Below are 249,568 nucleotides of genomic sequence, written 5' to 3' on the forward strand. Positions count from 1 at the left end.
AAGGTCATGTGGCAGAGTCAGGAGTTGGACTTGATCTGCTCGACTCAAAGCCAGTTGTCTTTCCTCTTCACTTTGGACAGCGACAAGTTTCCTTGTAGCACAACATTCTCAGATTCTATGCCAAAACATAGCCAATGAATGTTACACTCCGACGGTTCTCTGTCTCAGCAGCCCGACAAGGGAGTCCCTCTCTCTGCTCGGGAGTGATGATGGGCAGGGGTGTGTGGGGGGCTGCTCAGCTTGTCTAACCTGCCGCCTCTTCTGAGGAGAAGCGGGGAGGCACTACGTTTCAGTGGAAGGAGGCCCATCCTCACGAAAGCTTTCTGATTTCACTTGGGAGTGTTAGTAGGGAGACGTGATCTGAGTGACTCCACTTTTCCTGCTCGTCCGTGTTAGCCCCAGCAGCACCTCACAAGCCTGGTGTTTCCCACGGGAAAATACAAAAATCCCAGAACCACACCAGCACCGAGTATCATGTTCACAGGATGAAAGGCTAGGGGAAGACTCATGGGCCAGTCTGTGCCTGAGCCCCCACGACAGCCCCATCAGGGGTTTTTCGTGCTTGTACATCTCCAGGTGCAAGCAGAGCTGGAAGGAAGAAGTTTGTACAAGTCTACAAGTGCTACAAGTCTCTTGCTAGAAGAAGCTTGTACAGGTGGAATTGAGTCCTGCCTTGCTATTTTGCCAAGGAAGCCTTCAGGCTGAGTGGTTTGCCTGCGGTCACCTGGAACATCACTGGAAAAGCCTGGGTCAGGGGCCTGGCACTTGGAAACCTGCTTTTGTCCTTGACCTCAGAGTGGACTGGAAACAATCCTAAAGAAGAATTCAGAGTAGGTTCTTGGCTTCAATTTGGCCGCTTAAATTAAATGAAATTTAATTCAATTTCATAAATATTAGCCAAAGGACTACTATGTGCTAGACATTGTGCTTACATATAGTGTGGTGCGGGAAAATAATCTATCACCTCTGAACCTGTGTCCTCATCTATTAAAAAAAAGAACCCCTATGTACTGCTTGTTGTGTGGATTAAATGAGGAAGAAGGAAGCACAGTGCTTTGTAAACTAAAGTGGTATGTATGTCAAGAAGTCACTGCCAAAGCCAGTTATCCCGTCTGTGCAGTCCGCTCCACCTGGAGCAGATGTCCACCTTAGCACTGCCCACCATTTGGAATTTGTTTACCTGTCTCTCTCTCACCACTCTCTCCAAAGGAGGAATGTATAAGGTTCACCGTTGATTACCCAGAGCCCCACCCTGGGGTTGGCATATAGTAGGTGCTTAACAGAGTATATGGGTAAACAGAACATGTGAGGAAATCTGATTCTGAGACCATGGAGACGCCAACCAGGTGGGCACCGGAGGACCAAAGGGGGGAAGGTCTTAGTGAGAGATAGTGGAGGGTGAGAAGGGTGTCCCATGTGGGTGGACAGGGTTTGGGTCACTGGAAAGGAGAGGATGGGACACTCCACACAGTGTGCATAGCTTGGGCAAAGGTCAGGAGATGAAAATCCATATATATATATATAGATACATAATCTATATATATATATAGATATATATTATATATCTATATATATATAATCTATATATATAATAAATAGATTATATATATATCTATATATATAGATTATGTAGTGGGCGCTGAGGGAGTGAACAGGTAAGACAGCGATGAGAGATAACTGAAAATATTAAGTGTAGCACTTATATAGGCACTGTTCAAAAAGCTATGTATGTAGTAGCTCATCAAACCCTTGCAACAACCATACAGGTTTGGTACTGTTATCTCTACTTTCAAATTCAAGACAAGGGAACAGATGAAATAACTTGCCCAAGGTCACATAGCCGTGAAGTGACAAGTCTGGGATTTGATTCCAGGCACAGATTCTCTGACTCCAGCATCTGTGCTCTTAAAGTAGGTTGAGGCCTGTCTTTAAAGAGCTAAGAACTTTGGACTTTTTCTTGTACTGTAGGAAAAATTTTGAGCAACACTTTTGAGTGGGAATTAGTTTGAGAAGACATCATGCAGGGGGGTAAAAATGTCTTCACAGGCGGCAGAGTTCCCTCAGACGTAATGAGCACATTCGGTGTGGCAGGCACTGGCAATACAAAGAGCAACACGCCCGTGCCCTTGCAAGCACGCCGCCCGGGGGATGCGTGGCGGTGGCTGCGGGTGGTCCACTCTGGCTCCCTGAAGCCCACTGTGTGCCTCTCCTCCCAGATGAACAGTCACATCACATTGGTAGCTCGGAATCGACCACGAGAGTATTTATACCATGGAGATTGGCCAATGCTACAAATTGGGGCTATCCCCCCCAGAGAGCTGGTTAAATAAATATTGGGTTGGCCAAAAAAATTCATTTGGTTTTTCCATAAGATGGGTCTCGTACTGCTTAGTTGTCTTTAGCTTTATTCTAAATCATTTCATTATATTGTATTGTGACAGCTGTCATATCAGTGTACATTTTTTTAAAACATCAAAATTGGTGAATTTTTGTGTAGTCATTTTAATATTAAAGTAGGAAGAAAATAAGCAACATTTTCAGCATATTATGCTTTATTATTTCAAGAAAGGTAAAAATGCAACTGAAATGCAAAAAAAGATTTGTGCAGTGTGTGCAGAAGGTGCTGTGACTGATCAAATGTGTCAAAAGTGGTTTAATGCTAGAGATTTCTCACTGCACGATGTTCCACAGTTGGGTGGATCAGTTGAAGTTGACAGTGATCACAGCAACACATTGAGAACAACCAATGTTATACCATATGGGAGATAGTGGGCATATTCAAAATATCCAAATCAAGAAAGTTATTGGTGAAAATGAAAAATCTGTCTTCTATCTTATGGAAAAAACCATACGGACTTTTTGGCCAACCCAATATTTACCAGCACCACACTGCTTATAAAGAACCGCATTGTGATAAATGATCTCGCCAGGGACCTGGTGGCACAAAGGGGCTTGGGACTAACCATGTGGAGAGCCAGGGAGGCGAGGTGCAGGCACTGTGGGAGGAGGGGCAGGTGTTTGCTGTGAAGACAGAGCAGTGAAGGGCGGCTCGCCAGAGGTGTGGGGTGACATGGCATGTTCTACGGTTTGGCAAAAGGAAACTGGACATGAAGGAGCTGTGATGTGAAGGAGCTGATGTGCCAGATAAAAGGGTGTTTATTTAGCAAATCCAGTACTGGGTTTGTAAAGTGAACTAACTGGGGTTGGGAGGAAGTACCCATGTCACAACACTTTAACCTTTGTCTTTGGCTGGCAGGGTCCTTAGAGGATTTCAGATGTGTCTCAACTAGGCCTTTACCCAACCACTCAGTAAAAGGGGACAGACCTGGCATGAGAACAGTTTAGAACACTCGAGGGCTGCCAGCTACCTGGGGAATGTTGACAAAGGCTTTGCAGTGCCCTGTACTTTGGGGCAGGAGGGCCAGGGAAGTTGGCAGGCACTAGGACCAGGAGGCCGGGCAGCGAGGGTCAGGCATGCACTTCATGCACAGAAGTCAGAGCCAGAGAGCAGGGTTCAGAGCTCCTTTTGTTGTCCTTTGTGTCTTGTGGGGTCCTGGTTGCTATGAGTTGCTCAGCGATCCTCTGGCTTCCACAGACCCACTTTACTCCTCAGGGCCTCCTTGGTCCTTGTGCCCCAGCCTGGGGGGAGCCTGTCGTTAGACTGTCTCCACAGTTCTGCTTGGTGCCATGCTGTCCTGAAGGTTCTGAAGGAGGCTGGGGTCACGGGGCTGTCTGGGCAGACAGTGCTGCTAGACCTAGGGCCCTATGGGCCTGGAAACAAGCCTGGCCCCTTCCCTGGGGTGGGCCTATTGTCAAGGTTGCTCTGCTCTACAGACGGCCATAGGGTGTTTCCATGCTAGCTGCCCTCATCAGCCCTGAGCCCTCTGGGACACAGGCAGACACAGGTGGTCAGTGTGAAGAGACCGCAGTGCAGAGAAGAGATGGGCTGGCATGCTGGTCATGTGAGCAAAGAAATTGGTCTAAGGCAGACCTTGGCCATTCTCTCACTCACAGTAGCCTGTTTTAGGAGTAATTTGTAAGAGAGCTTAAAGTTTGGAATGAACAAAGGGACAGTTACACAAGTGCTACGTTTGAGGCCACTTGGCCACTTATAAATCACAGTGACCACATCTTGGCCTCCAGGGCTAGGTTGGGCATTGAGGTGTGGACAAGGGTGGGTACTCTGCCACCTCGGCATAGGGAGCTCTGGTTCAAAGGCAGAACAGAGGGTCACAGAGCTTGCGCTTCATAAAAAGGCAAAGGGCTTCAGGTGGTCCTGAGGGTATGAGGTTACAGGGAGCAGTCAGCGGTAGCCACTGTTGGCCTCTGGTGGCAGCCTTCACAATGGGGTCACATCAAGGTGTCTCAGGTCCCCTTGACCACTGTCTCTTTAGAAGCCTGGGACCATGCCTAGGGTAGGAACAGAGTTCACAAACTCACGTGTGCCTGGAATTGGCCTTCCCTTGGAACACAGCTCTCGGCTGTGCACAAGGCTAAGTGAACTGAGTCTGGTTGAGGTCACTGATCAGCACCGGCCTCCCTCAGGGCAGCGAGAGGCTGACAAGCAACAGCACATCCCTGCCTGCCAGCCTACACTCACTCCAACTCACCGGTCCTCTGGGATGGTGCTGCCCGCACTGCTCAGTGTTCTCTGTTTCGCTAAGCAGATGGCTGCACTCACCTGAGACACGTGCATAGTGACTGTGCTGTGTCTCTGCATGAAGGCTCACCTTTCCTCCATTACCTGCTCTGCCTGCTCCTGGGCCTGTCCAGCCTACCCTCAAAGGCCCAGCTGCACCATCCATTCATCCCTCAGAGAATTAACCTTTCCCCAAGTTCCCACAGCACACTGTGTAAACCTCTAGGTTTTTTATCTGTGGCTGTTTCCATCCTCAGGGCTCACACATCGCATACTCCAGAAGGGCTTGTTAAAGTGGTAACCCCTGCCCAAAAGTCCATTGTTACTACCTCCTGAAAGAGCAAGCATATACAGAGCTCCTGTGTGCCAGCCTAGTTAAGAATTTTCACATGCAGCCCTGGTTGGTGTGGCTCAGTGGATTGAGCGCCGACCTGTGAACCAAAGGAAACCCAGTCAGGGCACATGCCTGGGTTTCCAGCCAGGTCCCAAGTAGGGAGTGTGCGAGAGGCAACCATACATTGATGTTTCTCTTCCTCTTTCTCCCTCCCTTCCACTCTAAAAATTAATAAATAAATCTTAAAAAATTTTTTTCTTCACATGCATTTCATTTAAGTTGTGTAAACCTGGGAGGTGTGGTCGTTATCTGATGAGGAAACAAATCAGAAAGGACCAGTGACTTGTCAAGGTTACATAGCAGTGATGAAGCCAGAATTCAAACCCAGGTGTCCAAGGCCAGGGTTTTTTGTCTTATAAGCAGACACAAAATAGTAACAACTATTCATCATTTATATGGTATTGTCACATACATTATTTCATTTGATCCTCACAACAGCCCTGTGAGGTAGGTAGGGTTATGTATTACTGTTATGCACGTTTCACAGATGAAGAAACAGAAGTGGCTCAGTGAAATGAGTGACTTGCATAAAGTCACACAACACATTAGTAGCTTCACAGGTTCTGTACTTTCTCTAAAGTCAAGCTGCTTGAATTAAGAAGCACCAAAAGGATGGGAGAAAAAGAATTTTTGAGGAGAGGAGAAAAGGGCAGTGGTAATTTATGAGATTCTTCCTTAAGCTGTTTTGTTGTGGTCATAGCTTCTATTTGAGTACCACTGGCCTGGTGGCCTGGGGCAGCTGTCACTCTTGGGTCCCACTGTAGGAGGAAAAGGCCTGTATTCCCTAAGGGATGCGGCCTTGCCCACAGCCCAGTGTATAAGCTCCCTGCTCACAGAGCAGAGCTCTGGGAAGACCCTTCCTCAGCCTGTCTCTCTTGGGCACCTGTGCTGGCAGGCTTTCCTGCCTTTGTCTGAGGGCTCCTACCCGGTGGGAAGGACTATGGGACTCCCAAGGCCATACTCACTCTGGGGATGAATCATAATGTGCAGTTTGGAAGCCTGAACTGCTCATCACCCCCTGGGGAGTAGTGGCTTGGGGTGTCTTGCCCTAGATCTCATGCCAAGGAGGTCCATGATTTGGTTATGACCAGGAACAGTACTACGGGGGAAGGCCACTGCCTTCAGAACGGTGTCTCAGGGGCTGGACACTCAGTCAGTCCAAGGGCAGCGTTATGGCTCAGACCACGCAGGCTCCTAGCTGCACACTGCTTCCCGAGGCCCTGGGCTGGCGGCACTTCCTCGGGGGCAGCACATCTCCATCCTCCAACAGAAGATGGGCTCAGGGTATCTGGAGTTGTGGCTGGTGAGAAAGGTGGGTAGGTGGGGGTCACAGGGGAAGCAAAGTCCTTACAGAATAGAGCTGACTTACAGGGGATAGAAGAGGGCCCACCTTGGTTCTGAAGACAGAGCCCTAAGGGGAATCCTAGTAATATTTTCAGAACGAGTGTCTCTCAAGGTGACTATTTTGAAAGAGAAATACATGTTTGGGTGAGAATTAGACCAGAAAATGGGAGTGGAAGGACAGAGTTTGGCTTGCTATAAGAACTTTCTAACAGCCAGTACCAGCCAACCATGGCAAGGGCTGCTTCAGGGCTGATACCCTTCCCATCACCGGAGGTGTGCCAAGCAGAGAGAGGTGACAGCCTGGAGGTGCTGGGGAGAGAAACTCATCCCCAAATGTGCTGGGGTGTGCTGGGATGAGGGAGGACTACGCAACTGTTGAATTACTTTTCAACCTGGAGAGTCCATAATATATTTGTTTAAAATGACTTGTTTCAATGGTACCTTAATTCTTGGGGAAAGGATTATAAAAGTCAGGCCCAGTATGAGGTGCCTTTCATTGCACTGACTCTAGATTTTCAAGCTTTCACAGGGACAGCAGCCCATTTCTGAAGCCAGAAATCCCCAAATGCTTAGAGTTGACCCAGTCAAAAGGGACATCCCCATCTTCTGACCCCTGCTTGGACACTTACTCCTGTAGACCATGCCACAGCTTGGCTCCCCCAGCAGGGGCCGAGACAGCTTTGAGAACATAATGTTTCTCCAATCCAGTCAAACACGGTTGCCCTTGGGCAAACAAGTCCAAGGTCCTGGCTGCATCCTCCGGACAGAGGAGCAGGGGTGATGAGGGCCATGGGTACTTTCCATCCTGGGAAACTGGAGGGAGCATCTTGTTCTCACCTCATCCCCTCCATCAGGGGCTCTCATTCAGATGGGTAGGTGAGGCGCTGCCCAGTGGTAGAGAGAGAGCTGGAGTCTGTGACAGAAGTGCTGCTCCTCTGTCTAGCTAGAAAGCCCCCTGGTGGCCTCCTTTAGGACACATGGGCAGACTCTCCACCTCTTGTAACAGACTGCCCATCTCCAGCTCAAAATGGCAAGAAAAAAGGAGGATCTGTTGAGGACACATGGATTCCTACAGGTGGACTGCATCATGGGGGGAATCAAGTCCTGCTATGCGATTAACAGATTAGTAGAGTGCCCTGCCTCACACCGCTGCTGAGACGCTCTCTAAGATCTTGGCTGGTATGAAGCTTCTTGGGAGCCTCCCTCCAATGTGGCTTGAGGTCCTTTTACCTGTATCGTATTAATCGAATAATTTTATTGTTCATAAAATCCAGAGCATGTGGGTGAGAAGAATCGATGCAGAAGCCGTCACTTAGAGCAATTTTCAGCACCTCCTCCACAAAGACCTGGAAGCTGTTGATCTGCTTGTTGGCTGGTACCACCCAGAGTCTCTTGAGGTTCTGCTTGGTGTACTCCTCCTCTGGGAGGCCCTCCACATTGGCCACCCAGTCCAGAGTCAGGTGGTTGGGGTCCTGCAAGTGGCTGGTGATGGAGGAGAGGTTGCCATTGGAGCAGTAGAAGAGCTTGGAGCCAAGGAGCTTGAGGAAGAGGCAGGAGGTGCTGAAGATGTTGGCATTGAAGACCTCCATGCTGGAGGAGGAGAGGCTGTAGATCTGGGGTGCCTCGCGCACGGTGAAGTGGACCGTCTGCACACGCTGGTTCAGCGTGATGTTGAGCATGGCATTCTTCTCTGCCTTAGAGAGCTCCACCTCCTTCTCCTGCAGTGCCTCGATCAGGGGCTGCACCTGGTAGAAGTCAGCCTCCCTGCGGAGCAAGCCCATCTCCTGGAAGTCCTCAGGTAAGTCCAGGTGAGAGGTCCGTAGAAAATTGAGGATGTAGCGGAACACTTTGCCATCCCGGTCAATGAAGCAGTTGCCCTGGCTGTCCCTCTTGGTGGGCATCTTCCCACTGAACATGGCACCTAGCATGGAGTCGGGGAAGCTGGTCAAAGTTGCTAATGAGGTTGTGTAGAGCTTCCCCCCAACATTGAGTGTGATGGGGTCGGACATGGCAGGAGGCTGGGGTGCTGGGAAGTAGTCCTAGAGAAGGAGAAAGTTAGAAATGACCATTACTCAACCATAGCTGGTGTCTTAGTCTGTTGGAGCTGCTATATCACAGACTGGGTGTCTTAATAACACTTGCTTCTCACAGTTCTGGAGATTGGATGTCAAAGATCAAGTTGTGGGCATGACAGAATCTGTCTTCTGCGTCCTCATGTGGTAGAAGGGGCAGGAGAGCTCTCAGGGGTCTCTCTTATAAGGGCACTAATCCTGTTCTCTACTCTCAGGACCTACTCACCTTCCAAAGGTCCTATTTCTTTATACTATCACATTGGAGATTAGGATTTCAATATGACTTTTTTGGGACATAGACATTCAGTCCATAACATCTGGGTAGGCACAGTTCTCAACTCCTTATTGTAGATCAAGCTTATAGTCTTTGAGGTTAAATGAATTAATACTTAATGAACAAATGGATGGGTTATAACTGCCACTGTTGAAAGCATATTATGTTCCCTGAGGAGTTAAAAAAAAAGGCACATAATTGGCCAAAAAGGCACAATTACAACTAAACTACAGAACCACCACCATTCAGAACCACAGGAAATCTGGCTGAATGGAAGTCCTACAACTAGGGAATTAAAGAAGCAGCCACATCAAGACTAGTAGAAGGGGCAGAGGTGTGGAATGGGTTAGTTCCACACCCAGGTATGGCAGATAAAAATTGGGGGGGGGATATCTTGGCTACAGAGGTCACCCCTGAGGAGCCAGGGGTGCCACCCCACACCAGGCCCCCCAGCACAGGGTTCCAGTGCCAGACAGAGAAGTCCCAGTAACTTCTGGCTCTAAACCCAGCAAGGATTGAGGCTGAGGGAGATGGAGGGATTCTGGAGCCCCTGGAAGTTCCTTTTAAAGGGCCTGTACACAAACTTACTCAGATTCACTCCCTCTGAGCTCCAGCACTGGTGCAGCAGCTTGAAAAGCACCAGAAACATAAGGGGAAAAACTCTATTGTCCTGTATCAGGGTGAGAGCTGGGCGTTGGGAGGAAGATTTCTCCCAGACAGATGTGCTGGCAGAGGCCACTGTTCTTTTGATGAGCCCTCCACCTACAGAGCCCGCATATAGGTGCCATATATGAGTCTCCCTCAATCGGCTCACACCATTTGCCCTGCCCTGGTGATTCTCTGAGGCCCTGCCCCATGCAACCTTTGGGCCCACCCAAGCTATTTCCAGTGGCTTTTCCATACCATATCCCATCTTTTCATCCTTCAGATTTTCCTAACATCTCTCAAACAAGCAGTTTCTGTTCTCAGCAAGACACATACCTCTTGCTAAGTGGCCCCAAGCCTGCACTAGCAGCAACTAGCCTTCGTTTGCACCTTGGCCTTGCCTGGGCACCTGCAAGCCCAGCACAGGTAGCAGCCATCTGCAGATCACTTTGTAGCTCATGGTGGGTGGCAGCAAACAGGACACAGGCAGTGGCTGACTTTGGCCTGCGCCTCCCAGGAGGCCCCAGAGCCAGCACACCCAGTGGACAGTGTCAGATCCTGGTGAAGCACTACCACCCAACCACCTCCACAAGCGACACTCTCGAGGAGTGGATTCAGTGGGCACCAGAGTGCCGCTGAAGTAAGTCCTGCTCTGTGGGGTGGGCCTAAGCACAGCTGATCCTCCACAGTGGTTGGAGGTCGGTGTTTGCAGCCAGTTCTTGCAGCTGATCAGCCTGCGGGTAAATCCCTCCCACTGAAGTGCCAACAGCAATCCAGGCTCCACAAGAGGAGGCTACACAAAGCCCACATGGGGACTCACCTTGAGCGTCCGGCTTGCGTGACTGGGGAGGCTGTGCCTCCAGACCCTACAAAACACCTACTACATTAGATCACTCTCCCAAGCCTGGGGGACGTAGCAGCTCTACCTAATACACAGAAAAAACACAAGGAGCCTGCCAAAGTGAGGAGACAAAGATACATGTCTCAAATAAAAAAAGAACAAAACTCCAGAAAAAGAACTAGACAAAATGAAGACACGCAATCTATTAGATGCAGAGTTGAAAACACTGGTTATAAGGATGCTCAATGAACTTGGGGGAAGAGGAGATGAACTTAGTGAGAACTTCAACAAAGAGGAAACATAAAAGCAGAGATAGAAAACATTAGAAAAAGCCAGTCAGAAACAAGTACATTAACTGAAATGAAGAATACACTATAGGGAATTAACAGTGGAGCAGATGAAGCTGATGATCAAATCAGAGGTTTGGAAGATAAGGAAGCAAAAAACACCCAATTAGAACAGCAAATAGAGAAAAGATTGAGAAAAAATGAGGACAGTGTAAAGAGCCTCTGGGACAACTTAAAGCATACCGACATTCACATGATGGGGCGCTGGAAGGAGAAGAGAGAACAAGAAATCGAAAACCTATTTGAAACAATAATGGGAGAAAACTTCCCTAACTTGGTGAAGGAAATAGACATACAAGTCCAGGAAGTGCAGGGAGTACCAAACAAGTGAATCCAAAGAGGCCCACACCAAGACACATCATAATTCCAATGCAAAAACTTAAAGACAGAGAGAATCTTAAGAGTAGCAAGAGAAAAGCAGTTACCTACAAAGGAGCTCCCGTAAGACTGTCAGCTAATTTCTCAACAGAAACTTTGCAGGTCAGAAGGGATTTGAAGAAATATTCAAAATGATGAAAAGCGAGGACCTACAACCTACATTACTCACCCAGAAAAGCTATCATTTAGAATCGAAGGACAGATAAAGAGCTTTCCAAACAAGAAAAAGCGAAAGGAGTTCATCACCACAAAACCAGTATTATGTGAAATGTTAAAGGCTCTTCTAGAAGAGGAGGAAGAGGAAGATGAAAACTTGTATAAACAATAAAATATCAATAAATACATGTCTATCAACAATTGAAGAATCTAAAAACCAAAATAAATCAACAAGCAGAACAGAAGCAGACTCATAAACCCAGAGAACATTTTAATGGTTGCCAGATGGGAGGGGGGTTGGAGTCATGGGTGAAAAGGGTGAGGGGATGAAGAAGTACAAACTGGTAGTTACAGAATAGTCATGGGGATGCAAAGTAATATTCGAATAACTATGTATGTTGTCAGATGGGTGTGAGATTTATCAGTATGATCACTTAGTAAACTATGTAATGTTTAATCCCTGGGGTATACACTTGAAACTAACATAACAATGCATATAAACTATAATTGAAAAATTAAAAAATGGTTTAAATACAGAAAAAAATGAAGCCTGTGTCCCACCTTCCAGCAGTTGTTTTAATTGGTCAGGAATGTTACCCAGCATTAAAAAGTGCCCTCAGTAATTCTAAATGTTAAGACAGAGAACCACTGGTCTAAGGAAAGAGCGAAACCATGCCTGGACTGAACGCTATGCACCCTCTCTTACATTTGCACACACAATACTCACATATCTTTTGTCACAGACAATACCCCCATCCATCTTCTGAAGATGAGAAAAACTGTGCCTGGATTTATTCCCCACACTCAGTGAGGTGAAGGGGCATACCAGGATTTAAAACCAGGTCCCTTTATATGAGACAGAAAACTGTGTAAATGCTTACTAGCCAAAGACTGGTACACTCTTAAGTACCTAACAGATGCTATGAGATTTGTACTCCAGGCCTAGTGCTTCTTTGCTGTAGCAATGTTGCCTCCTTGCTTAATTCTTTTTGTATCTCAAAAAAATTGACAACAAATGGCTGTGACTAGTGCCATTTCCATCTATCTACCAGGCCCACAATGGTTAGCCCTTTGGACTCTATATGACACCGTTTTCTGGACTCTCATCTTCCTGTAACAGCCTGCCTTCCTGTAACAGCCAAGAAGATGCTCTTGGCTCCTGGTCGCCTGTCCTTTCCTGTCACAGTGGCACCCCAGCGTCCTCTGAAGCTTTCTTGGAGGTCAGTGCAAATGTGCAGTCTGCCACTGAGCACCCTTCCTGAGGGCTCTCACAGAGCCTCCCTAGCCCACTAATCTCACAGCTTTTAGCATCTCCTTCAACTTGAACTCTTGCATTCTATACCTTCTCTTTAAGATTTTAGAAAGCAGGGGATGCACCATCTCTGCTTCCAACATGATACTTTCCCAAGAGCCAATCTATGGGACAGATTCAGCAGTCTTTTCCAGATGCTGGGTGCGGGTGGCACAGAGAGGAATTGACCCCAGTGCTGACCTTGAGAAGAGCCCAGGCTGGTGGGACAGGCTGAGGTAAGAGGCAGTGAGGGTGCAGTGACAGGGGAGGTGCACCAGGCACTGTGGGAGTAGGTCAGGAATGAATCCTTGGCATGCTCACTATCCAGAGAGGAAAACAGAGGTTGGGGGTGTGGGGCTTCTGCAAGGGTGGCAAGTATGCACGAGTACTTCTGACCACAAGTCTGCCTTCTGAGTAGGCTGCACTGAAACCTCGTTATTCCAGGGGATAGAGACCCACCACCGCAAGTACTGAGGTGATGCTTGGCTGCCTTACCCAGCCGTCTGGGGAGGGGGTCGGGTCCCCTCATGATTGCATCCCTGTCTAATGGGGCATTTTGATACAGCAGAAAGGACTTAACCATCTGGAGTGTCTGCAGAGAAACAAGCTGATGATGCAGTTGTAAAATCAGCAGCGGCCTGAAGCAGATGGGCTGCGAGACAGTGGGGAGAGCTAACAGAGAGGTGGGGTGAGGAAGGGACAGCTGCTGTGTGCAGACCTGCAGCTGGGGAAAATGCTTCATCTTGGGCCAGAGTCTGGCCAATTCTTTCCAGAGGGCCCAGGCAGAGTCCTGGAATAGGCCATCCCCTTCCTCATTCCAGAACCTCCTTTTCTTTCCAGATAGTAATTTGCATATTCTAGTTTTCACTCTCTCTCCTTGACTTAAGGCCCAGGTTCTATGCAGTGGCTCAGCTCCATGGAAAGAACAGGCTCAGGCGTCAGAGGCTGGGTTGCTTTTCCTGACAGTTCTGTGGCCCACACCCCCCCCCCCATCTCTGTGCATTAGTGTGAAAGAGCCCAGAGCACTGGGGGTGGAGGAGACAGTTAAGAGCCACAGGACATACCCCAGGGCCCTTGGGTAGGCACCCAAACTACTATTCCTCCTGCAAAAGCAGCAGAGCACATGGGTTAAGGTTCTTTTTTTACATGTGGGTATCCAATGATCTGCGTCTTGAAGAGGCGGGGAAGGAGGGTCATGTGCAAAGCAGATCATGACCTGATGCAATGGTGGGGGCAGTGCTAGAGAGGACTGTTCAGGGGGCCCGGAAGCCCCAGGAGGAGAGCCATTAACCCACTGGAGGTTGGGGGACAGCTTATGGACAGGCTGCCTCCCTCACCTCTGCACTCTGGCTCTGGTCATATGTCTGGGGAGAGCAGCACAGAGAGCTGCACAGCCAGTAGACTGGGGCGGAGGCTGGCTGGAAGGCAGGGTCCCTACTTTGCTCTCTGGTGTTCTCTCTGTATCCAAGAGTCACAGAGCCCTGTCATGCAAGCCCCTATTTTCTGGTGGCAGCACCACGGTGTCAACCATCATAAGTGCTCAGGCCCCATGTGAAAGGCACAATGACACAAGGGGGCAGGAACTGGCATCTCTGGGGGGCTGGGGAGTGCCGTGAGTATGGCAGAGGGTTTGTGGTCAGGTGAGGATGAACTAGCCTCACTGAGCTCCAGCCCCAATGTGTACCCAGTGGCCTCCTGGACATCTCCACCTGGATATCCTGTACTTACCAGAAGCCTAACATAGAATTCCTTCCCCAAACCTGCCATGAACCCTTCCTAGTCACTCAGCTGCCTGAGTCCAAGACCTGGGGGGCAGTTCTGACTTCTTATCCCTAAAATTTTTCTCAACGTTGTCTCCTTGAACCCATCCCTATAGCTGCTCCTGGAGCTCAGGCCTCACCTGCACTCCCCTCACATCCCCACTTGGATCCCTGCCTTCTTTCTGCCCACCTTCCATTTCAGTCTGCAGACTGACCTTCCCGAAGCACTGCCGCCTGTCCAACCCGCCTTGCTCTTCCCATCTCACTGCTAACCTGCCCCTCTCCCCACGCTGTGCTCTGCCACTCCGGGAGCCACAGCGCACACCCTCACACTGTCCCCTGCCTTGCCTTTGCTCTCCTTACACCACTCTTCTCCACTTTCTTTGCTGTGAACCTTCAAGGCCCTGCCTATGAGTCACCGCCTCTCTGTAAGGCTGTCCCCAACCTCCAGTGGGTTAATAGCTCTCCTCCTGGGGCTTCCGGGCCCCCTGAACAGTCCTCTCCAGCACTGCCCACCATTGCATCACATCATGATCTGCTTGGCACAGGGCCCTCCTTCCCGGCCTTTTCAAGATGCAGCTCACTGGACATCCACACGTGAAAAAGAACTTGCACCATATACAAACAACTCAAAATAGGCAATGGACCTAAATGTAAATCTTTTTAAAACTATGAAATGTCTAGGAGAAAATCTTTGTGATTTTGGGTCAGGCAAAGATTTCTGGGTAGGACCCAAAAGGCACAAACCATTAAAAAATTGACAAACTGGACTTCATCCAAATGAAAACCTCTTCAAAAGACACTGTTAAGAAAGTAAAAATTAGACAAAGACTGGGATAAAATACTTGGCAAAACACCTATCTGATACAGGGGTTTTAACCAGAATATATAAAGAACTCTCAAAACTCAATAAGAAGAAAACAGACAATGCTCTAAAAAAATGGGTAAAACATCTGAACAAACACTTCACCAAAGAAGATATATACAGATGATAAATACATGAAAAGATGCTCACCATCACTGGTCACCAGGGACATGAAACCACAGTTAGATACTGCTACCTTCCTATTTAAAGTGACAAATAAAAAACTCGACAGTACAAATGCTGGCGAGTACACAGAGCAGCAGAAACCCTGACACTGCTGGTGAGGATGCCCAGTGGTATAACCACTGTGGGAAACAGTTTTGCATAGAGCTTCCACATGACCCTAAGTCAGTACTTATATGCACTATTTGGTTGATTACATGTTGATTTCTTCTTTGCAGTTAGCTAAACTGACCCTGTTGGGGTAGGGTCAAGCTCCTCTGGTTACAGCTGCATCTGCAAAATACTGTGCTACATTTTAACATTGGACAAGAATAGAGTTTAGTAAGAACTGCCCAGACCTCAATACCCTTGCCCTACCTAACAGCGTGAGGGAATATTTTGGAGTGACAGAAATAATCTATATTTTGATGTGGTGGTGGCCAAATGACTGTATAGATTATAAAAATTCACACAACTGTATACCTAAAAAGGGTGAATTTTACTGTATACAAATTATGCCTTAATAAAAAAAAGTTATGATTGTGTCACAAAACCCATACAGTAGGTTATGACCAGTTATGTGCATATATTGTTATGAAACTTGTTTTAGTTGTGCGTGTGTGTATGAACTGGACTGTGATATACAGTGTATCTGCATACTTTGGGTTGTGATAAAAATTGTTGTTGAAAACCACTGCCTAGTTTGTGATCTCCTTGAGAGCAATGGCACGTTTCCCATGTCTGCATGTTCTCCGCCTAGCACCCAGCAGGTGCTGGCAGCACTGCAGTGATGGGGGGTGAGGGGCGGGCAGCAGAGAGGCCCTGAGAGAGGGGAGGGATGCACATTTGCTGAGGGCTTTACTACATCCAAGGTCTTTACACTCATCAGCCCTTTTAATTCTTACAGCAGTCCTACAACGTAGGCATCATTCTCCCTGTTGGCAGATAGGAAACCGAGACTCAGAAAGACTGGTGACTTGCTCAGGACACACAATTCTCTTCCCCCTGCACAGGCCCCTAAGTTGTAATGGCAACAAACGGCTGTAACAGTTTTAATCAGTGTGAGAGTCCCTGAAGCAGCCTTTTAAAACGCTGCTCTGCAGCCACTACCTGCTGAGTGCACACCTCCTGTTTTTACAGTGTGAAGAGCCTCATGTAACACTTGGTAGCATTTTATTTAATAAAAATATATAGAAAAGTACAGAGAATGATACTTTGGTGCTACATGCTTTATGTGCACTTCCTCACCTGATGTCTTCACAAGCACCCTGTGAGACACATACTATCTCATTTCCAATTTAAGATGAGGATACCGAGGTTCAGAAAGGTTGTCACTGGATGAGCTGGGATCTGACTCCGGTCTGTGTGCATCCAGCACCTCTGGTCGTTTCCCCTTCCCACTATGGGCTCCCAGTGTGAGTGAGAGATGCATACTCTCTCACCCTCTGTCCAGGCCAGACTGGGGCAGCTAGTCTGCTGCCAGCCAGCAGCTGTGCCCACTCACATCTGAGGACATGGGGATGGGACCCCAGGATGGCCCAGAGCCCCTCCATAGCTGACATAGGACAAGCTCACTGAGAATCGAAACTCTTCCATAGCAAAGGCGACTCGTGACGTCTAAGGACAAAGCAGCAAAACACGGAAAGTCGGGTTTTTAAAAGCCAGATTAAAAAAGGTGCACGGAAATGCAAACTGAACCAGGAAGTGGGAGATCAAGGAATCCCACCACCGTGTGTGAATGAGTGTTTTTCTTGGGCGCCTTTCCAAATCTGCCTCTCAACTTGAACCAAGAAAAAGATCAGCCTCACCTCCCTCTCTGAGAAAAGCCACTGGTGTCAAACCAGGAAATGGTGCCATGCTGATCCTCTGACCCGGCAGGCAAGGCCAGGGGGAGTTGAGACCGGAACTCTCCCCTCCCTGAGAGGGTCTGTGGCCCACAAGAGAGGGGGTCTTAAGGCCCAGTCTGGTGCCACCAGAAGGGCAATTCCAGTCTAGGACCTGAAAATCACCTGGTTGCAACCCCTAATTGTGACACAAATAGAATTCTTTAAGAGGAGATGTCCTATAAGGAAGGGGAGCAAGACAGCACTCTAGAGAGACTTACTTTAAAACTACGTCCTGGTACTCATGGGCCTCTCAGGCCTTGTGAGGGACACAGCTTATGCTTGAGGGGTGCTTATCATGCACCACACCTGTATTAGATGCATTATACATATTGACTCACTTAAACCCTAAATGAGGAGAGTATTACCTCTATTCCACAAATGGGAACCTGAGGCTCAGAGAAGTAACTTGCCCAAAGCAGGGGCAGAGCCTGGACTTGAGCCTAGGCCTGACCGCAGACTCTGTGCTGTGAGCAACAACGCTCCTGTTTGGGTATTCCACGGCCAAGGCCCTCGCAGACGTCTGTCACTTGTGCCTTTACTCCCTCTTAACCAGGTGCTCTCACACCTACCACCTCAATTTGGTTCTGACCTACAAAAAGACCAGGGCACAGAGAATCGACATTTCCTGAACACCTAGGACGTGGCCCCGAGCTATGGAAAACATTTTCCTATAGGTTACTTCATTAAAATACCACACGGATGCTGTGAGGTAGGTACAATCATCACCCCAAATTTTTAGGATTATAAAACTGAAGCAGAGTAGTGAAGGCAGCAGCTTAGGACCACAGTTCGAGGCAGCAGGGTTAGAATTACCGGTGAGGCGTTTCTCCAAAGCCTGTGCTGCCTCTAGTAACCCAGGCTGTGACATTTTATTAGGAAGCACAAATAGGATTTGAACAGATAGCTGTGATTCTTCTGAGAGTTGTTCTTAAAGTTGTTCTAAAATTAATTATAGTTATTATGCTATCCGAATCCACATCCCAATAGTATTTAAGCCTACACCTTTATAGTCAATTAATATTTGACAGAGGGAGCAAGCACATACAATGGGCTAAAGATAGTTTATTCATAAGTGGTGTTGGGAAAATCGGGCAGATACGTGCAGAAAAATGAAGCTAGATCACCTTCTTATGCCACAAACAAGAATAAATTAAAACATGGATTAAAGACTTAAATGTTAGACCCGAAACCATAAAATTCCTAGAAGAAAACATAGGCAGTGAAATCTTGAACATTGCTCATAGCAATATTTTATCTGATGTATCTCCTTAGGCAAGGGAAACAAAAGAAAAAAATAACAAATGGGACTACATCAAATGTACAAGTTTTGCACAGCAAAGGAAACCATCAACAATAAAAAGACAGCTCTGGCTCGTATGGCTCAGGGAATTGAGCACCGGCCTGCAAACCAAAGGGTTTGATTCCCAGTTAAGGCACATGCCTGGGCTGCAGAGCAGGTCCCCAGTAGGGGTGCTTGAGAGGGAACCACACATTGATGTTTCTCTTCTCTTTCTCCCTCCCCTTTCCCTCTGTTTAAAAATAGATAAAACCTTTTAAAAAACCATGATGAAATATCACCTCACACCTGTCAGAATGACCATCATCAATAAATCAACACACAAGCGCTGGCAAGGATGTGGAGAAAGGGGAACCCTTTTGCACTGTTGGTGGGAATGCAGATTAGTGCAGCCACTGTGGAAAGCAGTGTGGAGATCAATGAAAAAATGTAAAGTGGAACTGTCTTGTGACTCAGTGATTCTACTTCTGGCAATTTATCCTAAGGAACCTGAGACACTCATTTGAAAGAACATAAGGACCCCTGTGTTCATCTCAGCATTATTTACAATCACCACAGTTTGGAAGCAGCCCAAGTGTCCATTGGTAGGTAAGCACATAAAACAACTATGGGACACTGACACAATGGAATATTACTGGGCCACAAAAAAGAAGAAACTTTTACCCTTTGCGACAGCATGGATGGACCTGGAGAACATTATGCTGAGTGAAATAAGCCAGTCAGAGAAAGACAAGTACCATGTGACTTCACTCATGTGGAGTCTAATGAACAAACTGAATTAACAAGCAAAACAGGCAGACTGAGAGAGAGAGCAGGCTGACAGCTCTGGGGGAGGTGAGGGGGGTGGAAGGATAGAACCAAAAGGAAAAAGGACCCACGGACATGGACAACGTGTGGGGATTGTGCTGGGGGTGGGGGGCACACTGTGGCAATAAGGGGGATAAATGGTAATGGAAAAAAATACAATAAAAATAATTTAAAAAAGGTTTTAAGAAGATTAAAATCTCAGTTTGGAAAAGTTGATGAGTGATAATCTGAAACAATATTTGAAAAAAGATAGTTATATTAGTACAATATATTAAATTGAACTATAAAGCAAAGAGTGAAAAAGAGAAGGAATTTTTGTAGTGCATGTTGAAAAGACTTGTCAGCAATTACAAAACATGTGTCTGCACCACAGCTCTGGGACCCTGGCAAGACGGGCCACGTAGTCTTCATTTCACAAACACAGAGGATGAATCCCTGGCTGAGGGCATTGTGCATTCCTGACCTTTGAGTCACGGCCTCTGGGAGGATCTGGGTTTGGACAGTGCTCAGAGAACCAGTCCTTTGGAGGCAGCCTGGGGTGTCTTCTCCAATTTGAGTTTTGAGCAAGGGACTGAACCCAGCCACAGAGGCCCTAGCTAATAGCCTGTACATTCTTGGAGCCCTGGAAAAGGCATGGGCTTTTTCTGCGCAATTCCCTGCTCACGGAGCTTCCACAGTGAAACTATTTTCCATGCCATATACTCCTTTTACACAGTCAGAACCAGCTGTGGTAACTACAATGAATCTATTAAGCAATGATTATCCATCATTTCTTGGCTGGGCTCTAAGAGCCTAGAAATGATACCCCAGTAAAAACGAGCAAATATGACCCCAGGTCCTAGTTTCTAAATGTTATGTCCTACAAAAAAAACCCCAAATCAGTGTTTCCTAAAAACAAAAATAAAAAAACAAACATGGACTATTCCAGGACTTTGATAGGAAAAGTCAAGGTGAGCCTGGAATGTCTCTTTCCAGGTAGGAAAGAAGCAATAAAAGATTAATGAGGTCATGTCAAAAGAACACAGAAGATCTTAAAAGTCCTTATCAAAACCAAAAAGTTTTAGTAACTGTATGTGTTGATGTTAACTAATGTATTATGGCAATAATTTCTCAAATTATACATGTCAAATCATTATGTTGTACATCTAAAACTAATACAATGTTATATGTCAATTGTATCTCAATAAAAAAACAATGCAAAAGAACACAGGAGCTGGCACGAAGGGATTCTCATTGGCTGAATTTGGGATAGTCTGAGTACTGAAAAGATCAGTGATGATAATGGGTTGTAATACACTGACCTCTTAAAAAAATCAGGAGTCTGTTACTACAAAAAGAAAAAAAGAAGAAAAGCAGAGGGAGTGAGAAAGACACACAGACACACACACAGAGGAAAAGTTATTCCCTAACACAGAATACCAGCTAATAAATATAGTAAGAATGGCATAATTAGAAAATTACCATCTGTAATCCTCAGTGTTGCAATTCAGGCAAGGATCAGCCATGGATATGGAGTGAAAGGTTATCATGAACACACAATTCCAAGTCTCAGAGACTCACTCCACAGATTACTTATTAATTACCTGGGGGAAAACTTACCTTTCCATGGCGAGATCAGGCTGTCATGGCCTTAGCCAGTAAGTTTAGCATTCATGGGTAGTAGGACCTGATATCATATGCCCCAATGTGATGCAGTAAGAAGTACTGTATATATTATCAGAAAAATTTAATCATTGATAATATAATCAAACAAATTTAAACAGGTAGAAGGGCTCTATCTAGTTCAAATGAGTTGCTTAAAGGTATAACTAAATGCAATGCATGAATCTTGACAGCATCTGATTTTAAAAAATCTCCATAAGATTTTTGGCAGCTGGATAAATTTGAGTATCAATGTTTATTAGATAATATTGACTTCTTGCTAATTTTCTTGAGAATGATAATGGTATTACGGTTATTGTAGAATATTATAATTAGGAGATACCTGCTAAAGAATTTAGGAGTCAAGTGTCCAGATGTCTGTAACTTTCAAATAGTTTAGCAGAAGAAAGTGTGTGTAAAAGCAAAATCAGCAAAGTGAGCTGGTGCATCTAGGTGAAAGGCTATTCTTTAAGCTTTTCTGTAGGCTTGAACATTCTAAAAATACCTTTATTTTGAAAGAAGGGGAAAGAAAAGAACACTTTCCCACAGATGTAAAGTTCCAGTCAGAGTGCCCAAGTCCAATGAACAGATTTATTACTATGACTAAGAAGCACTGAAAATCTCCATGCGTCGCTGTGCTTTGGAGGAGGAGGAAGCCAACAAAGGCTAAGATGTAATAGCCCACAGTAGGAAAAGGTCACCGACAGAGCCCCTCTGTCTACAGAAACTGTACCGCTAGGCCTGCCAGCCTCCCTGTGGGGATCCAGGCTGGGAGAAGATGGCTGTTCAGACCTTGTTTCTGCTGTTTCCTGAAGCCAGAGCCTCTGCTTCTACAGAAGGGAAGAAACTCCCGTCAGGGCTCATGGAGAATGTCCACAGACGGGGGCCACTTCCGGGCCTCACAAATGCTGTGGACGATCAGAAAAAACTGGATGGGCTTTGAGGCGGGAAGACAAGGGCATGGGATTTGCCATCACCTGGGCCAGTGTTGGAATCAGGCTCTGCCACTTAACTAGCTTCGGGGGGGACCAGTTCCTGGATGCATGGTGTCACCGTCATCATAACATAGCAGCAGTGATAATGATGGCTGACATTATTACTGTGCTAGGCACCTGCTGCAGGTTGAGCTCAGCTACAGATGGACCTCTTTTTGTTGTGCTTCACAGTTGTTTTTTACAAATGGAAGGCAAGCCCCTCCACCTGCAAAAGAATCAATGACTTGCTTTATTGCAATACTCGTTTATTGCGGTGGCCTGGAACCGAACCTGTAACATCTCTGAGGTATGCCTGTACTATTATTAGCTCTACTTTCGTGCCAGGCCCTCTCCCACCTCTGCAATTTGGCACCTACCATCCTCTCTGCCTGCACTGTAAAGGCAAGTCCCATTCACCTGCCAGGCCCCTCAGCTCCAAGTCATTCCTTCTTTCTCTGCATCTGCAGAGTTTTATTCTCACCCCTTACCAAGTCCCATTCTACTTAAGTAGATGGGTGCCACCTTGCTGGGGCTGGGATCTCCCCTCTCTGTACCCCTAGAGCAGGCAGGTAGGGGAAGGGAAAGAAAGTACTTCCCGTTTAGTCAGATCCATTTTCCTCACCCTAGAATGACAGTCATCTACCAAAAGGGAGATTTATCACTCTCTCCAGAATGTTTAAAACTTTCTATTTTGGAAATACTCTCTTGAATTTTCAATTTGGAATCTAGGGCCCAGGGCAAGGTCCAGGCGGCCACATGGAAGTAAATGCAAAAGCCCCATTGTGTGGGAGCTGGAGAGAACGTGGTTGGGTAAATTTCGAGGATGAAAATGCTCCGAGTGGGTAATGTGATGTGTCTCCCACTATACCCGGTGAGGCTTTCCCACCCTACTCAACCCACCAGCATACAGACTGGCTCACAGCCCTGGGGACTGCCTTTCACCTTCTCTTCCTGGCCTCCCTACCCCCAACAGCTATAATTTTAGCCCTCTTTCGCCCAGTTCACATCTCTAAGCAGCCCACAGGCTGTTCCATTATCCCCACAACCCACACTGTACAGGGAAAGGTTATTACCTAGACTCAGGTGACTCCTGGGCCCTGGAGTGAGCTGCCCAAGTAGTCCCTGAGCTAGGGAAAGGAGGTAGGCTGCTGGAGGAAAGCCATCTGACCTGGCAACCTGGCTTCCTCATTTGCACAGCACAATGTTCTCTCACCTGTTCCAGGATCCCAACAACAATTACCATCCCCCACCCTGTTCCAAAATTTTCCTTCATTCTCTCAGCACATTCTCAGGCTTCATCTTGTGATTTTCTTTTGGCACAAGCGCCCCATTCCAAACACTTTCCCTTATGTTAGGTTTTCCTGCTCCTAACAATGAGTTTGTAAACAAAGGGATTTTAAATCCATCTCCCCATTTCATCCTCACAATAGCCATAGGAGGGCTGCCTTACAGGTTGGCTGGCTTTCAGAAGGGTTGAGGAAGCAGGTCCTGTCACACAACCTGCAAAAGGCAAGGCATCACAGCTTTTTTTCCTTCCCTACCACCGACTCCAGACTAAACCTCTGCCTGTTCTCTTAAGTAAGGAGTCCTGGGTGGTTTGGGGCAAGTCACTTCACTTCTCTGAGCCTCAGGTTCCTCACCTGTAAACAGATATGGTGACGCCTTTACAGGGTGTGGGGGTTGAATGAGATCATGTGTGTGACGCACTGAGTTCGAGGGCTGGGCTCTTTATTTCTAGTCACAAGAAAAGGAAGGCATTGTGTGCATTCACAGGTGTTGGCGCACTCGGGCAACCCCTTTCCCCAATTCGATCAGCGAAGTCGACACTGGGCTTTCCAGGGCTGGGAGGCGTCCTTTTCATTTTTCTCTCCGCTCCTTCTTCCCAAGTGCTTTTGGGCCTATTCCACCCAACCCAACCTCAGCCTGCTTCATCGGCACTCCCAGCACGCACTCCCCAGCCCTGGAGTCCCCCTCTCTGACCTAACGCGTGTTCCCCTTCTCACCCGCCAAAAACTCCCAACAGTCTCAACCTCATTATTTCGGCTTTTCCTACCATCGCCATCCATTCGGGCTCCTTCCTCGATTCCACCAGCTCCGCCTCCTCTCCTCGATTAAGCGCCCCCTCCCCTGCAGCCACAGGAGTTACCATCCCCATTGCACAGATGAGAATGGCGAGGCTATGGTAGGCTAGATGACCTCACGTGACAGGACAGGTGCACGGGTGGGCCCGCGCCCCCCTCACCGGCTATACCTGAGCCTCGCGCCCCAGGCCGCGCGGCACCCACCTCCACGCCCGCTCTCTGCAGCCTCCCCTCTGCGCCCGGCCGGAGCTGCTGCGAGAGAGGGGCGGAGGCCTGGAGTTCAGCCCAGGGGCGTGGCAGCCCGGTACCGCGCGCAGCGCTCCCGGATTTGTAGTTCTCTCTGGGCTCTTTGTAATTGGGTGTACCCAGCGCAAACTCCCTCTCCCAGGAGGCATTGCGGTGAGCAGTCCGGCTCCCCTCCCCGCCCCGCCCCTGCCGGCTCTCCTGCCGGCTAGCTTTAAAGGGGACGCGGCCTGAGTAGTGGTTCGCTGGGTGGCCCCGCTCGGGCTCCGCCCTGTTACCCGCATCCCATCCCTCCCCCTGCTTCGTCCCGCAGCCCCGTAGCCCCGCAGCCCGGCGGCTGCGCCTCTGAGTCGGGCTCCCTGTATGTGGACTTGTTACAGATAGGGGTGGGAGGTTGGTCTTTGCAGTGGAAGCAGCATCCATGCCAACTGGGACCTGGCGGAGGGCGTCCTCACTCCGGGGGGAGCAGAGGACACGCCCTGACCTAGCCTGGCTCAGGCCAGTCCTGCCCCACGTGAGCGCCCCGCCCGGGAGCCGGGTCTGAGGCAGGGTCCACTGGGGTCCCAGAGGTAAGGGGGTTGGGGGGGGCACTGGGGTGTGTGTGTGTGCGGGTTGAGGGCAGGGAGTGTCAGTACCCTGGAGGTTCGAGAGCCCGGGACACGAGCGTAGGGTTCTAAGGGGCTGAGGTTGAGAGTCAGGAGGTCTGGATGCATCCTGGGCCTCGCTGTGTGACCTTGGGTGAGTACCTGCCCCTCTCTGGGCCTCAGCCTCCTTCTTCATCCATTGGGTATGGAAGTGATGCCGCCTCTGTCCCGCTACCCCCGGGGCTGAGGGCACCAGCGCTCAGTACCACGAAGCTCGCCAGTCTTTGGTGGCGTCAGCAACCCCAGCCTGGGATGGGAGCAGGTGCACTGGTATAATTGGAGGGAGGGGTGGGGCCGAGCCAGGGCACAAACCGGGGTCCGAATAGTCTGCCTCCGCTTTGAGTGGGCTTCTGCTATCCTTAGCGTCCTGCCCGGGCTGCCTGCTCTGTGAGAGCACAGCGAACTGGAGACCCTGATGTATCAGCCTGGCGCCCACCCTTCCAGAAAACGTGGGGGTGGGGACAAGGCCATCAGAGGTATGTGAGGGGTGGCCCCCAGCAGGGGTGGGTGAGTGTGGTGGGTTCCTAAAAAGGGAATATATGCTTCCACCCTCTTCATTTCTGTCCCCTGCACCCCTTCAGTAAGAGAGCGTTTGCTTTTTTACCAATAAAACCTCTTTTCACCCAGGAGATAGCTAGGTGGCCCAGATGGGGGTCTTCTTCCTAGGGCTGCCTTGGGTAGAAGTTGTTAAAAAATACACAGGGAGAGAAGCTGCTTCCCAGAGATGGAGTGGGGGTGGGGAGCAGGGTTGGAGGGACTTTTAGTTTTGGGAAGGGACCCTACCGGCCCCAGGGATTCAAAGGAGGGAAACCGGTCATGAGAGTTCAGAGAGGAAATGAGCTGTTCAACCCGTAGGTGCTGAGCTGCGGTTTGGAGGGGCTGCTGTGCTCTGGGGTAAGGAGAGGGTGAGACCTTCGTGAAGCCTCCTCCCCTCTCTCATGAGACTCTGTGAGCTTTTGGGCTGAGGGTTAACCAGGAGTAATTTCTTTCTTTTTTTCTTTTTCTTTAGCTTTGGTTGTTTAAGTCATTTCTAGATTGGTTAGAGCCTCACTCAGTGCAGTCCAGTGGCCTTTGGAGGGGCATCCTTGGCTGGTATTTAAAATTTTCAGACCTTATGTATATTCGAGACCAGACCTGGACAGATGTGGGGCAGTGACTGGACCAAGGGTTGGGCCAGTCTGTAGGAGGTGCTTTTGTGGTCAGACGTTTAGTTTCATCTCATCTTGCTGTCATATGTCTCTCATTGGTCATTTGACACTCTTTCACTAGGCCCTGGGTGCAGATGGGGGGACTGGACCTACTTTTTACCAAAGGAGAGTCCAACCTGGTGGGACAGAGAGACATAGAATCTAGTGACACTGCTGAGGGATGAGAGAAGTGAGGAGGGCCTTGGGAAGCCAGGACTCAGAGTCTTGGACTGCAGAGGGACTAGGAAAGGCTTCCCGGAGGAGGGGGCATGTGACCTGGGAATTGAAGGGTGAGTCGGAATTTGCCAGGGGAGAACAGGGGAAGCCCTTTTTCAGCAGAGTGGGCATCACCAAAAGGTGGCCAGCAGAAAAAGCCCACTGCCCAAATTCCTGTAGATTAACCACTGAACAGCCATTGTTAAGTTCATCTCCACCCCTGTCCCACATCAGCTGTGTGTCACAGAAAGGGCTTGAACATCAGGCTCAGGAGTTTGGACCTTATCTTGAAGGTGCTGGGAGCCTTGAGAGTTTTGAGCATGGGCACAGTGGGAAAGAGCTTACCATCTAATGAGATTAATCTGACGACATTTGCAGGGTGTCTTGGAGAGATCAGGGAGGGATGGGGAAGCCTGAGTTGGGGCCCAGGGTGTGGGGGCGGGGCAGGACACTGTATACATACACTCACAGGGTGCCTTGGGGGTGATGGAGGTGGGTCAGGCTCCACCGTGCAGGCAGAGAGACCAGTCAGTGCTCAGTGAAATGCAGAGGGTCATCCGAGAGGGATGAATAAAGGGATCTGGTGCTCCCGGGGGAAGGACCGTGATTTTCCTATATGCTTACCCCTGGGATGGGTTGGGTATTGCTGGGACTCTCAGGCTGTCATGCCAGCAGTGAGAGGTATAAGCCGAGGGCTTGGGGAAGAGCAGCAGCATTGGCTGGGAAAGGCCAAGGGGCAGACATGTGGTCATCTCCCATTTTGGGATTCAGAGTCTGGGACAGGTGAAAATGCACCAACCATGGTGACTATGGAGGAGGGGAGTGGCTGAACTAGATGTGAAGGCTGGACTTTTCTCCTGCAGGACTTATGCTTCTATTGGAGGATGGATTGAGGGAGGGAACAGGGAGATTGGTTGGGAGGATACTGCACTAGACTAGGCAAGAAATAGAGAAGAGCTGATCTCGGGTGGGCCTATGGTTCAGGGGTCATTGGAAACACAAATTAGCAGTGAAGGACTAATGGGTGAAATTTCTTGTAGAATCAGCAAGATCAGGAGTGTGTCTCCTTGTCTCCTTCCCCGACAGTGTCCGTTTCACCCTCAGTGCCACCTTCATGGCCCCAATGTAGACTCATGACTGCCCCAGCCTTCATCTTTTTCATACCTTGTCCCAGCCCCATTAGTGGTAGGTGGAGTGGTCCCCATTTTCCAGGTGAGAATGCTTAGGAGCCTGTCAGGGACTCACCAAGGTCATCTGAAGCAGAGAACTTGGGTCTCATGCTTTTAATGCAGGCTCTTCAGAGGGCGGTCATGGCTGCTGTTTGCTGCTGTACTTGGCCTGGGGCAGCTGTCTCCTAGGTCACAGCCAGCGTCCACAGGCTGTCTCCTGGTTCAGCACCTGGAGGGGTAATCCAGCTTCCCCCAAGGAACGCTGGTCCCCTGCTCTTTCCTCCCCCAGGGAGGCTGACTGCAGGTTCTCACCCTCCCGACTATGTCCCTCTCCCTCTGTGAGTCTTGGCTTTCCCATTCATTCCACAGGGACAGCAGGCCTGGGCCTGCCTCCCTTCTGTGGCCTGCGATGGGGTCAGGTGAGGTCCGAGCCTCTAAAAACCCTTTTGCATGAATGCTTCGAGGATATTAGTGAGTGGGTGTGTTGGTGACCATGGTGACAGCTGACCTCAGACTGCCTTCCGTGACAGTGGGGGCAGGTAGGTGGGGCTTGCTTGGAGTGGCCAGGCCGTGGACCACAAAGGGGCTGTAGGGCTGGCCTCAGAGATCAGAGCCCTCACAGAGTGGCTCCAGGGGCTAAACTCCCTGCTGTCAGGCACAAACCACCTTACGTGGTAGGTATCAGGTAGAATGATATGAAATTGCCAACAGCTGAGCTTTTACTTTCATGTGGTTCAACCTGATGTCATTTATCCTCATTTTAGAGAAAAGAGGGTCATGGTGGCACTTGCTCAGTGTCACACAATGAGTTGCAGGTCTAGAATAAAATTTGCTTCAGGTCACACTGAAGTGCAGAATTTGTCTTTCCTAGTCTGACTTTCCACTTCCAGAGCCTTCTCTAGCCCCAGCACCCATTTCTGTCTGCCCCATGTCGTCTTCCTCCCCCTGCAATCATCGATTAGTGTTTCTTCTTGGCTGCCTGAATACACATGGACCTTGGGGTTATTGTGGGTTCTGTTTGAGACAACTGCGAAAAAGCCAGTTTCACGGTAAAACAAGTTGTCATATTTTTGCTGGTGGAGGGTCTTGCCTTCAGTTTGTAAAATATGCATCATCTGTGAAGTGCAACAAAGCAAGATGCAATAAAATGGGTATGACTGTGCCTGGATTACTAGGCGTGCTGGGTTGAAAGCCTATTACACACTAAATCCACTAGCCTGGAGGGCGGGGGTAGGGGGTTTGCACAGCTGGTCTTCAACTGAGGTTGGTCACAGCCACTGCCTAGGAAAGAAAGGACTGGGGCTGAGGGGAGGCCAGTTTTTAAAGATACTTTCAAAGACCTTTTGAGATTATGCCTTGCCTTTGCACTCTTTGTAACACCTCTGCCTCTACCATCAAAAGTCCCAGGGGGCCCTGGCTGGTGTGGCTCAGTGGATTGAGCACCAGCTTTCAAATGAAAGGGTCACCAGTTCAATTCCCAGTCAGGGCACATGCCTGGGTTGCAGGTCAGGTCCCCAGTAGGGGGTGAGCAAGAGGCAACCACACACTGATGTTTCTCTCCCTCTATCCTTCCCTTCCCCTCTCTCTAAAATAAAAAATCTTTAAAAAAAGAAGTCCCAGTGGAAGGGCTTTGTTTCTGAAGTGACGGGGACTGACTTTTTTGAGTACTTCCTTGTGCCCAGCAGCCTGGTAAGGACTTTGCATTTGTCTTCACAACAACCCTGCAGGGTGGAAACAGACTCAGAGAGCATAAGTAACCTGGGCGGTGAGAGAGTGCATCCCAGGTGCATCTGAGGCAGCCGGGCCAGTGTTGGGGAGCCACTGGTCTATACCCTACCTGCACCCACAGTACTCCCTTCAGGGGCACTCGGACTGCAGTGACTGGCACAGACGGTGCCGGCCACTGAGAAGCCCCAGTTGCTTCCCTGTGGAGCTCACAGCCTGCTGAGAGAGACAGAGACCTAAATAAATGGGCCCATTGCACCGTAATACATGCAGTAATGGAGGTTTGGTCTTGGCCAAGAGCTAGGATCGGGAAGAGAGTGTCTCCACAGGGCCTGGCACATAATCAGGGTCCCATAGTATCTGTGGCTCTGAATAAAAGTTTCTGGCCTCTCCTCTATGGTATTTCTGCTTTGTCTTCACACCAATTCCAGGTCTTTAGAGTAGTTTTTTACTGAGCCCATAAGGTTAGTAAAACACCTACTGTGTGCTGAGCCTTATATCAGGTCCTGCCTAAAGTAGGATACAAAGAAGAAAAGAAATGGCTCTGCTTTCTTGGAGCTGAAATTTGGATATTATGAGAGTAAAGTGTTACCTGTGTGACCAGCATGAGAACCAGGAGTCAAAGTATATCAGGGGGATGAAGGCTTCCCAGTCACAGCCCACATGGAGGGGAGTGGCAGAGGGAAGGCTGTTGCGGCTCAGGGAGGAGGTAGCAGTAACCCTTGCTGTATTCTGCATTTGCTCACGCAACAAGTGCCTACTGTGTGCCAGGCACTGGGCTAGGTGCTGGGGACACCGAGGTGAACAAAACCTGACATGGTTCCTGCCCTCAGCAATCCACAGGCAGGTCTTGGAGGTGTTCTGGGTTTGGTTCCAGACCACCGCAATCCAGCCAGTCGTAATCTTTTTGCTGGCCAAGCGTCTTGCCTTCAGTGTGTGAAAAACATCTGTGAAGTGCAATAAAATGAGGGGCAATAAAACGAGGCATGCCCACACATAATATAGTGGAAGAGGATGACTTCAGGCAAGTGATTAATTATGACAAATTTTATAAAGGAGAACAGAGGGCTCTGAAATGAACCGCGGTGTTTGACCCGGACAGGAAGGTCAGGAAAGGCTTCCTCAAGGAAGTGAGTTTGAGCTGAGGTCTGCAGGGCGAGCCAAGCAAGGAGGGGAGGAAGGGGCAGTGACCCGAGGGGGCTAGTGCGGGCTGAGGCTGGGGAGGCCGGCGGGGGCCTGCGTGTGCAGTCCTGGAGCAGCCAGAGCAGAGGCTGCTTCAGCGGAGGGGATGTGGACCCGGACAACCCCAGCACGACGTGATCCCAGCTAGAGTGGAGGAAGGGGCCACAGGCGCAACAGAGGGTGAGGGCGGTTCTCCTCGACGACAGGGTGTGTGAGGTGGGCTTTGAGGGAAGACAGGAGTTCGGCTGGTTGTGTGTGTGGGGGCGGTGCAGACCTTGGGAGATAGGATGTTACAGATGAAAAGCATGCACTCCGAAGTGGAATCTTTCAAAGGTATAGATCCTTTGAGAAAGTGCAAGAAGTTGACTGGGGACAGAAAAAAGGAGGGGAGGGCTCGGGCGTTACCTTCGTGAGATTGGAGACGCCCACCAGCAGTAACTACAGCTCACTGGGGCTTCTTCTATGCCAGGCGTGCTTTATTTCATCAAAACACCGTCCAGTGAGGTTGGTGTCCTTGCTCCACCTCACAGATGAGGAAACTGTGCTCTAGAGAGGTCGAGATGCTCGCCCCACCTCTCAGTACGCAGGGAACCACAAGGGAAGTAGTCCTGTCGGGCTGAGTGTGACCTGCTTGCTCCCTGTTCCCCGCAGCACTGCCGCCATGGACAAGATCCTTGAGGCAGTGGTGACATCGTCGTACCCGGCGAGCGTGAAACAAGGGCTGGTGCGGCGCGTGCTGGAAGCCGCGAGGCAGCCCCTGGAGCGAGAGCAGTGCCTGGCCCTGCTGGCGCTGGGCGCTCGCCTCTACGTGGGCGGCGCGGAGGAGCTGCCGCGCCGTGTGGGCTGCCAGCTGCTGCACGTAGCCGGCCGGCACCACCCGGACGTCTTCGCCGAGTTCTTCAGCGCTCGCCGCGTGCTGCGCCTGCTGCAGGGCGGCGCCGGCCCACCCGGCCCCCGCGCCCTCGCCTGCGTGCAGCTGGGCCTGCAGCTGTTGCCCGACGGGCCTGAGGCCGAAGAGGTGTTCGCGCTGCTGCGTCGCGAAGTGCTGCGCACCGTGTGCGAGCGCCCAGGGCCCGCGGCCTGCGGGCAGGTGGCCCGGCTGCTGGTGCGGCACCCGCGCTGTGTGCCCGACGGCCCGCACCGCCTGCTCTTCTGCCAGCAGCTGGTGCGCTGCCTCGGTCGCTTCCGCTGCCCGGCTGAAGGTGAGGAGGGCGCCGTGGAGTTCCTGGAACAGGCTCAGCAGGTCAGCGGGCTCCTGGCACAGCTGTGGCGCGCGCAGCCGGCCGCCATCCTGCCCTGCCTCAAGGAGTTGTTTGCCGTCATCTCCTGCACAGGTGCGTGTGCGCGTAAGCTGGGGTCGGGGCGGGAGCTCATGCGTATCAAGGTTCTGGGTGTGCGCCAGGGCAGGTGGCTGTCCGTGTGCGTTCTGCTTGGCGTGCCCACGTGCGGTGTGGTATGTGTGTGCCTCGGGCGAATGCACGGGCGGAGCAGGTGATGTCCCAATATTTAGTTAGCAAGCCTTTGTGGAGCACCTGCTGTGAGGCCTGTCCTGTGGTGGGTGCTGGCGCACAGGGAGGAACAGACGGCCCGGTGTGGGAAAAGGATGGACCCAGATTGATCTGGCCAGAGGAGGACCTTGGGTCTGAGCGAGTCAACAGGAAGGAGGACATCATGCCCTCCTTCCGCCTTCGGGTCAGGTGGGTTTCCTAAATTGGTAACTTTGAACCAGAGCGTGGAGAGAGGGGCAGCACCAGGCAGCAGGGACGAGGTGCCCTGGGCAAGCAGAGAGGAGGCCTGGAAACACAATGTAGCCTCTAGGTGTCAACTCTGAAATGTAAAATCTTGGTCCTCCATTGAGAACTGGATAACCGAACACTCTTTCTCACCTCAGCACCTTTGGTGGGTCCACCTGGAATGTACTCCCTCTCCCCAAGCCTGTTGAGGCCTCTTTCCTGCTCTTGCCACCTCCAGCCTTACCCTTTCTCATAGGCCTTGCCTGCTCACCAAAAGGGGGTCGTTGCTGTGTGTGTGCGTGTGCACGCCGAGCACAGGGCTGGGCCCAAAGCCGTGCCGGTGAAGGTCTGAGTGAGTTGAGATAGAAGCAGAGGCTGTGGTGCTGAGGAGGTGGCCTGGATGTGCCCTCTGAAGAGGCGCAGCCCAGGTCCTGGCAGCATGAGAGCCTGGGGAGAGCGGGGAGGGGAGGGGCACGCCTGCCTTCTAGGCTTAGCCCAGCCCCCTGTTCCAGATGAGGAGCCACCATCTAGTGCCCTGGCCAGCGTGGTCCAGCACCTCCCACTGGAGCTCATGGATGGTGTTGTCCGGAACCTCAGCAACGACGACAGTGTGACGGATTCTCAGATGCTGACTGCCATCAGCAGGTGGGCTGAGGGCCCGGTGTTGGTCAGGTCTCTCTCCTTCCCAGAAGCCCCTACCTCTGGTTGGGGTTGCAGGGCTAGATTTAATGTCTGAGGGCCCAGGCCCTCGTGCTTGCCTACTGGTCCATATTTCCTTGAGCCCTGCTTTGTGCCTGGCCTGGGGCTGGATATGGGAGACACAGAGGGCCCTGCCCTAGTGGTGCTCCCAGGCTCGGTACTAGCTCTGGGGCCCTGGACAGCTCAGTGATCTCTCTGAGACTCGGTTTCCCCTTCTTTACTAGCAGATGTGGGTGGCAGTATAAGACAATGTCAGGCTTCCATGGGGGAATATTAGGTGAAAGTACTTTTACTGAATGTTTTCTGAGTTTGGCAAGTATGATAAATGGAGTTTGGGTGCTTTTCAGCTCACAGAGTTCTTGCACATCCCTCATCTCATTTGAACATCATCACACCTGTGATGTAGCCACACCTGCTCATCTAGTGATCCCAGAAAATGCCACCTAACCTGCTGCCTGCAGACCTGAGGCTCTGCAGACCCCATTCACCTGGCATGTCTCATCTTGCCATCCTTTCCATACTTGTGTACAGATCCACTGTCTCCATTGGGCCTTCCTGGACTCCTTGTCTTTAGTGGGCAAGACTGTGAGTGCTAGAGGTGAGGGGCCCGAGTTCAAATCCTGCCTCTACCACCTTTTGCCTGTGTGACTTTGGGCAAGTTACTCAACTTCTCTATGCTGCAGCTTTCTCATCTATAAATTGTACTATAACTGAACCCCTCTTCTAGGGTCATTTTGAGGATTAAATTAGATAATAATCAGATAATACATGTAAAGTGCCTACAAGCTGTTATTATTATAGTTACTGTTGCTTTGTTTTCACATTGTTCTACCTCTTTATAACGGGTTGGCCAAAAAGTCCATTGAGTTTTTTCTGTAAAATGAAAGATACATTTTTCATTTTCACCAATAACTTCATTGGTTTGGATGTTTTGAGTATGTTGGCTATCTTCTGTGTGGTAGAACATTTATTCTTCTCAGTTAATGTCTCGATTTGATCGCTATTGACTTCAGCTGGTCTATCCAGCTGTGGAGCTTGGCCGGCGAGAAATCTCTAGTATGAAACTTCACAAACCGCTTTTGACATATTCAATCAGTCGCAGTAACTTCTCCACACACTGCACAGATCTTTTTGTTTTTTTGCATTTCAGTTGCATTTTTCCTTTCATGAAATAATAAAGCATAATATGCTGAAAATGTTGCATATTTTCTTCCATCTTCAATATTAAAATGGCTATGCAAAAATTCACCTAGTTTGATGAATTTTATTTAAATGCACACTGATATGACAACTGTCACAATACAATCCAACAAAATTGTTTTGAATGAAGTTAAAGACAACTAAGTGCTACTAGAGCTACCTTAGGGAAAAACCCAAATGAACTTTTTGGCCAACCCAAGAGTACAGTCTATTTGAGTATAAAAATAACAATAGTGACATTTTCCTGGGCACCTACTAGGTGGCAGCTCTGTGTTCAGTGTGCACAGGTGTTAGTACGCTGTGGGCGTCAGTTGGGCTGATAGGCGTGCCTAGTGCAGAGCGAGTACTATGTCAGAGTTCGCTGTTAGCTTTTTTAATCCATACAGCAACCCTGTTGTTAGTAGGCATTGTCCCCATTTTACAGAGGAAGAAACTGAGGCTGAGAGAGTAAATGACTTGCTCCAGTTCACAAGCCATGGTTTGCTGGAGCTGGAGCTCCTGGCCCCAGGGCCGGTGCTGTTCCTGCCCCTGGGCCCCAGGGTCCAGGCTGAAGTAGCTGAAAACCCTGTTTTTGCACTACAGCCCGGCATGTGTGGGGGTGAGGTTTGGGGTGCTGCGAGGGCCAGGCTGCCCTCCTACTAGGCTGGGAGCCCCAGTTTCCACCAGTTGCCCGTGTGAGGCTCATTTGCTTATTCATCCCACGCACCCCAGGACTGCCCTGTGCAGGGTGAGTCATTGTGCAGCCTCAGGACATTATAGTTAGTCCCTGGGCTGCCACCACCCAGGCATTTGGGCCTCCCTGGCCTCCGTGTCACTGTCATTGTCCTCCCCAGGATGATCGACTGGGTGTCCTGGCCCCTGGGGAAGAACATTGACAAGTGGATCATTGCACTGCTGAAGGGCCTGGCTGCTGTTAAGAAGTTCAGCATCTTGATTGAAGTTTCACTCGCCAAAATTGAGAAGGTTGGTAGGCCCCACCCAGCCCTGGCCCCTGCTCATGTCCTTGGCTGCTGGGCTCCAGCCAGGGGCGGTGCGGGTCGAGAGGCGGAGCACCGGGGCTCTCACCTAAACTCTGTGACCTGGGACAATTCACTGCCCCTCTCTGAGCCTCAGGTTCCCCCATTCTTTCCTCTGCTCATTCAAACACATATATATGTTACTTTGGGTGTGTCCGTCCATCCATCCATCCATCCATCCATCCATCCATCCATCCGATATCTAGCTGTCCATGTCATCGTCTGTTCATCTGCCCAGGCCCGCGAGCGCCTCTGTGTTCTCACTCTGGAATGGTCTGCTGCTTCAGCTCCAGTGTCTCTGACCCCCCTCAGTCTTGCGTGGCCCAGGCCTGGGGGCCTGCTGACAAGGGATTCTCTTCCAGGTTTTTTCCAAGCTTCTGTACCCCATCGTCCGGGGAGCCGCCTTGTCTGTCCTCAAGTACATGCTGCTGACCTTCCAGCACTCCCATGAGGCCTTTCATCTGGTAAGGACCCGCCCCTGCCGTGGCCCCCACTGGCTGGGCTGGAGGCCAGACAGGCTGTCTCTGCTCAGAGTTAAGGGGCCAGCGCTTAAAGCCCAAGCCTTTGAAGCCCGGATGTTAGGATGGGAGGAGTACTTGAGACCCCAAATTACAGAAAGGAAAGCAAGGCCAGAGAGTTTGTATGGCCTCCCCATGGGCCCGTAGTACGGTGACAAGCCTGGAATGGTGACAGCTGATGTTCCCTGGGTGACAGCTGGGTGTGCTGAAGGCAGCCCATCTGTGCTCTCACTTAACTCCCAGAACAGCCTCAAGAAGGCGGTCCTGTCATTTTCTCCACTTGTCGGCTGAGGAAACTGAAGTTTAGAGAGGCTGAGTCCGTTCCCAGACAACAGCTAGTGAGCAGCACGGGGCAGAGTCTAGCCAGGTTGGTCTGCTCCTGACCCAGTGCCCTTCCTGTACCCTGCTGCCTGCCGGCACCCAAGGGACCTGGCCTCCCTCCCAGGGCCCTTCTGCTCGCTTCCGGGCCCACCCTTGAGAAGCACAGCCTGTGGCCGTGGGGGTGGCCTGCCTCCCCTCTGCCTGCCTCCTGCAGACCTGCAGACGGGGCCGCAGATTCTGAGGGCCCCTGGTGAGGGCGGAAGCTTCCTGCTTCCCCATTTGCTGCAGTGGGAGAAGCAGAGAACCAGGGATTGGGGTTTTGGGGATTGAGTCCCACCTCGGCTCTTTGCCAGGTGCAGTGACCTTGGGCCAGGCCCATACCTCTCACAGCCTGAGCAGAGGTGCACCCCTACGCTGGTGGGAGAGAGTTAGCTGTGGTGACATTTGCTGAGCCTGCCACATCCTAGGGACTTGGCAGATGTTGGTTTCCTTCCCTCCCTTTCCTTGGCTCCCCTGCGCCCAGTTCCCGTGGCCTGACTCTGTCTACCCCTAGGGCATTCTGGTGTAGCCCCTCCATGGGTTTGGCAGTGAACGCTCTGCATGCAGCACAGAGGAAAGACGTGGACTTTGGCTTCAGACAGACCTGGTTCGGGCTCTGTATCTGGTCTGAATCAGATACACGGTGACATCCTCAGCAAACTCTGTCATCGCTCTAACCTCAACTTCTTCATTTGGAAGATGGGGACAATAATCACTGCCACATAAAACTGTTGTGAGGATGAGGTGCTTGGTGTGTCTGTTTGGTGAAAGATGATGGTGTTTGTCTGTAGAGGCGGTCAGTTGCTCAGGCCCTGTCCACCAGCTGCCCATCAGCTGGCGTCACTCCTGGGCGGGCAGAGAAGCCCCAGTCACTCAGGCCTCTGGGCAGGTCAGTTGGCTGAGGCTTCCCCTCAACTGTGAGGAGGAAGTTACTGATCCTGTTTTATGGGGGAAGAGACTGAGGCAGGGTGTCCAAGGCCACAGATCTTGTAAGGAGAGTCTCCTGCCTGCGGAGCTCAGGGCCCCGTGTGGGGGAAGGGGGGTCATGGTCAGGCGGGCAAACCTCCCGCCTCAGGGACTCTGGGTGTGCTCGGCAGCGGCCAGCATCCCATGTTTCAGGCGAGAAACAGGTGTGGAGCCTAACCCCACTCTGCTCCCACAGCTCCTCCCTCACATCCCCCCTATGGTGGCCTCTCTGCTCAAGGAGGACTCCAACTCGGGGACCAGCTGCCTGGAGCAGCTGGCGGAGCTGGTCCACTGCATGGTGTTCCGGTTCCCGGGCTTCCCGGACCTGTATGAGCCGGTCATGGAGGCCATCAAGGTGAGTGACAATGCCCCACTGCGCCCCTTGCTCAGGGCCATACTACAGGTCGGTGGCAGCCCCCATTGTTTGTCCCTGGCTGTCTCCCATCACCTCCCCCGGCCCATCCTGTGCCTCAGGCACACCGAGCCACCTGCCAGTCCCCAGATGGATCAGCCTGTCTCATGATCGCTTTGAGCCCTTTCATACGCCATTCTTTGTGACTGTAAACACTTTCTGGTTCTGCCTGGATAGCTCATGTATATCCTTTAAGGCTCTGCTTAAGTGTTCACCTCCCTCAGGAAGCCTTCCCTGATAACTCCCAACACCTCCCTGAGGTTGGCCCCAACCTGACCGAATCAGGGTCTCCCTGGGCTCCCACAGCCCCAGGGCACACCTCTGTCACACACGGTCACTGTCTGCCAGTGACCATCTCCCGCCCAGACTGTGAGCACTCCATAGCGGGTGGTGGTTACAGTTGTTCACGTGACTTGACTGACACCCTACTCTGTGCCGGGCACAGACCCGGCACTGGAGACACAGCCATGAGTCGCCTCTGTTGTGGAGCCTTCAGCCTTGGGGCAGGTGACAAACATCTATAAAGTAGCTCTGACCTCAGCAGCTTATGAAACACTTATGGGGCCGGCCAGGAGCAGTGAGAAACCAGAGGAGGGAGAGACCTCCAGTTAGAGGGAAGGAGGGGCTTCTGAACTGGGCTGGCCGGGCTGCTAGGACGGTAGCTAATATCTGTAGATAGGGCCACATGTGACGGTGTTTCCCCATATATTTTCTCTTCTAACGCGCGTGAGAAGTCTGTCAAGCACACACTATTGTTATTTGCTTCATCGATGAGGAAAATGTGATTTGGAGAAGTCTGGTGACGTGTGCAAAGTCACAGAGATAGTGAGAGACACAGCCGGGACTGGGCTGCTTCATACAGAGGGCAGGCCCACGCGTGGGTGGACAATGGCAGGTGGTGGCCCTTTCAAAGCCTCTGGTCTGACTTCCATGTCCACACTAGGACAGAAACAGCAGGGGAGATAGATAACCTGAAAAGTGTCCCATTACACAGTACCTAGAAATGCTTGTTAATATGTAACAAATGTCTTTTTTTAAGTACAAAGTTGAACTTGCAAGAAAGTAAGGGGGAATCTCCAGGGGCCAAAGAGAATGAGAAAACAGTTCCAGAATGGTGAGCGGTGGTGTTCTTTTTGCCCTGGGGTGGGGAGGGAGGGAAGGTGAGGTGGCCAACGGTCAGTCACCAAGGGGCTTGAGCCAATAGGGACAGGAGGTGAGTGAGGCTCAGGGCCTGGCCCTAGTAAGGAGTTAGCACTAAGAGGCCCACACATGCCAGGACCCAGGAAAGGCTTTGCTCTTAGCAAGAGCTGATCTAGAAAAAAATACACATTTGGTCCCAAATGGATGTCAAGGTATCTTTTTCTGGCTTGGGCTGGACTCTGCACTGGAAAAAAAAAAGAAATGTGCAATTAGTAGCCTGCCCTCATGTCGGCTTAAGGGTTCAAATTCACACCATCTTAGGGCTGTGGGACCCCTGAGCTCGGACACCGATATGAACAGCAGTCTCGAGCTTGTAATGCCGAGGGTCGCCTGGTTGCAACAAAGGAAACTGCTTTCAAGCCACAAAGATAAGATTCTTCTGAAGAGGAGTTTATAATCCAAAAATTACAAAACACTCAAGGAAACAATCCGCCATGAGTGAGAGCTGGTAGGTAGAATGAACAAAACCTCTGGCGTTTTCTTGGTTCTTCCAGGTTTTTTAAAACTTAACAGGAGAGAGAGTTTAGTAGAGCTTAGGCACAAAAGAAGCGGCTGCTTTGTTAGGCTGTGAGCTGCCGTCACTGGAGGTGGGTGAGCAGAGGAGACAGCACTTCCACTTGTCAGAAGGGACTGTTGCCGTTTCCTGTCGGAGCGTGAGCTTCTGGTGGGCAGGGATGCGTGCCATGCTGAGCTCTGTGCCCAGGAAGTGCCTGTGAGTGAGCGGACGTGGCCTGGTGTGACCGTAGGGTGCTATCACGGAGGTGTGAGCCAAGAGGAGGGGGCACGGCCCTGCCCTGGGCCCCGAGGGAAACCCAGGCTGTGTGCACTAGGGGCTCCAGTCGGGTCCCGGGGACCAGGTGAGGCTGCCGATGCCTGTGCCACCAGGTGCAAGGAGGCGGGCTTTCTAAGACAGCTGTAGACAGTGTGAAGGCTCTGTTTGAGAAGACCCTGGAAACCCTTGTAGAATGGGGACTGGCAGAGGGAAAGGTGTGGGGGTGGGAATGTGTCCGTGGAGAGGCGGGCAGGGGGACAAGTAAGATCTGCAGAGCAGAGGGCCTGGAAAACTAGGCTGAGGGACTCAGCTTCATCCAGCAGATCTGGGCTTTTCAAATGCTTGCACTGAAGTACTTGACGTCAGAGGGGGAAACCCACCCCAAACCGCCTGACACAAGCTCGGAGTTTCTCTAAAATCTCATTTTATTTCAAAGATTCTGGTATGTATTTTCTAATTACATTTGTTTGAATATAAACCTGTTTCTTCCTTGAATGTCAGAGGCTATAGCTCCAGGAAGATGCACTGCTTTGGCCCCGTGGCTGTGAGTGCCCGGTGGCACAGGCTGGTGTGTGTGCCAATAACCCCACAGTAAGGGTCCCTCACGTGTATCCTGTAGTGCATCCTTCTTTGTACCTCGGCTCCTTTATGAATAAATTCTGGGAGGTTCTCTCACGTAGACAGTTGTATCAGGTTATGGCACCTTCTCTGGGGGCAGTGGTCCTTGCGAAGGGAAACACTGCAGCTAGACATTAGGAGCTTAGAGTTATTTGGAAGTTCTTATTTTCCTAAGAGGACAATGTTACCTTCCTTGGGGACATGGCATTTAATGTTTCTTTTTTTTTAAGATTTAATTTATTTCAGAGAGGAGAAGGGAGGGAGAAAGAGAGAGAGAGAGAAACATCAATGTGTGGTTGCCTCTCATGCACCCCTTACTGGGGATGGCCTACAACCCAGGGGTGTGCCCCGACTGGGAATCGAACTGATGACCATTTGGTTCTTAGGCTGGCACTCCGTTCACTGAGCCACACAAACCAGGGCTGCAGTTGATGTTTCTGTCTTAGTGTAGATATTTCTGCTGCTTCTGTGTGCACGTGCGTGCATGGGGCTCTCTGCTTTTGTCCCTGTTTGTTTGCGTTGTGTGGAACGGTGACGGACAGGAGCAATGGGCAGGAAGAAGAGTGGACCAAGACCACACTGGCCTCATATCTCCGTATTTCACCGCTGGCAGTGCCTGCATTTTTTATCGTCCCTGAGAAGTAAACTGACCCAATAAACTGTCTGATAAGTGGTCCTGACAAAAGACCAAGCAGCAGAAGGGTTGGACCACTGCTTGAGCCAGACTTCTGCCGGAGGGTGTGCGCCAGGGCACTTTGGTGCTAAGCTGGTCTGAAGCTCTGGAGCCCCGAACAAATCTAGGGACTGAGCTCAGGATCTGGAAATAAGAGCAGGGCTCACAGAACTACTATGAGTGTCACTTACATCTACTTAGTAACTCTACATTATGTGTAGGTGTTTTTCTTTACAGCATATCATTATTAGGGCCATTGCTTGGTAATATTCTTTTAGGTGCATCTGTTTAATGTGAAAAAGGATAATGGGTGGGAAAGCTTGCTAGTCCCTGAGCCCATGACCCAGGGCCCATACCTCAGATCCCTGGGACACTGTCACCGTCCTCACTGTAGGAGCAAGTTCCAGGGGGGTGACTAATTCAGCAAAGCAAACCTAGAAGTGGACAGTGAAGCAGGAGTGTCACTGCGTGTGAGCACCGTGACAGTCTACAGTGCCCCCCTGACATCAGGTAGGAGTGTCCTCACTGGACAAATGGGGAAACTGAGGCCCAGGGAGGTTAACTGACTGAGAGAGGCTCACTGACCATGGCCAGACAGCTAGTGAGGACAAGAGTCGGGACTAGGATTAAGATTTTGACAATGCTGGACCTGGGGCCAGCGTTGTCATTGCTCAGGGTCTGTCATACCCTGGGCTCTGCCTAGGATGGCACAGATTCTTTACGTACTGTCTGTAAGTCCCTGGGAAATTCTTTATCTGAGTCTTAGTTTTCTTTCCTTCATTCAATGGGTGTTTTACCACCTTCTTAAGGCAGCTGTGACATGAAAGATCACGTAGAAGGCCCAGATGTCAAGGTAAGAACCTGGAATAAGTTTGAAAGCAGGAGACTATTCACACACCCCTCTAGAACATTTGTGGGGAGTGTACTTGGGTGGGTGTGGGGTAGGTTGCAGTCCAAGAAGGCTCCCCAGAGGAGGTGATGTTTTATGAGCTGACCCTGGTGCCCACTCTCCTGCCGGCTTGTTCCCTCCTCAGGACCTTCATGTCCCCAATGAGGACCGCATCAAGCAGCTACTGGGGCAGGATGCCTGGACCTCACAGAAGAGTGAGCTGGCTGGCTTCTTCCCCCGGCTCATGGCCAAGTCAGACACGGGCAAGATTGGTTTAATCAATCTGGGCAACACGTGCTACGTGAACAGTATCCTTCAGGCCTTGTTCATGGCTTCTGAGTAGGTGCTGCTTTTGAACCCCCTCTCTGTCCCTGCCTCTCTCCTTTGGTCTCCCTGGTGTGTGAAGATAAGGATGAGGATGGGGGTTGGAGGGGGTGAGTCCTGCTTTGCACTGTTGGCATTATTCCCTGAGGACTGTGGGTACATTAAGAATGGGTGAGGGACCCAGAGGTCTCCAGGCCACTGCCAAGCAGTAGGTTGGGGCTGGATGGGAGCTGGAGGTGGGGCTGCAGGGACTGGGTGGCAGTGGGAAGGGGTCTGCTCTGGGTTGGAGGGCATTACCGACCCTTCTCCTAGACTCCCTGGGTGGATTGTGGCTTCCAGAGTGGAGCTCCCCTCACCCTGGCATTAGATGCTCCCTGCACCCCCCTTTGCTAAAACAAAATTTTTGCTATCAATGGCTAACTATCCAACTTTTGGCTTAAAAATCACTCAGGGTTCTAGCCACAGGAGTAGGCCTTCCCCCACCACCCCTCCACTTTTGCTTTTCTGATATGTGTGTTAAAATGCACATGACATAAAATTTACCATCTTAAACATTTTTAAGTTCAGTGGTATAAATGCATCCAAATTGTTGTGCAGCTGCCACCACCACTCACCCCATAACTCTTTTCCGTCTGTAAACCTGAAACTCTGTGCCTAATAAACAATAACGTCTCATATTTTTATCATCCCCGTCCCCCCCAGCCACCATTGTATTTTCCGTCACTGATTAGTGGAATCCTACAGCATTTATCTTTTTGTGGTTGGCAAAGTTCACTTAGCAGATGTCTTCAAGGTTCACCCATGTTGTAGCAACTGCGGGGTTTCTTTCCTTTTAAAGGCTGAGTAATACTCTGCTGTCTGTAGAAGCCACAGTTTGGCGACCCATTCGTTGGTCAGTGCGCAGCTGAGTTGCTTCCCTGTTGTAGCTGTTGTGGAGAATGGTGCTATGGACATGGTGGGCAGGTATTTCTTTTAGATACTGCTTTCAATTCTTTTGAAGTAGAATTGCTGGGTCATAGAGTAATTCTATTTTTAGCTTCTTGAGGAATCTCCATACTGTTCCCCATAGTGGCTGCACCATTTTATAGCCCCACCAGCAATGTGCAGGGTTCCAGTTTTTCCATACCCTTGCCATCACTAATTTCCATGGGTTTGTTTGCTAGTCATCCTAATGGTGAGGTGGTGTCACTGTAGTTTTGATTTGCTTTTCCCTAATGATTAGTGATGTTGAGCATCTTCATTTGCTTATTGTCCATGTGTACATTTTCTTCAGGGGAATGCCTGTTCAAGTTCACTGCCCATTATTGAATTGGGTCGTTTGCTTTTTTGTTGAGTTTCGGACTTCTCTGTGTATTCTGGATATTGATCCCTTATCAGATGCCTGATTTGCAAATATTTTTTCCTATTCTGTGGGTTGCCTTTTCACCCTGTGGACAGTTATTTTTTATTTTTGCTACTGAAAGAGGCTACTTTTTGCTACTGAAAGAGGCTACTTTTATTTATTTATCGTTTGAGATTGTGACTTATATTAACATATTAACATAATGATTTATGTATGTTTTATTAAATCATCACCATAATAAGTCTAGGTAACTTCCATCACCATGCGTACTTACAGATGTTTTCCTTGTGATGAAAACTTTTAAGATTTACTCTCAGCACCTCTCACACACACAGCACAGCAGCACAGTATTGGCAGTGTGGTCGCCAAGCTGCACAGCACAGCCACCGCCACCCCCCCACCCCCCCCGCCCTCTGCCCACTCACCACTGCTCGCCTCTGGCAGCCAACAGTGCATCTCGGAATCTATGAGTTTGGTTGGGTGTTTTTTCATCTGAGATTCCGTATATAAATTTGATCATACAGTATTTGCCTTTTTCTGTCTGACTATTTCACTTAGCACAGTGCCCTCCAGGTTCCTTTAGTTGTCACAATGACAGATTTCCTTTTCTCCTGAATGTTATAACCATAGCTCACATTTTCTTATCCATTGTCTCTCCATGGACACTCAGGTTGTTTCCATGTTGCAGATACTGCTACAGTGAACATGGGGGAGCAGATACCTTTTCAAGTTAGTGTTTTGTTTTTTTTGAATACTCACTCAGGAGTGCGATTGCTGGAACACATGGTAATTCTGTTTGAAATTGTTTTTGAACCTCTGCACTGTTTTCCACAGTGGCTGCATCCATTGGCATTCCACCAGCGGGGCCCGAGGGTCCCCTTTTCTCCATGTCCTCACCAGCCCTTGTCTGTTGTCTCGGTGGTGGCAGCCATTCTAGCAGGCGTGCAGTGATTGCTCACCGTGGTTTCGACGTGCATCTCCCTGATGGGACCCAGCACCTTTTCACATACCCGTCAGTCACATGCGTGTCTCCTTTGGAAAAATGTCTGTTCAGATCCCCTACCTATTTTTTAATCAGATTGGGCTTTATGTTTCTTGTTTTGGGTTTTTTTTTGTTTGTTTGTTTTTTTTTTTTGCTATTGAGTTGTATGGGTTATTTATATATTTTGGATCTATAGATATGCAGAAGCTTTTTGGTTTAATGTAGTTCCACTTGTTTGTTTTGCTTTTGTTGCCTTTGCTTTTGGTGTCAGTTCCAAAAAATATTATCACCAGGATCGGTGTCAAGGAGCATATAGCCTATGTTTTCTTATAGGAATTAGATGTTTTCAGATCTTACATCCAGTTCTTAATTGATTTTGAATTGATATTAGTGTATGGTATAAGATAGTGGTCCAGTGTTTTCAACACGATTTATGGAAGAGAATGTCCTTTCCCCATTGTATATTCTTGGTACTTTTGCTGTATAGTAATTGGCCATGTATGTGCGGGTTTATTTCTGGGCACTCTGTTCTGTTTCATTGATCCATGTGTATGTTTTATGCTAATACCATACTACTTTGACTACTATAGCTCTGTAATATAGTTTGAAGTCAGGATGCATGATGCCTCTATCTTTGTTCTTCTTTTTCAAGAATGCTTTGGCTATTGAGGGTATTTTTGTGTTTTCATACAAATTTTAGGATTTTTTTTTCTGTTTCTGTGGGAAATGCAATTGGAATTAGATAGGGATTTTATCAAATCTGTAGATTGCTTTGGGTAGCATGGACATTTTAACAATGTTACCTCTTTTTCTCTATGAGCACAGTATATTCTTCCATTTATTTGTATCTTCAGTTTCTTCAGTGTCTTATAGTTTTTCATGTACAGGTCCTTTACATCCCTAGTTAAATTTACTCCTAAGTATTTTATTTATTTTTTGATGCAATTTTAAATGGGATTGTTTCTTATTTTTTTTCTGGTAGTTTGTCATCATATGTAAAAATGTGCCAGATTTCTGGGTCTTAATTTTGTATCCTGTTACTTTACTGAATTCATGTGTCAGTTCTAGTAGTTTTGGGGTTTTTTTTGGTGGACCTTCAGGGTTCTCTGTATAGCTTGTCATCTGCTAATAATGACACTTCTTCCTTTCAATTTCTTTTTTCTTGGATGCCTTTATTTCTTTTCCTTTCATGGTTATTGTGACTAGAACTTCCAATAGTATGTTGAATTAAAGTGATAATGGACATTCTTTTCTTGTTCATGATCTAAAGGAAAATGCTTTTAGTTTTTCCCTGTTGAGTATGATGTTGGCTGTGTTTTTGTCATACGTGGCTGTTACTATGTTGAGGAATGCTCCCCCTGTTCCCACTTTGCTGTGTGTTTTTATCATAAATGGGTGCTGGATTTTGTCAAATGCTTTTTCAGCCTGCATTGATATGATCATATGGTTTTAATCCTTTATTTATGTGGTATATCACATTAATTGATTTGTGAATATTGAACCAACCTTTCATCCTAGGAATAAATCCCTCTTGATCATGGTGTACGGTCTTTGTAGTTGATGTGTTACCATATATATGCAAGTGCTTCTCTGGTGGGTGTGTAAATGTTTACATGGGCTATATCCTTTTGTTGGATCGATCCCTTGATGATTATGAAATGTTCTTTTTTGTTGTTTGTTATAGCCTTTGTTTTAAAGTCTGTTTTGTCTGATGTAAGTCTTGCTACCCAGGCTTTTTGTTTCCATCTGCGTGAAATGTATCTTTGCATCCCTTTACTTTCAGGCTGTGTGTGTCTCCCAGGCTGAGGTGGGTCTCTTGGAGGCAGCATGTGTGTGCATCCTGTATTTTTATCCATTCAGCCACCCTGTGTCTTGCGATTGGAACATTTAGTCTGTTTACACCTAAAGTAATATTGATAGGTATGTAGTTATTGTCATTTTATTATTCATGCTTTTGATCTTTTTATTTTTTCTTTTTCTTTTTTTTTTTAAACTGAGCATTTCTTTTTTTTTTTTTAAGATTTTATTTATTTTTAGAGAGGGAAGGGGGGGGAGGGGAGAGAGAGAGAGAGAGAGAGAGACATCAATGTGTGGTTGCTGGGGGTTCTGGCCTGCAACCCAGGAATGTACCCTGGCTGGGAATCGAACCTGGGACACTTTGGTTCCCAGCCCGCGCTCAATCCACTGAGCTACGCCAGCCAGGGCTTATTTTTTCTTTCTTAAAGAAGTTCCTTTAACATTGTTTATAATATTGGTTTGGTGACGATGAACTCCTGTAGCTTTTTCTTGCCTGCGAAACTCTTTATTTTTTCCTTAAATTTTAGATGATAGCCTTGCTGGGTAAGTGATCTTGGTTGTAGCTCCCTGCTTTTCATCACTTTGAATGTTTGTGCCAGTCCCTTCTGGCCTGCAAAGTTTTTGTTGGGAAATTAGCTTACAGTCTTATGGGAGGTCCCTTGTAGGTAACTAACTGCTTTTTTCTTGCTGCTTTTATGATTCTGTCTTTGTTTTTAACCTTTGACATTTTAATTATGATGTGTCTTGATGTGGGCCTTTTTAGGTTTATCTTGTTTGTAACTCTCTGCTTCCTGGATTTGTGTCCAGATTTTCAATCCTTTGCTCTCTCTTTTTCTGGTGCCCCTATTAAGTGAATGTTGTTACATTTGATAAGTTCTCAGAGATCCCTTAACTATCCTCATTTTTTCTTAAATTCATTTTTCTTTTTGCTGTTCTGATTGGGTGTTTTCTACTCCTTTGTCTCCCAAATCACTGATTTGACCCTCTGTGTCAGTTAATTTACTGTGTGTATGTGTTTTCCCCTCCCATCAGTAAGCTAATTTGTCTCTAATGCATTCCCTCTAATGTATTCTTCATTTCAGTTATCCTTCCATTCTGACAGATTCTTTTTAATGTTTTCTATGTCCATTTTTGTTTCCTATCTGTTTGTTAAAGTTCTCACTAAGTTCATCTATTCTTCCCCTAAGTTCACTGAGCGTCTCATAATCAGTGCTTGAACTCTGTATCTGGTAGATTGCTTGTCTCCATTTTGTTCAGTTCTTCTGCAGTTTTATTCTGTTCTTTCTTTGGGTCATGTTTCTTAGTCTCCTCATGTTGACTGACTCCCTGTGCTTGTGTCTCTGTATTAGGTGGATCTGCTATATCTCCTGGTCTTGTCAGAGTGGACTTAACATAGTAGGTGTCCTGTGGGGCTCTGTGGTGCAGTCTCCCTGGTCACCTGTGCTGGGTGCTCCAGGGGTGTCCATCGTGGTGGTTGTGTGAGCCCTCCTGTTGTAGTCGAGTCTTGACTGCTGTTGGCTGGTCAGTGGGAGGGACCTACCCTGAGGCTGACTGGCTGTGAGGAATGGCCATGACTCCAGTGGATGAGCTGTTGTGCAGGGACTGACCCCATGGAGTGGGGTTTGCTTTAGTGAGGCTCTGGTGTGGTCTGAAGCCAGCCACTGGGTGTGTTGGTTTTGGGGTCTCTTGGGAGAGGCTTTGGTACAGGCCAAGTTCAGCTACTGCCTGTGTCTCATCCAGAGCTACCTGGTAGGAGGTACAAAGTGATCTGCAGTTGGTTGCTGCCTATGCTGGGCTTGGTGGTGCCTCAGAGAAGCTAAGCTGTGAACTGAGGCTGGCTGCCACTACTGCTGTATTTGGGGCCACTTAGCAAGAGTTATGTTGCACACTGAGGTGACATGCTGCTCGTTAGGGCTTTGTGGTCCTTTGAGATATTTTAGAAAAGTCTGCAGTGTGAGCAGAGACAGGCCACTTGTATGGAGAAGCTGCTAGAAGAGGTCAGGTGGAGCATTCGAGCTGGGTAAGGCAGGGTCTCAGGGAATCACGAGGCAGGGCAGATTGTGTTAGCTAAGGTAACAGAGAGCTCAGATTTGGTGCTCACTTGTGCTTGCCAGGGCTCAACAAAGGAACAATGGCGTCTGTGGGCACTTCTGACCCCAGTGAGCTGGCCTGACCCCTGTGCCTGCAGCCCATACCCTGAAGTTAGTCAATTCAGCCCCTCCCCATAAGTCCCTGGCACTTTTTCAGCTGATGCCCCAGCACTGGAGCTCAGAGTGAGTCTGTGAGTGACTAAGTTCATGCACAGGCCCTTTAAGGGTGCCTGGGATTCCAGCGGCTCTATCCCTGCTGGTTTTCACAGCCAGCAGCTATGGGGACTTCTCTTCCTGGCTTTGCAACCCTGGACTGGGAGTCCTGGTGTGGGATCCCTCGCCCCTCAGGGAGGCCCTGGACCACTGAGATCTCTCTCCCATTTCTTAACCACCACATGTGGGCGTGGGACCAGCCCATTTTGCATCCCCACCCCTCCTACCAGTCTGGATGTGGCTTCTTCTTTCTGTCCTTAGTTGTAGGGGCTCTGTTCAGCTCGTCTTCGGGTCGTTCTCCAGAGTATGTTTAATTTTGTGAGAAACCACCGAACTGACGTCCAAATAGGCTGCGCCATTCTGCATTCCCAGTAGCAGCGGATGACAGTTCCTGATGCTCCACACCCTTCGCAGCGTTTGGTGGTGTCGGTGTCCTGGGTTTTGGTCATTCCGACTGGTGTATCTCTTTGCTTTGGTTAGCATTCCTGCGATGGCATATGATGGTGGAGCATCTTTTCATGTCCTTCTTTGCTGTCTGTACATCTTCTTTGGTCAGATGTCTATGAAGAATGTTTAGCCTATTTTTTTCAACCCGGTTGTTTTTTTCTTACTGTTGAATTTTAAGAATGCTTTGTATATTTTGGATAACAGTCCTCTATCAGATGAGTCTTTTGCAAGTATTTTCTCCTAGTCTCTGGCTTATCTCCTGATTCTCTTGGTCTTTTAATTTTAATAACATTCAGCTTATCAAGTATTTCTGCCATGGATCATTTCTGTTGGATCTAAAAGGGCATCGGTGTATCCAGGGTCATCCGGGATTTTCCCTGTGTTTTCTTCTGGGATTTTCACAGTTTTGTTTTCTGTTTAGCGCTTGGATCCATTTCGAGTTTATTTTTGTGATGGGCGTAAGGTCTGGTGTCTCGATTCAGTTCTTCGCACATGGATGCCAGTTGTTCCAGCGCCCTCATTGCCTGGACTGTCCTGGCTCCGTTCTGTCGCCTTTGCTCCTGCGCCCGTGTTCAGTAGACTGTATTTACGTGAGTCCTTTTGTGGGGTCTCTGTTCTGTTCCCCTGATTCATTCAGATGCTCTTTTGCCAATGCCACACTCAAGAGATCTCTAATAAAACCCACAGTGTAAGTGAGCTTTGCTTTGGAATTATGGTATGACCTCACGTCGGTTTTGTTCTCGCTGAGCTGTAGTGGGAGGGGGTTGGGTCGCTGGGACTTGCTCATGGGCTGCTGCTGCGCTTCCCACACTTCCTGCTGAAGAACTAGCTTTGTTTATTTATTTTTTAATTTCCAGTCTCTGCAGACCATTACTTTTGCAAAACATAACAAAATGACTTAGAAAAAGGGTACTGTGCTTGTGTGGTCCTAGAAATGTCAAGTCACAAGTTTCCAAATGCTCGATTTCTGAACTGACCTTGCCACAGACTGAGTCACGGAGCGCACTTCGGCAGCTCTGCTCTGCATGTGGGCTCGGGTCTGACCGGCCTGCCCAGACTCCTCGTTAGAACCCGAGCTGCGCTGGGGCCTGAGCATCTGACTGTGGCAGGGAATATGGGTGTCAGGAGGGGCTCCTTCCCACAGCCCATGACATCAGACCTCTGTCACTTGGGGCTCATGTACCCTTATGGAGCCCTTTTCTCTCGGCATCTTCTTCACACTGAGCCCGCCTCCCTTATTTAAAGGGAGGGCGACCACTTGGGGTGGGCTTAGGCACAGTGACAGGGGCCCTGAGGAGGAGTTCGAGAGCAGACTTTGTGGGCTGAGGTCCGAGCAGGGTCTGCAGCTCTCAGCGGGTGTGAACACCGTGTCCTGGGGAAGCAGGGCAGAGGTGTGAGTGGCTGGCGATGGTATTGGCAGGGACTCTAGAGCACCCCGGAGAGTTCTGGCCTTAGAACCTCAGCACCATAGGATGTAGGACATTCGAATCTTCGAATCTTGGAGTCGTGGGCTGTCAGAAGTGGAAGGGACATCAGGGGTCACCTCCTGGGCCCAGCTTATCCAAGCTGAGTCGTTCACCTGCTCCTCCTCCCCTGCCCCTGGCCCAGACTTGAGCTGCAAGGGGCTCTTCTGCCTCTAAGCCTGGAGGCTCTGGGTTGCCCGCGGCATGGGTGAGTATGGGCCCCTTGGGTGCCCTTGCTTACCCTGGTGCTCCTGCTTTGTTTCGAAGCTTCAGACACTGTGTGCTCCGTTTGACTGAGAACAACTCACAGCCCTTGATGACCAAGCTGCAGTGGCTCTTCGCCTTCCTGGAGCACAGCCAGGTGAGTGCAGGGGGAGCTGGGCGTGATAGAGAGGAGGCCTCTGTCTGACATCCTTCCCGTCCCCGGGATCTGCCTGCAGCTGGCTATCAGGCCCCACTTCCTGGTGTAAGAGCCCCAGTCCAGGCTGGCCTGGGTTCATGGCCAAAGCCCATGGAGCCGATTCGGTACTCTTACCTGACAGGGGGCCTCCTTAAGCCCTCTTGTGTGCTATGCTGCCCGCTAGCACATCTGCCCACTGCACATTCTCACATCAGCGATTTGGTCCATTGCTGTAGGTGTTGCTGTGTTCATCTGCTGTCATTTTTGATCACTCATGTTGCTAGGTACCCTGAGGACCATATTTGCTTTGTCCACGGTCTCTGCCCTCATGGAACCTAAAGCCCTTGGCTGGGCATTATACAAGGCCCGGTGTGGGGGCACGGAGATGAGTAAGCAACAGCGCCTCCCTCACAGTCAGGGGGCGGGGGGAGATGAACCTGCAGATGACAGTGGTAATCCTGGACAGAAGGAGGTGCAGTCTCTTGTGCACATGCAAGGCGGGGAGAGGTTGGTTCTGATGGGGAAGGGGCCATGCGGAAGACATCTTGGAACGGGTGACATCGTGGAACAGGTGCATCTGAGACTTGGATTGTAGCTAAGCTTTTGGCAAGGGAGGAGGGTATGCAAGGAGGCAGAGGGAATGGCAGTGAGCAGGCACCTGGAGAGAGAGCATGAGGTGTGTCATGGGAGAGCAAATGCCTAGTGGGTTGTTCTCTCCGTGAACGTGATGCCTGCTCATAGGTAGTGTGGGTTTGGAGGGATGGGGTGGGTAGGGGAGGACTAGGGAAGGGAGGGCTTCAGTGAGGAGACTGGAAAGTTTGGGGCCCAGAATCCCCTGGTAGACCTGCAGGCCCAGCATGCTGTAGTGCTGGCTGGGGAGCAGCCTCCTGCTCCTGACCCTGCCTTCCCCTACCTTGGTCCTAGAGGCCTGCCATTTCTCCAGAGAACTTCCTTTCTGCATCCTGGACACCCTGGTTCAGCCCTGGCACCCAGCAGGACTGCTCAGAGTACCTCAAGTACCTGTTGGATAGGTAAGGGAGGTCAGGCCCAGGGGAACGCCCCACCCCTCCACACTGTTTTGTCCGCTAACTTGAAATGGGGTGCTGCAGTGCACTTGTGGAAGGTTTGGAGAAGTACCATGAGTGTGGGGAGTGAGTGTGAGGGAAGCTTGGAAGATGCTGCCCTGCACCGTGACCTGGGAGTGGTAGGCGTGTGTGCACAACACTGTGCTTACCTGAGTGCGCGTGTGTTTTTGTCACAGGTCTGGGGGCACCTGCACATAGATACGTATGTAGCAGGTTTGTGTGCCTGTATGCAGTAAGTGTGTGCCTGGCTTGTGAGTGCATGGATGCCATTTTGCACATCTATGTGTATTCCCTGTGCAGACTCCTGCATGTGTATGTGTCTGATTGTGTGGCCAGCTGAGTAAGGTAGATGGCATGAGTCCAGCCAGCATGCTGGGAACACACCCGTGTGTGTATGAAGCCTCTGTGCCCCCTGCTCCAGGCTGCATGAGGAGGAGAAAACGGGGACCAGGATCTGCCAGAAGCTCAAGCAGTCCAGCTCGCCGTCCCCGCCTGAGGAGCCCCCGGGCCCCAGTTCAACCTCTGTGGAGAAGATGTTCGGAGGCAAGATTGTGACTCGGATTCGCTGTCTCCGCTGCTTCAATGTCTCCTGCAGGGAGGAGGCCTTCACGGACCTCTCACTGGCCTTTCCCCCACCTGAGCGCTGTCGCCACCGCCGCCTGGGCTCAGTGCTGCTCCCTGCAGAGGGTGTGGTCGTTGGAGCCCCAGACCCTCCCCCGCCATCCCCGGCCCACGACCAAAGCAGGGCAGGTCCTCAGAGGCAGAGGAAACACTGCATCACAGGGGGTGTCCCCCCAGTGGTCCTAGACATTGAAGGCCTGGGCCCCCAGGGAGCTGGGGGACAGGGCAGTCAGGAGGAGGAGGTAGAGAAAGCAGAGGAAGAGAAGGAGGAGAGAGGAAAGGAAGAAGAAGACAGGACCAGAGAGGAGGAAGAAAGGACCAAAGAGGAAGAGGAAGAGGAGAAGGAGAAGGAAGTAGAGGAGGAGAAGGTGAAGGAGGAGGAGGACAAGGACAAGGACAAGGAGGCCAGCCTGGGCCGGGGGACCCTCAGAGCCGCCCCCTCTGGGCAGGGCTCCCGCTCCGTCCTGGACCTGGTCAACTACTTCCTGTCCCCTGAGAGGCTGACGGCGGAGAACCGCTACTACTGTGAGTCGTGCGCCTCGCTGCAGGAGGCCGAGAAGGCGGTGGAGCTGAGCCAGGGCCCGCGCTACCTCATCCTGACTCTGCTGCGCTTCTCCTTCGACCTGCGCACCATGCGGCGCCGCAAGATCCTGGACGACGTGGCCATCCCCCTGCTGCTCCGCCTGCCGCTGGCTGGGGGCCGGACGCAGGCCTACGACCTGTGCAGTGTCGTGGTGCACTCCGGAGTGTCCTCGGAGAGCGGTCACTACTACTGCTATGCCCGGGAGGGCGCTGCCCGCCCGGCCCCTTCCCTGGGAGCGGCCGACAGAACCGAGCCCGAGCACCAGTGGTACCTGTTCAACGACACCCGGGTGTCCTTCTCCTCCTTCGAGTCTGTCAGCAACGTCACTTCCTTCTTCCCCAAGGACACAGCCTATGTGCTCTTTTACCGCCAGCGGGCTGGGGAGGGACCTGAGGCTGAGCCGGCCTCTCCGAGAGTCCGGACAGAGCCCGCCCTCCACAAAGACCTGATGGAAGCCATTTCCAAAGACAACATCCTTTTCCTGCAGGTGAGCAGGCCTGCCGGGGCCTCTGGGCCGAGGGCCCAGGTGGAGGGGCTTCCCAGTACCATCCCCGCTCAGAGGAGCTACTGCTCCTCTCTGAGTCTCTTCCTTTTTGCTCTTGTCCATTCATTTACCACTTCGCGCTGGGGTATGTGGGTGGACCAGATGTAGCCCCTTATCTCAGAGCATCAGACGTTGAGTAAGCACCAGTTTTTGTAAGTGTGCTGAAGGAGCAGCGTGGGGTTCAACGAGTGGAGTTGCATAAGTGGCTACAGAGCCTCTGGGGCATCCAGGGGACCTCCCTGCCCAGTGGGCCTCCGCCATCACTGTGCCTTTGACTCTAGTCCAACTCGCTCTCACCGGGGGCCACGTCAGCCTCACGGTTGCCTTCAAAAGGCCGAATGTAACTTTAGGACTGTATAAATGTTAACTACTCCCTGACAGTTAAGTGAGGGCTCAGCACTGCCACCTGGTTGAACACGGTGCTGGCCAGATAAAAGAAGGTGGAAGGCCGGATTCGGCCCGAGGGCCTTGTGTTGGCCACCTGTACTCTAGTCCTTTAGTGTTAAGGGTGGTGTCAAAATACTTAGCAGCTGGAACAGCAAGGGCTCTGACCAGTGAGAAGGGACAGTGGCCACCAACAACTGCAGTGGCCACACCAGGACCTCTGAACAGCGGCACCTGGAGTCGGTGGTCACCTGGGGAAGGCGGGTGGGAGGGGAGGTCCCTGGGTCTGATGCCAGGAAGCCCTCAGGAAGGTCCCTGTGTGGGGGGATGGGACCCTGGACCTCCTGCTTCCTGGGGCCACATCAAACCCTCATTGGTCGTCACAGTCTAGTGTGAATGAGTCCCTCTCCTCCGAAGGGCTGGATTTTTGTTGGAAGAAGGAAAAATGATTTTGAAGCCTAGACAGCAGGGTGGAAGGACTGATCCACCCCACCTGTCTTCCCACTGAGCTGGGATGCCTTTAGGGCAGAAGCTGTGGCTTCTCCGGGCCTGGCCCTGGGGACCAAGGACACTCGGCAGTGCAGCACTGGATGGCACTGGGGGAGGGAGTGGAGGGTGGACTCTCACTTCAGCGCCTGCATTTTAAGCTCCCTCCCCTGCCTCCGTCTGTGTTCCAGGAGCAGGAGAAGGAGGCACGGAGCAGGGCGGCCTACATCTCTGCACTCCCTGCATCTCCGCACTGGGGGAGAGGCTTTGATGAGGACAAGGATGAGGATGAAGGCTCTCCAGGGGGCTGCAACGCTGCTGGGGGCAATGGCGGAGATGTCCACAGACTGGTCTTCTAATGTGAATCCTTCCCTGGTCCTGCCTGTGGGCGTGCCACAGCCAGCCTCAGGGGAGGCCTTGACCCCTGTCTTCTGGGAGCCAGGTGGGGGTCCAGGTCCCAGGCAGAGGTGCTCTGCCAGACAGGGTTTGAGGGAGGCTGTGGCGGCAGGTCCCGTCCTGAAGGCAGGCCCTTCCGAGGGCTAGAGAGGTGGAGGTGGAGCTTCTGGGACACTGGCCCTCAGCCTGAAGAGGTGAGGGCCAAGCACCTTGCACTTGGCCTCAGGCCCAGACACTGGGTTTGACCCCCTTAGGATTTTACCAAGTATCCTGGTCAACTCGAAGCACCTTAGATGGACACCGTAGCCTGTCCCTGCAGACTGCCAGCAGGGCTGAATGTCACAGCTCTCGAGTTTTGCCATCAAGTAGCATTGCCCTTCCACTCCTTCTAGACAATCCTGTTGCGCTACCGTGTGAAAAAGCAGAGTGGGAGCCACACCCTCGCACCGAGAGAAGGGCTGCTTATGGCCCCCGGGCTGCCTTGTTTCTCCCAGGGGGTTTCCGAGGTAACACGGCGCCTGCCCATCATCTGTCCCTCTCCTGAGAGGCGAGTAGGTGCCTCAGAGAGTGTCCGCTCCCTGACACTCAGCAACTCGTAGGGGTGGGGACAGCCCCCTCCCAGTGGGAGACCCTCTGTCCGCCCGATAGCTTGCCTCAGTGCCTGAGATGCCACAGTGTGCATCCCCCTCCTGGTTAAGATGGAGAAGCCTTACTCTCCTGCAGATGTGTCTGCTTCTCCCAGAGCCGGTCTGTCCTAAGGAAAGCTGGTGGCTCAGGTGCATCCGCCAGCCAGGACAGCAGCGGCCTGGGGGGTTGGCGCACAGGAGATGCTGTCCTCACGTGCCCTCCCACCGCTGTTCCCCTTCTGAATGGAGAGAAGAGGCTCAGGGTCTCAAACAGGAATAAAAACAGGTTCTTGGAAGCCTCTGAAGCTGTCGTTCTTCCCACCCAGTGGCTGTGATGTCCGCACCCTTGGTGTGCGCAGGCGGGAAGGGAGGTACGTGCCCCCTTCCCTCACCGCTGTGCTGACTCTCCGTGGTAGATGAGCGCACCTGCCCCTGCGGTGCTCTGTGAGGTACAGGTGAGGCCTGGGAGGTCGCAGAGGGCAGGGTCAGAACCAAAGGGGGGACATTTCCCAGAGGCAGGGGCTGGCAGAGGGAAGGAAGAACGCTGTCCTTGTCTTAAGAAGCAGGGAGCCCTCTGCCTTTGGAGGGGCGGGTGGGTGCACAGGCTGGGGGCTGCCCGAGGGGGTGTTGTCAGGGGACTCGCCTGTCAGGTGGGGCTGGGCCCGGTAGCTGGGGATTGTTCGGGCCCCAGGGACTCTAGCCTGTCCCCAAGTAGCTACTGCTGCCGCCACATTCCTCCTTCCTTCCCTCTGAGAACCCAGGGGTGGGTGGCCTCTCCTGGGCTGGATGTGGGCATGGGCTGGGGGAGAGTTGGAGGCAGGACCTTCCCCCAGGTGCCACCCCACTGTGGAGCTGGAGGGACCCCTTGCCACCAACATGGCCCGTCCTTGTGGGAGAGCAGAGGAGGTGGTGTCAGGGACAGAGGCGGGGCCAGTGGTGTGTCCAGGGCTTGGCTTCAGGGGCCACCTGCCTGTGTTGTAGGTGGAGTGGAGTTTTGGCCCAAATGTCATGGACCCTTAAATATTAGCTCTCCGGGACCAGTGGAAGTGGGCCGACAGCCTGTCAGCCACCAGGTCACACTCGTTCATTTTTCGGTCCCAGCCCAGGCGCCTTCTAAGAAAGATGCGTTGGCAGATGTTACGACACTTCCCATGCACACATCAGGGGTGCGGAGTCAGAGGTCAGGAGGGTTCGTTCTAGTTTCCAGCTGAGGAGAGCACCCAGTTATTCTCTATCAAAACGAGAGTGGGGCAGCCTGGCCCGAGCCGGCACACTGCAGCTAGACTAGGACCCTGAGAGACAGAGCGCCCTCATCAAGAACAGGTCTGAGCCGACAGGCGGGCAGCCCGGCAGCGGCCCCAGCCCTCAGACAGACTCCACAGCAGCCACCGAGGTCGTGTCTAACAGACTTTATTGTCGTCCTGCTCCAACTCCACCGTGAAGGGGCCCCGCCGGCGCCAGGCCGCGCCGCACGCCGCCCCACCACAGACGGGACCCCCGTGAGCGCGTGCCCACCCGCCCCAGACCTACCCACAGGATAAATACGTGTTACAAATTTTTTTAAAAGAAAATAATAAATTAATAACTTAAGTGATTAGGCACCAACAGTGATTTGAAAAATTAAATGTCAATTTTAAATGGTAACAGGGCAAGAGCCCAAGACTGGGCTTCTCCTGGCCCATTTTCTGTTTCCTGACAAATATCAATAACTCTGTGTAAATGATTCTAACTTTCAAGACACAGGTAACCAACACACACACAAGAACACACACTACCAAATATCACATGACAGCCAGAATGTCCAATGGGACCCACACCCCTTGGGTGGCCGAGCTGGCCCGGGGCCCAAGGGCTCGGAGTCCCAGCACGTGGCCTCGCGGGAGGGGCTGTAGCGCTGACGGGGGGCCAGCCTCATCCCGGGTCGCAGACAAGGACAGACCCGCTCCCTCCCTCCTGTGCTACACTGGGCTTCCAGAGCCCCGTCACCCCGCTTGGCCTGAGGCCTCAGCCCTATCTATGGCAGGTGAAGGGGCGAGGGGCAGGCCGGAGTTGGGCCCCTGCTCCAGTCACTTTGGAGTGGTTGTGCTTCAGTCCTATCCGATCCGGGTGGAGTCGAATGGTTCAAATGTGGAGGTTACCACACTCAATACAGGGAGGGGACCAGGTTCACTGGCTGCCTAGCCCCGGTGGTCCAGACCTTCAAGAGAGGCCACAGAGCAGGGACTTCTCCCTTAAAACAGAAGAGCCTCGCCGCCTCGGGGGCCTCAGACACTGGCCGTCTGTCTACCCGCCCGTCAAGGGCAGGCAAACCGCCCACAGCACTCGCTCCTCCTCTCACTGCCCCTGCTCTGCTGTCTGTAGCCTTGCAGATGTGGGCGAGGACGGCTCCTGCTGTGGGGAGCCCCAGGCAGGATGAGCCCCCGGGTTAACCACGCTGGGAAAGTGTTCCCAGTCTTGCCGGGCCACTGGGAGAGGTGGACTTTGACGCACTGATAGACCAAGGGACTGGTTTTTAAAACTGAGCTGACAGGTATGTACTAAATACTGGGCAGGCTGGGGCTGTGAGCCAGTTCCCTCTCCTCCTGTGCTTCCTCCCGTCTCTGTCTCTGCCCCTGCCTCCGCCCTAAGGGTTTGGGAGTTCTAGGAACCAAAAACTGAACAGAGGTCTCCTTGCAGATTAGATTAGAACACGGTCTCTGAAGACTCCAACCAATTTAATTCACATCAGGGCACACTCAGAAAACACTGACATGCGGGCACCCAGTGGTCAACAGAGGAGGCTGCTGGAGCCAGGGGCTGAGAGCATCAACACTTGGGCCCATTGGTGGCCTGCTGGGGCTCAGGGGTGGCACCATTGAAAGCTCTGCCACCTGAGACCCTGCATGGGAGGGTCCTTAAAGGGACACAGTCGGGGCTGGACAGAGTGAACTGGCGAACCCTGCCCGCTGTAGGCCATTGCCACTGTTGCCGTTTCACCTGTGGGAACATGGAGGCATGGACCCACACTCCCCAAGGTCTTTCGTTCCCTAAACTTTCCAAGTCTCTCCTCCCTTCCTCCTCCATTGGACCTAGCGCTGCTATCCTTCCCTTCAAAATCTGACCCACTTTCTTCCAAGAGCCATCTCAGGTACCTCCTTTCCCTAGAAGCCCCCTTTTCTGATCCCTGCCCCCTCCCACACCTGCCCTGGCCCTGACCCCTGGGGAAGCAGCCCCACTTCCTCTGCTCAAGCTCCAGGTACTTCAGCATGGTTGTGCTTCCCACCTAGGAATGGGGACATCAGCATTTTAAGTCTTTCCCATGGCCATTACCAATGCCTTGTGTCCTTGTCTGTTTTCTTCGCTGACTGTGAGCTTCTCAAGTGCAGGGATAGTCTGATTCAGTCCTGTGTTTCCAGTGCCTGGTCCAGAGCCTGGCCACGGCAGCCGTTAATGACTGCTGGCTGAGCCGATTTGACCTAATACGGGAGGGGCTACTGCTGAGAAAATACTTCCTCCCAGGATGGTGCCTCTCAGGGAGTGGTCAGGCCATTGGACTGGTGAGGGGTGTGTACACCCCCAGAAGCTAAAGGGGAGTAGTGGCCACCTCTATTCATTACTGTGGGAAGACTTTTTATATTTTTTGGGATGAGTCTGCTCCACAGCATAGGGTGAAACATCTGGTCTTCCCAGGTGTCTCTGAAACTCGAGAAAATTGGCCAAGAACTTTCAACATAGAAATATTCAGATACCCACTTCCCCACACCCCAAGCTGGGGAGGAGCCTGGGGTGAGCCCTACTTCCCGTCCCTGGCAGGGGTGGGTGGGGACTGGCACACTGATCTGATGGCCTTTCCAGCCTCGAGAGAAGCCTGGCCTCTCCTGTCCCTGAAGCCAGGGGTCACTCCAAGCCGGCACCTGGGATGCGAGGGTCCAACAGAAGGTGAGCGGAGAATCACTGACCCGGCACTGGGCCACGCTCGGATCTGCCCTGAGCCGGGGCATGACCCCGGCCCCACCGCACAAGCTGTCATCATCCCCATGTGTCTCCTCCAGGCTCTGTCCTGCCCCGTTTGCTCTCTGCACTGCTCTCCCCGTTGTCCGTCAGTCCTGGGAGCTGCCCTTGTGACACGTCACCACACACGTCACTCCCAACACGACACAGCACCCCTTCCCGTTCTGCTGCACTCTGCATGCCCCGCTCTGGCACTGCCTCCACCAGGCCCATAGGGTGTCTTCCCACTTGCTATGCTGGCCCCATGGCCTCAACCCCTGCCTCTCATCCATCGTTACCTGCGCCTCCCGCTGCTGCACTGCCCTGTGCCTCTGCCCAGCCCGTTCCGGTCCCAGGGTTGCCGTCTCCTGCACCCCGCATTGCCTCCAGCGCCACCCATGCTCCCTCCATCCTGCACCTTGCATTGCTTCCTCACGGCCCCACCAGCCTCCTCTCACTGAGCTCATGGCCCAGCCCAGTCTGAGCCTTCTCCGACCAACTGTCCCCTTAGGTGGTGGGAACGTGGAGCCTCCGGGAAGCAGCAGAGTGGGCCTGCGGCTCCACAGCCCCAGGGCCTGACTCCACAGTGCCCTTCTCCCCCATCTCCTGGGCTTGGAGCCCTCTCCCTGTCCTCGGTTCCTCATCCTCCTTAGCCTTCCTGTCCTTTTGTCCTCATCCTTCTGCTTCTGCCACCCTGCACAGCGGCACTGCCACTTGGCTGAAAGGGGGGGACCACTGCAGGGGCTAACTGCCTTCTGCACCTGGGGATGTAATTCTCTTGTCCCTCAAGACCACCTCTAACCTTCCTTCTTGACTCCATCGTTTGGTGGCCTTGCCTCTCCTGTGCTGAGACAGACAGGGATGAAGGCCATGCCCACTTTGGTCTGCTGGTCCTTGTCTTCCTGGTCAGTGAGAAGACAGGCTTCTTCGGGGACTGAAGGAGCCAGCCCCGGGGCTCGGGGCTGTGACCGAGTGAGGCGTGGCATCCGGCTCGGAGCCCCAGCCTTCCCTCCACACGTCTATGGGTATACGCAGATCTAAAGGGCAGGAAGAGGCTGAAGGGTGCTTTTTGGCAATAGCTCTAAGGTGAACAGAGGCATGGCCATTGCTAATACAAATCAAAGGTGGGCCCCGAGTGGGCAGAGGAAGTGCCTCAATCAGGCCCTCGCCTCCCAGGGGAAGGGTTCAGGTCCCTGATGTCAAGTGTGTCGAAGGCCAGAGCGGCAGAGTGGAGGGGGTGAGGGAGGGAGAGGCGATGGGAGAGGAGAACAGGGAGGCGGGGAGGAGCCAGCTGTGGTGCCCCAGGCCCCCCTCCAGGCTCGGCGGCCTGGTCACAGCTTGGCTCCCTTGGAAGGCTCCGAGGACTGCCGCACGTCCGTCCACTCCTGCATGGTGCTCTGCAGAGCCTGGGTCTTCTCCTTGTCCACTTGGACGTAGTCCACCTTCTCGTCGGAAGTGACGGAAGACGTGGATGGCTGAGGAACAGAGTGGGGAAGGAGAAGCTGCTATGAGTTAGCACAAGGTGGGCGGCTGCCGGGTGAGCTCTTCCGGAGCTGTCTCCAGGGCTGAGGGGGCGGGCCTCTGCCTGCTGCTTTGACCGGCCTTAGGGGTCTGTCTGCTTTTTCTGAAAGTGGCTTTGGAGCCTCAAGTCCACACTGCATCAGCCCCGTTTGCTACAACAGCCCCTCCAGGGGAAGGAAGTGGCTGGGTGCCAACAAGCACCAGCCACTGAGCTCTGTGTATCCCCCGGAGGGCACTCTCAGCCGCCCGGAGGGGCACCTGTGTGGAGGCAGATTGCCTGCCCTGCCGCCTGGACTGGACAGTGATGCGTACTTCCTGCGGAGAGCTTTCCCCAGGCCTGGAAGTCCCTTCAGAAAACCCCTGCGCAACAGCAGGGCTCTGAGACCCACCCAGACAGTGAATTTTCCTCGGAAAGAGACTGGGACCTGGACACAGGAGTCTCGAGTCTTGGCTCTATCACTGATTGATTCTGGAACCCTCAGCAGGTTGAGTCTGCAGGTGTGCTCTGGTCTGCCCATCTGCATGGTGAGGCGGGGGGAGGGGCCTGGCTGGGGGAGCCCCTTAGACCCAGGACACCTGTGCGCTGGGGGGTGGTGGTGGATGGGAGCCTTGTGAGACCCAGACGAGAGCACAGTCAAGCAGCAAGATGCAGAGGGAAGGTGCCCTCCGCCAGAGCCTGGAGAACTCTGACCCCCACCCCCTCACATTGCCCCCCACAGGCACCTTGCGGTGGGGGCTTGGGGAGCTTGGCTGGAAGTCCAGAGCCAGGTAGTCGACACTGCCGGTGCTCTTCTTAGGGGCTGGACTGTTGGTGCCACTGGGAATGGGCGATGCAGACACTGGATTTTGCTGTACCACGAGGAGGAAAAGATGTTAGTGAGTTTAGGGACTAGATCAGCCCGCCACTCAGACACCCCTGGGAGTACGAGCCAGCACTTTCCATGTTCTCCTTTAAACTCTTACAACGATCCTGTGCTCCAGGCATTGTTACTATTCTCATTTTTAAAAACAAAGATAAAACTGGTTCAGAGGTGTGAAGTGGCTGCCGGGGGCTGTACAGCTAATGAGCAGAGACAGGAACCAGGTCTGTTCTCTGACTCCCACACCTGTGCTAATCCCGCCGTACCACACCCTTCCCTCTAGGACCTCAGGCCAACCCTCATGTACAGTCTCCCTGAGAGACCCGGCCCTGGTCTGCTGGCCCCTGAGAAGGGAGCATGTTTCTCTCATGCACTGGACTTTGGAAAGCCTTCTTTTGCACAGAATTTGCTTCTCTGAAACTCCCTCCCATGGCCTGTGGCCTAGAGCGGGGGAGTCACCCCACAGCAGCCTGCTCCCTGCAGCCCCAGCTCCACGGAGAGCTGAGCTGAGCAGAGTGGCCTCGCACCCAGGCTGCCCACAGCCCGGTCCCCTCAGCAGCTCTGGAGACGGCACACACTCGACCCTGCCTCCACCCAGCAGCCACTCGAACCCGCCCAGGACTTTGCTGCGCTCGGTCTGATGATCAAGGCAGCAGTCCTGTGCTCTGTTTCTGGCTGCTTTATCAGTTGGTTGGTTTGCTCTCTTGATGTGCAGCAACTACCACGTGCTGGGCAGCTGTTCGCTTTTCAGCGAGGATCTTGGGGGCAAACCTGCCACGTGCGGCCTGTGTTTCAGGCCCCATTGTGGCCTTCACCACAGTGAGTCATCGCGCGTGAGCTTCCCGCCTGCGGAGGACTCGGTGAACACGCCCGCACACTCGCTTGTGGTCACGGGCACGGCAGGGTGAGGAAATGGGAGATTTTTAACAGGATAGAGGAAGGAACTAACTCTGAAGGGTACACTTGTCACTAATGACTATTCTGAAATACCTGTCTAATCATCTGGCCTGCTAACCCTTATGAAGCTCCCTCCCGCCCACGGAAAAAGTCCAGACTTCCCAGACAGCAGGTGGGGCCCTTCATGATCTGGCCCCAGTCCACTCTCCCCCCGCCTGCCCCACCTTCGGCCACAGTTAACCATCACTGTTCTCCTCCATGCCCTGTCCCCACACACATGGCCACCTCCACCTCAGTGCCTCCGCTTTCCCCAGCCTGGTATGACCACCTGTCCTGCAGGTACATCCCCCCCCCCAGTGTCCTCTCAGGGGCACTGACCATGCCGCCTCTGCCACAGTCACAAGAAAGGCAGGCCTTCTCTGCCTCTTACGGCGGTGGCCTCTTTGAGGGTGGGGACCTTGTCGTCACTGCCTCTGATGGTAGGTGCTCACCACATGTGTGACTCAAGGAGGACACACAGCGGCAAACACAATAACAAACAATGTGGGAACCCCTGGGCCGAGGAGAGTGAGCCACGCTGGGAAGTGGGACGAGAGCGTTAGGTCCGGGGACTTGGATGGGAGGCACTGCTGTAGGTCCAGGGGACTCACCATAGGGACGTAGTTCTCCTCGCTGTCTCCTGAGTCCGTGCTGGTGATGCTCTGTGTGGAGACGGGGCGGCAGCACTGGGAAGAGCTGGGGTTGAAGGTGTGGCTGTTGGAGAGGGGAGACAGAATAAGCCCTGGGGAAGCTTCCAGCCTCCCCTCGGGCCCCTGACCCTCAACTCCCAGACTTCTGCCCTCAGAGGAAGGTCTGATGCAGCGCGGATACAATTATTCCCGCTCTCGGATGAGAAAGCCAACCCCCAGGAGATCTATGGACTGCTCAGCCCCTGACAACATTGTCATCTCGATGCAGCCTTCCTGACTCACAGCCTGGCCTCCGGTCCCCTCACCAGCTGTAATGGCTCTGTTTGCAGCTCCCACTTCCAAAAAGACACTCACATGGCCCTAGACCAAGACTTGGTGACGGGGGATTTGAAGGGGAGCTCGTCGATGACAGTGTGGCTTCTCAGGTCGAGCGGTGTTGGCTTTGCTGGAGCAGGAATAGAAAGTCGCATTATCAGCCGTTAACGTCACACATACATACATGCATACAACACAGGTATATTTATAAATGCCTTCATATTCATCCAGTTTCACGTGGAGAAACTGAGGCTTAGCATGTTTATGTAAACTTCACCCACATTGGTAGGCCTTTAAGACATGTCTTCAGATTCCAGATTATACATTCTTTGCATTGTCTATATGGTAATCATATTTCCAGAATCCAAAGTGAGGACAGTCTGACAACAGAGTGTTCTCTCCAGGTTTGTGACTATATAGGAAAACAGCAGATGACATTTGAATTGGAAAATGCCGCCATGGCTACGTTCTGCTGCTGCTGGATCGGGGCTCTGGAACCCAAAGTGCAGGGAGGCGAAGGCCACAGGACTGTGTCGGCTTCCATCCAAACGCTAAGATGTGAATTCTTCGTTGGCCAAGTCAGTTGGGCTTATCTCCGCCAAAGGTCATTCTACTTCTCCCTTCGAATCCCTGCCACTGATCCAAGGCCAGTAGCGTGAGGTAGAGACAAGCCTGGACCTTGAACTTGAACTTCCTAGTCTAGATGCTGGGGACAGAGACCTAATTTCATTGAACATTTGCTGTGGACCAGAGTCAATGTCCCAGATGCTTTCCTTCTAAACAAACCTGGGAGGCAGGAATTACTATTCCCATTTCACAGATACAAAAACTGAAGCTCCAAGAATTAAAATGATTTGCCCAAAGGCACACCTAGGAAATCCTAGATAAGGATAGCAACCCACATTTACATGGTTTGAATGCTCAAGCCTTCCTATCACATCCTAATATATGTTCTAATGGACTACTGTGTCAGTTCCACCCTCCTCTACCCCAGATCTAATACCCTTTCCCCTTGAATAGCACTTCATGTTATGAAGTACTTCTAGACATATTATCTATGTCCCTCAATTCCTCTGGGAGGTATGTATTATGTTTCCCATCTCACAAATGAAGAATAAGGCTCTGAGACACACCATGATTTGTCTGCACTCACAGGTTAGCAGGTGGCAGAGTGGAAACCTGCATCTGTTCTGCCCTGACTCCTACACTCCTCTGCCCAGCAGGCTCCTCCAGTGGCCAGTCCCTAAGGTGCTAGACCACTGGGATGCATTTGGAGGGTTTGTGCCTGTGGGTATACAACTTCGGGGAGGTTTAGGCCCCAGAGGCTACCACTTCCTTGCAAGTAAAGGCCAGGATCCACTTGACTCGAAAATGAATGCAGTCCCTGGCCATTGTCCAGAGATGAGACAAGGAATGGGTGGACTTACCTTTCCGGTCTGGCTTGAGGTTGCGGTTGACAGGGGGCGGCTGGATCTCACTCCCTCGGCTGGGGCCTCGGTGCATAGGAAGGGCTGTTGAGGGGTAGCCAAGGGGGTCAAAGTGATGGGGCCCTGGGCTCATGGGGATGTAGACGCTCTGGGAGTTATCGCCTGCTCGCTCCAGCAGGGTGGAGGAACCCGGATTCATGGGCACGTAGTTGTCTTCAGAATTGCTGCTATCTGATCGGCCTATAAGTGTTTTCCCTGGCTAGGAAGGAGAGAGAAAGACATACAGCTGTCACTAGCAAGAAGAAACAAGGGCGTGATGAGGATTTACATAGGAGGGAAGAAAAGTTGTAACTGAGTGAGCTGCACTGTGGAACTACAAGGTGGATCCTGGGAAATCCCAGTAAGAAAACAGGGGAGACAGGAAGAATGAGGTCTGTGGGTCCCTTCCAGCTTCCATGGCCCCTTGGGACTCACTTGGAACTTTCGACAAATCTTCGGTATGAAATATCATTGGTGGCTGGGCCCATGAGGCTTTCCAGATGCCTAAGGCCAGGGGCTGCAGAGGTTTGGTTTAGGACCCACCCTCCACCTCAGGTGTGGACTCACCATTGGGAGGTCAGCATCTCAGGCCCTAAGCTGGGCAAGGAGCATATTAGAAGCCTTGGCCCTGGCTGGTGAGGCTGGGCCAGTCGTGCTTCCCCTGTCCAGCATTTGGTGTGACCACCAAGCTGCAGTCAGAGCTGCCACAGAACATGCGACGCATTAACCCTGACTACAGCCCTCCTTCAGCTCTTGCCCTGTGTGTTCAGATGCAGAACTAAGCTGCTTTTGCTTTGGTTGCCTAACTTGCAGTCTCGTCCATGCACCTAAAGTCAGGCTGAGCCTGCTTAGCCGGAGCCGGAGACCTTGCAGAACTGCAGTCAGCCCCGTCTAGAAGGCAGCCTGGGACTGACCTTGCACTCCAACCATGATTCTGCCACTGAGCCTGACTCTGAGCCACCCCTGCCTGCAGCCTCCTGCCACAGCCCCTCCTCCAGGTGAGACCTCAGGGGTTAGGATGCTGCCTTAGATCCACCATCCCAGAGCCTGAGTCCTATGTCTTCCAACCCCTCCTACTCACCCACGGGCTGGCCAGCCTTGTAGTCTAGTGTACCGAAATACACACACTTCCTCCATAGCAGGATACCTGTATCTTACTTTCTAAAAACTCAATCCAGGGTGCTGGACTGAGACAAGAACTAGGCAGGGTCCAAAGAGGAAGTTGCTGCACTCTTTGGGTGACCTTTAACCCATCTGAGCTGGCTGAGGACCCCTGGCTGAACCCCACTCACCAGGAAAGAACCGATACCATCACTCATGGACTCTGCAGAGCGGCCCGCACTCTCTCCACCTCGCTGAGGGTACTCGTAGGACTCGCAGGAAGAAGCTACGACAAGAAGGAGGATCCAGATGCACTCGCAGTTGACCTGTGTGCTGCCATTCACCCAGACCCTCACCAGTGCTGCTCAGGCCTTACTAAAACTCCAGAAGATACCACTCTCAACCCCCAGTGACAAGGTATTACTTTGGTCACATCACTTCTCAGTTCAGAAAGCCCTCCCAGGCTTCCGGATCAAGCTCCAGTGTTGGTGTCTACATCGAATCCCTCCTCGACCATGTCCACCCTTGTTTGTGCGCTTCTCTGTTTCCTACAGCACTTACCTCCTGTCCCAGCCGTCACTGACACAGACACCACAGTCGCACGACTGACTTGTGACCAGTTAATACATGTTGACCTTATTTCCCCAACTACGTGTGAGTTCTCTGAAGGGCAGGCCCATGCTTTTTTAATGTCTCTATCACCTCCATTCTGGAACACAGGTGACTGATCAAATGGTTGATGGACCGAAAGGCCGCACAGAGTACTGAGCCAGAGGTCAGGACCTTGGCCCCAAGGCCCATCTCTGCAACCCTGAATAAGTGTCTTAACTACTACAGGCCTCAGGCAAAATGGATACAATGAGGCTTTGTCTTGTCAAATTCTGAGGGTCACTACTCAGCTTAAACAACACAACAGATAGAAGGACAGGCTTTGTAAGCTATAATACAAATGCAAAATGAAGGAAATTTTGAAGAGGCGAGGGGATTGAGAAGTACAAATAGGTAGTTACAGAATAGCCATGGGGATGTAAGGTATAGTATAGGAAATGGAGCAGCCAAAGAACTTACACACATGACCTATGGACATGAACAATGTGTGGGGATGGCCTGAGGGAGTGGGGGGTGCTGGGTGGAGGGGGCACAGGGGGAACAATGGGGACAACTGTAATAGCATACCTAATAAAATATAATTAAAAAAGGAACTAATGTTATTGTACTTTTTCATTAAAAAGAGGGGATTATATGCAGAGTTGGAATACTCTACATGGAAAACAAGTGACAACAGAAGTTAGACCCTTCAGTTAGAAGTTCAGACCCTGAAGAGAGATTCAAGGACGGTTTAGAAAATATTCTGACGGTCTAGCTTTGTTCTCATAGTCTGCTGGTCCACATAGGTTTGGCTTCAGTTTGGACTGGTCCTCTACGTTGATTTTTGCTCTCTCTGGTTTCATTTATAAATGAAGAAAATACTGTGATTTAGACTTCCAAACCCAGAATATGTCGTTTTGTGGTTAACCAAGAGTGCTCTGCCACCCTCAGTAGAACACCAGTTTCTCTGAGGCGGGGTCCGCTGTACTGTGGCCTTTGTGGGTGTCCACGAACAGCCGCCAGTGCCCAGTGCGGGAGGACCCTCTAGTCAGGGGTCTGAGTACAAGGTGTCTAACTCACATCAGTGCCCTTGGTGGTCCTTCAGTCTCCGGGGCATGAATAACCACGAACTAGCAAGCTGCTGAGACCCCGAGTGCTACCTAATCCCCCACCCCGCCCCCTGGGGCCACGGGGAAGGCTGACACTGACCTCGGTGAAGTCGGCTGTTGTCCATCGCAGGGAGCGTGTTGCGCCTGGGGATGGTGGCCGCGGCAGAGACCGATCTGCTGTTTTCACCGACTGGAGGTCTCTGTTGAGGGCTGCCCCATCGAGGTGTTTCTGCCTGACTTGGCTTGGGGGGTCTGGGTGGGGGAGCTATGCTTGAGTCCCCAGGAGTGGCCACTGCCAGGGCGTTGTGGTTCTTGTCCAGCGTGAACGTCCTAGGGATCTGGTAGGCTGAGAGTGGGGTGGCCGGAACATCCATATTGTCCACCAGGAGGTCCCCAAACTCCCGGCACAGGGTGTTGCTGGGTGTCTTGAAGGTGTACACTTCCTCGTTATCTGTCTCAGAGCCTGTGAGGCTGCTCTTGGTGTGGCCATGGGAGGCCAGGCTCCGGGGGAGGTCATACGTACTGTCTCTGAATTCTGTATTGTGCCGGCTCGGCTTGGGGAGGCTATAGAAGCCATGAACTTGACCACTGACCCCATTGACACAGTGTCCATTGCCCTGGGCAAGTCTCTGTACGGCTGTGTCACTCCTCATGAGGAACGAGGCCCTGGTGCCCTGAGAGAAGCTGGCACTCCTACAAGAGAGAAACAAGGGAGGGGACGGAGGGTTAGAGGAGGCCAGGACTGTCCACTTGGGGAGGGCAGCCGGCACGTTCAAAGCCTCGCACAGCTCCTTGGTGTGAGGAACACACAGGCTGAGGAGCAGGCAAGCCTGAGGTTTGTTTCAGTTTACTAGCTGTGTGACCCTGGGCAAGGCACTTTTTCTCTCTGAGCTTCGGTTCGTGCATCTGCAGAAACGGTGATTGAAAACACACTGTGAAGGCGATTCAGAAATTAGGCCCTGGTATATAGATGTTCAATCGATGTTAGCCTTTACTCTGCTTCCTACCCCCAAATGGCTGTGATTAGCAGGGGCTGGTCTTACCTGACTGTGCTCCCCCTGCCACAGCTATCAACAAGCCAGTTACACTGCTGATGGGCTAGCTGTTTAAAGTCAGAATGCATACATTTGAATACGAAGGCTGAGAGGTAGTAGCAAGAACCCTTAAATCATAGTGTCAGAAAACAGCAAACAAATCATTTTCTCCAAGTCTCAGTGTCCCCATGTAAAATAAGCTAGCTTACGGGTGTTTGGGCATTGACGTCCTAAGTGATAAAGAACTATTCACATGTTAGCTACGGACTCATTTTCTACCATGTATTACAGCTTGTTGAGAGGCATTTATAAGGAGAACTATCTCCTTCCAGAAGCTTAAATATCTACAGAAAAGATAGTTTCTTGTTTGGGAACTATACTCAGGATAGCAAAAGTTTTATAACTATCTTTTCCAAATTTAGGTGTTTGGAAAATAAGGCAAAATGAGCAGTTTAAAGACCTAGGAGAGGGGGTAGGAGGGTTTGTGTTAGGTTCCAGTACTGCCACTGGCACGTTCTGTGAGCTTTGGCGCCCCTCCCTGAGGTGTGACTGAGTGCATCTCATAGGCTCTTCTGGGCCCATATGGCTCTGAAGCAGCATGAGCCTTTGGCTTTATAGGCGTAGTTTTCACATTGGACTTTGTGTTCTGTGCAAGCAGGGATCCAGGTCTGGTTTCTCTCTCTTACATTATAATTCATCACAGGATTTCATTTGGGAAAAAAAATCACTACTCTAGAATAATCTTTTATATTCAGTCATCTAGGGGATGGTAATCTCCTAAGAACCCAATAAAAAGCTCCTGGAATTTCTCGCCAGTATAAGATTGTGTGTGTGCATATATATATGTAAATTTGCATGCTAAATCTAGGGGACGAGGGTGTCACAACCTCTGAGGTCAATCCACGGAACTTTGGCCTCCTACAAGCTCTTTCAGCTCACGCGCAGCTTGTTGTATATGGATGTGACCACCAGAGGGTGGTAGAAAATAGGGCCTAGAGGCCTCGACGGAGGAAAGAAAAACAGGTGTCCAGGTCAGGCTCTCTCTCGTGTAAATCTGCACCCACTTCAGTCCCCCAGCTTCACCGGCCCCCTCTATGGGCCTGTGTTCTTCCTCCCTTTCTATTCCACTCTGCACACGTAATTAAGCCAACAGCCACGGGCCTAGTTCATTGACATCTAGCCTTTAGACAATAGAGTGCTTGGAGCAGAGGATGGGTGAGCCAACTGTAGGCAGAAGATCTCCACATGGTTTGCATCTGTCTCTGGTGCCTTTCATTCTGTGTTTTAGAATTTCCAACTCTCTGCCGGATGCCCCTGTCTGGATTAGTTCATTCAGCACACATGTACTGATGTCCTAGACTCCATCTGGTCAGGCATACTGGATACCGAGATGCCTCCTGCCCGGGGGGGAAGGGCGGCCGTGGTGGAGGAGGCGACTTACATGCAAACATTACAGTCAAGTGGGTGAATAAGCACTGTTGACAGATTTATACTAGCTCTCCCTGGGGTGGTAGCACAGAATGTCAAGGGATGCTTCAAAGATGTTGCCTTTGAGTGAGTGTGGTGATTGGCCAGGCAGAAGGCAAGAGAAGGGAAAGGTGCCTCCGGTTAGAGGCACAAAGAACTAGCGCACAACCTGGCAATTCCAGGACCTACAGGCTGCACGCGCTGCAGCAAGTGTGTTAGGAGGCAGGGCTGAAAGAAGACAGTGGGGCCGGGGCAGGCCAGGGCTGATGGGAATACGGGGCCCCTGGAAGGGTTTTAAGGTGGAGGTGGGGCTGGGGTGGGGAGAGCATTACAGGTGTTCTGCAGTAACCTTAAACATATTCAAGAACGAATTCATCATTTTCCTCCTGACCCCCCTGTTTTGGAAATGGCACCAGCCATTCAAGTCTGAGAGTTACCCACACTGAGTTTTCATCAATAACCCCACAGGTCCCACTGAATCCACCGCAATTCAGGTCCTCCTGATTTTTCCAATGATACAAGGGCTAGTGGAAAGTCTCCCTACCATCTGCCCAGGACCTCTCTGATCCTCAAGACACCCCACTGACATTTACTGTCCTAACTCCCGAGTGTAGACGTTTTCAAACTGTTGCATTGCCTTTAGGACGAAGCCACATTCCAACTGCAATGCAGCTCTCCAGTCTCTTCTTAGGTCCCCTTCCCACTCTAGGGCCCACGCAAGCCAAACCTGCCAGTGTTCCCAGTATGCCCCATGCAGCTGAGCCCCTGGGCTTCGTTGTGTTGTTTGCTCTGTCTGCAGAGTTCTTACTTCCATCTGGCAAGCTCCTACTCCTTTATCCTTCAAACTCAGCTCAAATGGAACATCTTTTAAAGTTGTTTCTCACCATCCTCTACCTCCAAGCATAATCAGTTACTTTAACTCTGTTCTTGGGGTGGGTGTAGCAATTGTAATCTGTGTTATATACTATTGTTACTTGCCTTCTCCACCAAACTATGATTTCCTCCAGGAAAGAAGCTCTCTTATGTATTTTTCTTTCCTCAGCACCGGATTAGTGCTTGTCACATAGTCAATAATGAATACATGTCTGCTGAATGAACAACAAATGAATGTATGAACAGACCAATGAACAAAGAGGAGTGTCAGTACTGCCATCCCCTTTCCTGAGCTTAGCCTAAACCCTTTGGGTCAGCAATGAACCCCTGCGCCCTTTCAGAACCCTCTAGCTATGTCCCAACTGCCTGCTGTCCAGGGACCCTCCTCTAACTCACAGAAGGAGGCACTCATCTGTAAACAGGTCCCTGACCCCAGACTTGCGCTGTTCACTGTTCTCTGGAATGCTCACTTGGCTCATCAGAACTTACATAAAATGAGCCCTGGCTAGTGAGGTTCGGTGGATTGAGGGCCAGCCTGTGAACCAAAGGGTCACCAGTTTGATTCCCAGTCAGGGCACATGCCTGGGTTGTGTGCCAGGTCCCCGGTGGGCAGCACGCGAGAGGCAACCACACACTGATGTTTCTCTCTCTCTTTCCCCCTCCCTCCCTTCTCTAAAGATAAATAAATAAAAAAAAAAACGTAATAAAAATGCAACACAAGCCTTTTTGGTCCAGAAAGGTGTTACAGGTCCTCTAATTCTCCTTCCCACTTCACTGCGCCTTCCTCTCTACCCCCACCGCACTTCATGCTTCCATCACCGCACTCACTCACTCCGCCTTGTGTGAAAGCTGCTTGGGTCTGTGTCCTTCCACTTCTACCAGACCCTGCGGTCCTAGAAGGCAGAGGACCTATTCTGTGTCAGACGAATACCTGGCGTGTGGTAGAACTGGTTCTAGCACCCAGGTGTCAAGATGCTCCACTCAAAGCCTACCTTGATTTGGGCAAAAATCAAGAGGCGAATTCTGAGCATTCAGAAATCCAGTGGCCTTTAAAACTTCCATGTGAACCTGTATTGAGGCCCATGTCACTGTGACGGGCTGTGCTGCTTTCCTGGGAAGGATACCTAGAAGCAGGGGGTTTGGAGACAGGCTTCTCTTCCAGGGCTGTGCACAGGCGGGCCTCATAAAATGAGTGCGGCCCTGTGCCAGACACATCACACAGGATGTAGCTTTTAAACCTAACAGTTCTGAGAGACACACATTACCCTCACATTCTAGATAGGGAAAACGGTGAGTGATGGAGTTGTACAGGAAGACATTCCAACGCATCTTTCCGTGTGTAGGGGCGCTCCCCAGGGGGCAGAGAGAAGTTTGGGATCAGACGCTCCTGGAAGCCAGCAGCCCAGTGCCTCTCTTTCCTGGTCCTGGCTGACAGTGGCTCCAGATGCTGTGGGTCGGGGTGAGGGGGTGGATCGCACCACCTCCTGCACATTTGATCTTAATGTCAACCCCGAACCTCTCCCTGGCTTTCAGGGATGGTTTCCTAGTTTTCCCAGACACTGTAGTTGGCACTTGGTCTTTTCTGCACTTACATACAATTGTATGTACTGTACTACACCACAATTTTACTCTTTTCCAACTTACTAGACTATAAGTACTTTAACAATGAAAGGCCTGGTCTAATTTTTAATGGACCTGTCCCCATTTAAGGAAATTTAGTATATAAATGCTTGTAAGTAAATTAACCACCATTTATGGTTCTGTAGTTGCCACTGGCAAACTTCTTTTTAATTAAATTTTTTTTCAATTACAGCTGAGATTCAATATTATATCAATTTCAGGTATTAGCATAGTGGTTAGACATTTAAATAACTTACAAAGTAATTCTCCAGTAAGTCTAGTACCCATCCAGCACCTACACAGTTGTTACAGTATTACTGACTATATTCCCTGTGCTGTATTTTACATCTCTGTGACTATTTTGAAACTACCCATTTGCACTTCCTAATCCCTTCATCTTTTCCGTCCAGCCATCAAACCCTCTTCCCATCTGGCAATCATCAGTTCTGCATGTCTACAAGTCTGTTTCTGTTTTGTGTGCTCATTTATTTGTTTTTTAAATTGCACATATGAGAGAAATCAATATGGTATTTGTCTTTATGTGTTTGATTTACTTCACTTAGCATAATACCCACTAGGTCTATCCATATTGTTGCAAATGGTAAAATTTCATTCTTTTTACTGCCGAGTAATATTCCATTGTATGTATGCACCACATCTTCTTTACCCAACTGTCTATCAGTGGACACTTAGGCTGCTTCCGTATGTTGGCTATTGTAAATAATGCTGCAATGAATGTGGCGGAACATCTATCATTTTGAATTAGTGTTTTTAATTTCTTTGGATAAATACCCAGATGTGGAATTGTTGGGTCATAAGACAGTTCCATTTTTAACTTTTTTGAGGACGCTCTGTACTGTTTTTCACAGTGGTTGCAAGAATCTGCATTCCTACCAACAGTGCTCGAGGATTCCCCTTTCTCCACATCTTCATCAGCATTTACTGTTTGTTGACTCATTGATGATGGCCACTCTGACCAGTGTGAGGTGATATCTCATTGTGGTTTTAATTTGCTTTTCTCTAATGAATAGTGTCACTGGCTGAAGGGCAAAAATAAATCCAATGGAACTAATTTGTCTTCAAAGACAAAAAGGACTCAGCTTGTCTCGACAGTGTCAGTTCAAAACTCTTTCATTGGCAATAGTTACTGTTCTGAATATTTACTTATTTTAGCTTAGTGGACAAGCTGGATTTTGAAAACTGAAGTCATTTTAACCAGAATATATATTACTCAGTACTTGAAGAATAGGGGCTAGTACTGTAGAAAAAGTAATGATGATATATGGAGCATTTTCAAAGATAGACCACATGATAGAACACAAGACAAGGCTCAACAAATTCCAGAAAACTGATATCATATTAAGCATTTTCTCAAATCACAAGGGTCTGAAACTAGAAACCAACCTCAAGGAAAAAATTCAAAAAATATTAAAATTCATTGGAGACTAAATAGCATGCTATTAAATAATGAACAAGTTAATAATGAGATAAAGGAAGAAATTGAAAAATTTCTGGAAACAAATGAAAATGAACATGCAATAGTCCAAAGTCTATGGGACACAGCAAAGGCAGTCTCGAGAGGGAAGTTCATAGCAATATAAAAAATCTCAAATAAACAACTGAACCCTACATCTACAAGAACTGGAGGAACAACAACAAAGAAGGCCCAGAGCGAGTAGAAGGAAAGAAATAAATAATCAAGATCAGAGAAGAATATAATGACATAGAGACTAAAAGAACAATTTAAAGTATCAATAAATGCAGAAGTTGGCTCTTTGAAAAGATAAACAAAATTGACAAGCTTTTAACTAGATTCATCAAGAAAAAAGAGGACCCAAATAAATAAAATCAGAAATTAAAGAGGAGAAATTACAACTGGTACCCAAGAAATATAAAAGACTGTAAGAAATTACTACAAATAACTATATACCAAGAAAATTTGAAAACATGGGTGAAATGGACAAATTTCTAGAAAAATATAATCTTCCAAAACTGAACGAAGAAGAAGCAGAAAGCCTGAATAGACTGATAAAGCTGGTGAAATTGAAGCAGTAGTCAAAATCTCCCACCACACAAAAGCTCTGGACCGGATGGTGTCACAGGAGAATTTTACAAAATATTTAAGGAAGAGCTAATCCCTATACTTCTCAGACTGTTCTAAAAAGTCCAAGAAGAGGGAAGAGTACCAGCTCTTCTTCTGAGGCCAGCATCATCCTAATCCCCAAACCAGACAAAGACACAACAAAGAAAGAAAACTACAGGTCAATATTGCTGATTAACATAGATACTAAAACCCTCAACAAAGTACTGGCAAACCACATCCAGCAATACATCACAAAGATCATACACCATGACCAAGTGGGATTCATCCCAGGGATGCAAGGATGGTACAAAACCTGTAAATCAATAAATGTAATACATCACATAAACAAAAGAAAAGACAAAAATGACATGATCGTATCAATAGATGCAGAAAAAGCATTTGACAAGGTACAGCACCCATTTATGATAAAAACACTCAGCAAAGTGGGAGGGAGCCCAGTTTATTATTATCTCAACATAATAAAGAGCATATATGAAAAACCCACAGCCAACATCATACTCAATGGACAAAACCTAAAAGCTTTCCCACTAAGATCAGGAACAAGACAAGAATGTCCACTTTTACCACTTTTATTCAACATAGTATTGGAAGTCCTAGCCATAGCAATCAGACAGGAAAAGGAAATAAAAGGCATCCAAATCGGAAAGAAGGAAACAAAACTGTCATTCTTTGCTGATGACATGATAGTGTACATAGAAAATCCTACAGACTCCACCAACAAACCGCTTGACCTAATAAATGAATTTAGCAAAACAGCGAGATACAAAGTCAATATTCAGAAATCAAAGGCATTTTTGTATACCAACAATGAAACATCAGAAACAGAAATCAGGAAAAAAAATCCTATTTGATATAGCAACAAGAAAAATAAAATACTTAGGAATAAACCTAATGAAGGAGGTAAAAGACCTGTACTCAGAAAACTACACAACAGAGAAGAAAGAAATTAAGGAATATACAAACAAATGGAAACATATAGCATGTTCATGGATTGGAAGAATTAATATCATTAAAATGTCCATACTACTGAAAGCAATTTATAGTTTCAATACAATCAATGCAATCCCTATCAAAATACCAATGGCATATTTCACAGACATAGAACAAACATTTCAGAAATTTATATGGAACCATAAATGACCCCAAATAGCCACAGCAAGTTTGAGAAAGAAGAACAAAGTAGGAGGAATCACCATACCTAACATCAAACTGTATTACAAGGCCACTATAATCAAAACAGTCTGGTACTGGCATAAGAACAGACACATAGATCAATGGAACAGAATAGAGAGCCCAGAAATAAACCCAAGTCTCTATGGTCAATTAATACTTGACAAAGGGAGCAGAAGCATAAAATGGAGTAAAAATAGCCTCTTCACCAAATGGTGTTGGGACATCTGGACAGCTACATGCAAAGAAATGAAATTCGACCACCAGCTTACACCATACACAAAAATATACTCAAGATGGATAAAAGACTTAAATATAAGTCATGATGCCATAAAAGTCCTAGAGGAAAACACAAGCAGGGAAATCTCAGATATTCTATGCAGCAATATTTTCAGCGACATGTCCCCTTGAGCAAGGGCCATAAAGGAAAGGATAAAAAAATGGGACTTGATCAAAATAAAAAGCTTCTTCATGGCTAAAGAAAACATTAGCAAAATGGAAAGTGAACCAACTGTACAAGAAAATATATCAATGATATATCAATATATCATTTTGCCAATGATATCTTGGACAAGGGTCTGATCTCCAAAATATATAAATTACTTACAAAACTCCACTCCAGGAAGACAAACAATCCAACTAAAAAATGGGCAAAGGACCTGAACAGACACTTCTTCATGGAGGACATACAGAGGGGACCAGAGACATATGAAAGGATGCTCAGCATCACTAGCCATCAGAGAGATGCAAATTAAAACCACAATGACATACCACTTTACTCCAGTCAGAATGGTCATCATGAACAAATCAACGAACAATAAGTGCTGGCAAGGTTGTGGAGAAAAGGGAACCCTGCTACATTTTTGGTGAGAATACAGACTGGTGCAGCCAATGTGGAAAACGTTATGGAATTTCCTCAAAAAACTAAAAATGAAACTGCCTTTTGACCTGGCAATTCCACAGCTGGGATTATACCTAAGAATCCTGAAACACTAATTCAAAAGAACCTATGCACTCCAGTGTTCATAGCAGCACAATTCACTATAATCAAGTGCTAGAAGCAGCCTAGGTAACCATTAATAAATGAGTAGATCAAAAAACTGTGGTACATTTACATGATGGAATACTACACAGAAGAAAGAAAGAAGTAGCTCCTTCCTACCCTTCACGACAGCATGGATGGAACTGGAGAGCATTATGCTAAGTGAAGTAAGTCAGGTGGTGAGGGACAAATACCGTATGATCTCACCTATAAGGGGAACCTAATCAACAAAACAAACAGGGAAGCAAAATACAACCAGAGACATTGAAATAAGTAACAAATTGACAGTAACCAGAAGGGAGAAGGGAGGGAAATAATGGGGGAAAGAAGGGAAAGGGTCATCAAAGAACATGTATAAGGGCCCATGGACAAAGCCAAAGGGGGGCAGGATTGAGGGTGGGGGGTGGGGGTGGGTGGGGTGGGGGAAAGCGGTGGTGGGAAAATGGAGACAATTGTTTTCAAACAACAATAAAAATGATAAAAAAATAAAAGTAATGATGAATATGTCATGGCTTTATCACATTAGCACATGGCTAATGTGCTTAATGTATTATAACTTACATTATAATACTTATAATACTTATAATACTTACTTATAATACATTATGTATTATAATGTATTATAAGTTCCCCCATAAATGTAAAAAGGAATAGATAAAAGGCTGGCATTATTAGCCTAGTAAATATGATTTGACTTTAGTAGTCCAATCAGGCATATATTTTTTAAAGACTTTATTTATTTATTTTTAGAGATGCGGAGGGGAGGGAGAAAGAAAGGGAGAGAAACATTGATAGGTTGCCTCTCTCATATGCTCCAACTGGGGACTAGCCTGCAGCCCAGGCACGTGCACTGACCAGGAATTGAACCAGCAAGACCTTTATGCTTTCTGGGACAATGCCTAACCAACTGAGCCACACAGGTCAGGCCAACCAGGCATATTTATGTCTATGCTTGACAGCAATGAATGAGCTGGTTCTCTCTTCAAAGTCCCTGCTCTAGGGAGCCCTATGAGTTAATTTTGGAGATCAATGAGATAACAAATGTAAAAGTGCTTTTTAAACCGTAAAGCATTATTCCTTTTTTCTAGAGCACCTAGTATGTAATGTGAATGTCAGAAGCAGTGTAGGATTAAAGCCCACCCACATTCTTGCCAACACTTGGCATTGCTAGGCTTTTTTTTCACCCATTCCAGCAGAGATGAAGCAAAACCACATTTATGTTTTAATTTGCATTTTCTTGATTCATCATTTTTTCATGTGCTTATTGCCCATTCTTGTACCTTTTTTGTAAAGTGTTCAAATCTTTGTCTGCTTAAAAAATTGGGTTGTTTGTCTTCTATTGAGTCATAATAGTTCTTCATGTAGTCTAGAAATAAATCCCTTGTCAGATACACATGTTTTGAATATTTTCTCATATTTTATGACTTGCCATTTTGTTTTCTTATGGAGTTCTTCTGAAGAGCAAAGGTTTTAATTTTGATAAAAACTACTTTATCTAATTTTTCTTTTATGATTCCTACTTTTTGTATCCTACATGCAAGATCACAGAGATGTTTTCTCCTAGAAGTTTCATAGTATTAGACTTTACATTTAGGTCTCTGATACATTTGCATTCAATGTTTTTTATTGTCATCCAAGGACATATTTTTTTCATTGCTTTTAGAAAGAGAGGAAGGGAGAGGGGGAGGGAGAGAAAGAAACACCAATGCAAGAAAGAAGTATTGACTGGTTGTCTCCTATGTGTGCCTGGACTAGGAGTTTTATGCACCTGGACCAGGGACTGAACCTGCAACCTAGGTAGGTGCCCTGACCAGGAATCAAACCCACAACCCTTTGGTTATGGAACAATGGTACAACCAACTGAACCACACCAGCCAGGGCCATTTGAGTTAACTTTTGAGTAGTGTGATATGAAGTAATGGTTCTTTTTTATTCCTATATGGATAGCCAGCTTTTCCAGCATCATTTGTTGAAAAGACTTTCATTTCCCTATTGGCATCTTTGTCAAACAACATTACATATAGAAAAATTAAAATAAAAATAGCAGCTGACCTCTCATGAGAAATAATGAAGGTCAGAAGACTACAGCATGGCATCCTTTAAAATGAAAGAAAATAAAACCATCATTCCTGAATTTTACACCCATCAAAGATATCTCTAAAATGATGGTGAAATAAAGACATTTCCAGATAAATAAAAATTGGGAAAATATGTCATGAGGGGACTTACATGGTAAGAAGTGATAAAGGAAGCTCTTTAGGCTGAAGAGAAATAAAACCAAGTAAAACCCCCACTAGCCAATGTTTAAGATTTAATTTCAATACTCAAAAGAATTTAGAAGGGAAAATATCCTTTTTTATAAAGATTTTATTTATTTATTTTTATAGAGGGGAAGGGAGAGAGAAAGAGAGAGAAACATCAATGTGTGGTTGCTTCTCATGTGGCCCCACTGGGGACCTAGCCTGCAACCCAGGCATGTGCCCTGACTGGGAATCGAACCTGCAATGCTTTGGTTCGCAGCCCACACTCAATCCACTGAGCTATGCCAGCCAGGGTGGAAAATATCCTTTTATAATTATGCAGATATTTACTCTTTTTGCTACTTTCCTTACTCCTGAAGATCTTAGTTTCCTTCTGGTACTACCTTGCTTCAGCCTGAAGAACTTCCTTAGCATTTTCAAAAATCTCCTGGAAATTCTGCTTTTTATTTCAACTGAGAATGTCTCAATTTTGTTCTCATTTCTGAAGGACATGTTTGCAGGATATAAACTTCTGGGTTGAAAGACTTTTCTTCCCTTTCCATTAATCTTAAGTGTGTTTTCCTTTATCACATGGAATATTGTTATAATATGGGCTTTTAAATCTGTGTCTGCTAGATTCAACACCTGGGGTTATGTTGAGCTTGACATCTGTGCTTTCCCTTGAGACTGGGTACATTTTGATGATTCTCGATGCTGAGAAATTTTGAAGTATGCCCTGAATGTTGTGATCTCATGTTGTCTAGACCCTGGGCTCTAGACAGCTATAATCCCCTGGAGAATGTTGATGATTTTATTTTTGCAGGCAGTCAACTTGGTTAGGTTCAGACTGTAAAATTTGTTTTTTAAGATTTTATTTATTTACTTTTAGAGAGGGGAAGAAAAGGAGAAAAGAGGGAGAGAAATATCAGTGTGTGATTGCCTCTTGTGCACCCCCTGCTGGGGACCTGGCCCACAACCCAGGCATGTGCCCTGACTGGGAATCAAACCAGTAACCTTCTGGTTCACAGGCTGGCACTCAATCCACTGAGCCACACCAGCCAAGGCCAGACTGCAAGTTTTGACTCTCCTTCTGTGTGTGGTAGTACAAATCTCAGCTTAGTTTATAAAACCTTTGCTATGCTGGTTTGGGACTGTCCCATACTTAGAAATGGAACTCCTAAATTTTTTTGCAGAGTTTCTCTCTCTCTCCTAAATGTAACAATCTCTTCACTCATTATCAATCCCCACCCCACAGATTAAAGCAATATACACAATAATTTACAGTCTTAGTACACTAGCTCCAAAATTTTGGTTTACTTTGCTTTGTTTCTATGAACTGAGTTCTCTCAATTAAGGGTCAACTTTTACAGTTTCTTCATATGTCTGGCAATTTCTCATTGCATGCTAAATATTTTGGGTGATATGTTTCTAGCAATGTCCTTGATAGGAAAAGCCATGAAAGTTGGACCCAGTCAGTGTGGGTCCCTTTTTTAAGAGTCAACTCTCCTTCAGTTTCTGCCTGCTTTTTGATTGCTGTTAAATGCTTTCAAACAGTTTTTGTGTGTCTGTGTGTTTTGTTCAGAGTTTGTAATTGTTACAGTATGCTTAGTATCATGCCAGCTACTCCACTACTACCAGAAACTATATATACAGTCTTTCTGAAGTGAAGAATGCTTCCTTTCCACCCACCCGTCCCTCTTGGAATTCTGCAAAAAACATCTGAACTTATTTTTTCCAAATTCTCCCTGAGATCCTACTCATCACTCTCTTTTGCTCCAACACCCACACAAGTGAAAACAAAGACACAGAAAAAGCACATTTTGGTCAAAGCCCCACAGTGAAGGTGCTTCCCCCACTGTAATAAGTTCTATCACCTTTACTATGTTTTCACCACAACACAGCTTTGTTCAAATACTTATTATGTGCCTACTAGGTGCCCTGGGTCTCCAAAGAGCAGTAACATATTAGTATAAAAATCCATAATGCAAGGCAGAAAGTTCCAAGTGCTGTGAGAGAGAGAATCAAAAACTGCTATGGGAATTCAGAGGAGAAATGAATTCCAGCCAGGGAGATTAAGAGAGGTTTTGCAGAGGACATGGGGGTGTAGAGAGAGTGGGCTCTACGTGCTAATTCAAGCAGAAACATTTATATATTTGTTCTCTGTTGCTTTAGCAGTATCATGGGACTGGAGGTGGTGGTAGCTGTTAATATTACATAAAGCCTTCTACTTAAAGTGTGAACTGCGGACCATCTGGATGGCATCAGACGCAGTTTAGCAGAAAGGCAGAATCTCAGGACCCACCCCAGGCCTACTCAGCCAGAATCAGCATTTCAATAAGATCCTCGAATATTTCATATGCACATTAAAGTCTGAGAGGCTTTCATATAAAGCACTTAATCTTTCACTAGGACTATGATTGTAAGAACTCGTGCATATTCTCCACTCCCGGGAAATCATTCAGGTAGTAGGAGGGGATGGCACACAGGAGAGCAGCAGTACTGAGCATCTACTCTTGGGTACTTTATGTATGTTTTGTCATTTTACACTCATTAGTAAGCTTTTGAGTTAGTTATTTCCATCCAGCAGGTAAGGCAACTGAAGGTCAAGAAGGTTAACTAAGTGGCCCATGATCACAAGGACGGTGGCAGAATCTGAATTTGAACCCATATCTGACCAACTCCAAAGCCTGTAATCTGCTTTTCGCTGTAGCACACTGCCTGTCTCTGGTCTGTGATTCAGGAGGAATCAGGTGCCACTAACTGATTCAGTGATCTTGGTTAATTCATCCCACCGTTTTAGAACTCAGCTCTTCATGTATAAGCTGATGGAGGCTGAACTAGGGAAAATTCACAAACAAATGAATCAACTGGCATTTGAGGTATCACTAAGTCTGAGTGTTAGGAGCCTCTGTTGGGTGATGGTGAATGACTCAGAAAACCAGAACCAATGTGGCACAGTGTAGAGAAAAGAATACAGGACCAGATATGAGAAGACCTGGGTTCTAGGCCTACCTCTGTCATTTATTAGTTGTAAGCCTCCATTTCTTCACCCACAAAATGGAGAAAATAAGCTGTACTGGCTCTCTCTCAGTGGGTTTGACTGGTTTGAGTGAAATTATGCCTGAAAATAGTCTGTCAAGTGATATATTAACACAGCCAGTCCTCTAATTGCCATAATTTTTATAACACAAATTAGATATTCATAAATAAATTAATTAAGGAACTTGATTTGTAATCTGCTGGCCATGGTAGCAATGGGGATCTAGCTCTGGCCAAGCCTATTGGCTCTGTGCTTTTGTTTATCCTAACAGTGGAAATAGAAGGTAATAAAAACGTGCACAGGCTCTGCACCTGTGAGAGAGCCGGCAGTGTCAGGAAAACAAAGACCATTATTCTAGAACAGGGAGTCCTCGCTGTAGAGTTTCCTGTGATGATGGAGTTCCATACTGTATTATCCAGCATGGTAGCCACATGTGGCTACTGAGCACTTGAAGGGTGGCTAGTGCAACTGACAAACTTAATTTTGAATCTTATTCAATTTTAATTAATTAAATTTCATTAGCCACATGTGGACACAGGCTACCATAGAGGACAGTGCAGTGCTATAGAAACAGTGAGATATAGATTTGTTCAATAATGTTAAGGCTTTATAGCTATCTTTTTAAGGCCAACAAGTAAACTGACATATCTTTTTCAATGTGGAAACTCGAGCCCTAAAGGACTCTTTTCCCCCAAATTAAATTAAAAAAAATTTATAGCATGATTTTTGACAATGGGAGGTCTCTCTGGAATGCAGAGACCGCTGTATAGCAACAGAGATAATACCAATGAAATGTGGTGGTTACCTAAGCGAGAAAACGTTTTGTTTTGTAAGTACATATTTTACCACCTGAAAAGCTGTAATATTGTATTCCTTTGTCTTTAAAATGAAAGAACAAAGACTGAAAAGTGCTAGGCTGTGTGAGTGGTCACCGCGGTCTCCTACCTGGCATTTTCTGCTCTCCGGCTTATGCACTGGTGCAAGTAGACATACTCCTGAGGTGCGCTGGTGGACAGTGGGGGCTGCATGTGGTTTGAGCCGGGTGGTTCGAACGTGAACAAGGTGGGCTGACTGGAGTGCGATGGGGCTGAGGATTTTCGTTCTCGGAGAGGGTGCTGATTGGAGCTGCTGAGCTCGGCTGGAGAGGAGCGGGGCCCGTGACTGGCTGAGGAGATGTTTCTCAGGGAATCTGTGAAAAGGAGAAAGGACTCTGTGAACGAAAAAGCAAAGAAAGGTGCCCTTTTTCCAAAGTGGGTTGTCAGAGTAAGTTAATTATTAGGAGCAGAGGCGATGGGCCAGCAGCAGCATTTTCTCCCTCCCACTTTCCGGCCACCCCTCCCCCCCACTCCAGAGGAGGGCGGTGGCCAGCGGGCCGGGCCACCGTGGTTGAGAAGGAGGTGCTCTGTCCATCTGCACTGCTCCTGGAGTTGCCTGGAAGCCACTGTCTGTGGATCACTGCTGGAGCAGCACTGCCCTGCTTCCAGGGGGTATGGCTCCCTGTGGTCCAGGAACATGACTCGGGCTCTGTGGAGCAGTGAGTACCACTGCTTTCCTTCTCTTCGGTGGCTTCTGTTGTCATCACCTCCCTCAAAGCTAAGGCTGCTTTGTTAAATGAAGCTTTGCTTCTTGAAGACTCCTTAATTGAGACCCTGGGCTGTGCCTTACTACATTAATGATAAAAGCACAAGTGTATTTGGAGCTGTCCCTTAAGACTTGTCCCAGCCCCTCCAGCCTGCCCTTCCCAGTCCTTTGAGGATGGCAATGTCTCCCATCCCCCAAATCTTGTACCTACCACTCCCTGTCTACTGGTCTTTTTTTTTCTCTTAACTCTTATCTTAAGGTCTCGTCTGTTATGTTAGAAAGGAAGCAAGCTATTAAAGACATAATAGCGTAGAGTGCTACATCCCATGCTGAAGGGTATTCATTTGACTGACTCTCTCCTGCTCCTCTCCTTCCATACTCAAGGCATATGGAAGTGTCATCAGTCCCTGAAAATACCAGCTCCTTTTCTGATTCTTTGTAATGCTGTTCCTTCCACCTGGATTTCATGTCTATTCTCCTGGCACTCAGATGCAGACTCCGAGACCTGACATGGGTATCACATTCTCTGAAACCCTCCTGGACTTGGTCATTCATTGTTCAAAGTGCCAAGAGCACTTGGCCATGATTCATTATATCCACTGTCACTCTGCTTCCCTGCCTAGCCCATAGGTTTCTAAGAACAGAGACTGGTGTCTCAACAGTCTCAGCATTTACCTAATAAAGGCTAGGAACATAGAAAGTTCTCAGTCTGTGTTTGTAGAATAGGCAAACATGTTCATTCATCATCTAATAATTCCAACAGTGACATTTGTTGTGTAGAAGAAATAAAGGTTTAAAGATGTAATTTCTGGTGACAGGAGACTAGCAGGGGATAATATTTCAGTGGTCTGGATGGTGGCTTTCTAGGGGTATTTAAATCATTTCAGAGGGAGCACAGTTCTGCTTCCACTGCCTGTTATCTGACCCGTCTCAGCTTGTACCCTTCGGAAGGCCTGAGGAGGGATCACCAGCTCATTGAAGCTCTGCAGCCTTAATTACTCTCCAGTTGTTCCAGATGCCAGGCAGGACAACTGTGCCAGTGTACAGCAGAAAAAGCCATGGGCCTTTGGGGAAAAACTGTCCCAGTGACAGCTGTGTTGACCTCCAAAATGAATTCCCATTACAGGTCTCATACTGATGTGGACATGTGTTAACAGAATCAGTGGCTTCATGACTCCATTAGATTCGCAAGATGAACTCTCTAATGGCAGAGGAGAGAGGGCGTATGCTAGAGGATGGAGTAGCATGGCGCCAGGGATGAACACAGGCTGCTGCCTGAGAAGATGCAGGGAAGGTGCAGGGGAAAACCTCTGGTGCAATTGTATAGTCGCTGTGGTATTTTTGGACTCCTTTTCCTCAGCCCACCTCTTCAATGAGCCTCTTCTGCCTTCAGGATTCCGCCCCAGACCCTGCCATAGCCTCACTCTCACTTGAAGAATCTCCTGGCGTATCCTGTCTACTCTCAGAGCTTCAGTGACTGCCTATGTGATGGCAACACTCAAGTCCTGACCTCTGGCTCAGCTCTCTCTCCTGGGTCTGCCTGTCACGTGTCTGTCTGTCGACTGGGCATCTCCATTCATGTGTCCCACAAGCAGGCCAAGCTCAACAACCTAAATTGAACTCCTCAACCTCATCCTTTGTTCTCCATCTCAGTGAAGCACATCAATATCACCATCCAATCAGTTCTCCAGCCAGAAACCTGGACATTATCTGAGACTCTTGCCCATTTCTCAACAACCACATTTTGCCCTGCTTAAAGTTCTTCAATGGATCCGTGATCCTCAAGATGACTTACAAAGTTCTCCCTCTTTTTAAAACCACTTTCCTGTTTGTTTCTTCAACCTTGTTTCTCACCAGTGCTTCCTTGTATTGCAAAGATAATTTCAAGAAAATACCAACCTCTCGCTTATCACTCCATGCTCAATCATTAGGCCATAAACTCAGTAAGGGCAGAATGTCTGTCTCTTTTGTTAACACTTTATCTCCAGCATCAACCCAGTGTGGGACACAGCTCGATAAGTATGTGTTGGTTAAATAGATGAAATACACAGCATAGTAGGTCATACCCCCAAGGTAACTCCCTCAGTGTCCAGGTTCCCTAGCATGACAAGAAAAGCCATTTTGTCACAACCTACTTATCCTGTCTTGTCACTTAATCCATTGTCCATGCTGCCCATGCTGAATGCTTGGACTGTGGGTCTGTGTAAGAGAGGAGTGACCTGTCCTCACCTTGGGGGCTCTCTGCCTCCAGCTCAGGCTATGGAATAAAATCTGCGACCCAGTCCATTTACCTGCAGGCCTAGAGACGTCATTTCATCTTTCTGAGTTTTGGTTTCTTCACTTACAAATTGGCATAGGGTGGTTATAAGGGTGAAATGCATCAAGGGCCTAGAAAATCCTGCATGTTGTGGGTACTTAAAACATGTTCTAGCCACTTCCGTATCTTTGGTACCTAGAACAGTCCTAGCACATAGTGGGTACATATCTGTTGAATGAATAGAAGAATTTTTCCTGGCACAAAAACCCAGACATGCTTGTTTCTTGTGGTCAGAATCAGAGGAGTTTTTAAAGGTCTGTTAATAAGATGAGGCAAGGGTTGGGGTGAGCTGGGCTCAGACACTGCTCCATTCTACCAGCATGAAGCAACGTCTATGAAACCAGTCAGCTCCATAACTGTTGAAGCCCCAGAAAAGTTACTTCAAAGCTGTTCTGGCACTATACTTTGCCAAAATTCCACTTGTGTTTGTACCTTTAAAAGATTTCAAGCTGAATTTATGTGATTATTCCTTAGTGCCTATACTGGGTTGAATAGTGTCCCCTTCAAAATTCCTGTCTACCTGGAATCTCAGAAAGTGACCTTATTTAAAAATAGGGTGTTCAGGATGTAATTAGTTAAGATGAAGTCATATTGGATGAGGGTGGGCCCTAGTCCAATGACTGGTGTCCTTATGAGCAGAGAAAACAGAGACGCAGACACACACACGGAGAGAACACCATGTAATGACAGAGGTGGAGGCCAGATAAATAAAATGGCAATACATCCACACAATGAAATGTTACTCAGCCACAGAAATGAATGCAATACTGACACCTGCTGCAACACGGATGAACCTTCAGAACACTTTGCTAAGTGAAAGAAACCAGTGCTAACAGACTGCAGGTTGTATGGTTTTACCTACGTGAAATGTCTAGACTCAGCAAATCCATAAAGACAAAAAGTTGACTAGTGTCTGCCTGGAGGGTGGAAATGGACAGTGTCTACTAATGAGTATAATGTTCCTTTTTGGGGTGATGAGGATTTTCTAAAATCAGATTGTGGAGATGGCTGCACAACCCTGTGTGAACATGCTACACCACTGAATTTCATGGTATGGGAAGTAAGAGCTCAGTAAATTTATAAACACACACACACAGTTTGACAGTTTCTCAAAAAGTTAAACATAGAGTTACCACATGACCCAGCAATTCCACTCAACAGGTATGTCCCCAGGAGAATGAACCCATGTGTCCACACAAAAACTTGTACACGAATGTTCACAATAGCATTATTCATAATAGGCAGAAGTGGAAACAACCCAAATGCCTATAAGCTGATCAATAAATAAAGAAAACATGGCATGTTCTATACAATGGAATATTACTCAGCAGTAAAAAGAACAAAGTATGAATACATGTTATAACATGTATGAGCCTTGGAAACATTATGCTAAATAAAAAGAAGCTAGATTTCATTTATATGAAATGCCCAGAATTGGGAAATATAGAGTCTAAAAAAAGAGATTAGCCCCCACCCTAGGGTGAGGCAAGAGAGGATGGAGAACAGGAAGTGATTGCTAATGAGTATGATGAGATTTCTTTTTGGGGTGATAAAAATGCTCCAAAATTAGATTGTGCTAGTGGTTGCACAGCCCTTTGAAAATGCTAAAAAACACTGACTTGTATACTGTAAGGGGGTGATATAGGTATGTGAATCGGGAAAACACACACATACATATGCATGAGCCCTTTGCAAAGTATGAAGTGCTTAGTATATGCAAGAGATCAACAGTAGTGCAATTAGAGACATCTGACCTTTAGTTGCTATTTCCATTTTGAGGAGAAAACTGAGCACACAGTAAACACCAAGTCCTAACTGAAGTACCTGCAACAAGAGACATTGTCTCTTTCCCACGTTCGGCTCCCTGTACCTCCTCCAACCCCAGTGTTTTGGGCTTCACCCCACAATTACAGTAAGGCAATGAGAATTCCAGCAAAGCAAAATAGCAAGAATGCCTCCTTTGGGGTGAAAAGACCCAAGTGATCTGCAATTCCACCTCTCAGTGGTTGGACCTCATGCACGTGGCGGGAGTCAGGAGACTGAGGACCCAGCTCCGACTCTGCCACACACCAGTGTGAGACCAGCTGCGGACAGGCCCCTTCCCCACCTTTGGCTCTCTACTCCCAAGTTGGGAGGACAAGCCCTGGCCTGCCTGCCAATCTCACTAGGCTGTCCTAACCCATGAATGAGATAAGGCTGTTCACTTGCATAAATGGCTCAGAGGAGTTGTTTTTATTGTGTCCGTACCTCTTGAGGAAGGAAAGAATAGTACAGAGAGAGGAAAACTTGAAACCGTGCCTAGCTGGGCTGGTTTTGGTATGTGGCTGGAATGTGTGTTAGGTCATTGGGAAGGTCAGTTATAGAGCAAGAAGAAAATGGATGTTTCCAGACTTCTGGCCTTGGCTTCTATCTCCAAGTCTAGACTAAAGATAATGCCAGAAAATGCCTGAGTCAATTTGTTTTCTTTTAAACAGGGTTTTGTTTTTCCTCTTCTTCCTGGCTTCTTTTTAGGGCCCTACAAAATCACTCCCCTTCCTTTCCACAATCACCCCCGGGAAGCCTGCCCAGCATACAAACACTCCTCCCGCCTTCTTGCAAAACTCTAGAACAGGAAGGGTCTGAGGGATTTCAGTTGAGGAGCCCTGCCCAGCCCAGCCATCAACGAGCAGTGATAACACGAGCAGGAAAGGGGCGGGTGGCGGGACTTTCTGGAAAAGATGACTGGCCAAATAATGACTGGTTCTCTTATCTCAATGCCCTTTTTATCCTTATCCTTTACCCCCAAAACCCTCACCCCAAGCCCAAGTGGGTCTCTGAACCCATAACGTGGTGGATGAAAGCACATGCCAGAGCCAGGATGGGCCCAAAGCCTGGCTCTGTTCACTCTGTGGCCTTGGGCAGGTGACACAAACCACTTTGACCCTCACTCATTCAACAGAGGGAATACATACTTTGCAGGGCTGCTGCAAGGACTGGAGATCATTTATGTAAACCATTAAGCCTAGTGCTCCACCATTCTTACTGCTCTTAATCTTGGAGTATGCATGGAACTGGTTGAGACCTGGAATTGGCCAAGAGAGATGGAATTTCTTTCTAAGCTAGAGTAGAAGTTTGGAAGGTAATTGTCACTGTTTTAACTACAGCTATACCCTGTGTAGATGTTATACGAAGAACGAGTAAGATCAAAAAGGACAATACTAAGTATAATAATTGCAGCTGCCATTTACTAAGCAGTCACTATGTATCTCTAAGTCTACCCCATGAGTGCTAGATAGTGTCACCTCTATTTATTTATTTATTTTAGGCAAAGAATGGAAGCTTCAAAAACGAGGGGGTAATTGAAGCTCAGAGACGTTAAAATGAGCCCCAAGGTCACACGGCCAGAAAATGGCATCGAGATCTGAAACAGATCTCACTATCTTTGAAGCCACTTCTTTTCACCTGTGTAGAGAAAGGAGTTCCCATGAGAACCTCCTGAGGGCTGATATTGGCCTTCTGGGAGGCAGAGTAACAGAATGAGGGTCCAAGGCATAGCTCTGCTGGCAGCTGGCTGAGTGACCCTGCGTGCCATTTCACCTCTGTGGGCCTCTATTTTCTCTATTGATAAAAGGAAGAACTCATATTAAGTCAGGGATACACGTAAAAGTTGTCTTTGGGAAATTTAAAAGAGCAGCTCCACATAAGACCTGAGTCATGTTTACACAGAGATTTAGATTAAAATCCACTAGTTTCGTGACTAACAATCCCTGGTTCTTCAGTCCAAGGCAGAGGTAGAAGGGTTAGGGTCAACTGAAATATCAAGGGCAAAGCGAGCTCTGAAAGCTAAATGAAAGAACAGATTCTTCCAAAAATTCTTCTCTGTATCATCAAAACTTTAAACTGGAAGCCATCCATGTTCTCGCTGGCCCTTTCCAGCCTACTCTGAAGGAACAGCGTGTTAACAGAAGGAGCCCTGATGCGGGTTCAGAAACACGGCCGTCCAGGTTCTGAGACTGTGTGCCACAGGGCCTCGGGGAAACTCCATCTCTTTGGATCTCATTTCTGTGCTGTAAAAAGACACAGGGGTTCTTTCGAGGAGCTGATGAGATGAAATATGGGTAAATAGTAATTATGAAATGCTCAATAAATGGTTGTTGACTTGGCACTTGTTCATTGCAAGGTTTATTTCTACAAGGGGAATAGTGTGAAATTCTAAGGGTTCTAAAGGGGAGAAGATAATTGATGAAATAATATTTTAAACCGTATAGGTATAGGGCTCTGTGCGGTGAGTGGTTCCTGTAGGAAGCTAATTGAAAAACAAGGATCAGAAGGGTGGAGAGTTCTGAAAACAAAAGCAAGCAGACAGGTGCTAAGGGGAAGACGGTATCAATAGCTCCAGGTCATTTTTAACTCACAGTCACAAGCCTGAAATTATTTAAGAAGGAAAATGTCCCTAAATCCTCTGGCACACATCATCATTACAGGAGTTATTCATATATTTAAGGCCAAACGCAGAATGGCCTCGCTTTACACAATAAATCACATAACATGGCAAACGGAAAAGACTCCAGAGTCCAATTGCTCATTTATCCCTGCTGCTGTCCCTAGCACCCGCCCCCCCCCCCCCCCCCCGCCCCGGAAACTCTCATTTACGCAGTTGGAGAAACTGCGGCCCAGAAAGGCGAGGCTACTGGTCCAAGGCCACATGTGCAGTGTGGGTCAGAGGTGAATCCTGGAAACCAAATTCGGATCTCCTAGTCTGGGCGTCTTCCTACTGTGACAAAAGAAAAATGGATCGATGTGAATAAAGATGCAATCTCCACAGTGCACGGTGGGTGGGGGGCAGTCAAGCCAGTAGATCCGATCACCACCAGGACACCAGCTGACAGGACTGTCATTTTGTTATGAGTTTACAGTGTTACTCACATTTGCCTGGTAAATAAGCATTTGCTGGATCAAACTACTAAAGACTAGTGTAAATAATTCCCCCAGTTTAAAAATATAAGTCTCCTAGTGTTTATAAAAACTATAAAGCAGAGGAAGAAAAAGGGGGAGGCACAGACAAGCAGTAACATGAAACCTCATGAGACCTTTCAGGGACTCTGCTTCCCTACCGCCTTCCGAGGAAGGATCTGAGAAATAACACCATCTCGGAGCTCTGGGAGCCAGGTCAGAACATCCTGACCTTGGCACACACGATCTCTCAGTATACTTTAGCAGAAATCGATTCTGCGAAGGGCACAGGGGAAAGAGAGTGAGAGGCTGTAGCTGTAGCTTTGAGGCACATCACAGTCCCTGGTCACCCAGCCTTACATAACCTTTTTTACCCCGGGGCATCTCAGAGACGAGGAAACTGAGGCCCTGAGCCAATGATGCCATGGCTTCCATCAGGTCTCTAGGTAGAAGAAAGCACACCTTCCTCTAAACCTTTTCCAGTACTTTGTTGTTTATTTTGTGTTGGGAATTCACAGATCTGTCATGCAAAAGGACTGTGAGCATTAGGAGTCAGGATCCGGACCATCTCTGTTCTCTGACAGGGTCTAGCACACTGCTCTGTGCCTAGTGAACTTCCGGATTACAACAAGATGTTCAATAAACACACCATGGCAGTAAATTCTGTCCGAATCTTTCCTCTTCAGGTGGGAAAAGTGAATGGATAGCTCCAGGAGCCAAATGTAAACTGTTCTTTAGGGTTGAAGGAACTGTTGTCACTTGGGAGGTTTTTCTGGGCCATGGGTGTTTCTGTTTTTGGACAGCCAGTCTATATTTAGCCATGCGTGGTCTGGTTCATTTGAGAGAGATCAGGTTACAGCTTTGTTCTCACCTTGCCCCCCCACACTCAGGGTGTACTTTACTTGTGACAGGCCTCACTCCTGTTCCTTTGACTGGAGATTGGGTTGGCTGTGTGGTCCCCTTCAAGGAGGTGATTTACATTTGGAATGAAGCACTCTTGTCATTTTTTGGGGTCATGAGCACTGATTGTGGGCCCTATGCTAGGAGCTGCAGGTCCATCAAAAAAGGGTGGATCTTGTCCTTGCTCTGTGAGCTTACATTGCAGTTGGAAAGTGCAAATTTATATTCAGGGCAGTACTTCTTCCTTCTCCCAAGGAACCTGGGGACCCATTGGTATTTCCACAGAAATCAGTCCATCTCGTTGGGACTGTAAGCTCACACGTAAATGATGCATTTGACCCTTGTGACCTTTCCATAAAAATATACCACTATATTTTTAAGCTAACCCACTATAGGAGGTGAGCTTCTCCCTCCTTTCACAGTGACTTTCACTAAGAGATAACTGGCAATCAGCGTGAAACACAAGTGTCAGACATTACAATGGTGGGAGTGTATCAAGAATCATTAGCAGCGGTGCTGACTACAAGTCCAATACCAGAAACCGCTCTAGTCTGGATGGGGAGGCTGGGATTCTGAGCGCTCCAGCCTGCCCAGGGACCTGCGAGCTCTGCAGCATGATCAGAAGCCGAACTGTGGCTTCAGGACAGGCAGCGTGGTACACAGAAAGGAACGTTGATATTTGGAAATGTGAATCTCAGTTTACTAGCTGTGGAACCTAGGGATGGTATTTAAATCCAAGAGTCCTAATTTGTAGAATTTGCACAACAGCTATGTGTAGGGTCGTCCTAGGGAGTAAAGAAACACCAAAAGCCCTGTGCATTAGTGCTCTGCAAGTGGGCGCTCTCTCTCAGCACTCCCCCGTGGGCGGTGACCTGGTGCGAGAGATCTTAAACTGACCTTCAGGGTTTGCCCAGAGCCAGGACAGGCCCCAGAGGGTGCAAATGGGCTCAGCAGGCCATTGTGCTGTGAGTCGAGGAGCCTGGTAGGACCCAACTTTCTAATTTGCTTTGGTGTCAATTAATTGTTTTAAAAGTCTGCTGGACTGTAACAGAGGTTCAACTGAGTCTATAGATCAGTCTGGGAAAACCGACATATTAATAACACTGAGTGTTCTACTTCACAATATGACATATCCCTCATTTACTGAGTCTTCTTTCATTTCCCCCAGGAAGGCTGGTCATTTTTACTGCAGAAATTTTCCATAGTATTTTTGGTTAAACTGATTCCTAAGTATTTTATTGTTTGATGCTATTGTAAAAGAAATTAAAAAACGTTATTTTCCATTTGTAGGCTGCTCTCAACAACTTTGACATTTATAACGGCCCTGAAAAGTTGTCAACACATTGATGTTTGCAAGTTCATTAAGTATATGAAGAGACTAAGACTCACATAAAATGCCGTACTCAATGTTATAGAGCTTGTAGGAAAAGTCCAAACCTGGATTCAGACTCAAGCTTTTTTCCCACAAAGCTGGCGGCCCATTCTATTATGCAGTTCTATGTGGGGCAGATGAGAAGTATATGCTTGTAAGTCACAAGAGCTACACAAATATCCAGTGGAATTTGGAAAGAAAACCATATGACTACGAAAGAAACCAATACCCAAAGAGATCTTACCTGATCACCCAACCTAAATTTTCTAGTCACTCCTTATCTCATTACCTTGTCTTACTTTCATTAAAGCATTTATTGTTACCATTTAAACATTTCACTTTTGATCTATCTCTTTCCACTAAATTATAAACTCTTTTAAGAGTCTGAACCTTACATGTCCCATTCATCACTAATGCTTCAGTGTGACAGCCATAAAAACATGCCTCTCAGATTTCCCGATGTGGGTAGCATGATGGACTCAGAGCCCTGGCTGCTGCTGCCTCTTTCCATGAGCTCTTCTCATCCAGTGACAGAGAATGGCAGGGGTGCTAATACAGTCCTGTTCCCACAAGATATACGACTCTATGGGAGCCCTGGGGCTTGAGAACGTCCACTGACCTGACTGAAACTGCCTTCCATGCACTGCCTTCTAATCCTCCTTCTGCCTTCTCTCCTTCACAGGTGTCAGACCTGCATCCCATGAAGGCTTTCCCACTTTCTCCCAATACATCGCCAGCATGCCTCAACTCATCTTGACAGCTGCTTCTCAGAGAAGCTGAACTAATATAGTTCTAAAACAGTACTTGATGAACAAATGGTTAGCCCAGGTTCATACTGTAGGTAAACTACTGCCCCAGAATCAGAACCCAGGTCTCTTCTCCCTCAGTCCAAAGAGTTTCCCTCTCAGAACACCAATCATTTGACAAATATGCTTTTGGTACCTTTATCCAGAGGGCCACTGCTCTGATGAATTTGAGGGGAAAATGCCTCTGCCAACGGCCAAGCCCCACAGCTGGTCTCCCAGCTCTGTTTATAATTATGTGGACTCTAGTGGGCGTGAAAACATCTGTCCTAGATTCTGAGAAAACTGAAGCTGTGGCTGAGGTCAACAGGGAAGAGCTGGCTTAGGCTGAAATTAAAGGCAGCAAGAGCTCTGTGTGATGCCCTCTTAAAGGGATGTAGGGAGAAGCAGTCACACTGGCAAAGCCAGAGAAGGTCATCACAAAAGAGCAGAGATGGCACTCTTTCCCAGGTCTATGTGTGTGAATGGAAGCTCCTGTACAGGTACTGTGACAGACCGAGGCAAGGAGCATGCCTAGAATTTCAGGGGATGGCATAACAGTTAAAAGCGTGGATTCTGGAGCCAGACTCTCTAGGTCTGAATCTCAGTTCCTTTACTTACTAGTTGTATCAATGAAGGGAAGTTATTGAACCTCTTTGTGCTTTAGTTTCCTCATCTGTAAAATGGGAATAATAATGGGTATCTACCTCATAGGATTGACTTAAGATGTGAGATATACTTAGAACACTGCTTTATACACAATTAGCTCTACACTATATGCTTTAAGTGAATTCTTATGAAATCTTCATAATAATCTTGTGAAGAATGTCTTGTTTCTAATTTACCAATGCAGAAACTGAGGCTCAGAAAAGTAAATTAATTTACCCAAGGCCATGTTTAGGTTGAACTCATCAGTGTTGTGGGTTCATGTATTTATAGAATTCCAAGACCCATGCTCTTTGTACTGAATAAGGCTTTTAGACCAGTATAGATATATAAAAACACTTCATAAATCATATGGCCCTGTTATCCAAGTATAAGATGGTATCATCATCAGTATCACCTGGAACACTAGCTAAAAGTCAAACAACCTGGGCTTAAATTCTATCCTCGCCTGTTAGCTGTATAATCTTGAGCAAATTAACTCTCTTCTCTTCATCTCTGGGTACTCTATCATAAAGAGTTTTGAACTAAACACTCTCCAAGGGCCCTTCAAGATTTAATATTCTAGAATTTTCTCATGCTATGAAATCTACTTCCTTCACTGTCTTAACTCTCTGGCTGCTATGAGTTGCCAGACACGAAGAGTTTTGTTCACAGCTCTCATCCACCAAAGGGTAAGAAGGTGGGGGACAAAGCGAACAACAAATGATAGATGTGCAGGTCATTGTCATACCCTGTCTCTTCAGCCTAGTTAGTGCATCATCCATTTTGAGAGCTTTTCTTTTTTTGTTTGTTTTTCATTGTACTTTATACCACTGTTTCAATGTACAGAGCTTTAGATCCTATGTCCTGTGAATAAGGTTGGAATATTTTTGAAGCTCCTTCTTTCCCCTCCTCAACAGTGAATATCTTAAACCAACACTATTTGGGAAAAAAGTTGGAATGTTTTAAATTGTAATTTTGTATAACTATCTCCAAAGTTACAAGCAAGCACTGTAGTTACACCACTGTTTGGATATTCGTTGGGCACCTACCACTCATCTCTACTACTGTGTTTCTACAAATGCGGTGGCAGAATGGTGAAAGCGTCATGTTCTTGCCCTTGAGCCTCTCACACGTCTCCTCCCCTCCCCAGTCTCTGAGTGCTAGCCTCCATGAAACTTCCAGTTCCCTAAGCCTCTGGGAACTTGAATAGCAGACCACGGAGAGGGCAGGAGAAACCTGAATTTTGAGATAATCAATGTATTAATAACCTGCTTGTGATAATCATTTCACAATGTATAAATACATCAAACCATCATGATGCACACTTTAAATGCATAGTTTTGTCAATTAGACCTCAATAAAGCTGGAAAAAATAAATATCTGTTATATACATTTCCATTTATGTAAAAAAGAGAGAGAGAGCTTGAAACTTGAAGTAATTGAGAAAAATCTTATATTGACCAGTTTTATCTTAAGTTGATTAGAACTTCAATTTCTATCACTCACCAGATGGGGCCTGATATTGAAGTTATACTCAGAAATTTAAAAATTATATTTTTCTTTTTTATGATAGCTATATCATGACATAGAACCAGGCATGGTCAGTTAAAAGCAGGTAAATCTCAGTGAACATGGAGGAGGCTGGGACTTAAAACTAGACACAGAGGGGGCAGACAGTCATCAGGAGAGTCCCAAGGGGAGCTTGGCGGAGAGAACATAAGCTGGAGAGCACAGCAAGGCTCAGAGGCTTCATGATACATGCTGGCACTTGTCCCTGGAACAGGACCTGGCCAAGACAGGTAGTCAGTGTGCTGAACGAGTGAGCACAGAAGTGGAAATTGGGCATTGCCTAGAAACGTGGGCAGAAGAGTCCACGAGGAGGAGGAAGCATGTTTAGAGAAAGCAGAAGCAGGTTTTCCCCAGAAATTCAAGCAGACAGGCCACTGCCAACCCAGAGGTGTGCCACTGGGCAGTGGGGCCCGGCCACCAGCCTAAGGCTTTGGGTTAAGACTGCAGTCTCTGAGAGGGGCCAAATGAAAGCAGGAGAGGGTCCAGTCCTAGGTGGAACTTGAGACCACAGGCAGGTTAATAGGGAAATGACTCGAGAACAGGAAAAGTAGGCAAAATCCCAGGGCTGACCCTATCTCACACACAAGGCTAGGGCCAGAATTGAACAAAACAGGACAAAGGATCCTAAATCACTGACTATGCTGGGGTACAGGGTGGACTTGAACCTGAAGGGAGAATTCAAGGGCCTCTGGCTGTGAGCATGGAAACAGAGGCTTGGGACCAGGTGCTCCTGACACCAACACAACCTCTGGATCACTGTTGCCCCAACTCTTCCATTTTACACATGTGTAAAACACTTTCTCTTTGTTTATTTACTTATGCATTTTTAAAAACTGACACACAAGGTTAACAATTTTAATGATGTCAAATATGGAAAGTCTCTTACCTACTATGACTCATTTCACTCACACACGAACACTTTAATGTGAACGCGTATACAGAGAGAAACTGAATAAAGGAAAGTTTTAAATCTGACTACATTTAGCTTTATGAAGACTGACTATATGTTCCTCATGTTTTGCATTTTTGTTGTGGACTGAGGAAGACTTTCATGGCTCAGCACTGGTCTGTGGGTCCTTGTTTTGAAATATCTGCCACAGATCAATGTTTTCACACTGCGTTCCAGCCTCCCCAGGCCACCCTGGGAGAGGGGGAGTGGCACGTCACCGGGGTCTGGCTCTCTCCCCTGCAGTATTCACAGTAGCTCCCTCTCACCTGTTTCATGCATTGTGTTCCATGGAAGATTTGGTTAATAATCTTGATGCAAAAAAAAAAGTTTCAAAATGACTCTTGGTTCCCAAGCTCCTACTTTACTATGGAAGAAACTGAGGACTACACAGTGAATCAGTAACAAAGCTGAAATTAAAAACCAGAACTTTGACTCACGATTCAAATCCTAGTGAGACATGACCACACCCACTGATTCTGTCAAGTTTAGAATCGTACGTGGGGCTGTATGTGGCTGCTTGTATGATAACGGTCAAGATCTTCAGAGGTCCAAGATGACCTTACCGCTAGATTCAAAGTCCTAATTTTATCTCTACCCCAAAATTAGAGTTATACTGGGCTTTAGAGTCTCGGCTGGGACCCATGCATCAATGATTTTTTACTTTCGTTCACTAGAGATAATTAGAAGCAGTCGAAAACAAAAGAAGGGGGGGTTGCCTCTCCAGAGATGTTTGGGAGCTATCCAAAGCTGCTGGTGTTGAGGAGCTGGAATGAGATGCTTGCATCTCCAACAGTCTGTGGACTTGGCAGGTAACACTAGACTCCATCTCTCCTGGCTGGCTGGGGTGGTGAGGGGTGTGTGTGTCTGGTGTAGAAGAGAGAGCAGGAAGAAGCATCAAGGCTTAGGACAAAGGAAGGAAGATCAGGTTTCTCTCTGTCTCCTTTTCTCCTCCAGAGGGTCTGGACTTCCCTGCAGATCGGGACTGTAGCCTGTTCCAGGGCAATGCAGAAGGATCTGTGGGATTTTATGGAGTTCATGTCCCAACTCAAAGCTTATTCTCAGGGTGACCAGACCCAGCTGTAGACAAAAACAACAATGGACAAACAGAAGATTGAGGAGGAAGGCCTGTTATTTCAGGGTTATTTCAAATAACATTTTTTTTTTCTAAAAAGGCATGAGGATTTCAGATCTGGCTGGAAACTGGTCTGGATGTTTATTTTCCTCATTGTCTCAGTGGAAAAAAAGGGTGGGTGATTCAGACAGCAGCCTCCGCCTTTGGGCTGGGGCCCTGGGTCTGTCTCCACTCTGTTCTTTGCTCCTCAGGGGACCAGTGTCAGACTGGGGAGAAGTGGCACATTACCTCCCACATTTGCTCTAAGCTTCCAGCAAGCATCGCCCAGAGGAGAGATCAAAGATCAGTTTTGAAAGAGCAAAAGGTAGGAGGAGGAAACCAGTAAAGAAAAGGTCCTCCCAGGGATGAGGAGAGAGAAGAAAGGGCAAGGCCTCCAAGGAAAGCTTCTTTCCTCCCCGCCCTCCTCCACTCCCAGCATCTGCCCTGGCTCTCCCACTCTCTGCACTGGGGGAAGGGCCAAGGTCACCAGGAGGCATCTGCGGGGACTGCCTGGCTCCATCACAGCCCTCCCAGCTGCCAGAACTCCAGCTGGAGTAAGGGGTCCTGACCTTTAAGCACCACTCATTCTCTCTAGAGAGGAAGGAGCTGTTTGTAGACCTCTGATAACATTCTCCCACTGGAGGCTGAAGATCTACCCCAAAGCGTTCCTATGGATATCACTTGATCCCAGATGGGATCCAGGAACTAACATAACTCTGCTGTTGAGTTACTCAGAAGACTTGTGGATTTCTAGAAGTTTAAATATTTATGAAACATTTAAGAGGGGGAGGACAGCCTCACCAAAAATTTTAGGAGAGAAAAGGTGGGGAAAAGATAAAGAACAATTGGTTGGAACTCTGAGAAGCCTCCTGGCCACAGAGTTAGACCTGTGGCTGCTGTGAAATCCCGGCCAGGGAGTTCGATATAAGGGAAGAAGAAAATAATAGTCAGGATATGGAGGAGGCGCTGGCCCTCTTTCAAAATCTTCAAGAGACACAAACAGGGCCCTGGTGACCTAGTCCCTGAGTGCTACTCTATGTACTTTGTGGCTGTTCGAAGATGGATCATGTTGTCTTGCTAATTTAGCCTTCAGAATTTAATGCTAATGTTTAGATAGCACTTTACTTCCTAAATGGTTAGTTGTCAGTGATTTATAAACTTCTTGCTTCTCCTCACTGGCTATTTTGTGACTTACACTCATGCAGCCGTGGTAAACAGGTCTGTGAAACCAAGTTAGAACACAGGAGAAAGAGGCAGAGCACCAAGCCTGGGGATGGAGCTGAAGGCTTGGATGTCAGACCTGGCAACACAGCTTTCTGGCACTGCCATTTGGTATCTTTCACACTCAGCTCCTCACTTGTGCAGTAGGAATAACGCCAGCAGCCCTGCCTATCTTATTTTGTTTCTTCATACTCAAAGGAGACTGCCTAAGTGTTTTTAGACTGTTAAATTCTCTAAAAACAATAGATACTTAAATCATATCTGGTTCACCTTGACCTACTAATATAAAAATCATCACTATCACCACAACCACTACATGGCAAAGAGTGCAACAAGCTGCTACTGTTCACGCTGTGTACCTACACATGGTCCTAGCTTCCTCCCAACTACTCAGAGAGAATGAGAGAGAGCATCACTTCCACTTCGCAGATGACAAAACTCCAAAGAGATAAAGTTACTTATTTAACATCATACAGCCACTATATGGCAGGGCTAGGACTCAAGTGCAGCTAGCTTGCCTTTCAGAGTCCATGTGAGAGCAGCTGTGCAGGCCCTGGAATAGATACTGAATAAATGAAGGAGGGAGGGGATGAAAGGGAAGAAGTCCTTGGCTGAGAGGATTCAAAGGGGTGATGGCTTTCCCAACAGTGGATGACTCCTGAGCCCATGAATAATTCATCACAGCTCTGTTCTGAGAGCTGGTTCTTTTTGTGTGTGGTACATCTGGTCAGGGACAGCTGCCCACAACTGGGCCACAAATGTGAGGACCTGGCCCTGCCTGCTCCTCATGAACACAGCTCAGGGCTGCCTTCTGCTTGCTTACTCTGGGGACTGAAGGATATTCTGATTCCCAGAGGAAGGTGGATTATTAATTTTACTTATGCATGTGTGCATGTGCACACAGACAGCAAAGAAGCAAAAAACAAACTCCACACATATGATATGAAAGCTTGATATTCATCCTTAGAATTGCTTTTCCTTCCTGAGCATCACCCCTGGTTTCCTGTTGGAAAGGGATCTCTCTACCAGGAGGTTGTTTTCTCCACCCTTATGTCGATATTCAGACTGTTTTACTCTTGGTCTGGTCTTGATCCTAGACAGGTTTTATTCCAGGCATTTCTGGCTGGAAGATGTGAGGAACTGGAGGGTGGCATCAGAAAGAAGAAGCTGGGAGTGGCAAGAAGGATTTAAAAAAAGACTCCATCTGCCACAGAACCTCTTCCAGCTGAAAGTGAAAAACAGAAGGTTTTTTTTTTTAATGGGTCCCACTGCAACCCTTAAAAAAAGAAAGAAAAAGGGAGTAATTTGCTTGAAGGAGGGTCCCCGTAGGAAGAAATCTATACAGGACCAAGCAGCACACAGTGCTACTGCATTGCGCAGCTGCAGGGGATATGTCTATATGGAATACAATGTGAACGACCCTTTGGGAAATAGGAAACCTGAGGTGCTCAGCCAGCAGGTCTAAGGTCTGTCCTGATGAGCCCACAGAGAATCAGAAGCACTAGGTGAAAAGAGAATTTTATCTCTGTTTGGCAAAAGGAAACCAAGACTTAAGTGACTTGTTCACATAAGAGTTGTGATTTAAACTCAGACGTCCTTGCCCCCAGTCTACAGATTCACAGATAGAGCCTGATGACTGGGTTAAAGCTCTAGAAATTACACAATTCTTGGGATATTCCAGTCCTACAATGTGAGCAGTATGGGCTGGAGAGAAGGGAAGCCTGGGTCAGTTGGTGGAAGGGGTCAGAGGGTGCTTCTTGTCCAAGTGCCCAAAGAGGCACAACTATGTGAGCGTGGTTCTGGCAGATGTCCGCATCTCAGGAAGTGGGGAGAAAGAAACAACAGATTATAATGGAAAGTCAGGCCTGGGTTAGATAAGAATCTGGCCTCAGTCATTTCTAGCTGTGTGACCCTGGGTCAAAATCATTGCTACCTCAAAGTTTACTGTAAACTTTGAGTGGGGATTTATGTAAAATCCCTACTTTACATAAGGTAGATACTCAATACCTAGCTGCTATTGTTTCTTTTTGTGGCCACCTAGCATTAGGCATCAGTGCAGGGTGCTCCTCCTACAGCCAAGGCAGGAGAGTGGACAGAGAAGAGCTTCATTCCTGGAGCACTAGGTGGGGAAGAAAAAGCACTTGATTTCCATATTTTAAAACAAAGGAAACACAGTGGAAAAAAGTGATTGAATGAAATACTGTACTTGAGTGAAAGCAGGTAGTTAAATGTTAACTTCCCGCTTTTCTTCAGATCCTGACTCTCAGCTAAAAACAAACAAACAAACAAACAAACAAAAATCCCAACACTGACCTGGGTGATTAAGCTCTAATTCCTTACCTAAGGGTTTTATGGATGTAATTCACTTTTAAGAAAATCTCTAAATTAAAACATTACCCATCTGTGGCTGAATCTTTTAACATACCAGCTTCTCCTAGGACAGGGAAGAAAAGTCTATGATCTCACAAAGAATCTTAAGCCTCATAGAGAACTAATCTCCTTGCTCTGGTAATTAAACCACTAGACAGCTAATAAAATAATCTACATTCAAAAGTTAAAGGTTTAAGGGAATATATCTTTTAATAGGCAAAGCTGTTGAAAAAATACTGGCTCCATTATCTGTCATGCCCTTCGCACTTCCCTCCCTTCCTTTCCTCACGGAGCTTGTGTTTCCCGGGCTGCATCTCCATCCTTGGTGAGGCCTCTCTTACCACACTCCCCTGTAACTGTTTATATGTCAGCCCCTCCTCCCCAATAAACTATGACATATGAGCACTGGCACCCTATTGTTCATCTCTGTAGCCTCAGTGGTTATGACAAGGACACAGAGTAAGTAAGGGCTCTGGAAAGGTTAGCTGAATGAATGAGTGAATGAGCAATGTATGAATGAACAAATGAATCTTCCAGCCAAAGAAAGCAAGCCCAGATAATGTGGTTCTACATATCTGTATTTGTGTTGCACTTAAACTCTATCTAGTAGCTATAAAGATCCAGACAATAACTATTTAAGTGATTAAAAAATATATTTGCACCAAGAGTAATTTATTTTCTGGTTACTTTCCCCCCAAATCATACCTATTTCCTAAAAAGCTGAGGTATTCCTTGAACCCATTTCTCACATTTATGAAAGCCATGACATTAGGAGGTCTATAGGGGTTTCCCCCGCTTTTTAATTCCATTCTTACTTTCTCCCCCTTTTTCAATGAGCGCTTTATTCCTTCACCAGGAATAAAATGAAGGGAAAAAAACAAAAACAAAATCCATGAAGCCTATACATGACAAATATTTGAGGAAAACAGAATATTTCACACATAAATCAAAGATTATACCAAAGCATAAGAGTAAAATGGGGGCGCATAATCCCTCCTCAAGGGAAGATAAAAATCAGAGCTCCTACCTAAGGCAGGACATCTAGTCCAGACTCAGCTGACTACATAATTCACAGAGCCTGGTGCACAGGGAGATTGCCAGGCTCCTTATTCAAAAACTAAAAACTTCAACACAAATAAATGAAACAATAGCTTGTGTTCATAAACTGGAAGAATCAATATTGTTAAAGTGTCCATATTACCCAAAGCCATCTATAGATTCTGTGCAAACCCTATCGAGATTCTAAAGATATTCTTTTTTACAGAAATAGAATAAAATAATCCTAAAATTCATTTGGAATCACAAAAGATCCCACATAGCCAAAGCAATCCTGAGAAAGAAGAACAAAGTTGGAACTATCATACTTCCTGATTTCAAATTATATTACAAAGCTAGAGTAATCAAAACAGTATGATGCTGGCGTAAAAACAGATATACAGACCAATGGAACAGAACAAAAAATTCCAACATATATGGTAAGCTAATATTTGACAAGAGAGCCAAGAATACTCAACAGGGAAAAGATAATCTCTTTTATGAATGGTGCTGGGAAAACTGGATATTCACTTACAGAAGAATAAAATTGGATCCTTATCTTATGCCACACAGAAAAATGAACTCAAAATGGATTACAGATGTAAATGTAAGAACCCCAAACCATAAAACTCCTAAAAGAAAACAGAGAAAAGTTCCTCGATATTGGTCTTGGTAATTATCATTATTTTTTTGATATGACACCAAAAGGAAAAACAACAGCAAAAATCAATAACTGGGACTATGTTAAAAAAAAAAGCTTGTGCAGAGAAAAGAAGCCATCAACAAAATGAAAAGACAGCCTAAGGAATGAGAGAAAATATCTTTAAACTACATACTTGATAAAGGGTTAATATCCAAAATGTATAAGGAATTCATAAAGCTTAATAGCAAACAATAATGACGACGACGACAACAACAACAACAACAACAACAACAACAACAACAACAACAACAACAAACTGATTACAAAATGGGCAAAGAACCTGAATGGACATTTTTCCAAAGACGATATTCAAATGACCAACAGTTACCTGAAAAGATACTCAACATTGTTAATCATCAGGGAACTGCAAATCAAATCAAAACCACGATGAGGGATCACCTCTCACCTGTTAAATGGCTATTAGCAAAAAGACAAGAGGTAAGTGCTAGCAAGGACGTGGAGGAAAGGGAACCAATCCCTGTGCATTGTTGGTGGGAATATAAACTGGTACAGCTGCTATGGAAAACAGTATGGATGTTCCTCAAAAAATTAAAAATAGAACTATCATATGATCCATCAATTCTACTTCTGGGTATATGTCTGAAGGAATCGAAATCACTATCTCGAACAGACGTCTGCATCCCCATGTTCACTGCAGCATTATTTACAATGGCCAAGACATGGCAAAAACCCGTGTCTACTGATGAATGAATTGATGAAGATGTGACACACACACACACACACACACACACACACACACACACAGGGTGGGGCAAAAGTAGGTTTACAGTTGGGAGTACATGAGTTTATTCTTGTATTATTATTTGCTATTATATTATTTTCCATGTGAACAACTGTAAACCTATTTTTGCCACTACCCTGTGTATATATAATATGAAATATTATTCAGCCATAAAAAATCCTGCCATTTGCAACAACATGGATGAATCTTGAAGTTACTAAGTGCAATAAACCAGACAGAGAAAAAAATGCTGTATAATCTCACTTATATGTGGAATCTAAACAAATTAAACTCATAGGAACAAGAGCCCATTGGTGGTTGCCAGGGGTAGGGGTGAGGGAAAGGGTGAGGTTCAAAGGGTACAAACTTCCAAGTATCCTTTGATGATGAATAAATCCTGGAGATTTAATATACACCATGGTGACTATAGTTAACAATAATTTATATTAGAAAGATGCTAAGAAGAGTAGACCTTGAAAGTTCTCATCACACAACACACACACACACACAAATTGTAACCATGTGAGGTGACAGATGTGTTAACTGATGTTATTATGGTAAACATTTTGCAATGTAAACAGATGACAAATCATCACATTGTATATCTTAAACAATTTTTTTAAAATTAAGAGAACTTCAAGATGGTGATAGTAGAGCATTAAAGTAAGTGTGGGCCCTGTGAAATTGCACAGGTCACCTGCCAATAAAGTGGGCCCCAAACCTAGGGGTGCCCAAACTTGGCTGGTTGTCAGAATCACCTGAGGAACTTGAAAAAATAAACAGATATAATTCATAAACCACAAATTTTACTATTTTGCAGTGCAAAATTCAGTAGTTTTTAGTATATTCACAAAATTTACAACCATCACTACTATCTAATTCCAGAACATTTTATCACCCCAAAAGCAACCACATACTCATTAGCAGCCACACCCCATTTCCCTACTCTCAATCACCACCCTGCCTCCTGCTCCACGTCTTTGCCGGGTCTGGACCTTTTGCAGTTGTCCAGTGGTTCCAGGACATTGGCTCCAGGACCGCCAGCCAATCAATACCAACACCCACTCAAGTTCCTTGTATAAAATGGCATCGTTTTTGCATATAACCCATGCACACCCTCTTATATAATTTAAATCACCTCAAGATTACTTATAATGCCAAATACAATGTTAGGTGCTATGTAAACAGTTGTTACACTGTACTGTTCAGGGAATAATGATAGGGAAAGGTCTGTATATGTTCAGTACAGATGCAATCATTAGCCATTGTTGGCCTAACTACATGGTACATGTCAGCAACAATGTAACTTTCTTCATTTCACTCCATGGTTGGTTGAATCTGTGGAGGCAGAACCTGTGGACTCAGAGGGCTGACTGTGAATCATACCATAAACTATGTGATTCTTTGTGTCTTCTTTCATTTAGCATAATGCTTGAAAGGTTCATCTGTATTGTAGAATGAATCAGCACCTTTTATCTATTGATGGACATTTGCATTTCTACTTTTCCGTTATCATAAACAGTGCTGCTATGAATATCTGTGCACAAGTTTTTGCATGAACATATGTTTTCATTTCTCTTGAGTATATGCCTCAGAGTGGAATTGCTGGGTCATACAGGTTTAACTTTTTGAACAACTGCTGCACTGTTTCTGTAGTAAGTGTATCATTTTACATCCCCACCAGCAATGTATGAGGTGGGATGTATGGGCAATGTATGTTTTTCACATCCTTGGCAACATCTGCCATTGTCTATACTTTCAACTATAGATATGCTCATGAGTATGAAGTGGTCTCTCACTGTGGTTTTGATTTGTATTTTCCTAATGGCTAGTGATGTTCAGCATCTTTCCATGCATTCATTGGCTATCTGTTTATCATTTATTTAGAGCCTTTGGCCATTTTTTAAAACATTATGTTTATTTTAATTTATTGATCTTAGAGACAGAGAAGAAAGGAGAGAGAGAGATTGAGCTCTGACTGGGGATTGAACCTGCAACCCTGGAGTGTTGGGACATGCTCTAACCAACTAAGCTATCCAGGCAGGGCCAGATCCTTTGCCCATTTTTAAATGGAGTTATGTTTGTTGTTGTTGTTGAGATATGAGTCTTTATATATTCTAGATGCTAGCTCCTTTTCAGTTATATGATTTGGAAATATTCTGTCCTATTTTGTAGGAGAAACTTAAAAAAATGATTGATTCTTCAATCCTAAATCAAATCTACTGAATCAGACCTCTAAGTTAAAAGAAAAAAGTTTTTGATGATCCACCAGGTTTGGGAATGAATAATCCAGACTAGTGCTTCTCAAATTTTAAAGTGCATGCCAATCACCTGGTGATCCTAATAAAATGTGGATTCTGAGGGAAGCAGAAAATCACCCTAGAATACCACAGTAATAATTGTTGCAAACATGATTCATTGTTGGGTAATAAAATTAGTGAGCAAAAACTTGAGGAGAGATAGGGTATTTACATACCATTAAGCTATTCCTCCCAAAATATTTATTAGAAAAGATAGTAGCTTTACAGTGGCGAAACCTGGCAGACATTACCTTTACCAAGTGCTCAAGGTACCATCGCCAGTAATAAGACATATAACATCACGTGTCCCCGTTACAACGTACTTGGAAAGACACATCGCCTCTGTAGTAACGCCGTCTCCCCAAAATTGGTGACATCAATGTAATCATGAGAAAACACTAGATGAACTCAGACTGAGGGACATTCTACAAAACATCTAACCAGTACTCTATAAAGGTGTCAAGGTCAAAAAAGACAAAGACTGGGGAACTGTTACAGATTGGAGGACACTCAGAGACATGACCTCTAAATCTAATGTGGCATCCTGGACTGAATTCTGGACAGAATAAAGACATTGGTGAAAAACAGGTGATATCCAAATAAACTGTGGTTTTGTTGACAATATTGTACCAATCAATGTTAATTGCTCAGTTTGGATAATTGTACCATGATTGAGATGTTAGTTTTCACATTAGAAAAAGATGACAGAAAGGGATATAGACATTTTCTGTCCAATTTTTCAATTTCCTGCAAGTCTACAATTATTTCAAAATAAGAAGTTTGAAAAATATGCAGATACTGATTCTCTAAGTCTGGGTGGAAGTCTTCTGCCTTTCTAACAAGTCCCCAAAGAAGCTGCTGCTGCTGGTCCACCAACCCCACTCTGAGGAAGGGCCTGTCTGTCTGTCTGTATGTATGTATTCACATCCTCACTTGAGGACATATCCACTGATTTCAGACAAAGAGGGAGGGAGGGAGGGATGAGTGACAGAGAGAAACAGACAGACAGACATCAATGTGAGAGAAACACTGGTCGTTAGGCTATCTTACGCAGTTTCACAGCGCCCCTTCTGATCAAGGTCTGTGTTTGTTTTCATACCTGTGCTCTCCTCAGCCTGATTGAAACCACAGATCTGACAGATGCTGTGGACCCACTTATTCATGTCCTCCTCTGTCTCGGCCACCAGGTAAAAGGTACGCTCGCTGGTCTTGATGTCGAATACAAAACTATCCTGCAGCTCCTTCTTGTTGAAGGTCAGGCCTGCATCCACCTGCTCACAGAAGTTGAGGTTGATGATACGCAGGGGCTTCTTAGAGTGATCATTCTTGTAGTATTCCAGAACATCTGGGTCACCGCTCATCCGGCCACTCCGCAGGATGAACCAGCGTTTCTTCCAGGCCTGAATAGGAAGAAGTAAGAAGAGGGGAAAAAAGTCATTAGCTCTTTCCAAGCTTTTCACGTGCCCTCAGATTATCACTAGGTTGAGCATGAGGACAGTTGCACCTGCAGGCTGAACATGGCCTCTACCTCTCATGTTGCCCCAGAGTTTCAGAAACAGGGGGTGATTCTAGAATGCAGGTTAGTGCAGCATTTCACTACAGAAACAGGGTTTTAGTACTATGAAATGAATTGTGGCATTCCCACTTTTTAGATCAGGAACTTAGATGAGGACTAAAACATTTTAGAGCAGTTATTCCACTAGTCTAGAATGCAGACTCAAACTCATGGTACTTTTAGTCAGAGCGGAGCTTGCAAAAATCTCAGTTTATGGAAGCAGACCCCCACAAAGACATGGTGAATTGAAGCAACAATGTCACACACAGCCAAGAGCAGAAAAACAAGTTTCCTAACTTTTAGCACATCATGCCTTTTACCAAATCATGTTGCCTTGAAACAATCATATAGAAACCCTTCTAAAACTTGTCTGAAGCACATAATTTTAGGATTTTTCCTATCTCATTCACTGCTATACCCCCATTACTCATAGTAGAACCTAGCACATACTAAGCACCCAATATATATTACTGAATGAAGAAATGCCTTTCATCATTCCAGACTATAGAATTTAACACTTGATTACATATTACCTACGCTGTCTTCTACAGACCATCTCTTCAACAAGACTGAGTGATCTGTGAGCAGACACCACACAGAGTGGTGAAAATATGTTAGGTAGAACAGACAGCCGCCTTGGGTTGAGTCTATGCTTTACCACTGACTTGCTGTGTGATTTTAGATAAAGTCGTCTTTGGATCTTGTTTCACTTATACAATGATAATCAACATCACCACCACCACCACCACACCACCTCTTACCTACCATTATGGGTTTTATTACGGAAATTCACCCAAAGCATTTTGTTTACAACCCAAAAGCACTTCCAACGCCAACAACTTGATAATTATCATAATTCTTTAGAGCTTTAGGACCTTCACTCCATTGATCCTACCATCTTTTCTCTCTCACCTTCTGTTGCTATCCTTACCTCCCTCCTTACCTGACTTTGTTTCTGATCCTTCATCATAATCACTCCTTTGCTTCTTTCTCCATTCCTCTTATTTAGCTGGGAAAACCACACCTCTGGATAAGTCTAAGGCTTTGCCTGTTCCCACTCAGCTGTGCATAGCTGGAGAAAACAGTACAACCATGCTGACTGGTCTTGCTTTAACCTCAAGTGGACCCTCATGCTGCCCAACAACTCTACGACATTTACATAGTCCATGGCTTTCTCCTGCTCTTTGACAACAATCTCTGAACTTTTCTCTTTTGAAAACTTCAACACTTCCATTCCTTTGTTTCTTATTTCATGAGAACACATAAGCAGTCAAGCAATCAAAGGAGAACTTACACAGGTTCCATCACCACATTTACCAACCTGCCTGCATCTGCAGCCAGGTAGCCTGTTACTAGGGAGCGTGGACAGTTCGTCCAATCTAAGGCATCCTTTTCCACTTGTGCATCTCCTTTCACCTACAAGGGAACATCACGTTAACCACGCTCCCCCTCCCTGAAATCACTGCATTCCCCCTCCCTACTAGGATCATTCCCATCAGGACACCAATGTCCCCCATCTTAGGGGGAAAAAAAATAAAAAACTTGACTTGATCTCCATTCTCCTCCAACTATGGTCCAGTTTTTCTGTGTTTTATAATAAGACCTCAAAGAGTTTTCCATACTACTGATCTTGGTTTCCTCTCCTCCTATTCCTTTTGTTTGTTTGTTTGCTTGAAGGCAATCTCATCAGGCTGCCCCCTACTGCCACCATTAAAATATAATTCAACAAAGGTCCCGAAGACTCCAAGCTGCTAAATCAACTCTTGAGCCTTGCTTGATTTCTCAGCAACGTCACATAGCAGTTTATTATTCCAACCCCTTTCTTCACTGGGCTTCAGTGTTTACTCTCCATCTTCCTCCTATCTGCCAGGCCTCTCTCTTTCCATCTCCAGAGCAGATTCCTTATCTCTCTGACCCAATACTCTGTTCTTCTAACTCTTCTTTTTCTATACCCCCTCCTTAGGTTATTTTATTCAGTTTCACAGCTTGAAGAGTCATCTAATTGTTGTAATTCTCAAGTTTACATCTCCAGCCCAGACTCAACTATTGAACTCCAGAGTCTTATATACAACTCTTCATTAATAGGTATCTCAAATGTGCTCAAAACTGAGCTCTTGATTTCCTCCAGTTTCATCTTTCCTGTAATGTTCCCCATCTTAGACCAAAAGTCTTGATGTAACCAACTCCTTTCTTTCACATTCCACATCAAGTCCAACAGCAAATCCCATAGGTTCAAACAGTTCAAGATCTATCTACAGTCTGGCCACTTCTCTTACCTCCACTGTTATCAACTGGATTTAGTCCACTGTTTTGTAGTCTTTCTGCTTCCTCCCTCCTGCCATTCTTCACCTTGCCCATTCTGTGCGAGCCACACTGGCCTTAAACACGAGCCACCCTTTTTAGTCTCAGGTTCTTTGCTCTACTTGCTCCCTTTGCCTGTAATAATCCTCCCTCGGATATTCCCATTGCTTATTCTCTCCTTCAAGTCTTTATTTAAATGCCACCTTATCGAAGAGGACATTTCTGACTACTCAACTGTCATACTCTTCCCTCTTACTCTGCTATCCTGACCTCCTAGCACTTACACCACCTAAAATATCGTATTTCTGTTGTCTGCACCCACCTCCCACAATGTAAACTCCATGTGTGCAAGGTTTTTTTTTCTTTGTTTGTTTGTTTTAAATCCCATGCTGCATCCTCAGTGTTTAGAACAGTACCTGGCACATAACTGGCTATCGATAAATATGTATTGAATTAATTAATGAGTCATTTTCTTACATGAATTCCTTACTGCATCTAGTAGTTCATAGGGATAGAACTGAAACCTAATAATCCTTCAAGAAAAATGAGGATTAGGGTGTAGTCAGACAGGATAGAGCTAAGGAAAATAAAAATAAGTACTATTTATTTAGTCATTTAAAGTCATGCTCAGACCACTGCTTATAGAACTCTGTGTGCTGCATGTGCGCATGCTACAGGTGCATGCATATACATGTAAATGTGTGGGTAAGGTACATTTAAAAAAGATACTGTTAATAGTTTAGCTTGTGTTCAGTTGATGTATCCCCTTCAGTGCCAGTCTCTGTAGAAAGAGCTGTCTCCAAATCTGTGGAGTGCAGGTGTAAGCATAGCCACACACACAGAGACACCCTCATAAACAAGAAAAAGGTGTTTGCTACAGATAACATCGGCGCCTGTCAGGTTCAGCTTCTGAGGAAGTGGTGCAGGCTGACAAATGGCTGCCTATCAAGTGCTGATAAATTTATGACAGAGCAGGCAAGGCTGTCTGGTCCAGCCCAAATTCCCATTCCTCTTATGCCACAATACCTCTTCAACTCCATGCAGTCCTTTGTTTTGAAACCTAACAATTCAGCACAAAGCAACTGCAAGACTAGCTTCAATGACAACTTCTCTGCATCCCTCAGGTGAAATGAAGCTCTATTTCCTCTGAACCTTAATAACACTTTTTATGTACTTCTCATGGCATGTCATTTTTTACAACACATTACTGATATTTTTGTGTTTGTTGTTTCTTTGCAGGTAGACTATGGACCTCTCTTCCTAGTCCTTTTTGAATCTCCATGGTAGGCATTTGCTAAATGTTACTAAGCAACCATTGAAATTTTTTTATCTCTCTGGCTTCCTTTCCTTCCTCCCTTCCCTTCCCCTCCCCTCCTTCCTTCCTTGCTTCCTTGCTTCCTTCCTTCCTACCTACCTACAAATAGTTCCTTAGTGTTTACTATGCTCCAGGCATTATTCTAGATGTGGAGGGTAGAGTATGAATTCCTGGTCTTACTATTATTCCTGGTCTTTCTTATTACTTATTATTCTCCAAATGTCACACAATTGCATGATTTCATGCCTTTGTACAAGCAGTTAGTTCTTCCTAGAATGCCTTTCACCTCACTTTGTTTCTCTGGAAAATTCCTATGTCCTTTAATAGCTAGCTTAAGTATCACTTCTCCTGGAAGGCTTTTACTAACTTCCCCAGTAAATCTGGTGCTCCTGGCTTATGTTACCTTAATAATCTGCTTTCTTTGGCCATTTCTTCCCTCAACTTTAGCATTTCAATTGCTTATATGACCCTTCTCCCCTTTAAGCTTTGATCATCTTGAGGTTGGCCTATGTGGTCAACAGTTACTCGGCAGAGTGCTTAGCCTACATGGAAATTCAGTAAAGATTTGTTGACGTTTTTTCATTCAATTGATACAGGGGTAGGCAAAAGTAGGTTTACAGTTATTTGCATTGAAAAGACATGCAGGTTATGATTATTACAATAGCTTTATTAACTCAAAAGAATATCACAATGGCATATTCACAAATGCAAGCCTACTTTTGCTCATACCAGTATATTAATTTAGTCAAACTAATAAATGCAATTAAAAAATGTTAGCAAGTGCCTTGGCCAGGTGGCTCAGTTGGCTGGAGCATTGTCCGTACACCAAAAGGTTGCGGGTACAGTCTTCAGCTGGGGCGCAGATGGGGCTCAGATGGGAGGCAGCTGATTAATGCCTCTCACTAGCATTGATGTTTCTCTCTTAAATCAGTAGACCTATCTTCAGGTGAGGACTTAATATATATATACACACACACGCATATAGTGAAGGGATTAGCCAAAGAACCTATATGCATGACCCACAGGCATGGACAACAGTGTGGGGATTGCTTGGAGGGGGGTGCTAGGTAGAGGCAGCAAAGGGGGGAAAAGTGAGGACAACTATAATAACATAAACAATAAAATATAAAATAAAATAAAATATATACAAGTAAGCTTTCACAGCAGGAAGTAGAAAAAAAGGACAGCAAGAGGATTACAGAAAAGAAAGAGGCATGTTGTGGATTTTCTCTGACATAAGTTATTTAGCTTTGGCTTGAAAGTGTCCCATGATATAGAAATGAAAAATTACTGTTGGATTACTGAGCCATAATGCAAAAAGAATATGGGAACATAATTCCTGAATATGCTATTAAGAAGCAAGCTTTTTTAGGACTGTTCTTAAATCTATACAAAATCCCTTACAAAAATTAACTCAAAATGGATCGTGGACTTAAACGTAAAACATAGCCCTGGCTGGTGTGGCTCAGTGGACTGAATGCTGGCCTGCTAACCAAAGGATCACCAGTTCGATTTCCACTCAGGACACATGTCTGGGTTGTGGGCCAGGTCCCCAGTAGGGAACATGCAAGAGGCAACCACACATTTGTGTTTCTTTCCCTCCTTTTTTCCCCTCCCTTCCTCTCTCTCTAAATATTAATAAATAAAATCTTAAAAATATACATGTAAAATACAAATAGAATTAAGCAAGATATAAAAAGATAAATAACATGACCAAGTGAGGTTTATTCCAAGGATGTAATAACTGATTCAACATTTAAAATCAATCAGTGTAATCCATGATATTAATAAGGCTAAAGACCATCTAAATTTTAGACCATCTAAATGGTCTAAAGACCATTGATTGATATGACCATCTGGTCATATCAATCAATGAAGAAAAACATTTGACAAAACACCCATTCATGATAAAAACTCTCAAAAAATGGGAATAGAAGGAGAACTTCCTCAATTTGATAAAGAGTATCAACAAAAGACCAACAGCAACATTACACTTAGTATTGAAAGACTGAATGCTTTCCCCCTAAGGTCGGGAACAAGGCAAGATATCTGTTCTCATCACTCTTATTTAACATAGTGCTGAAAGTTCTGGTCATGGCAATGAAGCAAGAAAGGAATATAAAAGGCATACAGATTGGAAGTGAAGAAAAAGTTCTTCCTGTTCACAGATGACATGATTATCCACTTAGAAAATCCAAAGGAATTTACTTCTGGGACTAATAAGTGAGTCCAGCAAAGTCATAGGATACAAGATGAACATACGAAAATCAGTTTGCTTCTATATGCCGGCAAATGAACACATGAGCATAGAAAATAAAAGTATAATCCCACTTACAATCTCTGTTAAAAATGAAACAGGTGTAAATCAAACAAAATAAGTATAGAGCATGTATGCTGAAAACTATACAATGCTGATGAAAGAAGGAAAAAAAAAACCTTAATGGAGAGATATACCATGTTCATGGATTGGAAGATTCAACATAGTACATCCCCCCAAAGTGATGTTCAAGTGCAACACAATTTCAACCAAAATCCTAGCAAGCATTTTTATAGATATAAACAAAATTATTCTGAAATGTATATGAAAAGGCAAAGAAAGTATAATAGCTAAAATAACTTTGAAAAAAAGGATAATCTATTAGATTTCAATAATTATTATATAGCTATAGTAATCAAGATTATTGGCACAAGCACACACATGGAGAACAACAGAACAGAAGAGAAAGCCTATAAGTGAATTGACACAAATATGCCCAACTGATTTCTGACAAAGCTGAAAAAGCAATTCAGTGGAGGAAAGGTGGACTTTTCAACAAATGATGCTGAAGCAATTGGGCATCCAGAAAGAAAATAAAATGAACCTCAATTTAAGTTTCACACATTATACAAAAACTAATTCAATGAATCATGAAGTTAAATGTAAAACTATAAAACAGAAAAAAATTGGAGGAAATCTTTGGTATCTAGGGATAGGTAAAGAGTTCTTAGACTTGACACCAAAAGCATAACCTATAAAAGGAAAAACTTACAAATGAAATTTCATTGAAATTTAAAACTTTTGCTGTGCAAAAGACTTTGTTAAGAAGATAAGAAGATAAGCTACAGAGTGGGAGAAATCTTTGCAAACAACATATTCAACAAAGGATAGTATTTAGAACATATAAAGAATTCTCAATACTCTTATTGTTTAGAAAGGTAAACAATCCAATCAGGATAGGGGCAAAAAACATAAGGAGACATTTCAGTGAAGAAGATATATAAATGGCAAATAAGCATATAAAAAGATGCTCAACATCAGGAGCCACTGGGGAAACACAAATTAAAACCTAAGTAAGATATCCTCACAGACTTATTAAAATGGTTATAATAAAAAAATTTTAACAAATAAAATGCTGGTAATGAAGCAGAGAAAATGGGTTATTCAAACATTGCTGGTGAAAATTTAAAATGATATCACCACTCTGGAAAACAGTTTGGCAGTTTCTTTAAAAACTAGTCATGCAACCACTATTAGAGGAGGGACCCCCCCAAAAACTGGAACTATTCTGGAGGGCAGATCCCTTGTAGTACAGGCTTCCCCTGCTAGGTGAGTGTTCTAGGAACCCATCTGTATGGCTGTACTGGCTGGCGTTCTTGTGAGAGGCTGCATTTGGCTTTAGTGAATTTGTTTTTGAAGACTCAACACATTTGCCTATTTCATGATGGGTGATTAACGAGCACACCTGCCCATACTGTGCTGAGTGTTCAGCAGTTTTTGACTAATAATGGCATGATCCCCATTCCACACCCTCCCTATTCACCTGATCTCACCCATAGTGATTTTTTGTTTTTGTTTCCCTAGATGAAAAAAGTCCTCAAAGGGAAATAGTTTGCTGATGTGGAGGAGGTGAAACAAAAAAGTGGCAGAAGTATGAAAGTCATCAAAACTGACAAGTTCAAAAACTGTTTTGAGCAGTGGAAAAAAAGTGACAGGTGTATTGTATCAAATGGAGAGTACCTTTAAGGCAATGGAGTAATTTAAACATGTAAGAATAAATACATAAATTTTTATAAATAGGTTGTTTTTGTTCCTACCTTGTATGACCCAGCAACTGCACTCCTGGACATTTATTCCAGAGTAATGAAGATTTATATTCATATAAAACATGTACATGTAAGTTTATGTACATTTTATTTACAATAGCCCCCCAAATGGAACAATCTACATGTCCTTCAATGGGTGAATGGTTGAATAAACTATAATACATCTTTGCTATAGAATATAATACTACTCAGCAATAAAGAAGGAAAAAAAGTACTGACACAGGCAAAATCCCAAATTAATCTCCAGAGAATTATGCTGCATGAACAAAGCCAATCCCAAAAGGTTGCATGATTCCACTTATATAACATTCCTGTAATGACAAAATTTAGGAATGGACAGCAAGTTAGTCATTGTCAGTAGTTAAGAAGGGGGTTGGAAAGGGACCGAAGATGGCGTGGCTACAAAAGGGCAGCATGATTGATCCTTGTAGTGATGGAAATGTTCTGCATCTTGGCTCTATCAGTACCAACACCCTTGCTGTGACATGGTAGTACAGTGTTGGAAGATGTTACCATTGTGAGGAAACTGGTAGAGGGTGTATGGATCTCTGCATTGACTTTACAACTACATGTGAACCTGAAATTATCTCAAAATAAAAAGTTTAATTTACAAAACTGATCCATGAGAGAATTAGCATGGTCATAGACAGGAAATGTATTTAAAGAAAATCATAAGGCTGAAATGAATAGTTCTCTGAGAAGACATATACATACCATAGAGACAAAGGTTGTTAATAGTTGGTTAATGATTATAACCAGATACAGTTGTCCTCAATTTTTCCCACTTGGGGATAGAGATAGGCTCTTAAAGAATCACACTGTGAAAACATGAATAAACTTTAGAATTCAGGCTTCTAGCAGAAGGGTACAAAATGAAGTAAACCAATAGTCACCAGTAATTCTGAACCTGACTAACTACATATCAGCTCTAGGAAATCTTGGCTGTAAAGGCAGGCATTATTCTCTGTCTTGGGGAATAAAAGTTCCCAGAGAAAAAAAATCAGAATAGAAATGAGGTGCCGTCCAGCTTCTTCTATTTTTCTGCATAGTAGCCAGCCTCTAACACAGCCCCCGATGAGTCTCACTTCCTAATACAACAGAGCCTTAAGAAGTCCCCTTCCATTCTGAATAAGGATGACCAACAGGATACTGCACAAATGACAGTGTGTGACTTCCAAGGCTAAGTCATAAAAGACACTGCAGCTTTTTCTCTTGCTCTTTTGGATCAGCTGCCATGTTGTGAGCACTCTAGAGCAGGGCCAAGAAGGGGTGTCCATGGGAGGAACCTAGGCCTCCGTCAGCCGTGAAAACCAGTCCTCAGGAGCAGGACCTCCCACCCTGGGCAAGCCTTCAGATGACTGCAGCCGTAGACGACTATCGGATGGCAGTTCTGTGAGAGACCCTGAGCTAAATCCCCCAAGCTAAACTGCTCCTGGATTTCTGACTCACAGAAAGCAGGTGAAATAATAAATATTTATTGTGGCTTATAGCCAGTAAGTTTTGAGGTGTTCGTTATTCTGCAATAAATAAGACACTGTGCTTCCCACTTCCAGGGCTAGGTGGGTGTAACCATTAGGTGGAAAACCTCGTCTATTTAAAAGACTAAAAGCAGACCCTAAAAAATAGACTATGAGGCTGACTGAAGAATCCAGAAACAGACCCATACATACACTGTCACTAGATTTATGAAAAAGGTGATGCTGAGTGCCATGGAAAAGAGAACTATCTGGGGTTGGGGTGGGAGAGGGAAATGGTGGGGGGGAAATGGAGACAACTGTACTTGAATAACAATAAATACATAAAGAAAAAGAAAGAAAAGAGAATTATCTTTTTAATAAAGGGCATTAGGTTGATTCAATAACCATGGGGAAAAAATTCTTAATCCTTATTTCATGCCAGATATGAAAATTAATTTCAAATCATTATAAACCCAAATGTGAAAGATACAATAAAGCATTTACAGGAAAATAAAGAAAAATATCTTCATGACTTTGGGGTAGGCAATGATTTCTTGAATTCACAAAAGGTAATAATACAAGAGATCAAGTAATTAATGGTGCTACATTAAACATGGTCTCTGATTTTCAAAGGCACCATAAAGAGGAGGAAAAGCTAAGCCAAGACAGTGAGGAGAGATACTTGCAATGCATATAACCAGTGAAGGACTCATATTCAGAACATATAAAAAAAACTCTTAAAAATAAGGCAGACTACTCAAGAGAAAAATGGGCAAAAGATTTCATTAGGCACTACACAAAAGTGGACATCCAAATGGCAATAGGCATATAAAAAGATCTTATCTCCACTAGTCATTAGGGAAGTACAAATTAACACCACTACGTAGCCACAAGAATGGTTATAATGAAAAAAAATGACAAAAAATAAGCATTCAGAAGGATACAAAGAACCTGAACCACTCATACTCTGTTAGTAGGTGTGTGAGTTAGCATAATCACTTTGAAAAACTAAGACAGTATCTACTAAAGCTGAGGATATGGGCCAGGACCCTGCAATTCTACTCCCAGGTATATACGCCAAATAATTGTGTACATATATTTACCAAAATACAAGTTATGTTCATCATAATTCTAGTCACAATAGCCCACATCATTCCTGCCTTTCTACATTCTCTTTTTCAAGTGCTTGTTACTTAGAGTCTGGACTACTGTAATAGCTTCCTAACCAGTTATCCTAACTTAATATTTATAAATGCTTCCAGTTTAATCAGAGCAAAGAAAGCTCTCATCATGTTACTATCCCAGCCACCAACTATTCAAAAATTTAATGGCTCCCCATCATTTACATAGCAAAATCCAAATTCTATGGCTTAAGTTTTTTTAATTAAAAATTATTTTCAATATGGTGAAACAGACATAAAATTTACCATTTTAAATATGTAGTTCTGTGGCATTAAGTACATTGACACTGTTGTACAGATATCAGCACCATCTTTCTCCAGAACTTTTTCATCCTCCCCACCTGCAGTTTGGTAACCATTAGTCACTAGCTACCCCCCACCCCCATCCCTGCCTCATGCCCAGCCCCTGCAATCCACCATTCTCCCTGCGGTCTCTATGACCTTGACTACTAATATATGTGAAATAGTACAATATTTGTTCTTTTGTGACTGTGTTATTTCATTTAGCATGATGTCTTCAGTTTAATCCATATTGTAGTGTGTGTCAGAATTTCATTCCCTTTAAAGGCTGAATAATGTTCCACTGTATGTAGATAACATATTTTGTTTTTCCATCCATCTGCTGATAGATGGACTCTTGGGTTCGATGGCTCAGATTTCACAGTCTAGTTCAAACCTACCTTTCCATTTCATCTCTACTCATATATTTACATTTATATACACAGTAAAACCAAGCTGCTGCTATTCAAACCAAGTAGAATTTTCACTATTCCTTAAATATGCCTGGTGCTTTTCCACCTGCACACACTCAACTTCCCTCTGTCTGAAAAGTCCCCCAATCTCCCTTCCTTTCTAAATTCTCCACAGGTTTGTTCATACTTGAATGCTGTGGTGTCATGTCATCAGTTCTGATCATCCTCCACCCTGTGTTCCATCATCTAGTGCTCTCTCAGAATACAGCTCTTCCTCTTTCCCAAAACCTTGCACATGACCTTCCTTCTGTATTATAAGTACTCTTATTTATTGAACTAAGTAAATTAACCAAATCTCACTAAAGTACAAGTATACTTATATTTAAATAAGTTGAAAATCTTGAAACTATTTTTCCTAGTTTCAATAATAAACTATATTAACTTGTTTTAAAATGTCAAGTAGAAAATATGAAAAAGGAAAAAGGATACCAGTGTTTGCCTAGTTCCTGGTATAATCCAGCCAGGCAGAAGAAACACTATTAATTTAGATCATCAAAAACTCAAACCAGGGGGAACAAATGCAGAGAAATAAGGAGAGCAGGATAAGATAGATGACACAGAGTATGGTGAGAAAAGCTTGAGATCAGAGTGAAAAGACTGAATTATATTTCCAGTTCCTGCTCTATAAACTTGGACAAATTTTTTAACTTCTCTGAGACTTAATCACCAGATACATACTGTATTTTGCCATGTATAATGTGCATTTTCTGCCCAAATTTTTGAAGGAAAAATAAGAGTGTGCATTATACATGGGTATAATGATTATACACCATGAGTATAGGTATAATAATCCTGTGTATAATGCACACAAAAACGTGGGTGCGCATTATGCATGGCAAAACATGGTAAAAAGGGAAAATACAAAACTAATAATATTGCTTTGAGAATTAGGAAAAACTAATAAATGTGAAAGCACCTGTGACCAAAGTCTGCATGACAGGTACCAAGTACACAGCTGTTGAATCGAAAGCTGCCCAAGGACATCTAGAGACCATGTAATTGACAGAAGAGTTATTGTTATAAAAGATTCCCAGATTTCCAATTCAGTGTTCTTTCTTCTATATCATCACTGAGAAGGCTTTATTTTGTCCTTTTTCTCACCCCGAACCACACATCAGCACTCCTCTGAGTTCTGCCTCATTTGGTTAAAGGCATCACTATTCTTTCAGGCTCTCAGACTCAGAATCATCCACTCCCATACCCCCATTCAGCTTGCTCTGCTACTTCACTGCCCATGATGAGCTCCTTCTATAGTACACTGTAAAACAAGCACAAATTCTGTTAAATGCTGAGGCAAGACCCAAATACTCCTTTCTAGTAACTTATAACATCTATGTTGCACATATACCTAAAATAAAAGGCAGCTCTTCAGAAGTACCATAAAAAGAGACACAATATGCTATTAGACCACTGACATGGGGAATCAAACTTTTGGTGGGGCATTGTGTACAGGGAGGGGGAGAGAGAAAAATATAAATGAATATGAATAATGAAGAAGGTAAGGTTTGATATATGGTTTTGGGAAGGAAGGAGAAAAAAAACCTTTTGTATGGAGCACACAGCATATGGAAAAATATAAGACACATTAAAAAACCTCACAGATATAGCAGTACGGTGGTTACCAGAGAAAAGGGGGTTGGGTGGGAGGTAGAAGATGTAAAAGGAGTCAAATATATGGTGACATAAGGAGACTTGACTTTGGGTGGTGAACACACTGCAATATGCAGATGATATATTATAGGACTATACACTTGAAACCTATATAATTTTATTAACTAATGTCACCCCAATAAAATTAATTTACAGAAGACAGACAGATTTGGAGAACATGAAAAAGTTTCTTTTGAATGTGGAAAAGGAGGAAAAGAAGAGTATGGTGGTCCTGGAAAGCCTTGGAGGCCATCTGAGGAGGTGTTATCTTTCCTTTATTGGTAGTGGGGAGCCACTGAAGGGTACAGATCAGCAGAGAAATGGTAATGATTGCTGTGCTCTTAATTGGCAGAATGAGGAAGACCAACCAAAAAAAGGAAAACTAAGAGAGAGGAAAACCATTCAGGAAGCTGTTGCAACAGTCTGCAACTGTGAGAGAAGATGGCAAGGAGACAGGGGGGAAGATAACACAAGTCGCTTTACTCAACAACGGGGATTAAAGAAGTAAGTATATGGCTAGGGGCCTACTCTTGAAGTTCATACCTTCTATTTTTGTCTATGATTAAGAGAATGCCACCACTTTCTCTGATGAAATAGGAGTGGCTATTTTCCTTTTGTACCCAAATCCAGTCAAAAACAAACCATTTCACAAGCGCCCAGACCACAGGACGCGCCATGGGTACATATGGTCCGGAAGTTGCATCATACCTAGTTGTTGAGCCAAGAGTGCACGTCCCACATGAACCTGTTTCTGTTATCTGGATTAGATTACAAGGTCTCCAAGTGTGTAGAATGAGGTCATGACTTCTTCCCATTTCTCTTGGCACCTAGAAAACTCAGGTGTGCCCCAATTTAACTTCAGATGGGAGAGCTGATCATTTGGGGGTGTCATATTCAGTTCCGTGGTGATGAAGGCACTTGAGATCCTATGGTACCAGAGTTCAGCGAGCTTCTGCCTGGAGCCATGCTGCAGTGTTCTAAGACATAAGAGGCTGGCACAAGGAAGGGCAGTTTGATTTACTTTGAGTGATTCCACATACTAAAGTTGAACTAATGCCAGCAGGGGCATGCTATAGACAAGCAGATTTTGGCTCAGTATAAGCAATTTTCCAAAAGAGTGGTCTAAAGTTGGTGCCCTGGGAACTGAAGAACTATACTCATTACTGGAGATACTGAAGAGGAAATAGCCTAGGCCAGGGTCAGCCAGCCTTCTCTGTAAAGGCTAAAGAGTAAATATTTTAGGCTTTGACATATAATCTGCCACAACTACACAAATCCAGAGTGGGATGGAAGAAGCCAGACAATTTATAAGCAAATGACTGTGGCTATGTTCCAATAAAACTATTTAGAAAAAGAGGTGATGGGTAAAATTTTCCTGCTGACCCCTGGTCACACGGGAGGTGGGGAGGGAGACTGAAAATGGGGCTCCAATGGGGTTAGTAGACAGACAAGGAACTAAGGTCTCTTTCAACCTTGAAAGCCTTATGTATTTTTAACCAAGAAAATCAGATGTGATAATACCTCAATCAGATTTCTCAGATTATTAGAACAAAAGGATGTGTTTTACTGAATGACCAAGTATTAATTAGAACCTCCCCCTAGTTTCAGCCTTGGCAGTTGAAAATATTTCTAAAACACCAGAATCTTCTGCCCAGCCTTAGGTATTATACCAAAGATAACAGAATTTTAATGACTAAGGACTTCTGAGCCTCAAATCATCTTTCCAGATACCAAATCTCACATGCCTTGTAGCTAAAGCTGTAGAAGCATCAAGACATTTCTTGGAAGAGGGTTTTGTGTAACTCCCAGAAATGGGCGTGTCTTTTTAACTTCCCTCTTTGTGATAAAAACTGCCAACAAACCAGGAGAATTCTGTCAAGTGAGGATTATAGTTAATTAATCAGAACCTAACTGAGCTTACTAGATGATATCAATAAACTTAACTTATTAATAAGGGATATTAAAAACATAATATTCATACCTTTAAGAGCTCTTTGCTTTATATAAAAAGAATTCACCTATAAAACACATATACTCACTCACACTCACTTTTCTCTTAGTGAATCTCCCAGGTGGTGTTATGGTTCAAGGTCCAGCTCAAACAACCACAAAGACATAAAGTTTGATCTGATTTGTGAGTATACGATGTACACAACTATATCCTAATACATTGCAGCCTGAATTACACTGGGTGATCTTATGTCCCAAACAGTTAAGAGCAAACAATGAGAGAATCCAGCGGATCGTACAGCAGTCATACATTTCTGGAGGAACACTCCCTGAGTGAGGAAGAGCTTCTTGATGTCCTTCCTCTAGGAATCCTTCGACTGCTCTGGACCACAGTGATTTTATATTCTGAGGGAGGCCAGAGAATGGCACTTGCTGAGCTCCTGCTGCGTGCCATGTGCTTTCTATCCACTAACACATTTAATCCTCAAACCAATGCTGCAAGGCAAATATGATCCTCTTTTTACAGATGAGAAAAAGGAGGTTCATCGAGGGTAAACAATTTGCAGAGATCACAGCCCCAGGTCTTCTGGTCCAGTGGGTCAGAGCTAGGGTCCAGAAAGAACCTGAGAAGCTGGTATGGATGAACTACCGACTACACTCTGAGAAATACTGGACAAAATGTTTATAAAACATCAAGTTCACCATCACCTGGTGATGGCAATAGAGGTATAAGAATCTAGGCCTCAGCTCCTAGTCCAAAATTGTTTTCACTTCTCAAATCCAAATCCCCTAAGAGAGGGCAGCATAATTATAAGCTCCTTACTCATTTATCTGAGTAAGAAAGTTTCTCTCTGACCCTAGTGAACCTTATTTGTTCCTAAGGGCACAAGACTGCTATATTCTGAGGTCAGGGGCTTTTTTATCTCCAGAATTTAGCACAGTGTTTGATACATGTTATGTACTATTTGTAAGGCAATGAAAGTTTTGCCAAAGGAACAACAAGAAAGGATATTTGCTCCTACTTTGGTAAAAACAAACAAAACCTCTCGGATGACTTCCTAATGTAACACTTTCAGGATTCTTGACCATCTCTATCCTGGGTGAGATAGTACACAGACACGATAATCACAAGATGGCTTGGAAAAGCTCATGCCTTTTATGTGACATGAGAGCCTACATCAAGCCAATTAATTACTGCATTTCACTCAGCGACTGGCTCAGCGATGGTCAGGTGATCCGAGCCAGCTCAGCCATTAAGATTCAACTCTAGGACTTGTGTTACTCAGAGTGGGCTCTTTCTCTCACTGGACAGAAGACGGTAGTGACACGAATCTAAGGTTGCAGGGACCACTATGCGGAGTGTGAGAACAGCCAACCCAGAGAGAGCAGAGCAGAGGTAAAAGATGATCCTGATAGCCCTGGCTGGCATAGCTCAGTGGACTGAGTGTGGGCTGCGAACCAAAGTGTCGCAGGTTCAATTCCCAGTTAGGGCACATGCCTGGGTTGCAGGTTATGGCTCCCAGCAATAGCACATTGATGTTTCTCTCTCTCTCTTTCTCCCTCCCTTCCCTCTCTAAAAATAAATAAATAAATCTTTGTAAAAAATTATTTATATAAAAAAAGATGATCCTGATGAAATGTAAGTCCTCAGACAACTGGGAGGCCAGGTTTTCTCCATGTTGGCTTAGGTGACTCAAACTCTTTTTTCACTTAAGGCAATTTAGGCCACTATCTAATCCACACAGGTTTTAAGCATGTGTTCTATACTGAGACCCAGAACCGGCTTGTTTCTGCAAGAGTAACTATGAGGTCCTTTCCATGTGCTCTTGATGCATTCATTATTCAATCCATTCTGTTTCCTTTACTTTCAATTTCTTTTCCACTACTATCTACTCCCCCGCTTCCTCCCTTCCTCCTTCTCATCGTTCAATCAACATTTATCAAACCTATTAGTGCCAGGTCCTTTAGGACCTCATGATCTATGGGAAGGACAGTCAGGCACAGTACACAGGTAACTCAGCACATGGAGGTTGCGCTGTAAAAATGGTATGAACAGAGACCACCCTGCCTGGGAGAAGTCAGGGGATGTGGCGTAGCACAGGCGGCACTTGGACTGGGTTTTGAAGGGTGAGGGGAGTGGAATTAGTGAACACTGAATCACTTTTCGTAGGAGAGATACAGGCTGGGGTTCCTGTGAGCCTCTGGTTACATTATTTTTTGTCAGCCAATCAATATATAATCTTGTTTATGTTTTCTTTTTCTGTGTAAAGGCACCTTATTTAATATGTTCAATATATTGTTGATTCATTAACATTGAACTCGCAGCCAACAGCACTGTAACTCAAGTCTGAATGAAGTTTCTCTAAGACATGTATTGATTGATATTTTCTGTAAAAAGCACAACACAGTTTTCTTATGTCTAGAACACCGGACAGAACTTCAGGGCTATGCTTGGGGGCCACTTTAAACAGCAAAATCACGATGCAAAGCAAAAAAAAAATATTAAAAACATGGCATTAAATAGAATGGTAAAGGACACAGCAGTTTACAGTGTGAGAGCTGAAACAAGAAGGCGATGTGTGGCTTTATTCTGCTTCAGCCGGGACCGTGTGTATGGGGGGGTTACTCCAATTTTCTCTGCTCTGCACATGTGCATGTCTGTGACTGACCATGACAGCACTGTGAATGTTGATCTGGGGTTACAAATGAACTTTAGAAAGTAGGTGAATTAAAAACAAACCCAGAATCTGTGAATAGAAGTATTGACTATATAAGGAAGAGCTTGGTGTGTTCAAATAATAAAGCTTAGTTTGGTGAAGCCAGAGAGAGGATGAAAAATTGTGGAAAGGAAATCGCTGAAAGGAAGGCTAGAAGAGTGAGCCGAGGCTATTTTAAGAAGGTCTTCATCTTTTGGGTTTTATGCATTTTCTGTAGACCAATGGTTCTTAATTATTAATGTAAAGTTAAAAACTACAGAATTGCCCCATAGAATAAGAATGTACTTTTTAGTATTTATAATAAATAAAAGTTACTATTAACTCAATTATTTTATTCACAATATCTACATTTTTAAAGTATGAATACATGCAAACCACTAATTATATAAGTAATGCTTGTGTGTGTGTGTGTATGTGTGTGTGTTTCAAGGACCCAGTCCACCATGTGGGAACCACTGTCAGGTACCTAAGTGAGCAGCTCAGGAAGAGGGAACCGCATGTGCAAGGGCCCTGAGAAGGAAGAGGCCTTGGTTCATGGGAGGACCTGACAGGAAGTCAGAAGCTGGAGGACGGTGAGCAAAGTGGAAAGCAGCATGAGGGGAAGGCAGGGACAGATCATAATGGAGCCTTAAAGGCCATTTTAAGATTTTATCTTAAACAGAACAAGATCCCTCAATAGGAGGATAGTTAAATAAATTGGTATGCCAGCAGTTGAAGAAACAAGCTTGAGAATAGCGTAGTATGCTCCTATTTATATCAAAATCCCTATATATTTGTGGACACATACACAGTTGACCCTTGAACAACACAGGTTTGAACTGTGCAGGTCTACTTATGTGCAGATTTTTTCAATAAATACATAGTTGGCCTTTTATATCCCTGGGTTTCACATCCATGGATTTAACCAACCAAGACAGCATTTTGAATCCATGTTTGGGAATCCACGGGTGTGGAGGGCTGAGGATATGCACTGTCCTATACCATTTTACACAGGGGACTTGAGCATCCTTGGCTTTTGGTATCCATGGTGAACCTGGAATCCCCTGCGGATACTGGGGGAGGATGGCAATTTTGGGGGAGTCAAGTTATATACAGATGTTCTACTGTGTGAGGAAAGCGGTGGGGTGGGGGAATTGGTGCACCTAACCCCAGTTATTCAAGGGTCAAGTTATATGCACACCACCACATATATACACATATGCATTTATATAGTATGTATGTATGTATGCACACATGTGTGTACATGCACACACGCATTTTACAAAAGCTTAGAAAAGCATTCCAAACTATTACTGATGGCTCCCTGTGGAGGAGAGTGGGTATACAGAGAAATGAAATATGGAGACTTTTCTTTCACTCTTTAATCCATTAGTTCTGTATTTTTAAATAAATAGAACATCAGACCACTGAATGGTTTTACATTTTTTCATATTAACAGATCAGTGTTAAATATCTTTCTGGCTTGTGTTCAATGAAGAACATGAGTAGGGAGCCCAGATAGAGAGCTGCCCAAGAAATAATGGTGATTAGGACCAAGAGAGTGGCAAAGGACATATATATCCAAGATAAATTTCAGAGACTGTAATGACTGACTTTGGTGATGGACTGGATGAATATGGGGGTTGTGGGAGAAGGAAGAAGGAAGACTCCCAGGATTTCTCACTCAAGCGAACAGGTGGGCTGTGTTAAGACTTATGGTGGGGAAGAGAGCCACAGCCACGTCTCTCTGACAAGCCTATCACGGTGCACTCTACCCATTCTTTGCCTTCACTGCATCAAGAACAAAGGGGGGAAATAAACTGGTCATGTGTGAGGAGAGGGTCAGTCTGGGAGACCAAAGAGCTTCGTACCAGTGACCACACTCTCTGACCTCTATGAGATCAATTCCCTGAAGACCAGGTCGATCTTTCTGCAGAGGACTCAGGCAACCAATTAGTGGAATTATCTCTCCCATTAACAAAAAAGCAATGAGCTGTTGCCAACCCTTTGCACATCCATGAATGCTCTCGAGTTGTATTTAAAGCACAGGATTAAGCAAAGGTTCCCATTAGTATAGTGAAACTGTTTCCTCTAGGACAGTGATTTTCAACCTTTTTCATCTCATGGCACACATAAACTAATTACTAAAATTCTGTGGCACACCAGTAAGTATATTTTTGGCCAATCTGATAAAGAAGATAGGTATAATTTAGATTCATTCACACTGGATGGCTATTGTTGCCTTAACTGCTGTCGTTTATTTGACAATGTAAGGGAAAAGAGGATGGTGCGGTGCCCCTGACTAAATGAATAGTCAGGTATTGTACATTTTAAAAGTTCTTGGGGCACACCGCTGCACCTGCTGCACCATGCTGGCTGAAAATCACTACCCTAGGACAAAGGAGGGTTCTCTCATCTGCTGCCCCACCCCGAGGAATAGAAGAGAAGACTCAGGGCTTCGGCTTCCCTAAAGGCTTGATTTCAGACTTTCTTAAACACACATCTGATTGTGTGATTTTCTTGCTTCAACAGAGATATTTAAAACTTTAATGTACATAAGAATCACCCAGATACCTGTTCTAACGCAGATGTTCCCAGGTCCCAGGGAACCTCCATAGAGATGCAGACTCAGTAGGTCTGGAGTGGGGTCCAGGGATACAAATCCCAAGTAACTATTACAGAACATCCCAGAGCCCCACTTTGAGAGACACTGCACTCCACTCTTCACGACAGTTGGTAAAAATGTGGCTACAATTTAGTGAGCTGCACTGGAGGAATAAGTGAATCATAAAGACCTGGGTTGTATGTCCAGCCCTGTTACTAGTCAGTTAGCTGGGCATGTGAACCTGGAAAGGGGGTTGGAGGACAATGCTTTCTGCTCGGGGCCATGGTTTTCTCATTTATAAAATACAAGTGTTGAATTCATGTATTTCCCTTCAATTTCTGACACTTTTAGGACACAGAAAAAGACAAAAGGGTTGGAAATGTCAGATAGGGCTTCTTGCCCCACTGTATAAGACTGACTCTCCCTGAGGTACTCAGGTTGTGGATGTAAATGAACAAGGGCACACAATCTAGTGCTTTCTGGAATTTGCTGGTCATGAGCAAATACTGTAAAAAGCTACTCATAAGGCATAGCGCCCTTTTGGAACCTGGCTTCTCCTATTGCTGATAGAATATCATTTAAATGGTGGTAACATAATTTGGTTATCCAGTCACCTACTACAGCTGGACAGTTAGGGTGTTTCTGTTTGGAGCTATTACCAGTAAAACATCCATGCACATTCAGGTCCATGTCTTTTTGTGAACATGTTTTCATTTCCCTTATGTATATACCTAGAAGTGGAATGGCTGGGTTACGCGATCGATGTATGTTTAATTCTATAAAAAACTGTCAAACAGTTTTCCAAAGTGGTTGTCCATTTTTGCATCCCCACCAGCAATGTATGAGAACTCCAGTCTCCAAAGCACACAGCAATCACAGCCAACCTAGTGGGTGTGTAAAGGTATTGTTCCTGAACTCGAGGGGATGTTCCATTTCGAAGGTGGTTGTTGTTAGGTAGTTTTATTTATTTGCAGCAAGTGAAGGAGACAGGGGATTCACATCCAAAGCTCTGGCTAATAACACATTATTTCTTCTTCGCAGTTGTGATTACACTTATCCAGTTGGGTTCCTGTCAAGCTTACCCTGCTTACAGCTGCATCTGAGAAATACTGTGCTACCTCTTAATATTGAGCAAGAACAGCATTTAGTAAGAAGCACCCAGGCCTGGAGGCCCTTGTCCTATCTGACAGTATCTCACTGTATTTTTAATTTGCATTTCCCTGATAACTAACAATGTTGAGCAATTTCCCTTGTGCGTATTGGTAATTTATTTTCTTTTGTGATGTGTCTACTCAGATCTTTTGACCATTTTTAACTGAGTGGTTTTTTTTAAAAAAGTGTTTCATTATCAAGTAGTAAGAATTCTTTATATATATTCTGGATACAGTCCTTTATCAGATGTAAGTATTGAGAATATTTTATCCTAGTCTGTGGCTTGTTCTTTCATTTTTTAAATGATGTCTTTTAAAGAACAAATGTCTTTAAATTTGATGAAATCCAATTTATCATGTTTTAAATAGTTCAGGCTTTTTGTGTCCTGTATTTCTTTTCTAAGAGATTCTACGTATTCCAAGGTCAAAACGACTTTGTTTGTTTTCTTCCACAAGTTTTACAAGTTGAGTTTTTATGGTCAGGTCTATGACCCACTTTGGTGAAGAGTATGAGGTAAGGATCACGGTCCATGTTTTCCATATAGATATCCAGCTGTTCCAGCAGTGTTTGTTGAAAAGAAATAGACTTTTCTCATCAAATACCTTGGACATTTGCTGAAAGTCAGTGACCAAATATATATAGGTCCATTTCTGGACTTTCTATTATGTTCAGTTGACTTCTTTACATACACTTTTATGCCAGAACCACACTATCTTCATTGCAGCAGTTTTACAGTAAGTCTTGAAATCAGATAATGTGAGTCTTCCAGCTTTGTTTTTCTTTTTCAAAATTGTTTTTGGCTATTCTAGTTCCTCTGCATTTTCATTAAAATTTAGAATCAGCTTGTACATTTCTACCAAAAAAAAAGTACTGGATTTTTTTATTGGGATTGCATTGAATCTAAAGATCAATTTGGAATTAAATGACATGGTGTCATTTGTTCTTTAAATGTTTGCTAGCACTCACCAGAGGAGCCATCAGGTCTGAAGTTCTCTTTGTGGAGGGTTTTAAATTAGAATTTAATTTATTTAGTAGATATAGGGCTATTTAGATTTTTACCTTCCTTCTGTGGCAGGTTTGGTAATATGTGTTTTTCACAAGATTTGTCCAGTGCCTATGTTATCACATTTATTCAGGTAAAGCTGTTCATAATAATCTCCTATTACCCTTTTTAACCAAACTGAGAGATAAATTATGTCATTAAAAATCCATCCTTTCAGAGTACACAATTCAATAGTTTTTAGTATATTCACAAGGTCGTGGAACCATCACTACTATCTAATTCCTGAACATTTTCATTGCCCCAGAAAGAAATCTTGTACCCATTAGTGGTTACTTTCTCTTCTTCCCAGACCCTGGAAGCTACTAATCTTCTATTATCTTTTAATGACTGTAGGATCTGTAGTGCTGGACTGATCCATTTCCGGTGTGCTCTGTTCCCACAGAGATCCATTCTTACGCAGGAATCTAAAGAGCTGAAGTCACATTACAATCTGGGACTCTGGAGAGATGGAAGAAGAGAGGTTTTTCCTGAAGTCTGAAGAATCATCGTTTCCTAGCAGCACTTTTCAACCAGTGAATGTGTGCCTAGTTATTGAAAGTTTTTGATGACTTCAGCCCCAAGGAAAGCCTAAGTCCTTGGGCCAGTCACCTGGGGCTATAAGTTACCTGTAGTCCAACACTTAAAATACTTTTTAAAAAATGTGATACGATATGAAAAAGTTTGGGAAGCCCTGGTCTATAGTCCTAACTAATCAGGATAGCATTCAAGAACTCTCTTTCATTTTGTCCCAAAGTGTTTCCTGTACATTGCCTTCTAAACCCTTTCCTCTCTCCAATCTCACTCTTACTCCCACGAATATCCTAGACTCTAGGCAGCATAAAGTGCTTCAACTCAAGATGCCCTGCAATTGTATACCGTCAACTAGGACTGATCCTTCTAGATTCTATTCAAATGCACTTGGGGAGCTCTCTGGAAAAGCAGAGACTATGCCAATCTCCTCCTCTTCACTAACCAATAGCTGAACTGAATGCTGGCTAAGGACCCAGTACTGTTGGGCTCTCAGAATACAAATCTCCTTTCTGTATTTTTGCAATTATCTTATGAAGAGGATAGGAAAGGGACTGTCATCATTTTGTAGATCAAGGAACATTCATGTAGCAAACAATAATGACCCACTAAATTCATAAGTGGAAGTTTCATACAGACCCGGAACAAGAATCCAAGTCTCCTTTTTACCATGCCACATGCTGTACCAGGATTTTTAAAGAAAATAGGAGCCAAAGCTTTTACTCTAAAATAAGTCCAGTTTTTAAAAAATGTTGGAAAATATTTTTTTCAACTTTATTGAGGTATAAGTGAGATATAAAATTATAAAATATTTAAAGTGCATATAATGGTGATTTGACATACATATACATCCTACCTCTTTAACTGCAAAAGTTTCCTAGCAGTGGTTTACAACAACTTGCATTTACTTTAAAAGACTGGTACCAGACTAGAGATCAGGGATGAAGATATCTCACATGATTATAGACAGGAAAAAATAAAGCATATATATATATACATATGTATATATTTTAAGTATATTTTATTGATTATGCTATTACAGTTGTCCCAATTTTTTCCCCTATATCCCCCCTCTGCCCTGCACCCGCCATATATACATATATATTTTTAAAGTATATGTAGAAACATAAACTTTATCTTCTAATTGTTTTGAACATGTGCCTTTTATCACCTCTGCATTTGGGCATAATTCAGCTGAAATGCAGTACATACTTACTTGGAACAAAATCACAACAGATAACTAAAAATACTTCCTGACGTCTACATTGGAATGAGTCTTAGTGCTCAGTAAAACCACATACTCTAAAAGTTAGGTACAGCACCCAGATATAAACTTATAACTTTGAAATAATTAAGTTCCAACTCAGTCACTATGGGTAGCCCATGGCGGCGCAGTGCCTGTGAACGTGACAGCCTCTCACGGCACCTGAAGTCCTGGACATGGGTCCTTAGCCTTATTCTCTGCCAACAGAATGAGAACTCTATGAAAGGGGGTTGATCCAATGTTGTGGAATTAAAAATAAAATTGGAATAAGTGTGAATGTGCTTTTCAGTCAACAATAAAACCAAAGGTGTTTTAAAATACACAGAGAAAAAAATGTCAAAGAATGCAGGAAGTCAAAAGGATTAGGCTGTAACATTTTAAGTTTAAAAGTTGAGCCTGTGAGAATATAGGTTCGTGATGTTCAAAGGAATAAAGGGTACTAAGGTTTTTAAATAAAAAAGTTGACAATGGGAATTGTTTTGTATTTTTAATGACTTTAGTAAGAAAGGGAGTCAATTGAATATTTACTTTCTCCTATTAAGCAATATATGTGATATAAAGTACAGATGTATACCTGTTTCTATCCATACAAGCAGAGAAAGAATCAACACAGGGAGCTGTGGGTAAGTGAGGAGTACAGGAAAAAAGTAGAAATTAAACAAAGATTAGGAAGTCCTGCACAGCACTGGTGGTCACACGAAACAGCTAACAAAAGATGGGGGATTCCACAGTCAGAAAGCACTGGTGGCATGTACGTTGACTAAGTAGAATATGTTCAACAGTGTGTTCCAAGATAATGCTTCAGTTTACAGAGGAAAGCTGCCTTCATGAACTCCTATTCTCTCATGGTCCAGCAGTGCTCTCAAACATTAGCATGCATCAGAATTGCCAACAGGACATGTTAAAGTGCAGGTTGCTGGGTCCCATCCCCAGAGTTGCTGATTTAGAAGGTCTGATGTGGGGGTCCATTTCTAACAATTTGCCAGAAGATGGTGATGTTGCTGGTCCTGGAACCACACTTTGAGAACCACTGCCCGACATGCATCACTAATTATAATGACATTGAGATAAATCCTACAAATGGGTGATATTTAGGTCACTATGTTATAATGACTGGACATTGTTTTATAACCCTGGCCAAGTAAGAGACTAAAAAAATTCTTCAATTCAAGGTAAGAAGCTAGATTATAAGTAAAACCTATGTGAAAGGCATGCACTAAAAGTCAAATGAATACAACTGGTGTTCCTCCAGAAAAAGGAAGCTTAGTCTCAGAACCAGTGGCAGGGGCCTGAAACATCTTGAGAAAGCAACCAAGCCATGTGCCCCAACCAAGGATCAATTAGTTTGTAACTAGATACCAGGACCTTGCAAATTGAGGTGTTCCTTTTACTTTTTGTCCAGGTTAGGTTATTATTCCCTTGGTTATTTACATGACATAGGTTATTTTCATGGGAAAGTCAAAATTACAACTTAAATCTTGGGAAAATATCAAGATAAATATTTTGTTTCATGCAGGGAGATTATGCAAATAAGCAAGAAATAATGAATAAATAAATTAAACCCAAGGTACTGATATTTTAGAAGATTAAGCATAAATATACAAGTAAGATTTATAATCATTGTCTTATCTATTATTTAAGGTTTTTGAAGTATTCAAGAGACTCAGCCAAATTAAACTTGTAACTGAGAGTACATTTAAAAAATTTAAATAAATTTGAAACGTATTTAGATATGCAGTAACAATTATTTTTCAAAGTTTTGAAGTTGAACATTAAACAAAGTATAAACAGGTGATGCTATTCCTTTTTAGGTACATAAGCCTCTTGGTAGTTCCAAATACCTGACTGATTACTCACATCAGCCAGAGATTCAACCATCCAGAGGTGTCGGGAAGATGCTCTAGAGTAGATAAAGCAGTTTACAGTCTCTCATACTGCTGATGTGAAAGTGGAATGCTGTCACTCCCAAAGAATTCTACTACAGTGTGGCGTTGGTGGTATAGTGGTGGGCACAGCTGCCTTCCAAATAATTCAACTACAGGATTGAATATCCACTAGACAAAGTGGGGAGGAGCATAAAGATTTATCAAGTATCTATTTAGCACCAATCTGATGTCAGTGCCTGGCTCATTGTGCATGATCAATAACCATTATCTATTATCCTAACACACACTTATTGTATTAAAAATGGGGAAGGGCATAAAGAATTATGGAACACAGAAAGAAGATTGATTTATTTTACCTTGAGAAGAGAGTCAAAGAATATGCCAGGATGAAAGGGTAGATTTTAAAAGTACAAGGAAGCACAGAAATACACAGCATCTGCTGGAGACAGCAAGTTCTGTGGTATGGATGCTGCCATACCAAGCAGTATGGACTCACTGTCTAGGTGATTGGAAGAGATAAGGTCAGGCCTAGGTTTTAAGAAAATACAGCTGAGCTACACACAACATGAATGAATCTTGTAAACATGAAATTGAGAAAAGAAAGCAAGGCTGAAAATATGATTTCTTTATATGAAGTTAAAAAACAGACAAAACTAACAATGTTGCTTAAGGATACACACAGTCATGGTAAAGCTATAACTAAAACCAAGGGCGTGATTACCACAAAAATCATACTTAGAAGGGGAGATGGGGTTGAGTAAGAAGAGTACGAGAGGGAAGGGACATACAAGGGTTTCTGAGGTGCTGTCAATCTTTTGTAATACAGGAGGCAGTAATAGGGGTGTTCCCTTTATTGAACCGAATACTGTACACATTTTGTACGTATATTGTATTTCACAATAAAATGTTAAAGAAGACATAATTGGAAGCATCCTGGGAGGATAAATGAAGGTGGGGACAGAAATTAGGAGGTGGTACAGGCAAGGGAGGAGAGCTCAAGTAAGGTCATCAATAGTAGGAACATGGAGAAAAAAGGGGATTTGAGAATTACTTAGAAATTAAGGCCCAGTGACCCATTTAGAAATGTAAACTGAGGGGAAGGAAAGAGTCCAAAGTGACAGTAAAAATTTTTGTTTCAAGCTTGGGAAACTGGATGATAGGCAGAGAAAATACTAAGAAATTGAGCTATGATATTCATACCATAAAAATTCACTTTTCCCAATACTTTTGCTTTATTTTTAAAATAAATTTATTGGGGTGACACTGGTTAAAATTATATGTTTCAGGTGTACAATTCAATGACCCATCATCTATGTACTGCATTGTGTGCCCACCACCCAAAGTCAAGTCTTCTCCCATCACCATGTATTTGACCCTCTTCACCCTTTACTATCTTCCCACCCCCTTCTCTCTGGTAACCACCATGCTGTCGTTTGTTTTACTTGTTTGTTCACTTGTTGCTTTCAGTTTTATATCCCACATTATGAGTGAAATTAGACGGTTCTTGACTTTTTCTGCTTGGCCTATTTTGCTAAGCATGATATTCTCAAGATCCATTCATGTTGTCACAAATGGTAGTATTCCATCTTTTCTTATGTCTGAGAAGTGTTTCACTGTATATATATTCCACATCATCTTTGTCCAAGTCCTCTATTGAAGGACACTTCGGTTGTTTCCATGTACTGGCCACTGTGAATAATGCTACAATGAATGTAGGGGTGCCTATATCTTTGCAAATAAATGCTGTCAAATTTTCAGGTAGATCCTAGAAGAGAATGCTGGATGATATGGTAACTCTATTTTTTTTTTTTAGAAACCTTCATACTGTTTTCTGTAGGGGCTATACCATTTTACATTCCTATCAGTGGTGAAAGAGGAGGGTTCCTGTTTCTCCACAACCTCTCCAACACTTGTTATTACTTGTCTTGTTGATAATAGCCATTTTCACAGGTGTGAGGTGTTATCTCACTGTAGTTTTGATTTACATTTCTCTAATAGCTAGTGAAATTGAGCATTTTTCCAAATATCTGTTGGCCATTTGTATATCTTCTGCAAGAAGTGTTTGTTTAAGTCCTCTGCCCATTTTTAAAAATTGGATTGTCTGTTTGGTGTTCAGTTATATGTGTCCTTTTTATATTTTGGATATTAACCCCTTGTCAGAGATGTTGCAAATATCTCCCATTTGGTTGGTTACCTTTTTGTTTTGTTGGTGGTTCCTTTTGCTGTGCAAAAAGCTTTTTAGTTTGATAAAGTCCCATTCATTTATTTTTGCCTTTACTTTCCTTGCTTTTGGGGTTGAATTTGTAATTTCCTCTCTAATACCAACATCTATAAGGTTAGTACCTATGTTATCTTTTGTGTAATTTATTGTTTCAGGTCTTGTACAATTTGCTGTTTAAAGCAGGGGTCCCAAACCTCTAGGCCACAGACTGGTACTGATCTGTGGAAGGTGGGCGAGTGGGCCAACCTTTGCCTGAATTACTGCCTGAGCTCCGCCTCCTGCTCTCCCCACCCCCCAGTCCATGGAAAATTGTCTTCCATAAAACCAGTCCCTGGTGAAGCCAAAAAGGTTGGGGACCGCTGCTTTAAAGTATACAATTCAGTGACTTACAAGGTTGTGCAACCATCATCACTATCTAATTCCAGAGTATTCTCACCACCCACAAAGAAACCTCATACTCATTAACAGTCACTCCTCACTCAGTGCCCGCCTCCCCAGTCCTCATGTAATTTTATGAGAATAAAATCTTGTGGTTAGAACCTGTCTTGACAGAGTAACAATGGCATTCAGCTGGTCTCAGCAGCCCAATCCCCAAGGAGATCCTATTTCAGAAGCTTCATTTGTCCCTCCACAAGGATGAGAACTCTGGAGAAGCTGAAAACCTTTTTGTTTCCCCAAGATGTAGAGGGGAACATCCCCATTCCTAGTTCCAACATGGACAGGAACTGATGTCAACAGGGATGAAGGTAGCAGAGAGAGGCCAGGTTATAGTGGCTTTCACCAGTGGCAGTACTGCCACCCTCTGGGGTTTGGAAATGTGTGTGTGTGTGTGGGGGGGGGGGGTAAGTTGTCACACTGACTGGAGAGCACTACAGGCATTAGACAGCAGGGGACAGAAATACTAACCTCAAACAATGCATGTGACAACCCTGAGTAACAAAGAATTATCCCACCAGAAATTCTAGCAGAGTCCTCTCTCCTCTGAGAATCAAGACACAGAATTCCTATTATTTCCTCAAGTACAAAAACCAAAATGGAGAGTTACAATCTGTAAATGGGAAACAGGCCCAGGCCCAAGACTCTGTGGTTAAGTATAGCTTAGAGAACAGATTTAAATTAGTTCACAGTGGGAAGAGAGTATTAATAGAAATCCAGATATTAATAGTGATGAGTCTCAATTAGCCGAGGAGGACCTTGGCCCAGAACTTGCAGTGTCCAGCCATCACTATTCTCTTGAGTCTATGTCGTGAGTTGGAGCTGCAGCCTTGGCTATGGGAGAGGGTAAAGGCTGTACTCAATGGTACAAACCACTACAAAGTGGACCCGCAGCGGGGTATACGCTACAGTCCCACAGTGATGAAGTCCCATTAGGGAGCTCTACACAGGGGAAACCGTTTGGTTTGTTTTCCCCCCAAAACTATTTCTCTCTGCACTGATTTTGTATGAAATTCTGCCATTGGCCACCCCTTTGATTCTAGCATCAAAGAGCCCTGTAAAAATTGGCATTTTACTTTCAAATGTTTATTACGTGTGAGGCTCTGGGAGGCATAGCAGCGGTATGAGCCAGTCCTTAGATAAAAAGAGCTCCCATTCTAGTGGTGAAGTTAAAACATGAGCATAACTAAATAAAACGGGCATTGGCCTATATAACAAATCACAACAGAGATCACCTGATGGCTGAAAGTAGGGACTGGGTCCACTTTGCTACCTATGAACTGCATAGACTTGGGGTTTTTCCTGTTGCCTGAGCTTCAGTTTTGTCACCTATGAAATGAAGATGATAATCCTGACAGGGTTGTTGTGAGACTCAGAGGCAAAAGATTGGTTTTTTATTTCCCTAAAAACACATGGTTAGGATAGTACTGGGTTGGCCAAAAAGTCCATTACGTTTTTTCCCATAAAACAAAAGACTAATTTTTCATTTTCACCAATAACTGTATTGATTTGGATATTCTGAGTATGTCAGCTATCTCCCACTATTGGCTTCTAGTAGGTACAGGTCAAGAGGTGCTGCTAAACATCTTCCAATGCATAGGACAGCCCCATAGCAAAGGACTGTTTGGCCAAAATGTCATCAGCACAAGAAATTTCACAAACCACTTTTGACATGTTCGATCACTCATAGCACCTTCTCCATATACTGCACAAATCTTTGTTTGCATTTCAGTTGCACTTTTACCTTTCTTGAAATAATAAAGCACAATACACCAAAAATGTTGCATATCTTCTTCCAACTTCAATATTAAAATGGCTGCACAAAAATCCACCAAATTTGATGTTTTTTTAAGTGCATACCAATATGACAGCTGTCATAATACATAACAAAATTTTTTTGAATGAAGTTAAAGACAACTAAGTGCTACTAGAGCCATCATATGGGAAAAATGTAATGAACTGTTTGGCCAACCCAATACATGTATTACACCAAACATATTAATTTATTTGACAAATCTTCACTGAGCCACTGCTTTGTGCCAGGACCTGGGCCAGGCAGTGGGTGTTAATGACTCAGTGCTGCTTATTACATTACTTTCAATATTATCTCAATATGTTTGTTTATTCACGGATTCTTTCCACAAATGCCTAAAATGCAATTAGTTTACCAGAGTGGCTGAACACCGAGAAAGACTGAGGCAGCTGGACTCAGGGAGAGGTGGCAATCAGACAGGGGATGGTGGGTCCTGAGAGAGGTACCTACCAGCAACTCAGCTGGCCCAGGTCATGTGGAGACCAGACACCTGAGACCCTGAGAAGGGGTGGAAGACACATGGCAAGAGGCATAGGAGAGTTCTACCGATACAACTTTCTCTAATAAATAATACTGTCCAGTGCTAGATCTGTTGATAGAAATCAGCTTCATGCTTTTTTACAAATGACTAAGTATACCAACCTCCTTCCCAATTCTGGGCTTGGAAACAATTATTTTCCCATATCTATGTCACAAGGCAGATCATTCTAGAAGATGCCCCAAACCAAATGAATGCCACAATCCACTGAATACCCCCTACTGTTTACTGGAAGCTCTGAGCCAGCCTGTTCTGTAGAGGGGAAGAGGAATGGGGAGGAAGAGGAAGAGGAAAAGGAGGAGGAGAAAACATAGATTATTTCCCTGTAAGTCTTCAAAAAGAACGTATGAGGAAAGAGGGAGATTATTTTGAAGTTTTTCCATGTGCGTGGTATTTACTGTAAGAATAATAACTAAATACATTTACTCCCTGCCAGGTATTGAACTAAGCACTTTATATACATTAGCTCTTTCCATCTTTACAACCATCCTATGAGTGGTTACTATTATTATCTCATTTTAGAGATGAGGAAACTGGGTCGTGGAGCAGCTAAGTAACTTAACTGCAGATATAAAGCTATGAAGTGGCAAAGCAAGGACTTCTGCCCCTGTCTTCTGGGCATCTCTTGCTAACCAAGACTTCCTCTCTTAAATGCGACCTGCCTTACCTCCCTCAGCTAGGAATTTCTGCAACTTTCCAGGTCTGAAGTATTAAGGCTCTCAACGAGGGTGATAGAAGCAGGAACTGAAAATAAGACATTATATATTATTTTTTGTTGAATCGAGAATGAGAGAATCTCTGAGTGTTGATTTATCAGAAAGCCTGGGTTCAATGCTCAGTCTGCTATTTATTGTGTGGCCCCAGGAAAGCTCCATGACCCGTCTAGGACTCATGAAGAAAGTATCGCCTGCTCTATTTACCTTCTAAGGTTGTCATATGAGACAGAGGTGTAAAAACTTTAGTGTGCCGGCTTTGGGACCAGTCTGAAGATTTTTTGTTTTTAGTTCTTCAAATGGTTTGGATCAATGCAGCTGCCTGATGAACAAAGCGTTACCTGTTACAATAAAGCAAGCAGTTCCGAGACTAGATCAGAGTCCTAGATTGTCGGGAGTGTTGACAGCCACCCCTGCTTTACATGTGAGTCATATTAACCCACCTTGTGTGACTCCTGTCTGACTCCAGAGTTCAGTGAAGGGCTCCTGTACTTCCCTTCCCTGGCTTTGTGCTGTAATGAGTGAAGTACATGGCACTGGATGCTCCATAGGCTAAGGAATAATCCTGTCAGGAACAGAACAAGAACTCTCTGGTATTCCCCCATCCCAGAATCACTGTGGATCATGAGCAAGACTCACAGCCTCCGTATGATTCAGTTGTCCCACCACCCAAGTAGGCTGATTCATTTGCTCAGGGTACACCATGGAGTCCTGCCAAATGCAAATAAACTGTCTATAGGGCACGTGCCAAACTATGCTGGAAGTAGGCTCATTACTGCGGCAGTCCCTACAACAAATAACAACAATTGCCTCTAGGTGCAAATTACCGCACATAATAAACTTAATTCAAGAAACACTGAAGAGACCCTTAGTTGCATTTTAATTTACACAGCACTATTTATCACACAAGTGCCCTGGGGCCTCTACAACTGAAAATAAGACATCAGTACTGGTTACCTCCTACTATGCCTCAGTGATCCTACCTACTTAAATCCACCCACCACAAAAAAGCATGAAGAGAACACAGGGAAGACTGAGGAGAGTAAATGAAAAGAACTCACAGTCTGGAAAATATGAGAGCACTGAGTATTTTATTCCTAGCTGGATTTATTCCTCAGCCTCTAGACTTAGAAATACCAAGTCCTATGTAATTCACCCATAAAAGCACAAAGCCAGGAGGGGAGGAAGTATGGGAACTATTCACTGAGTGTCCAAGTCAGACAGGAATCACATGAGGTGCTTTCCATAGGACTCATATGTAAAGCAGGAGTGGCTATTAATATTGCCCACAATCCAAGGCAAAACTATTGTGAGGGTACTTGCAAACCTCTTCTCCAAAGTAATACACAGTGTTGCAACAGGGACAAAACACCAGACACAAAGACAAATAATAATAGCATTTGCTCACCTGCTGTGCTAAACTCTTTACTCATATATACTATCTGATTTTCATTTTTCACAATGACCTAGGAAGTAGATGCTATTGTCTTTATTTTGTAGATGAATGAACTGAGTTGCTTAAAGTGGTTAAGCATCTTGCCTGAAGTCAGTTATCTATGTTCCAACCCTACCTCAATCTTCTAGCCATGGGACCTGAATCAAATCCCTCAACTTTGCTGTGCTTTAGTATCCTGACAGTGAAGTGGAGATAAAACCTGTTCTCCCTGCCATTCATGAATGTTGCAAGGACTACATGTAATACAGACCAGTAAACTGTGAAGTACATTTACAGTTTAAGTGTAAAGAAGAAAGTATCCTGTCTTCTCCTGGCTAGCCTGCACTCACTGGTAGGCAGAGCTCAGGTCACATGAACTTTTCTAATCACTAAGAGTAAGACCATATTGCATATACTGCATGACTGTGCTTTCATAATCATTATTAATATATGATATTTATATGAATATAATGATAATGATTAGGTATTCGTCATTAAAGATGAAGAGAATCTGTTTAACCGTTTTTTCAGCACATTTACTGAGCATCCACCTATGCAGCTGGCACTGTGCCACATGCCACAGAGGCACAGGGATGAATATGTGCCCCACCCTCCAGAGGCCTAGAGACGGAGCAGTGCAGCACAGGCAGAGTGAACAAAAGGACCATGGTGTGTGCATATGGAGGCAGGGCTTGTTCCTGGCGCAGTGAGAACTAACACAGCTCAAGTTTGGGTTTATAGAGTGGGAAGAAGGGGATGACACAGATAAGGCAGAGAAAATACGTTGGGCACAGATTGTGGAAAAGCTTTAAATGACCCTCTTCAAAGAATTTCATGGGAGACAGCAAACTAAAGGAGCTACCTGGACAGTCAGAGGAGCACAGTCAGAGGCGGGAGGAGGAGAGTGAAAGGGCAGAAGAACAAGGGCTCTCCAGTGAACTCTCAGCACACTTCCTTCACAGTTCTGCTCAGGGCTACCTGGCACCGCAAACATCCACCCCCCTTCTCCGTTCCTCTCTTTTCCCCACCTTACATGAAAACAGTTCTGGAGATGGGCAGTGGCGGTGGCTGCACAACAGTGTGCATGTGCTTAATGCTGCTGAACTGCACACTCAGAAATGGTTAAGACAGTAAGCTTTATGTTATGTTAATTTTACAGCAATTTTAAAAAAGAGGCCCTGGCCATATAGCTCAGTTGGTTAGAGCATTACCCGATACACTGAGGTTGCAGGTCCAATTCCCAATCAGGTCACATACAAGACTCAATCAATGAATGCATATATAAGTAGAACAACAAATTGATGCCTCTCCTACTCATTAATAATTTTTTTTAAAGTTTTCAAAAATAAAGTACCATATATAAAGCATCTAGCAAAAAACCTGGCAATGAACCTAGTTCCTTCTTCTCCTCCTGAAACAATCCTTTATTTCAAGGTTCTTTTCAAGTTACCTAAAGAGTTCAGCCTTAACCTGGTTCCACAGCTCTGCCATCAAATCTGGCTGTGTAGCCCAGAGTCAACTCCTTCCCTCACTGGGCTTTGGTTTTCATAGCCATTGTTTTTTAAAGGAAAAAAAAATTAAACTATATTGCATTCCTTGTTAGCTCTAAAAATAAGAACTCATTGCAGATTAAATAGATTAAGAATAGGCTAGCAGAAAGGAAGGAAAGGAGACATTTTTGAGCATTTATTATGTGCAAAATATTATGGTGGGGCTGGGGATTCACAAATATATGAAAGAAAGGTGTTAAGTCCTAATTTGAGGAAAACAAACAGAATTCAGTTTGTGTGTAGGTTCCAGAAGAGAGTGATGAACTGTTAGGGGAAATCCAGGAAAAATCCACCAAAGAGGTGATAATTGAGGGGGTCCTGCTTTCTGAGGGGCATGTGAAGGATCAGAAAGAGTTAATCAGGTAGAACAGAGGCCGAAGGGCAAGTGTGACAGAAGGGCCGACAGGAGCAGCTTATGAGGAATGAATGTACCAGTCAGGGTACAGGCCAGAGGAGAGATGGAGGCCAATCTGGAAAAGCAGTTTGGGTTCTAACTGCTAAACGCCCAAAAAGCTGGAAAAAGGAGCTTGGATCTTATTCACTGACTGTTGAAACTGGAGAATGACAAGATCCGACGTGCATGGTAGAAATATCACTTTGGCAACAGTGTGCAAGAGGACAGATTAAGGGAAACAGGAAACTATTGCCAGGGCCCAGACAAAACAGGACGAGGGCCTGGAGAAGGCAGTGGCCATGGGGAAGGAGAGGAAAGAAAGCCCTATTTGCCTCATGCAGCTCCCACAGATCAAGGCAGGAATGGTGCACCAACTCCAGAGGTTGGCTCTTACACACTGTGGACCTTGAACTACATTCTTTTTTCTAAACAGTTTCTAATACTGAATGTCCCCAGGTCCAGGGCAATCACTCAAAGGGAGGAAACTGGCATAAAAGTTAATCTGTTTCAGCTGCTAGGCTACCCCCGCCCCCTTTCACCAGAAATAATGGAAGGCAGCACTGGAAAAGGGAGCATCTGGCTGCAGTGAAGACCCAGCCCTTGCTGGGTTGGAGCTGTTGGCTCATCCTTGGGGATCACAACAATGGAGAATGGAGAATCGTTCTTTTCATCCTTCTCACAGCATTATCCCAGAGGCCTCATCCCCTAACAGTAGTGTGGTTTGTGTTATGTTTTCCCTGCATCGCCGCCCCTCCCCACCGTGGCACAAGGCAGATGCTGTGCCCCAGGGGCCAATGAGGTGGAGCCCCACCGCCTCTGCACAAGCCTTGGAGGGGTGGGATGCTCCCCCCGAAGGAGATGCATCCAGAATCAAATGAAAAAAACCCAACATCAACTGAAGGGAATGGGGATGGTCACTTTCCCTCCTCTATTAAACTAGCAAAACAACAACAACAACGGAAGATTTTAATTGACATTTCCCATGGGTAATAAGAATGTGATTAAACAGGCACCCTTGTCCATAGCTCAAAGTTACTTCTTGGGATGATGCCTTTGGAAAACAATCTGGCAGCATTCAAGAGCCTTAAAAATGTTCATCCCTTTTTATCTAACAATTCTCATTTCTGGCAGCTGACTAAAGGAATAATTCAAAGTAAAGAAACAATACATGCATGAAGTCATATATTATAGCACTAGAAGGAAAAAGAGGAAGTGACATTTCAGTTCTTTAGATTTTTTCCTTCCCGTCTTCCTCTCTAGGCTTTGCAACGTTGATCTCCAGTAAACTGTGGCTCTGGACAGCTCCAGATACAGTGGCAGGCAATGGACTCTCTTTGCTGGAAGAAAATTTACTACATGACTCACCAAACTTGCCAATGAGTGACAGTAAAAGCCTTCTATTCATTTTACAGGATAGCAAATTATTATTTAAATTTTTTAAAATAATGAACTCATATACCCATTCAGTATTCTACTGCATACCAGGCACTGTGGGAGGGGAGTAAACAGTACAGACAGGGTCTTGATCTCAGAGCCTTGTGTCTAGTAGAGATGTCAACAAGGAACAAATAATTACAACATAGCATGATCAATATTAGGATAAAGGGAAATGTAGTGTGCTAGCGGGATGAATTAATCTTATTGAAGGGCCAGAAAAAGCCAGTGGAAAGAAGTTAAGGAATTTGGACTTCATCCTAAGGACAACAGAAAACACTAGAATTTTTAGAGGGGAGTGCCATGGCTGGATTTGTGTTCTGGAAAGGTCACTCTGGCTGCTATGTGCAAAGTCAGAGCAGAGCAAGATTAGGATCAGGCACGTCCCACTGAGAAATGGTGGTGGCTTAGACCACAGTGAGGCAATGGAAAGAAGAGGTAATGCAAAAGAGATACTCAATACGTAGAATCAACTTCTCAGTGATCACTGGGTGACAGAGAAGAATGACTTCTAGGCTTCTGGCTTGAGTGATCTGTGACATCTACTGGTTTTCCTGGATCCCGAGAAATTTTGGTACAGGGTAGATGACACTGAATTCAATTTTAGACATTTAGAATTGGAGGGTCTTCCGACATCCTCGAGGAGCTGAACTGTAGAAAACAGATTTGGTCCTAAAATGCGCATGTGGACTGAAGATATAGATTTAAAAGTCATCAACATAGCCCTGACTGGTGTGGCTCAGTGGACTGAGCACACTGGCTCGTGAACCGAAAGGTCACCAGTTTGCTTCCTGGTCAGAACACATGCCTGGGTTGCAGATCAGGTCCCAGGTCGGGGGCATGCTAGAGGCAACCAATCGATGTTTCTGTCTCACATCATGTTTCTCTCCCTCTCTTTCTCCCTCCCTTCCCCTATCTTTAAAAATAAATAAAATCTTTACCAGAAAAGAAGGAGTCAATAGCATATAGGGATGGTAACTGAGGCAGTGGGGGTGGATATGATCACTGTTGTAGCACGGATTTATTTATCTTAGCACAGTACTAAACGCTGTGAGATAGGAAAATGGGGAAAGAGAGTTTTCCCAGATCACTCCTGTCAGGATGTCTTTCCGCAATCCTAGATTAATGAAACTCCCTGTACCTCCTGTACTTATGACCCTATGTCATACTTGTTGGCTGACTTATCTCTTGCTTGGGATTGTAAGTTCCCTAAGGTAGGAACCATGGCTCACATCTTTTTACTCCCCACCCACAGAAGTATTGGGGCATAATGTGTGTGTTCAGTGTTTGGAGAACTGGGGCTGTAAATAGGAGCTACAACACAGATTACACCGCATTTCCTCCAATACCCCTTGTCATATAAACACTGTACTAGAGTAGGAAGAAGGCTGTATGTATGCTTTAACCAAACTTTTGTTTTTTGGACTTTTCAAAAGTACTCCACCTACAGAAAGAAATAATATGTTCTTGAATTATGACATGATTTCTGCCTGCTGTCAGGTCTTTGGTCATGAGCACAGACTAGGTGTCTGCCACTAAACTGTTGGCTGATCTTCAGCAGCCTCATCTGGTACTCATGGAAGAGAAGCTCCTTCTGGCAAAAGACTTGATATAAGTTTGATCCCAAGAGTGGTGACTCACTAGCACTTACTTGCTCATAGTGTTGTGATGGAGGCTAGTCCAAGAACCTTACACGGGGAGGGTCTCTCCACACAAGTGCGCCTGCAGTGTTTGACAGCACAGACAACCAAGAGAGGACTGGACAGAGAATACAGATAAAACATTAGGAACAGGTGGGGTTAAATGCTGATATTCCATCCAGACAGAGGAAGTACGGTAGAGCAGAGGAGAGACACAGAAGAAAAGGGAATGTATAATGGTTAAAGAAAGAGAAAGGCTGGAGGGAAAGTGACAAATAGCCTTTGTGAGTCTGGAAAAGGTAAAAACACACGAGTATAACAGCCTCCCACATTGGTAAGGGAAGGGGAATATTCGAGAGGTCAAATGATGTGTTAGGTACCTGTGTCAGGCGGTTTAGCTGCAATCTCTCATTCTTGACTATAATCCCTCAATCCTGTGAGGTAGGAATCCTCAGTCCCATTTTACAGACAGTGTAGCTGAGGCTCAGGGATGTAGAGTAAGTTTACCAAAGCCTTATGATACTCAAGCATTCCCAAAGTCCAAAAGCCTATAAGGTAAGAATTATGCCTCTGGATAAAGTTCCCTGGGGAGGATGGCCATTTTTAGTTATGTCTGTGGACTGTTAATCCAAAGTCATCGATTTTACAGTGATGTGCTGGAGTCAGCTTCTATCAGCTCATAAAAGAAGATGATTAAATTTTCAGGAAGTGTGCAATCCAGTTGACCTCATCTTAGTGATTTGAAATCAGCTATGGTGGGAGTATTTATATCACTGAAATTGGCAAAGGCTGCAAATCAGGGCATCTTTTTTTTCTTTTCTGAGAACCTGTTGTTAAACATTTACCGGCACAATGCCACTTGAGAACCTGAGAGTTATGAAAGGGAATGTGTTTCATCTCACTGTCAAGTATCACCCAAGTCCCACCTACTGGTTCTAGTTGCTTGGAAGACTGTGTTGAGAAGGATTCTAAAACTTCATCTGTTCTTATCTACCATAAAAACCTGCCCAAAATGTGAAGTGACATCTGTCATGGAAGGGAGGGAGAGTGGCAGCAGCCACGCCATGTCCCTGCCACATCCCTGGCACAGTCTAATGCCCTAATTTTAGAGATGGAGAAAGAGACGCAGGGAGATTAGGCAATTTGCCTGAAGCCAAATAGTGAATTAGTGGCAAGTAATCTGACTTCTCATCCAGTGATCTTTCCAGGGCAGCACAGAGACCAGGGTGTTGAGGGCCTCTTGACTTAGCTGGCATCTTTATGAATAAAAATTAGCAACATCGTAGTGACAATAATCACCAGGCGAGAAGACTGCAGAGGGCATCCAAGCATATAATGAGGCACGGACTAGTCTGGTCTTCTGGTGCTTTCTGCCCTGAAAGTTTCTAATGCTAGGATTCCAAGAACTCTATCTATGTGCATATGTGCCTTCTTCCTGACCACAGAAACTACTGCTAACCTAAAGCGTGCGATTTCTAAGAACCTTATGTGACTTAGAAACACCCTGACGAAAACTATGCTATCAGTAGGCAAGAGATAGAGATTGTTTATCTTAGAGGGTGATTTGACCAGAAAACATGAAATGAATAATACTATGACTTAAAAAAGAAAATTCACAATAGCTTATTTGTGCACTTATTTGCTGCACTTTAGTGGCAAATTATCTCCAAACCATTTTTGCTTATTTCTTAAACACTATATTTCTCAAGAAGTTATATGTCTCAAGAAGCAAGAGGCAAAAATGGCAAACAGTAAAAAGTCTCCTTCCACCCTAACCCCTGCGATACTCTTCTGCTTCATGCAGATTATCACAGTTATGAGTTTCTTGTGTTTCAATTCAGAGACAGTTTTATGTGTACAAAAGGAAATATATATATAATATTGCCTTTGTTTTTATACAAATAATCATATAGCATGATCTAGTATCATTGCAGATAGTGTAACTGAGGCTCACTTTTTTTCTTTAATTATACCTTGGAGCTTATTCCATATCATATCTAAAACACTTGTTTATGACTTTTTTTTTGGAAGACATTTTCAACCTTGTGAGACAGTCAGAACAGGGGTTATTTTCAGATAAACATCCTACTGAAATCGTCACCACATGTGGTGCCAGAGAGCGAGCAGACACAAGCACCATTCACATGAGAAAATCACTTAGGCTCATGTGGATAGATGTTAGTGGATTTTGTTTTTGCAGTTATTTGATTTTCCTTACAAAAATAAAATGAGATATAGTGGCCACAGGTAAATAAGATTACAGTAGAAAAGTCTTGAATAAAATTTGTACTATTTTTTCCTGTGGGTTCAAAAAACGTGTATACGAAGGACAAATAACAAATTATGGTCATGAAAGCATTTTGAAATTGTTACTTCAAATTAGTTCTGTCTTATTTCAAAAAAGATTTCAGTTACTTATTATTTGTCTATGAAGGTGTGAAGGTGTCTTTATTCTGCTGTGAGCTTCTTGAAAGTAACAACATGTTCCTCTTTGCACTCTCAGACAGAGGTAAAGGCACAGACATGGACTGGGAACTCAGTGACTTTTGCAGAGTAGATGAAATTATATTATAGGGAAAGTTTAAATCATGAGAACTCAGTTTTCAGTTTGCTCCCTTCAAATATGTCCAAAGAACATGCAGTTCTGACCCAATGGGATGAAGGCTAGGAAGAATTGGACAGAAATTTATCAGGGCAGAGATGGCCTCTATGCTCTTTAGCTGCTGCAGGTATGCCTCATTTTTGCCTATGCTGAAGATCACTACTACTTAGCCCAGATGTATCTTGTCTATTATTCAATACAGTTCCACAAATAAGTACTGAGTTGTGCTGGGTACACAGTAGAAATTCAATAAATCTATATCTGGGTCAATTTTTAATCCCTATGTTATATTAATCATCACTTCTGTACATGTCTAATTCTCCTAGTAGACTGTAAACAACTTCAAGGGATCATGTTTCAATTATCTTTGTACCTGAAGATGGAATAGGTATGATGGACACATAAAGTCTAATGTATTAACAGATTAAAGACCCATTGTGGGAATCATTGGGAGGAGGGGATTGGTGGGAGCAGGTAAGTGATCAAGGAGTCCTTCATATAAAAGTAATAATATATCAGATGCGCCTTGAAGGATGAAAAATATTTCCAGAATCAAATTCTGGGAACAAGAGATGAAAGATGGGAGAAAGAAAAAAATACTCTGAATGTAAAAGGGAAAACATCACCATCAAAATGCAAGAAAGTAGCAATAGTCATGAAATGTTCAGGAAACAACATGCAACTGAGTGTCTCTAGAACCTAGAGGCTCCAGGAAGAGACAAAAATGAAAAACTTGACATGCGATTTCACTCATGTGTGGGATATAAAACAGAAAGCAACCAATGAACAAACCAAACAACTAAACTCAAACACAGAACACGGTTCGTTGATTACCAGAGGGGAATGGAGTGGGGGCAGTAGAAGAGGGTAAAGGGGGTCAGATAGATAGTAACAGAAGGAGACTTGACTTTGGTGGGTGAGCACACAATGCAATATACAGATGACGTATTATAGAACTGTACACTTGAAACTTGCGTAATCTTACTGATGTCACCCAAATAAATTAATAAAATTTTAAAACTAAAAATGACTAGGTTGAGTCCTAATAACAGAGGGTCTTAATAATACAATCAACAACAGGGATGGATCTCAAAATCTGAGTGAAAGAAACCTTACACAGAAGAGCACACACTACAAGATTTCATGTGGATGAAATTCTGAAACAGACAACAGTAACCTATAGTGAGAAACAAATCAGAACGCTGGTTGCTCCTGGAGGGCGAGGGTGGGAGCTGCCTAGGAAGTGGCACACGGAAACTTCCGGGGCCACTGATAACGTTTTACAGCTTATAATGCTTGAGTTACACAGGTTAAGAGAAAGCTCACTTAAGATCTGGGCAAATGTAAATTCCATGTACATTTTACCTTAAAGAAAAATACAAACAAATACTGGACTCTAGTTAATGAGTTAATGATATGTACTCCTAAGTATTTAAGGAGAAACATAGTAAAATATGAAATTTACTTTAAATGCTTTAAAAAATAAGATGGATAATGGATGGACAAAGGGATGGATAGATGGAGAGGTACGTGATACAGCAAGTATCATAAAATATTAATGGCAGAATCTAGATGGTGGATATATGAGTATACACTGTATAATTTGTTCAGTTTTGCTATATATTTGAACCTTTTCATTAAAAATGTTGTGAAAAATTAGAAAACAAATTTTGGGTCTTGTGTCCAGGTTGGGTGATTAGGAGAAAGAGATTATATTTAAACTCATAAGGCTAAGCTCATAGGCTCCTAATATTAATAAAAATGTTTACATTTAACTCTTTACATGAATACAGACAGCCTTTTCATATTTATGTTCATTTTATCCCCCAATCTGGTTTATGTACCTCTCATCTATGTTGAGAATACCTCCATTTTAACATTTATAATATCATTTTAACTCCTTTCAACTCTGCATCACACTATTAGACTACTGAGAACTTGAAGGCGGGGTCTTGCCTTTCTCTTCTTGACTTTGTGTTCCCATTGCCTAGCACAGTGCCTGACATATGGAGAGAACACTCATTCGAATGCTTGTTGAGTACATCCCACAGGTTATGAGGGGAGCAGTCTGGGGTCTGGGGCAATCAGACTCTTTTCAAGGCCATGGGGAAATATGGAAGATTTCCCATAGAGACATATGATCCTAACCACACTCTACAGAAGTGATTCTGCACTTGGAAGGTTACAACTGGGTGCAGAGCAACCTGTCTGTATTTCCTCATCTGGTTTTTATCCTGTCATACTGTACCCTGAAGTACTTTCTAGATGAAGCTGGTGGGATATATACTGTAGGTTGGCTCCCTAAAACTCTGCCTACTCCCCTCTGCTGGAAATGTTAGAAAACTAATATACCACCTTTACCAGATTTGCTTACAGTTAATTTGCAATTATTTGCATTCACACAAGACTGGTAAGTTGGAAGTGAGGCAAAGGCCATTTTCTGGTTCTTGTGGAGGCATCTTGATTCTCCTGGCAAGCAAGAGTGTAGACGTGAAAGGGTTTTTCATGCAGCTGAGGCATTTTCCAGCCTCCTGAGTGCCACGGGGCAGCTGTCGCTGGAGCTTCTTAAGTCTGACCTCCCAATCACTGTATCACAGCTCACAGTGGGGGTGGGGTGTTAGACTGCCCACTCTGGCACTGTTCTGAGGGCACGGGCGGGGGGGCTGTCGTTTATAGAGAAAACCTAGCTTTAGTTCTTTCTACAATTTGGTAAGCATCTAATTCCTTGTACTGTATTAAATTCTTTTCTATTGAGAGCATATGGAGTGGTTTCCATTTCTTACACTATCCATGGGTATAAAAATCAAGAAAGAAGCTTGAGTGACCAGGGGAGCAGGCTCCTGTGGATGGGAAAGGGGTTGTATTTTGAAGTTTTTCACAGTGAGCACCTATTCAATTAACCGTTGAATCTTACTTTGTGCCAAGCCTTGGGCTAGGAGCTGGCCTCGAGAGACAGTGGTTTGCTTTCAGGAAAGAGAAACATGTTAACATGTGAAAGAAGAGCCCATAGTGATGGATGTGTGAGACAAGGAGAGAACGGTCAGGATGAGAGTCCAGGGAAAGGGACAGCTTCATAGGTGAGAGACAACACTTACTCTTGGACCTCACACCAAATAGTAACTAAAGCACTTAGCATTTCACACATTCTTTATTCATCTAAATTATCTCCTTTAATACCCCTTCCAATCTCCCCTTTTATTTGGGTTAACATTTGAGTGCTTCTTATGTGGCAGGCATGTTATATATTTTTTTCTTATTTAAACTTTGGAACACCCCATGAACTAGAAACTGTTATTAGATTCATAACTTGCCTGAGGTCTCACAGATATTAAAGGGCCAAGGCTGGCACTCAAACTCATATCTTTTGATTGAAATCCTACATTCAGAGCCACAATTTTAGTTCCTCAAAAGATATGTTTAAAGACTAACACTGTACAAACATGAGCAATTGTTATCCTTATCATGGAAAACCTCTGGGAGTCCTCAAAGTTGGGAAATGGTGTCGTCCATGCTGCTTGGGCCCTAGGAAGGGATGACAGTGGCCCTAGGCTGGCTCACACCAGAGCAGCTCACAATGGACAAAAGAGGCAGGGGCAGAGGCAGAGAAGGAAAACCAATTGCTGCCACCACAGTCTCCTTCCTCACTAAGGCAGCTCTTTATCTCCTACACCATTGTTTACAGCTCAGAGGACACCATCCGGACCTAATAAATGAAAGTGTCCATTGGGAAGGGGCAAACACACACACATGCCCTCTCCACATACAAAAGGACACTTGTGTCAGGCTGCCTAAGAGGCTGACACACACCAAGGACTCGCCCCTCCTCCTTCACCCCGGAAACAGACAAGAAAGGCAGCTTTCTGGTATTCCACAAAGAGGGGAGGCTGTGGCAGGGAAGAGAACACACACTCTCTAGATCTGCTGACTTGATTCATCCCCAAACTGACACAATGCGGAGAGGAAGACTTCAGGAAATGGGCAGATTATGTCCAAGAAAAGATTTCCTGCAAGCAGTTAACAGGAAACTTACATGAAAAGCGAGGACTAAAAATACACAGGCTATTGGGAGCTCGCAGCAAGGCCCCTAGTTCTTCAAGAACTGTCTGAGGAAGCTAGCTAGCTACAGGGCTTGGAAATCTCCCCACCCTTCAACCCAGTGAGCTCAATTCAGCACTGCTTTATTCCCCAGAAAAAGCTAGCTCATCAGGCACCTGGTGTGATTTAAATTTCAATTTAACCTCAATCAGGTCCTCACTGTGTTCTAGGCTTTCTATTCATCTAAGTCATTATAGCACAGAAGGTACGAGCCTTAGTGCCTTATACACATGGCTTGATTCAAATGATGGGAGAAGTGGAGGGGTGGTACAAATTATATCCTCTGTTTACGTGAATTCTGATTATCCAGGAATAAACCTCACAATTTAATAGCTGGGATGACTTACAGGGGTAGAAAACCTGCATAGAGGTGACAGTGGAATACAGGAAATTTATTTGCACTTGAAGGCATTTGGAATGACAAAAGCTTGGCTGGAGCAGTAGGGAAATTAAAGTGCAGCATTAGGAGACCAGCAAAGTACTTGTTAGGGCGTGTCATTTGTTTTATTTTGAGACTCTTTCTGTAGGTGCTTAGGGGCAGAAGTTGGCTCATGCTCTTCCCTCCATGCCATAGGGCCTAAGCAGAAATTTGAAGATGAGAGTTTGTTTTCAGAGTCTTTTCCTTCCCCTTCTCTTCCACTTTCAGAACTCTAATTTTGCCAGGCATTTAATGAACCCCAACATCTGCATACCTCCTCCTACACCACTGAACAAAAATGGATCAAGAGCCTCACAGAGCAAAGACATTTCCTAAAAAGGACAAGGGCAGTGCTGGGCTGCCTGGGACCCTGGCATAACTTCTGAAGGGCTCATCACCCTGCCACCCCATCCATCAGTATCTCCTAATCCAGCAATTTACAATCCTCACAGCCAGAAATTTTGGGCCCCAGTTACAAAGGAAAATCTTATCACCAATCATTCTTCAAACACACAGACACATACCATTAGTCCTTCCTCAAGGTTTATGATAAACAACTAGGGGCCAAAATGTTTCAGTGGCACATTTTTATATGCAGTGGGAGCCAGATGTGAAGGAACACTAGAAAACAAACGTTGATGGTCCTACGTGATTAGTCGAGGGTGGCTGGGCTGGGAGAACAGCAAATTGTTTTTGTAAGACATTTTGTTGTAAAATCCCATGGATGTGTTTCTTGCTGCTGCTCATACCACTGATTTCTTGGCAGCATTTGAAGCAGGTGAGCAACACTTCTTCTTTCCTAAGTGTTGCTCCCAAATCCTTTGGATTTTCTGACATCACAAGTTCCTGCAACTCTGTGCTCCTTTTCAGTCTTCATGAGGATCCTTTTCAAGGTTTACAATCCTCAAGATTTTGTCCTTACCTACCTCTTTTTTTAAAAAAATTATTTACTTATTTTTAGAGAAAGGGAGGGAGAAAGAGAGGGATAGAAACATCAATGTGTGGTTGCCTCTCATGTGCCCCCAACTAGGGACCTGGTCTGCAATTCAGGCATGTGCCCTGATGGGGAATCAGACTGGTGACCCTTCTTCGGTTTACAGGATGGCACTCAATCCACTGAGCCACACCAGTCAGGGCAGTTTCCTCTTTTCTTACTCTATGTAGTCCTGAGTGATTTAGATTTCTCTCAGTGCAGGAGCACTCCTAGACTCACATTTCTACACTATACTTTAGGAGCTACTGGGCAGCCATTAGTAGAGTTGATACCGTCACCTCTGTTTTGCCACTGTCTAGATCAAAAGGAAGGGGGTGTAATTAACTGGCACCCCAAATCTCCCAAGCCTTGGTGAACTGCTGCATAATGTAAATAGTTAATAATTAGAATTTTGTGTTTTGTTTTGTCTACAAAATGTCTGCACATTAAGTCTATTTTAGAACCTGGAAATTCAGGTACCACATTTGCTACATCTAAACAACAACCATCATCAAACAGTGAAAACTGGAATAAAATGTGTGGAAAAACTAAGTGGCCAAAGGGTATGAGAAACATGATACTAGGAAATTCTTGGGTCTTGTGCAGTTAGAAACAAAACAAACAAACTGAACTAGTCACTCCAGAAGGGATATACATTATACTAAAATATGTTAACAATTACTCTCATCTCTTGTTTTAAAGTTGCAGAGTCATGGTAAAGAGAAGAGACCTACTAGATTCAGCCGGTCAGAAATTTGGCTGTGATTACTCTGGTGTCTACATTCCACTATGGACTTCTGAAGACTAAAGCACTAGAAGAGAATGATGTTGAAAGAACCTTAGACTGGGCAATAGGATTCTCTAACTGGCTTTGCTACTAAAGACTCCTTGTAAATGTTCATCTACTACCTTCAAGTTCCAAAATCCTTCCACATTCTTAGCATTTGGTCTCAGCAAAATATAATCATTCATAGCTCATTATAGATTTCAGTCAATTGGTTTGATTTCCTAATGCAATACTATTGGCATCTTAAGGGAATCTTAAGTCAACCCTCCAAAAGACGTAAGTAGAGTGGTAGAGTGTCCAAAAGGCATCAAAGAAGCTACAATGCAAGGGTTTTGTTTTGACTGACATCTTACAGTGGGCAGGAGTTTTTACCCTATGAGAAATTATAGCAAAATTCCTTCCAGCTAAGTCAGAGTTAAGACGTAGTTAAGAAGAGGCTGGAGAGTAATAAAAGATGAATGATATACTTTACCCCTTGACATCTTACTCTCTTGGAAGGAAAAGAGCCAGAAAGGGGAAGTTGGGAAAAATGATGAAGGTTTAAGCAAAAGAAAACAAAATTCTTCCCCCATAAAAGAGCATCACTGTAATCACCCCACAATCCCATGCTACCTCAAATTCAGCTAATAATGAGAAACAGAAAATGTTCTGTCAGGAAATGAATAACAATGAGTTCTTCTCTAGATTCCAGAGGGCATATTCTATGGGGAGCCCCAAATTAAGGTGCTCCAAACTTAGCTAAGAAGCCATGGGTATTTTTAAAACATCAAGTAGCCAATAAATATAAGCAATAAGTGATATTAGGAGTTCAGAGCAGCGAGCAACTACTGTGGTTCCAGGTGGTCCAAGAAGGTTTTGTAAGCAACAGACCTGGAGCTAAGCCAGGTCAATATGAATCCTTGAACTATGCTATCTGTCCTTCCTGGTTGACCTTTCTTCTTTGGATTGATCATCAAGGGACTTCTAGACATGCAACAACAGTAATCACCAACAAACTGCTCACACAGGTAAGTAAAAGTACTTTGTACAGTATAATATGTTAAATATCAGCCATATGGCTTGAACTTTTAGAAGAGCACAAGCTAGAAAACTGGAACATTTGCTATCTTAGCCTTCCTTCAAACTGGAAGTATCCAACAATGTGTCACAGTTCTGGACAAACACAAGCAGAAGTGTGCTGGGGGCTCCTTGGAAAGCTTTTGATTTTCTTGTTACCATGAATTGAAAGTCAATGCATTATAGATGGCTGAATGGGAAGACAAAAAATAAGCATCCTTGACTGCAATGCTCAGTCTCTAAAACAAAGGCAATGACTACTTGTAATATTCTAGACTTCTTGTAATAAAAGGTATTAAAACCACTATAAATTCCTGATATAGATACGTACCATGTGCTTAGCCAAAGTTATAAAGTAGGTATATGACAGAAGCAGAATTGAAGCCCATGTCTGACAGATCCAAAACCACGACTCTTAACCACTATTGTAATCAGGGTGCACTGTGCTATGAAAATCTGAGTCTTTTAATGAGCAGTCCTGTGGTGGTTTTGGTTGTTGGGACTAGACATCCCATGATGGTCACAGCCATTCTTATCACAAAACTTTATGTTCTGAGTACATCTCAATAACATGTTCCAAAAAACAAGGATACCAATTTCATTGGCTCTGAGTCTAGGGGCAAAAAGATTCAACCTTTTGCCATGTCAATTATCTTCTGATTCCCTTCTTGACAACTCTATGACTTCCTTCTTTCATTTTGAATCTCTTTCACATTTGAAATCCAGAAAATATTAGCATTTGTCTACAGAAACTTTCCATTCCCCCTACCTTTATTCTTTTGCATCCATTTGGGCTTTCAAGATGGTCACAAATGAGTTCTGCTCTTGTTTTCTATACAATAGACAAGTATCATTTCAACAAACTAAACATCTGATAACACTTGAAAATAAACAGCAGACTGTTTTTGGAGGGTCACTTATCCCCTTAAAATAAAGCAAATTGGGAAGATCATTCAGAAATATTTCAAAGCCTAAAACAACATTGAGCTAATGGTGACAGTGATCGGCTGTTGGCAGCTGTTAGGGTTTTCATAGCTTTACTCTCAAGTGAAATGTATTCCTTATCTGTGGCTATGACTGGCCATGATATAGGAGGATTAATGGGGCTGCTTTTGGCTGTCATGGAAAGCTTAAGATATGTTCTTTATGCGGATCCCTAAGAGCAGACATCCTCTCTGCAAAGCTGATAGGTCACCTCCCTCAACCAATTAGCTAATTGTCTGAAATCACTCCTCATAGATCAAGAAAAACTGTCTCGTGAATGAACTCTGTTCATGCGTAGAGCAAGAGCCTTTTGTTTCCTTATTCAACTCTAAGGTCCCTTCCATCTCAAAATTCTAAATCTTACAAATATGAACAATCAGCTCCCATGAATGAATCCTTCCGGCTTTATAGTGAATGAGTGCTTTTTTGGCTACTTTTTTTTTTTTTAAAGAGCAAATTGTTTTTTAAATGTGGCTTCCTGGCTGTACCAGGTGTGAAGTGGTAGAAAGGAGAAGCAGCAATTGTGCTATCTTTGGCTGTTTCCTTTACAGCTTGCTAGGCTGATGTCATTCTGGATGTGTTCTATTCTGCTGACCAAGCTAGGTCTTCCTAGAAAAATCTATAGACAAACTTCCCAATTCTAACCAAAACAGAGCAACAAATTCTAAAAGTTCAGAGCTATCTAGAGGATTGGTACCTGGCTCTCACTGTATGAAAAGGAGTGAGTGGCCCCCTTTTTACAGTTAATAGTAGGTACTGTGTATTAACTGGAGATAATACAGTTAATATCTCCGGTGAGACAACTTTACTGTTTGGCCTACTGGAAAGACGGGATGAGAATCATCTTGCACTGAATGACAAGACACCCTTATTTATACTATTTGCATACTGTCTTTCACCGAACCTTATTTTCCTGCTCCCAAATACAGTGCTATTTAGTTTAGATTTTTACACTTTCCTGGGTCATTCACCCTACTATTGGATTAGCCAAAAAGTTCATTTCTTTTTTTCCATAAGATAGCTCTAGTACTACTTAGTTGTCTTTAACTTCATTTGAAGTTAGATTGTATTGTGACAACTGTCATATCAGTGTGTGTTAAAAAAAGCTTATCAAAATTAGTAAATTTTTGTGTAGCCATTTTAATGTTGAAGATGGAAGAAAATATGCAACATTTCTGGCATATGATGCTTTATTTCAAGAAAGGTAAAAATGCAACTGAAATGTAAAAAAAAAAGATTGGTACAGTGTATAGAGAAGGTGCTGTGACTGACTGAACATGTCAAAAGTGGCTTGTGAAGTTTTCTGCTAGAGATTTTTCACTGGATGATGCTCCACAGATGGGTAGATCAGTTGAAGTTGGTAGTGATCAAATCAAGACATTAATTGAAAATAAACAACTGTATACCATGCGGGAGATAGCCAGCATACTCAAAATGTCCAAATCAATGGTTATTGGTGAAAATGAAAAATGTGTTTTTTAATTTATGGAAAAAAACATACAGACTCTTCGACCAACCCAATACTTAGACCCCTTTCTTCAAAAATTCTACAAATGAAGCATACATAAAAGGGAAGACCCAAATCTCTTGCATCTGGGGACACTGAAAAAGCTTTACTGTGGATGATATAAAAGTTAAATAAGGATGAACAATTTTAATAAACACAGATGGGAGAAGGATTAAGAAGAAATTCCCAGGAAAGGAAGAAGAGTACTCACTATGTGACAGTTACCATGCTAGGTATTTACTTTAGCACAAATTCTCATCTATACCTTATAACAAACCATGCGGAGAAAGGCAGGTGTTATTATTCTTGCAAAACCTTTAACCAGACTATGAAAATTGTCCAAGGTTACATACCAAAAAGAGGTGAATCTAAGTCTCAAACCCAGATCTAGCTCCAAACTATCTCTGTCCCCACCACACTGATAAGCAATGAATGACACAGAGGCAGTAAAGGACATGCTCATGTAAGGAACAGGAACTGAACCAATATGGTAGGTAAATGTGCAGCAGATTTGAAGTATCTGCTCTTTGGAAGTCACCATTTAAAACTAAAGAGCCCAAATAGACAGACTCCAATAGTGTTATTAGGTGTAAGCAGAGTGAAATTGTTGACATTTTGACAAGATGAATGAGAGGAGTCAGTAAGTCCTATCTTTTAAGAAACTGTGGTAAACAGGCAGACATGAGCAGAGCAAGGACGACAAGCCAGGTACAGAAGGTCACCAGGGAAGAAAGCCCCAGGTACCTAGCAATGGGCAAAACTGGGAAAACAAGGACCTTGCACCCACGGTAACCCTTCCTTCCCTAGCGCATCACTGGTCATGTGGTTCAGACCCTCCCCTGAACTTTCCTTCCCTGGCATGTTGCTGGTAATGTGGATTAAACAAAGGGGCTGGAGAACAGCCCATAATCATTAAGCCCCCAGGACAATGAGGTTCTAACCTGCATCAAATACATCTAGGCTTCAGTTGTGTTTCAGTTCCAGGCCCAGAAAAGCAGCAAAACCAGACATGCAATGCCATGGCTGACGTCAGGCCCCCCTGCTCTGGTAGTGACCAACCAGTGGAGACCATGATCCTGAAAGAACATACCTGGAAAGACGATATTCTACTGAGATCCTTTCCCTGCGGACTCCCCTAAAATCTCCATCCTTACAAGTTCTTAGAATGGAGGACCAGTGTGCTCTCCCTCCTGGGTGTGCTCCTGTGCCTCCCCTCCACCTTCTTCCCTCTTGAAGCATTCCCTGTATCTTCTTCTCTACTGAGCTCCAAGGACCCTACTTTTGCCTCTGTAACTTGTTTCCTGAGCCCACTTCTTCTACTGCTCACTTCTACCTCTATGACTCTCTAAATAAACTTTCTCTTTTAGTTTGAGTCTTGGTTCTGAATTCCTTCTGAGCCAGAACTCAAGTACTTGGGTTGCTGAACCAAGGTCTGGTTTGACCCCATCAATCTAACTCCTGGTGCCTTTTCACTGCCACCAACAAAACCATCAGCAGTCTGGAGGTGATGACTCTAGTTCAAGACCGTGATGGTTGCTTCTTCCACCATCTGCATTTGGTAGTATATTTTAATTGAACCTAAACAATACCTGAGTCTTAATCCAAGTGTCTACTAGTTATCAGTAATAGAGCCAAACATAGACAAAAGACAAGGGTTATTTGAGGGGACTACATGGGCATCTCCTGTCACATTTAGTTAGTATATTCTATGATTTATCCAAACATTTCTCATGGTCTTTTCCCACTTACTAACATTATCCCCTTTCCTATTACTCTACTCACAGGCTCTAAGATAAGGCCAAGAACATATCAGTTGCTTCATAAAAATTCACTGAAGAAATGGTACATAATAGGCGTTCAATATGATTTTTGTAGAATAAATAAATAAATGAGATGCTCCTGTTGGAAGAAGTGGATGAGAGATGTCAAGCTGTAGACTCAAGGTTAGAGTATTGGGGTGTCATGTACAGTAAGATAGTACATAAAGCTGTAGCTGCTAGATGTACTGGGAGTACCCTGAATGTCAGGCACAGGAATTTCACTTCATCTTATAGGCAACAACAAAGAGAATCCTAAATATTGCTGAAAATAAAAAAATCTTGGGCACACTGGCTGGGAGGGAAGTAGATGATGACCAGAATTGTTCTAGATTGTCAGGGAACAGCATGAAGATACGAAATGACTGTTCGGAAGACAGTGAACTCCCAGAAAGAGAGGGCCAGAAAGGTGGATTGAAAGCATAATCTTTGTATCAAATAATCCCTCACCTTTTCATGTTGACACCAAAGGTCTAATTCCCTCGCTTTCTCTCTCTGCTGGCAGCCTATCCTTTGTCTAAGTTATTCTTATCTTCAGGAATCTTCTTCCTCTGACCACACCTCAATATTTCAGATGGGATAAGTGTAATGTGTCACAGCCTCAGAACTGTTTTAAAATGCTTCAGAATTTCCGACCTCTGTGGGAGAGAAAGGCCAGTATAAATATATTATGTTCTCGTCCCTATGGATAAGACAAACTTCGCCTACTCAATTCTGGACAGAGCCAAAACTGAGTAAAATTTCTCTTCTCCTTCCCTACTGAAGCACAGCAGAAATAACTATAGAAGATACCTCAGTCTGTGGCACGTGAAAATAAGCATACTCAGAGAAACGAAACATTTCACTACAGCTTGTCTCCCTTAGCTTCTCCCGATGCTCTAGTGAACACTATCAACTGGTCTGTCTAGAACTCACTCTTGCGCCTCTGCTCAAGCCCATCCGCGCGCCTCATGTACCCTACATTCTATTCCCCGACTACGTGGAAACTATACTCCTCCTTTAAGGCCTGCCTTAAATGCCCCCTTCTCCAGGCTGTCTTGTTTGATCTTTTAAATGGAATGTAAAACCTTCCCCATCTAAACCCCTTCTAACATCTTGTCTGTATCTCATTAAAAATCACAGAGAGATGGTTTCTTATGCATGTATCGTATCTCCCACTCTAGTCTCTTCAATAGAAATTCATTCTGAGGCCAGGGTGTGTATCATTTGGACATCCCCCATAGTTCCTCGTGTAGCACGGGTACTTTATACAAATAGGAGGCTCTCAAACTCTTGCTAAAATGAATGAATGAAAATATTACCTTTGGTGAGCTTTCACATACGTTACTTCAGGACATGATTATTGCTATTTTACGAAATAAGAAAATGAAGAATCAGAAAAGTTAAGTGATTCAGAAAAGAGGACATGCTTTTTCACAGAAGCCGAGCTAAAAGGCCCACATGAAAGGATTCAGATTGAATCTGGCACTTTTTGGATAACTGCTTCTGTCTTTTATTGAATAACCCACTGAGAACATGAATTGGCACTTAAAAAAAATAAATTTGTCAATATGTATACCAAGAGCCATAAAGAAATTCATATAATCTGAACCAGTATATGTACTTTCAGAAATCCATCTTACGAAAATACCTAGAGATACAGACCTATATGCATAAAGATGACCACTGCACTGTTGCTCAAAATAATGATAAAATCAGTCAATTCCTGTTTCCCAGTTGAAAGAATGCAAATGTTTACTTTCTCTTCCCTCCTAAATCCCAAAGATGAGACAAAGCAGTAAAAGGGATAATAAATTAGTACCTGTGCTTAGGGTAGGGAGAGGGGAAAAAAGGAATAGACCAGAAATTTAAACACTTTTTAAAAGATGGAAAGTAGATGAGATTACACTGGTCTATGTACTATATTGTGGTTGCACTACAATGCAGCCGTACTGGCTCCCTACAGATGGCCCCTGGGAAGGGAGCTGGGTAAAAGGACACAGGGAAAGCTGCGTGCAGTAGTCAGTGCTGCTCCTTGATAAGGCCTGGAAAGGTGCCGTGCTGGGGATTAGAGCAGCATTGTCCAACAGAAATGTAATAAGAGTCACACATGTAATTCTAAAATTCCTGTTTACATTTAAAAAGTAACAGGTGAAATTAATTTAATTTAATTCATTTGTTTTAAAATCTTTATTTTTATTTAGAGAGAGGGGAAGGGAGGGAGAAGAAGAGGGAGAAAGCATTGATGTGAGAGAGAAACATTGATTGGTTGCCTTCCAACTTGCCCTGACCAGAGACCAAACCTACAACCCAGGCATGTGCCTTGACTGGGAATTAAACCGGCAGCCTTTCAGTTTGCAGGACAATGCCCAACCAACTGAGCCATACCAGCTAGTGCAGGTGAAATTAATTTTAATATATCCAAAATATTATCATTTCAACATATAATCAATATATAAATATTTTCTTTCTTTTTAAAAATCTGGTGTGTATTTTACATTTATAGCACATATTAACTAAGATGAAACAGATTCAAGTTTCATCAATAGCTCACATATGGCTAGTGGCTATTGTAATCGGTAGCACAGAATTAGAGGATGAGAGCAAGGTCAGGAAGAGAAGCAGAGAAGTCAAGGTGATTAATTGAAGGACTGTCTAACAAAACAGCAGGGCTAAACATTTTAGATATGCAAGGACTTAGTTTGACTTCTATGCATTCTTTTTGAAAAAACTACCAAGGATGCTTTACAGAAAAATTACAAGAAGTTTAAGAAAGATGACAACATGGGGTACAAGAAAGGAAGTTTAACTCAGGACTTCAGTGAAATAGTAGCAGGACTATACATTAGAACAGGAACTCTGTGGACTTAGAGAAGAATATGTCAAGATGAAAGCCATTTCCCTGCAATAAACATTATGAGTAAGAAGCTACATGAAGTCAGTCATAAGGTAAAAGTAGGTGCTTCTTTCTTGCATCAGGAAAAAAGACAATTACAAACTCCAGGGGGAAAAAAGCAAAGACAAGGTATAAATATGGAGCAAAGCATGTGTGGCAAGTGACAGAATTTAGAAAGAGAATTTCCTACCTGATCTCGATGTTTGGAACATTCTCCTTAATGTCACAGGTCTAGTATAATAGAATTTTATTTTTTTCCTCTGGGTCAAATTATGCAACTCAAGTATGCTGTGGATATTTATGTAATTATAATATTGCAAAGCCACCTTAGTTTTTTCTTTAGAATCAACCTACAGGTAAGACTTATTTTATAGATCTGAATGTAATGTTATTTAGCCATACAATACATACCTTAAGATAGAAAAGACTAATTTTCTCACCTTATTTGTTGAAGAGTCAAAATATTCTGTTTACAGCTGGGGGCGGGGCTGAACAGAATTTTAGGCATAACTGGCAAGCTGCATAAAACAAGTCTGACTGCGGAGTGTTAACGGTTTGACGATGCCCACTTCCTTCCCTGGGAACACTAAGGCTCCAGGGTTCCGTGGTACGAACTGCTTCAACGAGTGAGTCATGTCATAGCCTTTAAATTATACTCAAAGTTTATAATAAGCACTTTAAAATTTGTAATGTTAAGTGAAATAAACTACATCCAAAATGGTAGAGATGGTAGGAAGCCTGGGAAAATGAAATAAAATTTGAACTACATTCATGTATCAGAAGAGACTTAGGGGAAAGATTTAGATGAAATCACCAAACTTCCCGGGCAATCCTGAAGAGCTCTGGGAGTCTCGCTGAGCAGAGGGAAGTGGCACGAGGAACAGTCAAGTCTAGGGCCAGGCACTGGTACTGCCTCTGATCTGTTTCTGGAATCAATCCCTCTTCTCCAACACACACAGTTTGTACTCATTAAATATTCACAGATTCAGATTCGCAGGGCTCCTTGAATGATTCAGGACAGCGGAGGAACCATCACACTGGGCAGAGTAGTCAAGGGAGGCGTCTTGGAAGAGCTAAGCCCCGAACTGTTTCTCCAAGGGTATACAGGTTTGAACCTGGTGACTGGGGAGACCACAGAATCCTCAGTGGGCAAAGGGGAAGCAGAGGGCAGCCCCCTACCTCCAGACTGAAATGCAAAGGAGGTGCTTATGGAAAAGAAGAAAGTGAGGCCAGAGGTACTGAGACACTAACTGGTCCTCCTCCTGCCACTGATGGAGACTGACATTTGTCAGGGCTGTACTTCAGAAGATGGAGGTTTAACTCTCTCAAATGTGAAAGCTGGGTTTCCCTTTCCTCCCCATCAACCTATACTTGACCTTTTCTGTATTAGACAGATAGACTGTCTTTTCTCCTCCACCCCTTTCCCAACCCATGCTTCTGCCCATAAGATAAGCTTCTCACTAGCAAATAATCACATCACAGAGGAGTTTGCTTCAAGAGACCGAAGACAATCGACTTGGCAGCTGCAAGGAAAACAACAGGCAGGAGGACGCCTGCGTTTCACCCTCCATGGCTGGACTTTGAAATTAGACCGTGCGGTCTAATTAGGCTGAGAGAAAGTAGTATTTCTCTTTTGAAGGGCACCTGAAATAGGGCTCTGTAGTCAAAATTTCAAACCCCCCTATTTAGACTTTTCATAAGTATCCCACATCCTCACTCCTCAGAAAGAGGACAGAAGAGGGGAACAGGAAAAGATACTGGAAGCACACCATTTGCCACTGTATAGACATTCTATGACAAACCGTTACGGTACATGCAATCCCCATTTTACAGAAAGGAAAAGGAAGTTGAACCTCACAGGGAATGAGTGGTTTGCTGGCTATGTGAATACGGGAGCCGGGATTCAACCCTACGAACTTCTTACTCCAAAGCCCCGTGTTCTTCCCTCCACACTGCACTGCCTCACAAAAAGGAAGGAAGGGGATGGAGTGAATTTACCAAAGCTGCATTGTTGAAAAACAAGAATGGAGAGGTACAGCTGTTATCTTCACATTCCCTCCCACATTATTTTAAAAAGAAGCAATATAGTCCTGGCTAAGTAAAACTCAGAGACTCCTCAAAGATGACAAAAAGGAATAGCCTTAAAGAGATCTTTCCTTTAAAGGGAGTGGGGCACATTAAGTGTCAGAGGGCAGGGGACCACTCTGGCATTATTCTGTCATGGTTCAAAGGAAGTTTTAGGGAAAAGGCTATTTACGCAGTGTGACCACAGCATCTCAGAAAATCCAGAAGGGGTAGTAAGGAAGAGGGAGGGAGAGAAGGGAGGCTGACTCACTGTTTGTTTCCGAAAAATAAAAACTCAACCAAACACAGCAGGACTTAGCCATCCAGCCTGGTGCTCTAAGAATTAATGGTCTGCACAAACAGGCACTTAACTTCCTATTTCTGATGGACCAGCTGTAAAATGGAAGAAGAATTCAGAATAAGGCTCCTTGCCAAGAGAGCACCCAAAGAGTTGTACTGGTAGCTTCTGAGATACAGACCTAAGCAAACGGACTGACACGGAACCCCTGGCCCTCGCTCTCAGCATCCCTGTGGTTAATATCATGAGGCGGGGTTTGATATATGAATGTCCTCAGAATGGTGGTGCCATCTCATATTTTTATATCCTCCTCACAGGTTACAGCTGGACGTTTTTAACATAGATCCTAATTCAGTGTTGAAGACACAGTGCTGGCATAATGGGGTGGGGAAAACAGGGGCTTTTGCTCCTATTATGGGGAATCATGGGCTCAAATCCTGGTTATATGACTTGAGCAAGTGATTTAATCTTTCTGAGATTTGTTTTCCTCACTATTAAAATGGCAATAATTACATATCTTGGAACATTTATTTATTAAGAATTAGATAAATTTCCTAAACAGACACTCAAATAATTTCTATATTAGCCCTTCCTTCACAACATATGTAAATGTAACTTGAAATGGACAATGGATCCAAGTATAAAAGCTAAAACTAAAAGCTCACAGAATATATTAGAAAAATCTTTGGGACCCTGACACAAGTAAACAAAATGCATAAATCATAAAAGAAAAATGAAAAAAAGTGTTTGCCCCTCAAATGGCCCCATTAAGAAAACAAAAACACAAGCCAGACTGGAAGAAAATATTCACGTTTTCTCAAAAGGAAAAAAACCTTCATGTAGTTCTATCTTACAAGGAACTAGTATCCACACCTAGTAAAGAACTCTAACAACTTAGTAACAGGAAGATAAACTACACAATTTTTAAGGTGCACAAAAGATCTGAACAGAGACTACACAAGAGATATACAAAAGGCCATGAAAAGATGTTCAACATCTTTAGACATCAAGGAAACACAAATTAAAACCACGATGAGACACCATTACCTGCAAAACCATTAAAATGACTCAGACTGAAAAGACTATTGTAGTAAGTATCGGTGAGGATGGGGAGCAGCTGAACACTGCATCCACTGCTGGTGGGGATGTGAAAGGGTACAGCCAGTTTGGAAAGCAGTGTGGCAGTTTCTTAAACAGTTTAACAAACCACCACCAGATGACACAGCCATTCAGCTGCTGGATGTTCACCCAGGAGAAATGAAAACCTAGTCCCATACAAAGACATGCAAATGAATGTTCAAATCAGCTTCATTTACAATAGCCAGAACCTGGAAACAACCCAAAGGTCCATCAACAGATGGTATATCCTTACAATGATCAAAAGGACAGATGCATCATGGGCACCTTTAAAAACCAGTATGCTGAGTGAAAGAAGCAAAAAAAAAATATATGTGCTGTATGATTCTATTGATATAAAGTACAAATTAATTTATAGTGACAACAGTTGAGTGCTTGACTGGGACTAAGGGCAAAGGAGAAGTGACAGACCGCAAAGGGACAAGAGGAGTCCTTTGGGGCTGATACAAATGTTCTGCCTGCTTCACAAGTACAGACAACTGTCAAACTCACTGAATTTAAAAAGGTTCAGCTTACTGCGTGTACATTTTCCTTAAAGTAGACAAGGAGAATAATCACACCCCTGCCACTACAATCAAGTTCAAAAGTCTCTATGCCTCACCTCAGGGTCAAAGGGAAAAGAGGAAGCTGTGTTTTAAGTGGCCAGGAAAGGCGTGCTATTGCAAAAGCTTTTGAATTTATAGGGTGTCAATCAGGTGTTTGGCAATGCATCTGGTGTTTTACACATGTTATCATTATTTAATTCTAACAAATTTAATGAGGTAGGCACTATTATCTCTATCACAGAAGAGGAAACGGGCTCAGAAAACTTAAGGAACTCATCCAAAGCTACCAGATGGTAAATGGTTGACTGGGATTCTATGATAGATCTGGAATCAAACCAGGTAAGCCTGACCTCAGAGACAATGCTATTACTTCCTACTGGGCTTGGGGCATCCTGAGAAAAGCAAAGTCCTGAGAGCCAACTGACAGGAAGACTTCCTGGAGATTTCCTTCATCAGGACCCAGAGGTCCTCTCAAGCAGGAGAGTTGCAGCCTTCCTTCCAGAAGGAGCCTGGAGGGTTGGGGGTGGTACACGCCTCTGCTTGTGAGGCTGCGGAGGATCCTCTCACTCGACCCCAGCATCTGTGGGTATTTTGTTAACTCCTAGCTTTTCCATACTTGCTCACCCACTGGTTTCCCAGAGAAAAAGATGCCAAAATATCTTGGCTGAAGAGGCAAATGGGTCACAGATGACAGAGGTAAAAACAATAACAACAACAACAGCAACAACAACAAAAAAACCCACCAAAAGACAAAACACCCAAGAAGTTTTTGTAATTTGCTTCTTTTTAAAAGCAAAAACAAATTGCACACTTGTTCCTTTTTCTGGGTTTTTTCCTTATTCTCTTTGAGTTGTCTGTCTTGTGAAACATTCTGTTGTATACATTTTCACTCATCACAGTGGAAAAAGTAAGGCAAATGGGTCATTCTGAACGTCTAAATAAATTTATAGTCTTCCTGTTTCAGACCAGCTGTAGCCCATCTCCCCTGAAGCCAGACCAACAGATCAAGGAGAAAGAAGGTGGCTTGAGCTGCAGAAAGTGGGCCGCTGGGAGAGACCATGGGAAACTTGGATCTGGAGGGGTAGTTCAGGATAGGGCTGATCCTGTGCACAAAGAATAGAGCGACCTGGGTCTGGGATTAACTTGTCTAATCATCTGTGAGGCCTTGGCAAGCCGCCTTTCCTATCTGAGCCTCAGAAGATTGCACTGATCATGTTTTTCAACTTTTAACAAAGGTCCTCCATTTATAACCAAAAATAATGTCCCCCCTAAACCCTCAAGATACTCGTGCACTTCCTTTTTGAGAACTGCTCAGCAGCCTGTTTATTCTCCAGCAGCCAAGCTTTACTTTCTGAAATCTGTACTACAAAACAGGCAGCTTTCCATTGTATCAGCATAAACAATAGTACCGAACAAAAACTTTTAAACAGCATATACAAATATGCTGAAATTCTGTCAAAATCCTGGGTGTGTGTTACTGAGGGTCAGGGATTAATCACACTAATGCATGAAGTAGTGTTTTTGCCTGTTCCTCACATCCATTACAGATTCAGCTTAAACTGCAATTGTACTGTGGCGTTCCTCTGCCCCGTTCCTCTTCACACATGGTGAGAATTCACCACAGGGACATGTGCTATTGTGCTTGTTTAACTAGAGTCTCCTCCCCCAAACTATGCTCTGCCAACTTGTTTCTGGTATGCATCTTTGGAAAATAAAAATTCCCTAGACGTTTGGGACAAGGGTGTGAGGGGAAGGCACACAACCCAGCAGGGGAACCGAAACATTCCCTTGTGTGTCCACTTCTGTCCTGAGCGGATGGGGGAGGGAAGATGCGGAAGAAACTTTTAGAGCAAACAGACTTGCAGGACTTTTGCTGCAAACAATTGGGTGCTGTATCCATCTGCTAACTGAGGCAAGTGTCAGCTCAAGGCCATGGAACAAGAGGCTCAGAGTTCTAGCTCCTGAACGGGAAAGTGCTATGCTTCTGTTTCATGCGTTACAGCCCAGTACCTGTATTCTGGTTTCCAGACCTTGAGCTCAATGCCAGTGTCAGAAGGCACCTTTGATATTTAGCCAGCGCCGCCCCCCACCATTCTTTTAAATAAGAGGTAGAACCCTTTATTTCCACATAAAATTTTTGTCCATAATATACAAAAACAAAGAAAAGCAGAATTGCTCTGGGGGACAGGAGGGCTCTGCCAGCTCAGCTGCCACCATCCCTTTCACCAGGCATCTCTCTGGTTTCCCAGGGCTGCAAGGAGCACTGTTAGGTCTAGTGATGTGTGTTGATTTGTGTGTGATTTGTAGGTCTATTGATTTGTGGAGTTCACAGATAAAAACATAGATGCCCAGGCCCTTAATTTGATTCTGTGGGTGGCGTGGGTACTCTCAGCCTTTTTCTTACATCATCTCTTTCAGTGATCTCATTACTGCCCGTGCTTCCCTTACTATTTCTACACAGAAGACTCAAATTGTACATCTGTAGACATGATCTCTCTACTGAAGCAAAGCAGAGTACCTGAAGTATACTGATGGGAGGAGATAAGCAGGAACCCAGGCAAGCAGACAGGAAGCAGGGAGTCTGGCAGCAGAATCCAAGTGCTTGATTTTAACATTCAGGATTACAGTTCTAGTTCTAAGAGGACTAGTGAGAGAAAAGGAATAACGTGAATCCCTAAAGAGCCAAAGTACAGCATAGGGACTTGGCCATAGAAACCAGGAATGAGCCCCATTTTAGAACTGGGGCCAAAGTTAGAAGGGAAACTAGCTTTCCGGTGTCTTGATGCTGGTTCCAGAAACCTGGACCAGGCTCCTAAATTCCATCCCACCTCAGCCCCATTATGAGCAGAACTGTTTCACAGACCTTCCAGAAGGTACAAGAAAGCAAAGCCAAGCAAATCTTCACAGCTGAGCTTGTCCAGGCCCTACTTGTCTAGCATGTGATGATTCAAATAGATGCAGGCCAGATGTCCCTAACATTTTTTAGGTTACTCACTGAGATAGACAAAAACCCTATCGACCTGAGAGCGATTTCTCCCCTTATCCCTGTTATAGAACTAATATTTTGTTCGGAGAACTGATAGAGGCCCCATGGTCTCAGGGGTTGAATCACAATTGGTCTAAAGCAATTGATTATGCAAATCCCATTCCCCTCTGTCAGGACTGGTCCAGAGGTGGGCATGTGCAGAGTTCTGACCAAAAACCACATAAGGGGTTTTCTGGAGAGGCAGAGTGCCTGAGTTTCTTAGTGAGGTGCTCGGGCCTCTGATAGAACCCTGAAACTGTCTGCCTCTTTTTTTGCCAAATGAACAGCAATGTCCTTGTGATTTAAGTCACTCTTAGTCAGATTTTCCTGTAACTGCAGCTAAAAGGTCTCCTGACTGATCTGCTGACACACTTGAGAATCACATTAAAACTACAGGCCCTATATCCTGTAAGCTTTATTATATGGATATGTACAATATTTGGCCTTCAATTTAAGTAGGTCAAGAACCCTTACTCTAGACTAGTAGTCCTGAAGGTGCTCCCTAGGCTTTCAGGAGCAGCAGAAGCACCTGGAAACTTGTTATAAGTGTAATTTCTCCAGCCTACCCCACCCCAGACTTACTGAATCAGAAACTCTTACAATGGAGTTTCATAATTTTCATTTGACCAAGTCCCCCAGGTGATCTGATTCATGCTAAAGTGTGAGGGCCAATGCTTTGAGCCCAGCATCATTCAATTTCTGTGATGGCAGAAATATTTATATCTGCCGCTGGGCAGCATGGCGGCCACCAGCCACACGTGTCTTATTGAGCGCTTGTAATGCGGCTGGTGCAACTGAGAAACAGAATTCTTAATTTTGCTTAGTTTTACTTTGTTTAAATTTAGACAGGCACCCATGATTAGCTGCTATTGTACCAGACAATGCAGCTCTTGATAAACATAAGGGATTTTATATTATCAAATGACTCCTAGGACTAAGTAATACAATAAGCTTCCATGATACAGTACAATAAGTGGTTCTCAAACCAGTATGCATCAGAATCACGAAGGGGGAAATACAAACAAAAAGAACCACTGGAGGACTGGGTAAAATATAGACTGTAGCTCCCACCTTCAGAATTTATGATTCAGTAGGTCTGGCTTGGGCCTGAGCAGCTGCACTTCTTATAGGCCCGTATGTGATGCTGACAATGCTGATCCAGGGATTAGCACTCAGAGCCACTGAAGTCAGCAACGCTTGGTGTGCCTTCCTGTAACCTGTGTCAAAGCCACGTGTCTAGGATTCTAAGCAATGTTTTCTTTTGTGTTCATCAAATTAGCAAACAGGTAAAGTTCTCTGATGGCAGGAGCTGACATCTGCTGATTCTGCATGCCCCACAGCACCTGAGTCTAGCAGGTGCTTGATATTACAAAAAGAATAATGGCTATCCAACAAAGAAGAAAACTTTTGGAAGGGTCTTCCATGATCCAGAGACCACGATTACCTCCTCATAATCACCAGGTGGCAGGCTGTATATTTTGGAAGAGGTTGATTTGCCCAAGGCATTAGGTCCTATTCCTTATTTTTCTTTATTTAAATATTGTCTCATAAATTATTTATGTCTAAGCATATTTGCAGAATAATGTGTGTGTTTGTGTGTGTATTTATGTATATATTAGTACAGTAATGCTAAAAACTAATTTTTTTCAATTTTCAAGAGTCAAAAAGACTTTTGACCCTATAATGGTGGTATGAACCAGGCAACAGGACTGGTAGTCTGGACAGGGGGTCATGCCTTCTCAAATAACACCACAAAGGAAACCACCTATGCCAAAGACCAGGCCTGGAGAGCAATGCAGCTTTGAAGCATTAATGGGGAAGGCAAAAATCAAGGACAAACACACAAGGGACTTTTCTGAAGGTCAAAAAAGCAGCAATAAATACCATGCCCAGAAAAGCTTTTAAATCTGACCTTTCCTCTGCTGGAGCCATTCACCTTCCAGCATCTTCAATCTAATAGACTGGAGTGGGCTGAAATGGCTCTTAGGAGAGAACTGGGGCTAGTCTTTTCCTTAATGCTGCCTCTCCAGCACTACTCCAGCAGCAGCAGCATTACTGGTAATTACATCATTATACGGTAATGGAACACCTGCGGTGCAAGTGGAACAGCCCAGCAGCTCCCAGTTGAGGAGAGGAGAAACTGCTCCCACTTCACTGGTCGACTTCCATTAACCCTTAAGGTTCTGGCTTATTCTCAAAGGCAAACCACCCTCAGGACATTTCACAATCTCAAAACACAGACCATGCAGGTAGAGCTTAGTTGAAGACCAGGAGCAAAGCGATGCATTAGTAGGATGGAAATCCTCCACTCTAATAAGAATTAGGAGACCTAGGCACAGCTCTGGTTTTGTTATGAATACCTTGTATGACCTTGGAGAAATCACTTGTATCTTTTAGGTTTCAGTTTCCTCATCTATCAAGAATAGCAGAGCTCGCAGGTGGAGGTTCCCAAAATGTTCCTGTAGGCAAACTGGGTTTGGATGAGTGATCATAAGAGTTTCCAAAGCTCTAACATTCTGTTATTTAAAAAGACTCCATGAGTAGGGGAGACAGGAGTGGAATAAAATATGGATGGCCAACTCCATTTGATCTTCAAGCAGTTAACTAGATGAGGGTTTCTGCCTCTACTCTGACCCATGAATCGGTGTCCAATCATCTTCATCAACACCCATAGCAACTTTCCAAAAGACCAAGCTAGGGACTCATTACTGGGTCACAAAAAGAGGTCACAGTGGGAGAGAAGCGAGGCCACCGACGATCTGGCTGTCAGACTCCTTCTCTGTCCCTGAATCAGTCACTTAACTGTTGCCAACTCATCTTTCAGACACAGTGGTGGTGGTGGGCAAGGGGTTGGAATTAGACCCTTCCAGCTCAAGCGGTCTACAATTTTGATGTCTCTGTACAAGATTCAGATGCTACTACTGAATACTGGGGCATGCGCGGTGGGTGGAGGTTGGCACAAGCAACATACTAAGAGTGCCAAATCCTGCAAGACAGAGATGAATTTTCTTATGATAGTCTAAAGGTTTTCTCATAGGTAAAGAAATAATTACCCAACAGACTTCAAGAAAATAATGAAAACATATAAAAGTGTGTATTAATTACTGCATACCTCAGAATCTTCCCTTTCTAGAGCCCCGAAAGGAAGAAGGTAAAAATGTGTTCTCTGCCGTTGTCTTCTGGTATGAGGTTTTGGTTTCCAAGGTGGTTTAGGTGCTTGGAATGATCAACCCAAAGAAAACAATTAAAAAGCTAAATAAATTATTTCTAAAAATTAATTTTTTAAATGCACCATGCATAAGTGTCAAGAAAGTAAGATATCTGCAGACAGCAAAAGTTAAATAAAATGAAAAATCAGGCAGACACAACTCATATGTTCACCAACAATGGAAGGGTAAACAAAATGTGGTTTATATATACAAGAAAAGATTATTTAGCCTTAAATAGGGAAGTTCTGACACATTCTACAACATGGATGAACTTTGAAAACATTATATGAAGTGAAATAAGCCAGGCATAAAATAGTAATTCTCTACAATTCCACTTTTATGAGGTATTTAGAGTTGTCAAAATCACAGAGACCTACAGTAGAGTGGTGGTCGCCAGGGTCAGGGGTAGAGACATTGGGAACTACAGTTTAGTAGGTACAGATTTTCGGTTTGTAAAGATGAAAATGTTCTGCAGATGGATGGTGGTGACGGTTATACAGAATGTAAATGTACCTAAAGCACACTAAATTGTATACTTAAAGATGGTTTAAATGGTAAATTTTATGTTATAAATATTTTCACCACAATGAAAAAAAGTTGCTATTGATGTTGACAAAGATGAGTTTTTGGCCTGTGGCTGTGTAACAAACACTAGTGACCAACACAATACTGGTTGGGATGTGGGCAGCAGACGATAAAGCCTAGGGCCCTGCCTAGATGGACAGTCTTACATGAAAACCCTTTATATGCTGGGGATATCAAGGTACCACACCCTCAGTGAAGATGAATCATAAATCTTCAGTGGTGAATGGGGCCACGAAGAAAATATCCTGTCTTACCTGAAACTAATACAAAATAATACTGAATGTAAACTTTAATTGAAAAATAAAAAAGAAAATGTCCTAGCTTAACCTGTAGAAAAGAAGAAATGTCTTTCCTAAGAATCCATAACCAAAAGATGACTCTAAGGCAGGTTTTTGACCAAATATGTGCATCCTCAAGGGAAGATCTAAAAGTAGTCCAATGGGGAATATTTTCAGGGTCTTGGCAGAAGCAACCCCTCATCCTTTTTGGCAAAATAAAAATTTAACTCAGGTCTCAAATAATTTCCACAGATAAAGTTCTAAGGAACATTTGGTCATAAAACAAAACAAAATAAAACACACATACACCCTGAAATAAGCCACATGAGTGACAGCCAGAAAAAAACAGACAGCAAAACCAGGTCCTCAGAGACATCAGATAGTGGAATTAGAGACAAACTACAAAATGTCTATCATTATTATATTTTAAGATGTAAAAGATAGGTTTGAAAAAATTAATAAGGAACAAGAGAGTATAAAATAAAAACCAAGTGTATTTAAAAACAAACAAAACAGAAATAAAAAATATAATTGAAACGTAAAAGCCAATGGTCAGGTTAAACAGCATTTTACATAAAGTTAAAGAAATAATTAGTGAACTAGAAGAGCGATCCAAAGAAATTCCATAGAATGTGGCCAAGAAATAAACATATGAAAAATATGAGCATTTAAGAGGGAAGGATGATAAAGGAAGAGGATCTAACACATATCTAATCTTTTAATTGAAGTTTAAGAATGAGATTAGAGCCCTGGCTGGTGTGGCTCAGTGGACTAAGTGCTGGTGTTCGATCTCGCCCGATTCCCAGTCAGGTCACACAGCTGGGTTGTGGGCCAGGTCCCCAGTTAGGGGTGTGCAACAGGCAACTGATCGATGGTATCTCTTACACATAGATGTTTCTCTCCCTCTCTTTCTACCTCACTTCCCCTCTCTCTAAAAATAAATAAATAAAATCTTTAAAAAAATGACAATTGAAAAAAAAAAGAATGAGATTAGAGAGGTTGGAAAAAGTTATTATTCAAACAGCTAATGGTTAAGAGTTTTTTCGATTTCTGATGGAATACCATACCACAGATTCAGGAAGCTCAACAAATGTCAAGCAACATAAGTAGAAATAACATGAAATATTTTAATGAAACTTAAGAACACCAAAGACAAAAAAATATTAAAAGAAAAGCAGAAAAATCACCTACAAAGGAGTAATAGCAATTAGACCATCATGCAATGTAGACTTCTCAACAGCAACAGTGAGATCTAAAAGACCGTAGAATAATATTTTCAATGTGCTAAGAAAAAATAACTGTCAAGGCAATAAGGAGACAAGTCACAGACTGGGAAAGAAATATTTGCAAAACACACATCTATCTGATAAAGGACTGCTATCTAAAATACACAAACTCTTAAAGCTCAACAATAAGAACCTGATTAAAAAATGAACCAAAGGCTTCAACAGATACCTCACCAAAGAATTATACAGAAAGCAAATAAGCATATGAAAAGATACTCTTCATCATACGCCCTAAGGGAAAAGCAAATTAAGCCGAGATACGATTACACCCACTACACGTGGCCAAAGTCCAGAACACTGATAACGCCAAATGCTAGTGAGGATGTGATGCCAGCAGGAACTCTCAGTCACTGTTGGTGATGATATAAAATGATACAGCTAGTTTAAAAAACAATTTAGTGGTTCCTTACAAAACTAAACACACTCTTAGTATATGATCCAGCAATTGCACTCCTTGGAATTTACCTAAAGGAGTTGAAAACTTACACCCACATAAAAACTTACACACTGATATTTATAGCAGCTTTACTTAAAATGGGCAAAACTTGGAAGCAACCAAGATATCCTTTGGTAGGTGAATAGATAAACTGTAGATATATATCTAGATTTATCAAATCTATATGTGTCTACCTTAAACTTACTCAGTATGGTGTAACAAATATAACTCATCTTTAAAAATAAAATAAAATGCAGTTTCAAGATATGAAAAGAGATGGAGGGATGTTGAATGCATATTACTTAGTGAAAGATTCAGCCAATATGAAAAGGCTACATCCTGTATTAATTCCAACTATTTGCCATCCTGGAAAAGACAAAACTATGAAGACAGTAAAAAGATGAATGGTTGCCACAGTCTGGGGAGCAGGGAAAAGCTATAAATGAGCAGAGCATGGAGGATTTTTGAGACAGTGAAAACACTCTGTATGATACCATAATGATAGATACATGTCATTATATTGCAATAAATTTTGTTCAAACCCATAGAATGTACAACACCAAGAGTGAAGCATCATGTAAACTACAGACTTTGGGTGATTATATGTCAATGCAGACTCACCAATTTTAGCAAATGTACCACTCTGGTAGGGGATGTTGATAAAAGGGTAGCTATTCATGTGTGTGGCAGAGATTGTATGAGAAACCTCTGTATCTTTCCCTCAAATTTGCTGTGACCCTGAAACTGCTCTAAAAAAATAAAATCTTAAACATATTAACTGTCAGTACAGAAGTCTATAGCTAATGAAACTTTTTCAACAATAAAAGCAAAATAAAGCTTTTCATGAAAAAATAGAGATTGCCACAGTCAGAACCTTACTCAAGGCAATTCTAGAGGATGTACTTTAGAAAGAAGAAAAATGATACCAGATGGACAGTCTGACATAAAAGAAAACAACGATAAGCAAAAATTTTGATATATATGTGGGAAATCTGAGCACTGACAGTGTAATACAAAAATACCACTTAAAATTTGTGTGGTTAGAAATAAACAACATAAAGCTAAAATATTGGGCAACAAAAACATAAGTCAGGAGGAATAATCAGAGATTAAGCATTCTATGATTCTTATATAGAATTCAGAAAAAGGATGTAGTGTGTTGAATGGTGGCTTGCCCAAAAACAAATGTCCACATTTGAATCCCTGGAACCTATGAATATTTCTTATATGCCAAAAGATATGATTAAGGATTCTGAGAGGAGGCACTTATCTTGGATAATCCAGGTGGGCTCTAAATTCAATCACATGCATCTTTTTGAAGGAGAGAAGGAGAAGAGACACAGAAGAGGAGGAGGCAATGTGACCAGGGAGGCAGAGACGGGAATAATACAGCCGCCAGCCAGGGAACACCTGGAGCCATCAGAAGCAGAGAGAGGCAAGGAAAATATTTTCCCCTGGAGTCTTCAGAAGGAGCATGGCCTTATGACAGTTTGATTTGGGCTTCTGGCCTCTAGACTGTGAGAGGATAAAGTTCTGTTGTCTTAAACCAAAAAATTTATAATAATTTTATACAGTAATCAGAGAAAACTAATACAGAAGGTAAAGATATTATTTTAGGTCAAATTAAAATATATGTGCTAATAGCTCCATTCTCCCTAAGTAGATTTAAAAATTTAACATGAACTCAGTAAAAAGCAACATTTTAAAAATAGCTAATTATAAGATTCATACAGAAAAAATAAGAATAGCAACAAGGGAAGACTTAGGTAACCGTGTGATAGAAATGTATTATAAAGCCTCATTAATGAACACAAAGTGTGTTGCCAAATGTACAGACAGACCAACCATGGAAATTTAATGTATTGTAAGTCCACAAATGGGTATTCATGCATAAAATGCTTAGCATGTGATAGTAGCGGCATCTCAAATTGTGGGGAGAAGATCTGAGATGGCATCTGACATTTAAATGACATTGTGACAAAGCTGCATCTGTGTCTCTAAGCATAGGCCATGATAAATTCCAAAGGTATCAGATATTTAAATGTAATTTAAGATGAAATCATAAAAGTAGTAGAATAAAATGTACATTGCTTTTATAATTTCTGTGTGGGGAAGTCTTTCTATTACATGATGTCTAAGAACCATAAGAAAGAAAATATCATTACAGTAACTAGAAAAAAAGCTACAAATCTTGCACAGTAACACACAAAAAGCACACAACATGCAACATGCAAATGCAAATACACACTTACACACACACTCACACACCTACCTACCTACAGAAAAAGCAGGAGAATAATAACCTGCATTAGAAGTCATAAATGTTATGTTAAAGGTTGCAATTCCTATTATAAAAGGCTAATCTCTTAAGCAAAGAGCTCCTAAAAATCAGTAAGACCAATGAACCCACAGAAAATGAGCAAAACATATGAACAGACTGTTCACAGAAAAAGAAATACAAATGATTTTTTAAACATGTGAAAAGATGATCAATATTGACTTGCAAAAGAAATACAAATTAAAACTGCAATGAAATACTATTTTCCACTAAGTAGACTGGAAAATCCAGAAGTTTGGTAACTGTGTTCGCAAAACTGGGAAAACGGGTGCTCTCATACACGCTGGTGGGAATACACAGTGATAAACTCTGTGAAAGGCAATGTGGCAAAATTACATACACCAAAATTATAATCACATAGATACTTCTACCAAGCAATTCCTTTTTAGAGATTTATCCTAGAGACAAACTAATGCATGTGCACAATGACATATGTACATTTTGTGGATCCATTTAAAAGAGTAAGATTGAGAACAGTGTAAATGTCCATCAATAAAGGCATTTAGTTATAGTTCTATCACTTGATGGACTATCATAAATTACTGTTAAAAAAAGGAGTGGGGAATGAAACTCCTCATGTATCATAAGGAAAGAGGATCAACATATACTATTAAGTGAAAAAAAGCTAAATATGAAGTGCTTTATGCTATGATTTGTATAAAATAATTAAACAAAATATGCATTTGTGTCTACATTTATAATCTGTGGTGGACTTACAAGCTAATATATATTACAGACATAGATGTGTTGGGGGACTAGCACTGAGCAGCTGGGAGCAGAAGGATGGAAAGGACCCATAACTTTACAGTCAATTAATGTTTGACAGAGGAAGCAAGGACATAAAATGGGCTAAAGATGGTTTATTCATAAATGGTGTTGGGAAAATTGGACAGATATGTATGGAAAAATTAACCTTCTTCTACCACACACAAAAATACATTAAAAATTGATTAAAGACTTACATATTGCATGTGGAACCATAAAAATCCTAGAAGAAAACATAGTCAGTAAAATCTCAGACACTGCTCATAACAATATTTTTACTGATATATCTCCTAAGTCAAGGGAAACAAAAGAAAAAATAAATAAATGGGACTTTATGAAACTAAAAAGCTTTTGCACAGCAAAGGAAACCATCAACAAAATAAAAAGACAACCCATGGAATGGGAGAACATATTTGCCAATATATCTGATAAGGGGTTAATATCCAAAATTTATAAAGGACTTACAAAAGTCAACACCAAAAAACCCAACAATCCAATTAAAAAATGAAGGTCCCAAAGGACCTGAATAGATATTTCTCCAAAGAGGACACACAGATGGACAATAGACATATGAAAAGTTGCACAACGTCACTAATCATCAGAGGAATGTAAATTAAAACAAGATATCATCTCACACCTGTCACAATGGCCATCATCAACAAACAAGTGCTGGTGAGGATGTGGAGAAAGGGGAACCCTTTTGCCCTGTTGGTGAGAATGCAGATTGGTGCGGTTATTGTGGAAAGCAGTATGGAGATACTTAAAAAAATAAAAAATGGATCTGCCTTTTGACCCAGCAATCCCCCTTCTGGGAATTTATCTAAAGAAACCCAAAACACCAATTCAAAAGAACATAAGCACCTTTATGTTCATTGCAGTGTTACTTATAATCACCAAGATATGGAAGCAGCCCAAGTGTCTGTCAATAAATGAGTGGATGAAACAACTATGGGATATTTACACAGTGGTATACTACCTAGCCATAAAAAAGGAAACATTTTACCCTTTGCGACAGCATGGATGGACCTGGGGAACATTATGCTAAGTAAAATAAGCCAGTCAGAGAAAGACAAAGACCACGATTTCACTCATATGTGGAATCTAATAAACAAACTGAACTAACAAGTAAAATAGAGACAGCTATTGAGGTGGGCAGTTTTGTGGGCGGAGGGATCAAGCAAAAAGGTAAAAGGACTCATGGACAATAGTGTGGTGACTGCTGGGGGAAGAGGGGCATAAGGGGGCTAAATGGCAATGGAGAAAAAATACAATAAAATGGAAAAATAATGATAATAAAGATATAATTTTAAATCACTAACAAAAATATATCTTTTTCAACTATTTGATATTAAACACATGTGAATATCTTATCTATTACATTAAAATTTTGAATAAATATGCATAATAGGATATCTCAGATAACTTCTAATAAAGTAAACAAAGCATAACTTCCAAATTAGTAGAGGAGTAAAAATAAAGTGAGAAAAATAAAAATAAAATACTTGATCCAAAGGATAAAAACACACAGAAGGTACAACACTAGATGGCTGAAATAAATAAGAGTATTTCCATAATTACAATAAATGTAAATCAATTAAATTCACCAGTCAAAAGACAAAGAATTTCTCACCATATTAACCACACACAATAAACATGAATGATTTAAACCTCAGTTAAAAGACAAAGACTGTCAAATTAAACAAAAACACAATCCAGCTACATACTGTTTTTAAAAGATACACCTAAAATATAAAAGCACAGGTAGGTTAAGAAATTATACAAGGCATATATACAACTCAAAAGAATGCTGCTGTAGCCACATCAGTATCAAGCAAAGAGCTATTAAGACAAAAAAGTGTCACTTTACAAAGACATGAGATTCAAAGGTCTAGGAAGATATATCATTCTAAAATATAGCCTCAAAATATATAAGACAAGACTTGCAATAACTGAAAGTAGAACCTGACAAGTCCACTATCATAATGGAGATTTTAAACAACCTTTTAGTAATGGATATAATAAGGGTAAGACTCCTTGTCCTCAAATTAACCTGCTTTGGAACTGCTGGTCACCAATCAGAATCAAGGTTTTTCATTTATTTGCTGAGAAAGTAAGTCAGGACAAAGAGACATGCTTCCTGATGTCTGGTTTTGATGACCAATATTCAAAGACAGAAACGAGAATTTACACATCATCTGCATAGCAACCTTACAGCTAGACATTAACACTCAGGGCTTTGTCAGTAATTCTGTGTGCTGATGCTTCAATTTCTTAATCGCTAAGTTCCTCAAGGAAAAATATTACTCTTTTACACTTATTTGCACCAATCCCAGCATGTACCACATGCCTGGTATATAATAAGTACTCAATCAGTGTTTTACTGAAACATCTATTACACACTCCTTTAAAAAAATTTATTCCAATATTTACGAAGCACCTACTATGTACCAGGTACTATGTTAAGTACTGGGAACATATAGATGAATAAAACAGTCTGTTCTCCAGTAGAAGAGAACAAGAAATACACTTTTTAAAAAAGCTATAATCAAGCCCTGGCTGGCGTAGCTCAGTGGATTGAGCACGGGCTGTGAACCAAAGTGTCGCAGGTTCGATTCCCAGTCAGGGTACATGCCTGGGTTGCAGGCCATGACCCTCAGCAACCGCACATTGATGTTTCTCTCTCTCTCTCTCTCCCTCCCTCCCTCCCTTCCCTCTCTAAAAATAAATAAATAAAATCTTAAAAAAAAAAGCTATAATCAGAGGTTTGCATGGTGAGGTAGGTGTAAGAGCCCAGAGAAAGTACGTGGAGTTCTGAGAGAAAGGTCTCAAACATTTAACACATGTTTATGAGTACCCACTGTACTCCACAATGAGGAGGTGCTACAGAAGGGACCTTTGAGTTAAGTCTTACTAAGTAGTTGTGAGGGTGAGGTCAGGCAAAGGGTATCCAAGGCAATGAGAAAGAAGAAAAACATGAAGCTCAGGAAAAATGTGATTTGCTGAAAGTCAAATGGCTTTGGTAAAGACTAGAATGGACATTCCTAGTTCCTTTTCTACATTGCTTCTTCTAAAAATATGTTTTTATTTATTAACTTTTTGAGAGGGAGGGAGAGAGGGAGGGAGAGAGTGGGAGAGGAGAGGAGAGAGACACAGAGAGAAAGAAACATCAACTTGTTGCACTTATTTATGCATTCATTGGCTGATTCTTGTATGTGCCCTAACCTAGGATCAGCCCACAACTTTGGAATATCTGGGTGATGCTCTAAACAACTGAGCTATGTGTCCAGGGCTCCACATTGCTCCTTGACAATCCTTCCCCCTAGAACCCTATTTACTCCAATAAAGATCTCTGTCTAGGTCAATGGCTTTTGATCACAGTCCAGCAAAATAGTCTTTTAAAATTGCAGCATAGCCCTGGTTGTTGTGGCACTCAATAGATTTAGTGCGGGCTTTCAAACCGAAAAGTCACCAGTTGTATTCCCAGTCAGGGCACATACCTGGGTTGTGCGCTAGGACCACATCTGGGGCGTGCAAGAGTCAACCCATTGATGTGTCTCCTGCACATCAATGTTTCTTTCCCTCTCTTTCTCCCTTCCTTCCTCTCTCTCTAAAAAATAAATAAATAAAATCTAAAAAAAAATTGCAGCATGACACCCATAAATTTAACTTAAAAGTTTCTGATCTATCTTTATAGGATACAATACACGCTACTCTAATTCTATTTAACTTTTAAAGATGCTTCTTGCAATTCGAAAGTGCTGTGACCAAAAGTAACTCAGAATATCAATGGCCATTATGACTAAGGTTTGGACGCCCCAAACTTACTTTTCTTTCTTTCTTTTTCTTTTCTTTTCTGAGAGGTACATAACAAGGGTTTTATTTGTTGGGGAACAAGGCTCTAATCGAACAAGCCAAAGCCCATGTCGTCATCCGACTCCTCTGACTCCTCCTTCTTGCCGTCCTTTATCTCGGCCAGAGGGGCGGGGAGAGCCAGCAGCAGGGCTGCAGACCCCAGGGCGGCGCAGACGGCTACGGCGCGCCAGTGGAACGCAGGCCGGCTTGCCAATTCCTTGGGCGATGACGTCTTCGATGTTCTTTCCGTTCACCTCACTGATGACCTTGTAGAGTCGGTCGTCATCTGCCTCCATGCCCACGCTGTCCAGGATCTTCTTGACGTCCTCGGAGCTGCGGGAGGAATTGCCCCGGAGGGCGGCCAGGAGGCGGGGGCAACGCCGTGCAGCTCCACCTCTGCGAGGAAGCCTCGTGCGCGCCGTGGCCTTAGGTGGGCAAAGCCAAGCTTACTGTTCTTAACACCGAATGGGACAGCCATAGCTCTAAAATGGTCGAAACAGAATAGAACGCCTATTTTGACTGGTGTTTTAAGGCTTCCAAACATTACCAGGAGAATAAAATTGTGTCTTTGCAAAATAAAAATGTAAGACTAACTGAGGTAATCAAGTGATTTAAGACAAAACGGCTCTCGATGCCTCAAGATCTTTCCCCCAGCTCCTTTCTCTTGGGAGCCACCTTCCTCTTCTCTGAACCCATCAGAACCTGTCCCTTTAAAATTAAGCCTTCTGATTGAAAGGCTAAGCTCCTAACTTCTTATAGTCCCTGGACTAAAATCAAAGTGCAAACCACCGTCAAAGATGTTCCCAAAATAACTGAGGATCCCTACAGATTTGTTGAGGAATTTAACACAGTCACTCAAACTCATCAACCCAGTTCCTCTGACTTACTTCAGCTAGTTCTTGCACTTGTTGGTGAAGGCCAGGCTCACAACTGGATGAAAACTGCCAACTGGGGAAATCCGGAAAGGTCTATAAAATTACAGCTGAGAGGCCAACCTGCTGACCTGTTACATGATCGGGCTCGTGTAATAACTACACAACTTCCTGCGTCAATTCCTAGGGCTTTCCCGAAGCCTGTTGATTGGAACAAAATTCAAGCTCTCTCATAAAAGCACAATCATAAAGAAAACTCTGGTCTTTCTTCAGATGTTGATTATTCTTGGGTAGCTTTTAACTCAGATATTATTGGGCTGAAGCAAGACCCTTCTCTTTTAGTTAAAAAGACCAGGATGGAATGGGAGACCACACCCACTCTAGCTTTGTTCAATTTGGCAAATTAGATTGCCTCACACCCTAGATGAGTCACCTGAAAGAAAAAATGTGAAAAGCCTAATTTTTTTAACTCCAACAAATGGAGGTCCCTATGCAAACTATTGTTAAAACACACACACACACACACACAAACCTGATAGTTTCTGTTATTATTGCAAAGAACCAAAATATTTGAAAAGAAACTGTCACAAATGTAATGCGCGTTGGGCACCCGCAGCTTTCTACTGGCCCTTCCGAAGTCCTCCTAGTTCCCTATGACAGGGCTCTGAAGGACTACTGGTGCTCTTCCCAATCCTGCCTCTCAATCGCCTGAGAGGACCCACTCCCCAGAGTGGGAATGAATCTCCCTCTGTCCTTACTGACACTCAAACCACACTTGCAGTGCTCCAACCCACTGCTAGAACAGCACTCCTTCCTTGGAGTACTGAAACAGCTCAGACAGTGGGGATCTCCAACAAACTGCAACAAATGTCTCTGAACTATTTCTTTTTGTTTAGGCCCCTTGAGAGAATGTCACCCTTTTCTCCTTCGTTGCTGTACACCTAATTCATTTGTTAGACCAAGATTTCTTAGAAAAGTATCATGCTAGTATTTTTTCTTTCTCCCAAAAGTTAAAAATACTTCTAGAATTTGTCAGTGGCCATAAAAATATCCTGTCGGGCAAACTGAGCGACCCGTCGACACTTGCTCCACTTCTGATGACACTAGAGCTGAATCTGGGGGCCCTGATCATTTGTCCTTATTGGACAAGCTACCATCCTGTTTATGGGGAAAATGTTCAACTGATATTGGCAGGATCCACAGTGCATATCCTATCATATTCATATAGAACTCTCAAAACCCCTTACCAGAATCAATCAACACCACATAAGTAAAGAAGCCATTCAAAGGACAAAGACTGTAATGGAAGATTATAAGACTCAGCCCTGGCTGGTGTGGCTCAGTGGACTGAGTGCTGGCCTGTGAAGAAAGGGGTGGCTGGTTCAATTCCCAGTCAGGGCACATGTCTGGGTTGTGGTCCAGGTCACCAGTAGGGGGTGTGTGAGAAGCAACCACACATTGATGTTTTTCTCCCTGTCTTTCTTTCTCCCTTCCCCTCTAAAAATAAACTCTTAAAACAAGATTACAAGAGTCAGAGCCTTATTATCCCTTACACTCCTATTTTACTATGAGAAAACCCAAGTGCAAAGGGTTGGGGAGGTGTACCCAGGACCTCCAAGCAATAAACAGTGTTGTTATGCCTTGACAGCACATAATTCCCATCTCTCACACCCTACCAACATCCATCCCAACTGAAAGCAGATTCTTTACTATAATTGGTTTGTGTGGTGCATTCTTCAGCATTCCAGTTGATCAAACCAGGCAATCCATTTTTGCCTTCACTTGGGAAGGAAAAGAATTCATGGGGACAGTAATGCCCCAGGGTTTTACTGAGAACCATTATTTCTCACAAATCCTGAAGGCTGACATGGGTGATACAAGTTCCCTCGGGGTTCAACGTTGCTGCACTAGGTGGATGACTTGCTCCTGGGTTCTTCCTCCCAAGTCTCCTCACAGGAAGACAGCATCTACTGACTGAAGCTTTTAGCCTTTAAGGGACATAAGGTTCCCAAGAAAAAACCTGCAGTTTGTCCAAACCCAACTTCTATATTTAGGGCATCTGATATCAGAGCACAGGCTACACCTAGATCCAGATATGGTGCCCTCAGTTTCCCCAAACCCAAAACTGCAAGGATTTCTCAGGCTGGTTGGTTATTGCTGAAATTGGACCCTAAATCTGTCCCATAGGACAAACCTCTGTATGTTTTACTAAATAATAACAACCCCCCGACCCAATTTTATGGGAACAACAGGATAGCACAGGCTTTAAAGCCTTAAAGAAAAGTTTGATGGGCATCCCTGCTCCTGAGCATCCCAATTACCAGGTCTCCCTTTCCTTTTTGCATATGAAAAGGAAGAGAATGCTCTTTGGGTACTCACCCCAAAATAGAGGGCCACCATCAACCACAGGATATTACAGCCAGCAACTGGATCCCATGCACGGTGATACTCCTCTTGCCTTAGAGTCATTACTGCCATTGCCCTTTTGGGTAAGGCCACTTGAGAACATCATGGGATCCTCTTTCATCATCTTTGTGCCCCATGCAGAAGCCATCCTGAGTTCTCATGGCAACATTTTTCAGTCCACTGCTTTACCTCCTGTGAAATCCTTTTGTTAACTGCTCCTCACATAACTTTCACATCATAATACCTTCAGCCCTGCGACTCTTCTCTCCTCAGCTACCGATGTAGCCCCTCACGACTGCTTAATGCTGATGGATCGCCTCCTGACCCCCCATCATAATCTGCAGGAAACTCATTTGAATAACAGACTTCTCATGGTTTGCTGATGGTTCTTACTTCAAAGGTGATGGCCCTTGGCAAATAGTGTACAGGATATGTAATCTCACTCCCCTCTGATGTAATTAAAGTGGAGCCTTTGCCTTTGGCTACTATGGCCCAACAAGCCAAGTTACAAGCACTCACACAGGCCTGCAGCCTAGCCAAGAACAAAACTGCCCACATGTATACTGACAGTAGCTATGCTTTTCTGAGTAGTGCATGCTTTTTGAAATACTGGGGAAGCAAACTGACTTTCTTACTTCCAGCAAAAATGAACTTTAAAATGGTCAGTATACTAAGGAATTATTGGATGCTGAATTTTTACCTCCTGCTTTAGCTACTATTGATATCCCAGAGCATTCTAAAGTTGACTCTGAAAGCTAAAGAAAATCACCCTGCTGATCCTCCCGCAAAGAATGGTGCCTTTAAAGGAACCAACCCCTATCTTGGTCCAAAGGGATATTCCCCCAAATAATAATTTGGACAAACTGACTAGAGAAGCCCAACAACTAGCTTCAGAAAAGAAAAATACAATATTGGAAATCCAACAATTGTTGTTTTGATAAAAAGAGAAAGCTCTGGTTTGGGCCAAATAACAACCCAGTCCTATGGCTCGACAATTTCCACTCCTAAATACTGTACATGCATTAAACCATTGGCCCACTGAAAAGTGATAGCATTCATGAATAGAAATTGGTGGGGGAAATATTAATAAAGCTGAAAAGAGCACCTACATCACTTGTCCCACTTGCCCAAAGTACAGCCACGGACACCTGTTCCCACTGCTCCCATATATCTGAAATTCTTTAATGCACTACTTGAGGTTTGCAAATGGATTTCACACAGCTTCTCCTGCCTCCTGGACATAAATATGTTTTAGTCGTGGTCTCTATGTTTTCTCACTGGACCTCTGCTTTCCCTTGTAGAAGGGCTACTGCCTCCTCAATGGCTAACAGTCCCTTTGGAAAAAAGGATCCTTCCCAAGAGAATCACCCTCAAACTCTACAGTGGGGGGTAACCCATGTGACCAGTCAGGTACTTTGACAAGTCTATGCTGTTTGGCTGCACTCACTACCCTTACTCCTCAGGTTTAGTTGAATGCACTAATAGCATTAAAATGCAATTGACAAAATTTAGAGAGACCCTTCAAACTCCTTGGCCAAAACCATTGCTTTTGGTCCTTCTAAATCACAGATCCACCCCCTTGGATACCCATAAACTCTCATTCTTTGAAATAAGTCAGGGTGCCCAGTGCACCTGGCCCCTGCCTCTTTTGATTTGCAGCTTATAAAAGGAGTTAAACTCCAATATTGTAAAGGCCTAACTCCTTCCATTAAAATTAGCCATGTTCTGGTAGAGTAGCCTTTTTACAGTGTACTCTAAAGGTTAAAGAAAGACCTTAAGCAACACACTTTGAAACCTGGAGATTTTGTCTGTTGGGAAAGACACCCCCAGAAAGACACTCCTCAACCTCACTGGTAAGGCTCCCATCGGTACTGCTAACCAACCCTGGGGCTGCCCAACGCCAGGGAATAGGCTTCTGGAGCCACCTGGTACATCTAAAGAAGGCACCTAACCCTGACTGGACCTGCACAGGCTCTGGTGACCTGAAGGTGAAGATTTCCTGTAATTGAAGCAGACAACACTTGATAAGACAGCTTTCCCATGATGTTCAGACCAGGACAGTTAGAAGGTTTATAATTCACAGAAGTATCTCTTTCATCTAAAGAGACATCTTAAAGTTTCTCTTTAATTTAGGCTATTATCTGACTCTGGATTTGTATCCAAATTCATTGTCTTTGAATTTTCAACCTTCAGGCTATATTACTGATAAGACAACTTGTACCAGGTATATTTTTTTAACTAATACTATGTAATTACTTCATGTTTATTTCTGTACTGTGCCTTCCCAAAACACTTCTTTAATTCTTTCAGTTCTGAGTATATTTTTGCCATAGTCACTATTATAAGATACAGATAAGCAATGACCAAGAGACCTCCCTCCTACCCCTCCTTGTTTCTCAAACATGACCACAATAGGTTTCCAGTCTGTGCACTTTCCCTCCAATGTGGAACGTAACACCCAGGAAAGGTCATTCCTAGCATCCAGGGAGAAAAGACCACTAAAGTCAGAAAAACCTGACTCTTCATCAGCAGTACTTTCAGAGAAAGATCTTGATCAAAAGGGGGGAATGTGAAAATTATTAAACAGAAACCTCATTTAAAGTGGAGTCAGGAACCTAGAAGAAAGAACTCCCACACATGTGTCATTTAATGCATGCTGCTGACCCTGACAAGAAGTGTGCCTTGCATCTCTGACAGGAAGTGATACTACATTACTACCTTAGCAGGAAGAAAAAGATTCCTCCCTGCCCAGTAACAGCTCAGCCAGTGGAGACTGCCATAACGCAGCCAAAGTCATGATACTTCCTCCAATGGAGTCTTCATTTAGAGCAACCCTTCCCAAGTCCCTAGAAAAGCATTTGTCTCCTTTGTTTCTCTGGACTTGCATGTCCTAAATTGCAATTCTTTGTTCTTCCCGAACAGACCCATTTTGCTGGAGAAATATCTGGCTGATTTTTTTATTCAAGGTCAAAACACCTGTTGTTTCCCCCACCTGGAATTCCCTTTCTAGCTTCTCCCTTGAGGGTCTGGGGAAAGTCCCCTTCTGACATGTTACTGAACAGCTGCTGCGTGCAGAGGAGACACTGTGCCAGCCCTCAAGCTTGCAGTGCGTGTCTAAGTTCTCCAAAACAGCATAGACCAAGGATATCATCAACTTTTCTTGGGAAACTTTCTCCAAACTACACATATTTGCTACATATCTACAGAACCTACTGAGAGTGAGACTTGGATGTGTGAATGTTGGGAAAAGCTTCCCAGGTGACAGTGACTTGAGGATCTGAGGTTCCTTGCACTCTTACAAAACCAGCTTTTGTTCAAGAAAGGAAGTAGTGAAGGAGTAGACACTGACAAGAGAAATGAAACCTCAGATAAGTAAAGGGACCTGCTGGTGGCCAAAAAGCCATTAGTAATACAAGGACTAATCTCCAACTCATTCGTTCCCAGTCCATTTCAGAAGGCTGCCACCAGGAAAATAAAGTCTATCAGTGATCCTTGTCCTTTTGCATTGACCTTTTTCTTATCAGAAATTCCCCAAGGGGCCTTGGCTTACTAAGTGCTAATTAGATTTCCTCCACCTGCTCTGGGATTTAGAGGGCAGTGCTAATGCAGTGCCCTCCTCAGCTAACAAAGCCACTGGCATTCCTGGTATGCAGGGGCTGGCCTCCCTTCTTTAGTCAACAGCCATTAAAGGGCTCCCATCTAAAGCCCTAAGAAGGAAGACAGAGAAGGGAGGAGTATTCCTTGATCCGAAAAGTAAAGTACAGCCACTGATTAGGACTGACTGTTACTGAAGAGCTGAGTGGAAACAGGGAAAATCCTGGGAGGTAGGAGTGGAATCTGGGTAAAGCAAACTAATGACCACTCATCATCCTTCTCACGGCCCTAAGGAATGCTACTGTCGCCGGATGGAGGGGATAAAGCCTTGGATGGCAGAGAACCCTCATCCCAAAATGTTATCAAGAAACTTTTCCCTTTCTCTTCTTGTTTCAAGACACAGGTCCAAATTCTCAACCAAGAATGACAAGTCTGCCACAATTTAATCCCTCCCTGTCTAGGTGTCATAATTTAGTAAATATTCAGCCACGAACTGGCCAGGTTCAGCCTGGGTATTCAGACTCTAACTGCCGTGTGACTCTGTACCACCGCTTCTCTGGCTTTGACTTTTTCCTTTGCAGCTCTCAGCGTTGATTTCAAAATCAAATCAGACAATGAATACATAAATGTCTTATAAACTATAAAGTGGTGTAAAAGCTGTGATACAACTAATAATACAAATTCAAACATTTACTGAGTTCCTAGAACAGTGCCTATATAGGGGTAGGACATGAATGTGATAACATAAATGCTATGGGTTAGATATACAAAAACAAACCAAGCAGAATTTTAAAAAATGAATTAATTAGTTAATTAATATATATTGTTTATGTTATTACAACTGTCCAAATTTTCCCTCTTTGCTCCCCTACCCACAGGCCACACCCCCACAGTCAATCCTCACACCTTTCCAAACAGAATTTTTAACTATGCAGAAATCACAGACTGGTGTAAAAGATAAGTTCTCAAATACCATATGAGTATTGAATAAGAGTATGCACAATACGGGGAGTAACTTATCCTGCTACTCAGCAATAGCAGGGTGATGATTATCGAAAACCTTCTATGGTCCTGATGGTAATGGAACATAAATGAGAGTGAGGGTAATGCAGAAGGAAGATGTAAAAGAAACTCAAATGGGCTATTTCATGATCCCCCACACAACATATTCATTAACATCTCCCTGTCTTTATTCACAAAATCTTTCATGAGATATTAAAAATTCTGCCAACCATCCAAGGAATATTTAAGCATCTATTACGTTGAGGTATTATTAAGGATACAACATATTGCAGAGCAGGTCTCTGACCCCAGTGAGTTTATCCCCCACAAGAGAGGTAAATCATAAAGGAAATCATAATACTAGATGATACATACACAATGCCTCAAAGACAAAGGGTCACTTTATCCCATTTCTAGAAGCATTCAAAGTTGGAAAACTCTGAATCATTTCTCCCTATAAAGTCAGATCAAAAGTCACAAATTCATTCTTTCATCAAACAATATTCTTTAACCTACTATATGCCCGCCAACATTCTGGGCATGAAGCGGTGGGGTGGGGTGGGGGGGAGCCATGAACAAAACAGAAAAATCCTGTCTTCAAAGGGCCTGTGTTGTAGAGGTGTAACAGGTCAAGCAGATGCATGCATGTGTGACCCCAGCAGGGAGGGGAGGGAGTCTGGAGCTCGGAGAGCACACGCTCTGGCTACAGTGGGCAGCTGCCACCCAGTACTAACTGATTGCCGCTGAGCAGAAATTTGGGTCCAGTGTTCCCAGATCTGGAAGCTGGAACTTTTATATAAAATCTCTCAGCCTTTAATAATCTACAACTAATTAAAGTTATTTAAAATCCTGAAGTCAAAGCAAAATACTCTGGGGATAGAATTCAGGCTAAAGATATCAATTTTTGACCTGCCTTAGAACATGTACCATGGTTTCGGGTTTGGAGAAACAGTCACTGCATGTAAGTGCTGCAAACTAAGGATTGCTGGGCTTGAGCAGGAGGAGGAGGGACGGGTTCCGGCTAAGCATGTCTGGGCAAGCATGAAGGAGGTGAAGGCCTTTAGCCTGAATCTTGAGGTCTCACCTCTTTCAGAAAATATCCCAGAATATTTTATAGTTCTTAATCCTCTCATTAGTTTTTCATTTCTCACAGCACTTACTGGCTACACTAATGTGTTGACAATTACTTAAGTACTACCTGGCTAAGAATGGCAAGACCTTTCTCCAACCTGTAAATAGTACCACTGTCCAAGCAGCTGCCTTGCTGGTGTGTCCAGTCAATCAACAGATTAACAGTGCTCATTAATATGATTAACTCCCATCTACTCTATAATAGGCTTTCTACCCGGAAAGATACTCAGAAAAGTTCTGGCAACTACAATTCTCAAAGCACGGACTTTATGCATATTATTTGAGGCCAAAAGACTACCTTAAAAATATATGGAATAAAAATGAACCCAGTCAGTCCTTAGTTTCTCATCACTTCTTTCAAAAGACAATTTGACAGTGTCAACATTTAACTTTTTTATTTATTGATTTTTTTTTAAGAGAGAGGGGGTAGGCAGAGAAAGGGGGAAATGGAGGAAGGGAGGGGGAGAGAGAGAAAACAGCAATTTGCTGTTCTGCTTACTTACACATTCAATAGTTGGCCCTTGTATGTGCCCTGACCGAGGACTGAATCTGCAACCTTGGTGTATCTGGACGATGCTCTAACCAACTGAGTTACCCAGCCAGGGCCAGACAATGTCGAAATTTAAAATGCACATATTCATTGATCTATAAATTGTACTAGAAAATGATCTTGTAGTTAAATTACATTTGCCCAGAAGTCATTAAAATATAATACCTATGATTAAAAAGCACACTACAAACTAAAATCAATGTTATACAACTTGTTATACAGGTCATCACAGTACAAGCAAATACTTCAATGAAAATTGGAATAAGCATGCTATAAAAAGCAAGAATTTCATTAATTATTTGCACAAAGTCTAAGAGAAGAAATAATGAACTCTCAAAGAAGCTGGTATTTCAACAAATACAATCATACACCAGTATAAGTAACAGCATGATAACAAAAGGAAAAAAAGAGAAGGAAAATAAATTGCGTAAGTTTTAATCTTCAACCACAGACCCTGGAAAATCTTTTTCGAAGTCAGGTAAATCATCCCTAATACCAAAAAATTCATCATTCCTGCTAGTCTCTAGTTGATTGTCTTAATCACTGCCACTCACTGCAAAGGAACTTAGTCGCCTCTGACTTCAAAATGGGGTTCTGTTGCTCATTAACTGGGTTGGTTTATAGTGTACAACTGACCCTTGAACAAGGCAGGGGGTTGACTATAGAGTAAAAAATCCATGTGTAACTTTTGACTCTATAGTCAGCCCTTCCCATCCACAGATTCAACCAGCAATCAAAATACTATTTTTGATCCATGGTTGGGAATGCAAGAATACAGTCTTTTATCCACAGTTGGTTGAAGCTGAGGATTCAAAACCCACAGAAACAAAGTGCTGACTGTATAAAAAAAAAATCTGTGGTCTCGAGAAGTTCAACCTGTTATTCAAGGGTCAGCTGTATATGAACTTAATGATAAAAAAAATCTTAATGATAAATTAGTACCTCTACCACTTTTGAGCCATGATGTGGTGCAGCAAAATTTAAATCTAAAATGTAATGGAATCCAAAATGTACCTCAGATGGGCTATGTGGCCTGTGACTTCTTTTGGCTGCTAAAACTCTAGGATGTGAAATGTGTATCTCTGCCATATTTCTGTGTTCCCATTCTCCTTCATTACTGGGGTTGCATGACTGGGAATGGAACCCGCAACCTTTTGGTGCATGAGACGATGCTCCAACCAACTAAGCCACCTGGCCAGGACACAGCATTTCAAAATTTATAACAAATATGGTCCATTTTAACAAAAGTGATGAGCATTTCTTTAAAAAATTAAAACAAATGCAATTGATCTGGATATGCTAACATGGAATTATCTTCATGGGTCATTTTATCGCATAGGGATGTGATGCACATTAATCATAAGGATTTAGAACAGTGTCTGACACAGAACATGTAAGTATTATCCATCCTTATACGGTTAAGTGAGATGTAACAAGGTGCAGCACAAGGTAAATGCAACAAGATATGGGGTGGGAAGCTATTTATTTTTCACTGACCATTACTCTGCCTAGGTTCCCTAAAAAACAAAGCCTAGGGAAAAAGTTAACTGCTTTTTATCAGGTGTTGAAGTCTCAGAGCAGGGAGGGGAAAAGATTAGTGAGGCAGGGTAGGCAGGAAAGCAAACACAAGGCTGTGCATTAACAAACTAGCTACAGTTTAACGTGGAAACACGGCCATTTGCCCTATCATTCAGAGTGTTTCAAAGAGACCATAAAACTACGGTACCTAAGAACAGTGTATCTGAGGAATGGGGGTGGGGCTGGAGGAAGGGGGAGCAGACAGCAAGTAATTTATCTGCTAGCTTCTCCCATCCCTGCCCCCCTCCCCCACCCATCTCCTCTCACCCCCTAAGGACACCCCCCTCAGGACAGTCATTGAGGAATAATACACCCTACATTTGAATCTGGAAGTGGCAGGAGGAGCTAGAGCCTTCTTGGCTCTGTTCACTAAGCCTCTGAACTGCTATGGCTCTCTCTACTGTGGGCGCAACGGAGACCACAGTGCAGCCCAGAGGGAGGCTGAGATGGCTAGCAGTGTTAGGAAATAAGGCAAAAGCAGCAGTGTCTGGGACTTGCCATTGAGCAAGCTGAGTAGGGTGTGTGGGGAAGGTAGAGCCAAGGAAATCTGGGTAGAACATGTTAATTGAATCCCACACAACACAGAAACACTTGTGTACAGAATGAAGTTTTTGGCATTAAGTATGTATTATTTTTTAAAACAGAAGAAGCTACATTTAGGCTATACTCAGTGGCCTCGAGGAAAGAGCAAGGAGGTGGAGAGCAGACAGCTGAGTTTGTGAATTCTATCTGCCTAGGACTTGCTGGGAAACTTTGGGTGAGTTGCCCATCCCTATCATCAGGATGCTACATGGTCCTTGTGAAGATTAGGTGAGCTCAGGTTAAAAGAGATGTTAGGCCTGGCAGACACGGCTCTACCTCACATAAAACAGACTGATTCTTTCCCTCCCCTCATTCTCTCCCTCCCCCATCCTCCTCCAGGAGACTCCGATGACGCTGCTAATGTCATTCTGCTTAGCATGATTTGTATTTCTGGTCATTTGCTATGCTGGAAGCTCCTTGAGGAAAGGGTTGTTGTGTGATTCCTTGGTGTCCCCTTTTTGGTGCCTAGCACAGCTATGCTCATATCTGATGCCACACACATGTTTGCTGAATGGAACAGAACTCCAGACACCAACTTTTAGGGGAGGTGACTTTTCACATGACCATTAATAAAGTCATTTGAAGGACCCATGAGACTTCCTAAACCCAGCCTGACATCTGTTCTGGCTAGAAAGGTAGAAAAACAAAAGCAAACGCTTTGAAGCTAAGACAGATTTGCATTCCAATCTCCTTTCCATCTCTTACTACCAGGGTGACATTCGGGCAAGTGACCAAAACCCCCTAAAACTTTGGTTCCCTTAAACATAAAATGGGGATCCTACTACATTTTACAGGGCTACCACGAGAACTGAAGTTAAATAATATAAACTATGGTTGGCATGGTGTGGACAGAGCTGCAGGGCACTCATTCCCCTGACACTCTCACCCTGACCAAGGCTGTTCAGTCCCCCAGCTCCTGTGACTCGAAAGGTCTCATCCTTTTCCTAGTCTCTGGGGGTAGTTTTCTGCGAGAGGGAGACCCTGTGAACCCAGGTGAGGGGGTGGTTTATGGAACCATATGAATGACACAGCTGCTTTCTACTGCACAGAGGATTCTCTTACTCCTTTGATTCTCGCACACACCACCACCAGGGAGGCTCAGGCAGAAGCCCTGTCGGCAGCCACCTTTGACTGTTTTCTTCTTTTCTGAAAATTTACAGCCAGCGAGGAACAACTGCCTATATTCCTGCCCAGGAGAGAGAAACTTCTTTGAAACACCACTGGACCTTCCAGATTTCCTTTATTGTTAGCATTGTTGTTACAATAACGTAGGCAGCTGAAAGAGCAGAAAGCAACTGCTCACTCTGAGTTTTGGACCTTTTGGTACAAGCTGACTTCTGGAGCACCACTGTTATGTCTGCAGTTCAGGGAGCAGCAGAAAGGGAAAAGTGCTTTTCCCACTGATGAAGGATGAACGTCACCAGCAGCAAAGACAGAAGGAGCCTTTAGATCCCTGACTCCATGGATCCAAATTTCTGAACCTCTTCTTTGTTAGAAAACAACCCTTGTATACTTAAGCCACTACAGCTAGTTTCTCCGACTAGCAGGTGGACATAATTCCTAACTTACTGAATTGGTGGTCCAGAACTTGGGCAACATATACATAGGAAAATCACCAGTTGTGGGTGATCTGGGCAACTCTTTGGCAACTGTCCCAAGTTGTAAGAGCGGCTGTGTGTGTGTGTGTGTGTGTGTGTGTGTGTGTGTGTGTGTTACGATCAGAAAAGAGACTTCTTGTATGAGTAGAAGTTATCTGCTTCTTCCCCGTTTCTTTTCATTCAACACATTTTTACTGAATGTCAGCTCTGCACCAGGCATTGTACAAAATACTGTCCTTTGTAGTGCAAAGTGCTTTTACATTCGCCTCTCTCTCAGCTCTTACCCTGCTGTCTTTGCTTGAGACCCGCCAGGGAACTTACAAGAGGTGCTGAGAAATGAGGAGCTTCTCTGACCCCTGGAACAGACAAGGGGTCTGCAACCACAAAGGCAATGAATGAGAAAGACATACAAGTCTTAGCTGACAATGTGGTAAAAAATAAAAATGAGTAGCCCTTAACCAGCAGCTTGTAAGTTATTCCCCAGGCCCACTCTACCTCTCAAAAATTTTCTTTCAGAAAATTTAAAAGAGAAAAACTTAAAACAATGTAAGCACTTCTCATTTATCAGTTACTTGCCTAAAGAGAAAAATTATTAAGCAAGTAAAGGGACAAAAAAACAACTAAGGTAGAGAGACATGACATGTGTTACCTGAAAAAACCCCAGCAATCTAAGTGCCTTAATCCTGGGCAGAATGGCTTTTAAAGACATTCCAGCAAAGGTGAAAATAAAGGGTAATTCCAACCTTTACTTGAATTTCTCAATGGCTATCAAAAGGAATCAAAGTTGTAACCCATACTTTTTATCTTCTCCTCACCAATTACTACAGTTGTTCACGGGTCTCTCACTGACTGACCTACTCAGCCCCCAACCTTCAAAGTCTACTTTAAAATTTGCACTCTTTTCTTTCCTCATTATCTTTCAATTCTTTATTATGGAAATTCAGTGTGTCTTTCGGATTTTACATTTTCACTCCATGCAGCCTATTAGAATGAAGTAGAATCCTGAGAGAGAAGACCCAGAAAGCAAGAACCTGTTTGCCTTAGAGGCCAGGAGGAACACAGAGGGGAAACAACAAATACTGATGTGAATGATTTTTCTGTTATATAAACCATATAAAGTGCCAGATCTAAAGCTGCCAGACTGTGTGATGACTCCCTGTAATCAAATTCGGGAGCCTAAGTCATAAAACAAAAAAGGTCAAAGGTTCTAAATGTATAGTTAATAATCTTTTAATATATTGAAGGGGCCCAAGACAACGAAAACTTCCAAAAACATAAACAAACAAATGTAAGCTGCTTAGAATAGGATTGACACTCAATTAATGTAGCTACTGTTATTATGATTATATTATTATTGACCAGGCCCTCTTCACCCCCAGCCCCTTTGTTGTTACATTACCCACACAAACCTCCACAGCAGAATTTACAGGCCAGCAATCACTAATAGCTTAGTAACGTATATGAAGGTATAGCTAGCTCCCAAAGTGGTCTCTAATGTAGAGGCAAAATCTTCAGATTCACCAATTACAAATGAGTTTCAGATCCAGTCCTAGAATCAGGTACTAATCTGAATTGAGCTAGACAGAGGCAGAGAAAGAGCCCCAAAACTGGGCCACCCCTAAACCCATCAAGTTTATGTTGTCATCGAGTGATATGTCCCCTCATTTCCCTTTCTCACTCAGTGACTGATGCATCACACAGTGTTCTTTGCATCCTCTCCGGGGACCTTGCACCCCTGAAATTCTGCTACATTGTCCTAGCTCTTCACTGAGGAGACTGTTCCATTCCATTCAGAAGCCATGTACACAGCTCCCCATGAGACTCTGGGCCCTGCCTCGTATGCTCAGATCCTCCCACTCCTTATATCACCCTTCTGCCAAATCGCCTTCAGTGCAGAGGCAGTAACTCTGGGCACTCCAGACTCATCTTTTTCCCACAGTCTGACAGATCTGACAGAGAAGTTTACTTAAACTCGTGTGTTTAAATGATCAGTACAGAGGTATGATAAGGGGGCATTTGGGGGAAATGTTAATTGTAGGTATGTCAACAGGACCAGACAGGGGAGACTGTTTCCCCTTGGAACTATGCTCCCTGGATCATAGGTAGTTCATTTCTCCCTTAGATTATAGTAAAATGGGTTTAGTCCTTTGAGAGCTAAGTGCATACTTCCCAGACATGAACTGAAGAAACAAAATAAAGATTCCTTAAGCAAAGAGTCTGCCTGTTTTGGCATGTTAACCACAAGTGTTCGTTAATGAGGAATAACAGGTTCTAATACAGAGAACTAACTAATACAGTACTGTATTTTTTGGGCCATAAGACACACCTAGGTTTTAGAGGAAGAAAATAGAAAAAAATTTTGCAGCAAAAAATGTGGTAAAAATATTTAATAACATAAATAACATAATATTTCACCAATGTAAACGTAAATGGAACTGAACAGCAGCATTAACAACCATTATTCCTCCCAAATTTGGGGGGATGGAAGTGCGTCTTATAGTTTGAAAACTATGGTGGGTTGCTGTGTATTAGACTCTATTCTAAGCACTTTCTATATCAACTTATTCAATCCTCACAACCAAGCCTGTGATCTAGGTTCTTTTATTAGCCTCACTTTATGGATGAATAAATTGGGGCACAAAATATGCTTCCTAGTTGGTAGGTAGTGGGATTAAATGCAGGCCATCCAGCTCTTCACAACTTTAAGTACAAAGCTGTGTTCAGATAAGTGTTTTCCAGTTTTAGGTCAGCATGCAAGCACTTCTATCGATGAGATAGGGAACACATCCTTGTCTAGTATGGGATGAGACAAGAAAGCCCTTCTAGGTCTAAAGAAACCTAGGTGTTCAAGTTCTAATGAAAGCTCATGACAGGGGAGAGATAGCAGGAGCAAGGAGGGGAGAAAGGAGGAACGGCCTGCTGACCAGGTAAGTGTGATTTACTTCATTCCGAGGAGTATGGTGCACTTTTGGAGACAAGTGTCCCCGGCTCCAGCTCTTGGGTTGATCTATCACTTATATATATTTTGTGGTCCTAGGCTAGTTTCTTAGCCTGAACTTATTTGTGGCTGAAACAGCAATATTTCTACCTCATAGTATTGTAGTAAAGATTAAATAAAGTGAATTAGGCTAATACATGCAAAATTTACTACACAGAAAGCAAACAATAAAATTCACACTCAATTCTGCCCCCTACTTTCCCATTTTTCCCTCCCTGCACCATAGAGAGATAAAGAAAACAAATATCCTTCAGGAGAAAAGCAATCCTGGGTAACTACAGACACTTGTTTTACTCTTCAGCACCATTTGGGGAAAGTTGTTCTTCATGCAATTCAAACATGAACTTGGTGGGGCTGCCACTCATACTCCTCCACACCTACCAAGGGAGGGTCAGGGGCAACACATGGAGCCCTGGTCTGACCTACCAACTTTTTCAATGCTTGGCCATAGCCCCTGGTCCAGGGAAGTATAACCTAAGCTGTCAGCATCCTTCCTGAGGACTTTTCAGTTAGGAGTTCCAGGAGCACAGACCTCGCCTTTTGGGTCACAGAGATGGGAAGCTCGGCGTTGGCTGGTACCTTCTTTCCTATCACCTAGAGAAAAGGAATCCAACCAAAGACAAGCAGTGATAAGACATTGGGAGAGCCCTGGGGCCACTGAAATATCAGTCTGGTGCCCAAAGGCCCCAGAGTTGCCCAGGTATCTAGAACATTCCCTTCAATTTTCTGAGCTTCCTTAGTATTATTCCAATACATTTCTACTTTTTGCTTAAGGCTGTATAAGGTAGTTTCTATCACTAGTAATTAAAAAAAATCCTTAAAACACGAGTTTATATTTTATGCCAGACCTTCCACCAGGGTCTTTACAGATAGGCAGACTCTTTGCTTGTGATCCCATTCAGTCCTCACAGCAGCCCTGATGGAAGGCACTTTCCTCCGTCATTCCAACTGCGTTTCTACAACAGTGCAAACTCCTTTGTAAGCCTAGTCCAGAGGATAGCACTGACAGTCACTTCTTTTACTAACCAAATCACAACCACCCACATCAACTAGAGTTTACTCAGATTGTACCAATTCAAAATAATCACAGTGGTCAGGGGGGTGGAACAGAGCTGACGGGCTCAACCATACGGGTAGATGGGGCCAGCTTCCCCAGAACCACACAGATGTCTTAACAGAAATTAAGGCACCAATAAGGAAGGGAAAAGAGGGGAATGAATTCAGAGGAAGCAGTCAACACTACTGACTACATGCCCCAGAGGAAAATTTGAACAAACAGTTTTTAAGATTATCTGGATTTCTGGACCACCTGACCAGTAATTCCTTCCGTTCACATTGCTTTCTGGTGTGCTCTCACACTTCTGTCTCATTTAAGGCTGTCCGCCAGAGGCTGTAGCTATTTTCCACAGAGAAGCTAGTTAGTACATCAATGACTCTCTCACCACTCGTGAGCACCCAACTGAAATGCCGATTTGGCAAGATTATTAAGAGATCTCAAGGCACTTTCCAGAAGCTGTAACACTAAAGCACGGATTAAAAGCATGCCCTACTTGACTCAAAATGCCCTTGGTTGTCTCCTTGCCTTGGCTTTCTCCTTAGTAATTGTAAACTCATAATGCGAAATTAAGAAAGGTCCAATTTCCTTCAGATAAGGGTTTTATCATCCAATTGACCAACAAACAGGTTTCCCACTGGTTGGACTGACAACAGTGAGCAAATGGGTTTTTTAACAGAAATTTCTATTAGAATATAATGAAAGGATGATGATACAGGTCTCTAGCTGAGATTCAGGAGACTGACTTTCTAGACCCAGTGCTCAAACGTATGCTGAGTTCCTGAGCAGAAAGAACTTGGGTTTTGTGGTTGAACAGACATTCACTGTCCACCGTCACGGCGAGAGAGGCCCACTGCTCATCACGGCCGCCTTCCTGAACGAGGCCAGTCTCCCTTTGAGCCTCATTTCCTGACTTATAAAATGAGGGTACCACAATCTACCTCATCAGGTGGATCAGATGATTAAATAGGGTTTAGCTATATTGAAATGTAGTACCCAAACATGTATCACTTGACTATTTGAAAAGAATAGGAATTCTGCAATTGTGGAACCTAGTGCTCATTTGGGTGTTTCCAATTTCTGGCAATTAGGAATAAAGCTGCTACATACATTATTACATAAGCCTTTCTCTCTCTCTCTCTCTCTTTGAATTGAAGGACACAGCTATGGTTGAGCCTTGCATTGTTATCCAATGTGACAATCTCAGTCATTTAATTAGTGCTTAGTTCATATATATTCAACATATTTATTGATAGATTTGGGTTTCAGCAGAACTTCATTTCTGTTTATTTCTCCTTTCTGTCTCCTTCTGGTTAATTGAGTTCTTTTTCTCTCCCCTTACCTTCCTATCTTCCTCACCCTCTTTCTCTTCTTTATTTCTTTAGTGCTTTTTCTGGGGATTAAAATATACATCCTAAATTCATTACCGTGTATCTTAAATTAATACCACATAACTTTAAATTGTAATGCAAGAACTTTCAAAGCTGATTTATACCCCATTCTATCCTTTGTTTTTTAATATATATTTTGCTGTCATACATTTTACTTCTATATAATGTTATAAACCCAATAATACATTGTTATTTTTTGGTTTAAAAAGTTAACTGGTTCTGGCTAATGCGGCTCAGTTGATTGAGCACTGGCCTTCGAACCAAAGAGTTGCTGGTTTAATTCCCAGTCAGGGCACATGCCTGGGTTGCAGGCCAGGTCCCCAGTAGGAGGCATGCAAGAGGCAACCACACATTGATGTTTCTCTAACAGAAAGAAAGGTAATTTTTTTAGATTTAGCCATATATTTGTCATTTCCTATGCCCATCTTTTCTTCCTACATAATTAACTTTCCATCTGGTACCAATTCCCTACAGCCTGAATTGTTTATCCCTGTACATGGAGTCTAGAATGATAGAGTTCTTCTTTCAGGGGTGTAGAGATGTCATTGCATTATCTTCTGGCTTCCATTGCTTCTGATAAAAGTTGGCTGTCATTCTGGTAATGAATGTGTATCTGTTTCCCCCTTTTGGCTACTTTTAAGATTTTAAAAAATTTACCTTTGTTTTTAGCAGTTTCACTGTGATGTGCCTAGGTATATGTTTTTTTGTGTGTGTGTTTATCCTCCTTGGAATTAGCTAAGCTCCAGGATCTCTGAGTTTCTCTTTGTGGTCAAATTTGGCAAAATTTCAGCTAATACTCTCTCAGATATTTTTTCTGCCCCAGTCTCCCCCCATTCACGTTTTGTTTTCCTTCTTCTGGACCTCCAATTATTCATATGTTAGATTTCTTGATACTATCCCACAAGTTGCTGAGCTTCTATTCATTTTCTTTTCAATCTTTTTTCAGTGCTTTGGTTTGAATAATGTTTCCTGACCTTATGTCATGTTCTCTACTCCTCTCTTTTTATTCTTCAGTGATCTGTTAATCCCACCAATTAATTCTTTATTTCATATATTTTTAGTTCTAGAAATTCCATTTGTTCTCCCTAAATTTCCAAATCTCTACTGCAATTCTCCATCTGTTCACCTATTATATTCTTTTTTTTTGTAGACACACATATTTATCATAGTTTCTTTAAAGCTCTTGCCTACTAATTACAATATCTAGGTTGTTTGTAGTTCTCAAAAAACTTTTTTCTTGGACATATTTTATGGCTTCTTCAAGTTGTGTAACCTTTTATTGTGGATGACACATTGTAGAGATTCTGGATTCTGTTAAATTTCTGTCAAGAGTGAACTGTGACTTAGCAGGCAGTTAAAGTACTCACAGATAACCTTGAATTTGTGGAGGCTTCATTTTACGCTTTGTTGGAACAGGTCTGTTTTGGTATTGCTCCTAGTCCCAGGGTGATTCCCTTTGTCTGGGGATATAATCTTTTATTCTAAGTTGTAGCCCTCTAGAGTTTCAGTAAAAAGCTTGAGGGGTTTACCAAGCCCCTCCAACCTGGCAGGTCTGTAACTATAAAATCCATCCCCCCTTGTCCTGGGCGGCAGCTGAAATCTCACATCAGCTCTTCCAGCCTTCCAGATCCTGTTCCCTCCTCGGGGCCCGAAAGTCTCACTCACCCAAGTACAATTCAGAGGTCAACCCGATATTTGAGGGGTGTTTATACACACTCTGTCATTCTTCTCTTCCAGAATTTCCCCTCAGTTTCTAGTTTTGTCAATTAGACTCTTTAGGACAAGAGTACAGCTTTCTACTCGAATTCCAGCCACTCTGGCTTGTGCATCCTAGGCAAAAATACCCTCAGAAGAAGAGTCACATGACTGTGGCTCTCACCCAATGTCTTTCCCCTTTTTTGAGAGTCAAATCCTCTCTAGTTTTTGTCTACTCTAGTCACTTCAGTGTTTTCAAACAACTGTTTTTATATATTTTGTTTAGAACTTACCATTTTTTTTCTGGAGATTTAGTTTAATACAAGCTTCTTCACCATTACCAGAACTAGAACTTCTCCTTCCTCAAAGTTTAAGGGTAAAAATCTCCAAAATTATACAAGATAAATCATCCTCATTCCAGGTATACATGAAAACAGTGTTAAGAAAAAGTGTTTGAGGAATTCAAACTATATTTTATTCAATCACTTAATGCTTAATTCCTTCATACTGCTTATTTTGCTCTTACCTCACTCAGCTAATGTGAAATTCCTCACAATGGCCCACGTTTTCTATTCCCTCATTACCTCTTTGACATCATCTGCTACCACACTCCCCCTTCCTGGGCCTCTCCCAGTGCTTTTCTGACTCAGGGCCTTTGCCCATGCAGTTCCTTCTTCCTGGAATTTCTGTTCCAGATAACTGCATGATTCCTTCCCTTACCTCTTTCCAGTTTTTGCTCAAATGTCAATTTCTCAGTCAGAGGCCTTCTCTATCTTTCTTAAAACTGTATTCCACACATACACACTTCCTACTCCCATTTTGTGCTTTATTTCTCTCCACAGCATCTTTTGCTTTCTTTTTTAAAAATTGTATTTTATTGATTATGCTATTACAGTTGTCCTGATTCCGCCCCCTTCTCCCTCCTCCACCCAGCACCCCCCACTCCCTCAGGCAATCATCACACATTTTTTCATGTCCGTGGGTCATGCATATAAGGTCTTTGGCTTCTCTATTTCCTATGATGTACTTTACTGGCTGATCCCCATGGCTATTCTGTAACTACTAATTTGTGATTCGTAATTCCTTCACCTTTTCACCTATTCCCTCAGCCCCCCTCCTATCTGGCTGCCGTCAAACCATTGTCCACATCTTTCATTCTGTTCTGTTTGTTTGCTTAGTTTGGGTTTTTAGCTTCAATTGTTGATAGATATGCATGTGCTGCCATCTTATCATTCCCAGTCTTCCCCCACTGGACTACAAACTCCATGAAGGAAGGGGTTTTTGTTTTCATTCTCTGGTGTAGTCCTAGGTCCAGAGCAGTAACTCATATTGGGCAGGAGATCAGCAAATAGTTTCTGAATGAATCTTGTTTACTGTCCTAGCATTCACGGCACCTCTTCCGACCCCAACGCTGACAGTGACTGCACCACCATCAGGCCCCTTGTCTCTCATATTTAGTTCACATTCAGTGTCTAAGATATGGCTTCTTATATAGTTGGTGCTTAGTAGATATTTTTTAACCAACAAGTACTGACTTCTATTATTCATGTCAAGTAGAGGCCTCTTCAAAGGCAGGGACCTTCTTTTACCCTGCTGCAGCACTGGCACACTCTGCCAAGCCTGTCAGCGCAGTGGGGCACACCTGTCTACTGAATGATCAGATGGAAGACAGCACTGAACTCTCAAGTGACAACCAGATGTGTTTTATGATGTCTTCACTAGTGGCATTTATTATAGATGTTTTGCTAAGATATACGTCATTCCTGGTTTGTACTCTTACCTTCTACTGCAATGGTCATTTATCCTTCCAACCAACATGTATACTGAATACAGCAAAAGAAAGTGGTGAATGTGGGTATCTAAGGATCTGATCGTGTAAAACATTAATGACAACTAATTTGGAGAGTAGAAAAATAAGCTGGAATCAAAAGACCAGACAACAATAAAAATGGAAATAAAGGGAGCAAGCAGAATTAAAGCAGAAATTTCTAAGGATCTTGAATTCAAAGGAGGGGAGAGATATTTTACTTTAGACTTCAAGTAAGAAATTTGTATTTAAAAATTCAAGAAGAAATAATTAAAATAATAGAAATAAGATGCATAAATTCCAAATCATGGGAGGTGGAAAAAGAGAGATGAGAGAAGCCAGATAAATCCAATGGAAGGGAGGGGAAGAGAAAGCAGGACACAGCATGAAATAAGATGGCAGAAATACACCCAAGTATGTCAGTGATCACAATAAATAACTCCTGCTCTTTGGGACAGCATGGATGGAACTGGAGAGCATTATGCTAAGTGAAATAAGCCAGGCAGTGAAAGACAAATACCATATGATCTCACCTTTAAGTGGAACCTAATCAACAAAACAATCAAGCAAGGAAAATATAACCAGAGACGTTGAAATTAACCACAATCTGACAGTAACCAGAGGGGAAGTGGGAGGGGAAAGGGAGAAGGGTTTTCAGGAGCAACTATAAAGGACTCATGGACAAAACGAAGAGGGAAGATGGAATCAGGGGAGGGAGATGGGGATGGCTGGGGTCGGTGGGGGAGTGATGGGGGGTAAATGCAGACAACTATACTTGAACAACAATGAAATAACTTTAAATTAACACATAATAAAGTAAAAAAAATTAACTACAGTGGTTTGGGGAAAACTCTTGATAACCTGGTCAGGGAAGGCCTTTCTGAGATAATAACATTTCATAATAATAGCAATCACTTCAACGGAGCTCCACTACATGCCGAGCACTATTCTAAGTGCTTTCTAAATAGTTTTGACTTAATCCTTACAACGACCTAATAAAATAGATATTGTTACCCCATTTTACAGTTGAAGAAACTGGGATGCAGAGCAGTAACCTGCCCAAGATCATAGAGCCAGTAAGTGAATTTGAATGCAGAGTCCATGCCCTTGACTACCTTGCTATGCTCCTTGAAGATACCGGCCTGACACCAGAAGGATGAGAAGGAACTGACATGTGGAAGGGGGAGGGGCAGGCAGAGGGGAGGAACTCTAGGCAGAGGGAAAAGCACGTGCAAAGGCCCTGAAGTCAGGAAGAACTTGGTTCTTTCAAAGAGAAAAGAGGCCACTTGGCTGAACAGCAATGAACAATGGGGCGGTATAGCATGAGATTGGATATGAGAGGCCTACAGGCTCTATCAAGTAGTTTCTTTGATTATTTACGACATGTAAGAGACTGAGCTAAATGCCTTATATTGGCCTTCCATTATATCATTTCTCAATACAACAGCTTTTCTCTGATCATTGCCAGTCAATTAGTTGTGCCTTCTCTGTGCTCCCATGGCCACTTTGCTTATGCCTGTATTGTAGCACTTTTCTCAGTGGATCTCAGCTATTGATTGACTGATCGATTTCCTGAGGGCCAAGGACTGTATCATTTATATTCTCAGTGAGAGGCGTCCTATAGGCACTCAGTGAAAGCCTACATTTCCTAATCTCTTCCGCTGGGGCCACCGTATTCCAAAACAAAGCTTTCCTGAATCCACAAATGGGAAGACTCCAGGTGTGTTTTTTCACCTAACACAATTAATAACAGGAATACTTAGATTTTTATTCCTAAGGGACCAGATGTTCCAAGAACAGCAATCATGCAAATCTCTGTGTATCGCACAGCTCCCTACCCAAAGCTAAGTCGCCAAGGCACAGAAATCAACTCGCTCCTACCTTTCCACAGTCTATAACCCTGAGCATCTCTAGACTTAGCCATAGTAAAGCCTATTTTTCTAACAGCTCAAAGCTCTGGAAAGTACAGTTCCTCCAATTTTAATAAAGTCCCTGCAGATCTGGAAGCAGAAAATATTTGTGTTTATGAATGACAAGGAATTACAGTAGGATTGATGTTTTGAGATCAAAACTAGTAGCTATGAGCCATGATTCTTTTACTTGCAGTACAAGCTTCATGCCTCTCGGATTCTCAGTGTCTGAACTGGGGCCCGTGGGCCGCGTGTGGCCCAGGATGGCTATGAATGCGGCCCAACACAAAATTGTAAATTTACTTAAAGCCTTTTTTTTTTTTTTTTGCTCATCATTTTTTGTTAGTGTTTGTATATTTAGTGTGTGGTCCAAGACAAGTCCTATTCTTTTAGCTTGGCCCAGAGACACCAAAAGGTTGGACACCCCTACTCTAGACTAATGGTTCTCAAAAAATATATTTAACGTAACTTTGGTCTGACTTTAGAAATCGCCTTCCAGAAAAGGCAATAGGTCATGTAGAGAATACTATCATTTTCATGGGAAGTGCGGATCAGATATGGAATTCATTTAGTCAAACACTGAAGTACAAGAAATGTCACAGCCAGAAGAAAGTAAATCTACTTTCCTCACACTGAAAGGGCTCTGAGGCTCCTACCGCTCCTTTCTGACATGGTTCCTACATGGTCCCTAGTTGTCTTCTCTAGACATACTAGTGAAGGTCAAGATTTTAAGATATACATTTTCTAGCATATGCATTCCTCAAGTCTGGGGCACAATCTTCTCTATCTTTACTGATAGCAAACTGAATTGACTACCACGTTCCTGAGCTCTCATCAAGTTCATATTACTAAGATACTTCCCACTAGGTCAGAATATAGTCCATAGTTACAATAGTCTTTCAGTGAGTTGAGAAAGCAAAGTTGTTGACATAGCCAGAAAGGGATGTGTTGAATAGCTTACTTGTTATACCACCAAACTCCAAAAATTTCAGTTGAAATCTGCCATCACTGTCATATCCTGTCACTGTCAGGTTGTGTAATGTTAGCAGAGACATAGCCACAAAGTGGCATAGGGACTTAAAATGGAATGAGGAACTTTATTCACAATCTGCCAACTACCCCATGGAGAAAAGAGGCTCAGCAAGCTCCGATAACTTTTCCAAGGTCATATTCTTATTAATTAGCAGAGCCAGGATTCAAACTCAGATTTGTCTGGCCAAAATGCATGCTTATTCTACATAGAGAGACTAGCCAGGAACTGGGGGAAGATTGCTTGGGTTCAAAATCTATTTCTTTTCTTTTCTTTTCCTTTCTAATGGAGAAATCTTAGCAAATTTCTTAAATTCCCTGATCCTCAGCTCCTTATCAATAAAATAGAGAAAGTAAAGGTGCCTATCTTTTCAGGCTGCTGTGGAGATTAAATGAGACAATACACAAGAAGTGCTTGGAACAGTATCCTATATATAAGAATAGACAAATCATTTTATTTATCAATAGGCAAGTCCATATATACATATGTTTTCAATATACAGGCATACCTCAGAGATATTGCACGTTCAGCTACAGACTACTGCAATAAAGCAAGTTTCACCAAAAAAATCACATGGAAAAAACTCACATGAATTTTTTTTGTTTCCCAGTGCATACAGAAATTACGCTTACACTATACTGTAGTCTAGTAAGTGTGCAATAGCATTATGTCTAAAAAACAATGTGCATACATTAATTAAAAATATTTTATTGCTAAAAACTGCTAACCATTATCTGAGCCTCTTGGAAAAGTGGTGTCAATAGATTTGCTCAACATAGGGTTATCAAAAACCTTGAATTTGTGAAAAATGTATCTGTGAAAAGCAATGAAGCGAAGCACAATAAAATGAGGCATGCCATATACCAGGGAGAGAGACAGACAGACAGGCAGACAGAGAGAGACAGGTAGGTAGATATGTGTGTGCATGGCTCACAATGTATCCTCAGAAAGTAATTTTTATCTTCACTCAAATGCTCTCTACCAACCTCTGCCCTCAGAGCTACGGATGTCCTTAGAAAACATGGCTTCATAATACACAACACAGTTCCATTCCCACAACTAGTTCTGCTTACTTTTGTTTTGTTTAAAAAAAAAGAAAAAGAAAAAAGTTAACTCTTACCTTGCCTTAAGCCAGTGAGTTTCAACCTTTTTCATCTCACAGCATACATAATTACTAAAATTCTGCAGTACAACCAAAAGTATATTTTTTGCCAATCTGACCAAAAAACAGGTATACTTTGGATTCATTCACATCGGACAGCTATTGTTGTGTTGGCTTTTGTAATTTTTAAATTTGACAATGTAAGTGAAAAGAGGTCAATACCCCTGACTAAATAGTCAGGTATTGCATGTTTTAAAAATTCTTGTAGCACACAGTTAAAAATTCCTACCTTAAACCATACTTCTTTGGGAGGAAACAGAAGAATGAGAAGCCCAATTAACAGGGAAGTGAACTAGGGGTGTCTTGGTCAGAAAATAATTTTCCTCTTAATAGCACCTTAAAAAGTCTAAGGATGTAAATGTAATTCAAATCAATAGTTAATGGGTACATATTAAGCATATGCTCCACAGGTGGTACAATATGAGCACAAGACTTAGTCTTTGCTCTTAAGATCTTCATAAGCTAGCAAGGGAGAGGTATGCACACTACTAGCTCCTTGGCAGAATGTGTTAAATGCAGGACAGAATGTCAATCAACATGCTCAGAGATCAGAACAAGGAATATCACATTTTACTGTGGGGGAACATCTGACATTGATATAAAGAACAGTCCAGGTTCTGCTCCATCTTCTAGAGACTGATAGAAGGGAAACAGCTTTTCTACTGTTGTGATTCTTTGACTTTACCAAAAATAAAAGAGGACTTGGCAAATTCCAGGAATACAATCAGAACTGGTTATATTACTCTACTTAGCATCCCCCTGTAATATTTTCTGTTCTATTTTAAGAGTAATTAAAAAATGGGGAGATGTAAAAAAAGAAAAAAATGGATTCATAAACACAAAAATACCACATATTCTTATTATTTAAAAAATTGAGACAGTTTGACGGTTCCTTAAAAAAAAACACAGAGTTACTATATGACCTAGCAGTTTCACTGGGTCCCTCAGAAAGATTGGGATGCGAAGCTGGTTTCCATGCAACACATCTAAGCACTCATTCAACAATCATGTTAAGCTTGCTAAACAGGACGTGATATACTTGCACCATGCAATAGTATTAAGACATAAAAAGTAATGAAGTATAGTAGTGCTCAACACAGATGAGTCCGGGAAACATTATATTAAGTGACAGAAGCCAGGCATAAAAGGCCAGATATTACATGATTCCGTTTACATGAAATATCCATAACAGGCAAATCAGTAGAGACAGGGAGTGGAAGAGTGGTTGCCACATGCTTTGGGGAGGAGGGAATGGAGAATGACTGCCTAATGGATATGGGGTTTCTTTTTGGGGTGAAAATGTTGTGGAATTAGACAGTGGTGACGGCCATACAACTTTGTGCATATACTGAAAACACTGTACTGTACACTTTAAAATGGGGAATTTTATGGTATGTGAATTTTATCTCAATAAAGCTGTTATTTTTAAAAAAAGGAATTGAGACATTATAGAGCTGAAGCCCCTTTGACCACACCTGCCACTCAAATCCCTACAGGTTACCAATATTAGCAGTTTAGTATGACTCCTTGTTATAGTACTCTTATCCCTCACAGTGCCTAGCAGTGGTTCTTGCACACAGCAAGTAATTTAGGCACTTGTCACACAGTAACTTTGTGCAAGGATAAAATGATACTATTTTGTTCTCTTCAGGGTAATAGACATCCTTTTGTATCCACCACCACACAAATTCATTAGCTCAGGGTCAGGCAGCCCTAGAGGTACAGTTTACTCTGCACCACACAGACTAAGTGCCGTGACAAAAAGTACAGTGCTTATTGGCTCCAATCTTACCAACCACAAGTCTCATACCAGAAAACTCTGATACTGATGTACATGCAAATAAGAAGGCACTTTGCATCTGTCCCCTTGGTTACTAAGACTATTGGAATTTGAAATAAATGAAATTCGGGTTCGCAAGGCCATTACTTCAACAGCAAGCTGTGATTTCAACTTAAATAGAAGCCTTAGTCTCAAAAAAAGACTTGCTCTGAGAATACTACAATATGTATAGTTAGTTTAGGCAATTTTACTTCAGCCTCAGTGTAATGGAGAATAATTGTTCTAGTATTTTTGAAATGCTTCCTAATTTGTATCCCCTTGGTGACAGAGCAGTTTCTCTTCACTTACTCCATACATAAAGTGCCTCCTTATTTGCAGCTAAGCCTGAAAGGAGGATGTGATACAGGAGAAGCCCTCGCTGTGCAAGGGGAAGTAAAAGAGAAGCCCGCCCCTTCCGGTCCTGTGGGGAACAAACGGGTAGAACAGGTGAACAAATACCGTCTTCGTTCACATACCCCTACCCCACATACACACCCCTCCCTCCTCCTTGTCATCAAGCTGGTTTAACTCAGTGAGCAGTGCAGGTTCAGAAGTACTGAGATTCCATTTTTTCCCAGACATTACATGAGGGTGGGCTTCAGGCTTCCACAGTTCATTCTTTATTTCTGTGCCACTAGATGGTAAGGGAGCAGGTGCTTGGATAGAATAGCATGAGGTGGCCAGAAAGATGAGCCTGGGGCAGCGCCGCTCACTCCCTAAAGCTTGAGTGTGACAAGCAACTCTTAGAAGTTGCTAAGAGACTCGTGAACTGGCAGGTGTCTGTGGTTGGAGCAAAGATTCTCAGTGTACAGGGACTTTGAGACAAATGTCTAGCACCATAACTTCCATACTGGGTTCCACACATCACTCCCAAAGGACAGACAGAATTATCTGCAACTCAACAGACACCTTTAGGACACACTGTCAACTAGACAATGAAGCAGAGGACATCATGAAGATATCCCTTCTCTCTCACTCGCTCTCACAGACTTAGTAAGAATTCTCATTGAGAGGTCAGCAATAGATATTAATCATCAAGTATTTGCCAGACACTGTTCTAGGTTGAGGAGAATCTGGAGATAAATGTAGGCAAAATCCCTGCCCTGGCCAAACAAGATCTGGGGGTAGAGAAAGGGAAGTGGGAGTAACTATGAAAGATGAAGTATTTACTGTGCTTAGGAAGTTGAACTTTGAACAGATTCAAATGAGACTGTTCATATTGAAAAATTATAATATTATTATGGCAGTTTTTAAAAATGGCCAGAGTCTTTGATGATCCACCTACTAAGAGACTGGGAGTCCATGTGCCCTTTCCTTGAATCTGAGTGGGCGTGTGATCCTATGACCAGTAGAATATGGCAAACACAACACGGTGTGACTTTGAAGGCGAGACCATTGAAGAGGTCCATGAAGTTTCCACCTTGGCTACTAAGGCATTCACCCTTGGAGCCCCTGAACCCCCCATGTAAGAAGTCTGATTACTTAGAGACTACCAGGTTGGGAGGATGCCCAGGCCACACGCCAAGGGCACTTGTAGGTGCCCTAGTCAACACACCCGCTGAGTGGAACCTTTGAGTCATCCCAGCCCTGATGACAGTGATGTGAGTGAAGACACTTCTAGATGATTCCAGTTCCTAGGAGTGGAGGCACCTTTGCCATTTAAGTCTTCCCAGCTGAGGCCCCAGACCCTGGGGAACAGAAAGAAGTCCCTGCCCTGCCCTGTCTGAAGTCCTCACCCACAACATCTGTTAGTAAAACAGAATGGCTGTCTTATGCCACTAAGTTTCAAGCACGCTTTATTGTGCCCCAAAACTTATCAGGAACCAAAAGTAAGTAGAACAATAGAGGGGAACTCTCAGAAAAGAAGATCTGTTATAGAAAAAATATGAAGCTATATTTTCTTTTATTGTTTAAGCCTGGTTTGAAGGAAACTGTTAATCCTATCAGAAGGGACTAAACAAATTATAACACTCTTTTGATTGTTAAGAATATCTATTTTATCTATAGTTGCTATGATAGAAAATGTCTGTTATTTGGAAGAATCTGGGCAGTTCGAAAAGAATTTGGGTAGCCCTGACTGGTGTGGCTCAGTTGGATGGGCATCATCCCACAAAGCAAAGGGTTTCCAGTTCAATTCCTGGTCAGGGTTGTGAAATCAGACACCGGTTGGACATGTACGAGAGGCAACCAACTGATATTTCTCTCTCACATTGATGTTTGTCTCTTTCTCTTTCTCCCTCCTTCCCCTCTCTCTAAAAACAAATAAATAAAATCTTTTAAAAATTGTTTTAAAAAAAGAATTTGGGCAAGACACCATGCTCTTGTCTAGATTTTCAAAATGGGACCAATATTCTCCTGATGCCATTCAGAGCTGTCCATGAACCCATTTTGTCTCTTTCCCTTGGGGCATTGTACATGGTAGTTATTCAGTAACTTTGCAGAATGACTGACAGGGTCTGAGGGGTCAGGGGAGAGAGATGACATTCCAGACAAAGCAAAGGGATCATGGTGAGTTTAGGTAATAAAGGTGGGTCCTAGGGAGAGCAGAGGAGCTGCTTGAACTTCATTCTTCATCCTTCCCCACACATACACTTTCCCTCAACATTCATGTGCTCATATCTTTAGGCCTTTAGTTGTCTTCATTACCTGAAATATTCTTTCCCCATCTGCTTAATGAACTCCTAGTTATTCTTCAAGGGCTACCCCCACTGTCTTTTTCTTTGTAGCTTTCTCTGCTACTGCCCCACTCCAAGTAGAATTAATCACTTCATTCTACTCTCCTGCAACACTTTCCACAACCTCCAGTCTAGCAGAGCACTCTGCATTATATTTAATTAGTAAGTTTAGATGTCTATTTTCCTTGATAAACTGTGAGATACTGAAGAGTAAGGATGATTTCTATTCATTGCCTTATCTTCAGCTTGAGTATTTCTGTGCCAAACACCAAGTCAAAAAGAAAAATTGCTGCCTCTGAGGAGCCCACAGAATGACTGTCTAAAAACACGGTCACACTGCAAAGGCAGGAGGGCTGTACAGAGGTACAGTGGGAAGACGTGGGAAGACAATCTCTTCAGGAGGAAATCAGGAAGTGGCACCATGTAGCTGACATTTGAGGTAGGCCTTGAAACTGAATTAAAATCAAAAGGCTGCCTGGGGGGAATCTATGGAATCAGACCTAAAAGGTCTCAGAAGAGAACTGCTAAATAAGAGGAACATTTGGTCATGTCTGGTCAATCTTTTCCCTCCCTACTGCTGGAGATTCCCTACTCAAGTTATTCCAAGTTCTCTTTTTACATTGCCCAAAGCCACTCAATCTTCCCAATTACATCAATTATTTATATCAAAAAGCACCTATCCTTTGGCCCTGGCCAGGTGCCTCAGTTGGTTGGAGCATTGTCCCATATATCAAAAGGCTGTAGGTTCAGTTCCCACTCAGGACACGTACCTAGTTTGTGGTTCAGTCCAGTGTTGGGGTACATATGGGAGGCAACTGATCGATGTTTCTCTGTCATATCGATGATCCTTTGTCTTTCTCCCTCCCTCCCTCCCTCTCTTTCTAAAATCAATAAACATATTCTCAGGTGAGGATTTTTTTAAAAGGCACCTATTACTTGAACAAGCAAGTCATTTAAAACCATGAGTCAATCATACATGAAAATGTAGTCAAATTAGTAGCAATCATAAAAATTCAAATTAAAACAAAGAACTACTTTTGTACGTGTAAAATTGTCAGGTATTTTTAAAAATTATAATATCTTATACCAAAGAAGAATCAGGAAAACCGCAACTAACCTTTCTGAGAGGCAATGTGGTATGATGTATCCAAAGCCTTGTAAATAACTGCACCACCTGAGAATTAGAAGTTCCATTTATAGGAATTTGTCTGGAGGATAAAAGTCTTTGCTGTAAAGATCACAGCATTACTTAAAATAGTGGAAAATAGTAAACCTCATAAATGTCCAACAACATGAGTCCAATAAATTTGGCACTGCCTTAATTGTAACAGTTACTGCTTAAAGGGTGCTTACCGTGTGCCTGACATGATCATATTTAATATGACAGCAATTTATAAAGTACTGGTAAGTGAATGTTGAGTGGGACTTTTCCACTTGCACCAGAATTGAAAGAAGGCAAGTTCCCCATAAGGGAAAGACAGCAGTCGATAGCTTGGGCTTGGCTAATTAATTCATGGGTTTACTAGGAAGCTACACTGTGAGGCCTTCTAACCCAACTATCACTGGTGCCCCTGCACTGCCCCCCTCCCTTCAAGGTCCATGAAAGAAGAGCAGAGAAGAGGAGATGGACCTTGGATCCTTTGAGACAGTGGCTAGGGCTGCATTTTGGGATGGTACTCTCCCTACCCCTACAGTGGGCTCCTCTAAGAGAATCAGTCACAGAGATTAGGGGTACCACAAAAAATGGATAGGGGAAAGGATTTTTAAATATTATAATGCCTGGTGAAAATTTGCTCAGGCAGTTGACTTATAGATCTGCCCTCTACCATACTGACAAGGGGAGGGGAAACAGAGTGAGAAGGGGCAGCGATGCTGTTACCCTACTGCTTCGCATGGACGTGAGTCCCTTGTGTCACACGGTTCCATGGAGCTGTTGGCGTTAAGCTTTCCTGCCAGGTCCCTCCCTCAAGGGCTGTCCGCTGAGCAAGTGGACCCCAGCTGTGAAGCACAGAGAGAGGGAGCAGCTGGCCTGAAAGAGACCGAAAAAACTTTATATGCCAGTTTCCTCTCCAGGTCTGGAGACCATACATCGGGAAAGCCTACCCTCCAAAGAACTCACATGTGTGGGTGTGCATACACCGGCGTGCTGGTCAGACAACCAGTAGATATCATCAAGGAAGGCCCAGCAGCAGCCACTTAAAAGGCACTTATCTCTGTCCCTCTCCCTCTGGACACCAGGACAACAGGAGCCGAAAGGGAGCAGGGCAGAAGTCGTCCAGAGAGACTATCTAGTCTCCCACCTCCACACTCTCCAAATAAGTCAAATTTACCTATTTCCACTTCACATCCCCAGAGCTACAACCCTGATCAGTAACAGGACCAGGAAGAGCTTTTGATGAGATGTACTGAAATTTTTAAATGGTGGACTTTCTATAACCAGACCAGAAGGCTTGGGACTATTTTCAAAGTATCATCAAGGATTTATCCTCTAGTAGAGGACGGAGGCTTTGACAAAGCACACTTGGGAGCTCTGACTGCAGAAAAACAAGAGCATTCGTGTTTGCACCCCTCTGGGTTAAGTTTGTTCAATTAACTGGTTAAAGTTATCATTATCTCCACTTTACAGATTGAAATTAAAGTTCTGAGAGATTAAGAAATTTGCTAATTCCACAAACCATATGGGAGACTTCCTGTGGATTCCAGCCCAGGGCTAACCTCAGAATCCATGCCTTTTACAGTTAAACCAGATTTTCTCAATACAGGCCCCAAAGACACAACCCTGGGGATCTAGCCCACTTCAAAAAAACCTTTTCAACATTGAGTTTTCATCTCCAGGGTCAGGGTGACCTTAAAATACACAAGCCTAGTCTCCATCATCTGAATGATCGTCTTACAGGTGACAAGTGCTCCTTCATTACCAGCATTTGCACTTGTACTCCTATTGATATCAAATATTAAGTTCTTTAATATCATACACTAATGACTAATGAGAAACGGCAGGTGACTGCATATATAAATAATGTAGTCATAACAATTAACAGCCAAAAGTCTTGCTATACAAACCCAAGTTTCACCGTAGTTTAAACATAGAAAAGAATGGGAAACAGAACAGGCAGGCTCCTTAGAAAAAATGGCCGAATTCACATTCTAAGCAGCAATTTAGTTTCGCCAAAATAGCCACTGTTGTTAATATGAATTATATTGGTCCTGAAGTTTTATATTTAATTTGTAAATCTGTTTTGGTTGTATCATTGTAGAAGAGTTGTAAGCAGACATTTATACCTCACAATTTTTGTTTATAGTCATTTTGGTTACATAATAATAAAGATACTTTAAGTTACCATTAAAAAACCTGGACAAATGTTTGTTTAAAGTGTCCTTACATTACACGTGCTTGAGAAGCTCTGCCGTATGTCATTCTGCCTCAGCATCCATTAAAGGTCATGTCTTAGAAGCCTTTGTGACACAGAGAAATATCTCCACTCCATTAACTTAAAGCATGCAAAAGGTGGAAGAGTCTTACTCTGATTTTGTAAAATATACAAAGCACATAAAAACATAAGAAAAAGAGACTAGAAAATACACTAAAATGTTGATAATATTTATGCTATGGTAAGAGTGTAACAGGTGCCCTTTATTAATATTGCTATTTTTCTAATAGCCTGTTCATAATAACTTTATTATAAGAGTGAAATTTGAGTATTGCCAAAATTTTCAATTTTTAATAGACTCCCAAAACCTGTTGCTTAAAAAAGGAAAAATCACACTTTCAGTCCAATTCCGGCTCAGACTCTTACTACTGCCAAGAAATGTAAACAATCCTAAAGTAATATCTCTTCAAAACATAAAAGCATAGAAAATCCCAGCCGACCAATAATGTGTCATGCTTCAGGCACCAGGGCCTTAAGCATGAACAAAGCACATGGCCCACTCTAGCCAGTCTGAGGGAAGCACAGCACAGCACAGACAGCAGTCAGTCAGTGGTACTGAGGCGTAATGACACAAGAGTGTGAAGAAGGGGCTCCGTGACTCATTCTGATGGGGAGGATGGGGCAGTGCCAGGCTGCCGCATTATGACACATGAACTGAGTCCTAATAATATATGAGGAAACAGGTGCAGAAAGGTGAAATGGCAGATTACCCAGAAGTAAAATCTAAACATAGGTCTTGTGTCACAGACCCCACTGACCACACCAGCCCAATCTCTCCTGGACTCTGGCAACATTGGTCTTTGTCATTAGTATAGTCTGCCATTATAATCCAAGATGCTCCCCTGACAAGATTGTAAACTCAGAGGGCAATACTATGCACAATGCAGACTCTTAATATTTACTAATGACAGTATCTTCAGAGAGACTTCTAATGGGCACCAAACCCAACACACTGTAACCTCTGTTGGTATCCAAAAAAGTATACCCATTGTTTTCCTCTAGAAAATTATATCAAAAGGTCAAAAGATCAAAGCAACAGACTCATTTCTATAATCCTTACAAGAAAATCTACTGAATAGAAAAGACTCTTGCAAGCCTGCAGAGATCCACCTGGCATGCTCTTCCAAAGCAGGCTGGGGAACGACAGACTGATTGCCTGTCCAAGAAAATCTTCCAAGTAAACTGCAGGGATAGTTAATGATACCTAAATGCTGTGGCTCACAGCTCTCAGGTGTCCCACCTGTACAACAGAACAGGACTGTATTGCATAAAACAGTGAATAACTGGAAGTAACATAAATGTGTAACCTGGGGAAATGTGTACCTATAGTGTTGCACATTCACTGACATGGAATTTATAAGACTTATGTATAGGTCTAGGATTTGGTTTAAAACATTCTAGCAAAGAAACAGTAAAAGAGACACATAAAACTAATGAAGTAAAATCTTGATAACTATTTGAAACTGTGTGAATTGGTATACATTAGACCACTTTCTCTACTTTTGTGTATGATTGAAATTCTTTATATTTAAAAACTGGGGAAAATATTGTATTACGTAGAAGTAAATAAAGTATTCACAATGCCAGTTTGTGAAAAAAGTAGAATACAAAGTAATAGTTTATGTCAATCATAACCATGTAAAAAATGGGCATGTTACCAACCCAATGGCAATAAGCACCTCTGAACGTCTGTGTGGGTCTCTAGATACCATTTTTACTAAAGAAAAAGAACTCTGAGGAAATAGCTAATTCTAGGTCTGGATCAGGATAGATAAGCCTGGAACTTCTTGTCATTCCAGATAATAAAGAAACTATCAAATACTGGTAAGATTAGGTCAAAATAACTCAGAAGACAACTTGAATAGGCTCCCACTGGCTAAAGACAGAACAATCTGATCATCCATAAAGATAACTAGAACAGATTCAAACACATCAAATGTGTATAAATGTGAGCTCATGATGATACTAAAAATACCCTCATTGATCACTTTGAAGGATAATAAGAAATCCATTCACCATTTTGACAAATGGTAGATAAATAAAAAGAAGAAACCATAAAGATGAGGGAAGGGGTAGTTGCAAAGAGTAAATGACAATGATTTTGAAACTGCCTTGCTTATAGCTGGTGCCCGACAAGTGGCACCAAGCCTGCAACAAATCATGAGAGAGATGTTTCCACTATCTTGTAAAGTGCTCGTAATCTAGCCAAGGGAGACAAACACAAGCCCAGTGCCAAACTAGAAGTGAAAAAAGTGCCATGGAAACAAGCCAAGAGACCAGCTCACTTTGGAGGGGCCTGAGCATGGGAGACATCAGCTTAAAAGGGCTAACCACTTACTGAGAAGTTTTTGCACTTTAAACCATTCTCAGACAAGGGCTCTAGAATCTCACACACTGATCTTTATGTCCCCTAGCACACACGTATTTCCCAGAGACTGGTCAAAGTGAGAGCTCCAGACAAATCCCCACGTGGTTTCATTTCCCTTCCCAGAAATCAGGAGACCTTTGAGATGTTCCCTTCAGAAGAATTCAACTCCCTAGAACTCATATAATATCTAGCTTGGGAATCCCACTTACATTCTGACTTTGTATAAACTTCAGGTCTGGCCCAAATTTGAAAAGGATGTGAAGACATCCATGCTCATGTTCCAAGTTCCTATAAACGGGTTAGCAAATATAAATAAACAAACAACAGCTCCCCTGCCACCCACCCAGCCACATCCAGAATTAAATACCCACTCTGGGCTAGACACTGTGCTAAGATTTTTTTCACTTGTTATATCCTAGTAAGTTCTCAAACTCCGTGAAGGAAGAGGTGTCGCTCCAATTTTACAGACAAGGAAGTAGGCTCAGAGAAGGAAGCTGTATGTTCAAGGACACAAAGGTCCTTGAGACCCTAAGACAGGTCTTCTGAAGACATACAATGTCTACACATATACTGAATGTAAACTGTAACTGAAAAATAAAGTAAAAAAAAGCAAAAAACAAAACAAAACAAAAAAAAAACAATGTCCACGCACCACTGACATTTCACATGGAAGGAATGGCTATCTGAGTGGCAAAGACTTACTCAGGGTGATGCTCTTCGTTAATAAATATCCTACCATCTAAGGCCTTTTATAGACCACCTCCCTCAGCTCTCCACTTACTTTTCAAACCTCTTTTTGATTTCTACTATGGACTCTTCCACTCTGGATGGATTTTCATGACCCCACAAATCCCATGTGCACTGACTGCCCCTTTGCCACTTGAATTGCCTTGTTCCTTTCTAGGCACTAATCTTTGGAGTCCAGCTCACAGCCCCACCACCCATCCCAGGACGCCCTTCCATTTCTGTCCCATGCTCAGACCTCTCGCCTCCATGAAGTCTGCTGCCTGAACCACATCACTTGATATAAGGCACCCTTAATTCACATCGATACTTCTGGTTTACCTAGCTTGCAAATTCCTTGAAGGCAGGGTTGAATATTGATGTATTTATTCCTTTCAGAAGGGAAAAGATACAAAATAAAGGCTTGTCTTCATTAATTTGGATGCAGGCAATAGCCTGCTCTAGAACCTATATTTCTCAGCACATCTCTAAATTTGAGATTATTACATTCCATTATTACCTCTAGCTAGAGAAAGGCCAGTTAGAGATAGACAGCAACATCAAAGTCATTTCATTGAGCAAAGCAGCAGGCAAGTGTTCCTGCTCTGTACAACTGCACTGCCCCTGGTCCTTACATGTCCCTGAGAGAACATTCCATTACCATTAAGGCTGTGAACATTCCATCCTGTTTTTTCCCTTGGATTAGAAATATTAGCAGGGCCAAGTACTAATCTTTAGCAAAAAAGGAGATTACTGTTTTAAAAACTGTGGTAAAATACAGAAAACATAAAATTTATATGTTTAAGTGTACAATTTGGTGGTATTAAGTATTCATATTTTTGTTCTGTCATTAACATCTGTCTCAAGAACTCTTTTCAGGTTGCAAAACAAAACTCTGCGCCCATTACACAGTAACTCCCCATTCTCCCCTTTCCACCGGGCCCTGGCAACCACCATTCTACTTTCTGTCTCTGTGAATCTGACTCCTCAACGCCCTGGCAGGATAGTTTAGTGGGTTAGAGCACCAGCCTGATGTGCCAAGGCTGTAGGTTCCATCTCTGGTCAGGGCACATATAAGAAGCAACCAAAAATGCATAAATAAGTGGAACAACAAATCAATGTTTCTCTCTCAAATGAATACATTTAAAAAAAAGAAAAAATAATGTTCCTCTATGTATGTCTTATAAGTAAAATCCCTTTTTTATTGGCTTATTTTACCTAGCTAAATGTCATTAAGGTTCATCCATGCTGTGGCATGTCCATGTGTCAAAATTTCCTTCCTTTTAAAGGTTGAATAATGTCCCATTGTATGTATATACTACATTTTGTTTATTCATTCATCTGTTGGTACACATGTGATTTGCTTCCAAATGAGAAATCCTGATCCAATGCTTATCACAAGATTCAGGAGACTGGCCCTGGGTTAGAGCAGTTTCTCTGATGTTGTGAATACAAAGAACCAATCCAGTGATTAGGACTCCAGAGCAGAAAGCTGCTAAAAGGAATTTCCACCTGGTTATCTGTCCCAACATCTGGAACCAGATAGAACATTTAAGTACTTAAATAGTCTGCTGGAATAAACTCCTCGTTGCCTAGGAAGGTCTAGAAATGATCTCGAATTCACTGTAATTTTTTTTTATTTTAAAGTATATTTTATTGACTACACTGTTACAGTTGTCCCTGTTATCCCCTCTGCCCTGCACCCCCTCCCACCAGTTTTTCCCCCTCCCACCAGTTTTTCCCCCTCCCAGTTCATGTCCATGGGTCATACACATGAGTTCTTTGGCTTCTACATTTCCTATACTATTCTGAACCTCCCCCTGTCTATTTTGTACTGACCATTTATGCTTCTTATTCTCTGTATCTTTCCCCCCCATTCTCCTCCTCTCCCTCCCCATTGATAACCCTCCATGTGATCTCCATTTCTGTGATTCTGTTCCTGGTATAGTTGTTTGCTTAGTTTAGTTTAGTTTAGTGTTTTTAGGTTCAGTTGTTGATAGTAGTGAGTTTGTTGTCATTTTACTGTTCATAGTTTTGATCTTCTTTTTTTTAGGTAAGTCCCTTTAACATTTCATATAATAAGGGCATGGTGATGATGAACTCCTTTAACTTGACCTTATCTGGGAAGCATTTTATCTGCCCTTCCATTCTAAATGAAAGCTTTGCTGGATAGAGCAATCTTGGATGTAGGTCCTTGCCTTTCATGACTTTGAATACTTTTTTCCAGCCCCTTCTTGCCTATAAGGTCTCTTTTGAGAAGTCAGCTGACAGTCTGATGGGAACTCCTTTGTAGGTAACTGCCTCCTTTTCTCTTGCTGATTCTAGGATTTTAATTTTTATCTTGGGTAATGTAATTATGATGTGCCTTGGTGTGTTCCTCTTTGGGTCCAACTTCTTTGGGACTCTCTGAGCTTCCTGGACTTCCTGGAAGTCTATTTCCTTTGCCAGATTGGGGAAGTTCTCCTTTATTATATTTTCAGATAAGTTTTTGATTCCTTGCTCTTCCTCTTCTCCTTCTGGTACCCTTATGATTTGGATGTTGGAATGGTTGAAGTTGTCCCAGAGGTTCCTAAGCTTCTCATTTTTTTTGAATTCCTGTTTCTTCATTCTGTTCTTGTTGAATGATTATGTCTTCCTTCTGCTCCAAATCGTTGATTTGAGTTCAGGTTTCCTTCCCTTCACTGTTGGCTCCCTGTATATTTTTCTGTATTTCACTTTATACAACATTCACTTATTCCTCTATTTTGCAACCATACTCAGCCATTTCTGTGAGCATCTTGATTATCAGTGTTTTGAACTCTGCATCTGATAGATTAGCTATCTCTTTGTTCACTTAGTTGTTGTTCTGGAGTTTAGATCTGTTCTTTCATTTGGGCCATACTTCTTTGTCTTGGTGTGCCTGTTTACCTTGTAAGTGGTGGAACCTTAGGTATTCACTAGGGCGGGGCAACCCATGTACCTGTATTGTGGCACTGTATGTGGGGGAGGGGTGAGAGAGGGAACAATGCTGGCTTGGCTCTCCACTGGCTTTCAGTCACTTCCCCCACGACACATAATCAAGCTAGGCTCTTCTGGTGCTATTCCTGGATGGGTGGGTTTGTGTACATTCGAGGACCCTGTGGTTCTCTCCAATGGACTCTCCTGTGATGCTGGGAGTTTCTTTTACTGATGCAACCCCCACAGGTTTATACAGCCAGAGGTTTTGAGGCTTTCTTTTCCTGTGCTGGAACTCTAGGCTGTGCAGTCTGTTTAATTCCCCAGTTGTTCCTCTGGGTTCATCCTCATGCAAATGTGGGACCACTTGGTCCTCCAATGGCTGCCTTGCCATGTGTCCTCTCCGCCCTGGCTGCCCATCTCTACCCCTCCTACCAGTCTGGATGAATGTTTCTTCTTTAACTCCTTGGTTGTTGGCCTTCCATACAGTTCTATTTTCTAGCAGTTCTGGTTGTTTTTTTGTTTTTAGACTTGTCCTTCTTTTGGTTGTGTGAGGAGGCAAAGTGTATCTACCTATGCCTCCATCTTGGCCAGAAGTCCACTGTAGTTTCTAAAGACCACCCTCTCCCCTGTTCTTTCCCTCCCCCAGCAATATTGAGATATAATTGACATATAACATTATGTAAATTTAAGGTATACAACATGCTGATACACATATATTGCGTTATGATTATCATTGCAGCATTAGATAACAGCTCTATCGCATCACATAATTACCATTTCCTTTTTAGGGTGAAAACATTTAAGAGCTACTCTCTTAGCAGTTTTCAAGTATGCAATATAACTGCTAACTATAATCACCATGCTGCACATTCGATCTCTAGAACTTACTCATCTTCTAATTGGAAGTTTGTACCCTTTGACCAATGATTGCTTAATTCCCCATCCCCAGCCTCTGGTAGTGGAGACTGTACTATTTCTATAAGTTTGGCTTTTTTAGATTCCACTTACAAGTGATATTAAACAATATTTGTCTTTCTCTATCTGACTTATTTCAATTAGCATAATGCCTTTGAGGTCCTTCCATGTTGTTGCAAACAGCAGAATTTCTTTTTTGTGGCTGAATAATATTCCATTGTATATGTATTAAAATACATATATATTATATATGTATAACATACATACATCTTCTTTCTCCTTTCATCCAGTGTCTTTCAACTGACAATATAATCCATTATCTGCCAAGACATTCACCAATATAATCTTGGCTATTGTGAACAGTGCTACAATGAGCACTGGGGTGCACATATCTTGGATATCCTATTTTCATTTCCTTTGGATATATACCCAGAAGTTGAGTTGATGGATCATATGATAGTTCTGTTTTTAATTTTTTTTTTTTTGCAGAATCTCTACAGTGCTTAGTGAATTAAAAGACAAGTTACAGACCGAAAGAAAATATTTGCAAACCACATATTTGACAAGGACTGGTATCTTGAGCATATAAAGAACTCTCAAGAGTCAACAGTAGAAAAACATGAACAATTTGTATAGAGAATGGACAAAAGACTTGGGGACATTTGACCAAAGAGGATATACAGATGGCAGAAATCATACAAAGAAATCATACAAAAAAATGTTCAATATCATTATTCATAAGGGAAATGTAGGTGGTGACTTGCGGGGCAAGAGGAGGGTATGGGGGAGGTGGAGGTAGGTATAGAGGGGATAAATGGTGATGGACAGAGACTTGACTTGGGTGGTGAACACACAATACAGTATGCAGATGATGTGCTGTGAAACTGTACACTTGAAGCCTATATAATTTTGTTAACCAGTGCCACTCCGATAAATTCAATACAAATGAAAAAAAATCCAATGGGTGAATGATTAAAAATGAGTTCAGAAAAAGCTGAACCATTGTTAATATCAGGAAAACAGTTTGCACAACACTGATGTAACCTGGCAGCCAAGGAGAGTGGACTGGAATGCACACGCATGAACAATGACAGCTTCATTATACTAGTCAGCAGGGGCAGTAGACCCCATTGAGTGAACATGTGTACTGTGTGGCCATCACATTAAAAATGACTGAGCGAGTAGAGCAATGAATCTGCAACAAATTTTGTGTTAAGCTTGAGTATTTCTCTGTGGAAACTATTCAGATGATTCAGAAGGCCACAACTATGGGTAACTGGTGATTGGCAGCTTCATCATGACAACATGCCCACTTATGCATCACATCTCATGCAGAGTTTTTTGATGAAACACCAATAACCCAGGTGACTCAGCCCCCCTACAGTCCAGATTGGTGCCCTGCGACTTCTGGCTTTTCCCAAAACTAAAATCACCTTTGAAAGGGAAGGGATTTCAGACCATTGATGAGATTCAGGAAAATATGACAGGGCAGCTGATGGCGATTAGGAGAACTGTGTCAAGTCCCAAAGTGCCTAGTTTGAAGGGGTTAGAGGTGTCATCTCCAAAGGTTCCATACCATATGAATCCATTTATACAACACTCTTGAAATGACAAAATTACTAGAGTGGAGAACAGATTAGTGGCTGCCATGGGTTGAGGATGTGGTGGGAGTGGGATGGTAACTATAAAGTGGCAGCAGGAGGGATCATGTGGTGATGGAAATGTCTTGTTTCTTGACTGCATCACTGTCAATATTGTAATGTGACACTACTGTAGTTTTTCAAGGTGTTAGCATTAAGAGAAACTGGAAAAGAATACGTAGTATTTCTCTTTACTATATCTTAAAACTAAATATGCATCTACAATTATCTTAAAATAAAATGTTTAATTTTTAAAAAAGCTCCGGCTTTGCCACAAAGCTAGATGATGTTGGGCAAGTTATTTCCCTTTTCATAGGGCTAAACAGGCAAAATGAAGAGATCAATGGTCTAAGCACAGTGCCTGGCACAGGGTAAAGTGCTCGACAGATGGCTATTAAAATACTAACCCTAAGGTTCATGATGGTGGGGAGGGAGAAGGGTATAGAAAAGGACCTTTGGATAATAGTACTAATGGGTTTTGATGAAAGATTAGATGTGGAATAGCAGGTGTCAGGGAGTCAAGGATGATTCCCAAGTTTCTCAGTTGAGCCACTGGGTGGTCACTAGCACCATTTACTAAGCACACATGGGGTGAAGAAGAGAGAAATGAGGAAGAGTTTAGTTTTGGGTGTGGTGAGTTTGCATTGACTGGGAGACATCCAGGTAGAGATGTCCAGTTAACAACTGTATATGCAAGTCTGGAGTTCAGAACACAACTCTAAGATGGAAATTTAACTTGATGATGATCAGCATGCAAATGACCATGGAAGCCAGGAGAATAGATAATCTCCAAGGAAGAACAAAGAGCCTACAGCATGGCCACTGTGACTATAAAGGAACTTCACCCTGTAAGTACTGGGTAAAAGAGGGCCAATCTAGCAAAGGAGGCTCATGCCAGAAAAGGAGAAAATCCAGGCATATTTGGAATCACTCTGGGTAAAAGAAACATGTTTCAGGGAAAATTGAATGGCCCACCATGACCAAGTAGTGAAGAGCAAATTTAAAATGAAAAGTGAAAAATAAACCTCTTAGTGACCAGTGTGTCACTGGTACCCTTCTGAGCATAGCTTTGGTGAAATGACAAAGTAGGTTTCAGACTGGAGCTGAGAAGAAGGCAGAATAAGTGGAGACATAATATAAACAACCATTAACAAGTTTAACCCTAAAGAAAAAAAATAAAGCACAGGGGAAAGGAAGGGATGTGATGTTGAAGGAGAATTTTGTTAAAAGCAAGTAGGTTTAGACATTAATGAGAAGGAATAGGTAGAGAGTAATCATGATTGAATAGCTGGAGGGGATATGACCCAGAGTACAAGTGGCAGGATTAGCTCGGTTAGAAAGGGCACCACATCTACTCTAAGAAGAGGGGGAAGAGCAAGGAACCATGCAGAGGCACATGCACGTGGAAATCTGGTCACAGTGTGTGCAGGTAGCTGCTCCCTGGTAGCTTCAATTTTCTTTGTGAAAGAGAAGGCAAAGCCATCTGCTAAGACGGAAAGGCTGGCTTAATTTTTATTCCCAGCATGAAATTCAGTGCCTTGGACATCTATATTTAATAAATAAATGTATATAATAAATAAAATAAAAGCAAACAATTAGTTTCCTTAATTCAGTTTTTCATTAGACTCTATACTCAACTTTTTCCAAATTAGCCACTAGGGGGCATTACTGCTGCCAATCTTTTCCCCTAAATCTTTTAACACCCTGAAATAGAACAATTACAGAGAAGTGTATGCCATAATAGATGTTTATTTTTTTACAGTGTAAAATTTTTATATTTAGAATTAACCTGCTAGACTCTATTTAGTAATTATTATTTATATTTTAGAGGAAAGAGAAGGGAAGGAAAAAGAGGAGAGAAACTTTGATATGTAAGGATGTGTGAGAGAAACATCTATCAGTTGCCTTTTACATGCCCCCCAACTGGGGACCTGGTCCACAACCCAGGAACATGCCCTGACCAGGAATCGACCCGACAACCTTTCGGTTTGCAGGCTGGCACTCAATCCACTGAGCCTTACCTGCCAAGGCTGGACTCAGTTTAGGTGATCCCAATTTTGTCAGCAACATGCAAAGCATCATACTCTGGAGCCAGTCAGACAAATGCCTTCTTCTCTCTATCAGGCCTGATCAAACTGTTGACCTTGACCACGTTAATGTCGCTGAGCTTCTTCACAGCTTGTTTGACCTGGTACTTGTTGGCCTTGACCTCCACAATGAGCACAGGTGTGTTGTCATTTTCTATCTTCTTCACGGCTGACTCGGTGGTTAGAGGCAACATGACAGTGACACTGCAGTCAGTCTTGTTTCTCCTAGGGGCACTCTTCCGAGGATATTTAGGCTGTCTTCCCCACTGCGGTGTCTTGGATTTGGAAGGTGGGTGACAGAAGACCTTTTTTTGTGGCTGAGGATGCTTTTCAGCACTGCTTTCTTTACCTTTAAAACCTTTGCTTTGGCTTCAGCTTTGGGAGGGGCAGGGCCTTCCTTCTTCACTTTCCATGCCACCTTTGTGAAAGGCCATACTGTACGTTTTTCCTCAAAAAAAATCTGTCAGCTTTGTATACATGTGTATCTGTGTGCATGTACGCACACACACTGCAGCAGGATGGGGGGCTGCTCTTTCCACCAGCCTCCTGCTGCAATCAAATCGTGAGGTCCTAGACACAATACTTACCATTTTGTGGAGGCCACTTTTTGGAATTCCTCCAGGGCACACAGCAAATACTGAATAGATCTTTTACACTTTCTTATGATTAATAAATTACAAGAGATGGATGAAAAAATCTCTAAAGCTAATCCTTGGTAACATTTGCCACAGCTTCTTTAAAATTGTTTTTCCCCCCTACACCTCCCCCCCCCCCAATTAAATGAGGTAGGTTTGTTAGATTGATTTTAAATTGTTGTGATCTATTTCTTTGAATCCTCACCCAAGAATATGTTCATTGATTTTAGAGAGAGAGGAAGAAAGAGAAAGAGAGAGAGAGAGACATTGATGTGCAAGAAACATTGATGGGTTGCCTCCAGAACACACATCCTAGGTGTGTGCCCCATCCAGGGATCAAACCCTCAGCCTCCTGGTGCATGGGACAATGCTCCCACCAACTAAAACACCCAGCAAGGGCAGTAGTAATTCATTCCATAAACTGCTCTTTTTCCCATTTCAGATGCTTGATATATTTTTTCTTGCTCCTCTCCCCTTCTTTTATTATTTTTTATTTTATAAATTTATTGGGGTGACACTGGTTAATAGTGTCATATAGGTTTCAAGTGCACATTTGTATGATACATGACCTGCATGTTGCATTGTGTGCCCAACACCCAGAGTCCAATCATCTTCTGTCACCAAATATTTGTCCCTGTTTACCCTTTACTACCTGGATATATTTTTATAATGGAGATTTATTAATCTATAAGATGATGTGGCTATTCACATTAATATTAATATATAACAGAATAAGCAGCTTATTCTTGGTGTGTGTATTTAGCAATAAGGCTGGAAAATTCTTCTTTCCTAGTTTGGTTCTAACAAACTTGGGCCTCTAATGAACAGTGGGAACTGGCAGAATTTTAACTTAGAACAGGGTGCAGAAATTTTCAATACCCCTCCAAAAAAGTAAAAGCTGACAGTTCTTCAAGAGTTTATTTAGGGTTACACAGATCGGCTCAGTTTCAACTAAGGGAAATGAACTTCCACAGTAGGGGTGACTTCCAGTCATACCAACAGGATACATCACACTCCAGCCCGAGAAAAGCTGTTAGTTTGGTCAGATGCCTCGCAGGCTGGAGCTGTGGGAAAGATGGGAAGGAGGCTGAGGTCATCGGATGACTGCAGGGTGTCAAATATGTGCAGGCATACCTCAGAGACAATGCAGGTCTGGTTCCAGACCACCACAACAAAGCCAGTATCGCAATAAAGTGAGCTGCAGCAAAGGGAGATGTAATCTTTATGCTGGTACGGGATCTTGCCTTCTATTTGTAAAAAATGCAACACCTGAGTAGTGCAGTAGAGCGAAGTGCAATAAAAAGAGGTATGGTTGTACTTCAATTGGATGAAAAGGGTGCTTAACTCCAAAGCGTCCAAACTTGGTTATGTGCACTAAAGTTCTGTGGGGAACAAACATACCCATGGGCCATAAGAAGAGTCCGGGTGATAGAACTGAAGTCGTCATCAGTCAAATGTAGATACAGTATCACATTGTTTGCAAACAGTTTCAAAAACAAAGTTTCAAGGTTCTTTTGTTAGTGTTCTAATTGGACAATTATGAGTCACATTTTTAGTACATAGTCTATTCCACTAGCTGGTATGGTATTCCACTTTTATTGATAGTGTTCAGAAGCTCTTTGGAGCCAAAGATGTTTATGTTTTTAATATTTATAAGAACATTAATAGCAAATTATTCTTCCATAACCTCATAGAAAAGTTAACCTTTCCTATGAACTGATACCACCTTGAAGAGCAGAAAAGTTTCTTTCTCAGGAATTATAATTCTTCGGGTACATGACCATCCCTGAAATAAGCTTTAAAACTGACATCATTGCCACATCCCTACTGTATTTTCAATCTATGTCCTCATTCAGAAGACCTGTGCTAAATCCTTATATTCCACCCCCCCCCCCCCCAGGAAATGATCCAAATAAGAGCCTGATTTCATTTACATACACACACACTTGCACTCACCGACAACAACACTTCCTTTAAAAAACAGAATGTCACTTCCTCAATCCAGAGGCCAGAGTCCCTTGGTTCTGATCGGGGGAGCCAAGACAGGAAACTCTGGTAAGCCTCTGCCTCCCCCCATCGCCGGCGCCGCGGCCGCGGACAGAGGGCAGGGTCTCCTCGGAGCTCCCTTGATGCACTGCAGCTGGAAGGCCACAGCTCCCTTCCCCGCTTCGGAGCGATCCCGGAGTCCCGCACCGGGAGTGAGTTTAACAAGGGCATTTCATTAGAAGTGAAGAGGGAGAGGATGGGAGACCTTGACACCTTTTAGCGACCTCATTTCCAAACTCCTGCGAGTAGCCCAGGGCTGATTTCAGCCAAATCTCAGGAACTGGCATCGGTTGGTACTTTGACCCCGCCAGGCAAGGCATCTTCTCGTTTGGGGGCGGCGACAGACAGCCCTTCTCAGCACTCAACCCCAGGCTGGACCGCCTGCCCCTTGATGTGGCCCGTGTCTCACCCAGAGGGGAGAGGCTGTCCCAGCAATTTCAGTAAACACTGTCGGTTAGCACCACCTGGCAACTGAGAACCTTGACCCCTCCCGACCCCAGGACTGCACAACACAAAACCCGGGCCAGCTACAGCGAGCCAAACTGCAGTGTCACCATGGAGGGCTGGGGTTGGGGGATGTATGTGAGAGACATGCCGAATAAAGGGAAACAAGGGGACAAACAAATGAGTCACTAAATGCAAGGGCTGCACATGCCGCTGACGCTGCCCGTGATGCAGAGGCTGCGGACTGAAAGGAAGCAGGCGGCCACCCGGAGGGGCGGGCAAGAAAGGGAAGGGGGAAAGGGTGTGTAGCGCCTCGCCCTCGGTGGGGCCGGGCTGCGCGGCCCGGGGCCCCGGCCCCCCCCTTCCCGCCCACTCCCCCGATCCCGTAGGCGGAAGCCGTTCGGGGTTACTCCGGTCCCCCAGCCCCGGGAACCAACTCCGTCGCTCTCCAAAAACAATCGATGCAAACTTCAATACTGTGTGTAGTTCACAAGGAGGCTGGCTGCCCAGGCGCCGCCGCCGCCGCCGCGCCCGCCCGGCGGGGAACCAACAGCAGCTTCCACCTGCCGCCCCGCCCGCCCCGCCCCTCCGCGGCGCACCTGTGACAGGTGTGCAGGCGCCCCACACTGACCCGAGCCGCGGGGCGCGCCCGCCGCTCCTGGCCCCCAGGAGGTCGGCGGCCGGCCCTCCGCGACCGCACGGTCCCTCCCGGAGCCCCCAGCCCCACGTCAGGCCGCGGTGCGCCCCCGGCCCGCGCCCCCCGCGGCCGCGCCCGCCGCCCGCCCGCACTCACATAGCGCCTCAACTTCTTCTCGGGGGGCGATTTTCTCAGCCAGCCGGTGCACACAACGTCGCCGCCGCCGCTCATGCTGCCGGCCGCAGGGAGCCCGTCGCGGGGTCGGACGGACAAGGGCGCGGGCGCGAGCCTCTGGGTCAGCGGGCCGGCGGTGCGCAGCTCGCGAGGGAGGGGAGGGGCCGGGCGGCCAGCGGGGCGAGGACGAGGCGGCGCGGACCCGGCGGCCGCGCGCGCGCGCCCGCTCTTCCCGCGCGCGTACTCGCCTTTCGGCCTTGGAGGGGGCGCCACGGCAGGAAGAGCGGGCGCGCTCGCCACGCCCACAGCCCGCCGCGCCCCCCGGCCCGCCGCTTTCGGAGACGCAAACACCCCCTGGCGTCTTTGGACCCGAGAGGCCGCGGTTCCCCAGGACGCCGAAGCCTGCAGCCGGCCGCGTCCTCCGGCCCCGTTTTGCTTTATTCCCGAAGCCTCCAGCAGTTCGAGGGGGTGGCGGCCGCGCCTCTGGTGGGATTGGGGGTGGAGTGAAGGGAAGGGCTCCGCGCCCTTGGGCGCGAATCGATTTTTCACAGAGGGTCGTCAGGAAGGGACCCCAGGGCTGCTCGAGTTTCCGATCCATTCCCAGAGTTTCAGGTTTCACTGGGTCAGGTTCTGGCTGAAATTAGTGATCCGCTTCCCAGCAAGAGTTTAACTCTCGCACCACTTGGTGGGAGAAGGAAAGAAGAAAACAGACTACTATGTGCTGGGCGCTTTTTCATTCCTTGTTTACGCAATTGTCTCTAGGAATCTACAAATCGGGCAGGCAGTATTATTCCCATTTTACAAATAGCTTAAAGTCCCCAAACCTGTGTGATGCAGAGCCAAGTTCCTAATTTTGGTGGTGGCGGTGGAGGTGGTCCTGCTCCTCTGCTTTTTAAAGTGGGGAAATTGCTCTAATGTGTGCAGATCAACTTGGGGGTCTATTATTACCAGCAATTAAAGTCCAGCTGGCTCCTTCACTGCCTCTGGGAAATACAATTCAGTAAAAGAAAATTCATATGAATTTTCAGAACCAAGGAAGCAAAATGAGTCCACGTGTTTCGTACTAAATCAGGCAAGGTGGTGTAGAATAAGAAATGGGGGTCAAAATTCTCCAGCGTTCCAAATCATTCACACAGACTAGGAGACCTCTCTGGCGTTCATTTGAAAATTGCGGTATAATGATACCTCTTACTGCATCTTGGTGAGGTTTATCTGAGATGAAGTGTATGAAAGCTCCCACTAGACAACCCCACATTTCAGGGGGAGGACGAAAGGAAAAAAAAAAACCCTTTGGTAGGGGCTCTTTCCCACTCACACAGTACCTTTACAAGCAGTATTAAAAGGCAGGTCCTCCCTCCAACTTCTTTGAGAAGTGAAGAGTAATCCATGCTATCAGTAAGGAAGTATGCTGCCAGCAAGTGAGTAGGCGAGACAGCATCTTGCACTCCCCAGACAACTTTAGACGAAGGCTATTTTGTTCACTTCCCTGTCTTTTTGCAGCAAAGCTAGTTGTTTCAAACATTTGGACATCCATCTGGTTTTACAGATCTTGGCTGGGTTGGGAAAAGTTCAATTGGTTTGTAAAAGCTAATCATTTACTATATGTGTAGCTCTTCTATACACTCTGGGAAGCTTACATCAGCTCCTCTGTAGCCCATTTCACTGACTTTCAACACCATTCAGTGTGCTGCTGGATTGAATATAAAGCCAGAACTGCCAGGCTATTGCTGGGACGAGTTGTCCCCTAGCCTTTCAAGTTAGGGATCCTTAAACCACATACAAGGACCACCACCAAAATTATGGCCATTTTGCCCTTTGGCTTTGGCTTTAAGTACCTTAAAAAGCTCTGCGACAAATATCAAAATACTCAAGTCTGCCAAATCAGTCAGGAGGCGGTGACTCTCCACCAAAATAAAGCAGCTTCTGACTTCATTCCCATCTGAGTCATGGTGCCAGGTCTCCGGGGTTGGAGGTTCTGAGAAATCTGCATGGTTAGTTTGCAGCTACCCTAACTTTCTTATGACTAGGCTGCCAGCACCCAGCTCAAGCAGCACATAGAAGGCAGAACTGCTGCTGGAGTCCCTGGCTGCACCCTGGTGTGGCTCCAGTCTTCCGAGCCTGAGGCGCGTGCCAGGTCTGGAAACAGCCCTCGGACAGAACGTTCCTGTTTGGGTCTCTACTAAGTCCTCTCCACTTCTTGCCTTTTTAATGCTGCTTGCCTTTGGCTGGGGAGAAATGGAAAACAAATAGTGATTTATTTACATAGAACTAAGCGCCATCTATCGGAATCAGTTGGGATAACGCCCCCCACCTCCAACCTGCGAGGACATGCACCACTGGTCTATAATTTAGGCAATTTTGATTTTGAAGACCACAGTATTTCCTGGAGGAATTAATGGCTGACTGCAAGGAGGGTTTTGGGTCATTAATTGTATACTCATCAAATCCTCAGGAAATGACCACCTTAAAAGGGAGGGTTTCTCTGGAGGGAGCAGAAATTAGAGAAATGAACACCTGGGAGGAAAGCACAGGCACCGCGTTTTGCTCCCCCACCCCCAAAGCCTGGGTTCTAAACGGTGCACTGTGGCTTTGAGTTTCATCAGCGACAGCCTGCATCCGTGCCTGTCTGGGAGTTGAGGGTTGTGGTGAGCGGCAGGTGCAGGGCTGGTGGAACACTCCCAGGAATGGGTTGGAAAGGCTGGAGGGAGAGCTGTCTTCAACTGCACATCAGGCTGGTGTGATTAATGCCACCCACGCTGGGCTTGATGTCAGTGTTTGGACTGGGGGTGGGGATGGATGTTTGTGTCCTAGCCCTTCTGCCTTTTCTCCTCTTCAATTTAGTTGACAGGTTAATTTCAGAGCTGAGTGCTGCTTGCCAAGGTCAGTGTGGCCAACTGAACGGAACCACCTCGGCTTGGTGACTTTCATGGCACTTGTCTCTCAGGCGTATTGAGGCTTGCATTTCTTTAACCCCTGGGTGCTTTGAGCCCTCTTGGTTCCCTCCACCAGATTACTCTGACCTTCCCAAATCAACTTTGGCATCTTGTTTGGACTGAGATCTGGAAGTGGGCTTGGGGTGTGGCTGAAGACCTAATTGGGTTGGGTTCCCTCCCTGTCTGTGGCTGCTAACAGTCTGTTACTTGACATTACACCCAGTGGGAGACATTTGGGAAGTAAGCTTTAGAAAAGGTTGAGCAAGTCCAACTTTCCAACCTCCCTTTGTAAAGAACCAGAACCTGTGCCAATTGCTTTGGGGCAGTTAAGCTCCTGGGACATTTCTCCTGACACTAGTGGTGGTGAGGACACCAACATTTGCAGCTCATGCTGCAAACTCAGTTATATTCTCCCAAGAACAAAGACCGTCAAGGTCCCTGGGAAAGTGTCTTCGTGCTCTAACCATACTTCGCATGATGGCCCCTTTCTTCACAGAGAGAAGTCCTGCCTTGAATTAGATCGTGAAAATATGTCAGGACCTCATTCTCTAAAACTTACCATCCCCACCCCCCAGTAGTTTTCTTAGATTCACATTGCACCCTTATAAATTGGGTTGTCACTCTGGACAGCAAATATTTGTTTCCCTATTTCCCTCCCAGCATGGTGCCAGGCACACATGGATGCTCATTACATGTCTGTTGGGAGAATGAAGGAACCAATTCTTAAAGGATAATGAGAACTGTGGACCCCTGGAGCACCACCCCTGAGAATATTATCTGTGAAGGTCCTTATAAGCAGTCAGAGTGTTTAAGCCCACAGGGACTGGCCTGGTGGGAAGGGCAGAGCAGGTGGCGGTAATCCTATGCAGTTTCACTTTAAAAAGTGGTTGAAACCCTTGGGCAGTTTTGAGCACAACGACTCCTTAGACCTTTGACCTCTACCCCCAGGCTCTAGAGAGCTAACTCTGTTAATCCTTGGTTCAAACCACGACATTGTTGTATGGACTCCCCAGATACCCTCTGCTCTGGGACTAAGATTTAAATCATTTATGGTTTATCTGGTATCTGGTTTCACTGTGACAGTCTTAGAGGAGCTCTAACACTTAACCCCTTGTACCCTCCGACAACACTAGCAAAGTGGTGAAATCAAGTCCCCTGACTCACAGGGGGTTTTGTCCGACAGCTGACCAGAAATACCATTTTCTTCTGCACTGAACGCATGCACAGTGGCTGTGCACATTTACTAGTCTCAGTTTTGCTGGGTTCTCAAGGGCCCCAAGAGATCATCTCATCTGACTCTCTATCAGAATTGCCCAAGATGTTTGATTCATACAGCCATTAATGTGCTGGTTAATGTTTAAAAACTGGCTCTCTGGTGGTGGTAGCTTTGATTTGTAGTATGTGCAGTTTTTGTGGTATAAGTACTACACTCCCTCCACCCTTCCCTTTCCCACCAAGTTCAAATGATTGACTTCGTGTCTTTGAATACAGTTAAGAGACACACAGTTATGTAGTATTTCTAACATAAAATAGATACAAATAACATGAAGAGCAGGGATAACAGCAAATTGTCCTAATTAGTAACTGAGGAGTTTTGGTTTATTCCCTTTGTTTTTAATATAACTTAAAGTCAGCATTTTTAAGTGCACAATTCAGTGGTCTTTAGTATATTCACCAAACTGTGCAACCGTCATGGCTAATTTTCAGAACATTTTCATCACCCCAAAAAGAAACTCCATAGTTATTAACAATCACTTCTCACTCCAAACGCTAACCCCTGGCAATTGTTAATCTACTTCCCATCTCTATGGATTTGCCAATTCTAGACATTCCATACAATCAGAATTATACATGGCCTCTTGTGCTTGCCTTTTTTTACTTTGTACCATGTTTTCAAGATTCATCCATGTTGTAGCATGTCAGTTTTTCATTCCTTTCATTTTATGGATAAAATGATCCCTTCATTGCTTGATAGACATTCCAATGTTTCCACTTTGTGGCTATTATGAATGATGATGTAAACATTCCTGTGCAAGTTTCTGAGTGAACCTACATTTTCAATACTCTTGGGTGTACACTTAGGAGTCAAATTGCTGGATCATACCGTGACTGTGTTTTCCTCTTTTTACGGAACTGTTTCCCACAGTAGTTACAACTCCATTTACATTCCTACCAGCAACTGTATGAGGGCTCCAATCTGTCCACATCTTCTCCAATACTTGCTATTTTCCTTTTTAAAAATACATATATAATTTAATTTTAATAATGTTATTTTTTAACAACCAGCTTGCAAAACTTTTCACAATTTACCAGGCTACTCCCATAGTCTGGTAAGAGCCAGTCCTAGCGCACCCCTGCACAACAGTCCACCGTACAAAACCCCGTCATCCTGTCCTGTAGGCAGTTCCACTTCTTTCTGCTGATGAGAGCAGTACTCAACAGATTTGAATTTCCTTCTTCTTACATCCTTCCTGTAGAAACCAAAGCCTAAGGTCTCTTGGAACAAAAATTTTTGATTCTGGAGAATTACAGATTTTCAGCTCTCACCAAGCACTCTGGGCAGAACACAATGTTTCCCTCCTACGTTTGTGATGAGAAACAAAAATAAAACCCAAAATGTATCTTCCTGACACCCAGATGTATCTTCTGGATGAGCTCTGGAGCAGTTGCTTCAACAGGGCAAGCAGCTGTGGTCTGTTTCAACATAATTTGATGTAATCAGGGCTAATTTTGATGATGCAGTAACTCTGAAGACCGTTTTTTAACTGGATTACTGTTGGGTCAACAATCATGTGGTATTACGTTTAGTGGCTGGAACAAAAACCAGAATTAAAACAGCTTCCCCCACCCCCTTCGAAATGACAGCCCCACTGGGATTAGAAGTTATGAGGCACATTTAACACAATTAACTAAAAAAGGAAAGTAGCTGCAGTCAAATTATACATGCAAGCTTCTTTAAGGTCCCAAGTGTTAACTCAAAAGAGCTGGAAACTTATTGTTGTTGTTTTCTTTTCCAAGAGTGGTTAGACATAGGTTGGCAGCCATCATTATAACCTAATATTTTCATAACATTCTAGGAAAAAACCTTAAGATTTTTCCTGAACCAAATGATGATTTTAGTAGTCCACAGTTCCCTCTACTTTCCATGTATGTTTTCAAAATGATTGAGGACTAAATTTAGGGAGCGGCATGCCAGGGTTGTAGGAATGTGTTACACAAAGCGCTACACACATTTGCAACTGTTTCTGATAAGCAGAGCCTTTTATTTTATTTTGATAGATGTGGCTATCATCGTTCACCGCCAGCCCAACGGCAGGGGCTGGGCTGCTCTACGCACACACGCTTTTGTCTCTTCCTCACTCATTTGAAACACAGCTAAGGCCCAGGACAAAGGCCGTTCCTACAGTTCTGGAAAGCAGGATCTTCAAAGATAGATGTCTTGGAAGCTGCCAAATGTGTTGGTTCTTCAAAACCTCTCTAATACAGTTTTGTAGTTCAAAGAAAGTCTGATAGGTGTCCAATACCCTGAGTAAATAAGACTCCATTCATTTTTCTGTGTGTGTGTGTGTGTGTGTGTGTGTGACTCAGGGCATCAAGCAACTTGAAAAGCAAAGAAGTCACTTACCCGGTTCAAACAAGTGGTCTCCAGTGCTCTCAATCTCAATTTCCCAAGAGAAAACAGGGCTGGTCCATTTTGGGTCAGGTGTCCACCTCTGTTCTCAGTAAGGGGAGCTCATGTCCCTAGTATGCCTGCTGAGGATGCACTGGCTAGGCCAGGGATAAGGGAATTCTTAGAGGAGGAACGGGTTTGATAATTAAATAGACAGCTTGAAAGGTGTTTAATAGAGATATGAAAACCAGTTTTGTTTCTTTCAGGACATACTGAGTATCATATGAAAACTTGAAAACACTTAGAGAGGCATGTGTTTCTGTTCAAAGACAAAAAGATGCTTACATTCAAATACATGTTACTTAGGAAAGATTATTTATGTGCTTGATATTTTATTCTCAGTAAGGATTACCTAAGAACCTACTACCCCAAGTTTAGTATGAAAATACAAATATGAGTAAATCCAGGGTCTTAAAAAGTTCAGTGTCTTTCTAGGGAGAGTGATAGGCAGGGGGATGTCCACAGTAGTGTGTGGACAATGAATGCTGTAATAGAGTTTTTGGAAGGACTGTGGGAGCACAGAGAAATTAGCAACCAACTATACAGGGGCCAAAACTGTAAGGGTTAGGTTTTACTTGTTTTGGTGTGCCCCACAGAGACAGGCACAGAGTAGGTATCAATTCAAATTTGCTGAATAAGATGATGTAAACAGTAGCTACTTCAATTTGGAGGTGAGAAACTTGTTTAGATTTAGAGAGTAGGGTGGAGAAAACCACTAACTGTGAAAATCTGAACAACTCTAACTTTACCTGCTTCTGAATTTCTTTTACCAATCAAATACATTCACTCAACATACATTTACTGAGCACCTGCTGTGTGCAAGGCACATGTCTAGGGGCTGGTTATATAATGGTGAACAGTATAGCAAGGTTCTTAGAAAGCAGTCTGCTAGGTCACTGTCCTTCAGAAACAAAGTTGGGAGAGAAGCCCTAGAAACTAACTTTCAATAACAGATCATGGAGACAAGTTTCCAGCTGAACTCATAATTATTTGATTCCTAACTTTTTGTTCTATGCTAGGCAATGGCTCCAGTCTTGGATTTATGCTGAAAAGGGCTAGTTTAAAAGTTTATGAAACATTTCAGATACATAAAGAGTGAAAAGCCAGTCTGGGAATTTCTTTTAAGGGATATTTCACTTTTGTCTGATGGGCATATTTACCCCACCTTTTTTTTGGATAACTCAATGATACCTATTCATTTCAGAGCTATTTAATGAGTACCTACTATGTGCCAGATACTCTCCAAGGCACTGCAGAGGCAAAGATGATTGCAGTCTCCTTTCTGTTCACATGAAATTCACGTTCTGGTAGAGAAGACAAATGACAGAAGGAGGGGACCAGAATGTGCACGTGGCGTTGAGGGAACAGAATCCAAGGAGGGGGTCTGGAAGTCACTGTTCAACCTTTGGTATCTTGAAACACAAGTAATATAAACACTAACACTAGTAATATATACATGTGAACATGGAGAAATTCTAGTTGCATTTTAGAGGGTCACCAGTTTTAAAATAAGGCCTCACAGCCTCAGACAGTGTGACTAAGGCTGTAATATTTTGATTCTGGGTGACTAAGAGGTGACAGGTGTATAGCCTGAGGAAGCCACCCAAGCCCACTCGCAGGCATGTGGAAACAAGCAGTGCTGAGTCAGGGTTCAGGTTAGCAGCAGGAGCTGCTAACCCACTGTGAGAAAGTGGACCAAGAGCTAAATGACAGTGAAACATAAAGATACAGAAGTTTCCACGTGATGTTTTTGTGGTTGATCAATAAGTGGCCTACTCCTAAGCGTTTCTGAGAAACATTAACCATATACAAGAGCCTTCCAGCACAAGTTAGCAAACAAGATATAAGTCGGTGTGCTTTTGATTTCAATAAAACTGACATTCTATCTGGTTGGGGGTGGGGTGGAGAAAGGAAGGGGAAGCACCTGGATGTTGACAGATTATTAGGCACAGGAGGAATCTGAGTGGGAGAGACACACATCTGTAGAGAAAAAAACGTGGGAGAGGTGGTGGAGAGAGAGAGAGAGAGAGGAAAAGTGGTAAAGGTGGCGCGGCTCTGCAGGCTGGCTTTCCCGCCCCGGCTGCAGAGGCACACACATCAGCTCCAAGGTGCAGACACAACAATCAAAGCAGAGCATCTTCTTCAGTGAGCAGGTCTGTGTAATTACCACTTATCTTTAACTGTAATATATTCCAACCCCACTGAAGGATTCTCAGTGTGAAACTAAACTGCTACATTAGAATCATTAGGATCCGTCACAGTAACTGTCTTAAGAAACACAAATTGTGGGCTGTTCCCTCCCAGACCTACTAAATCAGACTTTCTAGGGTGGGGTCAGGGCAGTCTGAATTAATCAAGTGATTCTTACACTCAGTAGACTTTGCAAAGACTGTGAAATGGGAGTCCCTGACACAAAGAGGCATGTCCTATTTCTCTCTGTGTCCAGAGTCCAGCAGCAGACCCAGCACAGTGAATGCTCAATAAGAGTATTGAACTGAACTGAATACATTGAAGAGATTTTTTAAAGAAAAAGTGACTCAATTCTACTGCCCCCAAACAGCTGATATCATTTTCCCCCATGTGCTCCTACCCCATGTACACAGCTTTTATGTTGAAATTGCAAACTACAATCAACATTTTTCAACACATTTTCTCTTAAAATACTTCATTTGACATGTGTTCATACAGATTTTTTTTGAGTTTTGAAAAGGTTTCCCTTAGAAGACCCTAACTTGTGCAGTGCTTTCCAGTTAGGCTGAAAGACCCTTTTACGCAGACTTCAATGTTTCTCACACAATCCTTTTTAAAAAGATTTTATTTATTTTATTTTTAAACAGAGGAGAAGGGAGAGAAAGAGAGGGAGAGAAAGATCAATGTGTGGTTGCTTCTCACATGTCCCCCCATGGGGGACCTGGCCCGGAAACCCAGGCAAGTGCCCTGACTGAGAATCAAACTGCTGATCCTTTGGTTCACAGGCCAGTGCTCAATCCACTGAGCCACACCAGCCAGGGCTCACACAATCCTTTTTAAGTATTATCCTTATTCTGCAGATGTGCATACAAACTCAGAGGTGAAATAAGTTGCTTCAGGTTCCAGGGCTCATAAGTAGAATGTCAGACCTAAATCAGAGTCTTCTCCCTCTATGTCTGATACTCTTTCACCACACATCCAGCACACGTTCTGGCAAGAATCTGATCCAACAGTTTCCTGATACAAAAACCTGAAGGCAGAATGTGGAAGATGGAAATTACATTTAAAGAGATACCTGTCCAGCTATGTCCTAACTGTACAGGAATCAGTTCTTGCCTTTTGGGGCACTGAGAAGAAAACGTGTATATTAGTGGAAACCTTCAGTAAAAAGAACTTCCTGTTCAATGCAAATCCATTTCTGCAATCCCCAAATGAGGAGGGGCGGGATTGCCCAGAACATTCTAAAATTGTAACTAAGATTCTTCAGTAGTAGTACAAATACAGAAAGAGGAACAATTACTATAGGCTGTAAGACATATAGGAAGAAGGCACTGGAGACTTTAATGCTTTTCTAACATGGAGACTGTATCACAAGCTACTTGGGTAGCAGCTGAGTAGATAGTGGAGGGAAGCACCTGTCTACCAAGAGAAAGGCCCAATTAAGATAAACTGCCTGGTAAATAACCTAGTGGGGCAGCCCTTCAGGGAAGAGCAGATTGTTCAGCTGAGTAGTTATGCTGATTTTATTATGGAGAAGGCTGGGAAGAAAAATTGTTGCTGTGTGCCTAGTTTGTTACATGTGCATGCTATGAAGAGGCAGGTTTTGTTACTACTATGAGGTCACAGTCAGACTTTGTCAAGGATAAAGTTACCTATTTAGGTTAGAGTGTTCCTATTCACTGAAAGGGCAATGGGTAAATTACTAGGGACAGGGCAAAATCCAAGAGGAGGGTAGTTTATACATCATAGGCAGGGGAAGGGATATGGTTCCTTAGAGATTTTTCAAATGCAGATCCTAGGAAAACAGCAAACCAGAAGTTCTTGCTGAGCCAGTGTGCAGAGGAGGTTATGAGTCAGATCATAATTGTAAATGGCTCAGCTTCTGCAAAACAGTTCCCACTGGGTGTAAGTGTGTTTGTGGTATGAAAGAATCCTTTGCTGGATGGGCTCACCAAATTTCTGTTCTTAGAATATCATCTCGAAATATCAAAGGTCCATCAATTTGGGGAGGGTATTAGTAATTCTGACCAACATTTTCTCATCTATGTTTCTATACATATTCTGGGATAATCCTAAGAAAACGGTAGGGCAAATATGAACATAAACTCATAAAAAAATTGAGGCAAAGTGAACTTAAATATATTGCTGGGTCTGGAGCCCTTTATTCCATTTTCAATGTTTCTCTTTACTAGAATGTATTTGAGCTCAATCATAGTATTTCTTCACATTCTTAAGTCTCTTCTTTCTGTACAGAACAAGAAAATCAGAGGCCACACCATTTGTTTTGCAAAGTGTCCAGTGAACTCCAGGGCTTAACATGCAAGATTCTTTGATTACTATACAAAGTTCTGTGCTTTCAGTTTCTCTGGAGGCTGAGAGCAGTGAACTTTGGTTGTAGTCTTACTCTCCCTCAATATTAGGTACTCCAAGTAACCAATCTTCATAATAAATAAATACCCCATTAAACCAGATGAATTTGAGGCACAATAAGCTAAAAAGGAACAAGGTCCATGATATACTATGAATCCTTTAAAAATTTTCATAAAACTGTAATGCAATGTCCAAATGATAGTCATATTATTCATAACAATTATTAACAGCAAAGATGCAGCAGTTATTGAAGAGTCATGAGCTTGTTAATTCAATAGCTGCCTGAATGACAGTTTAAGAACCACCTAAACTTCTCAGCTCATTATAAAGGTCCCCTAGAAACTCCCACAGTGTGCTAATTACAGCTGTAGATTCACTGGATAAGAACTAACTGGACAAGAGCTAACTGGAGCCTTAGTTGCCCAGAAGGGCAATCAGGGCTGCTGGTAATGGTAGCAGAACGTCTGTGTTTCTGGGGTGCGCGTGGGGGGTGCCGACCATGATCTCCTAAGATCTGTCTTATGGAAGTCCTGGTAATCATTTTGGTATAGGTTGACTAAGATTGCATTTTGCTTTTCTTAATGCTTTTTCTATCTTTTGATATGGAATAGAAACTGGGAAGAAACTATAATCGGATATTACTCCCACCTGTTTTCTTTTTATTATACATATTTTAGATTGCATACTGAATACAAATATTGATCAGAAGCCAAAAAGCCCCACACGTTTCTTATCAATTCAATCCAGGCCAATCTGTCTTTCAACTCTGCATTTTTAGGTTCTTGCCTCACCACTTACTAAAATAAATATATGAATAGCAATCTGATCCAAGTAAGTCTCTTTCATCTATAATTATCTGAAACAAGAGATTTAAAGAAGAGTGGAGGTAATCCATCTTACCAATTGCATCTTCAATGCCGGTCCAGTCATGCTTGAATGTCTAGATTCAATTTACAGAGAATATGAATGTGTGACACTGTAGGGGGATGCTTCTGGCAGACCCTGTCTGAGAGGGGCAAAGGGTCAAACAGTGCCTTTGCTGTTCTGTGACAGCTGGAGTCTCTGGGCTGGGTAAGAGGGTGGGAGAATTATGTCTAGATCTGGAATGGATCACTCACACAATTACGTTCTTGTCAGAACAGCAACAAAAAGACAGCACAACTTCCCCAGGCAAGAGGACAGCCAGATGGAAAATAACTACTTTTCTCCACCTACTTAAAATTTGAAATGAGAATGAGAATTAATGATGGAAAAAACATTTCTAAGTTTTAGAATATACTCTTTCTTGGGTGGCTGAGCTTACTATTTTGAGGTGATGTTTAGAAATCTTGGGAAAACAGAATCTGATTTTTTCCTCATTGGAAACTGGTTACTCAAGTAAAAAAATAACACCCACAAATAACCTTTTAATTCACAAATTAAGCCCTATAAGAATATTATTATAGCCAAGGCCAGGTAGCTCAGTTGGTAGGAACATCATCCCGTGTACCAAAGAGGTTGATCCCTGGTCAGGGCACACACCTAGGTTGTGGGTTTGATCCCTGGTCGAGGTGCATATGGGAGGCAACCGATCGATGTTTCTCTTCCCCTTTCTTTCTCTCTCCCTTCCTCTCTCTGTAAAACCAATAAACATATCCTCCAGTGAAGACTAAAAAGAAGAAAGATTATATAATATTACAGTTGGTCCACAACTATTAAATCTATAGTGTTATTCATTATACATTGAAGTACACAACGCTGTATGTAGAATTTGGATATCCAAGTATGAGCTGACACTCGGACATTTTAAAGTTTCTTGCTATTGATGGTGCCCACAGGCAACACTTTGTTTTGGCATTTTCACCATCTTTGTCGGATACCAATGTTTGTTTTTGTTCAATTATCGGTAGAAAGAGGAGGAAGAGAAAGAAATGGAAGGAAGGTGGGGGGGAGGGGAGGGGGAGGAATAGTAGTAGTAATAGTAGTATTACTGAGCCAAAGGTGAAAACAAGTAAGCTTATCATAAGTGGCAAGTGTTTGGCTTCAACCAGATACTCATTGTGTGATTAATTATGAAGGAAAAGAATAAAGAAATAAGTATGAATGTTTAAAAATAACTGGAAGCCACAAGATGATCTTACTTGCATAATGCTCTACAGCTCAATTATGGTGGTGCTGGGCCCAGATCCAGGATTTGGGTTTCTCTAATTCAGTATTCTATCACTTTCTCATTATTGATTTTTTTTAGGGAGAGACAGGACAGGGGGGAGGGAGGGAGACATCAATTTGTTGTTCTATGTATTCATGCAGTCACTGGTTGAGTCTTGTATGTGCCCTGACCAGGGATCGAACCTGCAACATTGGTGCATTGGGATGACACTCTAACAACTGAGCTACTAGTCAGGGCCTCTATCACTTTCTTTCTGATGCCCTGCCAACATGCTAACATTACACTTCTATCTGGTTCTTCGAAAACCACTGGAGGCATGATTCCTGATAGCCTCGGAAACCATTAGTGTATCCAGTTTGAGGTTTGTGAATGTTTGTTGATTCTTGCTCCACAAAAATCAGTACAGTATCAAGACCTGAATGTCAAAACAATATTGGCCGATGTTGCAAATGCTTTAAAATGATTTTTTTTTGTATTTTATCTTCCAGGGCTAAATATGACCTTTTCAGAAATGTCTTCTCTAGGAAGCTTATTAATATTTGACCTGTTCTTTACATTTTTTATAGCACATGTCCTATGAATTTATCTCTTTAGCCCAATGGTTGAAGTAAACCTTATGGAAGCCCTAATTATCACTCTTTAAAAAAAAAATCCTCAGCTCTGGCTGACGTAGCTCAGTGGATTGAGCGCGGGCTGCGAACCAAAGTGTCATAGGTTCAATTCCCAGTCAGGGTACATGCCTGGGTTCCAGGCCACGGCCCCCAACAACCGCACATTGATGTTTCTCTCTTTCTCTTTCTCCCTCCCTTCCCTCTCTAAAAATAAATAAAATCTTAAAAAAAAATCCTCACTTGAGGATATGCTTATTGATTTTGGAGAGAGGGAGGGAGAGAGAAAAAAACATTAGCTGGTTGCTTCCCATGTGACCCCTGACAGGGGATTGAACTCACAGCCCTGACCGGGAATCAAACCCACAGTCTTTTGGTACATGGGATGATGCTCCAGCCAACTAAGCCACCTGGCTAGGGCACTAATTATCTTTTATTCTGTCCTATACTTTGTATCTAAGTCCAAGGAATTAAAGTTCCAGGGAAGTAAATTTTAGTTCAGCAAAAGTTACCAATTAGAGAGATTCAGAAATGAAATGAGCTATTACATGGGATATTGAGCTATTTGCCAAGAGATGTTGCCTGGGTACACAGGATGTCTCTGCATTAGACAGAAGTGTGACCTTGACAACCTCTCAGTGACTTCTGTGACTTTCAACTCTAACATTCTGTAGCTCAATTCAGCTGTCTGATTTTGAGTTAGGTTAAAATTAAGTGCATAAGCTAACTCAATAAATAACCTAAGACAAGTCATCTAATGAGACTTAGAGAGTTGATTATTCAGGCAGCCGTGCCTTTCCACAATTATTTGATAATACAAATTCTACTGAATATACAATCTACTGTAAGTCTCCACATATGAAACTTAGAGTTAAAAAATTGTGTGGCCTTTCAGTTTTACATATTTTCATGTAATTATTATATCGACTCTGAGGAAAATGATGTATGAGTTCATTACACAGTGTTTTGTCCAAAATCATACATGCAAGGTGCCAGAATGGTCAGGTCAGAAACTCTTAAACCAGTGATCTTCTCACTCTAATAGACATCATTACTCTGACTCCCAAATTATTATACCTACCCTTTAGCATTAGCTATAATTGCATCCTCATCTTGGAAGAAAATGCTTTTTTGTCAGATTTCCCTGGGAAAAGGACCAATGGAATTTTAAAATATAACTACTTTTTTCTTTCATAGGTATCAAAAATCTATTTTACTGATTATCATAGAAGTTATATACATCTAAAATAAACTAATCACAATAGTGATTAGTTTAAATAATTAATACATCCCATTAGCTATTATAATGAAAAGTCAGTTTAAGGTACACTGAGACAAAGAAATATGGCCCAAATGAAAGAACAGATCAAAACTCCAAAAAAAAAAAAAAAAAGAACTAAGAGATGAAGAGATAGCCAACCTATCAGATGCAGAGTTCAAAACACTGGTAATCAGGATGCTCACAGAAATGATTGAGTTTGGTTGCAAAATGGAGGAAGAAATGAAGGCTATACAAAGTGAAATAAAGGAAAATATACAGGGAACCAACAATGAAGGGAAGGAAACCAGGATTCAAATCAATGATTTGGAACGAAAAAAAAGAAACAAATATCCAACCAGGACAGAATGAAGATATAAGAATTCAAAAAAATGAGCAGAGGCTTAGGAACCTCTGGGAAAACTTTAAACATTCCAATATCCAAATCATAGGGGTGCCAGAAGGAGAAGAACAATAGCAAGAAATTGCAAACTTATTTCAACAAATAATGAAGGAAAACTTTCCCAGTCTAGTGAAGGAAATAGATTTCCAGGAATCCCAGACAGTCCCAAAGAAGTTGGACCCAAAGAGGGACACACCAAGGCACATCATGATTAAGTTACCCAAGATTAAAGATAAAGAGAGAATCTTAAAAGCAGCAAGAGAAAAGGAGACAGTTACCTACAAAGGAGTGCCCATAAGACTATCAGTTGATTTCTCAAAAGAAACCTTGCAGGCAAGAAGTGACTGGAAAGAAGTATTTAAAGTCATGAAAGGCAAGGACCTACATCCAACATTACTCTATCCAGCAAAGCTATCATTTAGAATGGAAGAGCAGATAAAGTGCTTCCCAGGCAAGATCAAGTTAAAGAAGTTCATCATCACCAAGCCTTTAATTATATGAAATGTTAAAGGGACTTATCTAAGAAATAGAAAATAAAAAACTATGAACAGTAAAATAACAACAAACTCACTATCAACAACTGAACCTAAAAAGCAAAAACAAAAACTAAGCAAACAACTAGAACAGGAACAAAATCACAGAAATGGAGATCACATGGAGGGTTTTCAGTGGGGAGGGGAAGGGGAAGAATGGTGGGTAAGATATGGGAATAAGAAGCATAATTGGTAGGCATAAAATAGATGGGTAGAGTAAAGAATGGTGTAGGAAACAGAGAAGTCAAAGAACTTATATGTACAACCCATGGACATGAACTAAGGGGGTGGGGAATGCTGGAGGGATGGGAGATGCGGGATGGAGGCAAGATAAAGGGGGAAAAATTGGGAAAATGTAATAGTATAATCAATAAAATATACTTAAAAATAAATAAATATGATCGAACTACAAAAAAAAAGATGTGATCAACACAAAAACATCAGTTAAAAATTAAGTTTATTGGGGTAATATTGGTTAATAACATATATAACTTTCAAGTGTACAATTTTATAATAAATCATCTGTACTTTCCACTGTGTGCTCACCATCCAAAATCTAGTCTTCTGTCACCATATACTTGATTCATATCTTTAACTTCTTCATCCTCCCCCACCCCCACTCCCCTCTGGTAGCCATCACACTGCTGTGTCTATGAATGTTTTGTTTGTTCATTTGTTGCTTTCTGTTTTACATACCACATATGAGTGAAATCATATAGTAGTTCTCTATTTCCATCTGACTTCACTTAGCATGATATTCTCAAGATCCATCCATGTTGTTGCCAAATGCACTGTTTCATCTTTTCTTATGGTGAATAGTATTCCATTGTATGTGTATGTATATATACACACCATTCCTTTTTATCCAGTCATCCCTCAGTGAGTAATTAAGTTGTTTTCATGTCTTGGCTACCATGAATAATGCTACAATGGACACAGGGTTACATATATTTTATGACAAGTATATTCTAATTTTTTGGTTAGATATCCAGAAGAGGGATTGCCGGGATCATAAGACAGCTCTATTCTGAATTTTTTGAGGAACTTCCATACTGTTTTCCATAGAGGCTGCGACAATTTATACTCCCATCAGCAGTGTATAAGGATTGCCTTTTCTCCATATCCTCTCCAACATTTGTTATTTCCTGTGTTACTGATAACAGTCATTCTAACAGGTGTGAGGTTGTATATCATTGTGATTTTGATTTGCAGTGTCCTTACAGCTAGCGAAGTTGAACATCTTTTCAGGTATCTGTTGGCCATCTGCATGCCTTCTTGGGAAAAGTGTCTGTTCAGGTCCTTTGCCCATTTTTAATTGGACTGTTAATCGCTGCTGTTGACTTAT

At 43.8% G+C, this 249,568-nt stretch overlaps 3 protein-coding genes and 1 pseudogene across 7 annotated transcripts; 1 reads left to right on the top strand and 3 right to left on the bottom strand.

The window, feature by feature from the left end:
• Window positions 1-5,415: 5,415 nt before the first annotated feature.
• Window positions 5,416-24,095, bottom strand: KCTD21 (potassium channel tetramerization domain containing 21). 3 transcript variants are annotated; one of them, XM_045818336.1, is made up of 2 exons: window positions 24,059-24,095; window positions 5,416-8,416 (listed from the first exon to the last, which is right to left on the bottom strand). In XM_045818336.1, exon 2 carries the CDS (start codon window positions 8,384-8,386, stop codon window positions 7,604-7,606), a length of 783 nt encoding a protein of 260 aa, XP_045674292.1. In that variant the 5' UTR covers window positions 8,387-8,416; window positions 24,059-24,095; the 3' UTR covers window positions 5,416-7,603. The 3 variants fall into 3 exon arrangements, with proteins under 3 accessions (XP_045674292.1, XP_045674291.1, XP_045674293.1); XM_045818335.1 differs by having other exon boundaries at window positions 23,827-24,091; XM_045818337.1 differs by having other exon boundaries at window positions 24,025-24,062.
• A 310-nt stretch (window positions 24,096-24,405) lies between these two features.
• Window positions 24,406-55,355, top strand: USP35 (ubiquitin specific peptidase 35). Of its 2 annotated transcripts, XM_045818266.1 has the most exons (11): window positions 24,406-24,666; window positions 30,872-31,554; window positions 32,466-32,598; window positions 34,686-34,815; window positions 35,231-35,332; window positions 36,909-37,067; window positions 41,422-41,615; window positions 50,202-50,295; window positions 51,259-51,365; window positions 51,820-53,110; window positions 54,229-55,355. In XM_045818266.1, exons 2-11 carry the CDS (start codon window positions 30,882-30,884, stop codon window positions 54,394-54,396), a joined length of 3,051 nt encoding a protein of 1,016 aa, XP_045674222.1. In that variant the 5' UTR covers window positions 24,406-24,666; window positions 30,872-30,881; the 3' UTR covers window positions 54,397-55,355. The 2 variants fall into 2 exon arrangements, with proteins under 2 accessions (XP_045674222.1, XP_045674223.1); XM_045818267.1 differs by lacking the exon at window positions 24,406-24,666 and having other exon boundaries at window positions 30,115-31,554; window positions 51,841-53,110.
• Window positions 55,356-56,453: 1,098 nt separating this feature from the next.
• GAB2 (GRB2 associated binding protein 2) lies at window positions 56,454-233,580 on the bottom strand. Of its 2 annotated transcripts, none has more exons than XM_045817954.1 (10): window positions 233,432-233,580; window positions 107,796-108,096; window positions 83,110-83,353; window positions 67,675-68,267; window positions 66,069-66,163; window positions 64,738-64,996; window positions 63,350-63,440; window positions 62,957-63,059; window positions 61,273-61,398; window positions 56,454-60,503 (listed from the first exon to the last, which is right to left on the bottom strand). In XM_045817954.1, the coding sequence occupies exons 1-10, from the start codon at window positions 233,495-233,497 to the stop codon at window positions 60,360-60,362; spliced, it is 2,022 nt and encodes a 673-aa protein (XP_045673910.1). In that variant the 5' UTR covers window positions 233,498-233,580; the 3' UTR covers window positions 56,454-60,359. The 2 variants fall into 2 exon arrangements, with proteins under 2 accessions (XP_045673910.1, XP_045673909.1); XM_045817953.1 differs by lacking the exon at window positions 233,432-233,580 and adding an exon at window positions 232,092-232,735.
• On the bottom strand, window positions 183,188-186,568 carry LOC123805296 (annotated as a pseudogene).
• Window positions 233,581-249,568: the final 15,988 nt, after the last annotated feature.

This window comes from Phyllostomus hastatus, unplaced genomic scaffold (genome assembly GCF_019186645.2).
Source record: "Phyllostomus hastatus isolate PE091 unplaced genomic scaffold, TTU_PhHast_1.1 phas_scaffold_317, whole genome shotgun sequence".
Classification (NCBI taxonomy): domain Eukaryota; kingdom Metazoa; phylum Chordata; class Mammalia; order Chiroptera; family Phyllostomidae; genus Phyllostomus; species Phyllostomus hastatus.

Bases quoted from the DNA above. Each gene is read 5' to 3' on its own strand.
- GAB2 (XM_045817953.1), bottom strand. From the start codon at position 232,166: ATGAGCGGCGGCGGCGACGTTGTGTGCACCGGCTGGCTGAGAAAATCG. The intron at 66,164-67,674 runs GTCAGTGTCAGC...TTCTTGTCGTAG, and splicing joins CAACAGCCGACTTCACCGAG to CTTCTTCCTGCGAGTCCTAC. The intron at 63,441-64,737 runs GTAAGTCCACCC...TTCCTGCTCCAG, and splicing joins CCTCAAGCCAGACCGGAAAG to CAAAGCCAACACCGCTCGAC.
- USP35 (XM_045818266.1), top strand. From the start codon at position 30,882: ATGGACAAGATCCTTGAGGCAGTGGTGACATCGTCGTACCCGGCGAGC. The intron at 32,599-34,685 runs GTGGGCTGAGGG...TGTCCTCCCCAG, and splicing joins ATGCTGACTGCCATCAGCAG to GATGATCGACTGGGTGTCCT. The intron at 34,816-35,230 runs GTTGGTAGGCCC...ATTCTCTTCCAG, and splicing joins CACTCGCCAAAATTGAGAAG to GTTTTTTCCAAGCTTCTGTA.
- KCTD21 (XM_045818335.1), bottom strand. From the start codon at position 23,928: ATGGGGATGGTAACTCCTGTGGCTGCAGGGGAGGGGGCGCTTAATCGA. The intron at 8,417-23,826 runs GTAGGAAAAGCC...CTCCTTCTCTAG, and splicing joins AGCCCGAATGGATGGCGATG to GACTACTTCCCAGCACCCCA.